Source organism: Mus musculus, chromosome 17 (assembly GCF_000001635.26).
Source record: "Mus musculus strain C57BL/6J chromosome 17, GRCm38.p6 C57BL/6J".
In the NCBI taxonomy this organism is placed as follows: Eukaryota; Metazoa; Chordata; class Mammalia; order Rodentia; family Muridae; genus Mus; species Mus musculus.
The window spans coordinates 42,264,520-42,545,142 of NC_000083.6; the positions used below are offsets into that span (position 1 = coordinate 42,264,520).

At 38.7% G+C, this 280,623-nt stretch overlaps 1 protein-coding gene across 6 annotated transcripts; it reads left to right on the plus strand.

Moving 5' to 3' along the window:
* Positions 1-51,331: 51,331 nt before the first annotated feature.
* On the plus strand, positions 51,332-243,223 carry Ptchd4 (patched domain containing 4). 6 transcript variants are annotated; one of them, XM_006524754.4, is made up of 4 exons: positions 51,332-51,790; positions 52,136-52,547; positions 112,641-113,121; positions 237,763-243,223. In XM_006524754.4, exons 1-4 carry the CDS (start codon positions 51,786-51,788, stop codon positions 239,394-239,396), a joined length of 2,532 nt encoding a protein of 843 aa, XP_006524817.1. In that variant the 5' UTR covers positions 51,332-51,785; the 3' UTR covers positions 239,397-243,223. The 6 variants fall into 6 exon arrangements, with proteins under 6 accessions (XP_006524817.1, NP_082750.1, XP_006524815.1 ...); NM_028474.1 differs by having other exon boundaries at positions 51,428-51,790; positions 52,136-52,721; positions 237,763-243,222; XM_006524752.3 differs by lacking the exon at positions 51,332-51,790 and adding an exon at positions 51,821-51,963 and having other exon boundaries at positions 52,136-52,721.
* The last annotated feature ends 37,400 nt before the right edge of the window (positions 243,224-280,623 follow it).

The following is a 280,623-nucleotide window of genomic DNA, read 5'->3' on the forward strand; positions in this document are numbered from 1 at the left end:
GAAACTCAAGAAGGAAGACCAAAGTGTGGATACTTCATCCCTCCCTAGAATGGGGGACAAAATACCCATGGAAGGAGTTACAGAGACAAATTTTGGAGCTGAGACAGAAGGAAGGACCATCCAGAGACTGCATCCAGAAACTGCCCCACCAGGGGATCCATACCATAATAAGCCACCAAACACAGACACTATTGCATATGCCAGCAAGATTTTGTTGACATGACCCTGATATAGCTGTCTCTTGTGAGGCTCTGCCAGTGCCTGGCAAATACAGAAGTGGATGCTCACAGTCATCTATTGGATGGATCACAGGACCCCAATGTAGGAGCTAGAGAAAGTACTCAAAGAGCTGAAGGGGTCTGTAACCCTATAGGAGGGACAACAATATGAACTAATCAGTAACCCCAGACATCGTGTCTCTAGGTTGGGGAGCAGGGCATGGGGAGGGTATAGGGGACTTTCGGGATAGCATTTGGAATGTTTGTTTGTTTGTTTGGTTTGGTTTTTCAAGACAGGGTTTCTCTGTATAGCCCTGGCTGTCCTGGAACTCACTTTGTAGACCAGGCTGGCCTAGAACTCAGAAATCTGCCTGCCTCTGCCTCCCAAGTGCTGGGATTAAAGGCGTGCGCCACCATGCCCGGCTAGCATTTGAAATGTAATTGAAGAAAACATCTAATTAAAAAAAAGAAAAGAAACTCATAGACGTGACATTTAACACATATTTAGAGAAATATCACAGTAGCATTAGCTGTCTACCATATCCACTAGAGATAAATATAACCTAAGTCATTCTTCCACCCTACAATGAAGAACATAGAGAGAAGAACACTGAGCTTGCTTTGCAATACAATCCAGCTGAAGCAAAGGATGGGTCTGTGGGCTTTCCCTATAGAAATACAGTGCCTAATATTAAACTTTGAGCCTTGACCAGAAACTTTATCTTGGCTTCATTCTTCTCTTGCACCCCATTCCTCTTTCATTTCTACCCCCTTTTCAGGTAATCCAGTTAATGAATGCCAGCTGGACTGCTACAAAATAAGATTTGAGATGCCAGACATGGAAGACTCCATGTTTCACTCTGAGATAGAAGCAAACACAAAATTCTTCTCAGCATTCTTCTTCCCATACATATGGCAGATAGGCCCTGAGTTTAGCTACCAGTACAATAAAACTACTGGATTGTGGAAAAAAAATGCAAATAATTTTCCAGATTGGTACCAGAATGAGATACCAGGTTATTTGACAAGGAGAAAACAACATCAACCAAAACAAGCCCATGTGAACCCATGATTTGGCAGAATTGGATTGTTGACCCAAAGATAGAAGAACACCATGAAAACATTTTCTGTCTTGCAATACAGTACTATTACCATATGCATTCAAGTGCCCAAATTCACTTTTTGGATTCTACCCCAAACTAAATAGGTCAAACATGACCTTATTGTGTGTAGCCAAATTTTCCAACTTCCCATACTATGATAGGATGGACATGTGCAATAACTAACCACCTAAAATGAAAAGCAGAAAGTAGTTCATTTCTACCTGTTAATGACTGGCTGAAAATTGTACCATTGGGGATGCAACATTACAGATTTCTATTGATCTTGACTGACACATGTGCTCCTACTTGACTCTAATCAAGTTAAAATGATGTTCTACTATAATGGGCAAAGGTCCTAGTCCTATAGCCCCAATCCTATTATGTCCTCTTTTCAACATTTTTGTTTGAAAGTGATTCCATTACCTTTTATTTCTGAATGTGTTTTTTAACTTGGTGCATACCAAACCTGGAGAAAAATATCAATTTGGGAATATATTTTTATATATATCATATATTACATGATGCCATATGATATATGATATCCTATAATTAATTTTCATTATTTTGACCATTTTGTTTAATAATTATAGTTTTAGTGCCTAAGATGTATGTTCCTGTGTTTATTTGTCTATTAGTAATTGAAATATTTATTTTATGCTTCATCTTTTTTCCTATTGTGGTCTGAATTTTCAAATTGCTGTGAAATTGTTAATAATTCTTATATGTGGTCCTCAATGTCACTGTGTATACCTGAAGGGGCAGGGAGTTGAATGGAAGGAACATAGTAAAAATGTCTTGTAGACATGAAAAATAGCTTAGTCAAAGGCAGTACCTGATAACCAGAATCCAGTGACATTACTCACTCAAGATAAACAGACACAGTCCTAGAACCCCATGACACCCAGTGGAGAATATATAAGCAGAGGTCAAGAATGGTGCTCTGCTCTTCATATCTGGAGAGATGCAACCTTGATCTACCCTGCAGCTGGAATATCTCTGCAAGGATCATGACCCTGGAATCCAAGACTTTTGTTTGAATCTGGACTTGACCTTCAGCCTAGATATGTCACACAGGTGAGCAGCCTTGGAAAATAAGCGTAGGACCTTAGTTAAGACTTTAGAATGTGAATATTTCATGACTACCCTCAGCATAATAAAATGTAACTTTTGTTATACTAACAATGAGTATCTACATTCTTGATAGAGATGAACAATATGCCTCATTGTCAAGGGTCTTAGTTGTATGAACCACAAACTCTCTGCCTAATTCTCCCATAGTATTGATAACTGGAATGACAAATCTGTTGAGCAATTCACAGTTACCATACTAGAGCCATGTTTTCAGTCACAGAGACATTATATTCAATCAGGAATTACATCTGTTAGATCCTGATCCTAGTTTTCAGGGCCCTGAGTTTCCTGGGGACCAAAAAGCATCTTCTATATTCCTAATCTAGTCTTTGTCTCATGGGTCCCAAAACAACACTCCATGCCCCCAAATCTCCCAAAGTTTCAGGTTAACACAGACATCAGCTTCTGTCTCTTGTCCCTCAACTCCTTTCCTATTAGTTCAAACTCAGCCAAGCCAATGTCTTTGTTTCTATAATTTCTTTAATTTTAATTCCTTGCCTTTGGACAACTCCCATCTCCTACCCTCAACCACCTCAGTTCAGCTTCTAGTCTCTAAATTAAAACATAGGGTAAGATTTATAGAAGATAAGCAAGGTGGAGGTGTGTAGGTTAAACTGTTGACAAAGGGAGAAACTGCTTATTTAGTATCAGATGTCCCAAATGCTTGCTTTTTTTCTCTTTCTCTCTTTTTAATCCCTTAAGAGGAAGGCAACCCTTTTAAGATAACTTCAAATGCATTAATACTGTAATTTCACAAAGACTTTCTTTCATGCACTATAGAAATTAGGCCATTAAATTTGCATGTCTAAAGGAATGTTTTAGTAATTGCTTTGCTTAAGTACATTTAGTCTATCAGCCTGTGAAACCACAGGAAAAAAGAGGGCAGAGTAAATGATCCAGCTTGATATCTATGTGTACATAGAGAGGAAGTCACAAGTTTCTATTAACAGCATCATTTATGTGCCAATTTGACTTTGCAAAAGAAACAGCACTTTCACCCTTCTTTAAGGGGCTGTCAACTTAGCACCAGGACTGTCTAATCAGAGCATAGGGACCCCAATGAAGGAGTTAGTGCAAGGACTGAAGGAGCTGAAGGGGTTTGCATGGCTCCAGCTGCATATGTAGCACAGGATGGCCTCATCTGGTATCAATGGGAGGAGAGGCCCTTGGTCCTGTGAAGGCTCAATGTCCCAGTGTAGGGGAATGACAGGACAGTGAGGTAGAGTTTGTTAGTGGGTTGGGGAGCATCCTCAGAGTAGCAGGGGGAGGGGTATGGGATAGAGGGTTTGTGGAGGGGAAACGGGGAAAGTGGATAACATTTGAAATATAAATAAATAAAATATCCAATAAAACAAAAAAGAAGTAAAGACACTTTCAACAGTCTGTTTTAGGAAAGCAATGAAAACATCCAAAATTTCTATTGCAGACACAGTATCTCATTAGTTTCAAACTTAATTTATTTTCTAAGTTTCTTTTTACTGATTTATAAAGCTAGATATAAATCTTGCCCTATGAGGCCATAGCCTTTGGTGCCCTCATGTCTGAAACAGCAGGATGCCAGGCCTCTTTCTGTTTCCATCTTGATTCCAAGAGCAAACAGCAACAGAATGTCTCATTGGCTCAAAGGCTTTAGTTGTACAAACCACAAATTCTCTATTTAATTTTCTCTTAAGATGGATCACTGGAAGATGCACCTATTGAGCAAATCATGGTAACCAGAAAGATGGCTCAGCTAGTAGTTACATGTAGATAAGCCTGACAACTGGAGTTCAATCCATGGTACCCTAAGAATGGAAAAAACTACTCTCATAATCTGGGAGTAAACACACACACATACACATACACACACTCATACATGCATACATTTACAAATACACACACATACATACTAGACCTCCCCCTCTCATACATACATTACACACACACACACACACACACACACACACACACACACACACACACACACATGCACCCAGATTTTAAACTAGGTATTTGATATATAATTTGTCAGCTTTCTGTCAGCACAGCAAGTTTCTGAGCCAATGAGCTTATAGGAAGAAAGATTGACTTGGCTCCTGGGGTTGGGAGTTGCAGACCACAGGGCACAAGGCAGAACCATGGTGCAGAGCAAAGCCTATCACCACTTGATTGGAAAGTGGAAGAAAAACAATGAAGACTCCAGATCTCAGCATCACTTTCAGCAGCATACTCTTAATAGCATAAAGACCTCCCACCGAGCCTCACCTCTTAAAGGTACCATTGTTTCTCCATGGCACTATGCCAGAAAGTAAGCTTTGCCAGAGGGACATTTGGCTGACAGGATCCAAAATAAATGTTACATGCCATATGTGTGTGTGTGTGTGTGTGTGTGTGTGTGTGTGTGTGTGTGTGTGTGTGTGTGTAAAATCTTAAACCTCATAAAGCAGCTGGGCCCTATTCTGAGAGATACTGTAATTTCTGTTACTTTTTCGCAGAAGAAAAAAAAAAAAACAGGCAGCTATTTTAGTTTCTTTTCTCAAGCAGTTACATTGAGCCAAACATTTGTAATGTAAACCAAGAGCTTCAATGTCCTTTGATTCAAAATGTGCATGTGATGATGTGCTGTACGGTGGGCATTTTACAAAGCACAGCCTCTGCTTTCCACCTGGTTCATCAAGGAACTTAGCAGCCGGCTTTCCAGCAAAGAGCTTCCCAAGAGCAATCAGTACCAGGAGATTCAGTTTTGGGAGACACGGATTGAACTTATGCTTGAAAGAGCATAAGTCTAATGTAATGGTTGCCCCACCCCCACAGCCATTTCTCAGGGCCAAATGAAGAAACAATTGAAACGTTTTTATTTCGTTAATCTCCAGATGCTGTTTATTTTAACCAATGTGCTATGGTGTCTAAATAGGTTTTATTTATAAAGCACATAAAACGTTTAGTTTCTGCTTTGTTCCAGGGTATTATTTGAAATAGCTTGTATATACTCAATCATTTAATCTTCAAAATAAGCCAGTGGGGAAAGCAGTAATCATTCACACATTGTAAATAAGAAACCTGAGGTGTAGGTTGAGAAAGCCAAACTTTCAGTTTGCCTGAAGACTGCCCGGTGATTGAACTGATGTGGGGAAGAACAGATACAAAGGCTGACACTAAAACTAAATTTGAAAAATCAAGGGCTGATCCTGTAAATCTACCAGTAGAGGGTCAAGCATCAATTGCAATCTCAGAGTAAGCCAGTCCTTCCTGTTTTGATACGTACCCCACCGTTCTTTAAATATTTTTCTCCAAAGGATATTCTTCTACCTGGAAGCATGTTACTCCACATCTCAGTATTTCTAGGAAGCAGTAATATAACCCAGGACCAACGCCTTTTAAATCATTCAAATCCCATGATGTGGATTTGACCTTGACACAAACAAAAAATTAAATTTAAAAAAATGACAATAGGAAGATTCAAAGTACTTAAAGGTCAAAGATAAATGTTGGTGAGATCATTAAGTTTCTCAGTGCCAGAAAGAAATATACAAAAGTAACTCTAAGTCATAATCAAATGTCAACATCAAAACCAGGAAGAAAAATGAGGTCACTAGACCTGGCTGCTCAAAATGAAGGCAAAGTCAGAGCCATGTCACTCAAGTAGACGTTGACCTCATACAGGGGTGTTTTCATAGGTTTATAGCTATCATGTGTTGAAGGCATGTGTCACATACTAATAGTCCTAAAGCAAGTGAGACAAGATTGCAACCTGCAGACAAGATCAAGAATATAGCAATATAATAGCTCAAAGAAACAGAAAAAAGCAACCTAGTCCATTACAGAGCTAGTGCTAACACTGTTTTCATTGTTTCCAGTGTGGATCTGGTTCTCATCCCTGCTTCCTATGGATCTCTTTACATTTGTCTAACATTAATAAAAACTAAACATTCCCTGAAGATTCTAATTGTGCAATGACAAGGGTAAAACATGAAGGCATGAAACCCAATTTCTATGTGAGTCAACAGATAGGCCTTTTCATTGTTCTCAGATTAATTGGTTTCCATGAGATATACTTTCCTCTTCTGGAAAATGGTTGCAACTCACTAATGGGACATCTATTTCATATCCTTTTCCCCACCAAGATTTGGAGACCATAGTAAAAGAGAGGGCAGAAAGATTATAAGATACAGAGCTCAGGAGAAACTGGAAAGAAACTGGCTCTTCTGGATTAAGAGGACAGCAGGTTTGTGAACTCAACACAGTTCACGTTTGCCAGCACAAAACTTGCACAGGATATATCTAGTCAACCTTCCAAGAAAAGGGTAAGAGGAGATCACTAGCCCCAAACTCTAACTGAGGAGCAATGGGAAGTTGATGGCTTCTTAGAGACTAAACTATCAACTAAAGAGTTCACATGGCTCCAGTTGCATATGTAGCAGAGGATTACCTTATCTGGCATCAATGGGAAGGGAGCCCTTTGGTCCTGTGGAGGCTAGATGACCCAGGATAGGGTAATGCTCCGGCATGGAGGCAGGAGGGGGTGAATGGTGGGGGAGCATCCTCATAGAAGCAGGGGCCATGGGGTGTCGAGGATAGGAGATTTAACTGGGAAGGGGGATGACATTTGAAATGTAAATAAATTAAAAAAAAAACTAATAAAATTTTTAAATGAAAAAAAAACAGTCAAAATCCCATGTCTCAGGACAGTAAAGAACCCACTCACTGAAAACATTATAGGATAAGGAGCAAAGGTCTGGAACAGTAGGAATTGCCAGGTCAGACTGATGGAAATGGGGACAGCCAAATATAAGGAAATAGGGATGTCATTTGCAAACTGTGACCCATTTGAATGTTGGTTTTAATCAGCAGGGTAATTATGCAAAAACCGAACCTCTGGGATTGTAATGTAGGGATTCTAGAACAAGCCCAAGGTAATCTGAAACATGAAAAGGCGACATCCTCAGAGACACAGCTCAGCCTGTAGAAAACCATTAAAATTTTGGTTTTTTAATTGGGTTTGCCTGGGCCATGTCCTAGACCTCTAACAGGCTTCATATGTGACTATACAAGCAAGCTACTTTTGCCCTGGAGGTCCAGAGATACAAGGACTAAAAGTGAACCAGAAGTGACATGGGAACAAGATATGTTTTTGCTGCAATAAAAAACATAAAAACAAAACAAGTGTTTAGCATACTTTAAGGTACAATGTGATATTTAAGATATAAATGCAAAATAGGAAACTATAGAAAAATTATTGTGAACTTTGACCTTTTGAGAAATCAGAGGCAAAATAACTAAAAGTTAACTTCTAAGAAGTCCTAACCATAGTTTATCAGGATTACAATGCAGGAATCTGAGGGGCAATACAAGCACTGAAATGATAGCAAGCATCTAGTGGAGAAATATTATGAACCAAAAGGGCTAAGAAGATGACCCAGTTGTAAGGTAAATTGCTTTGCATAAGCATGAAGATCTGAATTCAAATCCCAGCTCTCATTGAAAGCCAGGAAAAATGCTTAGAATCCAAGAACCTGGGAGGCATATGCAAGACACTGCCGGATGGACATCTATTACAATATTCACATATATTTTGGTAAGGTTACACTATAATAAAAAAGACCATTTATAAGATATTCCTGGCAGGTACTCCCTGGGAACATGCCAGACACACCAGCTAGTGAAAGAGACAGGTAATCTTCATATCTTAATTCTCTTTCTGCTCCTCCATAATTGATCCATCTCCCAGTCTTAGCCATAGCTTTGTAGCAGTCTACCATCTGTGGCCCCTACCATCTCTGTCCCAGTTAAGAGGTCCTAGAGTGGAAATGAGTAACTCTTACGTAGATTTTGGTGGCATACCCTGATTGCCTCCTGTAGAACTTCTCAGTGCCTCACTTTCTAGCTCATTTCCATCCCTTAAGTATCAGCATATAATACAAAGAAAGACATTCATTAGAAGCCCACAGAGGACAGCCCTAGCAGGATCTCAGAAGCATTCCAGAACACAAGACTACCACACTCTCCTAAGAACCAAAAAAGGTAACAGAAGCTAAGGAACCATACACCCACCCAACAAAACAAGAACAGAGGTCACCACTTAGAATTACAATCATCCCAAACTCACATGCCTAAATCTCAGCATAAAAATACAAACCAAGCCAGCCAGGAAAATATGTGTCCACTAAAGCCAAGAACTACTATAGTAGTCCCTAAGAAATGCAATAGAGTAGAAACACAAGACAAGATAGCCATTTTTACTGTATTAATCCAGCCAATTCATGAGCATGGGAGATCTTTCCATCTTCTGAGATCTTTGATTTCTTTCTTCAGAGACTTGAAGTTCTTATCACACAGATCTTTCACTTCCTTAGTTAGAGTCACACCAAAGTATTTTATACTATTTGTGACTTTCATGAAGGGTGTTGTTTCCCTAATTTCTTTCTCAGACAGTTTACCCTTTGTGTAGAGAAAAGCCACTGATTTGTTTGAGTAATTTTATATCCAGCTACTTCACTGAAGTTGTTTATCAGGTTCAGGAGGTCTCTGGTGGAATTTTTGGGGTCACTTAAGTATTGTATCTTATCATCTGCAAATAGTGATATTTTGACTTCTTCCTTTTCAATTTGTATCCATTTGATCTACTTTTGTTGTCTAATTGCTCTGGCTAAGACTTCAAATACAGAGAGAGAGTGGGCAGCCTTGTCTAGTCCCTGATTTTGGTGGGATTGCTTCCAGTTTCTCTCCATTTAGTTTGATGTTGGCTACTGGTCTGCTGTATATTGCTTTTATTATGTTTAGGTATGGGCCTTGAATTCCTGATATTTCCAAGACTTTTATCATGAACAGGTGTTGGATTTTGTCAAATGCTTTCTCAGCATCTAATGAGATAATCATATAGTTTTTGTCTTTGAGTCTGTTTATATAGTGGATTACATTGATGGATTTCCATATATTAAACCATCCCTGAATCAAGCCTACTTGATCATGATGAATGATTGTTTTGATGTGTTTTGGATTCAGTTTGTAAGAATTTTATTGAGTATTTTTGCATCAATATTGATAAAGGAAATTGGTCTGAAGTTCTCATTCTTTGTTGGGTCTTTGTGTGGTTTAGGCATTAGAATAATTGTGGCTTCATAGAACAAATTTGATAGAGTACCTTCTGTTTCTATTTTCGTGGAATAGTTTGAGGAGTATTGGAATTAGGTCTTCTTTAAAGGTCTGATAGAATTCTGCACTAAACCCATCTTTTCCTTGCCTTTTTTGGTTGGAAGACTATTGATGACTGTTTCAATTTCTTTAGGGGATATGGGACAGTTTAGATCATTAATCTGAATCTGATTTAAATTTGGTACCCAGGATCTGTCTAGAAATTTGTTCATTTCATCCAGTTTTGTTGAGTATAGCTCTTTTAATATCTGCCAAAATACACTTCAAACCAAAATGAATCAGAAGGGATAGAGTAGGGCACCTCACACCCATCAAAGAAAAAAAGTCCACTAAGAGAATATTGCAGTTTTTAATATCTATGTACCAAACACAAGAAAACAAAATTTCATAAAAGAAGCATTACCATAGCTGGAACCACATATTTACTCCCATGTACTGATATTGTGTGACTTCAATAACCCACTCTGATGCTGGAGCTAAATGAAATCATAAACCATATGAATTTAATAACTATTCATAGTACATTTCTCCAAGCACTAAGGAATACATATTCTTTTCATCACCTTATGGAACTTTCCCCCAAACTGACAAGATAGTTGAACAAAACATGACTGTCAGTAGATTCAAGAAAAGTGAACATCTTCCATCCTATCTGACTAGCACAGATTAAAGCTATAACTAATGAATTTTAAAAAATGGGTCAAGAAAGAAATCTAAAACTTTCTAAAATTAAATGAAAATGAAGGTACAACATACCTAAGTTTATGTGACAAAATGAAGATGGTTCTAAGAGGCAAGCTGATAGCACTAAGTATGTATAGATAAATGGATCATAGATAGATAGATAGATAGATAGATAGATAGATAGATAGATAGATAGGGATTAGATATATTTATATTGGTATGGATATAGATGATATTGGTATAGACATAGTCATAGACATAGACATAAACATAGACATAGATATATGGAGAGATCTCATACTAGTAACTTAACAGTATATTTGATAGATATGAAGCAAAAAGAAGTTGTTGGCAAAAAAACATCAAACTCAGAACTCAAATCAATAAACTAGAAACAAACGAAAACCAGTGATAAGAATCAATGAAAGTGAATTAGTTCTTTGAGAAAAATCAAGAAATTGATAAACCCTTAGCCAAATTAACTCAAAAACAGAAGGACAAGATCCAACTTAAAAACAAAATTAAAATTTTAAATTAAAAACAAAAAAGTATAACAACAGACACAAAGGAAATCCAGAGAATCATAAGGACATACTTCAAAAGCTAGTACTCTGCAAAATTGGAAAATCTAAAGGGAATGGATAATTGCCTCAATATATACAACCGACCAAAGTTAAAAGAGGATGAGATAAGCAATTTAAGCACACTATAACCTCAGGGAAATGGAAACAGTAATTAAAAGTCTCCCAACCAAAAATTAAAGCCCAGGGCCAGATGATTTTAGTACAGAATTCTACCACACTTTCAAATAAGGGTTAACCCCAATATAACTCAAAGTATTTAAAAAATGGAAACAGAAGGAACATTGTCCAATTCTTTTTATAATGCCACTCTTAACTACAAACTGCATTTAGACCCAGCAAAGAAAGAAAATTACAGATTCTTTCTGTCATGAACATGGTTGCAGATATTTCTCAATAAAGTACTTGAAAACAAGAACATATCAAGAAGATCATCTACCACTATCAAGTAGGTTTCATTCTACAGATGAAGGGATAATTCAACAAGCATAAATTGTCAAAGTAATCTATCATAAAAACAGACTGAAAGAAAAAAAAGTGTGATCATCTCATTAGAGGCAGAAAGTGACTTTGACACTATCTAATACTGATCATAATAAAAGTCCTGAAAAGTGTGAATACAAAGAACTCCACTAAAATCAAGATCAAAACAAGGTTGTCCATTTTCTCTGTATCTATTCAATATAGTACTTAGCAAAATAGAATTTAGTTTATCTTTTAAAAAATGTTAGTGTGTGTAGGTGTGTGAATGAGTGTGTGATCATCTCTGTTTATCTGTGTGTGTGTGTGTGTGTGTGTGTGTGTGTGTGTGTGTTTGTGTGTACATGGGCACACATGCACGTGTACATATGAGCACTGTGTGTAGTGTGCACACTGTATGCACTGTGTGCATGCAGATGTCCTAAGAGGCCGAAGAAGGTATGATACTCTATAACTGGACTTACAGGCAGTTGTGAGTCCTGTGAATTCTAGAAACTGAATCCATTTGTCTTGTAGACCAGAAAGTGCTCTTAATCATTAAGCCATCTCTCCAACACCCAAACATACTCTCTCTTGCTATCTTGTGATAGCTGCACAGGTCTCTACACAATCTAGGTTGGACTTCCTGGCTCTACTGTTGTAAATTGTGATCTCTACTTACAACCTTCTTTTCACAGTATCAAGTCAACAGTTCAAGTAATGCCTTGTCACATTCTAATAATCCCTCTTTTTGTTTTGCTTCACTAAAACACAAATCTTTCTATCCAGTGGAATAATGGAAAACTGTCAGAATTTCATATCAGATAATCTTGTTATTTGCCAATAAAATGCTACTGGAAACAAATCATCTAGTAAAAAAATAGGCAGAGTCTCAGTAATTAATCTTCATAATATAGAAAGTTACAAAATTAAGAAAGATGAATGTGCCATTTGTTCATAGTAATTTTATCACCCATAACAGTAGATATTTCTCCCATGATGCTTCAATATCACTATCTAGGCATTTGAAAATGACAGATGTCTTAGCTGTGTGTCTACAAACTAGGACTACATCCCTCCAATATGTTCAGCACCATGTTACCTATTCTGATCATTAGTTTGTAAGTCAGTGTGGAACAGTAATTGAAGGATTTTCATGCATGAGATTTTGAGCTCTATAGCTCAATGATGTTTGGTAGTGCTGCAACTGCCCAGATGGTGTTGCCATGGTTCCCTTTCTCTTTGAGCCAGATAGTGCATTACATAACAAGGGACTGATGTCCCAGCACTCTTGGGTTGGCAGAAGTTGTCTAGGATTTTCAAGCTTTTGTGTTCTGGTAGTTAAAGCTCTTTTTAGCTCCCTGAATTGTTCAAGGACACGTTATACGTTTAACCAATTTTATTATCATGTATTATAGGTTTAAATAAATTAATGTAAGAAATAACATTAAAATAAAACATGGCAAACACTCATTATGGATAAATGATACTTATGTGGATATAACAAACTTTTAAAAATGAATACGTCCTTGCACCTGGAGAGATAGCTCAGCCATTAAGAGTAACTGTTCTTCTAAAGGATCTGAGTTTGTTTTTCAACATTCATATGAAGTGTTTCAACACCCCTATAACACTCTGTTTCCAAAGGGTCTAACAGCCACTCCTAGCCTCCTTGAGCACCAGAACACATACATCATACAATCAGCCATGCAAATTCATAAACATAGAAAAAAATCAATAAATGATAGAAGATTTCCATTGTGGAATTGTGTGTATGTGCATAAATATATGTAATATAAATACACAATAACTATAATAATATAGTATATAAAATATGTTATGTATTCATATATTACATAGATACTAATATATAAGATGTAAGCAATATATAATATATATCACCTCACTTAATTAATAAATGTATTATATTTCACAATTTTTATATTATTGGTGGTTCTTAAAAAATATATGAATTAGATAAATGGAACCTACAAGGGATGTGGAGTACTTAGCTATTAACAAGTCAATAAATCAATTACTGTAGGTAAGATTGAGGACAAAGGTAGAGAATGACTTTAATACCAGAACCCTGTACAAACATGGCTATGGGAGGCTTGCCCAGACCTACCCAGCAAAAGCCTGAACACAGGCAGACAGATATAGCAGCTTCCAATGGCAATGTAGCAAATAATAACAGAGTATAGGTACTAGAAATAAATGTCATTCTAAAGTTCTGTTATTATTTTCATAGACTAGTTAAAACTGAAATCCAAAGGGAGGGAGATCCCATATCAGCCAGCCTCTTAGTAGTCACAGCAAGACAGCACGAATATAGATGAATGATCACAGATGCATGAACTTTGTGTCTTTCAAAGGGTTATCATCTTTAATAATACCTACCATGTTCTAGGCCAAGAGCATTCAACAGTTAATGAAATAAAGACACTACCTCCCTAAAACTTACAGCTCTATAGTGAAGGTGAAGCAAGCTAACATTGAAAATATCTGTTAAGTGCCATGCATTGTGTGCAGGGTTTGTATATATTGCCTTAGTATGTCATTGGATAGCACTAACATTTTTTCATTTTTCCTTTTGTTTATTCTTCTTTCATACAATCCATCCTGACCACAACCTCCACTTCCTCCATTCCTTCCGGTCCTCCTTGCCTCCACCTTTCCTTTCCCCCAGATTGACCACTCCTCCATTTACTTTCAGGCAATAGCAGCTCTCTCAGAAATGTCAACCAAACCGCATAAAGAGATGCAATAAGACTAAGGCACAAACCCCAATATCAAGGCAGACCAAGGCAACCTAGTAGGAGGAACTGGGTCCTGAGAGCATCAAAAGGGTCAGAGACACCCCTACTCCTACTGATAAGAGTCCCACAAAAACACCAAGCTTAAAAGAAAAAAACTACAGAGGACCTATCACATCCATACAGGCTCCATGATTGCCCCTTTGGTCTCTCTGATGTCCTATGAACCCTGTTTAGTTAATTCCGTGAGTCATGTTGTCCTTGTATCTTTGACCTCTCTGGCTTATAACCATTCTTGAATGACAGAACTGGGGCAGGAATAAAGAACTGCAGACAGCAGCATCAAGATCAATATATAAGAGGACAGTATGCAGAGGAAGACAGGAAATCCTGCTTCACCTGGCCTTCATTTGATGAACTAAGTGTTACAACAGCATTCAAAGCCCATTAAGGAAAAGCTGTTGCCTCTTAGCCAAAAGAATGGAATGTACCTCTAAGTCTAGCCAAAAGAATGAAATGTACCTCTGAAACGGTGATGTCCCATTGTCTACTCCTATAAGAGTTAGCCCTGTTAAGCCAATAGATTGCCAGGCCAAGGGACCACCTTGATAAAGTCAGGTTCACTTTAAGATGTAATAAAGAGGTAGGGGGAATAATTAGCATTTAATAAGATATTGTATTTTTCCATAACAGAATTTCACTAAACTTTTCCTCCCCATCACATGTCATTGCCCATCAGTCTGTCTCAACTTAAATGGCATGTTTTTTCCTTCCTTCTTTTCTCCATTCACCCCTAGGAAGCTGCTGAGATTGTCAATAAACCCGCCTTGTGGTGCTTCTAGTAAACTCCAATAAAACTGTCTGTGAGCTTCCCTTAGAGTCCATTGTTAAATTCTTTTACTGCTGAGTTTAATGATCCCAAGAGAGGAACTCGGTTTCCCTGGTATCAAGATCATGTATGAGAAAAGCCTGAGATACATACATATAATCAGGCTGCTTCTGTGAGAACGTATTATGAAGGACGATAGCCTCATGCCCCATTAGCTCTGGGGGCTCTATTCTCTCAGATCACTAGCTCATGCCTACTCTCACGAGTACCTTCCATCTCTGAACCAACTGTCCATATTTCTATTTGTATATTTTTTGCCTTTTCCTTCTCTTTATGATTTTTAGATACCAATCAAAAACCTAAGCATGCTTTCCTTGACACTCTTGGATTTCTCGTGGTTTCTAAATGGTTTTTCCCCCCTCATCCTGGAGGCAGCCATGATTTCTTTCTTTAATTAATTTATTTTAATTTATTTATTTATTCACTTTACAGCCTGATTGCTGCCCCCTCGCAGCCTCCTCTCACACACTCTTCCCCTGTACTCTCACCGCTTCTCCTCTGAGAGGGTAGAGGGCCCCTCTTGGTATTCCCAAACCATAGCACATCAAGTCTCTACAGGAAGTAAGCATATCCTCTCCTACTGAAGCCAGACAAGGCAGCCCAGTCAGGAGAGCATATTCCACATTGAGACTACAGCTTTAGAGTAGTCCCCACTCCTGTTGTTGGGGGATCAAAAAGAAGACCAAGATGCACATCTGCTACATCTGTGCAGGGTTCCTAGGTCCAACCTGTATATGCTCAGCAGTGGGGATATGGAGTCTGAAAAGGCCACCTCCAGTAGCCAGGAAGGAACCCCAATGGAGGGACAGGAACACTAACACACCCACAAGACTTTCAACTCAAAATGTATCCTGTCTCCAAGAAATGCAAGGAAGGGGGATGGAGTAGAGATTGATGGGAAAGTCACCCAATGATCAGCCCAAACTGAGACACATACCATGGGCATGCACCAATCCCTGATACTATTAGTGATACAATGTTGTGCTTGCAAACAGTAGCCTAACATGACTGTCCTCTGAGAAGCTCCACCCAGGAGTGTTCTAAAAGAGATGCAGATACCCACAGCCAAATATTGGATGGAGATCGGGGACTCTTATGGAAGAGTTAGGGGAAGAATTGAGGGGCCTAAAGGAGAAAGGAAGTCCACAAATGCCACGGACCAGCCCAGTCGGCCCCACTCAACCCGTGGGAACCAGGATCTCAGACAGATGGGCATAGAGTCGGCGAGAATTGGGGGGTGACAAACAGGACACAAGGAAGTGTGCTGAATCTGAATGTAATTTGTCAAATCGAGCATCAAACTTTTTATACAGAAGAAAATAGGGAAGTTAGGTGACATACCAGCAAGGTACAATGAGGTTACCAGATGCTTAATGACTCTTAAACAAAACAGAGGAAATGCAAACACAAAGACTGGCAGGAACTGGGCAATAAAACAACAGAGAAAAAGTCAGCTCTATCTAAGGTCATCTATTGTCTTAGAAGCCAGGTGTGAGGTCTTTACACTCCTGAGGCAAAGGTTCACCCCCTAAGTCATGGTTCTAATTAGGGAGTTCCGCTCTAGCTAACCTTCTAATGAATAATGCAATACTCTAAAACCACAGCCAGATCTACTTCCTAAACCATTGTAAATTTCTGTATATGGGAGCGACTTGGCTTTTATTCTGAGCGATAGTGTGGGGGGACTTTTCTACTAATAAGTAATGTAGTCTGCCATACATAACTATAGTAAGAATTCTAAACTTACGTGCTAGGCTTGCCCTGAGGTTCCTAACTCTATGTAGTAGATAGTAAAGCCTGATTTCTTTCACTATCTCTCTTAGAATACTAGAGAAAATTCTAATTGTCACTGAATAGGCAACATTCTTACTGAATTCCAAGCCCATGGTCGGCTCAAGGACTACCTAGGGCATTAGTGAAGGCCAGGAAGCAAAGTTCGAGTTTGCTTAGGTATTTGGCCAGTCATTGCTTGGAGGCACCAACAAAACAATACTGAAAGGAAGTACACAGATCCATTCGCAAGGACAAAACTGGAGCATACATGCTATGTGATGCCACAGTTCCAGGAGACTAAGTTTCCTTTCACCTCTTGACTGCTTCCAGGTTTCTAAACCTGTCAAGCAAGTCACTACTGGAGTGGATGTAGCACACAAGCAGCCATGACTTCTGTTTTATCCACCATTCTTATTTTTTTTATTAATTAGAATAATTCAGAGGAAAATCTCAAATTTCCCTGATAGAATAAATTTAATTTCGCCCCAGTCTTGGATGCTACCAACAATATCAAAATAAATATTCTTGGGCATCCTTTATGCAAAGAAATAAGCCTTTCCAAATATGAAATGAATGATTCAAGAAGGCTTTGCATTGATATTAACAGTCCATTCCAATGAACAATACAGCATCAGAATCTCCAATGAGGCTTTCAATATTTCCATACCCCTACAATAACTGCTATAGTCATAGTTTCATTTTTTTCCAATCACCTAAGCAAGAAATGACACACATTGTTTTAATTGTCTTTTTCTAATTATTTACGAGCTAAAATGAGTCCCTTTACAACCATTAGCAACTAATATTTGTAATTTTCTCTCCGACTATCTAAAGACCACTTCTATTATAACATAAAATAATTCTGGTTTGTTGTACTTGAACTAAATAGTATATTTGTCATACCTACAGACATGATAATAAAGGCATGATTATAGTCAAGTGAATGAAGAACTTCATCATCTGACATAGCCTGTGGAAAGAATATTTAACCTCTATTGTCTTGGGAAATGTCCATTATGTGTCTCAATTTCATGAACTACAGTCATGCTATAAAGTAATTTATTGTTCCTACAGATATATAGTCTTCCATCTTTGACCAATATGTGCTTCTCTCCTCATCTGACTTTTTCATTTCCTCTGCCTTGGTGGCTACTGTTGTACTGTTCTGTGTATTTAAAAAGAAAATTCACAAATAACTGAGATCATACAGTGTTTTTCTTTAAGTGCTCATCTACTCCAGTTGCCATGATGTCTTCTAGTTTAACCTGCGCAATTATGAATGTCAGGAAGTCTCTCTTGTTAAGGGCTAAATTGCATGCTACATTTTCATGACTTATCAGTGATATTTGGATTGAGTTCATGGGGAGACTGTTAGATCATATAGTACTCATATTTTTAATTTTTTAGAAACTTGGATACTATTTAACATCATAGGTGTTCCAGCTCATATTGCCCACAGAGTATAATAGATCTATAAATATAATAGGTATAATAGATATATATTTTCCATTCTCTTGCCTGAGCTCGCTCTCTGCCTCTCTCTGTCTCTTCTCTTCTCTCTCTCTCTCTCTCCCTCTCTCTCTCCTCTCTCTCTCTTTCTTGCTCTCTCTCTCTCCTCTCTCTTTCTCCTCTCTCTCTCTCAGATAGATAGATAGATAGATAGATAGATAGATAGATAGATAGATAGATAGATGGATGGATGGATGGATGGATGGATGGATGGATGGATGGATGGATGGACGGACGGACAGACAGACAGATAGATAGGTTATACTTCTTCATGGTTTGTATTTCTATTCTCTGATGGTTAGTGATATAGAACAGGATCCAATCCTAGGGAAGGAGCAAAGGAGTGAAGCAGCTAAGGCTACAAAAGAAAAGACACTACCATACCCCATTACTTACAGCATTGCTTGCAGCATCACCAGTGAGACAAAGAAAAAAGACCATGCCCCAAATCAGATGGGAATTTGATAGTGACTTAAGAGTAGATTGTATTGCTGGGCATGGTGGCGCACGCCTTTAATCCCAGCACTTGGGAGGCAGAAGCAGGCAGATTTCTGAGTTGGAGGCCAGTCTGGTCTACAGGACAGGCAGACTACACAGAGAAACCCTGTCTTGAAACAACAACAAAGAAAGAGAGAGAGAGAGAGAGAGAGAGAGAGAGAGAGAGAGAGAGAGAGAGAGAGAGAGAGAGAGAGAGAGAGAGAGAGAAGATTGTATTGGCTGCATTGGGACTGCTTGGTAAATTAACAGAAATTATTTATTCATGACAAACCCAATTTAGGCAAGCAAAAAAAGTAGAAGAAAGAGCTTCACTGAACATCTGTGAAGGATGATGAGAGGTCCATCAGCCTATGGATCCTGTTTATTTGTGCACTGCTAGATACACTTGGTCTGAAAGCTTCTGGGAGGACGTGCTGGCATTTCCTGCTACCATGATGTCTTAATTTTCTTGTCCCCACGTAATTCACTGGGTTTTCTTTGTGACCTTTAAACTGATGCCACCACAAGAATAATGATGGCTCCTGACTGTTGCCTGTAGTAAAGTGGACTTTGTGTTTGTGACCCATTGAAATGGGCCTCTCTATAAAATAACTTTTATATTGTATACTATTTTGTTAATATTGCCTCAACTGTGGTTTTTCCTTTTTAATTAGTGTATCTTAATTATCCAAAAGAGCATTTACTTTAACAATAAATTTTGCCTAGCATTTTCCATTTGTACTTTTTATATTATATTCTTTTGTTATTTACTTATTTGGATGCATCCATGAATGGCATGTGTGTTTCAGAAGTTATAGAATAATCTACAGTAGCCAACTCTTTTCTTCCAACATGTGGACTGAATTAAAGTCATGAGGCTCAGAGGAAAGCATGCTGACCCACTGAACCATCTTGAAGGCTCCCACTGGTATGTTAAAATTAGTGTCTATTTACTAAGGGTATGTCCCTTAAAAACAGAATTTATGTATTATTTGAGTTATTTATTTTATTCTTGTTTTCTCTCTTTTTATTTTTTTTAAACAAGCCAATGTTTTCTAACAGAGGACAATTTTAGGCCTTTGTATATCTTTTCATTACTTTCAAAATATTTTGACTATTTATTTCATTGTCACAATGATTTTGATCTAATAAAATAGAATACTAAGTTACTTTAGGCAATAGACATACCATTTACCCTTGACATTTTGCTCATAAACTTTAAATTGGAACTCTCTATTTTTAAGTGAGATATTCACTTAAATTCAAAATATTAGAAAGGATGTGCACATGTTTGTACCTAGTCTGCTGCCAGAAAACAGAACAATGAGAGAAGCACACGTGGCTTAGGCATTGGCAGAATGTCAGAGCTTAACCAATGGCAGGGAAACTGCCTTCTGTCACCAAGCTTAGCTTATTCACTGTGGCATTATTTTTTCTGACTTTGGCAAATTTTGTCTACTGATGGAGTTAGGTTTATAGTCTTTTGACTACCAATTTTAAGGTGAACCAAAGAGACCTTTCCATCTCTCATAGTAAGATGATGTGGCAGAAAATACTCAGTTGTCTCTAGTTTTGGACATCTTAGGTCAGCAAATGTCTCTTGGAACTTATACTATCCCCTATTAATAGAGAAAGAAGGAAAGCCCTCACATGGCTACCATACCTCACTATTTGGGGTCAGATAAATTTCCTTTATGGATTAGGCAAGTTAACTCTTAAAAATTGTGATAGAGACACTGAGGTGAAGCTAGTAAGAACTGATGGCTTCTGGCAGGGTTCTGGGGAAGGACTTACTAAGTTTTCTTTAAGGGGTAGGCCAGTAGGAGTTTGGTTATGGTCCAGTGGGTACATAAGCAATACAATTTGGACAGCTTCCTCCTCCTCTTCTCTTTTCTTCTTCTTCTTCTTCTTCTTCTTCTTCTTCTTCTTCTTCTTCTTCTTCTTCTTCTTCTTCTTCTTCTTTTTCTTCTTCTCCTCCTCCTCCTCCTCCTCCTCCTCCTCCTCCTCCTCCTCCTCCTCCCCCCCCTCCTTCTCCTTCTTCTTCTTTTGTCTTAGGGTAGGTCACAAGTTGGGGTTGTGGATCTGGGAGGGCTGTGAAATGAATGTGGTCAAGGTATGGTATGTGAAATTTCCAAATAATCAATAAAAATATTATGTTAAAAAGATTAGTAACTTGATAATATATGCACATTGACATTTACTCATAAGCCACTGTATCTGATTGCAGATGGCCCAGAAGTCTCAACTGTTTTACCTTCCCCCTCCTCCACACTGTTACTTCAGGGAGAATGTTGCAGCTTGTTTCTGATTGAAACTAGCAATGTTGGTTTTGATTATGCTCTTCTTGTTGCATTTATTTCCAATAACAGAAATTTTTTGTGGATTTAGCTTGCTATTGAAAGCATTTACCCATCCCATACTGTTGAGCCTCATTAACTACACTAGCATCACATATTCCGTGTAGGGGTTTCTAATGAGGTTAGTGGTAGAAGATGTACTTGTAGTAGATATTTGTTTGCATACAAAGCATGTCCCTAAATACTCTGGGGCATATTAAGTCTATCCATAATGAACTACATTTTACATCCCACAGTATGTAATTCAGAAAGTGCTATTCACAGATTAGCCTAGAAGTTCAAAGAGGCCAAAGGTTCTGCTTCAGACATACTGTGAGATAGTGAAGATCTTGGATACAGAGACTCTGTCCTCAGCCTAACATCAAAATTCTTTTCCTTTGCTGTAAAGCTATAAGTACACTGCTATAGCTCAGAAAGTGTGGGTAAACATAAGTTGTTGCATAGGGTTCTGAGATGGCTAGGACTGTGCTGATGATTTCCTCCTACATTTCTACCCTGTTGGTTTTCCTTCTCGGTGAACCTGCTTCTCATATAGATCTCAAGTTACAGGTATCCTGCACAATGGATGCCTTGATTGATGTTCCTGTAGAATTGATATCCCAAAGACAGGACATGGAATTACAGAAGCAAGCAGCTTTGAGTTACCCCTATGACACAAGAAATACAGTCATTTTGCCAATTCCAAAAAAAAAAAAAAAAAGAGATATTGGAAGTGTGCAGAAGATCTGCTGCATACAGAGGTCTCTCAAATGGCCAGCTTAGCTAACAACTAATCGCATAGGAAGCAGGGATCCCTTTAAGGACTAAAATCCTGTAAGCTGGCAACGACTTACCAAGACCCTGCAGCTCTGAGAGTCCTCTCTAAAGGCAGGCTGGAAATCTGGATCGTGGCTGTGCTTGTGGTGCCAACCTCATTACTACCAGGAAGGAAGTAGATTCTCAAAGGGAAGAGAACAAGATTCATACCAATTACAGAAGAAGGAGAAAATAATTTTTAAAAAGCTGTGATGCCTTTTAACAACAAGCAAATTACTTTGGATCTTGAAATTTTATTGTTTTAAGTTTGAGAGTTTAAAGACTCTGCTTGTCTATTTGAGCCATCAAAATACCACAAAGCACAGCATCCTGTTCTACTGGGGAATTCCAATGGCTCTGCTTTTGATTTTGTTTTTTACTCCAATAAGGACAGTCACATCAAGAGTTAACAAAAACCAGAAATTAATTTTGTTGGGGAAAACGCCGTCTACAGGAGCTAGTAAGCAATATGTAGTGCCACCATAGCTTAATTACTATGCTATAAATATTAATTTCATAATCACGAAACTCCGGTAGTTTCTTCCATCCATCTCTCTGGCTTCTGTTTTCAGTCATGCTAATGTGACTCCTGCTGCTATGTACCCAGCTGTACTTTGTGTTGGGAAGTGTAAAGTTTGTGCTACTTGAAGATATTTTCAGAAACTGTCCCATGTTTGACGCTGTCATCTTAAATGATCACGGCTACCACAAATGGGGCTATTGATCATCCTCACTGAAGCTATTAGACATGCTGAATTTAGTACAGGATCTCAATGACTAAAGTGACTAAACTGGTCCTTGAGTCTTTGTTTTTTCCTTTCTTCTTATGAAGAACAGATTGAAAGATACTTTCTATAGTTGTCTCTTATGAGACTAGGCCGGGGCCTAGCAAACGCATAAGTAGATGCTCATAGTCAGCTATTGGATGGAGCACAGGGCCCCCAATGGAGGACCTAGAGAAAGTATCCAAGGAGCTAAAGAGATCTGCAACCCTGTAGGTGCAACAACATTATGAACTAACCAGTACCCCGGAGCTCTTGACTCTAGCTGCATATGTATCAAAAGATGGCCTAGTCGGTCATCACTGGAAAGAGAGGCCCATTGGACTTGCAAACTTTATATGCCCCAATACAGGGGAATGCCAGGGCCAAAAAATGGGAATGGGTTGGTAGGGAAGTGGGGGGGAGGGTATGGGGGACTTTTGGGATAGCATTCTAAATGTAATTGAGGAAAATACGTAATAATAAAAAAATATTAAAAAAAAAAGAAAGATACTTTCATCCTCTTCCTGCTACTTGGCTTGTCTAGGCTATTTCTTAGATATCCAGAAACGTGATCCATTAGTGTTCACAGATGGAAGAACTTAACTTGTATATTATAAAACCTTTCTGAATTTTCCCTAGCACAACTAGACTACATCAAGTCTCTTTATTTCTAATAGCTCACTTCTAAGGTCTTCCCCTTAGAGGACAAGGATTATGTCCTATTTTCTGCCAAGATGCTAGACAAAGAGGTAAGTGAAATTTGAACAAAGGAATCCAGAGACCAAAGTTAAAGTAGGTTGGCGAGCACCTGTTGTGTAACAGTTTTCTCTGAGATGGAAACATTACATCCTGCAGGGAGGGAAGCTCCTAAGAAAAAAGAAAACAACTCAAAATAACCTGAGGAAGTTCCTGAAACTGAGCAGATTCACTATGCCTTTTCCTCCCAAGAGTAAACAACAAAGACTGTTGAGAGTCACTCTCAGACAAGACAAGCTACAAAATGGATTCTCAGAAAAACTGGGCTGCAAAGAAAACCTTGAGATCAAACCAGCTTTCTAAAAGTCTTACACGCGTTCTCGCGACCGGCCAGGAAGAACGCAACAAACCGGAATCTTCTGGGCAAAAGCTTTATTGCTTACATCTTCAGGAGCCAGAGAGCAAGAGAGCAAGAGAAAGAATGGCGAAACCCCGTCCCTTTTTAGGAGAATTATCTTCCGCCTAGGACGTGTCACTCCCTGATTGGCTGCAGCCCATCGGCCGAGTTGTCGTCATGGGGAAGGCAGAGCACATGGAGTGGAGAATTACCCTTGGCACATGCGCAGATTATTTGTTTACCACTTAGAACACAGGATGTCAGCGCCATCTTGCAATGGCGGCTCCCCACATAAAAGATATAAAACCCAGGCAAAAGAAGTTTAGGCTAATGGAATCACTTGGGAAGCTGACTACAGGCTCCAAGTTTCAGCTTTTATTTTCTATTACCCATGCTGGGGGAGGGGTACTTTGATTGTATGGCTGCCTCTTATTGATTTCTGCTCCTATAAGTAACTTCCACACATACCCCTGTAAATAACCACAATAAAACTCATTAGTTAATAAAAGTTAGATTTGGGTGTTATGCATTCTTTAATCTGAACTGAGCTATGTATCTGGTTTGAGTAGATATGTGTTGCATCTTCCCAGAAAAGTCTTGTCACACAACACCACCTTAAAATATTTCTACTATTTTATTAGTCTTTTCCCTAATTATTTATTCATTGTAAAGAAGTGAGCCTGATATTTTCATTTTGGTTGAATTTATTTCTATTTTCCAAATATATTTATACATTTATATCTGTATAAATAAGGTATCTTTAAGGTGGACTAATGCTAATTTTTAAAGAAAATATCTGTAAGAATTATACTAAAATCACAAAAACATGTTAAGAATTATATTTGCCCTGTCATTTGACAGGAATTTCTATCATATTACCAATAAAATATAATTTTTGTTCTTAGGCTATAGTTATGAGTACTTTTATATTTTTCTTAAATATTTAGTTCTTAAAAATATTCAAGCTACATGGTTTTAATGGAAGCTTTCAATTGTGAAATTGAATCATTCTCATGGTCACATAGCTTTAAGCAAAATCCTTTTAAATGATCCTCTAGAATTAAAATGTAAATTAGTTTCTGGCTGAAACAAATTGACAGGTGAACATAGAGGGATGTGCTCCATTCCTTTCTTGTCACAGGTGAGAATCAATGAAGACAATTCCTGGTTTTCTAGGAGTCTTCAAAACCTTTTTGTTTTTGTTGTTTTTGTTTTTTGTTGTTGTTTTGGTTTGGGGGGGTTGTTTGTTTTTTTAGTATAGAATAGAGTTTATTCAGGGCATGGGGAGGGGAGTTAAGCGGGGTAGCAAAGGCAGGTAAAGGCAGAGAGAGGGAGAGAGGAGAGAAGTAGAGGCTGACCATGGCCACATGGAGAGATGGGGAAGGGAATGGGTAGAGGAGGGGGAGCAAGGGGGCAAGAGAGACAAGAGAGGCAAGAGCTCCAAAACATTTTAAACCCAGTGGCTATTTAAAGTATTTTGCAGCTTTAATTGATAGTAGAAACTGGGAGAATGGAGCATAACAATGCACAAACTAAAGTGTCAAACAATAGGCAACTTTATTCATGGCATTGGGAAGGTGATATGATGAGAGAGGGTATGCATTCAACACATATGTAATCATAAGGACATGCAAAAACATGTTTTCACATATTCATGTAAACAAATTGCAATGGCCAGTTGTCATGAATAATCTAAAGTGAACTTACTCCTATTCCATTACACTTAGGAGATACAGAAAAGCATACTCCAAGAACAATTGCATGTTTTTGAAGAAACTGAAGCCATACAACTCTTATTTTCTTGGAATTTTCTCACAAGCACTCAGAATTTCCCTGGTACAACTTCCTTTTTGGACTGTGTCTCTAATTTTATAGAATTTTTTATAATTCTGAAGACTAAAGACATCAAATTACCATTTTATTAATTTCAGGACTGTGGCAAAAGCCTGGTATCCTGACATCCAATTCAATTCTGTTCAACATAGAACCATGAGTCCAGTACAAAAAAACAGCTGCTTTCACACTGGTTATTTTAAGTCTTTTTACATGTATATAAAAATAATCATGATATCTGATTTAGAGTGTCTACTGTATATCGAGTCTATGCTATATATGTTGTAATTTTTGTTTGATCAAAACCTCATAAAATCTTACAGTTTGAATTATATTAGTATTCTAATTGGAAAATAAAGAAATTATTGGAATCAAATAAATCACTCAAAGTTATCATCCTGCAACTCCCATGATCTATGTTAAACTCAGTACATCCTCACATGAACTTCCAGGCTGGAACAATGCCAACCCAGGAAATTGTGTGGATATGTTGGCTATCTCAGTAGTCTTTGAAAATTTCAAGGTTAATTAAAATTACCATCTGGCTTTATTTAGGGAAAAACACTTTTTCCATATCCAAGGTTTCTACTCTATAACTGGTTCCCATCTGGAATTTGGCTTCTTTCAGTTTCATTTACTTGTGATCAATGATGATCTACAAATATTAGATAAAAAAAAAAAACTCTAGACATAATAGCTGATTAAATTAGAAGTTATTCAAAAAATATAATCAAATCTCATTGTTACATTCCATCCGACCCAGGAAAAATAAATCATTTCCTTTTCCAGTGTACCCATATTTTATATGATACCTGCCTTTTAGTCATTTAGTAGCTATCCAATTCATATATATTTGCAATATTGTAGTTCCTGCAATATTGTGCTTTGGTGCTAATGGGGTTAATGAAAGCAAGCCTACTATCTTCAGTAATGAGTTCCAAACTTAGAAGTAGGGATTTTGAAAATTTTTTTGCAGTGTGTTGTTATAATTTTTAGTTTCATAGTATGCCTCATTTAAAAATTTATAATAGGTACTTATGGGTGGATGAATGGGTGGCTAGTATTAATGTCTCATTTAGGGATGCTTATCCAGCAATTCCTTGTTCTTAGCAATTTGACAGGTTGGTGAATCTCTGATCTGACTATTATGCACTGCCAAAAGAAGCTTTTCTACCTAAGGCAGAGAGTTGTACCAGTCTGTGTCTAAATACAAATCTTGAGAGGCAGATAAATTATACAACCATTTAGCAAAACAACAATGACTCTTCTATGACCTGCGACTTCATTACTCATAGACTTTTAACAACCAGGTATGTTTTCCCTTGCATTGAATGAGCTTAAGATCTAATTGTGAGTGGTTAGTCGTTCCTGGGACAGTCATGCCACTATTGCATCAGACTGTATATCTTGTCTGGTTAAGTCAATACTGTTGAATACAGACACATTTTATCCCCTAGCAGACTGCATAACACCTCCAACACTGTAAATGTTAGTTGGCCAGATGCTTCTAGTTCACTCTAAGCTTGATTACTCTGTGGCTTATATTCAAAGAGGCATTGCATTCAGCAGTAGGTTATGGTACACAACTGTTGGAAGCCGGCCTGTGGCTCACAAGAAATGGGGTACACATGGGAGGCAAGCCGGGACTGAAAAGAGAGGGGAAACTAGGCGGTCAAGAGAAAGAATGGAGCTAAGTCAAGTTTCCTGATCAAAGCTCAAATGTTTAATAAAATTCTGCGCTTATAAAGGGAGAAACCCATCCCCTGCCATGCCAAGTTTCTTGATGTAGTGATGCCAAGTTGTCAGCACAACCTTTTAGCAGTAAGTCGACAAATTCACAGGTTGCAGTTAACTCTGGAAAATCTCGGGAAGACCGGTTTAGCCTCTCTGCAGGTGATAGGCAGTTTTACATCAAAGGAAACTAGCTGAGTCAGAGGAGCTGCACTGCAGGTGGCCCAGCCTCAGTGGCATAAGGTCAAAACCAGCCTGCCTAGGCTGGAGGAGGTTACACATAACCAAGGGTAGTGACCACAACTTTTGTTATTTGTGAATTCTAGGGCAAGTCTCTGCCAAATATGTCGTATATTTATTTACCAAAATGAACCTAAATTTAGTCAATATTTTTAAGGAAAGTTTCTGATCCATGGTAATATATAAGTAAACTTTAATATTAAGTAAAATATGTAACTGTTAGATAAATACTGACCATAAATTTTCCTAGATTTATACTGAAAAGTCACTTAATAGAGAATAATATTATGAACTTTTAATTCTACTTTTGTATCATTTTAGTTGTATCATTTCAATTTTATTGATTATAAAAAACATATTTTCATTACAGTAAAGGTTGAAATTTAGTTTAACATTTATTATGTTAAACCTATAAATAGTTACAAAAGCAAGAAATAAGAGATTGAATATCTGTATATTCATGTTCATCCCTTCATAACACTTACTAATTTCCATCTAGTAGGATGATTCAGTCAGTTGAAAGCGGGTGCTAGACAAGTTGACCAACTGACTTAGATGTCAAGTACATGGTAGAAGGAGATACCAACTCCAGAAAATTGTCCCTGACCTCCACTCATGTGCCCTGGCACCCACATTCACACTCAATTTTATTCCATATCTCCCATATACTCTTCCCAGGATCAGAGTATTTTAAAGCAAAGTCCCATACTGTGACCAATAAATACTTGTCCGTTAAAGAGAAGAACCACTGGCTGCGATAGAACATGTCTTTAATCCAAGTACTCAGCAGATGGAGGCAGTAAGATTTGAAGTTAAAGGTCAACCCGGAATGCATAGGGAATTTGAGGCTAGCCTGGGGAAGGGGGGCAGTGGTTTAAAAATACAAAGCCAAGATCCCAACTTTGGTTGAGAAATATATTCATTAGAGACATTGATGCAAGACTTTGATCAAACTGTGTTCAAAAGTGGCTTGATGTAGTGGCATGTGCCTTTGCTTCTAAAACTTGGGAGGCAGTTGCAGATATGTCTCTGAGCTTCACAACAGCTTGTTATATGGAGTAAGTTCTAGGACATCAAGAAATACATAGGGAGACCTGTGCCTTTCCCCCAGAAAACCAGGAGTGAAATTGGAGGTTGCAAGAGATAGGGCAGATGGATGGCTCAGTGGGAAAGAGCCCTTATCTGCTCTTGAAGAGACTTGAATAAACTTCCCCCAGTTGCTTTTATACTCCAGAGATTGGTCCCAAGACAATCCCAGTGCCTGTGGAAACATCTTGAACACAGCATTGCTTTGCACCTCATTTCAAACTCTTGAGCCACCACCTAACTGCAAAAGGTCAACTTTGTCTACAAAGAACAGCTTTTCTCGACTCATGCACACAGTCCCTCCTTGTCTCTGTCCTCCTAGCTTTGAAAAGTTTCCTAGACTGTAGGAGAGGCATGTTTGCTCAGAGTGAAATCTTCTCAAGGTTCTCTGAAATAAGCCAGCCAGCAATTCAAAAAAAAAAATAGTGGTTTCCAGAACTTAGAAAGTATGTGAAGAAGGAAAACATGGACACAAAATATTTCATAATATAGGGACACTATTGGATATGAGTTCTATGGTCTATTACATAGTAAAATAACTATAAAGGGAAACTATCAATGTATATCTCAGGATAACTAGTAGAGTATTTTTAATATTCACAATACAAAGAAATGATAAATATATGAGATGATAGATAGATCAATTATTTTTTGGTTAATAGTAAACTATTCATACATCAAAATATCATACTGTATGTTATAAATATATTCAGTTACTATCAATCAAAAATAAAAGGCAATTTTTAAAATGTCAACCATTTAATGGATCTCTTTTTATATTAATTATTTAATGTATGAATTAGCTTTTACTAATGTGGTATAATATATATGCATGCTAGTTTTATATTCATTATATACTTTATATGAGTAAAGTCCTTATGTTTCAATTATGTCTAGGTTCCAAAGGTATTGTTATATTGGCATGCTAGAGAGCTTCATGTCAAGTTGACACAGCTGTGGAAAGTTTTGGGAAAGGGAATCTCATTTGAAAAACTGTCCCCACTAGATTAATCTATAAGCAAGACTATGTGGTCCCTTTTAAAAGAAAGTAGAGGATGGGTATAGGAAGGCCCAGCTTACTGGAGATGGTGCCCCTGCTGGGCTGGTGGTTCTAGGTACCATAAGAAAGCAGGCTGAGAAAGTCATTAAAGCAAGTCAGTAAGCAGCAAATCTCCATGGCCTCTGCTTCAGTTCCTAACTCCAAGTTCCTGTATTGAGTTCTTGCCTTGATTACCTTAGTGATGGAGTGTGATCTGACAGTTGTAAAGTGGAAAGAAAATCCTCTCCATTCCCAAGTAGATTTTTTTCAGCAGCATATCAAAAGAAACAATCATCAAAACTGACTTCAGACTTATTTCCCTGTGTTTGCCCTCTCTTCTGAGCAAAATGAATTTTATGACACATCCCATACACTGTGTTCTTTTCTGTGCTTGTATTCTGTACAGTTCTTTAGTAGTCAACCTCTACCGTCTTGTCACTGTTAAAACATTTCTTTCTCAAGAACCAATAGAAATGTCATCTCTGTGGTCCTCAGGTGAGCGTCTATCCTCTACGCTCTACCTCATTCTTTTCCTGGCACTCTTGTGAGATTCCAGGCATCTCTTATTTATTTGCTTATTTTCCTCAATATGTATCAATCTATCATCTGTCTCAAGCTTCCAGGGAGAAGAGACCACATCCTACGTACCTTTGAATCCTCGAAATCTTGTACAGAATGAGCAAAAAGATATTGTAAGTATTTTTAGTAACTTCATCTTTTCTAGTGTGTGAAATGTAGCATATTTTTATTACCATTTTGTGGGATATATGAATTCTAATTTCATGATCGGATATTTAGCATCAACAAGTGCATAACCTTTTCTGTTGGACCAATGAACTGCAGAACTCCATGCTTCATTGAAGTGGAACAGTTGTATTCTTTGGTAGCCATCATTACAATTTATTTTCTCTGTTTGGCATAAAAAGAACGACCGGTTTTAAAGAGTCAGACATTCTTAAGTGCGATCCAAGGATGCATTTGCCAAAACTAATACACATTTTGCACGCAGTAGATTTAATACCATACATATTGCCCTCTTTTAAAATCGGTTTCACTGTGGACTGTGGTGTGTGTGTGTGTGTGTGTGTGTGTGTGTGTGTGTGTGTGTGTGTGTACAAGAGAGAGAGAGAGAGAGAGAGAGAAAGAGAGAGAGAGAGAAAGAGAGAGAGAGGGAGGGAGGGAGGGAGGGACGGAGAGAGAAAGAGAGAGGGAAAGAAAGAAAGAGAGAGAGAGAGTGAGAAATTTGCTGTTTTGACATGTGCACGTGTCAGCAACACATCAAGATTTAGCGCAGAGGAAGATTGTTTGCTTAGCAAGCACAAGGCTTCCTGTTTAGTCCACAGCACTGGGGAAAAAGAAGATAATGAGCTTCTCCATGAAAAAAATGTTCCTGGTGACTCATACTAGTACATCCTACCCTGTGTCATTCTCCAGGCAATCACTAACACAAGTTCTATCCATATTTTTAGTTTGCCTTTCTACCATTTTATGTACCTGTTTTCTTTTGAAAGTGGAAGCTTTTGCCTTTGACTCCTGCACTCAGTATAGAATGAAGCAATTAGGGATACAACCATGCTATTATGCATCTCAATAAGAATCTCTAAAGTCCCTTCTTGCTACACCCTACTGTGATGTCATGGAAAGACCATATTTACCTTTTATATTTAATGTTGGTCATAGAATTCTCTGTGAACATTTGTGTTATTTTCCTGATAGAGCCTCAGCCTATAAATCAGAATTCTTTCCCTTTGCTGTCTTTTCAGATCTAAATTCCTAGATTTAGTCATATCTCTTAGAAAGGAAGGATTTGAAAAGATAAAGCCTGAAATATGTAGAGAAAGAAAGTCAATTTTTGATTGCTCAGGTCCCAACGTGTTCTAGTGTTCTGCCCTTGCTGTCCTTACTTGATTACATTACACAGTACACAATGAGGCCTTTGTCAACCTTCCTGTCTTCTAATTGATCTCAGTACCTCTCCATTTTTGTCTGTAATGTAACCCTATTTCCCCTTTCTTCTTGTAATTCATCAGCCCAGGAGAAAATGTCCACAGTCTTCTAAATAAGTTCCCTCGAGCAGATTCTTCCCATTGTTGCTAGCCATGACTCACCCCTTCATTTCCCTGTATTAGGTCTTTATAGGAACCATAATACTACCACTCACACATGGAACAATGAAACTGAATAATGACTCAGCTAAAACAAGTTTTATTTGGGGTTGTTCTTTCCCTTTCAACCCATTTTTGTCAAAAACTATTTTTTCCTCAGATTCAGTTTGAATTATTTTCCTTACCTTCTCCAGCTATAAACTTTGAGTTAATATTTTTCTATGTGTGCTCTCATATCAATTCTTGTTGGCCCTATCATTATGTAGTATTATTCATTCACTATACAATACATATTGTATAAAATATATACAACAATATATAATATATTCAATATATTATATAAAGTGTATATGATATAATAGCATATATCATTATACAGTCATTAAATTTGTGGTAAAATATTGTAGGCACAAGACACTCTTCTATGGTTTATAAGGACTCAAGTGTTTGAAAATACCCCTAACCTATGAGATGGTTAATTAATTGCATTTCAACATCAGTGCTGCTCTCTCTTTTTCTTCAGAATAGATGCAAAGCTCCTGTGGTGAGCTCCCCATCATGCAGAGTCAGGGACTGGCAGTCTCTTCATGGCCAGCTTCCATCTTCTCCAAAATTATTTTATCCTGAAAACTGACAGATAATAATAGGAAGAGGTATATATGATGAGACTGGATTTGGTATTTTAAATTAGAGGAACAGTTATCAGATTATTTTTAAAGAACTCATGCCTTTATTTCTTCCATGCCTTAAAACTAAACAGCATTTGTATTACGAACTTTTCTGTTACTGTAATAAACCCCATGACCAAAAGCAACTTAAGAAAGAAAGGGTTTATGGCTCCAGAGAGGAAGAGTCCATGTGGTGGGGAAGGTATGGCATGGCAATAGGAGCAGGAAGCTGGCTGATTTTCATCTATACAAAAAAAAAAAAAAAAAAAGGCAGAGAGGGATAATAGAAAGTGGCTTGAGATTATACATCCTCAAACTAGCCACCAAGGACATACTTCCCCCAGCAAGGCTCCACCTCCTGTAGTTTCCATAGTGTCACCAAACAAAGCCACCAACTGGACATCAAGTATGCAAATATATGAACAAATAGGATACATTTTTTTTTATTCAAGCCATAAAAGGTTCCAACCTTATTCTACCTTTACGTAATAAAAATTATTGGCATGTCAATATACAAACTTACTTCTGCATGTTACCTCCAAACATGTATTCAATCTCAAAAAATAATTCATGACTACCTAAGATAATGATGTCATTAATAGGTTGACAATGTACTTAGCCTGCAGGAGAACCATATACCATTTTGGAGGATTCCATCTGGCCAATGAGTTGGACCACAATTTCACTAAGACTGGTTAATTATACATTCCTCTTGTCCTCTAATTAAACCTACATCATATTCCAATGTCCTAAAGATGGGCTTTCGATCATGGAATTCTTATTTGTTTCTGTTAAAAATGTTCCCAAGTGAATAAAGTTATCTTCTCCAGAAAAAAAAGTGAAACTTAACATTTTATATTTACAGTAATTAAAACATAACTCTGTAGCTTAGAATGATTAATCTAACTGACTCAAGCTTACACTCCTAAAAAAATGCACTGCTTGAACAAGTCACTTCCCCTTTGAGATTTCAATTTTTTATCTGAGAAAAGAGGGGGTTTGAAGCAGATGATGGCTGAAGTTTCTTTTATCTCCAAGACTCCATGAATCTGTGACTTTATAAAATGTGCCTCGCAGGGATTCTGAAAAAAAAAATAACGTTTTTGAAATAATTTAAGACCGAAGGATGAAAGGTTTTATGCTCATGCCAAGACCTATTTTTATTAAATGATGCATGCCAGGGAAATCTGTTGTGCCCAGGGACAGCTGCTCTCAGTGGCATTCCCCAGCATCGCCTGTGTCCAACACAGTTCCAGAAACAGAAACAAGAATACCACCAGGAGGCCAGAAACCATAGTGAGTGAAGAGAAAAAGTATTCCTGAACTTCAAATCTGAAGGCAACAGCACACATGTGTACATATGCAAGCTTGCCCTGGTGGTCAATACCTTTTTACATGCCAGGATGAAGGAGACCCTCATAGCCACATGCAGTTAAGAACTCCCTGTATAACTCCCAGTCTCAGCAAAGAAAACGTGTTTGATGCTCCAATTTTAGCTACTTATTTAAGTAAAGTGATTTGCACAGCCACTAAGTTTTATCTCAAGACTACTTATACATTATTAACCTAATTTTTTCTGATTTTGCCTCTGTTAACAGACAATGAAGAAAATCACAGTCAATGCACAATTAGCTCGTGACTAAATAGCGGGTCTGTGATTCATAGCCAGTGGTTTTTCAGCCACAGTTTATTGTTTTAATTTTATTTTTACATTATTACCTCTCATTATTTGCTGAATATTATGAATCTTGTAGCTACTTATTCGACAAAAGACCTCAATGTTTTCATTCTAAATTTTAAATGAAGGTTATAGCCTAGTATATATGTATTAAGATATTTTGTGACAAGCCCAGCGAGGTAGCACACACCTTTAATCCCAGCACTCGGGAGGCAGAGGCAGGCGGATTTCTGAGTTCAAGGCCAGCCTGGTCTACAAAGTGAGTTCCAGGACAGCCTGGGCTATACAGAGAAACCCTGTCTTGAAAAAAACAAAAACAAAAAACAAACAAACAAAAAACCAAAGATATTATGTGACAATACTGCAAGAGCAGGTATAAATTGTACCTCACCATGATTTTTAAGACTTTTACTTTTTAAGTGTGTGTGTGTGTGTGTGTGTGTGTGTGTGAGAGAGAGAGAGAGAGAGAGAGAGAGAGAGAGAGAGAGAGAATGAGGGAGGGGGAGAGGGAGAGAAAGAGACAGCGACAGAGTCAGAGGCAGAGAGACAGAGACAGAGAGACAGAGACAGAGAGACAGAGAGAGAGAAACCAGAAGAAGGCATTATATCACCTGGAGCTGAAGTTATAAGTGGTTATAAACAGGCAGACATGAGTGTTGGGAACAGACCTCAAGTCCTCTGGAAGAATACTTTGCATTCTTAACTGTTGCCTTGTCTTTCAGGCTCCCTCTTCTACACTTATGTATTGATAATAAAAGAACTGTAGTGAGGTAAGTTAAACTTAACAGCAGGAATTGTTAAGTTGAAATTTTGAGTATCATGTACTTCATGGTGGCTTCTATAATCTTGCTTTTATATCTGATGGTGAAAATAATGCTGCTTTTGCTTTGAGTTTATGGACCTAGAAATATAAAAATATTAAAGTTTGAAACACATTCATAAAATGTACAAAAAGATAAATGTTTGGATTTATTTACATGGTTCTTGAAACTTAACCTAAATGATGGCAATAATTTTCCTGGAATTTATCTAGGCATTACAGTGTATACTCCCAGAAGGAAATGAACAGATCATTCTCCTAATATAAATACTGCCCTAAACTGCTACTTCAGAATTTTAGAAAAATAGAAAAAAAAATGGTTGTTAGAAATTGATTAGTAAGTGTGCACATGGAAACTTTTGAATAAATTAAAATTGTGAAAATAGCCATTTTTACATGGAGTGAGCACTGTGTCAATGGCAGGAAGATTGAACACAGTTTTATGACTTTACTTCTGGCACAAGAGAACCAATCAAACTCAACACTTAAACAGGAAATGGATGCGTATACAAATTCTTTTAGTGATTTTATGGGCTTTGAACCGACCCTGTACTTGTGCTCATTCCATAGTAATGTCAATGTTCGTATTTTTGAGTGATTGTTTCCCTTGCACTGTGATAACAAGGAATTTTATGTCTACTAGCAACCTTATTTTATCATGGAATAGGTATTTTCCCTTTATTGAAATACTCTTCATGCTAGTAAAGAAAAGTTATAAGCTTTGAAAGAGATAGATTTCAGTTTGGGCACAGGTACTATTTATTAGAGTGAACCTTTTGAAAATCAACACCAAAGGGAGAGATTTTCCAAGGGGAAAGTATATATTGTGTGGGGAAGAAAAGGAAAGATAAGAATTACAGACTTAGTTATTTTGGAACTAGGAAGAAGCCAGCTAGAAGAAGACAGGAAGTGGTGAATGGTAGTGGAGGAGAGGGGCTTATAAAACAGTATATTAAGATATACGTGTGAAAATGCTATAACAAAACATGCGACTTTGTATGGTAACTTGAACAATGACGAAGAGATCTACTGGGAAGGGTATTGTCTCACAGAATGAGCACATCGCAAGTTAAAGCATTTTAAAGTGACGGTTTCCACCTTTAGGAGCTCCCTGGGAACAACTTTTCCTCCAGACAAATACCCACTAATCACCTACAAATAACTGTTGTCAACTTGTAAATATTAACCTAAAGGATGGTAGTCATGGAGAGACAGAAAGAATTATGTACATTTCTGAACAATTTTTTCTTAATTTTTCACATTTAAGTTTATTTCTAACCTTAAATATATTACCTACTCTCAAATTTGAGCAGACAATATTGAGTGTTTATTGAACAGGTTCTCAATTATCCATATATATATATATATATATATATATATATATATATATATATATATATGGATATATTAAGAAGTAATCTGAACTGAATAGCATCCATGTAATAAGTATTGAAAGTGGGAAAACTGTCCAGAGAAATTAAGAAACTGTTGATGTACACTGAGAGAAACAAGCCAATTCCTCCTCCTCTAAGCAGAAGTTCATGTAAGAAGGCAGGTGGAAACTATTAAAGAAAAAGATCTGCATATAAAATGAGAAAATACAAGATAATTTGATATAAAGTCCAGGAGTTAAGTTAGTAAAAATCCAGAATCAACATGAAGGCATAAGGTAGGGCAGAGTATAGACATGAAATTCCAATTTAAGATACTGCAAATCTTTGGGATATATGCCCAGGAGTGGTATAGTTGGACCCTCAGGTAATACTATGTCCAATTTCTGAGGAACCAGCAGACTGATTTCCACAGTGTTTGTACCAGTTTGCAATCCCACCAACAATGGAGGAGTGTTGCTCTTTCTCCACATCCTCCCCAGCATGTGCTGTCACCTGAATTTTTGATCTTAGCCATTCTGACTAGTGTGAGGTGGAATCTCGGGGTTGTTTTGATTTGCATTTCCCTGATGACTAAGGATGTTGAACATAACTTTAGGTGCTTTTTGGCCATTCAGTATTATAACAAGGACATGCTCCACTATGTTCATAGCAGGCTTATATATAGTAACCAAAAGCTGGAAAGAATGCTGGTGTCCTTCAACAGACAAAAACAATGAATTCTTGAAATTCTTAGGCAAATAGATGGAACTAGAAAATATCATCCTGAGTGAGGTAACCCAATCACAAAATAACACACATGGTTTGCACTCACTGATAAGTGGGTATTAGCCCAAATGCTTGGAATACCCAAGATATAATTCACAGACCACATAAAGCTCAAGAAGGAAGACCAAAGTGTGGATGCTTCAGTCCTTCTTAGAAAGGGGAACAAAATACTCATGGGAGCAAATACAGAGACAAAGTGTGGAGCAGAGACTGAAAGAAAGGCCATCCAGAGACTGCCACACCTGGGGATCCATCCCACTAAAGTCACCAAACCCAGACACAATTGTGGATGCCAAGAAGTGCATGCTGACAGAAGCCTAATAAAACTGTGTCCTGAGAGGTTCTACAAGAGCCTTACAAATACAGAGGTGGATGCTTGCAGCTAACCACTGGACTGAGCATGGGGTTCCCATTGGGGTCCCCAATAGAGGAGTTACAGAAAGGACTGAAGGAGCTGAAGGATTTGCAACCCCATAGGAAAAACAATATGAACCCTCCCCCCAGAGCTGTGTCTCTAGTTACATATGTAGCAGAGGATGGCTTAGTTGTCCATCAATGGGAGGAGAGGCCCTTTGTCTTGAGAAGATTATATGCCCCAGTACTGGCGAATACCAGGGACAGGAAGTGGGAGTGGGTGGGATGGGGAGCATTGCAGGGGGGGAGAGTATAGGGGACTATCAGAGAGGAAACTACGAAAGGGGATAGCATTTGAAATGTAAATGAAGAAAAAGGAAAAACAATAATATCAACTAACCAGACCCCCCCCACCCCCCCACCGAGCTCCCAGAGACTAAACCAAGGAGTACATACAATGTGAGAGAGGGAGCTTGGAAGTAGGTGGGTAGGGGAGACAGATAAGAACAAAGTATGCTTGAGGGTCTTATAATGTGTTGCCTTTTAAATGAGACATCCTTGTCAACACATACCCCCCCCCCCCCCCCCCCCGCTCACACACACAGCCAGTGAGAAGTGATGTCAGACATGGCTCCTGGACATGGCATGGCTCCTGCCCTCATGATATCACAGCAGCTGAGGTGAAGCTGCACTAGACACACCAGTGGTGTTTTACACACACACACACACACACACACACAAACTGGAGAAATGTGAGTTGTAAAATATGGAGGAAGTTGGAGGATAGGGAGAGCTGCGGGTATGATCATAATACATTGTATACATGTATTAAATTCACAAATAAAAAATAGATTCCATAGGGCTATGTACTATTTTGTCTGCTAACTCTAAAAAATTAAAAATACTTTTATCAACTTTCTGTATATCTACTCTTTAAGTGATTGATATTTATGAACAAAATTACATTAAAGAACAAAATTCTATGTAATAGAAATATTCAGCAAAGGGCTTTGTTAATGTTTAAACATTATGTTGCATGCTAGTTTTCAAAAGATTCATCATGGGACTATCATGAATATAATTATCATAATTATCAGCTGTCTTTTAAATGACCATATGAGTAAATGCATTAAAACATATTGACGTTTTTTGTTCTAATCATTAGACTCTATTAAAACAGTTTTAAAAATTGTATATGGGCATAGTCAGAGATGACTCTGTGGCAAATGGAGACAGTCTGACAGCTTTTATTCTATGCTAATTCGTGGTATTCTAGTCTACCACTTAATTACTGGCCCAAACTTCCTGAAACCTCAAGAGCTAACATTATGCAAATTATGAAATCAACAATATTCAGTGTGTCCTTAAAACCATGTCTGTGTTGGAAGAAGGTTGCTGTTAGTGGTTCTGCTGCCATGGTATTTAATTACTGTTAGTGTTTGGGGATTTCTGGCGTTTTTGCTGTTAATTTCCTTACACTGTAGCATGGCATCCTTGCATCCTCAACGCCAGCAAGCTTGTAGCAGTGTGTGCCCATTATTCATTCCTATTTCTTTAAAGCAGAGATTTGGGCAAAGCATTTGTATTGGGAGAAATGATAAGTAATTTCATCTTTGTGAGATCCCCATTGAGCTAAAAGCACAATCTTTTAGTCCCTTGAACATTAAGTGGCATTCTTGGAGGATATACTGGATTTTACAGATATTTCAGAATACAGCTTTTAAATGACAAATCACCTTCAATAACTTCACCTTCGCATGAATAAAGCCACTCAAATGTAAGAGCATTCGTTTCATATGCTGATTGTGTTTCATCTATTCCCAAGCCATGCTTAGCACCACTGAATAATATTCATTAAACAAATAACAAAATGTCAATTTTTATGAAAAAAAGAAGCATCACAAACTGCAAGACACATTTATTTCAGATTGGGGGATTTCCATAAATGTGTTTCTCTGAAATTAACATATACTTTGAGCAACCAAATGTGCTTAGGGATGAAAATTAGTCAGTACCGATCAAAGAGGCTCCACCTGCCTAATAGGACTTGTGACACGTGAGAGTTTTTTTTTTTATATTTAGCAGATCTATGAACATTTCCCTTGTTGATGACACTATACTGGAACATGTCCACTCCAAAATTTAACTTTAAAATAAAATTCAATTGTTGGCTAACATTTCCATTTATGCAGTGAATCGGATGGTATATGATAAAATGAAGTTTATATTATTAGTGAGAAGTAATTTGTCATATCAGTGGAATGCATGTATTGTATCCCTTATCTGAAATTTAACTGCTCAAGTTTCACCATATAACCATTCTATGTAGATACATATATGTTATAATTGACCCTGTATTGATTGGCTAACTCAAACACCTAGGTTCTGAAATAAACTGTAGTTACCATCATCACTAACTATTCTTTTTGGATAGTGACAAATTTTTCATTTGTTTCATCGGTTTGTGGTTTTGGGAATGACGTAAATCTGGATTTGGATCCAGGCTCTGCCATCTAGTGGCTGTAAGGCCTTAAAGAAGTCATTTTTTTCGAACCTCTAGTTACTGCCTAATAACTTAATGCTAGTTAATAATATTGTGCACCCAAGACTTCTGTACTATGAAATTAAATAAGCAAGTGTATGTAGAGTTCTTGGCTCTTAAGAACGTCCCCATAAGCAGTCATTAGTGTGACCAACATCATTAACACTGTTATTGTTTTACTAACACGTGGGACTCTTATAGACAATTTGATTTACCAAAATTACGTTTTTAATTACTAAGAAATATAGTTACTGGTTTGAACATATGTCAGAGGTTTTTTTTTTAAAGTAGGAGACATGGAATGTTAGATTCTTAGTGTTTGTATTGCTTAAGGTATTGAATAGCCCCAAAGAATAAATAATGAGAGATCATCACAAGAGTTAGAGTTATGCTAGTCTCAGGTTAGTCCTATCCTGAACCAGTATTGTATGGCACTATGATGTAAGAAACAGGCACAGGGAGAGGAGAAGGAGAGGGTGTTTAATAGGAGAGTTGGCTGATATTCCATGTCTGCCGTTTCAGTGTTGTAAACGCCTTACTGTGGCATAGTTCACTTTGAACAAATGGTGCTATAATATTTAATTTCAACAATATAATTCATCAGTATAGTAACTAAAGATTTATAATGCAAAAACTTCATTTTTATCTATTAGGAAAAAAAAACAATTAAACCAGATGTAGAGGCATGGACTTGGGTCAGTGGATTCGCAGGCTCAGGCTGGAGAATCTCATGAGCCCAGAGGTTCATGGCAAGCATAGGTAGCAGAGAAAGGTCTTGCCTCAGAGACAAAGAACATGATATAAGGAACAAAAAAACCCAAGAGCAGCAAAATTATAAGTCAAATTTTAATATTTGTAAAACAACAAAACCCCTGACTGTATATACATACATAAGATTAAGTATGTACATATGATATAAAAGTAAGTGCAAAACTGTTCAGGGACTAACAGGGGTGGGGGGGGGAAGAGATTTATGTTGAATAGGCATTGGCTTCATTAAGCACAACCCAAGTGTTACTTAGGCCCTTGTTGTCTATCAGCATGGAGGCTATGAGCAGAGATAGGAACTGAATCTTTATGTGCCACTCCACATAAAGAGATAGAAATCTAAGAAGAGAAGATAGCAAGCTAATGCCTTAAAAACTGTCTTCTAACTCATATGTAGCCAGATAATTATATAGAGAGAAGGCAGAGAAAAGAAAGACAGCCAACCACACTGGAGCTTAGTCTTGCTTTTCTGGTTAGTTGGCCACTGTATTTCTGAGAGTGGTGATGTCTGTGTCTCTCTCATTATCTCCTTTGCACTAAACCATCATTGAGTGATGCATAGGCTCATGCACTTCTTGAAGCCTTGAGTCTATTTACATTTTCCTAGTGTCAACCTTCAAGGACATCTGTACTGGGTAGTAGGTAACTCAAAACAAGCCAACTAATTTTTTATTAGATATTTTCTTTATATACATTTCAAATGCTATCCCAAAAGTCCCCTATACCCTCCCCCCGCCCTGCTCCCCAACCCACCCACTCCCACTTCCTGGCCCTGGCATTCCCCTGTACTGGGGCATATAATCTTCACAAGACCAAAGGTCTCTCCTCCCAATAATGGCCGAGTAGGCCATCTTCTGCTACATATGCAGCTAGAGACACGAGCTCTGGGGAGTACTGGTTATTTCAAATTGTTGTTCCTCCTATAGGGTTGCAGACCCCTTCAGCTCCTTGGGTAATTTCTCTAGCTCCTTCATTGGGGCCCCTGTGTTCCATCTGATAGATGACTGTGAGCATCTACTTCTGTATTTGCCAGGTACTAGCATAGCCTGACAAGAGACAGCTATATCAGGGTCCTGTCAGCAAAATCTTGCTGGCCTATGTAATAGTGCCTGGGTTTGGTGGCTGCAAAACAAGCAAACTATTAACAGCATGTGTGGTGAGGAGTCAATAGCATATACATATGTGTAGGTGTGTGTGCCGATTTCTTTTTACAACATAGAGTACAAATGTGTTTGATAAAATACAATCCCTTCTTTTTCCTTTCTTATGTGTAAAGTAGGCATAGATTACTTTAGTACAATAAAGACCGCAACACATTTTAAGTCATTTCAGCAAAGGAGAGATCCTTTCCCAAACATGATTTTGACAGAAAGAAATTCCATTACAATTTTTGTCTGTGAGTATTGATTTTACCCATGTCAATAAGATAACTAAATATCCATTCTTAGCCTATGTGTTTTCTGGAGATTTTTATACTTACATATGAACAGTTATGTGAAGTTAATTTAAAAAAAATGTTTCCACTTGAATAGGACTTGATGTTGCCTGCATTGCTTTTCTTAACTGAAAGGACAGCAGCACTCTTCCAAAGGTCAACATGGAATCCCTCTGTTTGATTGACAGGCAGAAGGCCAAATGTTAAAATGTCAAACTTTGTCTGAGTTTGTCTGTTGTCTAAAGTCATATAATTTACACTATTTCTGAAGAAATCTCTTTTCTCCAGTAAGAAAACTCTATTTGAAACAAAGACACAGATTTTGTACATGTTTGCTTGAACCAGGAATCCAAGTTTTCCATTTCTCCTATTTCTGTGTTCTAAAGGGACAAAAATCATCCAAAGAATCAGGGTAAAAGTCAGATTGGGCAGTGGAGAGATTGCTGTATTGAATGGTATTTGCCCTGTATCCTGAAGACCCAAGTTTTACTTTGAGCACTCTGTAACTACAGCTCTATGGAATCTGATGCCCTCTTCTGGTCATCATAGGGTGCTGCACATACATGGTAGCAAACAGGCTCACACACATACACACACACACACACACACACACACACACACACACACACACACACAGAGTAATGCACGTGCTACATACACACACATACATATACACAAAAAATTTCTAATAATTAACTTAAAAATCATTTTAGAGGAGTTGGAATGAAAAAAGGAAGAGAAAAATTACATAACTATATATACATATATACCAAGATATTTATGCATATATTTCAAGGTATTTATGCATATGTAATTTTTAAAATCTGAAACTTCATTAATAAGAGTGAATTTGATCCTTTTAACAATATGTAATAGTATCAAGTGGAAAGGTACTCAGAAAACAGTCAGAGGTTTTAGGGGTAATGATATTTCATGCACAGAGAGGGTTGAACTGCGGAGAGGGTTGAACTCCGCATGGGTGTAAGTAATAATACCATTAGTTGTCAGAAACAAAATAAATAACGAAATGCTGAAAAATCCAAACTGTTTTCATAGTAATTACGTACTTTTATTTCAGTAGTATCAGTGTTCAAATGCTCTTCCATCTCTCTATGCCACCTCCTCTCCTCGAGTCCCCCTTTCAATATTTATACCGTTCTTTCTTTCCTTCTGAATGAGGACATTTATAACCAATGTTCTCTTACTGCTTGTCTATTTACAGCGATATGAGTATGAATCTTGATATTCAATAAGGTACTAACATGGAACTTTGCTGAAAAGCACTATGTCTAACACAGAATGCATCTTGAACGGTAGTTGGATGCCTACTTCAGTTCAAGCAATGGCTTTGATAACTTTGTTTTCAAGGGTCAAATGGGAAGCAGCCTTATAAGCTGAAAAATACTCTTTTTCACAGTGAAAACAGCACATGGAGATTCACAAGAAACTTGTCTAAAAGGAGCAAACATCTCTCTGGACATGGTGAGCAACACTGATAGCATCATTTGCTATACAGTATAACTTTATCTGACTATTAGTTCAAGTTTATGAAAAACTATGTATAATTTTGTAGATAATATTTCAAAAATGTACCCAGGATTTCATCCAGAAAAATAAAATATATTATAGCATAATTTGAATAAAATTCTATTAGACAGAATTCCAAGGAAAGAAAGTGAATTCTATTATAAAGTTAGAAAGGAGAGGAAGAAAGAAAATTGTTGAAAATAAATTATTTTAAGTCTAAAACTAAATGACTTTAATTTCACTAGAATTTAAATATATAAAATAAAAATAAGCTCAAGATACATTTTAATATGGGCCCTCCTCCTTCCAGACTTAAAAGCTGCCTGTTTAAGTTGTTGAAAACCTATTGTGGAGGAATGGAACCTTTGTGGGTTGATTCAGGAAGACTCCACACTGCAATGTAATTTGGCATGAAGAATTTAATCTTCAGCCTAGCTATTCTTCTGGGTCTATATTTCAGTTATTTTTGCAGCCTTTATCAATTTTCAGAGCAATGCCAAAGTTTGTGTTTTTGTCATCTGGGATGCTCTCAGTCCTTGCTATCATACAAATGCACAAGTCACCAGGGAGGAAAAAAGGTAGGCTGAGATTCAAGAAGGAACCAATAGTTACTGTTCATTAACATCTGGGAAATTAACAAATTAATGCAGTAACTCAAACTCCAGAGTGTCCTGAAGTCAAAGCTGGAGGAAAGTTTATGAGCATCTAACTCAAGTCTGCTGCTTTGCCCTAGCTCTCAGATATAAAGCTGGAGTTTACTCACATGGAATGGTTGGGCCAAAGTGATACAGTAGTAACGCATATCTACATGCTGATCCTTAAGGTAAAACTACAGTTTTGATTGACTGGTATCTTTTCCAGAACATTATTTACTTTCTACCTTAAGAAAATAATAGTTCATAGGACAAGAAGATGAGTCATTATAGGAAGAGCTGGTTGGGACATGTGTGATAACCTGAGCCTAAATACCAGTCACCCTACGGGAGAAAGAGACAAAGAGAGAGACAGACAAAGAGAGAGACAGAGAGACAAAAAGAGGCAGAGTGAGACAGACAGGTGGGGAGAGAGAGAGAGAGAGGGAAGAAGAGGAAAAGAGAGAGAGAGAGAGAGAGAGAGAGAGATCCCAGAAGCTCACTGCTTATTCAGCCTATCTCAGTCAGGTTCAGTGAAAGATAGTGTCTCAAAAAATTAGGGTAATGGCCAGCTAAAGAATCATTCACCACTGACTTCTAGACTGCAAACACACACACACACACACACACACACACACACACACACACACACACACACTCACACACACACATACACACACACACTCACACACACACATACACACACACACTCACACACACACACATGCACACACACACACTCACACACACACACACACACACACACACACTCACACAGAGAGAGAGAGAGAGAGAGAGAGTTCTGTAAAAATATTTATGCTCATAACTCATGACTCAGCTTGCTCTTCCCTCCTTTTAAAATATCCAGTAGAATAGTTGTTATCAAAATGAAGATGATGTTTAGTTGAGGTGTTAAGCATATGCATGATCTTCCAGAACCTGCCTGTATTCAGAGCCCCCAACTCTGGGATTACAGACATTTGTAGCCATATTCACATTCTGTGAGAGTGATGTGCATTTGAACTCAGGTCTACAGCTAATGGCTTCTCCACAGCTCCAAATCCTATCCAAATTTCAATAAAGACAAGATATTTGCAGAGACTTCTTATATCAGTAAGCTCTATCTAACATGTTTTCCAAGAGAATAATATGTTTTATATCATTGAAATAGACTTTCTACCCTATCATAAAACTTTGCAACAGTGACCAAAAAAAAAAAAAAAGGAAATTAAAATGAATCAATTCTTCCTTTTTTATTCAACGTAGAAATCAGAATTCCCTAAAACAAATATACTTTTGTGCAGAAAAAATATCTGCTCAGTGGTTACTGTTAGATGCTAAATATCCAAACATTCACATCATACCATGCTTCTTCCTAGAGAAATGTTGGTCTAAAGCAAAACACACCCAAGATAAACTTCACACATGACAGCAAGCTCAGGGATGGAGCTGGCCTCATTCCCAGCCCTGTAAGAGTTCAGGTTGGCCTAAGCCAATCACAGTGCCATCATTCCTTTTACCAGTGATTCATTTAGACATCAGCCTGGGAAATAAGGCTTGTGAGGAAGTCCACTGGGAATGTTCTGGGAAAAGCTTCTTTACTTTGTGAAGAGCCATACAGGCTGAAGCAGTTTCTCTTTCCTCTGTATCTAGTTTTATCTGCATGTCTTGTTGGTAAGGAAACACCAGCTCAAAATGCCAACCCAGAAGGAGCAAGAGGATCTGGATCTCAACAATGCCTTTGAATTTCTGAGGTAACTAGTTCTGTAACTGCCATTCTTTTACTTTCTCCTTGCGTATGTGAGATAAGAAATATCCTTAATTGAGCCAGCCACAGCTGGAGACATCCAAAATGCTGAAGATCAGAATTATCTCATAGATATAGATTAATATAGATCTAGATAATCATATATCACATATTTATGTGTCATATATATGTCATATATATATATGTGTGTATACATATATATATATATGTGTGTGTGTGTGTGTGTGTGTGTGTGTGTGTGTGTGTGTGTGTGTGTGTGTGTGTGTGTGTCTTGTGTGTGTGTGTGTGTGTGTGTGTGTGGTGTAGGTCTCTGGGATATAACAAACCCAACAGTAAGTGCTGATAATCTTAGAAACAAACATTCCTTGAAACTACCACTGAAGACTAGAGTTTAATGAAACCCATGGCCAGCCATGTACAGGTTAAACAAATCCTGGATGAAATGTCAGAAGGGGGTCAAATGTTACACAGCAGGGAGTTGGGGTGGACAAGACAAGAGAATATAGAAAAGATGTTAAGAGACTTTGCTACTTGGCCCTTGCATTCATTGCCTGTTTTGAGACCCATAGCTACACTATATCAGAAAGCTTCCCAAAGGAGATTAGGTGCTAGTCTGAGCAACATACCAAAAGAGATACTTGCCACTCTACCCAAGCCATCACACTTCTCTGGTGTGTTCCTCCAGGCTTGTGTCCCTTTCATCTACTTGGCTAGGAAATGACCTTGAACATCACTAGTTGAAAGCAAATGAGCATAGAAGCACACAGCCAACCAAAAATACCCACAGTAAATATTAACTTCTAGCACCATATAAAACTCTGCTTCGTAACAGATGAGATTTGGAGGCTTCTTATAATTGCTACGGTTACAGGATTAGCTCAGCAGACCTGCAGCATTCTGGTGAGTGTTCACCCTGAGTAAGTGGGTTAATGGGATTCCATTGACAATTAAGGAAAAGTGAGCTCTGAGAATCGGGTATCTCACCTAGAATAATCAGGGAGTGAGCTCTGGAAACACTCTGTATCCCCTGGTGGTCTTTCCACAAAGAAGCCACCACATAGATTCCAATTTGGCTCCAAGTCTTAAAAACTGATATTGACCAACACATTAAAAAAAATGAAGGCTGTGTGACTTAAACATGATTGATTATTGTGTTGTTACTAATATGCCCCTAAACAAAACTGCTTTTAGTTTTCTGCTAAGATTTATTTTTACAACATGCTTCTAAATTTTTTTTCATGTGACTGATGTCTTGGTGAAGATTAGTTTTCTATAGGTTGATCATTTGTAACATTCTTCCTACTTAGCATACAATTCGTCTTTCTAATAAATTCCTACTACTTCTTATTGTTAGGTTCTCAAACGTATCAAAATTAGGGAAAACTAGGCTCTTTATTCTTCTTGTAATCATTGTCTCCTAATAAGAATTGATACATTTTATCTTATTTTTTAAAAAAGAAATTTGAAAATCACCTCAAAAGCCAGGTTTTTCACTGTGGAATTCAAGTTACAAATTAGCAAGAATGATGGACTACAGTGAGCTGTTGGGCACTATATTATGTCAGGATGCATCAATGTAAGCTCTTTTGTGTTAATATAAACTATTATTTTAACATAGTAACAAAGGACATACATGTAGGATGTGTATATACACATATTCATCTCTGTCTACTGAGAAAGGCTAAAAATAATGGTAGTCAGAAAGCAAACAACCAATCCTTTGTTTCTGGTGTGATTCTTTTTTTTTTTTCCATTTTTTATTAGGTGTTTAGCTCATTTACATTTCCAATGCTATACCAAAAGTAATACAAACAAAACAAAAAATATTCAAGACCTCTTGAAAAGGTATCTAACTTTAGGACCAGCCATGAAGACGTAAGGTGAGGCTGGAACATCTTGTAAAATTATAAAGTAATGCATGCTTTTCTGAAAGAGAGAAAAAGGACACCCCATAAGAATAGGGTATGTCAAGTTAGGCGTGGTCACGCATGCCTTTAATCCCAGCACTCGGGAGGCAGAGCCAGGCAGATTTCTGAGTTTGAGGCCAGCCTGGTATACAAAGTGAGTTCCAGGACAGCCAGGGCTATACAGAGAAACCCTGTCTCGGGAAAAAAAAAAAAAAAAAAAAAAAAAAAAAAGAATAGGGTATGTCAAATGGATACAAGAGTCAAGGGACCAACTGAAAGTATGGTCAAGAGCTAACCTCAGAATAATTCAAACAATCAAACTGTCTATAATTATAATGCAAAGTTTGAAGAAATATCTATAGTTTTTATTGAAGTAAATAGAATAGTAATGTAAAATAGACCTGTATCCTACACAGAAGAATTTCAAAGGATTTGCAGACCCAACATCAAGGCAGAAAGAGGCAGAACTAGCTCTCTAGTGTAGATGGATGTAGGAATTTCCCTCTTAAAATATAGTATGGAATATGGTTTGTTTCACAATGAAGAAAGCTGATAAACATGGCTTCAGGTCAGGCAAGCAGTTGGGTTCACATTAAGAGTCACACTGATAGAACACACCCTTGACGTGATACAAACTGGCATTTTACCACTGTGTTCTTACTTCATTAAACATCTTTTCCTGAGAAAAATACCTCATAATTCCAATTAGGGAAAAATTCTAAAAGGACCCCATAAATTCGCCTCAAAATATTCCAGGAGACCAATCAAAAGCAAGGACTCTCTGAGACACTGTCACAACAAAAGGAGGCCAAAGGAAACATGACCACTAAGTATAATGTGGATTTGCTGATGGGATCCTGGGACAGAAAAGGAGTATGAGTTAGGAACTGAAGAGATATAAATGTGTGTTTATTCAATTAATAATGAATCAAAGTTGGTTCAGTTGTCATATCAAATATGCTGTACTAATGTGTTAATCATGGAAGAAGTTATACAATGGTTAGATTCAATGTCCTGTACTTTCTAAAACTTTCTACAAAATGTCTAAAATTAAGCCATTTTAATTTTGTCACTATCAGTTTGATCATCAAATTATAAATAGAGGCTTTGTAATGCCACTTTTATGTTTCATCTGTGCATGTGCCTTTATCTTTTCAGGTGACTTCATACTGTAAATAATTTTCACTTAGAGGGAAAATGTATTTCCATGAATTATAATTCTACATGATGGGTATCTATAAGTCATTCGATTTAGCAAGCCATTATACTTTATATTTTTAGTCAGTTATATACTGTAATCTTTTCCACCCTAATTATGATGAATCTATTAGGCATGGAAATTAAGGAACTGCAAAGAAAAAGCTGGGATGAAATAATTATGACACACTTGTGTATTGTGAGAAGTGATGTGGATGTCCACTGTTGGGAACAGGACAATTATGATTCACCAAAACAGAAAATACCCAGATACTAGTCCCAGCTTCAATAATGACTCTCAGTGTCACCTGGAAGTCCCCTAATCTCCCTACTCTCTAGGGTCCTTGTTGACAAAATTGAATAGGGAACTTATTCAACAGAGCCCATTCCCAAGTCTTATTGTTGTATTTTTAAAACAGTTTCTTAGAAGATTTCATACAAAGAATATAAGTATATTTAATATAATAAAGATACTGAAGAAAATTAATATTTGAATACATATTATTTAAGATTTGTTTATTTTAGTGTATATGAGTGAATATTCATGTGTGTATATACAGGCATGTGCACCAATTGCATACCTGGTGCCTGTAGAGGTCAGAGGAGAATAGTAGCTTCCATGGAACCAGAATTAGGATGGATGGGAGCCACAAGATGGGTGCTGGAAACCGAACCCAGGTCTTCTGCAATAACAAAAGCTCTTAGCCCCTGAACTATCTCTCCAACCCTGCTATAAAGACCAAAGTTTTGGACCCTATAGCACCAATGGAACACATTTGAAATGGTATTATAATCTGATAGTTGAAAAGAAAAAAAAAAAAAGGCTTCACACTGGAGGAGAAAGAGTGTGGCAAACATATTGAGTTCAGCTGAGCCTGGGTGGCTGACTAACAGTAGAATGACCTTCCTAGAAAATTTGAAAGGCCTTAGATGTGAAAAAGGTTGTAGCTTAGACTGGCTGCTAAGCCACCAAGGATATTTCAGAAACTATTTCCCTATAGAGATATCAAGATCGTTTTTGGTTTTATAAAACTGGAATCTTTATGTAATCTTATTTACACAATCCTATAGATTCTGCTCCATAAATGGTATCTCTACTCCTAAACTAGGCTTTTTTTGTTTTGTTTTGTTTTATTTGTGCCATAGCTGAGGGATCACTTCTAATAAAGAAAAATAAATGAATAAATAAAGTATCTCCTTGTAAGATGAGCCCGTTAGCTGTTTGTGTGCTGGGATGTGCGTCCCTCTAAGCATCTAATGGAAAATGGGTCCCTGGTTGTTACTAAGAAAGTGAATACAAAGCATCCATTGAGACTCTGTCTTCTTTATGGAAGTCATTCTGAACTGGGAAAATGAGTTCACAATCAAATTGCACAATTTGTTCTCAGGATTTCTTCGTCTCCTTTTTGTCTACTTTGCTTTGTATTTTTTTCCCACACAGGAAATTATGAATACCCCAGCAGGTTTAAAATTGCACACGCATGTTTGAAATCGATCTGGTCTGCTGGTGGGAGTTCCTGGCCTGCACACTTTGGGGCATGTGGGAGTTTTCTTTCTCTATGGTGGACACTGACTTGTTTTCTGCCAGATCTGCAGTATGTTGCCCCCCTGCTTACCTAGCTCCCTTTCTTTGGGCAAAACTGTCCACTGTGTCTGACAGAAGAGAATTAGCCTCAACTCTATGTCCTGAAGTGTCTGTGGTACGTGGACAGGGGTGTGGTAGGAGTTGAGCAGGGAGCGAGGGAATGGAGCAGGGGATGAGATACAGAGAGGAGGCGGAAGCCAGTGTTAGGTCCTGAATCCTCAAAGAACATGTGTGTAACACTTAGGAAGAAGCCACATTGCCTGGCACAAACACACACACACACACACACACACACACACACACACACACACACACACACACAAACACCAACCAAGTGTTTCCTTCCCAACCTCCAGAGCAAGAAAGCAATCCAGAGAGACCCAGGCTCCAGTGTAGTCTGGGATCTCTGGCAGGCCTCAGCTCAGGGGACCAGTGTGTGGCCAGGCAGCCTGGAAAGTGTTGCAAGGAAAGCCCTCGCATGCTTTGTGGAATGTTAAAAATGCAGCATCATCCTCTCTGCTCCCTTTTCTTTGGCCAAAAGACAGAATTCGAGGGCACGGGGCATTAAGAGGAGCTTGAAATCTGCCCCCTGGAGGAGGCGTGGAGCCACTCCCTCCTAGGTTCTGATGGCCCCTGCTCCAATGGGCCAGCAGCGCCTTCACCCTTTACGTCTCCCATTCATTCCAGCCCGGAGGACAAGGAAAACAAAACTCTAAAAATAACTGTCAGCATCTTAAAAAGAGAAAAGCTTTGCTGCCACCACCACTACCCCCCTTCTTCTACTCCCGCCCTCTCTCCGCGCCACGGGGCACATGTCTGCTTCTTACAACACCGCGAGGCACATGGTCCCAGTTAGACACCGAACCCCATCGAGACCGAGAGGAAATCCACATCTGTGGGACGCTCGGCACAGAACCGCCACCTCCAGCGAGGGAAGCCGGGGGACTGCAGCAGCGACATGAAAAAGGGCTAGAGCGAGTGGACGCGGCTCATGCGGTGAGAGGCAGCGCGCGCGGCCAGCCAGGGCGCGGGGAGGCCGGGGACACCGGGGGAGGGAGGGCGCCACTCCCCGCAGCGCCCGCCGTCCGGCCCCCACGCGCGCTCCCGAGACTTGCCGGCCTTGCTGCAACTTGCTGCAGTGTTTGAAAGAGTAGTAAGAGCGCATGGAGGTGGGGCCCGGGGAAGACCGGGCGGAGCGGTTGCGGGGTGTGCGCGGGGAGGGGGCGGGGAGGAGGCGGCAGCAGAGGGGGGTGACGGAGGGGGTGTTGATCCCTTGAGGGAATGGGATGGGGGAGAGAGGGGTAGCCCCAGCGCTTACACATGTCACATGTGCTTTTTAAGACGGCCGGGAGCGCCTGCGAGCTGGATCTGGTGGAGGATGCTGCGGCAGGTGCTTCGCAGAGGGCTCCAGTCATTCTGCCACAGGCTGGGCTTATGCGTGAGCCGGCACCCGGTCTTTTTCCTCACCGTGCCGGCAGTCCTGACCATCACCTTCGGCCTCAGCGCGCTCAACCGCTTCCAGACCGAGGGCGACCTGGAGCGCCTGGTTGCTCCCAGCCACAGCCTGGCCAAGATCGAGCGCAGCCTAGCCAGCAGCCTTTTCCCCCTGGACCAGTCCAAAAGCCAGCTCTATTCGGACTTACACACCCCTGGGAGGTATGGCAGGGTGATCCTCCTCTCCTCACCCGGGGACAATATTTTGCTCCAGGCTGAGGGGATTCTGCAGACCCACCGAGCCGTGATGGAAATGAAGGTGAACCACAAGGGCTATAATTATACTTTTTCCCATCTGTGTGTGTTGAGAAATCAGGATAAGAAATGCGTGCTGGATGATATTATTTCAGTGCTAGAGGATCTCAGGCAGGCTGCCGTCTCCAATAAGACAACAGCCAGGGTGCAAGTAAGGTATCCCAACACTAAATTAAAGGTATGCTCTTCCTGCATGCTTCAGCCACTTAAAAGAGGCGGCACTTCATTTCTTGCCCTAAACAAGCAAAGAAAATGCAGAGGTCTCATCCTTAAGACTCAGAAGCTAAGGCTTCTTTCATTTCTGGAGGGGTGGAACGGACATGATGGGCAACTGAGCAAAGAAAATGGGCAATGAATAGCATAACTAGATAAGAAGAAATTCAAAGCCAAATCAAATGCCAAAAAAAAAAGAAAAAAAAGAAAAAAAAAAGAAAAAGAAAAAGAAAAGTTTCTGAGACCCTGCAGTTACATCTTTGTTCAGGGTTAATAAATCTGTGGATGGAAGGGGGAGGGGGGGTCCTGAACAACTGGGGGATTTCTTTTCATATCGGGGCTCAATGTATTTCTTATTACTGATTACACATCCACCTGGTATCATCTCCACCTTTTTGCATCTTCAGCCTGGCTTGATTTTTGACTGGGACGGTCATGGAATTTTGCTGCCCTATGGTTATGTCTGTGGGTTATGAATGTGTCAGGGATTCCAGGAACTCTCTCTCTCTGTGTGTGTGTGTGTGTGTGTGTGTGTGTGTGTGTGTGTGTGCATAGCAAAGGCAGTGAGGGTTTTCTATGAATCTGAAGAGGGATACCTGTTTAATGGATACTTTAGTTTACTTAGTATGCCCTTCCTTTCCCATGAAACATCCCAAACCCAAAGAAGATCGATTATAGCTAAGCTGCCAAGTAACAGAAAGGAAGGGGGAAAAAAGTCCACAAGCAGCAGAAAGTACAAGGTATTTCAACATTACATGGAGTTTGCAGTTTGGCCTCTCAAGTACAAATTTGACACGTGATGAGATTCCCAAACTCATTCTACACTGTCAGTTCTGGAATGGTACAGCCAATGAGGCACGCAGTCTGCAGGTGACTGAAGTGCCAGGGACAAATGTGACTTCCAAAAGACTCACTGCGCCATTTGTGTGCTTGACTCTGTGTGTACTCAGAAGCTATCCTTCCAAGAACTCTCAAGACAGGTGTTTCTCAAGAAGAACATTGTGTGTGTGTGTGTGTGTGTGTGTGTGTGTGTGTGTGTGTGTGTGTTGGGGGGTGTGTACTCCTTTATAACAGAACAGGAAAGGCCACCATAGAATATAAAAAGGCACCTTTATTGATTTAACAGGTCACCAGTATATAAAAGTCCAAATAACTTCTTCGGGACTTTTAAGAGACATATCTCATTTCCTGACATAAGTGACAATTTAGTAGTTAGTAACCAGTGAAAAACCTTGCCTCGTGTGAGCTTGGCACTTTGGTTGCAGTGATCCAGTTGCTGACATTGGTCTTAGCTGGATCCAGCTGAGCTGCCCTCTGAGGTCTGGGGCAAACAGACAGATGAATCGTTAGCTTAACCTGACTGAATGAGGGGCTTGCCTGCTTTGTGCGTACTGATGGAGCATGTTGGGTATCTGAGGTTGGGCAGCATGCTTTCCATTTTCCCAGTCCATTGCCATCACCATTACCGCTTGCTAAGGAAAGGATGTGGTGGAGAGGTAGTCTTTCTCCCCTGTAGTTCTAACCCAGTTCTTCCTAGTGTCAGTCACGCACAAAAAGATTTGCCGCTGCGTGGTACTCAGTTTGTTTTCCCTGTTGAGTCAAGTTTGCAGGTCATTAATGTGCATCGTTAGTGGGATCTCAATTGCTTTTATTCAGCAGTACTCTCCAAGGGGAAGAGCGTCATCCAATCAGCTGTGGACATTTTGTTTGAGGGGCGATATCATTTTGACATTCGTAATACAAATCTCTGTGGTATAGTCCTTTCATTCACCTCATAGTTATTAGCTGTGCCCGTATGATGTACTGTGTAGTCTTCTAGGTTTGAAACACTCAACATGCAAGATAAATGTTCTTACAGTGAGTTTCAAGGTAGGAGATGTCAGCATTTTCATCCACCAAGGAGGGTAACCTGCCAGCAGAGGCTCTGCAACTGTTGAGTGCTTGAACTGACACCACGCTGGCCTCGAATGCGTCTTCCACCTACAACCTCCTGACTGACTGGTTGGTTGATAGACAATTAGGCAGGACTCTATGAGTAATCATAAAGGAATGACGTAATTCATTACAAAGTTTGCTGAGTAATAGAATTAGTCTGCTACCCATAGAAGGAACAGAGCTGGTACATATGGACTGGCATTCTTATTGATCAATATCCCACCATGAGTCTTTCCTCAAATGTGCTGGTTTGAATCTAACTTCATGGCTTCAGTGGCGGTGGGGTTTTTAAGCTATATTGGGGTTTCTGAGAACAACAAACCCTCTCAAGGTTAGACACAATCTTGCGGGTACTCTTGCAGTATAAAATGTAATTTCAAAAGTACCACAGAAACCTAAAATTCTGCCACAGAGACTCTGGGTATCTCAGGTACAGAATTTTCTAGCAAAGAACAAAATGAGATGGACTTTTTTTGTTTGTTTGTTTGGGTGTTGTATTCAAATGACTTTCCTTCGTGCGTAGTAATATCTGTCAGGGTATATTTCCATAATGTTGGTACTCAAAAGTGTGATCAGTATTATTATTAAGGATGAGAGAGGAAATTTCATATGTAGATTTTAGCTCCTTAATTCTTTTTATTCTGCTCTATTTAACCAGTATCCCCACCTCTGCCCAATATGAACAACTTCTGTGCTGGGACAATCCAACAGAGAAAAATCACAAGTTTAATGCGATAGCAAAATAGTACTACTGAACACTGTGAATTGGGATTGTCAATCACTTAGCTTGAAAGGAGCAGTATGTGGGGCCTGAGAGATGGCATGAGGATAAGTCAGCACTGACTGACAGAGAGAAGTGGTTAAGGACCCCAGTTAGAATGAGCAAAGTATAAAAACAGCTGGCTCGTCCTGAACTCAGAAAGGTTTAGATCTGGTGAACATAATAATGCTGATGATGTGATCCAGACCAACTGGGGTCACATAAAATTGGCCAAAATGGAAAAACCCACCTAAGAGATTAAACGTACCCAATGTAAGCAAAGCACCACTTGGCCCAGAATATTCCAGAGGTGATCGCCTTGACCCAGGCTTTCAAAATGTATGCATAAAAAGTTGTAAAGTCAGAAACACACTCTGCCTTTTTATTATGAATTCTACAATCTTTACTTAGTACTGAGCATTATGGCAGAGCCTCAAAAGATTACAAGGACCATGTATTATTTCTTTTGTGCAATCCTTTTCTCTTCTCCCAATGTTGATACATCTATAAAGACAATATTTACGGCAAATACTTATTGGCTATTTTCCTAAACAATTGATGCATTCATTCAATGTCACAAAATTATTTTTAATCTTTGTGGCATGCTTCCACTTCTCTAAGGTGTTTTTACCTCAATAATTGAAATATTGTTATCTTTAACACAAACATATACACACACGTATATATGAGCATAAACAACTACATTAGGTAAAGTAGAACAATGCGACCAGACTGAGTTTTTAAGTAAAATTATTGCTTATTTTCAGACAATACTGTTTTTTAAGAAAGAAATGGATACTCAGGATCTGTACTTAGGGGCTGTTCTAGATTTTAGCAAATGGTTCCATTATCATGTGAGTACCTTGGGTGGTTACTGATAATATTTCCCTGCTTCTTGGACAAGTCATTTTAATTTCACCTTTTAACCTGTGGAAGTGGAAATTCCCACTTAGTACAAATTCCTGACAATAAAAGCAGATGTAGTATAGATACAGCAGGTAAAGTGGTCCTAGATCCCAGCTACTTCCCCACAATTAGAAAGGAGTAACACGGGTTGGATGTCTCTGAAGCATATCTTTCCAATTATGTTACACTAACTTCCACACATCTGGGCACATCTTAAAAGCAGTATTATGTCAGTGTACCACGTTTAGAAATAGGAGAAAGCTAGGCATTCATGATAGTTAATAGAAGACAGTGCTTCTTAAGTATATTGTCCATTTTTGGAAGATATTACAGTTAATTATATCATTCTGATCTCGGTGGAAGGGGAACTTGAGCCAACTGGAAAAGCTGTGGTCAGCATTTTTGAATTCTACTCTTAATTCATTCTAAGATCTCATATATATATATATATATATATATATATATATATATATAATGTATATATTATGTATATATGTGTCTATACACACACATATATATATTCATATATTCTGATTTATCTTTCTAATTCTGCCTTTCAATGGGAGAGAAATTTCAGATATCCTGAACATTATATTTGTGTGGTAAAGGTTTCCAGTTGTTATCTTCACAGTGTGTCATTTACTTTATATAAATGTATAAATTGCATTCCCATTTCACAGGGAAAGACCAAGCTGCTTCAATGATTTCTTTGAGCTCTTCAAACTAATGTATATATTCAGAGTCAGAATTAAACCTAGGTCTGTCTGACTCCAAAGCCTAAATACAAAGTGCTATAGCTCTTCTCCACCCCCTCCTTCTTATATTGCACTTTATAACAATTAATATTAGCCTTTCTTACAAAAGAAGGATCAGGAGGAGGAAGACCAGGAGGAGGAGGACCAGGAGGAGGAGGAGGAGGACCAGGAGGAGGAGAAGGAGGAGGAGAGGCAGACTTTTGGAGCAATTTTTAAACCATTTCCCTTGCAGGCTGGGAATGACTGGCTCATAAAAAGATGGCAAGGTGAAACTTCAGTCAGGGCAAACACCTGCTATCTACCTAGCATGGCAGCTGCTACAAGTTTAGCAAATTCCTCATTGGCACATGACTTCATCTTTGATAGCCTTTTCCCTCAGTGCAGAACAAAAGAGAGGTTGGCTCTAGGATCAGCTAAAAGTGAGAAACCTGAAATTGACTCAGTGTTTTGAGCCAGGGTCTTAGGTGTGAAGGAAGCTTTGGCTTTTCTGGCTTGCCTTGTCACTAAAGGGTTGGGGAAAGAAGTATTGATAAGGAAGCATAAGCTAATCTGATGCACTTTAAACTGAGACATTCAGGAGAGGCCTGGGTTTCAGTGTTAATTCTTTACAGACCAGTTAGTGACTGACTGATCTCGCCATCCATTTAGGTGTCAGCACTTTTTTATATGGGAAATTGAGAGAGCCAGGCTAAGAAATGGCAGGGATTCTTGTCAGCCAGCAAAGTTCTCTTATTGGTGTCAAGCAAGATTCCTATGCATAGCATGTGTAGTCCCAATGGATTTACAGTAGATTTGAACAATGCTACTGAAAAACACTGACCATAGGTCCCTAACAGAATTACTGCACATGAATCCTAGCTGCCATACCAGAAATGTGTTCATTAATCTGTGCATGCACATATTATGCTCAAACTTTCTCAGTATTGGGGTCTGCCTCCGGCTCATTCACTGCACTAAAGACCTACTTTAAATCAAATCAAATTATGTTTCTATGTACTTCTTAATGCTGCTGTTTTCAATCCCTTGTGCTTTTATAGGAATAAGTTTAATTAACATGCAAAGTATTAGATTTCATTGTTGTATTTCAAGAAAAGTCTGTTTATGTGGATGCTTCTCTCTGCTTTGCTCCTCTGTACCCCATTTACCTCCTGTGCTTTACACCTCCGGTAGTCTCCGCCTTACTCTGCCATACATGCCTGCTGGACCCCTCTCCTTCCATAACTACCCCTCAGTCCCCTGTCTAGTGTCATAGTCTGTAACTTCTTCCCACCCTCTTATAAAATTATCGGGTGAGAGGAATACGATGCCTGTCTTTCTGAGTCTGAGTCACCCTGCTTAATACAGTATTGTAAAAGAAGATATTAATAAGTGGTTGCTCTCCTACATCCTTCTCATATTCTTTCTCTCAGCTGGTCTGAGGAGGTATTCCTTGAGGTTTCAGGACACCAAAGGTTAGTAATAAAAGTGGGGTTGGAAGTCAGGGTAACGTGACAAATGTGACTGATGCCTCCCATCCCCTTAGGAAAGACTCCCTTCCCCTTTCTGCTACTTTAAGGCATATGATAATGAGTTTTCTTTCATCATTTCAACTTTAAATTTTTTTTTATTACAGCTAGACTTTAAAATACATTTGGGTAACATCTGGTACTTTTAACCCACTGGCTATTGCATCCTGATTAGGGCATGTTGCATTTAATTTCGTCTTAGAATTGATCAGAGTATGTCCAGGACTATTTTAGTTATGTTCAGACATTTATGGGTGTGTTAAATATAAGCATTTTTGAAGGTGACATCTGAAAATGGCAAACTTCTAGGTCTCCCACCCCGCCCCCAAATCATGAATTACACTTCCGTTTCTTCTCTGCATCTACTTTGAAATTGGAGCTCTTAGTCCCAAGGTGGGCCTCAATAGTTCTAATTTACGAATGTCATGTATTTATTTCAGAACAAAAATACTAACAGAAAATAGGGTAGTGGGGGAAAACATCAAGGAAACGTGTGGCAGCTTATTGGGTAACTGTTCTCTCTTGAAAAACCCTCGCCTCCATCGCGTATGCTTGGGCGAGTCTCTTGGAGAAGCGTAAAGCTGATTGCAGTCATTCAGCAAAGCCTGAAAATGCTGAAATTAGATTTAACCCTTTTTAAAAGGAGCATTTTGCAAGCTCATTTGCAGGAACTATACAGCATCTCAATGCTGAGCTCCTGTCTCCTAAGTACATTAACAACATCAGAGAACACAGCACACGAGAACCATACATAGGAGCAAGAATATCTTGGAGAGGCGACACATAAAATCACAGCAGAATGTTAATAGGGTATGGTGTTCCTCAACAAAATCAAGACTCAGTTTTCACTGGCATGCTGAGCAATCCAGGACCCTGAAAGGTTCTTAATGAGCAGCACCCCACCGCACACAAAATAGGTCTGTGCTTAAATAAAGGCTATGGATGGAACAGCCAGGTTTCCTCTCAGGAGCTCCCTGCACAGTGTGAGGACTCACCTATGATCCTGTGACTCACCTCTGCTGTCACAAAAGCTGCAGGCAGAGTGAGCTCTCTGAGCTCGGAAGTTGTGGATTTAACCAAGCACTGATGGGGAACCTTATGGTATAACCCTACTACGCATATGCAGACACTTTATTTTCACTATTCCCTAAACAACGTGGGTTAACTATTTTTGTAGCACTTACACTGTGTTAGCTATCTAAGTATTCTAGAGATTATGTAAAGCATATGAATAAAAAGGAAGGATAAGAAAATACACAGGAATATATGTGTATGTTCTGTAAATACAGAGTGCCATTTTATACATGAAACATGAGAAAATGGATTTTGGTGCTGGCCAGGGACCCTGAGTTTATTTAAGGGAAGATTCTAAGACAAGGCTTTCGGTCCTGGAAAGCCAGAAATGTGTTTCAAGTGTTCTCAAAGTTTCAAAATGCCCCTGATGGAGATCTGGGTATGCTGGCCAGGTGTAGTTATCCTGAGATGTTTAGAATTTGCCATCAAATTTTATACTACTCTTTGAGTATCAAGATCTTTCAATGACTTAGAGAATAATATTGCTTGATTCTGATAATCGGTATTGAACACACTGATGTGGGTGGGATATGTATTACATCATGTGAATAAAATCCAAAGCCATTCAAACCCATGTTCACTCAGGTAAACACTGTGTCTGCTCGGTGTCTGACGCTGTATTGCCCACTGTGAGTTTAGCAGGAAGTAAGTCAGATGTGGTGCTGGCTGCCTGAGAGAGACAACATTACACATATAATTCATAATTACAGATTACCAGGGGTGAAAAATACATGACCTTGTAAGAGTAGGTATCAAGTCCTGGGGCGTTAAAAACTGCTTTCTGAAGAAATGACTGTGAGCTGAACTGCAGTGTAAGAGGGAGTTTACCCGAAAAGGGTGGTGTAGATGGTAGAGACAAACACTTGCCTGGGAGACCATGGTACTTTAGAAGTATTAAACAAAAGCCACTTCTATGGCTGGAAGTTACGGAGTGACAGCTAAGAAGGTGTTAGGGGCATATTCATAATTTCTTGAGACGGGTTTGTGAACCCTGAGAGTATCTAGGTATATGTCCCAATCTACCTTCATTAAAATTATGACTTGATGTCCATTTTAGCCTATTATAACTCAGTTTCCTCATAATTACCTGCTCCTCTTGGTACTAAGTATGTTATCTGAGTTGGGAACACCTTTATGAGTGCTTCAGAAAGTATAGTTGTCACCTGGGGATATTATTAAAGATGCATCTTTTGCCTCAGAGATCCGGTTCGAGTTGAGATTGCACGCTTAGCAAGTTTGTGGAGTTGTTATGTTTCTCTTCTAAGAAGCACAACTCAGAGAAGAAAAGGCATGGTGTACTTCCTGGGGAAGGTGCTGGGTCCACTGTAAATTCTTAGCAAGCACCATCCTTATTCTGAAGACAGGTAGAGTTTGCTAAGTGACTTTCTAGAGACGCAACTTTCAAAAGAAACAGCCTTCTTGATTTCTTCTCTAGAAGTTCACAGTAGCTTTGTCTGACTGCTGGCCTCACTATTGCCCTAGAAAGTGAAGTGTCCCTGTGCCTTTAGCTCTGCAGATCTGGAACTGCATACAGCTCATCATTAATGAATGTGACCTTTGGCTGAGAATAAGAAAAATAGGAAAGGATAGTGTCAGACCTAGGATGCCGCCATGCACACCTAGGTCTGAAAACACACTTGGGCCTTCATTCTTGGACATTTCAACAGAGCTAGCTTTAGCCACTCTGTCAGTTTCTGCCTCCTGCAATAGTATGGATCTTTTCACCATAAGGGTTCACTTTTGCAATATGTTTTCCATATCATTGTTGCTCATCAAACTGGTCTTTTTCATTCTCTCTTTCTTTGGTATTCTCATCCATCCAAAGAGCTACTGTATTCATTCATACGTGTGACTTTTATCATGGGATTGTCATTTTGCCACTTACCTAAACTCAGGCACCCAACCTTCTATGATGAACTCTTCTGTTGGCCTCCTCACACCCTGCCTAGTTATATACACTGTAGCAACTGATTATCTGACCTCAAAGCTCATGCCATGATCTGACAACATTAACATCACTTGGGAACTTGCTACAAGTCCAGATCTGTAGACCCCATTCTGATTTAGAAGAAACTCTGCAGCTGGAGCTCAGCAAGCCCTGAAAGTATTAGGATATTTTTAAAAGCTCATAAAAGTACTGTGTATTGGCCTTATCTCCTGAGAAATGAACTTTCCATTCAGGAGTGTTCGGGGCACTGTGACCTTAAAAATCTCGTCTAGATTCTATAGGAGATCACGGAGGTTGGGGACCAGCATCTCCTTCTCAAGATTCTTTTCCTCTTCATTATCATGGCCTCCTCCACCTTTAGTCTTCATTGCCTTTTGACTACTGTACTTCTGTCTCAGCTTTGATGTTAATGTCCTCTCGGACAAACTAGCCTGTGCAACATGGTTCTACGCCTCTCACAATTGTATTTTCTCTTAAGCAACACAAAAGAGAATCTGTGATAAAAGAAACTACCGTCTTCTGGATATGCCTACTGATAATTCTCCATCGTGACCCCTTCAGCCTCACTTGTAGTATGAGATCATATTGAATCAAATGGCACTAAGAAAGCAAAGCCAGCAAAGTTTTCTTTTCCTTGAACTATTTTACTTTCATGGTGTCAAAATTATACATGTCTCTGAAGTGCTAAGTCCCTAGCCATCTTCCCCCACCCCGCCCCCCATGAAACACTGCTAGGATATTTAGATGCATAAAGCACTTTTATGTTCTTTTGGGAATTCTCATCCCTGTCTAATTTGCACTATGGGTTTAAAGTGACTCTGTATGTGCCTAGTGAACTAATAGGGTTAGGAAACCTCTTTATACAAATTAATTTGCCTGGAAGGATCTAGTCAAATGGAAGTTCCCACGGTAAGCCCTGAGGGAAGGTTATAATAAAACAGGAAAAAAAAAAAACTCATTCAGGTCAAGCTAACATCCTGCAGCTATGGGTAAGCTCTGAAAAGTGATTCTACCTAAAGCACATTAAAAGTGAACTTCGTGCGTGATTGTAAGATACACAAAGAACAAACAGCATACTTTTAGATTTGGGAAAGGGAAGAGTGTGAGAGAGAGAGAGCAAGAGAGAGAGCAAGAGAGAGAAGAGAGAAGAGAGAGAGACTTTCTCATCCATCTATGTGGCTTTAGCTCCAGAAAGGTTGGAAAGAACAATACATGGATATAACAATAGATAGAGTTGCCAAATTTCGCAAATAAAAATGTTAGAGAAAAACTTAATAGGCACTTATAGTAAGTACCATGTTGTTTGAATTTATAGAACCATATTTGGGTTACTGGGCTGCCAGGACCAACTCTTTCTTCTGCATGAAAGGGTTGAAGCCCTTGTTGTGAAAACAGAAGCGTGTCCTGCTTTGTTTTATACCTGGCATTGCAAGAGAGTAGGCCACTCTGGACCTTCCCATTGTTTCAGATGAAGAGCTGGTTGTTTTTCTTTTCTTCTCTTTGTATGTGTTTATGTTTGTGTTTGTCTTTTTGTTTTTGTTTTTGCCAGCCCCAATTTTATTGGTGATCACCATGCAGGGAACTAAAGATGAAAATGTAGCTGGAAATGAAAAGATATTCCAAAATCTCCAGAAATGCACATATAAAAAGTCTGAAAAGACCAGAGTCCTATTCAGTTGGGAAAGTGAGCAAATGAAATTTAAGTCACTTTTAATATGACCTCATTTACGTAGTCTGGCCTCAGAAACCCATTACATTTATTATTCTACTAATTCTCAGAGGCTCTACTGAGTAAAAATTCCACTTAGCCAAAATATCTTTTATCAAATGTTTTAACTATGAGAAGATGAAAATGATTTGAAAGAAAGGTTGATTAATGGGAAATGTATGATAGGCATAGAGAGAGAATCTGGAGGCTAGAAAGACTCAGTGACCACAACCCTACATTTCTACTAGAGGCTGGGTACACATTCTATGAATGAAACCTTTTACCAAAACAAAGATGATCCATGCTCTGAACATCATTACAACAGTAGTATTAGGTACATATACTACTTAAAATGGGTCTTCCTTTCTTCGGGACTGTAAATGTCTTAAAGTTAGAAATCTTATCTTGCTCATATGATATGTAGCTTCTCTACATTATTGAAAGATAGTCATATATATATACATACACACACACACACACACACACACACACACACACATATATACATATATATATATTTCATACAATAAGTAAAAGGGGGATTCTCATTGACTGCTGATTTGGGTTCCCTGGAACTGTTTAGTAGACTTTATCATTCTTTGCCAAAACTATCCTAACATTCAATGTACAGCTCTCTCTGGCACTCTTTGTTCATGGCAAAATCCCAGATTGTCATTTCCCTTCCACCAGGACTTGCCTTCCCATACAACAACAACTTATATAAATGTATAGAAACTATATAAACGTGCAGAATGACCTTCGTATCACACGGACTTGGGTAGATGAAGCACAGACTGCATCACAGGTCACAAGGACAGAGACTGTAGGACCCATAACAGGGTTACAAGGACAGAGGAAGAAGCCTTGGGGACAGACACCTTGCTAGAGCTCCCTGGGGGCCTGAGAGAAGGTCAGCATGTGAACTAGTTTCCTGACCCCCTTTCGTAGATAGTACACCCTCTCTCAGGGAGTAGCTAAAAAGCTAATATTAGCAATCTGACACTTGTTTTCATTTAATTCTTTTCAACCATTTTTCATTATTATTTTAAAGGATAGTTTTAAAGGAAGTGGATTTTTTTTTCTAGGTTGTGAAAATAGACACCACATTCTCTAAAAAAATATCTTGTCAGGGTGTCTTTTTCTAAATGATCTTTAAGTTTTATACTCTCAGAGCTAGTTTACCTTCTGCATTGATGTTATTTTTTTCTATCAGGCAAGCCCCTGATAGAATAGTTAAGTAATTAATAGCTGCTCTGTTAAGTGATAATCACTTCCTATCTTTTCCTGGGCTCAGTACCTTGACTGTTTACTGAATGCCTTAAAGTTGTTAGAATTCCTTAGTAACCTAACAATGTAGTTGAAAGTAGCAATTGCTTTTATTGAGCCAAACCTTTGTCTTCACAGATTAAAATAGGGAACCAATTAAAAATAGAATCCTTCTCCTAATTTTTTTTTGTTTGCTTGTTTGTGTGAATTGGAGTTTTATAGTCCAGCCCAGCCTTGAACTCATTATGGTATGTAAAACGGCCTTGAACTTCTAACTTTCCTGTTTCCATGAGTGTAGTAACTAGAGGCATGCACCACCATACCCACACTCCCAGAGTAATATCTAAAATAATGAAGGAAAAAATCGAGCGAACTTATGTTCAATTCCATTTTTAACATTGTGTACCTTTGAATACATTACTCAACCTCTTTGTCCTTCCATTCTTCCGTGTAAAAAAATAATAATATTCACTAATACCCACCCTTCTGTTGAACTTCTAACACCTAGCACTTTCTTCATCAGCTTTAACGTTTTAAATTCATTATTTTATTTTTTACAGCCCAAATGTTGCCCCTCTCCCAGTCCCCTCTCCCAGAATTCTTCACCTCATCTTTCCTACACTACCAACCAAAGAGTATCACTGGCTAGTCTGAGGACCCACCCCAGCACATATATAGCAGAGAACAACTTTAACACTTTTATTAACATAACCTTGAACTGACTCCTTACACAGGAGTGTAAGGGAACCAAATGAAAAGCTAGTCACCATCCCATTTTCCAAGCCAATTTTTAAAAATCGAATTTTAGCATTAAAATATAGTTGTTATAGAGTAGACACCTGTTTGATTCTATTTATTTCCATAGTTTTGTAAAGGTATTCATAATCTTGTCTTATTGATTGCACAAAAGTTCAGGTGGCAGTATTACTACTCACTGTAGAACACTTCTATCTTTTTTTTTTTTTCATCCTTAACAGGCATCAGAAAGAAAGCAACATATTCTGAAGCTCATTATTAGGAGCCTCAGATATAGAGCATTTTTATAAGATGTAGAAAGATGCTTTTTACAAGTGTAACTTTTGTGAACGTGAAATATAGATATAGGTCAATGGACTCTAGGGTAGCATTATCTCAGAAGAAACCTTTGATAGAAATTTGGAGGACCTAAGTTATTTATAAACCAGCTTGAAACGCTATACATTTTTAAGGACCACATCCAAGATTAAGCCTCTACGAGTACCTTGTGGCTTATCAAACCAAGAGCTAGTTTTCACTACCTGGGTGAAACTCAATAATTCTCCAGAGAAACACTTCAGACACTCTACAGTGACCTGATGCCCATGGCCTCTACCCAGGTCCATTAAGTCAGAATCTATGGAGAAAGAGCCGAACACTGGTATTCTCACATCCTTAAATGATTCCAGCAGACAATCAGGTTGGGAAACTTAGAGCTAACAAAGATGCTGACACTTTTGCCCAGCTCTTTAGCAGACAAAGTAAGAGAACAAGAAACATCAGTGAGCTGGGCAGTGGTGGTGCACATCGTTAAACTCAGCACTTGGGGCGGGGGCAGGGGTGGGTGGGGAAAGCAAGCAGATCTCTGTGAACTTGAGGCCACCCTGATCAACAAGAGCACCAGGACAGCCAGGGCTACACAGAGAAACTCTGTCTTGAAAAGCTAAAAGCGTGTGTGTGTGTGTGTGTGTGTGTGTGTGTGTGTGTGTGAGAAAGCGTTAGTGAGGGTCCATGATGCTCCTGCAGAAACTATGCTTTATGTCAATCTTGGGGTCTCAAAGGGGGGAATGAATGCTCTGAACATAGTGGTACCAATTTCCTTCTAGGTAAGCTGCCTGCACAGGATTTGTGTGTCTAATGAAGGTGACTTTATCCTCTTCTGTATGTTCCTAATCTGAAAGTGCCTGAACGAAATAGAACATCTTAATCAATTTGTTATACACCAAAGATGTCCTGACTTGCTTATCTCTGAGAAAATAGATCATTTGTACTATGAAAGACACGCTTACTTAATAGATTTATACAAGGAGATTGATTTATAAAACTGTGGTTGTATGGTAAATATTTACTGCCATGGTGGTATATGCAAGTGAGATAACTCTTGGAGTTCATGAGAGTAATAATACTACAACTTGAAGCAGACCTTTGGTTTTTATTTAATTGCTATCAGCTCTCCAACTTAAATCATACACAGCCTAAGGTAACTAGTGTCGGCCATTTAGAAATGAATTTACAAATACTGTCCACTGTCAACCAGTGCTTTTGCCACTATGATTGGAGATAAGGAAATGTTTGTCCAGTGAAAGGTTGGATGAATTAACTCTTAGCATTTTAAATTTCCACTTTGAGTATGGAATACTTCATATTGAGAATTTAAATGGGACAAGAGTGGAGCTCAACTGGTAACACACTTGCCTGGTAAGGGCAAAGTCTTGGGGACAACTCCCAGCATCATATGAGCAAGCTTGTGTGTGCCTATAACTCTAGAACTTGGGAGTAAGGGCAGGAGGATCACAAGTTCAAAGTCATCCTATATACATAGCAAGGAATAGCAATGTATGTATGTACTTAGCAAGCTCCAGCAATGTATTTATGTACATAGCAGTCCTGGAGTATATGTGACCCTGTTTCAAAGTAGAAAAAAACAAAACAAAACAAAACAAAACAAAAACAAAGTGTCACCTATTTCTATTAAACAGGATTTAGTAGAAAATCTTCAACCAGTTTATATATCTTTTCTTTTCCCTCCTATCCTGTGACAATAATCATAAAATTCTTTCCTCCATGCATTTACTGTTTGAGATGTGTAGCTAATGCATACAGGTGTCCTGGCTTTACCAGGAGGCTTATGGTTGCAAGTCAACTCATCTTAAAACAGCATCAACAGGATGTCTAATTAAAGAAGAAGTATGTTCATTAAACTGTAATGAATATTTAAAGTACTTCAACTACATAGGAGCCATAACAATCTAAGTGCTTTCTTTGAGTCACTACAAAGCCTTTCCATTAGCTTTCCAATGGACACACAAATCACACCATCGCTCCCTTATTATTTTTAAATGAAAGTTCTAAATCACTTGATACATGGGTGAGTGAATGTTTAGCCAGAAAAGATGAGCAGCATAGAGTCAAGGCAGGCTGTTGGGCATGATAGAACTTCATATTAAGTACTTTATTTTTGACAAAATGACAAACTCATTTAATGAATCTGGATCCAAATCCATATTATATTTTCATTATATATATATATATATATATATATATATATATATATATATATATATATCCTTTTCTCTGGGTTACACTTTCAGAATATTGTGTCTGTGATTACTTGAAGAAACATTGGCAACATAGCTTTTCAAATATATATAAAAGTCCTCCATTATTGTCTCACTAGGAAGTATCTCTCTATAAGGAAATTATTCATCATATTTATTTTAAACAAGTATTTCTAGTTATTTTTCTCCAGTAGAGAGAAGGACCCTGATCATAATCATATTTTCCCTAGAATAATGGAAATGTTTGATGATATTCACCCCCATTCTGCACTCTCTCGTGCTATAATTCTCCCTTTTCTCACCTCCATATCATTAATAAGTAGTTTTTACTTTTATTATTCTGTGTCTAAACTCCACATATGAGAGAAAGCATGTGATTCTTGTCTTTGTGAGTTTGACTTACATCCCATGACATAATGATCTCTGTAGAGCTGTTTCTCTGCAAATGATGCGTTTCTCTCTTGAACAATCCTCTACTTGTTGGAACTTGTAATTTTATTTTCTCATCATTCTCTTCTCTGCCTAGAGTCTATTACAGGCGGGCCTCAGCTTTAGCCTCTTGCTCACCTTTGTTTCTGTACTTTAAGGAGGAAGCTTTTAAGTTCAGCACGGTGCTGAGTTGGCTAAGATTTAAATGCGTGTGGTATGCTGTCGTTATAAAGCAATCAGAGATTCGTTTCCCCTGCTCTGAACTTTCCTTTCACTGCATTTATATCGATGAATAGCCTTTCTGACTAGAGATTTATTCTATGCTTACACTGTTAGACAGTCTGTATTTGGTGCTAGTGTCTGGTTATAACTGAAAGTAATAGGCTTTTTTCCAGAAATAGTCTAGTTGGGAAGGAAAACTCATAAATGGGAGTTTAACAACTCAACTTGGGATCTTCTGTATGAGAGGCTAATCCAGAATGATCTAGAACTCTGAGAAACAAAGCTGATGCATCTTCAGTTTCGACTTCCTCAAGAGCTTTATAGTCAGATTGGTTTTTGTAAAAGGGTATTGCTAGTGGGAAATAATCCAAGAGGCTTCTTTCCATTGGTAATGAATGTTTCCCTTTCAAAAATGTATTCATTAAAATTGAGGTCAGTGGAAATCTGTTCCCTGTAAGCAGGAAAGTATTTTGCTATGATCAGTCTCTTTGAAGGTTATGAAGTCAGCATAAAGATCTCAATAATTTTAAAGATATAAAATAAATACAAAGGAAGTTTTTATGGATATGAACCACAAACTTTGAAGACGAAAAGCACAAAGGGCACTTATGATCCACGGGACACGGCTAGAAGATTGTTTCATAGTGAAACTGTCTATGCGCTCCCCCATGTCACCCAGCCTTTGCACTTTCCCCCACATTATGGGAAAATCATTCAACTCTCTGAACTGAAACATGTATGCACGATGTCTTTTATAAATTATGAAGCATTCGTGATGGAGGTGAAGAAACCATGAAGCTTCAAGTCTGAGCATTTTAAAAAAGGACAGAGCATAAGGAGTGAATTTTTAGCTTGTTTTATATAACACCTGGTTTCAAAAAACATTTCTTAATGTCCACTTGAATGGCAAATCATCATTTTCCCCACTCAAAAAAAAAAAAAAGAATCATTTTCAAACTTTTAATTAAAGGTCACATTAACCCCCTCCCTTTTTTAAATTAAAGTATGGCTAAAAATTTTCTACCAAAAAATACCACGTTTTACTAACTGAAAGTATCTGTAAAGTATTTTTCAGAGAATTAATGTTACAACTCATAAGTCTCTGAGCCTCTGTATTAAGAACGAAACTAAAGAAATGTGCAGATGTTCATGTAGATTCCTTGTATGCAGTGTTGTGAGTGCTACATTAAATACCCAGTCATCCCAGGTAGGAAACACAGGCATTCTTACTTGACTGTGATATGACTCAGTTCTATTTTTAACAAGTCTCCAGAACTCAGATTCAGAATTCTGTTCTCTGTTACAGATATCTACTTGTTTCCTTTCATGCACGCGCAGTAAGACTACAGGTAGTGAGTCTCTTCCATTCAATATTTTGAAGGCAGAAATATCCATTAAGTCATGTATGATGCAAACCCACAGAATTACGTTTACTGTGTAAAGGCAGTGTGTGTGCCCATGGAGCAAGTACTCAATGCCATCTGTATCATGCCCTGTTCTAGATAAGCATGAATGAACCAACTTAGTTTTCCCTAGCCACTATATTCTCATTTTTAATAATGGGAAACTAAGGCACAAAGAATTAAGTAATGTAGCAAAGTCTATTCAAAGTGGGTAGAACCAGAAAGCTTATTTACTCTTATCGTTACTGGCTATGGGCCACAATGTCAGTCTCTCGGTTTTTCTGTGGGCCATTCACACCATCTCTAGCTATCCCTCAGGCTTCATAAGAAACTCAAATTAGAAACTGAAAAGTATTCACCAGATCATTAAACTCTCTCACCCCTAGAACTAATAAAACTATGTTCCCTATAGCCCCCTTTCCAGAAGTAATTTAGTCAATTTTATTAAGTGAAATTTATGTGTACCCTATTTAATTGATCGAATTTCTGTCACTTTCCTTGGAATACTCATCCACAGAACTAATAAACCTGACTAATAACAGGGCACTTCATTATTATAAAACCATTTCTCTTTATTATGATTTTTATTGTTCCTCTTTCCATTAACAATATAGAAAGACCTTAAATAATTCTTCTTATTCTAATAAGTCATGCTGATGTCTCATTTTACAAAGGCCAGAAATCAGAGTCCACTCTGACTTCGTAGTATATTAGCCATTAAAAACAAGAATGCATTTGATGTAGCTTTGTGAACACTTCTTTGTGTCACTCAGAGATACTGGCAATCAAATCTGTAGGTGTCCATCATACTTGAAGGTATGCTGACTAACATTTGTGGAGTCTTTCCTTTGTGCAGGATAATAATGGGTTGTGTGCTGCTAAACCAATATGAAACCCAAACAGCAAGGGATATCCAATCTAATTGACCTGTCTGTCACATAGATACAAGTCTAAAATACAATAACTGCCCAATAAGGGAAGTAGACACAGCTGTACTATCTGTATTCTCTACTGCTAAAGAGAAGTTACTCGGCAAGGGATCATTTTGCTACTCCCAAAGGACTAAAGGGGGATTTGAGCTGTTTCAAAAACAAACACTGGAATCAAGACAGGAAAATAGAAGGAAAGCATGTTGGTGGGGGGAGCAATCCTTAGAGCATCCTTTCTTGGGTGGTAGTTTCTTCTTCAGTAGGCAAAACAGGAGGGTGATTTTATTGTGTGATGCTATGTTCAGTGAATGAAGCAGCCATAGAAAGCCTTTGAGTAGAGCCTTGCATTGAGAAACTCACATATGCCTTTATATAAATGATCTCTAATATTGTATACACTCTTTATTCAGGTTAGGATTTCCTAACCTTTATTGATGTTTGGAACCAGAAAATCTCCCTCTGAGGAAGATCTAACAGGATTTTTGCATCTTCCCATTTCCTTTCTGCCCCAACTTGGGACAAGCTAAAACCAACCTGAAGAGTCTGCCAAATGTTCTCTGAGGTGTGAAATAGCCTCCTGCTGAGCCCCTCCATTCTCATTCTTTAAACTCTCAAAGAATCCATCCCCACAGATCTTGCTCCTTCCATAGGTGGACCATCAGGAAAGTCCCTAACTTGAATCTCTCATTTTCCCTGTATGGTCAGTTATCTTTGTCAGTGGTCTCAGAGGGTATTGCCTACCAGGTGGCTGGACACCAATCTCTGCAGAATTCTAGAATGTCCAGGGAAAGCCACTGAGAAAAACTCACAAATATGCCTTTTCCTCTGCAGAAAACCTCTCTAGGTTCATCACTTGTCAACATTGTACTCCTGTTTAGATTGAAAACGAATTTCAATTGTAAATCCTGATGGTGGGGGAGGCTCAGCACCAGGAAGGCAGCTAAGGCTTTCTGGGTGGTAAATAATTCATCTTCCTTACTTTGGAGAGTCAGAAACAGTCAAGTCATGATGCTAAATCCACAAGGTAATATTGCATACCTGGTCACCGGCAGTAAGAATGGAAAGGTGCACTAAATCCCAAAGGCCTTCCCACAGCCTAGTAGAAGCTATAATAAGAATGCTATTTACAAACTTAATTTCCCCCAGTTTGGTATCATGGGCAAGGCAGGTCGTTCTGGGATAGTCTCATAAAAGCCAGCTAGGTAGAAGACGTCCTTCATACACGTTTTAGATGTTGTCAGACTTGTGTCACTTGTGCATGTGGTTCATTTTTTTCAAATGAAATATTTTGACCTCTCTAAAATTTGCTTTTCCCCAGGAACCAGAAGGTGAGCATGGAAAAGGGAACCAACCATCTGTCCAAGCGTAGTCTGTAGGAAACACAGCATTTGATTGGCTGCTTGGCGACAGATATTTCTCCTTGGAGTTTCTGTTTTCACATTTGGCTTTTTGTTGCATAATCCATTTCAGTCCAAATCATCCTTCTATCGCTTTTAAGCTTGTCTAGGGTATCATGTGATTCTGTAAACTCCACAGTTTCACTGACAGCTTGCTTTTGATGTTCATTATCAGGTTTTTAGGTAACTAGTAATCTTAGAATGCCTTTTTTTTTTTTTTTTGGAATGTCTATTTTTACTCTTTGAAAAGAGGTTCTTTTCTCATCAGAATACATGCCCATTTTCCCTAATAATGAGTTATCTCCTCCACACATGACAAGGTCCTTATGAGTGCTAATATATGTATACTCCTGCCTTAGTCTCCAAAGGGTGCTATAATAAAGTCAGAAGAGGGAGAGAGTGGTTTAAATAAGCACAATTTATCTCTTACAGATCTGGACATTGACAAGTCCAAGATCAATGTAATGAGAGAGCCTCATCTCTTGATAACTCACATTTTCATCCTTAGACACCTCTCTCTCTCTCTCTCTCTCTCTCTCTCTCCTCACACAGTGGAAGGGGTAAAAACCACCCTTGGTGATCTAATTCCCTCCCAGGGACCCACCTCCACAAACATCACCTAGTTATTAGAATGTCAACATACTCTTGGGAAGATCAAAACATTCAGTCTACTGTAGCTCAGTCTAAGCAAGTTCTGCGGCTTGTCTGTTGCTAGTGACAACCTTACCTCATAAGTAAGCTTAGAAACATATATGTTTTGTGACCAACTTATCTGAACAGGTTACTCTATATGATACAACAATCAAGGCAAACATTTCTCTTAGCCAGGCTTTTCATTTTTGTGTGTAGCTCTACTGGGAGTAAATGTAGAAAAAAAAGATAACAAAATTCTCCATACAATCAGGGCAATCTGCTATCAAGCAATTCAAGCTCTATGTGATAATTAAGTTCTTTGTGTAGAGGATTTTTGCCCCCTCCCGGGACATCTATCTGGATACACCAACAAAAAAAAATCTAAATTCTCACCTGGAAACTATCTAAGTGTAGTACAAATACAATCTATCAGAAAAAGAAATAAAATAGAATCAAATGCATTGTAGTCATTTGAGTGGCTCAAAAAAAAAAAGAGGGTTCAAGAAAACAAAATCTTCAATTTCAGTTCAATTATTAAACTCTTTTTTCAATTAGAAGAACAAAGAATGAAAAGAATCTCAGTTATGGAACCCATGAGCCATGCAACTCAGTATTCAGGCTCTGATAATGAATCCCTGACACTGTAAGCAATAGTCAGCTTCTGGTATTGGTGCTAAGGGGGATTTATGGGCATCCACACGATTCTCTCCTTTAGAAGTTAGGGATATAATCTTAAAAAGTGTAGATTCTCAAATACACAGCTGTCTGTAACAAACCCCAAAGAAGAATGTTTAATTCATTTTTATTATTCTTCCTCTGGAAACATCTTTGAATTTTATTTCATTTGAAAAGTTGACAGGTTGTATCATACACCAGATATTGTCTTGCATATGTTATGTGTAACTGATAAGTTCTAGGACGTTCAAATGTCAGAACAATTGAGAAATGTATGATAAATTTAGAAATATACAATGGGATAAAAATAGAAATTTCTGGAGAAGACTGAAATAAATGTCCCTAGAGAAAATGTAGTCAGAACAGTTAAACATATGACAATATTGAGCATTATAGCTAATAATAAGGGTTAAGGGAATCACCCCAATACTATTAATTGTATATATGTTTGCTTAATTTCAAGTGAAACCAAGAACATATTTAGTACTTTCATATCTGTCAGAATCCAGTTTAAAGAAAACTGGGAGTACAGCCCCAGTTGTGTAGGAATGAGGGTTCCAAACAAAGTTCTTCTCACTTTGAGTAAATTTGTTCTGTAAAGAAGGACTGCAGAGATTGCTCCATGACTTAGAGCACTGGCCTCTCTTCCATAGGACCCCTGTTCAATTCTTAGCACTCACAAGGAGGCTCATAACTGTGTGTAACTTCAATTACAGGGAGTTTAGTGCCCTCTTCTGGCCTCTACGAGCACTCCACCACAGGTAAAACACCCTCACACATTAGATAGATAGATAGATAGATAGATAGATAGATAGATAGATAGATAGATAGATAGATAGATAGAAAATAATTTGGAGCTGCAGAGAATCAGCTCCAAAAGAAATGATCAGAGTATTAGGATTTAAAGCCAGATAACTATCTGGGAGGTAGTGACTCAAGAAGACAAAATGAAAAGTGCTTAATCAGAAAGTAAAGATAGTTTGTATAATTCTAAACTAAGCTAGTTCAAAGAAGGTAAAGTTTAGGATTGGTTTCTGATTTCACTTTTCTAGTAATATATTTGTTTCACAAAACTATTTTATTTTGGAAAGTGACTACATACCTCTCTAAGTTTCCATTTTTAATTTTTTAAAATTTACTATTCAAACAAATGTGAGTTCAGGAAACTCAATCAGAACATATGAACCACTAAGGATACAGCTTGTTGTTGTTGTTGTTGTTGTTGTTGTTGTTGTTGTTGATACTGTTGTTTGAAATGAGGTATTACTATGGAGTCCTTGAGTGTCTGGTATTCACTCACTATCTAATAGACTAGCTTCAAACTTGAATCATGTGCTACAATTGCAAGCATGCACCAATCTGCCTAACTCAACAACTAACATTGTGATATAGACTTTAAACGTCTTAATATAGTTAGACATTCATCCAATATACACTGTATTGATAACGTCCTCTTTACCAAAACCTATTATAGACCCATTTCAATGGGATTTCAATCCACGATGATAAGTACTTTGGCCAAAATTAACTTAGGAAACAAAGGATTTGTTTTATTTTAGAGTCTACAACACATCATGAAGACGAGTCAGGGCAGGAACTCAAAGAAGAAACACAGAAGCAGGAGCCAAGCCCAGACTGCTGCTTAATGGCTTGAAGCCCATGGCTTGTTCAGCCTGATTTTCTAGACAGCCCAGCACTAGATGATCTAGACATAGCACTATCCACAGAAGCTGGGCCCTCCCATATCAATATTAGTCAATGGAATACCTTATGGACTTGCCCTACAGGCAATATGGTGAGTACGTTCTCTCTGGTGAGTCTCCCTCTTTCCAAGTGACTCTGGCAAAAATCTAACCAACATAAACCCTGAAGGAAATTAAAGTGCAATTGATCCAACCACCAACTACTCTTTGAGCTTGGGCAAAATGCTCATCTATGGAATCACACTGACCAAGGATTGCATTCTGACCTTGGGATAGTGGATAAAACATCTAGAAACTAGATCCATCCTTGAAGGGTGTATCCCCAGTGACTTACTACTGAAAACCTGATGACGCTTTCGAATTATTATAGCTTAAACATATTAAATGGGGTCACTTCTTCTGGGTGAGAGGAGGGAATGAATTTGTATACTGGTAGGGCCTAAAGAAACCGTTCTAACTGTAGATGTTGCTAGTAAAATTTATCATCCCCCAAAAAGATATTTTTAGAAATACAACAGGCATTTGTCTCCTATAGATGATTTGGATGCAGGGCTGACTGGAGCCAGGGGGGTGAAATCTTTTGAATCTTCCTCTTCTTATATGATGGATGCAGGGATGATATGAAGAGTTGACAACTTATAATATAACACTGTGGTAAGGGCACATTAACAGAACACGGGAAATACAGTAGTACATCTATGAGACATGACATATATCCTATAATGTGTGGAATTGTGTAGTCTTTTAAAGGTTTAATGTGGGAACATGAAGATATAATTTTTTTTTCAAAAACTCTGTTTAAAACAACAACTTTTATTCTTATGATACTGTTGCCCTGAAGTCAATTGACATGTTAGCTAACACAATATGATTTGAGCAGATACTGTAGGCATAATACAAAGTTTGTAGTATAATACATAGGAATCTGTAAGCAACTAAGCATGGCCATGTCCCATTAAGACTTTATTTTTATAAATAGAGGAGGGGCTGATTTTGTAGATAGGCTGTAATTTGTTGACATTTGCTTTATATTTTTAAAAGAAGAAAATAAGTATTGTTTCTGAAATGTTACACGATTCTTCTTTTTAAAAAAAAAGGCATAAAATTTCTAGTGATTCTGATGAATAATTCTTATATACTTCTACTGAGTGTCATATATCACCGGCTACAATTTGGTTTCTGTGTCTATCTAGGTTTTCTTTCTATTCTCAGAATGCACACTCTATAACTAAACTTTAACAACAAAAAAAAAACCAACCTTCGTAGAGCTGACCACTCTGTAATCGGTCAGCATGTGGAGGGTGGGGATACAAATGCTCATTCCTGGGAGAAGCTAATTCTCCCATTCTCTGCAGTCATGTATGTAACAAGACTAATTAAAGGAAAGGAAACTATTAATTTGAGAATGAGGAACCATATAGGAGGGGGGCTAGAGAAAAAAAAAGTGAATTGAGAAGGTAATGTAAATATATTTTATTTACAAATGTAAAAAAATAATTTTAAAATAAAACCTTATTCTACAAAAAAAATAATAATTGGTAGATGCAGGTTGTTATTCCATATCTGTGTCCAGTTAAGAAGTCATTTGTGTGCCATAAAGGATGAGTATGAAGAGGAACACTTCATAATGACATGAAAATACCCTCATACTGATGTGTTGAAACTTCATGGAAGAAAATGTCAACATTTTCCTTCTCTGTATATAAAAAAGTTCTTTTCTTTCAACTCCCTAGGGATACAAGCATAGAAATTAAAACATAAAATTACATAAAATACCAGAATTCAGCTACTATTGGGAAAATAATGGACAAGAATTTTACTGGTGTCTGTAAGAAGACACAGTGAGGAAAGACAGAGACTCTAATCTATTCCTTCACAAACCCCTTCAGTTTTACACCACACATCTTGTCTATTAAAGGCAATTTTACTGTGGATTTTTGGATCTAGGGTGTAAGCCTAAGAAATTTGTTTCTGCCTCTAGGTCAAGTGGCATATCTTACTTAAATCTTATGGAGTCCTATATAACTATTACTGTCCCCATAAGCTTCATTCGAACCTACCCCTTACCTGAAGGCAGACAGCCTCAACTTTACAAATAGTCAACATCTGGAAGCACGTTTTCACTTATGAATATTGTTATGAGCTAGGTACCTGTTTTGGGTGACATTTCTTAGAGTCGCAGTACATGGACCAGCAATCACAAGCATTTGAACTAAGAGTGATTATATTCTTAGATTTGAGATCTTATTCCCATCTTGCTGTTCAGATGAACACCTTGTGGCAAGCCAGTAATGTAAGATGTTATTAACGACATAGCCTATGACTGAGGAAATACACATACAGAGAAGGTGTGCGTGAGGGGTCACTTGGGGATCAGATGAGTAAGTAAGTAGACTATTAATGTTCCAAGTCCTCAACTTCTGAGTATGGAAGTTAAAGGGAGCCATCTATCATAGTAAAATGAATAATTTAATACTTGTATTAGCAAGAGTGATGTTTATCATATGGGTTTTCCTCTCAGGTTAGCATTAAGACACTGCTAATATTGTGACTTAAAAAAAAAGAACAATTCACTTCAAAAAAATTAAATTTTAACATAAATATTATGGGAAAATGTAAGATGAACAGAGAAGTTAAAGAAGTTTGTAAGGGCCTCTGTGTGTCCATCTGTGTTAAAGCTCCATTCATATCTTCCTAGAAATGGATGTCTTCAATATGTTTATCTCTCTGGATGCTTTCTTGTAAGACTGTGTTTCTCTCACCCTACTCTAGTATTTGTTTCCCTGTAGAATCTGCCTTAGAGTTTATATAACTGTGATAAAACATATAACTTGTGGCAGGAAGAATTTATTTTGTCTTACCACTTATAATACATCATCCATGATGATGGGCAGGAACCCAAGAAAGAAACATGGAAGCAAGAGCTAAAGAAGCCATGGAGGGATGATGCCTACTGGCTTGCTCTTTCATGGTGTGCTCAACATACATTCATATAGCACCCAGAACCACCAGCCCAGGGATAGCACTACACACACACACACACACACACACACACACACACACACACACAGACACACAGAGTGATCTGAGCTCTCCCATATCAATCAATCAATCATCAATTAAGAAAATCTACTATAGGCTTGACTACAGCTTTCCCAAAATATGGTGGAGACATTTTCTTAGGAGAGCCTCAGCCTCCATCTTCTTAAATGACTCGAATTTGCATCAAGTTGATCTAAAACTAGCCAGTACACTTTCTGTCCTGTATATTTGCTGTAGAAAATCAGCAAATATGTTTGGCATGTCTGCTGAGGAGCTAGATCCACAACCACTGACAGGCATTATTATCTGTGGATCGACTTCTTTCTGTCTACTGATTTATGAAAGAAAAAAAATTAAGCCAATGAGAAAAGTCAGGCATCTGATTGAAGTGATGGATCTTTTTTCCCTTCAGTTGTTTCTAAGTAACTACTTTGTTGATGGATATATTTATTACGTTCCCACAGTATCACATATCTACCCAATGCTTTGAATTAAGCAAGACCTAGAAAACACAGAATATGTTTATAGGTCAGCAAAGGAGGGAACTGAAGTGCAGTTTCTGGACAGGGTGTCTCCAAAGATCAGTCCAGCAAGCACCCTCTAGATAAACAAATTGGGTCACAGAATTAGTTAGAAAGGGCAGTGGGGATGACTGTAGTCCATTTCTCTGTCCAGAGTGCCGAGCTGTTATTCGGTAGCATTTTTCACCCTGTATAATGGACTCACTTTAGGAGAGTTGCAGAGTGGGATGTCTTTCTACAACCACAAGTTTGATTTTACATTTCTGTACATTTTTTGCACAGAGGTGAAATGTACTATTTGGTACTCTGTCACATGCTTTATATGGCTGTAGTATCATTTTGAAGTAGCAATGATTTCAGGGAGTTGTTTCTCAAAGGTCACAAAACAAGGAAGGAGGAAATTAGCATAAATCTGACTCAATGTGTATGAGCTTTCCCCTTAGCTACTTTGCCTGGTGAAGATGTAATGGAGACATTGTTATGCTCATGTAGAAGTCCACTATTTGGAGATCATGATTTGAACTTCAATTTCAAATTCAGGTATCTTTTCTGGATACTTCATAAGATTAAGAAAAAGCACAAGGTTTTCTTTAGAAATAAGTTTTTCTCCCATTACAGAATCACAAATAATGGATATGATGATCAAAAATGCCAAGGACATTTTTAAAGCATAGAGGTAAATTATATGAAGCTTTGGCTGTCATTAATCTATGATAAAGATGAAGAGGGTATCAGTAAAACAACTTAATAGGGAGTGTTCTGAGAGCAGTAAGCTAATATGGATACTTGTGTAGATCTTTTATGTTTAAATTGATACTGGAGAGAGATTTTAGTATATCCCATAGAGTGGGTGTGCGGCACATCCTTTGATAGCCTTACCACGGTTACTTTATTTAGATTTCAAGATGTTTAAAGTAAATTCTCTGATACGACCTAAGAGTTAATGTCCTATATTGCTGATAGATGTACTGGCCACAATTCTTGTTGCTGAGACCAAATAACAGACTCACCACAACTTCTAGGAAGGAGTGGGCTATTGTGCTAAGAGGTTGGGGGCACAATCCATCATGGTAAATAATGTGAGCAGCAAGAGTTAAGGCAGTTGTATCTACAGTTAGTGAGCAGGGAAAGGTGCTCACCTTGCTTTCTCCCTTTTTCTCAATCTGGGATCCAGCTTATGGAATGGTGCTGTTCCCATTCAAAGTGAGCCCTCTCTTCTCTGTTAATGCTTTCTTGAGACACCTTCTTAGTCACATTCAGAAATTTATTACCATGGTGGTTTTAACTCTAGTCAAGATGACAAGAAAATTAATCCTTACACTTGCAAACTTTATATGCCCCAGTACAGGGGAACACCAGGGCCAAAAAGGGGGAGTGGGTGGGCAGGGGAGTGGGGGTGGGTGGATATGGGGGACTTTTGGTATAGCATTGGAAATGTAAATGAGCTAAATACCTAATAAAAAATGGAAAAAAAAAGAAAATTAATCCTTACATCATAGGAGGTAAGTGTGGGAGTGGAAAAAATCAGAAAAAGACAATAACAGGATTGATACACCATTAGAAATGCTATGAGTCTGATCAGGTTCTTGCTGGGTGCATACCTACTTAGTTTATATATCCCACGCTATGCTTTGAATCAGTTTTCAAGAAGTTGAACTGTTCCTGCTACATTTTCTAGGAATTAGTTTTAAAACAAAATCTGTCTCGCCATAATCTGTAGAAGTTGGTAGTTGGTAACTAAATTAGCTGTCCTATTTATTCTATTACTACAAAAGAAAAAAATACCACAACCAAAACTAACTCATCCAGGAAGAGCTTACTCAATCTCACAGTCAGTCATTCAGAAAATCCAAGCAGGAACAAAAGGTAGGACACTGGATGTTGCTTGCTCCTCGTGGTTTGTTCAGACAAGGAGTGGCAAGGCTTGCAGTAAGATGAGGCCTCCCATATTAATCATAAGTCAAGAAACTGCTCTCTAGGCATTTATGTTCCACAAAACATCAACATTACCTCCTTGAAATTTAAGTTTGATATTAACTGTAAATATCAGGTTTTCTGAGAATCTACATGCTCGGTGTTTTTTGTGCTGCCTAGTTTTATGCCAACTTAGAACAAGCTAGAGTCATTTGGGAAGAGAGAATGTCAACTGAGAAAATGGCTGTCCTCTATAAATCAACCTTTCCAAAAAAGAACCCCAGTTACTCAGAAAATATAACCAACGACTGTTATCAAGTTGGACTTCATGAAATTACAAAGCTTCTACACTATGAAAGACATTTTTAAATGACTGAAGAGGCAGCCTACAGAATGGGGAGGGGGGAAGTCTTTGCCAGCTATTCACCTAACAGAGGATTAGTGTATGGAATATGCAAAAAATGCAAAAACTAAACACCAAGACAACAAACACCCCAATTGAAAAATGGGTTAAGCAACTTAACTGAAAATTCTCAGAAAAAATGCAAATGGCTAACAAATATTTTTGAAGGAGTTGGTCATGATTAGCCATGAGAAAATATCAAGTGGACATTCCTGGAATCATGTCCATACAACTAACACTGAACTGCCTCAACAGATTGTATTTATATATTTACACACATATGTAGCAATTACAGTTAAACTTAAAAAGGCCATCAGTTTGGATGGGAGCAGGAAGAAGTCATGGGAGGGGGTTAGAGGGGAAAAAGTATCTTGAGATTTTATCTTAGTCACAATGGCTAAGATTAAAAAACCAAAAGGCAATAAATGCTGGCAAAGATGTGAGGGAAAGGGCACCTCATGTACTGTGGATAGGAGTGCAAACAGCCACTATGGAAATTAATGTGAAACTTCCTCCAAAAACTAGAAATAGAACTATCATATGACTCAACTCTACCAGTCCTGGGAATATACCCAAGAACTCTACATTCTACTACAGAGACACAAGCTCACCCACATTTCATAGCTACTCTGTTCATAATGGCTAGGACATGGAAATAACCTAGATGTCCATTAACTTGTGGGCAGATAATAAAATATTGTACAATGTAAAGAAAATAAAATATGAAATTTGAAGGTAAATAGATGGAACTGTAAAACATCATAGTGACTAGGAAAACCCAGACCAGAAAGACAAATACCCCATGTTTTCAATCATATATGGATCCTAATGGATTTTTGTATTTAACATGGAGTACTTGTAAAATGCACAAAGCTAGAAAGGAACAATTAGCGGAGAGAGGGAAACACACATCAAGGGAAGAATAGTAAAACATGAGTGATGGGGAGGGGAAAAGTGAGCATGAGGGAGACTTTAGATGTAGGGCAGGGATAACTAACACTAAGGATGTGGTAAGTGATAGGAGCAGAAGATAAAGGCAAAATGTCCCAAAGACTGTTTTTGCTTCCTTGCATTGCAAATATAATTACAAAATGCCTTTTCAAAATATTTTTAAAGCAGAGAGAGGGAAAGGGGGGGGGAACCCTGTAAACACCAAGCCACTGCCAGTAGCTCAGCATCCATGTGCATTTTTCACACTGTGACACATTTTCTTCTTTCCAATAGTGATAACAAAATATACCTTGCATAATAGCCTTTCTCTTGTTTCCCTGTATGGCTTTTCCCTAATAATCATACATCTGTAAATGATATGATTGCATCCATGCATTCTTGATCAATTGTATGAATGGGGTTCTGTGATAAGTCCCCCTTGCTGTGTCAGTGACTCAACTATGTGTTTGAGTCAACCATGTTCTATTCTTTAGCATTAATTGATGCTTCTTTGCTGCAGTACTTTTGGCATTGAGTTATAACTTTACATCTTATTCTTTCTAATGTTTATGAGCCTTTGTGTTCCTTATTCTTTGGATATCTATCTCCTCCCGCCTCACCCCAACCCCTCTGTGTGTGTATGTGTGTATGTCTGTCTGTCTCTGTTTCTGTATCGTCTACCTAACTTTCTTATGCTATACAACCCAGGAGAACCCATCTAAGGATGACATTGCTAGGAGTAACCTGTGCATTTCTACATCAATTAGCAACCAAGACTATGCCCCCAGCATGCCTGTGGGACAATCTGATCTGGCCACTTTTTAAATTGAAGTTCCTTCTTCACAGGTGACTTCAGGCTATATCAACTTGATAATAAAAACCAACCAGGACAGTTGGTCTCCCAGGTTATGTTCTTGTGTGAGGAATGAAAGCTCTGTCACTTTCAAAAGTAGATTTTCAGGCATGGCTTGAAGAAACCCACACATGCTGGGCCTTCCATAATTCTATAGCATATCAACCTTTCTTCTCATTTAAAAGGATAGCAATGTAAAAACCACAACACAAGCACTATTTTTATTTATGTTTATTTCTCACATTAGGTTACTAACCAACCCTTCCCTGACATTCCAAAGTCAAAATGAGATCAATCTTTATAGACCTATGTAAGAAACTTATTTTCCTTTTTTTTCTTATAAAATGGAAACTATACCTTATTATCTCTAAGATTCTGATATGTTGTTCATTCTCTGTGGATTCATTAATATCACTGTGGATAAGTCTGTGTTTCTTAAGGGTCTTTTAGACTAATTTATGAGCAATTAATCCAGATTAGAAGATGGCTATAATTTAAAGTCTCCGTTTAGCAATGATTTTATCACCTTCTGATCTATTCTCAATTTCAATCTGTACATTCTTGACCTCTCATAGTTTTTTGTGAGTGCATGTGTAAATGGGGTGCATAAATGTGCTTACATGTTTGTGAACATGTGTGTTAAGGCATGAGGTCAACCTCAGGTATCATTATTAAGAACTATTCATCCCATTTCTTGGGACAGGTTCTCTCATTATCCTAGTATTTGCCAAGTAAGCTGGGTGGCTGGGCAGTGAGCCCCAGGAATAGACTTGTCTCCTTTTCCTCACCTCCTGGGCTGTAAACATATGCCACCATACCTGTCCTTTTATATGTGTTCTGGGGAGGGGGGGTCATTGAATGTAGGTCCTCACGCTTGCATGGTAAGAACTCTACCAACTGAACTACTCTCTTCCCTCACATCTTTATCACTATTGAAAGAGGGAAGGGATGAAAGACCTAAACCACATTTGTCATCTTTAGTTTTGCATTTGCTCAGTCATCAGGAGTTATACTGCTAGTCAAACAACTGAGATAATTTCATCTCTAATCTTGATCTAAGAAAGGAATAAACAGCACAAAACAAGCCTGAGCAACAAAGAGCAATTTACAGTACTTTCAGCACATGGATATTTGCTTTAAGCTTAGCCTATGAACATTATTCTCATAGATCCATGCTGTTCTTTAAATGCCTGTTGTTTTGTCCTTTAGGTTTCTTTTTGTTAAGTGTCAAGATCACTGAAGACTCTGTGGGTCAATAGGTTCTAAGGTTGTCCTGTTCTTTCTCCTTTGGTGGAACTGCTTGTGTTTGCACAGTGTGAACAATGTTCTCAGAACATTTCTAACCTTTGGCCTTGTGTTTTCTGGTCATATAATTTCATGACAACATTTTCTTTTTAAATGTCCTAAATTTCCCATTCTAAAGGTCACAGTGTCTTGTCTAAGCCAAAGCTTGATGAAAATGATATTTTTAAAAAGAGGTGACGACAGCTTTCTCTCTATGCTTTGTTTATGCATGAAAGGACCCCTGGCTTCTAGAGTCTTGCTCAGTATTTAAGTGGCCCCCAGATTCATTCACCACCCATTTTCACCCACCTGGCTGTCCTTACTTCTATTTTATTTTGCTCTGTCAAAATGCCCTGGCAAAAGTACCTTAGAGGAGTATGTGTTTCCTTTGTATCGAAATTCCAGCTAACAGTCTAACTGCAGGAAAGACATGGCAAGAACATGAACCAGCTAGTCACATCCGGAGTCAAGAGCAGAGAGAAATGAATCCAGTCATCCCTATTCATCAGTTCATGTCCTCCACTCTTCCATAGTCCTGGACCCAATCCCAGGTATTATTTATAATGGGCTGGATCTTCCCACCTGAATAATGTAATCAAGACAATCCCCTACAGGAATGACCACAGGCTAACCTAATCTAGGCCATCTCTTCATAAATGTTCTTCCAGGGTGTCAAGTTGACAGTTCCACATTGTGTAAAGTTGACAGTTAACACCATCACACTGCCATAACCCTCAGTGTGACTTCTTTGCATAACCTCTTCCTCCTACCAATTCTGTCTCTTTCATTACCATATCTTAGCCATCACTTTCCTCACATGTAAAATTTTAATGACTCAGGATCCAAAACTAATTATTGTGTCATGTTTCTCTTATCAATTTTGACCCATTAACATTAAGATGGCATTGCAAGCATTGGAGAAAGATATCCTAGGGTGGTGATCCTCAAACTCAATTGTACATCTGTTAAAGACACGATTATTCAATAATGCTGCTTAAGGATGGTAAGGCAGACTCTTTCAGGTAGCATGCCATAAACAAGTATTGAGACCCCAGTACAATGGTAAATAGTAACAGAAGAAAGATTGAAATCAATTCCAACTATTACATAGGGAAATGGAGATTTATAAGCCAAGGAGTAGGGGAAAATATTTTGGGGTAAAAACCACAAAGAGGGAATGACAGGGGCCTAACTAAACTGACCTGGTCAGATTCTTGCCAATCAGACATCACCACAAGAGATGGTGGAGAATGAGGAACCCCACCAGATGTTTAGGATAATCATATGTTGAGAAGAGAGCATTCTGGATCAACTGACTTTGACACATTCTTCAAAATTTGCAAGCAGAGCATTTGCAAAATGCTAGCAATTGTATGCATTCACACAGGTGACCAAAGAACATGATCTGCTTTTAAACGTTGTTCAGAACAGAAGTTAGAATACAGTTTTGTCAAGGAGAGTATCTTTGCCACCTCAAACTCACCTGACAGTGGAATAAACCAGTTCTCACTGAGTCCATCCCCTGAATTTCTGATTGAGGGAATTGAAAGTTAGTGAATTTAATATTGTATTATGTTTTCAGGTCACATTAAAGCTGTTAATCCAGATAACACACTTTGTTTTGCAGTGTATTAAATAGAGGATTTTGATCATGCTAGACAAGGCTTCAGCCACTGAGCTATACTCTATCAGAAAAGGTTCTATGAACCACTACATTAGAAATATTTGCATTCTTTTTAAAAAAATTTTTATTAGGTATTTTCCTCATTTATATTTCCAATGCTATCCCAAAAGTCCCCCATACCCACCCCCCACTCCCCTACCCACCCACTCCCCCCTTTTGGCCCTGGCATTCCCCTGTACTGGGGCATATAAAGTTTGCAAGTCCAATGGGCCTCTCTTTCCAGTGATGGCCGACTAGGCCATCTTTTGATACATATGCAGCTAGAGTCAAGAGCTCCGGGGTACTGCTTAGTTCATATTGTTGTTCCACCTATAGAGTTGCAGATCCCTTTAGCTCCTTGGTTACTTTCTCTAGCTCCTCCATTGGGGGCCCTGTGATCCATCCAATAGCTGACTGTGAGCATCCACTTCTGTGTTTGCTAGGCCCCGGCATAGTCTCACAAGAGAGAGCTATATCTTTCAGCAAAATCTTGCTAGTGTATGCAATGGTGTCAGCGTTTGGAAGCTGATTATGGGATGGATCCCCGGATATGGCAATCACTAGATGGTCCATCCTTTCGTCACAGCTTCAAATTTTGTCTCTGTAACTCCTTCCATGGGTGTTTTGTTCCCAATTCTAAGAAGGGGCAAAGTGTCCACACTTTGGTCTTCGTTCTTCTTGAGTTTCATGCGTTTAGCAAATTGTATCTTATATCTTGGGTATCCTAAGTTTCTGGCCTAATATCCACTTATCAGTGAGTACATATTGTGTGAGTTCCTTTGTGATTGGGTTACCTCACTCAGGATGATGCCCTCCAGGTCCATCGATTTGCCTAGGAATTTCATAAATTCATTATTTTTAATAGCTGAGTAGTACTCCATTGTGTAAATGTACAGCATTTTCTGTATCCATTCCTCTGTTGAGGGGCATCTGGGTGGGCAGATTTCTGAGTTCGAGGCCAGCATGGTCTACAAAGTGATCTCCAGGACAGCCAGGGCTACACAGAGAAACCCTGTCTCGAAAAAAAAAAAAAAAAAAAAGAAGAAGAAGAAATATTTGCATTCTATGGAATATTCACATTCCCAGTTCATAATGAGCCCATCCTCATACATTTCTATTGTAAATGAAGGAGTTTAAACTGTTTCTGTGGACATTTTGTACTTGAAATGCATGTAGAGTCATAGAACATTCTGGTGAAAGAGATAGAATTTCATGAGAAATCCATCTCCTCCTTTTTTTCCCAAGTGATCTATAAATGCAGATTCTTTGTAAGGCCAAAAGGTCCTGAAGAGCACAATGCTCAGTTTTTCCTAGTAAGGAAGCTCACTCTCATATACCACATACATCAACCAGAATTCTATTATTATGCACTATTCAAGACATTTCATCTCTTAATCATTGTGTGATGAGTGAGGTGGTTAAGAAGTAAATGAAACACTTTCATCAACTGCAAAGAGAATTGGTTCTGATAAGGGACGTTGCATGTGGCAATCATGCCTGGAGTAATGGAGCTGCTGACAGATGCAGAAAAGTTGCAGTGTGATTCACGGGTATATATGAACAAAACTGCACCAAAACAGAAAGTCTATAACTTTGAGAACACCATTGCTCCTACTTCAGCACTTTCTCTGTTATATTTCTGAAATGTTTCTGTGTAAGACTTCCAAGTTCTATTTAAATATTAACACTCTAAATCCACACGATCCTAAAATACAAACAGTATTTTAATATTTCCCTACCAATCATCTGTGTTTCATGAAAGTATTAGCCAAATTGTTTCCATATAACCTTTACTTTTCCATAGAAAGAAGCATGCAGTAGTAATCTGTTGTGTGTAGTTTTACTCTACTGCCTTTTGCAGGAGGTGATCCAGTTTCCCTTGAATCTTCTGATAAAAGACACACACACACACACACACACACACACAGAGTTCCTTCCTTTACAACTGCCTTCTTGGTACAATTGCTGGGCATTACTGTTTCATGCCTGGAAAAGCATGCCCTTAATAATTTGTTATCTCTGCCTCTCCATCTGCTCTAAACTTCAGTAACTATTCCCACCTAGCCTCTACCAAACATCCATGGCCACCCACCTATTGCAGCCACAGGACCCAGCTCCCCCAGAGACCTCACATGGTTGCTGTATTCTTCTTCATCCAAAGCATGGCAGAGAACCCCTCCCTCCCTCCTTGTGTCTCCTTTTCCTCCTGCAACCCAGAAGTCCTGCCTATACCTTCTGCCTAGCAATTAGCCCCTGATTTTCTTTACTGACAAATCAAGAACCAATTGGTGAACAGGAGCTTTGCATCAGAACTGCCCCCTTCAGTAATCATTAATTATTAATCTTTACATCTAGGCTCTCATTTTGATCTCTCATGATGAAGTTCTGTATCCCAGCTTTAACAACCACATGCAGATACCTGGTAATGACTGTTCTTATTCATCCATTTTTATCTTCGTATGTCATTATTGAGGCATAAACCTACAGAGTTATAGCCTTCCTTCGTAAGATAGGTGTACCAGTTTGTATGAAATAAATACATATCAGTCATGTAATTGAAGTGGCAAATTACACAGCTACTTTTAGTCATATCTCTACTACATTCTCAAGTTCCTTTTGGCTTTTAACATTTCCTTAAAAAGTCAGTACCCACTATGCGTCAAAGCACACATCATGTCTGACTTTTCAAAACCTGTCTATTTAATGGGTAGCCACTACCAATAAAAGAGTCTCCTACAGGTGATCTTTATTATCGGAAATAAGTGTCATTCAAGGTAATTATTCATGTTCATCAACATTTTTAACAATAATCTCTCTGAGAATGTTGTTAACATACTTGTGAAAATTTTCAGGAACAAGTAAGAAATTAAGGCAAAACTACAGCTATCATTACAAAGGTGTACTTAATGGAAGGCATGTAAATATGCCTGAAGTCATTCTAATTATCAATTTGATATAAAATATTAATTACATGGACCCCATCTGTCTTCTAGAAACCTTCATGGACACAGTCTGTGAAGAAGCTCAGGTCTGGTAGTTACATTGTGATTTGCAGTAGGAGTCCACACAACCCACAGTAAATCCAAAGAAAATGATAGAGGCCTGCATCACTCGATGAAGAGCAATAGCCAATGTGGTGTTCCTGGTGACATTTGTTGCTGGGATTGAATCAAGGCAGATACTCACATGGCTGATCTTGAAAGTCAGGAATACAAGACAGCACTGGGCTGCAAAGATGACCACACAGGGTGAAAAGAACCCAAAATATTTCATTCCTCTGCCATAAAAGTCCTAGTGCTGCCCCAGATTTCTCAGATCTCTCTTCACTAAAGATAACAGATTCCCTGATAATAACATTCCAAATCCACAAGTTCAGGTTGATGGGATTTGCATAAAAATGGAAGAAGTTTTTGTAAAGTACTTTCTGAAACAAGCTTTGCAGTGATGACTGGCAGCAGATTTCAGACTTTGAAATTCCATATGCTAAGTGGAAAGCTAACTCGTTTCTTTACCTACTGGACAATTACCTTTTCTATTCAGAAAAACATACAACACACAAAGACAATACTTTCAGCCATGAGTCATCATCTCTCTCTGTTTAATAGATAACTCTTGATGGAATACTCTATGGTAGACAATTATTAAAAACAATATCACTCCTTTATTCTGCTTTCAGGGGCTTCCCAATAAAGAGGGTGAAAAAAGTCTTTAAAATGGCATGTAATAAATAGAAACTTCATAGAAATGACACAGAAAACAGCCAGAGACTTCAGAGGAAGCATTTCTTTCAGCTCAAGTTTACCAAAAATGTAGGTTATTTCTAATTTTTTGGCTATCCCACACAGGAAATTCTCTGGCAAAAAGCAAAAGAAATTATTTATATCATTGTGTTTTGAAAAAGTGCAAGAGCATTAATGCTCATATTGATCCAACTTGATTATGTTTTATGCTCATCAGCAAATGTATTAAGTTGTCAAGTTGTTCTCCACACAATATGCTATTGATTTTTAAACAGGAGCTCATTTTTTATTAATTCCTTACAGATTAATTTTATTTCTGCTTATTCAAATTATTTTCATGTCATAAAGTTCAGATTTTTGAAGAATTATTCCTTCTCACCACAAACATACATGCACACATGTACACCCACAATGAAAGATCCAGAGACTGAGAGATTGCCAATTCTCATTGAAAACCTACCATAGACTCAAATAGCCCTGAATAAACAAGCTGCCCATTTGCAAGCAATTCTTACACATTCCACACCTAATCTAACACCATTCTTTTTTCAACAATAGCTCCATCTTTCTAGATTCATTGCCATGAAAAAGGAAATCTGTGAAATCACTTCTACCAATATTCTTTATATAGTACAGAGAATATGCTATTTTTTGAATATTCATTTCCTTTTAACTATTTTTTACTATCTAAGATAACTTTTTGAGTATCTGTTGTTCCTATATACTGAGCACAGGACTGTTATAACTTCTTTCTTCTGTAAAGAATAGTCCAGTCAAGGACAGAAATACATACTTCTAATGAAATGCAAATTCCTCATGAAAAGGCAACTCCTTTCTCTCAAAAGGTTGTACAGGATACAACTTAAACTTGACTGGTGGGAATTCCTTATGAAGAGCCCTGAAAGAATGGTCCAGTTGGAGACAATGTAGGATCCAAGTTTCTTTCATTTTAATGAATTAGAAAATGTGAGTGCATTTTCTAGTTTAGAGCCAAGAAAAAAAAATATTCTGAGATAGCTCATCACATGTTAGCCAATGAGCTGACATCAATATCCACTTTCTCTTTGTTTAATATCTTTTCCCATCCTTTGCTTAGTATATTTATGGATGAAATAGTTCACTAATGGAGACCCTCTATGAGCCAATGCTAAGTTGCAACGTGATTTTGTTATGAATTTTACTAATGTGGATTACAGTCTTCTCATAGTACCTACTACCCCTGAATAAATATATTTTCAGATGCTAATATGTATTTAGTTTTTATTTAAAAAATATTCACTTAGGCCAGGTACAGTGATGAATGGTAGTAAGGCTAAGACTCAGGAGGCTGAAGAAAAAAGAACCCAAGTTTAAGCTCATGTGAGCTACATTGTGAGACTTATCTCAGGAGCAAAGTAAAATGTTGTACTTGGGATGTAGCTCAATGGCAGAATAGCTGTCAACCATATGTGAGGACTTGGGTTAAATACCAAATATTTATAAAAATAAAATAATTATTCATAATGGCTATTAAAGACAGGAAAACACTTTCAAATGGTCTGTTACAATAGGCATAAGGACTACTGCAATGGCATTTTGTAGTTGGAAAGGGAGCTATACATAGGATGAGGAAACTGTGGATTTATGTCTATAATCAGGATGCACATTAGTAGGTGAAAGATTATTATGAGAAAAAAATAGGAACAGATGGGAATTCTGCCTTAATCAAACCAACAGGTTATATGCTGACAAGACAGTGATCAGACATTACCCAGAGATGATGCAGGATGAAGAACGCAATCACATTTTGAGGGTCAGGTGTTCTAGCTAAATCTTGCTAAAACAGGATTTATAAGAAAATGTACAGAAGGCCCCAAAAGAAGATCCAAGACTGGATCAAAGTTTATTAAAGACAAGAATATGTTCTACTTTCCCTTTTCTGGTTCACTTACTTTTTGTTTATAAGGACCAGTCAACCTCTGAGTCCAGAAGTGGTTAGTTGAGATATAAAGATTCTTGGTTTGAAGCACTATGAGCGTATGGAGCAGTAAGAACTGCAGTGTGTCTCAGCTATTTTTCAATTGCTGTAAAGAGACATCATGACCAAGGCAACTTGTGCATTAAAAAAAAAATCTTCTATTGGGGATTTGCTTTGCAGTTTCAGAGGGTGAGTCCCTAACCACAGTGATGAGCATGGTAGCAGGAGGGCAGGCATGGTGCTAGACCAATTTACATGTGAGACAACACTCATGAGTCAGATGCACAGAGAGAGAGAGAGAGAGAGAGAGAGAGACAGACAGACAGACAGACAGACAGACAGACAGACAGACAGACACCTGGGCCTGGCATGTCCATCCCCACTGACACACCTCTCCAAAGAAGGCTATACTTCCTAATCCTTCCCAAACAGTTACACCAACTGTGGACCAAATATCCAAATACATAAACCTATAGTGCTGTTCTCATTCAGACCACCACACTGTGATAATCTGAGACATTCTCTGCTTTATAGTTTGATGGTATCATTTGTTGTTCTGGCAAATGTCTTTCACATATCATACAGCAGCAGATGTGAAAGCTACCTGTACATGATGTTATGATAGTGCTCTTGGATTTTATATCAAGTCATCCAACTTCAGCTTGTGGGACTTCAAAAATGGGAAGTTTTAAATTTGTTGTTGTTGTTACCCCAAGCTAAGAATATATAAGAAAAATGGAAACTTAAAAAAAATATATCATGATAGGAAACTAGGATTTAAACTTGCTCCAGTAATGGGTGAACAAAACCTTAAGGAAATAAACAGTACTATAGTTACTTACTGACAGGAATCTGCTATAATTTATTAGTGAAGACTCCAGACTAGCTTGGTCATTCAGGCTTATAATTCCAGCTGCTTAGAAGGCTGAGGTTTGAGGGATAACATAGCCTAGGCTGCATAGAAGGCTACAGGTAAAGTCCAAAGCCTGAGTAAGCAAACAAGAGATAGTCTGCCTCAAAAGACAAAATACAGGAAAGGAAGGGGAATAAAGAAAGACAGAGAGAAAGAAAGCAGTGGTGGGAGGAGAGAGAGGAGAGCAGGGAGAGGAAGGAAGGACAGACAAGAGTGAAACTCTCTGCAAAGTCAGTCCTAGTTCTTTCAATTGTCTAGTCAGTTCTGATTTTGAGGTTTGATTTTCAAAAATCACATTTTGTTTAAGCCTTGGCTAATACAGCCAAGGTTTCCAATTGTCTCCTGTTAGATGAACAGGTTATGATTTAATTAATGAATAGCTATCTTTCTATGAAAGCAAAAGCACTAACATAGAGTTTCCTAATTTTGTAGGGACCAAGTTTTAACTTTGTTTACATATATTCTTGACCAAACTGTCTTGATCAATCTATACGTAAGCAAAGGACAAAAGACAAAGGTTGTTTTGCATTGGTTGTGTGTGTGTGTGTGTGTGTGTGTGTGTGTGTGTGTGTGTGTGTGTGTGTCTGTGTTTATTTGTTTCCTAAAATGTAAAACATCCAAGAAACAGTTACCCCTCAAGCAATGAAGTTGCCCAAGCTTTAATCCTCATGGTCAGGAATGATTAACTGTTTTGCTTGAATCTCAGCAGACATTTTTACGAATCCGACAGTTATTCTCATATCTCTGTTAATTCTAACAAGTCTACTCATTTATTCCCCATGAGTCTCTTAAGGCTCAGAGTTCTTGTCAGAGCATCCAGAGCAGAAACAAACAAAGAAACAACACTATGTAGGTAGAGACTTAGAATGGTTGAGAATGGATTATATAAATAAGACATTTATTTATTTATGTGGAATGCAATGTTTGAAATAATAGCTAGAATTATAATTGATAAAATGATATAGAATATATCAAATTTCCATTCCCTGAGTAACTACCAGGTTTCTGAGGAATAGATGTGAGACCATCCAACGTCTTCCTTTTTTATAGGATACTAAGGGTTGAAACTGGTGTTCATGCGTGCTAAGCAAGGGCTCTTCCTAAGGTACACTTGCAGCCCTGTTTCATTTGTCCCTCTTGTTTCTCACACATTCAATTAGCCACCAAATTCTACCCAGTGGACTTCTTAAATATCCCTTTACTAACTCATTTTCTCTTTTGCCTCTTGGTACTTGCCTAGGTTAGGGTTTATCTCTCAAGCAGGATATCTTATATGAGCAACTCATCCATGTTGTTATTATTATTAGTGCAAAAATTTCAACATGATCTCACGGAGACATCTGCATGTACATTACAGCCCACTGTTCGTGCTGCTTCTGAGAGAACTCTTAAACATGCATTGCATTAGACAGCTAAAGATTTTCAGTGGCAACCATTACTTAGGATGGTGCAGAAGTGGCTGATGGAGAACAGGAAGGACCTCACTCCTGGTCTGTATCAAGAGACCTGCATGCCATTCCATTCTTTGGAAGCCACACTCAGTGTTCCAATGTAAGCAGCTCTGATGAAATCCAGGCAGCTGCCAACTTCCATTCTGGGGGAGTGTTGTTTGGGGTACATGCTATCACTGGTATTTTTAACAATGCATTGACACAGCAATAAGAATTCGAAAGGCCTCCCCCTAAATACCTGCTTATGTAACTAATTACAGTGGCTTCAAATAGCCCTGAGCTTTCAGTCAAAGCAAACACCCACTTACAGAGTGAAAGTACCTCTGTGTAAATGAAGAATGTTAGATTGTTTTCTTTACATAATCCCTCTAAAGAGGAGAACCTCTCACCTTATTCCTAAGGGTGACACTGTCACCTTGAATTGTCTGAGTTCTTGCAATATCTAAGGGAACTACTTATTCTGTACTCAGAGTAACAGATAATGTATTTAGGGACGATGGGACACATCAGGTACTTCTTTCTGTGCCTGTCAAAGAGCTTTGCTGTAGCAACTGCTTTGAAAAAGCACTTCTTCATCCGATGTGTTGAGAACAAAGTCTTTTGCATTTGCAGTTCTTACTGTGTATTTTCGGCGCCCCCCTACTATACTCTAAACAAGTCATTCCAATTAGTATATCTACTAATAATGGACATGATGCCACACATTGAATTTATACAATGCAGTACACATTCTGTTCTTGGCATTCAAATAGTCAGTGTCTGTATCATGTCACAGAATATAAGAGAAAGAAATTAATATATACAGCAACAAAATATTATGCTGAATCATGTATGTTAAAATTAAAGATTGCTGCAAAGTTTCAAATGTGTTCTGATAAGTGGATATTAGCCCAGAAACATAGAACACCCAAGATACAATTTGCAAAACACAAGAAAATCAAGAAGGAAGACCAAAGTATGGATACTTCATTCCTCCTTAGAATAGGGAACAAGATACCCATGGAAGGAGTTACAGAGACAAAGTTTGGAGCTAAGATGAAAGGAGGGACCATCCAGAGACTATCCCACCTGGGGATCCATCTCATAATCACCCACCAAACCCAGACACTATTGCATATGCCAGCAAGATTTTGCTGGAAGGACCCTGATATAGCTGTCTTGTGTGAGGCTATGCCAGTGCCTGGCAAATACAGAAGTGGATGCTCACAGTCATCTATTGGATGGAACACAGGGTCCCCAATGGAGGAGCTAGAGAAAGTATCCAAGGAGCTGAAGGGGTCTGCAACCCTATAGGTGGAACAACAATATGAACTAACCAGTACCCCCTGGAGCTTGTGTCTCTAGCTGCATATGGAGCAGAAGATGGCCTAGTCAGCCATCATTGGGAAGAGAGGCCCCTTGGTCTTGCAAACTTTATATGCCCCAGTAATTGAGGCAGGGGATCACAGTGAATTCAAGGCCAGCCAGATCTGCATAGTAAGTTCTGGGGCACAGGGCCAGGCCCAAGAAGTGGGAGTGGGTGCGTAGGGGAGCAGTGTGGGGGAAGGGTACAGGGAACTTTCTGGATAGCATTTGAAGTGTAAATAAAGAAAATATCTAATAAAAAAAGGAAAAAAAAAAAAAGAAATGTGTTCTTCTGAATAATCCAGTACAGTTCAAATCATGGAGTTCCAAATACAAGGTGAAACATTCTGATCACTTCTTGACTTTAGTATACGGTGCCTTACATATGAAATTAAAGATAAGTAATTTTTTTGAGACAGAAGTCTCAACACCAGCGGTTCTCAACCTGTGAGTCACAACCCTTTTGTGAGTTGAATGACCCTTTCGCGGGGGTCGAATATCAGATATTCTGCATGACAGATATTTAAATTATTATTCATAACAATAGCAAAATTACAGTTATGCAGTAACAACAAAAATAATATTATGGTTGGGGATCACTACAACCCTGAAGAACTGTGTTAAAGGGCTGAAGCATTAAGAAGGCTGAGAGAAACACTGCTCTTCTACAGTCCTGGGTGCCCCAGAACTTACTATGCAGATCTGGCTGGCTTTGAATTCACTGTGATCCCCTGACTCAATTAAAATCCCTTGCTTGGATTAAAGGTGTGTGTTACCATGCCTGGCAAGGTAGGTAGGTAGGTAGGTAGGTAGGTAGGTAGATAGATAGATAGATAGATAGATAGATAGATAGATAGATAGATAGATAGATAGACAGACTACGTACACACACACACATATATGTATATATGTATGTATGTATACACACACACATACATGAAACACAGAGAAGCTCCTTTATGCCTCAGTTAATGCTTTCAATTAGAGGATTATTTATTAGAGGGACTTTTAATTACAGGACCCTCCAGTAGGAAGGCCTATAGGATGCCTTAGTGGTGGGAAGGGGGACTTTTAGTTACAGGACCCTCTGGTAGGGGGACTTTTATATAACTGTGGAGTCAGGTTTGGATTTTCCATCCTGCCCTCTGGCTTCCAGAGCCTACCACAGACTGCAGACACTGCCTCCCTGTGGAACTTGTCACACTCTGAAGTCCCATCTGCTTAGCACCTGGAAGAAAGCAGATGGCAGCCCTGACAGGTAGCTCTGAAGCTAAGTCCCAAGGTATCCTGGGAAGGAGGGGAAACTCTTCAGCTCTCTGAGCTCAGTGGCATCAGCTCAGATAACAAATTGTCTTCCAGGTTTGAGAAAGGCCCTGTCCAGGTGGTCACCCAAAGTACATTACAGGGACATTTGAGCTCTCTCTTTTTAGTTTCTCTTTAAAAATACCTGAAACATACTGTTTGTCCTGCAAACTTTCACTGACCTAGAAGCAAGCTCTGGGTGGTATGAAAACCATATCTCCTCCAGGACAACATCAGGAAAGGTCTGGATCTTTTAATCCCCCTTTTAGCTGAATATACTCTTCTTCAAGAACCCTGGAAACATTTTTTTTTTTTTTGTATTACAAGTTGGAGCTAATGGAAGGATTTTGGTGTCAAGGGTCATGGTCTGATTTAATTTATTTTATTAAGGCCAGTAAATCACTCAACCACCAGTTTCTAATTAGACAGTAACTGTTGATACAGCTTTTATAAACTAGCATGCAGGTTGCTAGCCCTCTTCAAATATCAAACTTGACTACGACGAGAAACGTTATGAGCCCTATAACCTAGCTTACAGATAAAGAAGGATCGGAGCATGGGAATGAAGTTGGAAGAGCCAGAGTAGTAAGCAAAGCATGGCCCAATGAGCATTTTAGCCAAAATTGCTTGGATTTTAAAACTACATCACTATTTCCAGTGACTGCCTGTGAGGCCAAAGTGGCCAGCCTTCACCATTACAACCAGGTCTGGGGACCTCTATGATATACAGTGGGGTCCTCCTTCTGAGGAACATGGAAGAGAGCTTAGTCCATTTCCTAGCACTTTATAAAAGCAGGTGGAAGAATTTTTTTTCATTAGTTAATTTATTTATTTATTTATTCACTTTACATCCCAACCACAGCCCCTTCTCCCAGTCCCCCACCACATGGTCCTCCTTCCATTCCCCTTCCTCTTCACCTTGGAGAGCAGGAAACCCCCCCCCCCCGGGTACCAACACTTCAAGTTACCACAGGACTAAGTACGTTCTCTCCCACTGAGGTCATCAAGAACTCTTTGTGCTAAAGCTTTATCCTTCAAGAAAGAACAGTGATGCTTTGTTGAAAAGAAGTATCGATTGTCATATTATGAGAAATTAAGCCACTGAAACTTAAAAGCAAACAGAGAGAGGCTTCATTGATCAAAGTGTTGGCGCCAACCCCTGTGAGCTAGGACAGGGGTTTCATCAGGAAGACCCAGCAAGGAGGGATATTTTTGTGCTACTTGGAAGAAAAGCAGTGCAGGTGTGTGTGGAGAGGAAATAAAGCCCGCAGAGCGGCAGTGCAAGGCGGGCTGCTCAGTATCTGCCTTGCTCTGATTGTTTCTTTCACAAGACCCGATTTCACTTTGACGCAACTGCCTAGCTTAGTATTTCCACCTATTGCATAGAAATCTACATAAATTCAGTATTAAAGCTTTAGGGCTATCCAACCACTTATGCTTCTCTCCGTTGGTTACAACCCTTTGGATTTTTAAAGCTAAAATATTTTCTAAGGAACTGCCTAGATATATAATCAAAAGAAAGGATATAATTTGTGAATATTATTAAGGATAAAAAAAACAAAATAAAAGGGAGGGATTGTTTCATGAACTATTCTCATTTGAACATGAAACTTTATCATTCTTCACTAAACCTAGTAAGCTATTATAATTTAATGTATTTCTGACATAGTTCCCAGCTTCCAAAACACTTAGCTTGGTTTTACTACATCAGAGAAGTGACTACAAGGAGAATACTAATTTTAATGTTAAACATAAATAAAAACACACCACAGAAAGACATATGATTTACCTGTGAAGAAATAAAACAGTACTTATTTCTTAAATTTTTAATAAGTTTTGGTTAATCTTTTGCAATGAAGCAAAATATCATTTTCAAACCCACATGCTCTTTGCTCTAGAGCAAATTTTTTCAAATATTTTGATGTTTTCTTTGTAATGTTTACTTTCTTAAGACATCAAGATATTCCTCTTTTGAATAACATTTAAGACTATTTTCAAAATATACCTCACCAGCCCATGAAATGTTAACAGGGTTACAAAGCTAAGCCATTACGGTCTCATTTCTTCATGCTGAGAAAAATATTATTTAGCTCCCGCATGGAGCTGCAAGATAAGAGAATACTTTGCTCCTTGCCTTTATCAAATGACATTCAATCATTTTCATAATTGAGGCAGGAAATGTTGGTCATAGTAATGATCAGTTGTAAGGATCTCATTAGAATGCACATCACAAACTATATTTTCAAATCATGCCTCTCCTCTGGGGGATTTCAAAGAAAAGATAATTCAGTGGGGATAAATTGGACTTAAGCAATTGCCGTGCCCTTTCACACCCTTTCTCTAGCATTTTGCTGACATAGCTCAATAATTATCCCTCATTGTGTATCTAAGGGAGCTGACTTTCTGATAGCAGGATAGCTTCTAAGGGGGAAATGTAAGAACATGGGGAGGAAGGTTCTGAGCTAGAGAGAGGATAAAGAGAAGGGGCGAAAGGAGGAAAGATAAGTAAGTGATGAGCCAAGAAAGGACTGAGAAGCGCATTGATGGAAAGACAACAGAACACTGAGGTCTGAACCGCATTGCTGAGGACCTGAGTGGTACTCCACCACAGCTTTGATAAAAGATGTACTTTTGACTCCATGTTCTCTCACAGAGACAAAGTTTGTAGCAGAGACTGAAGGAATGACCATCCAGAGACTGCCCCACTTGGGGATCCAACCCATAAACAAACACTAAACCCAGACACTATGGCAGATGCCAACAAGAGCTTGCTGACAGGGGCCTGATACAGCTGTCTCCTGAAAGGCTCTGCCAGTGCCTGACTGATAAAAAAGTGGATGCTCACAATCATCCATTGGACAGAGCACAGGGTTCCCAATGTAGGAGCTAGAGAAAGTATCCAGGGAGCTGAAGGGATCTGAAGCCCCATAGGAGGAACATCAATATGAACTAACCAGTACCCCCAGAGCTCCTTGGAACTAAACCACCAATCAAAGAAAACACATGGTGGGACTTGTGGTTCTAGCTGTATATGTAGCAGAGGATGGCCTAGTCAGTCATCAATGAGAGGAGAGGCCCTTGGTCCTGTGAAGGTTCTATGCCCCAGTATAGGGGAATGCCAGGACCAGTAATGAGAGTGGGTGGGTTGGGGAGCAGAGGGAGGGAGGAGGGGATAGGGGATTTTTGGAGGGGAAACTAGGAAAGGGGATAACATTTGAAATGTAAGTTAAGAAAATAATCTAATAAAAATAAATGCATAATAATAAATAATAAATACATTAGTGTAAAAAAAAGAAAGGTACAATCTGTACTTCCTATTTCCATTAAACTCAGACATTTAGTAGATATATATATTAAGTTTCCAAAAAAGTCTCATTGGATGTATATTTTATACATTTGAAAATGAATTGGAAATAAAAGTTAGAAAACTGCATTTTCTTTCTAACATGCTAACATTGCTTCTAGATTACATAAACCTATGTCCTATTGGCTAGTAATCTTATTTAATTTCATAATTCTAGATTCATATAGCTAGTAAGATAATCCGAGAAAATATATAAGCCATATTTCATTTTACAGCATGCTTTATATATAGGGACTGCTCAAAAAATAAGTATCATTAGACCAAAGGAATAAAAAAGAAAGGTAAAGAGCCATATGAGGAGGTATTCATAACTCAAACTCAACACAAAGGTGACATTGAGCCATCAAATTCATGAGATTTTTTTCTCTGTTGAGAAAGCACTGTTTAGCCAAGAGCAAGGGCAGTTCAGGTCAGGGATTAAGTGCATTAAGATTTACTATACCCTTAATGCCAGGAGTCTATTGACATTCACTTGTAGCTTTAAACAGCACACATTACTAATACCTCAGTGGGCAGACCCACGCAGTCTATTGTGAAGAAGGCTGGTGTATCTTTGTGAGTTTATTGCTTATAACTTGATCCTAGGGATGAGGGACTACTGATGCTCAGGTGTCTTATCTCCTCCTCTGCCATTCTCCTCTACATGAAGCTTGATGATGTGTCATACACACTTTACCCTTCTCATTCCAGTCTACCCCTTGACTCTGTTTCAACAACTTATTTATCTCTTACTTGTATAGATGATGTGAGAGGGGTTACAAACAAAACAAAAGTGACCTGGAAGTCTGTACCACTTGATACAGCCAGTGCTTCTCTTTGGAATGCTGATATGTGCGAACACACTTTAAATGAGCCCTGCTGAATGTTTGTGGTTTTGCAGCAGGCGTACTTACTTGAGTTCTTTAACACTCTTTTCTGTACTGCAATGTTCCTTATGTTTTATTCTTTTGTAATTGTATTTATGGGCTTTATGCATTTTACAAACGCATGAACTCTTTTAATAGAGAAAATGCATTTTCCTTCTACTTGTCTTTATCTTATTTTTCTATCCATTAATCTACCTTCCCAGACACTTAATACTGATGTGTTTAATGTGTTAAAGTGGAGGGAAATCTATATAGTTTCCAACAACTCCTACACTTTCAAGTGGCAAAATTTTTCTAAAACGTCCTTAACACTCCATAAGGGGTTCTTTGGGAAAAAAACACAGGTGTGGAGACATTTATTTTCAGAATACTGTGTATTCCAGAAGATGTTTAAAAATATCTTTCTAAGGCTCACAAATGTTAGGTAATGTGCTTTAGAGGAAGTTGTGAGGAAGACAAAATGTGCATATGTACAGATGTATGGTATGCATGTCATCTTTCCTCCCCAGTACATAACCTCATCTCTGATGTACTCCAGAAATTCAGGTTTTTATATTACAATCAAAGAAAGCGTTGGAAGGCAGAACTGCCTTATTCACTATCAATCCCCATCTCAGTGTTACCTCAGCTCCCACATTGCAAATTGCAGTCATTCTGGAAGTTCCATAAATACAATGTTCTTAAAGTCCTGTACAGGCCTTATGCACACTGTGGCTCTCTATGTACAAAAGCCAGGAAGAATCTCATGTTTACTCTGGCTTCATAGTTTTGCTCAAATGCCACCTTCTCTGAAAAGCCTAATAATACCTCATAGGCCATATGATTCTTTCTTAACATTCCCTAAGCACTTTATATTAACTGATATCAGGTAGGTAGGTAGAGAGATGATATATTAGATAGCTAAAAAGACAGACAGATGATAGACAAATGCAGATATGATAGATAGATGATAGGTAGATATGGTAGATAGATAGATAGATAGATAGATAGATAGATAGATAGATAGATAGATAATCCTATCTACTTTTAACTCCTACTTCATTCTTCTATTCCAGCCCATAACCACAGTCTCTGAAATAACTAACTGTACTATTCACCACTCTATCCTAGGCCCACTGGATATCTGAACAAAAAGTCTGTTTTATTATCTGTTTCTACCCACATGAAACATGCTTAGATACCCAGATGTGTTCACAAAACTTAGGTCTAATGTAAATGTCTCCAGTGATTGACTTTGTCTGCTTTTCCTATCTTTCCTATTGCTTAGACAATGCTTTTTATTTAAACTTTTTCTTAAAATAAAATTATAACAACAACACTGTTCCACCTTTCCTCTCCTCCCTCCAGCTCCTCTTATGCTCCCCCTTACTTCCTTTCAAATTTATGGACTCTCTTTCTTTAACCGATACACACACACACACCACACACACACACACACACACACACACATATACACACATAATACATGCATGCACGCATGCATACATACATACATACATATAATACAATATACGCATGAATACTTACACACACACATAATTCTTATTAAGCCCATTTAATGAGTTGTTTGTATGTGTATATAATCATCACCACTCTTGACTATGTGGTGTTGGATAATCAATTAGGGGGTCTCCTCCCTTTGGAAAAGAAGTTCTCCCACCCTCAGAATTCCTTAATTGCCTATAGCTCTTTGTTTAAGGGTGGAGCCCCATGAGATTACCCCATTCTGTTAGCATGTCTGTTGGTGTTGTCCTTGTTCATATCTTATTCAGCCAGCCATCTTCTTGAGGTATCATGGGTAAATATTCCCTGTCATTTCTAATAGCCACAATCTCACAGCTGACTTCTTGATACTTTGATTGTTATGATATGTCTGCCCCTTCCCCCCTGTTTCTGTGATATTTTCTCAGTATTGCATGTAGAAGTTGTATTATGGATGTTTTTATTTAAATGGGTAACCCATGATCAACTATTCTCTGAATTTTGACCAATTGTGGTTTTCTGTGTTGGTCTTTGTTCTTTGCAAAGAGAAGCTTCTTTGTTGAGGAGTGTGAATTATACTTATCTGTGGGTTAAAGGATAATTATTTGGATTGCAATTAGGAATTATGCTGATCTTGTAAAGTGGAGTCTATAAGTTCACCTCTAAGACCTATGAACATTCTAGACTTGGGTAATTGATTAAATTTCTAGTACCAGGCATGGTTTCTCTCCTGCTAAGGGAGTATTAAATCCAATTAGACAGTTATTGGTTACCACCATGACATTAGTGCCACTCTTGAGCCATCAGGAATATCTTGTCATACTGATCAATAACATGATTCAGACTAAGTAAGACTGTTGGTTGATTCCCTCTCTTGTCAGCTTATATGATAACTTCTGAAAATACAAATGTTCGTCTTTGCCAAGCTTTTAGGGAAGGTGAAGCTCAGACCATTTATCTAAAGTGCATAGTGTTTTCAGCAACAGGGACTTATCTTCTTTCTGTGTAGAGGATGTTCTTAACTCTATGCTGTAAGTTGTCAGTATGGCCTGTTTTTCAACTCAGGTGCTGATAGCCTAAGTGCCACATTCATCATAAGGCCTGTGGTTATAAACAGAGCCTTAGAAGGGAAAAGGTTCTTAATCCAAAGAAAGGTTATGATGGTGAGACATTCAATACTTCTACAAAAAGAAGTAGCTTGACATAAGGACTTGTAGAATTCCTCTAGCATTCATTTAACTGGCAGCCAATTTCCTTCCTGCAGGTCAGTCAGCACCACAGCTTTGTACTGTTTGATGTCAAATACTTGTCTCTGAGCAGCCATTACAATTCCCTTGTGAACAACTTGCCTAAAAATAATAATATCACTTTTAATGGAAAATGAGATAAGATCACCAATATGAGCTTTAGAGAAACAACATACTAATTTTCATAGCTTTGTGGTTAAAGTTGAGATTTTTTTTTCTCCTTGGGTTCTTAATTTCCTTGATAAAGAATTTATAAATGGGTTTCAAAAACTATTTTATTAGAGTTTGAAAAATAGAGCTGGAATGATGCAAATATGGCAATTGCCAGGAGAAGAGCTATGAAGAGAGGAAGAGAAAAGATAAGATTAAGTTATGGAATAGCAAACAAGATGGACCAGATTTGAATGGCAGGAGAGGGAACCTCTAGAGACAAGGGAGTCAGGAAGCCCAGAGTGTCTCAAGAGCATGATCAGGCTCTGACCAGTATTCAAAAGAAAAAGAGATAGAGAAAAGCAAAAGAATAACACAGAAAAGCTCAGGTGCCCAAGTGCTGATAATGGAAGTCTACAAGTGACAGTACCATACGGAGTAAGAGTGTTCCAGGAAGAATAATCACATTATCTCACTAAAGGGTTAAATATTCTTCCCACCATCTTAGCATGGATTTAGATGAATTGGATTTCCCAAGGGTAGTGACTTGCAAGTCCAGGTAATTGACAGGCCCAGCTGGAAAAACTGTGAAGGCAGGAGACAGTAGTGTGTAATGTTTTAACCTTTGGAACATGTTTCTATCCAGGATATAATATATGTTTTTATTCTTTTGATCAGCAGAAAATAGCTTTTCCTTAATGGGGCTCAATAGAACTCTAATACTCATTATTGGCTGCCTTCAAGGTTACTGTAGAGTTTATTCCTAAAGGATTGAGTCCTTAAAAATGGGTAGAAATTAGAAAACAGTCATCACCAGTTTCCAGTATGAAAACACAAAGCTGCAGTTCCAAAGCTGTTCATCAGAAGGAATTGGCATCCAGACTAGAATTTTAATCACACATTGACTTATGGTCCCTTGGTTGGTAGTCCCTTGGTATTTAGGAGAAGAATGATAACATATCAGAAATGGTGCTGTGTGATAGTACACTTGCCTAGCATATGTAAGACCGTAAGTCCACTGATCAGTGCACATTCACACGCGCATGCTCCACAATGTTCTTCTGACACCTCAGCTCTTCATCTGAAACAGAACTGAGATGAAACTTGGCTTTTGGCCCAAGACAAAAATAGAACAATTCTTTTTTGGGGGCCCCTCTCCTCCTTATATCTGTCTCCTGTACTTAACCAATATAACTCACATTAAATACAGGTGATAACTCTATTTCTATTCAGTTTATAAGGTTATGGGAACATTTTTTTTAGAAATAGGAAAAAATCCAACATGTGTGTGATATTGTATATAAAGCAAACAAATATGGTAGAGGTGATTTGATAAGGATCCGAAGAGCTTATGACTTTTGGAACCTAAAGAGTTTATTAATTCCATTTGTGTTACATTTACATCCTAGAGAAAGAGGACAAATTTCTTTAGGTTGTTATAGAAGGCATCTGTCTGGAGATTACTTGAGAGAAAAGAAAGGAGTGACTTTGTTCAGATTTGAAAGAGATAACCTCTTCTTGCTATGGAAATGAGCACAGGTTGTGTTGTTCTCCCATTCTTCCGATTTTCCTCTTATCACAATAAGGCAGGCTGATCTAGCTTGCTTTGTCTGATGGCTTCACCACTGAGGAATCATTTGGTTTCTGTTGCTGTGATAAGTGCCATGACCAAAAGCAACTTGGGAAGATTACTTCAACTTCAGTTGTAGGCTATTATGAAAAGCACTCCGTGCCAAATTCAGAGCAGGATTCTGGAGGCAGGAGCTGATGTAAGGTTATGGGGGAGTGCTGTTTACTGGCTTGTTCAGCTGCTTTCTTATAAATCTCTTCTTATAAAACCACTAGTCAAGGACTGGCATTACTGCCCAGTGATCAGGGTCCTCCCACATCAAGAAAATGGCCTATGGATTTGCAAACAAATTGTATACAAGAAAATGTACCTATCTGATGGTGGCATTTTTCTCAATAGAGGTTCATCCTCCCAGATGACCCTAGCTTGTGTCAAGTTGGGGAAAATATAAAATAAAAACGGAACATTATTTAACGAAGAGTGCATTAGAACTTCAGAGATAATATAAGCCAAAGTTTTTGCCTCACCTGAAGGAGAGGTCAGAGAACCCAGTCAGCAGCCTCTGTCTTATTGTAGCAAAAGTAGAAATTAAATCCCTATGACTTGTTCTTGTGCCTGTGTTCTTGACAGCACATTTCAGACACCTGCTGGGAGGTAGAAATAATTTTAAATGACTAGGTGAATAAACAGTATTATGTAAACACCCTATGTGTTGCATATTAATAAGTACAATCCCCAACTCTGAGCTCTAATCATATCTTAAATTAACATATTTGACCCTCACAAGACCTAAAAATTCTTATTTTATGAACTATAGAAATTATCCCTGAAAGCATAGTCTCCTCTTGTCATTTTAAGCACTAATAGATCTAATGTCCAGAAGCTTAAGGCACCTGTACTCTGTCAGGGTTGTGGCAGGGACCCTAAGCATTACAGGTGGCCTCTTGAGTCTTTTCATATAACCACTAACTTGCACATTGTCTCTTCTGAGTACATTTAATTATTATGTCAAAATATGCACATGTGTTATGAATATAAGTGTTGGAGGCAGAAAAAAGAATGAAATAATTGGCAGTGCGACTAACTCGTAGCTGAGAATCCTTTACTTGCTTGTTCTCTTTTCCACTCATCTTCTCATTGATGCCTTGAAGCCATATCAGTATAACCAGGCCACATAGACTAGTGGAAAATTTGCCTAGGACAACACAAATCAAGATCTTAAGTCTCTGTCACTTGGATTAAATCAATCCTACCAAGCTCGGTTCATTGACTGTGCTGGCACACTCTGTTAAAATTATTTTATGTCCTGGTTGGCTAACATTTTTGTTTTATTTCAGCAGCACAGAAACCCTGTGTTTAATTTTTTTTAACTTCCCTCTCCGAAAAGCAATACAAAATAATACATTTTCTCAGCTTCAAATATGACAAAAGGAATTACAGCTATTCTCTCTTAGGGGCATTTTAATGCTTTAGAGACCTCATCTAGAAAATGATGTTTTTATTATTTTTTAATCAAATACCTTGTAGGAAGTTGTTTTCTCATTATTTGCTTATCACTTCCAAATATGAAGTTGTGTGGTAGAAAACCAAAATAAATAATGGTTTCATTTAATCCTATCTTGTATTTACATTTTTACAAGAAGGAATGAAAAAATATCTTAGGAAACAAATACAGAGGAATTATTCATACAAATAAACAAAATCTTATCATTCTTTTTAAAAATGTCACTAGCTCCTTCATGTGAGGGAAAACTTTCTTTTCAGCAATAAAAGGCAGTTGACCATCTAAAGGTTTATAATATCCTTACAGAATCTGCCTCATTGAAAATAAATAAAATCTCTATTACAATTGCCTTGGCCAGGAGCTGTGCTGACAAACTATTTCATGGTCACAAAATTATCTGAATGTTAACCTAGCATCTAATGAAGCAAATACCTGGCTTGCCTCTTTATAATTTCAAAGCACTATTGAGTAATTTTTGCCCTGCACAGTTGTCTACAACATGAACATCTCCACATTATCTTCTCTATGTGAGAAAATATTCTCTAATTATAACTCTGCATTTAATTTCTGCTTCATTGTAGAGATGTGGACTGGCTGGAAGTGATTTAAGAGCTACAAAGTAGTAGGTTTCAATACAAGCGGAGGATTCCAGGGATATTACTGCATTGCTGTCATTGAGCAGACTCTGATGGCTCTGAGACAGTGTTGTGACCGGTAATTTTATTGATTCACCTTGCAACAATTTACCTACTGGAGACAACCTAAGCTGGCATTTTCCTTATGCTGCACTCAGAATCTAAAATGCTGCAGAATTTCCCAACTGACAGTTTTGCTTCAGAGTCATCCTGACCCCCAAACTCTTTCTCTGTAGTGCATGAGTATAAGAATTCGAAAAAAGTGCATTAAATCTTTCACCAGAATAAACCAGCCAACGTTTTTACATTCAATTACCAACCTATCTCCTTGATAAAACAATGCAGAAGGAGACCCCACTGTCTCTCCAATTTAACATCTCACCACTCCCTTCTGTTCTTTGAGCATCCTATGTCCTTTATGCATTCAAATTCTTCTCCTTTGATGACTGTCTTGCACGCACTGAGGCGCCCTGTCTGTTGACTAGTGACTTATCGTCCTGCATGTGCCTTAAGCAAACGAAAGCTTCTGGGAAAATGATACAGGAAATGAAGGATAGTAAATGTGGATAATAAAGAAGAAACAACATTTGAAATATAAATAAATAAAATAACCAATAAAAGAAAGGAAAAAAAGAAAAGTGGATAATATTTTAAATTGTCCAATTTTAGCAAAATATTCTCTAAAATGCAATGTGATTAGTAATTTACACCTGGAGGTGTGTTCCCTCAGTTATGAAATTTTATTCAGAGAATAGGCTTGTTTAAAGCTCCAGGAAGTTATTAGTAAGCAAACCAGGAAAGGTCCCAGCTCTCAGCTATTTTGTGTTCTCACTGAAGAAACAGAAAAAGGACAAGAGAAGACTATATACAATCATCTCAGGTAGAAATCTTAGCAGGAAGTTCATAAAATAGGACAGTGCAATGGTCTGAAATGGCCTGTCTTTGGGGAATAGAGTGTCCAGTTTGGATTATATGATTTATATCACTTTTATAGCTAAGACCTCCATAACTAGAAGTAGTCTTGGCTTTAAGAAGAGTATAGGAAAATATTCAAAGCAAGGAGTACAACAGTCACAAAAATCATGAGGTGGAAATTAACTTGATGAGTTCAAGGAGGAGGACGAGCATGGAGAAGAGAAAAGAAGGGGCAAAAGAGACAGGAGAACAGTAGGCAAGGTCAGAAGACATTTCTACTTGTGGCTACACATTGCTTTGCAGGCTTGGTAAAGCGCCCCCATAGAAGACCTAGTGCAAGTGCAAACCAGTGGAGGGGTTTAGGCATAGAAATGATGTAGTGTCATCTGCAATTGGATGAGTATGCTCTGACTCTGATACAGAGAGTAGATAAAGGAACAGCAGAATCAGACCATGCTATAGCCAGAGACCTGACATCATCTTATGATGTCAACATGGAGGCTGGGCTCAGACCAGCACAGAAATAGAGCAACACTAAAGTCAGCATGTTACCTGTATTCTGCCATTTAAAAATTTAAGACATACCTCTATGGTAACATAAGAGTGATTTCTATACCCACGGAAACTTCAAATTTTGTATGAGAAACGACTATGATAAATGAAGAGACTGAGTCAAATTACAGGCAATACTTTATCTCACATGAAGACATTAGAAAGGGGAACTACAGGTAAAATAAAGATTTGATACAAGGGCATCCAGGAAGGTCTAGAATGATTAGGCTTGGTATCTGAGGATCTCAGTGGGAACTAACAGGAATGCCTTTTCTGCATGTCTGGATTCACTTATTTAGCAAATAAAAGAGCTCTACCTATGACTAGTTAGATCTTAACCCAGTGCTGAAACAACCAATCCATTGCTCTAATAGTTGTAAGAACATCATTTCTGAAAGTTGGCTCTCTTCAATCTCTTCATATAAGTAGGGTTTTTTTCCATAGAGCAAGAAAGATGAAAACTTAACTTTTAGATCCTGTAATCATCACTCCACATAATCATGTCTCCTCCTATTAAAGATAAGAAAACTGAAGACAACACAGACAGTGGACTAGGTAGATGTTTTCCTCAGTTAGAATGAGTTGTATGCTACAACTCAAGTCAAACAATCTTCTAAGCAATTCTTTGCATTGACCTTACTGAATGTATTATCACTCCAAGGAAGTCCTCTACAAGACATAAATATTTGCTGCATTCAATATTAGTTTCTCCCACTTATAAGTATCTAATGATTAATTAGTTTGATAAGAGAAACTCTTTGCTACTTTTATCCAATAGTAGAATGTTCTCATGTCCATAATATGTTTGATTGAGTTTCTAAGGACTGCAGTGGGATAGGTTGGCTGAGCCACCCACATGGACATGTTGTAACCATCAAATGAAATTCTGATCCAAGATGTGAAAACACCTCATTTATATTGTGTGTGTACATAGATATAAACATGGACCAGAAACTCAGTCTCATTTACTTGAATACAATGGAGAGGAAAAGATACAATGAAGGTGGATCTCTTATAAGGTAACTTTTAAAAAGTGGAAATTAGGCAACTTCAAAAGGTGGGTCAGCAGCTGGTCAAACTCAGAAAAGCTGGGCTGTTTAAAAATCTACACATCTTTACATTTTGGACTTTTGTCCAGTCATAAAATGAGCATCTTCCTTGTCCACTATAGTCTTCAAGTGAGACTTGAGAGACACATATCTTTCTTGCTGCTCCTAAAGTTCCCCAGAGGTTTCTTTAATGACAGAAATGAGCTAAGGCACACATAGCAGCATATTCTTAAAATGAAACCGCTTTGGAGATAAGAGCTCTCTCAGATGATCAGACAGAATTTAAGAAAAAAAATTAGTGAAAACATGTCAAATTTTATATAAAAATACACCAAATAAATGAGCATTTTTTTGTATAGTGGACAAATACACCACACCACTTGGTTCTGGGGTATAATACACAAATCTCCTTTTTCGAAGCTTGCCAACCCTCTTTGCAAGATCCAACATGTTTAAACAAGGACAAAACTTGTAGCTTGATATTATTTACTGATTATTTTATTTATGGGTGTTTTCTCTGTGTGTACGTTTTGTGCACCGAGCAAGTGTCTGGTGCCCATAGAGACTAGAATAGAAATCAGATCCCCTGGAACTGGGGTTACAGATGGTCATAAGCTGCCTTCTGGGTTCTGGGAATTAAACCAGAATCCTCTGGAAGAACAGCCAGTGCTCTTAACCACTGAGCCCTCTCACCAGCCCCGGTTTGATTTTTTTTTTTTTTTATAAAAGAAAAGAAAGAAATAGCATGGTTATAAAAATCCCATGGAAGCTCCTGATGCACCAAGGGAGACCCTCAAACTCAATTGTTGTTAAGAAGTAAGTTGCTCATTTGGATTTGTTCTAATTTCTTAACATATCATAGCTATTGTAATAGTTATCGTGTAGGAACAGTACATAGAGTGACTGTGGTATTGTTCCTTTTCAATGTTTCAATGTTTCTTCAAGTTGCATTTGTATTCTCTGAACATATAATCTTTTCATGTTTGCAATACACGCTAGGGTTACTTTTATGCATGTTAAAAGCAAAACGCAAGTAAGCATTTCACATCTAGGTGTCTATCTCATGTGCAAGCTAGAGGCCCAGCAGTTCCCTGTAATCGCTTATAGTCAGCATACTCTTCAGTATGCTACTCCTGCTCTTTGTAGAGAAATGTTCTTGGCTAAGAATCAACTCTTTTATACCCTTGTGAGATCCTATCTTCTGACTCCATTCACATACGAAGTACTTACAGTATGAACTAACTTTCGTGCTTGCATCTTACCCGCTACCAACTGCATATTTTCAACGATACAAGTCATTCTGGAGCCTACTTTTGGGCACAACATTCTATCAACCATTATCACGGAAGTATGGAGACTTCTGTGGCAAAAAAAAAAGGAAATTTCCAAATAGATTAAAATTATGCAATAGCCATCAGGGAGCACCCTCGCTGGGTGAGAAGAATGGGTAATTCTGTGTCCATTCACATGAGCTTGAAGGAGAAATGACCACTGCTTGCCCAATTCCTAGAATGATGATCTTATGCACAGTCCCTCAAGTCCAACTTTGAAGCTGACTTCAAATTACCATTACCTTTAAATGGTAATTTGGTGACACTCCATGAACATCTTACAGCCTCATTTGGTAATTTATCTCCAGGAAAAGATAAGTCTGAAACAGGGTCAGGTGTGTGGGGACAGGGGGAGGGGAAGATTGTACAGGCCAAGTAAGTACCTGTACTACAGGCAGGAAGTGTTTCCATACCACACTAGCTGTTACAAAGGCATTTATCCTATTTGGAACTGCTCATGTAACCTCAGTAGTATAGGGAAGTGAGGGTCTTCTTATCTGTTAGTGTGTATCTTTATTCTGGAATGTTTAGCATATTTATGTGTAGGATGATTATTTTAATGTTTGAAGCCTGAAGACTGTTTTCTGAGAATTTAAAAGTAAAACATCTGAGGCAGGCAAACTATAAAGCTCAAAAACTGCTGGAGAAGGAGACTGGAGAAGAGAAGGAAGAAAAAAAGGCATGCCATTGAAGCCAGCACATAGGCCAGGCACATGGTGGACACGAGGCACATGACAGGGAAAGGGTCTTTAGAGAAAGTCATGAATTCCAAAGTATTCTAACCAGAACCTGAAAGAAATAGGCAGAAAGGGGGGAAAGGATGCATGGTGCCTTTCTGACTCATTCCACAGGAGGGGTGGAGACCAGCAGAACCTCTTGGTGTCTCACAAGGACAGGGCTGGGGCCAAGATCCCTAGAGAGGGAGAGTGCAGTGTCTTATTGAAGAAATTTTTATTCTATGTCTTTAGCATGGCCTATGGTGAGCCTTGCCATACTCTACTTACAGTTAAACATCAATCATAAACTTGATCTGCCATTAAGGAATTTGACTACATTGCTATAGAATAAAATATTAGGAATGAGAACATTTAGGAATCCAAATTTATGAGTCCTTTTTCTATACATGTGGCAACTCCAATGTAGCTTTGCAATACTCTCTCCTTCGTCTTTATTCCTGTTCGTCATGCAGGGTCTCCCATGTAGCTCCAAGAGGTTGAGACTAAAAGCCTGACTTTCCTCTCCACCCACATCAGTTCCACAATCACCAACCTTCCTTGTGCTTCTTCACTTAGAATAAGAAACTGTCCCTTGGAATGTGCATCCTTCTGGTAACTGAAGTCTCCCCTCTTTCTGTTTTCAAGGATGGGAGGAACAGTTTTATTGGACACCAGCTGGGCGGGGTAGTGGAAGTGCCAAACAGCAAAGACCAGCGGGTCAAGTCAGCCAGAGCCATTCAAATCACCTACTACCTCCAGACCTATGGTTCTGCCACACAAGACCTCATAGGGGAGAAGTGGGAGAATGAGTTCTGTAAGCTTATGAGGAAGCTCCAGGAGGAGCATCAAGACCTCCAACTGTACTCTCTGGCATCTTTTAGCCTCTGGAGAGACTTTCATAAGACCAGCATCCTGACCAGAAGCAAGGTCCTGGTGAGCCTAGTGCTGATCCTGACCACGGCCACCCTGTCCAGCTCCATGAAGGACTGCTTGCGCAGTAAGCCCTTCCTGGGCCTCCTGGGGGTGCTCACGGTCTGCATTTCCATCGCCACTGCAGCCGGGATATTCTTCATCACTGATGGGAAGTACAACTCAACCCTGCTGGGAATCCCTTTCTTCGCCATGGGTAACTATCCATCCTTGTGGTAATCGAATTCTTGCCTGTTGGGGGCAAGGGAGTGCATTTCTTGGCTTCTCGGGTGGATATGTTTTAGCTTTGCTTTGGTGCACCTCTGTGAGATTATGGTTATTTTCCTTTGGGGGGGGGGTTGTGTTTGTTTTGCCTTTTTGAGGCCTTCAAAGGACATTGTAGAATAATCAAACCATCCTTCCTTTGAAGCTAAGGAAGTCAAAAGCCTTTAGATTACACAATATGGGAATTCATTACTCAGTTTCTTCATTGCGATGGATTAGAAGTATCTGATAGAAATCCAAGGAGTGTTGTTGCCTATTGCAAACATAATTTTGTGCCCTCCAATCATAGCCATCCTCAGGGACAGTAACAGGATAGTTAGTGAGTATGATGAGAGTATGATGAATGAATAGTCTAAGCACAACTGACAACTGTCGTAATCTCAAATGTCTTCTAAAGTAAACTCAGATTCAGTTAATAGCTTTGCACAGAACCTACTCTATAATTTTACCTGTGTAAAAATCAATTTAAAAAAACATTAAAAACTAGCTAATGCCACTTAGATATATTATCCAGTTTCTATGTTTATCTTTGATGGAAAGATCATCCTTAAGATTATCAGTTTTCTCCCAGCCAGACATGAATGATGTCCTAACTACTAAAAATGATGTATGCATGCAATGTATGTATGTGGTGTATATGTATGGATATTTACTGTGAACAAACATGAGTGAGGACTCAGTGACAGAGTGGATATGTCATATTGATAAAGAGGAGATGATGGCAATATTTGTGGTATTCACAAAGTTCTGTTCTATGCAGTATAATCACGTGTAACAATTCATAAACTGAACCTCCAGGTGCTGAACTGACATGAGAAAGGCATTCCTAAGCTATAAAGAACAACTTTTAATGGACTAGTTAAAATTCATTGTAAATAAGTTTCACTATGCAAATGCTAAATACACAGGCATGTATTCAGAAAGCTTTCTGTGTGGCTCAAGCACCAACCTTTTTTCTAACCTTCAGAAGCATGTCTGTATTGAGAGTCCAACTTCATTATAGTTTAATGAGCTAGCTCATCTATCTAAACCTATAACTCTTGCATAAAATACTAATAGAAGGTCTTCAAATGATTGTTTTAACATAATATAATTAAAAATAATAGTTGAAAGTAAATGTTCAACAAATATGTACAAGTTTTTGCAGGTAACATTGGGACAGCTCAGTGAATTTCACAATGATAAAGAAACAACCTTTAGTTTCATGCAATTGAGTCTTAAAATTTTTGCATAGCATCACACATGTATATTCATTAGCTAATAAAAATAACCTTTCCAAAAAACATGTAAAATATTTTACTATTGGTGATAAAGATGATTCTGAGACTGAATCATTTATACATTAGATTCTTTTCTAAATATTCAAGTCTCTTCTTGACTTGAAAAATGACACGAGATTCCTAAAAACCACCCAATAAGTCTCACAAATAAAACAAAGCCTTCTCAAGCCTAATCAAAACCAGTGATGCCCTAATTATAGGATAGGAAAATATTTTTCAAGAAAGGAAAGAATTATACATTTTTTACAAATAAGGTTAAAAAAAATAAAACTACCTCTACTGATGCTAGATTATAATGTCAGCTCCACAAGGGCAGAGTGGTGTTTACATTCCTAATAACAAGAATACTGAAAACCATAGTGTTGGGAAAGTCCAGACACTTTGTGACTATCTGCTAACCTTTGCAATCACAGATGCACTCTGGACACTGTGGACAGGGACTGTAAGAAGACAGGTCAGGGGTATTCATGCTGCTGCTACAGCTCTGAGAGGATTGTGCCCGCTGTTCTCTGAGGGTAAAGCAGTGAAAAACCCACAAGGATGTGTTTAAAAACTCTGTTTCATCAAGATCAAGATTTCATTTTCATCCTGTTTCCGGCCCATGTTGTATGTTATACTGAGTACTCTGAATTACCTATTTGTTCTGGTTCTTCATAATAAAATGAAGAATTGGGGCTATTTAGATTAAATTTGAAGATGCTACAGCACTATTCATTTTTCATTCATTGAATATGGGGTTTTGTCATCCCTTTTAAAATCGCAAGGGTTATATTAACCTCTAACCAGACAGAGACAGAGAGATAGGCAGAGAGACAGACAGAGAAACAGAGACAGAGAGAGGCTGACTGACTAATGGTTAGGAAAACCACACACCCTTGCATACAAAGCATTGAACAAACAGGTGAGTCATTGAAAACACATGGTTGTGAAGGAGAATGTGATGTTAAATATAAATAAATACTGTTTGTCAAATACTTATTTGCCTGTGGCATGAACAACATGGGTTGATGCAAACCCTTTGGTGAATTATTGTTCATGAATGTACAGACTCCAAAATCAATAGTATGGGAGGAAGCCCAACCAACACTTCTTGTAAACCTCTATTTCTGTCCTAGTCTATTTTCTGTGGCTGTGACAAAGCATGAACAAAAGCAACTTGGGGAGGAAAGAGTTTATTTGGTTTACACTTTCAGAACATAATCCATCATGAAAGATGTCAAAGCAAGAACCAGGAGGCAGGAACTGAAACAGAGACCATGGAGAAGTTCTGCTTACTAACTTGCTCTCTAGACTAACCTTCAGCTACCGTGATTATACCTCCCAGGACCACATTCCTAAGGGTATCCCCATCTACAGACTGGGCATGCCTACATCAATCATTATTTTACAATACCTCCCACAGAGTTGCCTACACACCAATCTGATGTAGGAATGTTCTTAATTGAGTCCCATCTTCCCAATGATACAAATTTGTATCAAGTTAACAAAAGAGAAAGCAAGCAAACAAGTCAAAAAAACCTGCTTTTATCTATTTTACATAGATTTATAATTCATTTATTTTATATAGAAAAAAATGGGTATAGACAATTTTTTCTACTTCCTGGAAAGATTTTGTGTGCCAAGATTCAAAACCTTTCACCCTTATCAAAGCTGATTCTCAAAGCTGTATATGTCAATTGTGGTGTCTGTACTATAAACCGACGAGGCACATATTGGACATACCTTTAATCTTGTGTCTTTCTTCTGTATTCTTTATGTATTTTTGATCCATTTGATGGCCCAAGTGTCATTTCAGAGGCACATGAAATGTATCTAACTACCCTTCCTTTTTAAAGGCAGTTCCTTTTTTTTTTTTTTTTTTTTTTTTTTTTTTACTTTTTCTGAGGCTTCCTTGAGCAAAGCTTTATTTGATAAGTTATATGTTTTATATTTGGCTTTAGAGGTAACTATAGGTACATAGTTTCTCAGCACTCAACAACTCCAGAATTTCAATGCATTTTTTAACTGCCTGAAATGATTCAAGCTGCCTTATCAGTTGATATTCACTGACTACTATACTACTCAAGGTATTTAGAATTGTAGTCTCAATGGCTTTGAATTAAAATAAAGTAAATCCACTCCTTATCCCAGTGAATTTTATACATAGGTCCAAGAGAAGGGAGAGATGGGGTAAGAAAATGAAGAAATGTAAACTTTGCCATGTTGCTGAGAAATACAGCAAAATACAAAACTGGGATGGCACTCTGGGTAAAGAGCATTGGTGACCAGTAAGGGGGGGGGGGTGGAAATGTTACTAAAAGCTAAAGTTCAAGTAGAAATCTAGGAGAGGTTTTAAAAAAGCAATATAGAAATTGAGAAAAGTGCTTCTGGGAATGAGAAGAGGAACTGAGGAGAAGAAGAAAGAGGAGATGGCTGGAGTCGAATGGGCAGCAGACTAAGAAGAAGGGCCAGAAAGAGTATGGAGATATTCTATGGGGCACAGAACAGCTAGTACTTCAACTTTTGATGAAGGGAGATAGAATCCTATGTGAAGCATTCTGGGTGAGTCGAAAGGGTTTGTTCTGATAGTTGCATAAGTCAGTCTGGAGTATTGCAACAATGAAGCGAAAAGGTTACCACAAAGCCAGTCTTGCAATACATGGATAGCCTAACATAGCGTTAGAACAGTGGCAGTAGAGAAAATTGAGTTCGACTCAGAATATTTACCTACAAGTAAATGTGACAGGATTTGCTGAAGAACTGGGTATGCTTTATAGGAGAAAAGGGGTGTACCAAGGGTACCTCTAAGGTTTGCAGAGTGAATAATGAATAGATTTAAGCTGCCATTAGCTGTGCTTAGATGGTCTTGGGATGAGTCACGTGTTGAGGTGAAAGCAATCAGAAGTTTCAGTTTGTATCTCCTAAATCAATGCCATCCATTAGGCATCCAACTTTGGAAATGTGGATAGGACTAGGTGTGCAAAATTGTGTGGAAACCAAGTTCAGTGGTTGGAGCTGTTGGGGTTGTCACTGTTGTTATTGCATTAGTAAGATTAAATAGTATGAGAATCTGCTTAGTTCAAGTAGAAAGATGATCATAGATGAAAATAAATGTCCTTAGCTCAAGCCTGGGGCACTCCCACACTTTCCAACAGGGAAGATGGGATGATCAATAAAAATGATTAGACAATGAAAAAGGCCTGCAAACCAAGAAGAGTAGTATCCTGGAGTAGAATAAAGATGTTCATGAAGGAGCAGGATACCAATCACATAAGAAATTAAAATGCCTGATATCCAGTGAGAACTGAGAAGTAGCCTTTGATTCATCAATCTGAAGGCAAGGCCTGGATGACTTTGACAAGAACTGCTTTGAGGAATTTTGTGGGTGAGAGGGTCATTTAAAGATGGTCAATGGGGGTGAAAAGAAAAAAAGGTAAATACAATGAGTAAGAATAGTGCTGACTATAAGGATATTTATGCATGTCAGGACACAGTCAAAAGACAGAAAACTTCATAGTGAAAATAAAGAAAAAAAAGAAATTATCGAAAGAATGAAGGTGACCAGAGAAGGTTCTGCAGCTAGAGCACAGGGGCATCACTAGCTTTATATAAGACCATAGGCAGTCCACAGAAAAAGAAAGGAAGGATACAGGGACAGATACAGATGGTTGGCTGAGGAATGAGTGGCAGCTTGCATGTGTTTTTTCTGTGGCTTCAACTTTGTCAGTAAATTATTAGGGAAATCAGCAGCTGAGGATAACCATTGAAAGGGGGTATTGATTGTTTTTGAAAATAAATATGAAATAGTCACTTAGAAATGTTGAGGCTGAATTTTAAGTTTTGGGAGTTTCTAGAGAGTGCTAGGAAACCTTTCACATTAGTGTTCATGATCTTAGTAAACTAATCAGTGAGTGAGTATGTCGAACTTGTAAGTCCCAGCCACATAAACAGCAGGAGTTGAATTTTATCAGAAAAAAAGGAAAGCATAAAACCTTGTGATACTGTGGCATGATATTGTCATCTGCAAAGTTCATGCTTGAGAAAAACACAGTTGGATTACAAAATAATAATAATAATAATGAAATGCCAATGTTTACAATTTTTGTAGGGCCACACTCATAGCTAGCTATCTTTGAGCATGTGCACACATTTAACAGAGCTTGGTAAAAGCAGTAATGATCTTGTTCACATGGCTGATACCAAATCTTGGATCTCTGAAGGATGATTTTTGTCTTGGACTGTTGAACTGAGTATCTAAATATGTTCTTACCAGTATGATGTTCTTTGAATAGTTTGACTTCTTACATAAGATCAATGGACTTCTAGAACATGTATTTCAAGAAAGCTACTCAGAAGGCCCAAGTGTAGTCTGCATACCAAATTTGCATCACATCAAAACTGTCATATTCTCTTGTCTGCATCTAATTACTAGGTCCAGGCAGGGTTCAAGAATGACACAGTAGGACTCCATGTGTTGAGGAGATCCTTGGTAGAATAACATTTTGGGAAAGTGTGTGGAACAGGAGTTACTAATCTGGCCGTATTTGGGAAATGTGAAGCAATAAACATAAAGTAGAATCTAGAGATGCTTGATGCAAAAATTTTTCAGAATAGATCATTCTGAAATTATTAGCTGAATTATTAAAAAACCATTAACAAAAAGTAGAAACAGTCCCTGGGATCTGTAAATAACTCCAAACAGGTGATTTGTACAATATGTAATATGAACTTCAGAAGTACGTTGTTTTCAGAAAGGGCAAAGCAAAACGTCTGTGACCACCCATGAGGATGAAGAAAGATACTTGTAAGAACCTCAATATCAGCTCCAAACTTTGTCTCTTCTCCAAAAGTTTGGAGCTGAGACAAAAGGATGGACCATCTAGAGACTGCCATATCCAGGGATCCATCCCATAATTAGCCTCCAAACGATGACACCATTGCATACACTAGCAAGCGTTTGCTGAAAGGACCCTGATATAGCTGTCTCTTGTGAGACTAGGCCAGGGCCTAGCAAATACAGAAGTGGATGATCACAGTCAGCTATTGGATGGATCACAGGGCCCCCAATGGAGGAGCTAGAGAAAGCACCCAAGGAGCTAAAGAGATCTGCAACCCTATAGGTGGGACAACATTATGAACTAACCAGTACCCCGGAGCTCTTGACTCTAGCTGCATATGTATCAAAAGATGGCCTAGTCGGCCATCACTGGAAAGAGAGGCCCATTGGACATGCAAACTTTATATATCCCAGTACAGGGGAACGCCAGGGCCAAAAAGTAGGAGTGGGTGGGTAGGGGAGTGGGTGGGGGGAGGGTATGAAGAACTTTTGGGATAGCATTGGAAATGTAATTAAGGACAATACGTAATAAAAAAATAAAAAAATAAAGAACCTCAATCCCAGTATCACAGAAACAGAGGAAAAAGAATAGAGCTCTCTTCAGAAAACAGTTCTTAGGTGCAGTGTACATACACACAGAACAGCCAGTTTTCATTAAAATAAGACTCTAAAGATATCTGGAAAGGGGGGATCTTGGTGATGGAATTATGTCTTCAAGAGCACTCTTTGGAGAGTGGGGGTAATGAGAAAAAATGGTCACAGCAAAAAATATACAGAACTGTATAGGAATATGTATGTCTCCCAAGAAGAGAACTGAGTCTCTTGTACCATATTCAGTATTCAATTAGGAAAGATGTATGGCAATAGTAGTAATGGCCCCCTAACAGCTTCTCATCTAATCAAATAAAAAGATCTTCAAGCTCCACAAATCTCTCCCTCTTTTGTCTCTTTTCCTTCTTGCTCTTCCTCATTCTCCTCCTCCTTTCTTTCCCTCCACTTCTTCCTCCTGTCCATCCTCTTTCCCACCATCTCCTCATCTTTTCTCATCTCCCTTTCCTCATCTTTCCCCTTTTTCTTCCTTATTTTCCAACTTCTTCCTCTTCTCCATTTCATCATCCCTCCTTTCTTCCCCTCTTCCCTCTCCCTCCTTTCTTTGACTTCCTGATTTCTATATCCTATAAGACATTTTCCATACATAGCCTTTGTAGTTGGGATGTTCCTGGTTACTCTATGCAAGATCATGATCATTTCCTATCTCCTCCTGCCTCAGTGTTCATGAAATTCATCAGTGTCTAAACATATACTGTTTAACTTATTGTTTATCTACTTTCCTCACTAGAAAACAAATTCCTGCAAAATATGCATTTACTTTGTTCCATTCTATTACTTCCTGGGATGACAAACGGTATCTGATGTGGAATAGATGTGATAAACATACATAGAATTAACAATCAAATGGCCTGTCAGTGTTTTCAAATAGGTTGTGATGTATTAGAGAATAATTAAACCAATGTAATATGTCATGGATATCATTTATATCTCACTGAGAAGAAAAGAAAATAGAAATAGATGGGAAATGTAGAAAACTGCTACATATGGTGCTTCTGTGACATTTTTCTTCAGTTTCACATATACATATACAAAAGATTATGATGTAAAATGAATTTCATAACATGGACTACTGTCGATATTGTCTTAAAAGACAGTGTGGTGCTTGGGGAAGTAATATTGATGAAGGAGACAGATGAAATAACTCATCAGAGGTGCAAGTAGCACCTGGTCTTGTTGGGAGTAGACTTAAGAGAGGACTGTTTTACCTTTGTCATATTTGTGTCACATGCTACATGGCATCTGACTTAGAAATTTCTCTCTGGGGAACTGTGACTACTTGATATCATTACCATTGTCTAAATTATACACAGTTGGATTTATAATCTGTCATGGGCCAGCCTCAGCATGAGGAAGATTCTAAGAAAGGGGGGAATGGAAGTTGTGCTGATTCAGTAATGACTCGAAGTCAGTAGTGGGTACTGGAGGATTCTCATTATTATTCTTTTTTGTTCTTTTTACTTAATCCTTCTCTTCATTCTTTTTCCTTCTCCTGATGAGAGAGCCAAAACCCAGTCTTTTATTTACTAAAGTTACATCATCAGGGCTTTGAATATTGTTAAGTTTTTAAGAAATTCTTAAATTTAAATAAATTTTATGAATCCCAGATCATTAGTCCCAACCCCAACTTCCTTAAAACAGAAACCGAACACAAACAAAAGCACTTCTTATAGTTTTACACAGCCTGTTCTTCATGGGTAGCTCAGCATGGCTTTTGCAGATCACTAGTACAGTAGACAGCAGTCTTTAGTAACTACTTTCATGTAAGAAGAGAAAGGTGACAGACTAGTAAGGTTAAACTAATTTCTTACAAAGTTTTAAAATGTATGTAAGTAAAGCAGCTGGCTCTCTCTAGGCATTGTCATCTCCAATCCTTCAAGAGGCTAAAAGAACAAAGTACTAACTTTCTGTATGCTGACACATCATCTTTTAATTCTCTAGTCTTTGTTTACTCATGCTAGCCATTCCATGGCCTCATGTACTCTCCTTCTAATACTATTTGTTTCTAGGTCATACACAAGCCTTCCTCCTATAGACAAGCCTATCTATCATTTGCTTGTTTTCCATAGTTCCCTCCTTCTTTTCCCATCTGTGCCTTTTTCTCCTTGAGTCCACTTCAACTTTCTATCCCTGATGTCTCCAAGTTTACCCTGGATAATTAATGCAGCAGTCATTGGACTGGAGGGTATATGTATTGCCTCAAAATTCCAAGTCTGGCAATGAACTGTTTCTACAAAGGACCATGTAGGCTTTTATGGTCTCTGTGATTATGTTGTCTAGAACCTTTCCCATGGCTCTAAAGGCCAAGCAGAAGGCCTGTTCCTCATTCTCCACAGCCTCATGACCATGATCATTCCTGATTCCTGAGAAGTGCATCTGTTCATTTATCATGGACTGAATAGGTCTCAGTAATGGGGGAAGTATATTCCCCAGAGAGATTGAATGAAAAACACATAGCTCACCTAAAAGGCAACAGCAACCATCAGCACATGTGGGTATCAATGCCCTGGTGATGTTCCAGAGGCAGGAACTGTGTCACACCTCCCCTTATGCAGCCTTGCTGGACTGGCATTGACTTATCAGTGTTTTTTTCTAATTCTTAGCTCTCTCAGAATAACATTTGTAAAGTTTTATTTGTTTCTTGAATTAGATACCTTAATATGTCCTATATGCTAATATTTAATATTAATTTTCTTACATTGTTCTCTCTTCTTTTCTAGCTTTTCCATGGCCCCATGAGTCCATTTTAATGAGTAAATATATTATCATAATTTCCTTTTTATTTGCTATTATGAAATACATTGACAAAAGCCAACTTACTGGAGAAAGGGTTTATTTTTAGTTATTTTAGTTCACAATTCCAGGTTATATTCCATTACTGAGAGAAAGTCACAGCAGTAGAAATGTGAGACTGCTAGTCCTATCATATCCACATTGAATAATAGAAAAAGATGAATGCAAACATGCTCGTTTGCTTGCTTATGTTCAGCTCAATTTCTGATACACCCTACCACCTAGGGATTGGTGCCACCCACAGTGAACTGGGTCTTTCCACATTAATGAGCAATTTTTGACAGCCATGCCTTCATTCCAGCCCAATGTAGATAATCCCTCATTGAGACTCTCTTCCCAGCTGATTCTAGGTTGTATCAGGTTGACAGTTAAAGCTACCAATCACATTCACTTACTTATTTTGTTAGACCCTTTGAAGGAAGAAATAGAAGATCTTAGCATAACAAATCATTGGAAGTTACATCAAATATTGTAGGTAGCATTGAATAGCATGTACTCTTAATGTATAATACTATCCAAAATTAATTACACTTACAGGCTGACTCCTGATTCCTTAAGGTTTTATAAACTCTATAGCAGTGGTTCTCAATTTTTCTAAGCCTATGACCCTCTAATACAGTTCCTCATTTTGTGGTGATCTCTAACTATAAAATTACTTAGTCAGTACTTTATAACTGTTATGAATCATAATGTGAATATCTGATATGCAATTTATCTGCTGTATGAGCCCTGTGAAAGGATCATTTGACTCCCAAAGGGATCGTGACCCACAGGTTGAGAGCTGCTGCTCTGGATTCATCCTCAATTTTTGCATATGTTTTTTATTAAAGTAGTTGGTCATGCACTGAATGGAATTTAAGAATGAAGCATACTGCTAAGTAACCCAGTTGTACTCAGACTAAGAACTATGTAGACCAGTTCTGAAGAAGTTCATTTGAGGCCAGTTGATATGTTAGGTTAGACTCTATAAATGGAAATAAGTGTAAATATTCCTCTCACTGCCCAATTTGTGGTGCTTCTATTTTTAGTTCTTGGATTAGACAGCAAATCAAGATTGGTGAGTAAGAGATACAGAAATGAGTAGAAAAGCAATTCATCCACATTGTAGGATGACGGATGTGCCAGAGAGCTTCAAATCTCCCTTTTTGGACATCAGAGCAGTCCTCAAATGCACGTCCATCAAACACAGCCCCAGCCATCCTCATTAATTATAGTTGACTCGGATGTCAAATCAGAATGTTCCAAGAAAAATATTTCTGACATGGGGCAGCTGTAATTGCCAAGTAGAACGTGCAAGAGTGCTCGCTGTCATTCACACTCTGGAAACGGCAAACTGAGAATACAGTAAAGCTTACGTCATTGATTTTCCAATGAAAAAAATAAAGCCCTTAGCAGGTAAAATTCACTTTAAAAGCTAAGTTTTATTATCTATATAAAATTAAGTCTTAAGCCAGAGTTTCCACCTCCTTTCATCTAATACAAGAAAAATTTGACATAGAAAAATAGAAGTACACTATATGTTTACTTGGGAGCCCTAAAGGCTTACTTCCTAAGAACTGAGGTGCCTTTGGGCAGTGATTCCATCTGGTTTTCTGAAACATTTTGACTTGTACACGTGTTAAATATATGTATATCAGATTTGTTGGTTACTTGGTACCTTTACTTTTTTATATTTCTCTCTCTCTCTCTCTCTCTCTCTCTCTCTCTCTCTCTCTCTCTCTCTCTCTCTCGTGTGTTTGTGTGTATGTGTGTGTCTATCTGTCTTTCAGCCTGTCTGTCTCTATCTGTATATGTGTCTCTGTATGTGCATGTCTGTGTCTGTGTGTGTCTGTGTATAAACATTCTTTATGTGAATGTGGCACATCTAGACCAATGTGTTCCTGGGTGATCTTTGTCTTCCACTTTGTTTGAAACAGGTTCTTTGTCCTTTGGGTTTTGTTGTTGTTGTTGCTTACTCTGCATACCAAGCTCACTGGCCTGCTAGCTTCCAGGGGATCTATTTCTCCTTCCTCACATTATTTCTTAGGAACAAAAGAACTATAGACTATCAACCTGCTATTTTAAGTGGGTCCCAGAGGTTCAAACCCAGAACTTTCTGCTTATACAAGAAGTGTTTTTTTACCATTACTGAGCCATCTCTCTAGCCCTTTCCATTTAAAAAAGTTTTCATTATATAGTTAGTATACAGGATACGGTGTCACATAAGGCCCTTTTAATACATGTACATATTGTACATTGGTTGTATTCCCTTCCATGCCCTCCACTCTTCCCCCATCCCCCACCCCCACCCCCATCCCCCATCCCCCATCCCTCATTCTATTCTTTATTCCTAGATTCTTTTGGTTTTCCTGAGGATTTTTCATCTAGATCAAGACAAAACTCTAAAATTTAAATCTTGGCTGTCAACCTGGCTGACTAGATAACACCCTTAGAGGCAAAATCTGAGTACATCCCTCAGTTTAGATTTTCTACAAAGAATATGTTATTTCTTTTTGCTGTGACTGACCTGGTCTAACTAGGAATAAGAATAGGCACAGGTGAGTGATTTATCCAGGAACTCATCCCATTTGAAGTCAAAATTCTAAACAATATCATAGTTAACATCATAAATCAGCATAAAATTAAAATCTGTGTCATATTAGATCGATATCCAAAGACATCCTTTGAGATGTCAGAATGAAAAACAGAGGCAAGACTAGGCATATTAGTGAGTAGCAAAGATGAATGAAGGAGATGGAGGTATTTTTACCAGAAAGAAAAGAGTAATATTAGAGTAAGCTATTTTTAGTAACAAAAAGGTGGGGTTTTGGAGAAACAAGACGAATGACTCAGTTCGTGGGGTAAAAGTAAAAAAGAACGCAAAACAGGAGCCAGGGAGCACGGAAGGGCTCCACCCCTGTTTGATTTGGAGACTGCGATGATGAGTGTAGTCAGGACTCATTATGACAGACAGTTGGACAGAATTGGTGGATGCATCCTCTAAACTTCTACATCTCCCCTCGGTTCCTCTCTGGGCTCAGAGGACATTCTGCGTTTGTGTACTGTAGTGTTGTTACAATGCTTGGGTGATAATTGGTGTCCTAACAATTAACTTCTGTTTTTCATGTATAATTTATTATGCTTGAGAATTTTGTACATGAGTAATTAATTTATTTATACCATTTCCCACCCAATACTCTACCCCTCCAATCTTTTTCATTCCTCCATATTCTCTCTCTCTGTCTCTCTCAATTTCATGATATCTGCTTTAATTATTATTGTAACACATACATGTATATGTAAATACAATCTCCTGGGTTGAGTCCATCTAGTGTTTACAGATGACCAGTTGGGCTTAGATTACCAATTAGCAGCCTCATTCCTAAAGACAACGGGTCCTCCTTCTTTTAGCAGCTATTAATTGCCCGTAGCTACTCAAGGGGGGATGAGGCCTTGTGAGACGTCCCCCATCTAGGTTGGCAAGTCGAATTTATACAGGTCTTTTTGAGTAACAATTTTGTTAAGATTTCATGGGTTTAACACCCTGCCATATATAGATGACACAATCTCAAAACTCAAGTACTGATCCCCTGCCAATTACATACCTACCATACATACCCTCCTCCATGAGGACCCTGAGCCTTGCATGTAGTTTTGTATTATAGGTGCATCAGTTAGGGTGAGGCACCTACTTCTTTGATGGTCTTTGTCTGCTGCAAATATACGCATCTTTTTGATGAGGGCTGAGAGCTATACTTACCTGTGTCCATGAGGGTAGGTGTTTAGGATGCAGTTGGCAGTAGTGTTTTCTCCTCTGGAGTGCATGATTCCACCAGCCACAGGGAGTTGAGGTTAGAGTACCAGGCAGGAATTGTCCTTAAGTCCAATTAGGTAGCTGTTGGTTACTGCTGTGAATAATTACTTCTTGAATGAATGTTTTATTTTTATACTAGTTCACAGGTGTGGGCTGCTTTCGGCAGGGATGTAAATTTGAGGATGGAATTGGAAACTCAATCAAAAATTTTAATTTAGTAGAAAAGTTTTCAAAGTGTCAAGGTGATTCTAGATTCTAAAGATGAGAGTTTTGTTTAATGACTGTATCTTTTCTTTAATGTGGTGCTTTTGTGGCACTGAAAAGTGTCTGTTCTTTCATTTGCTTAGATGTAAGTAAGAACTGGCATTTCTATCCAAGAAGGAAGTGAAGCCATCAAGCCTTTTCTGCGCTGTGTTGTGGGTCAAGGGTCAGAACCAATATCTCTCCATTCTTCTCCAATATTCCTCTCTCTCTCTGCAGCTGTTCTCCAAGAGCTTTTGAGGGTTCCGTGGGTACTGGAAAGACCTGGGATAGCAGGACTCCTAGTCCCTGCCTTTTGCTTCTGATAAGGTTCCCCACATGGTCTCATTTCTGCAAACATTCTGTTTAAGGGAAAGTGATTACAGATTTAATTTTCTTTGGAAACTATCACCATACAAGGGTGATAGGTCTCACAAAAGAAGAAAGACAGGGGTAGGAAAAAAGAAAGAGGAGGAAATAAAAAAAGGAAATGGAAGTGGAAGAGAAGGAGGAGAGAAGAAAGGAGAAAACTACAAACACACACACACACACACACACACACACACATGCATGCATGCACGATCATGATTTTTTTTCCCATTGTGTGCTGCCTCTTTTATAAAATAATGGACTGTAGACATTTAAAATAAATGTACTTCTAGCCAGAATGATTGTGCTCTAGTTGACATACTTTCTGTTATCTTCTTTGTGTGTTTCTACAGGTGTGATATCTATTTCACAGATCTAACTTCTCTCCTATACACAAATTAAATTCATTTAAAGGGTTGCAGGAGGTAAGGGCTCATGATTGCCAAGAAAGATGGAGTGAGAGAGTGCCAAGAGATTTCATTATGACATAATCTTTAGTTCTACTCTTTCCCAGTGTCTGTCTTATAGATAAGGATAGTGATACAGTGGCAAAATTGTCAGTGTTATAACACCATTCACCAAGTTGACAAGAGATTAAAATGTTAGCCAGAACTTGTGTTTCGGTAATCCCTTTAAACATTGTGCTACATATAACTCCTATGAAGGTTTCGTTTTGCTCACAGTGTGTAAAATACTAGTTATTACTCAGAAGGCTTGGTCATACCATAAACAACAGCAAGGGGATATCTTATAAATATCCTGGGTCTCAAAAATACTGTCAAAATCCCTTTTTGTTGTTTCCCATTTTCGTCCTTATCCCTCCTGGAAAATCTCTCTCCATACTGGAGAGCTATCTGCCTTGCTATATTCTGCCAGTCTCTGGGCACCTCCCCTTAGTGTTGCTCATCAATGTCTAACTGAATGAGTAGAGCTTGCTATGAACTAAACAAAGTTTCTGTTGAGACTGGGAGACAATCTTTCTTATTGTTCCTATACTGATGAAATGCATTCAGTCTTCAGTGCGTGACCCCTTCCCTGTTTCAGAAGGTCTGGGGCTCTTCCCTATAATGGAGTTCTTCCTCTTCCCATTATCTCTCAGCGTCAGTTTTCTTTGAGTTGTAGTATTTCAGTGAATTTATTGCTTTAGCCACTCTGATTGTGAATGTTATCCTGAAAAAAGAAAAACCAAATACCCGAAATCATAGCACGTGTTGCAAATCTCGCTAACTCCCTCCAACCCTATTTCAAGACTGTTAGCAAGAGCTGTAATTACAGAGCTCAGCCCCGCTGTGTTCTAATAGCTGCCTGGTCCAGGGACAGTAGTTCATCCAAGGAGGCTAATGAGTTCTGTTTGCCTCCATATAGCTTCTAACTTCAAGCACCTTTACATTCACCGTTTTGTTCAAATGAAAACTTTATGTCCCCATTCACAGGCCATGCCCTGTCTAATAATATTCTCTTTTTTTTTTTCTAGAAATTCCTGGTACATTTTATTTATTCTAATTTTCAGGGCTCCTTCTTTATGGCTTTATATATAAAAAGAAAAAACCTCCAACTCAGATATGGCTATTGGTTTCCTTTTCTGCTTTCTCTGCATGCTTGTTTACATGTCTATTTCTAACTCTCCTGCTGAGTTTCAAAGCCTACATTAAGGGATAGAGACTATTTTTGTATCCCCAGCCAGAAGAGAGCTGAGCATTGTGTGGGAGGTATTTTAAAGTTATGCTGTACTGCTTGAATGGAGGGCTGCTCAGCCATTTGACCCACTATGTAGCCTGGGCCTCACCCTGGAGTTCCCAGAACAATAGTGTTGGTTCTGTTTAAAATATCTCACCATACTTTCTGTCTTTCATTTTTCCCAATCTTTGCTCTAGAATAGTGATTTACTTCTAGGCACTGTATGACCGACCCTCTGTCCTTCAGCCTCTGGCTTTTCTTTTGGTTTGGTTGGTAGCACACATAAGAGGAAGGCAAAGAGAGTCAAAGAGTTCTCTATCCAGCTCCTGCCTGCCTTGCTGCAGCCCTGTTTTATTGACACTGACTCTGCAGAGGAAGGCAGACTCTCTACCTTATCCCAAGCATCACTGATCCTTGGTCACACAGTTCAGAGCATTTATTCTATAGGACTTAATACTCTTAATAACTTCTTCCTCTTGACTGTATTAAGATGCCAACATACTTCGTTACTTCTATTTTTCCATTGGCTCTGACCGTACCTACCTAAATAGTTCCTTAGTATGCAATGGTATATTCAGACCATCTAAGGAATTTTCTATGTCCTGCCAAGCCTTGCAAAATTTGCCTGGATATGACGGAGGATCCCAGTATTGAAAGGATAGGTACTAGCCCAGGATACCCCAAGACCAAGTTCTCAGCACAATGGGGATAGAGGAGTAAGAGAAAAAGACAGAAAATAGAGGACAAGAGGCAGGGGAGGGGAGACAGGGATACTTGGGGCAGAGGAAGGTGGCAAAGAACTGCCTCTGGATAGAGAGGAGACAGATGTCACCCATAGGAAAATAGCGGTTTATAACAGTAAAAGGGAAAACCCCATGTTAGGATGAGGCGTTTAATTTTAATTGGGCATGTTAACTAGGTGAGCCAAAGGGGTCTCTTGATTGCTGAACTTCAGTACTTTGATAGCCAGATCTTGGTAGTCAACCTGAGGGGTGGAAATATGAACAAATACATGAATAGACCTTGGGGGCTAGCTTTAAGAGTGTAACGTAAGCCGGCGGTGATGGCACATGCCTTTAATCCCAGCACTTGGGAGGCAGAGGCAGGCAGATTTCTGAGTTCAAGGCCAGCCTGGTCTAAAGAGTGAGTTCCAGGATAACCAGGGCTACACAGAGAAACCCTGTCTCGAAACAAACAAACAAACAAACAAATGTAACATAAGTTGGGCAGTAGTGGCACATGCCTTTAATCCCAGTACTTGGGAAGTAGAGGCAGGCAGATTTCTGAGTTCAAGGCCAGCCTGGTCTACAGAGTGAGTTCCAGGACAGCCGGGGCTATACAGAGAAACACTGTCTCAAAAAAACAAAACAAAACAAAACAAAACAAACAAACAAAAAACACACAAAAAAAACCACCACAACAACAAAAACAAAAAAGAAAAAAAAAGAATGTAATGTAGTGGTTTTTAGCATGACAGAGGAAATCAGGGAGAAGGACAAAGCCTGGGAAAGAGCCATGTTTGCCATGAATGAGCTGGCTAGGGTCCCTTTTCTATTAGATTTGAAGTATTTCTGAGAAGCCCATACACTTACATAAGCTGTTGTCAACCAAACGTCAAAGGCAATGGGTGCCACTCAAGACCACATCACATCCTGACCATCAGCAGCCTGACAGTGGATATTGTCCAGCATGTGAGCACATGCCCTTGTCCATTTCAACTTCACAACCCCCTTAATTAAGGGCACATTGTATCTCCTTTCAGAGGCTAGAATGCAGTCACGATTCACCTCACCCACTTTCACAGTTCCTGGGATACACTTTCCCTAATAAGTTGAGATTTCAATGTCACAGCCTCTCTGCAGACTTCTTTTAAATTTTTAAATCTGTCTCTGCTATTGTGATAAATGTGTTCTTTGAGGGAAGAGCATGAAAATAAAAAAAAAATTTAATCTGCTTGTGTTTTTAATCACCAATCTTTGTAAAAGTTGAGGCAGTCATTAATAGTGACTCTCTTCTAAGAAGTAATGATGGGGAATGATCCCTCGGAGAACACTGGGTCCCGGGGGTCACTTTTAGATCATGGTGGCTATTTTCTTCCTTATACCTAGTTTAAGCTAAAAGTAGGTGGATATAAAAATGTCGCCTTTAAAGTCAGAGTTTCCAGTTCTATATAAAAGAAGCTGCCTGTCCTTGTTTTGTGCCATGATTCCTGTGTTTCCTTGGATAAAAATAGTGCTGGCACTCACTCTTGGCCCTCAGCTCTGGAGGCTTTTCTCTAATGTGTTCCCCACCCTCATCCTAATGTCCTCTGTCTTGCCACTTTCCAAGTATTTCTTTCCTGTTGAGTATCTGAGGCCCACTTGACACAAAGCCACTCATTCTCCATTCTTGAGGTTGACACAAACCCTTCCACCAACCCTTGCATTGCCTATAGTACTGTTTTCCATTCCTAGAGAGAAGGCTTTAATTTTGAATTTTCTTCTTTAATGATCTTATTTTTGAGATTACAATTGCATCATTTACCCCTTCCCTTTTCTCCATTCAAACATTTCAATATACCCCTCCTTGCTCTCTTTCAAAGTCATGGCCTCTTTTTGCATTAATTGCTGTTACATACAAATGTGTATTCCTAAATATGTCAGTACATTCTGCTAAGACTGTATACTATTCGTATGTAATTTGTTGGTATGGTAGGGTTTTTTTGTTTTGATTTTTTTTAGAGATTTATTTTATTTATATGAGTGCACTGTGGTTGTCTTCAGACACACCAGAAGGCATCAGATCCCATTACAGGTGGTTGTGAGTCACCATGTGGTTGCTGGGAATTGCACTCAGGACCTCTGGAAGAGCAGTCAGTGCTCTTATCCACTGAGCCATCCCTCCAGCCCCAGTAGTTTTTTTTTTTTTAACTCACTTTACCTTATTTTTAAAAATTACGCAGTTTTGTTATTGGACAATAAAGAAGTACCATATGAAAGAGTAGTCAATGGATATAGCCTTTGCCCATGCCTGTTGGTGCTTAGATAAATACACAAATATAGAGCAATACAAAACAAAACTAATATGAGCCTTCATATGTACTATTTTTATGTTGCTTTCCCATTTAGTGATAAACCAAGAATGCATGTAGAAAATGTACAAAATCTTTATCCATTCAGTCTTTACTAATGTTAACATGTTATGCATGTGAGACTTCCACTCAGTGGAAGAAGTAGGATATTATTGGTTCTATAGCAGCCTCTTGAGGGTCATTCTAGGCACAATCTGCTCCCTGTAATCATTGGTGGGCTGGCTTTTACAATGGTCACCTTCAGCTTTTTTCTACTGTCACCTCCTATCTACCTTGTTATATATACACAACTGCACAGTATTATCTCTGTTGTATATTCTGGCACCTTCTATAATAGGTGAATTATAGAATCAGTCTAGGTGTTCATCGAAGCGATAACTTATTAATCTGCTCTAAATTCCCTAGAGGGTGCCTGTGCACTCCTCAATACCAGCCCAAATGTTTTGGACTGAAGAATGAAAGACACACACATGGCCTTATTTTTAATATAACATAAACAGCTCAACAGCTGAGCCACTCCCAAACTTCCACATTGTTAATGGCTTCCCTCTAATATTCCTGAATTATTACATACTAAAATCTATATTTTATATAGGCTACCCCAGACCCAATCAGGGTTGTGGCCCCTGGGACCACTCTTCCCTGAGTCTTACATGGTTGTATGCTTTCTCTCTTGCAGCCCTTAGGCTTGATCTTTCTCTTTCCCTGGCTTGGTGATTCTAAAAATTCCTTCCTGTGCTACATTGCCCAGGAAATCTAAAGTCCCCCCTGTCCAGCCGTTGGCTGCTAGCAACTTTATTTACCAATTAGAGCCAAGTAGAAGCAGGGATCTGTGGCATCTTACACACAAACATTCAAATTCCTATGTAATTTGAGACCTCAATTAATATAATGTAATCAATAAACCAAGTCCATAATAGTTTATTATCTGATGAATGTAATCTTTCAATCTTCATGGTGAATGGACTATGTTATCAGTTTAAAGTGCCTCTATATCTATGTTTATCATATCACTAGACCCCAAAGTTTTGTTTTTAATTTAGAGATCACGGTACACATTGTAGGGGCCACCCTCAGGTTACCCAAACCAATGTTTTGCTTTGTTTTGTTTTAAATTTCATACATGAGTATTCCCATCATTTTTCCTCCTTTCTTTCCTGCCTCCCCCTCACTTCTCCGCAAATTCATGGTCTCTTACTCATAAATACCATATATATGATATTATATCATATTGTATGTACATGGATATATTTATACTAAACATAAATGCTATCTTTAAATACAGCCTGATGATTTCATTTAGTGTTTCTCATAAGTGTATGTGTTTAGGGTTTACCACACAGGATTGGATAACCTATCATTAGGCTCGTCCCTGGAGAAGACTCATTCCCTCTCTCTTAGTAGCCCTTAATTATCTATAGTTCTTCATCCATAATCATGGCCTGATGTGATTTTCCCAATCCACATTGGTATGTCAATTAATGGTGTCATTTTTTCAAGTCTTGTTTAGTGACAATATTGTTGGGATTTCATAGGTGCATCTTCCCTGTCATACATAGAAACATGACCTCATAGCAGACTAACTAATCTTATGCTTCTTACTGTGTTTATGTCCCATCTCCAGTGATGCTGTCTGGTTCTTGAGTGTAGTTGTATGTGGATCCATTGGGTGTGGATGCCAATGATCAATCATTCTCTGCATTTTGATCAGTTGTGGTTTTCTGTAATGGTCCCTGTCTGCTGTAAAAAGAAACTTCTTTGATGACAATTGAGAATTACATTCACCTGTGAGAAGGGAAGATATTTGTAATGCAGTTAGAAGCTATATTGGTTTGAGAAATTAGAAGAAGAAGAAGGTTCTAATCTATGGCTTTACCAGACATGATTTAGTGATGTAGCAGTGCTGGCTATGAATGCCTACCTACTGAGCTCTGCTTATGTCGAAGTAGATGGCTGTCACTAAACCCTAGATATGAATGTCAGTATTGCGCCTTTCAGAATCTCTTGTCATTGTTGTGGTTCATAGACATTACTAAGCTGGATAGAACTGTTGATAGCTTTACTCTCTTCACAGCGTCTGATACTGAGAGAGATAATCCTCAAGGTAGTGGCTTCCAGGTCAATGCAAGTTTGATCCCTTCAAGTCCTCTTTCTGAAGTATATAGTATCTTTAGAAATATAGTCTTGCCTTTGACTTCTGAGAGGCAAAAAGTGTTATGCCAGAACTTTGTATTAGGAAGGGGGAATCTCTTAGATTCCTCTGACAAACAAGCAACTCAATAGGAGGTTTCTCATGCCTGACATTGGTTGTTTTGTTATTCAATATATAGAATAACAAAATATATATAATGATATATATCATTATATATATATATTTCATATGTATATAATCTAACTCATATGTAACTCAAAATATACATTATATAACAATTACTATGTAGTATTGATGTTAATAATAGTAATTTTATATATGTGTGTATTATGCATATATGTAATTTTAGGGAAGAACAAAATAATATGATCCCTTATGACTTTTTCTAGCATCTTTAGTATTATTTATCCCTCCTCTCCCCCTTTCCCTCTCTGTACCCTTTCTCTAAACAACTTTCATTTCAAGAACACAATGATTTGATTTACTCTGCGGTAGAATATGATGAGCCCAGATCTTTAGAAACCACATATAGCTCCACTAGGGGAAAGAAGCCCAGTGAGTTCATGGCAGTAACGCATGTGGTAGCTTGGAAAACAGCTCCAGACAGGTAGGGGCAGTGACACACTAATCCATTAAAAAAAAAACTCTGAATTCCTGGGTCTCAGACCCAGGGCTGCTAACTGATGTGAATTAGATATGCTCACAGGACAGTAGGGGCTGGCAGGGATCTGCTTGCAGAAGAGTATATGTACTGTCTGAAAGAGAGCATTCAGATTTTCCTTCCTTAACACAGCACAAATGAACACTTCTACAAACCAGACTTTGTGGCCAGCACTAACAAGGTACCAAGGATGAATACTTTACTATGCATTAATCAAATTATTTCTCAAATTATTTCTCACAAAAATAATACATGAAAATTGTTAGGAATCGAGAGAATGGCATATCAAAAAAAAGTCAATAACTACAGAAGGATTTAACAAATGGAAGGATGTGGCAGATGGATGCAAATTACATAGTTCTGGTTCCATTTACATTATCTGTCCTCAGCACATTGTCTTGTAGCATCATTAAAAGTAGCTAATTGCTTAGAATGATTAAAGTTCACTAATAAACACAACTCTTACATCTGCCACATCCTTTCAAGTCTCAGATATAGCTCATTTCAAAACAGAAAAAGATAACATGTAATTTGTATTAACAGTATTATGTGTTAATAATAAGACACACTAGTATACTGATATATACATACAATTACTAAGTTCAGTACATGTTGAAATTTACCATGATGTCAGTTTGCTTTTTTTAAGAAATAATTTAGGAGCTGGAGACATGACTCAGCAATTAAGAGCACTTGCTACTCATGGAAAGACATGGATCTGGTTCCCATCACCTGTGCCAGGTGCTTAAAACCTCCTGTAACTTCAGTTCCAAAGGATTCTTTCTCTTCAGGCCTTTAGGGTGCGCTTGCACATGCTGGACATATAGTTATGTAAGCAAAAACACTCATACACATAAAAATAAAATGAAAAAATAAAGGAAATAAAATAAATGCTGAAACTTTAACAAGCTAAAAAGGAAATGAAAAATCTCATATCAGCATGAGTACCACAAGTTTTCCTCATAATGTACACTCTATGGCTTTGGCATCTACAAAACTGACGACCTTTCAATGAAAATCTTGCCTTTGTTTCTTTAAATTAAAAATGAAAAATAGGGCATAGCAACGGAAACTGAAGATGGATACCCAGGATAAATAGCTATATCAGCATGATCTTCATTTAATTAAAATGAGTTATTTCACCTTCCACCAAAAGATTTATTCATGTGGGAAAATTAAAAATGGATATTTACATTAAGAACTGTTATTTTTCATTCTTTTTAGCTGATCATGTTAAAATATTTTAAGACTAAATAAATGGGTCTTATACAGTGACTTGCTAGCTATGCATATGCCTTATTACTCCAAATAGTTTACTACCAGCTAGAAATATGAGACCATCCTAGCTCATTACTACATAAATTTCCATCAGTGTCTTAACATCTGTCTTCATATCATTTATATAGCATGTTCTCTCCTTTGTGCTGTGATCCCCTTTTCATGACCTTGAGAGCCAATCCCCAGAAGAGTGACTTTTTCAGTTACATCAACTAAAAGGAACAATAAGGACGAGAGCTAAGCATAGAGAAGGAGAAGTCGGACCCTAGCAAGGTGACTTCCTGAGATAGTTCCAAAGACTCACAGGAAGTGATGCATTATGCTTGTTGGACAAAAGTCGTTTCTTGGAGTAAATGAGAGCTGGAGAGAGAGCTCTTGGTATAACATTTGCCATGCAAGCATGAAGATTTGAGTTCGGTCCCTAGCACTCACTAAAAATATTCAGTGCAATACACACACTTCTAATCCCACTGCAACAGCAGCAAAGATGGTTTCCTCCAGCTTTTGACTAGCCAAACTAGTGACCTCCAAGACAGTGATTCCTATTTCATAAAATAAGCTGAAAAGTGACTTAGGAAGATTCTCAAGGGGGTCGGGGGATGTGGATGAAAGAGAAAGTATATGCACACAAAGAGAAAAATGCAGAGAGAGAGAGAGAGAGAGAGAGAGAGAGAGAGAGAGAGAGAGAGAGAGAGAGAGAATTGGATTATATAAGGAAGGGCCTCTGGGGAAGGGAAAGCCCAGCCCCTACTGGTAAGTTCAGGCTAGAGGCTCAAGATAAACCACCTTGTAACAGATACTGAAGGATGCTGGGAGAATCTGGAGGCCATGTCTGCTTTGAAGTGTTAAGTAGGCACCTCAACCACTCATCCCTGGTTTTTGTTGACAATAAATGAATAAGAGGTGACATAATCTTCTATGGCTACTTCCTGCTGACATTGAGGAATTGTTATTGGAGTCTCAGAGAGCTGGAATATTGGCCAAGTTCAGGAAAACAGGCTGTTTCTCTGACTAGCTAGCTGTTCAGACTCTGTGGGAACATCTGGGACTAGGAGATTACAGGCCCAGTTGAAGCAATCTTTTAGGCTGGACCACCTGGGGTGAGCTCTTTTGGTTGGGTCCTGGGTACAGATTTTGAGGAAACACCTGGACTTGGCAGGATGTTGGAACAAATTTCGGACAGAAGATAAAGTTAAGGAGTTTAGGGAGAAAAGTGTTTGGGCCATTTGAAACCTTTAGGCCCATGGTCTTGGTAGTTGGTAGAGTCCCAAAACTAGAGAAAGAGGGAGGAATCCCACCCTCTGTAATAGCCAATAGGTGGGAACCTCAGACTGTTGATTGACAGGGGTACTTACCTGGAGTTTGACTCATGAGAGCTGGACTGAAGTTGATTCCTTGAAGCTTACAAGAATCCTTTTTTAAGTTTGCAAAAAGAGATAAGTTTTAGACATGTTAGCATTATGATTGTTTCTAATCTGTATCAAAACGCAACATAATAGAGAAGGCAATCAACTCACATGTTTGTGTCATAGTAAAGCTTCAGAAAGGATTTTGAGTTAAAAGTATGAGCTCTCATTAAGGCAAGCTCGGAATAGACAGAAGCCTTCCATGGAGAAGAATCGACAAAAGGTCACTTAATCTTGATTTTCACTATGACTACATACTGTGAAAGAGAAATTCCTTTCCTCTATCCAGAAGACTAAATGTATATAAATTTAGCACAATAAGAAGCACTTTTAAGTCTATACTTAAAGGAAACTTAAAATCTTAAGCTTGTGACTATGACAATCGTGAATTTTATAGTGGAAGGCTTTGCCAAAGTTAGACTAATAATATACCAAAACTCCAAAGATTAATGTTAAATCTCTGAACTTTGAAGTCTGAATACAACAGTAGCATAGTGAGGGAAAGGAATCTGAAGCATTTTTTATTTCTTTTATATGCCTTAATCACTTTCTTATCACCATTTAAGTTTCCCTCATAACCTTCATTTACCAACCTTAAAACACCTTCTTGGATCCTAAATCACTCTCTTAAATCCTCACAGAATGCAGGGGGAGAGAAATGCAGAGAGGAGAGAGAGAGAGAGAGAGAGAGAGAGAGAGAGAGAGAGAGAGAGAGAGAGAGAGAGAGAGCAGGCTGACTGGCTTACTAAAATGTCTGGATTATATAGGGAAGAACTTCAGGGAAAGGGAAGCCCCGCTCTTGGGGCTGAAAAGCTCAGGGTAGGAGGCTGTTTATGCCAGCCGTACCTTGTAAAAGGTAGGGAGTTGAAGGATGCTGGGAGAACCTGGAGACCAGGTCCACTTTGATATGTTAAAAAGGCACCTCATCTGCTTTTCCAGTATCTGAAACCCAACTTGGAGTGTCTGCTATGCAGAATTAAAATGAGTAAGAGTGAAAGAAATCAACTCTCATGCATCTACTTAGATTTAGGTTTGGCTGGAGATTTCCTGACAGCTAAATGTTATGGTTATAAGAAGTGCACAAAGTTATCTTCTTAACAGAGGCATGAGATGTAGGAACCAAGGCATACCTTTGAAGTATTTGGAAACTTGGAAGGAAAGAGAAGTAGTTCTCACTAACAAAGGTGAGCCTGGGCTAGAACTGATCTAAGGGCAGCCTCCTGAAGTCATGATGACTTGCAACTACAAAAAGCTGTGTGTGTGTGGAGATATACAATCAGGAGAGGAGATTTTAAGAGAACCAGACCAAATTCAATCTTGGAAGCAAGCCTACTTTTCCCCCTGGAAACATCCCCCTGATTTTACCAAATAGTCATCGGAGACAAAACTGCATCTGTAAAATAAGCAAAGAAATTATAGAACACAAAAAATAAAAAAACTAACACAGCAACATGCAAATGATAAAACTCTACCAAGTGAGCTGTCTACCCCAGGAAACATAAAATGCCAAAGCCTGCTTCAGAAATGATACAAACTCCATGACCCCAAGATTACAGAAATAGAAAGGCTAGAAACAGAGAAAATCAGAGAAAAAGAAATCTTTCTGCAGGGGAGACTGCAGAACAACAAGAAGAAGAACTATAACATTATTAGGAAAATGAGCTACGTCGGAAGCAACAAAATGTAATATAAGCTTGAGTGGAAATACATTGAGAAATAGGACGATTGGCAAGAAAATCACACAAGAAACACAAAATAGGAAAGGAACTGGAGAAATGATTGTTAGGTCAGAGACAAACACATTGGCACAATAAAATGTGGTTCTGAGGAAAGAAAGGAAGGAAGGAAGGAAGGAAGGAAGGAAGGAAGGAAGGAAGGAAGGAAGGAAGGAAGGAAGAAAACAGAAAATCAAAGTGCTACCCCAACCCTAAGTTTCTTACAGGCATTAGGAATAAAGATATGAGATGTACCTGAGACATCTCAGAATGGAGCACATGTGACTGTCTCCTAAATAGGAAACACTTTTTTTTTTAAGTGCAGCTGTAAAAAGAAGAATCAAAATAAAACTCAGCTACAGGAAAACTGCCGTAGACACAGAACCTAATGTCGCCAGTGCTGAGATTCAGAACAGAATTTTGTTGTTATGCAGGTTAAAGGTATGAGTGAATTGTGTGTGTGTGCGTGCGCATGCACATATGTATGCATACACTTGTATCTATGCATATACAAATATATACAGAAACATACGCGTATAATTAGCAAAATTAAGGAGGAGAAAGAGGCAGGGAAACCTATATACCTTTTATTGTGTTATGAAACCAAATAGGTAGATATTAATTAACATTGAAATATGAAGTTAAATGACATTCTGGTTTTTTTTTCAGTTTTTCAAAAGTTTATCATTTTTACTTTGAATTTTCACTTAGAACTTTATAGTCTTAAGTAGAATTATGTGAGAATTTTAGTTATTTGTTCTGAGCAACTTTATTTAAAGAACATAATAACATTCTAGCATTACTGAGGGAATTTAGTAGTCAGCATTGACAGTAGACAAATGCATTCAAAACACAATTCAGAAGAGTCACGTTACCAAATTCATTTTCTTTGGAAGAATCCCTTAGTGAAGGAACAAGGGTGGGGCTTTAAGCAAGATGAGCAGTTGTGGAGAAAAGAAGTTTAAGGGTCAGAGAACAGGACTAAAACCGAGGGGAGGAAGTAATGCATTGGCCTCTCTAGATACCAGCAAGAGGCATCTTTTCCACAATACGATAAACCCTGTAGCATGTGGACATGCTTACAAAACATGATTTTTGTCTGGTTTGGTGTAGTGTGTGTGTGTGTGTGTGTGTGTGTGTGTGTGTGTGTGTGTTGGGGTGTATGTGGATGTGAGGGTGGGTGTGTATATATATTTAAGAATAAACTCATAGATTTAGTTTTGTTCCACATGCAGACCCTGGGAATCATTTTGTATGGTTTAATATTCTTGTATATGAAAATAGAAGCCTTTTCATTTCTGGCTTAATATTTCTGTGTAAATAAATAGAGTCATTTCCCTTTTATGTGTTTGGGCATTTAAACATGACTGAGAGTTTTGCTTTAACAGGAAACACTATTGTTTTATTAGGATTTATATAACTGAGCTTTTAATTCTTAATGGAAATACAAACTTATTTTTTGTAACTTACCTGTTCATATTCTTTCCTATTTATGTGGGGTATGTTATTTAAATTGCACATTTATAATAACCTCTTTATATAAGATAAACATCTCTGAATGTATTGATGAAGTGATATTTTAGCAGACTACCAGCGACATGGGAGAATTCATTTCCCATTTCACATGTGGGAGTGGAAATCTGTGAAGGCTGTAAGGAATTCATGCTTTGCTCTAGGGAAGATAGAATTGTACCTTTGGCCTTACTCATGAGAAGGAAATAGAAGTAAACTTGTTCCTTAGCTGACCTTTGCTTAAGGGAGGTTTCCCAGGAGTTTACCATCTCCATTCACAACCTGAGCAAATGACATCAAAAACACATCTCAGGAAACACTTGCCCACAGGAAATACTCAAAGGAATTTTGGAGTGGTGTGCTCTATAACAGTCTCTAAATGACATTGCCGACGTGAAGGCAGGGCCACATGAAGCACCCTAGTCTCACAATGCCCTGGCTCAAGACAACTTCTGGTTTAACTAAAGGATGAGAGGAGTAACACAATTAGGAACAGGCACATATTGATGCAGCAGTGAGTCTTGCTTGGATACATGCATGAAGTTGTCCTTCATTGGGGTGAAGCACTAAAGGCAGATTCGCTAAACAAACGTGATAGCTCCAAACCCAGGTGGGATAAATAGCTAGGAAACCACCAGGAGATGATAAGCCCATGGAGCAAACATGCTATAAATACAAATGTTATGAAACCAGGAAGGAAAACATTAGCATTTGTATAAACACCTGCCGACATCAGGATAAAGCATTAGTGTTGGAAGCCTTAATGGAAAACACTTCCCAAGTGGATTAGTCATTCATTTATCCAATAACTATATAATTAGCCCACAGTCTGCGACAAAATGTGTACAGTTCCAGCGGGCATATGATGGAAACAAGATATATCCAATAACATCAAGAAATGGAGTATAGAATAAGGGCCATGGTGCAATAAAAGAGTTATAGATTAGTTTGCTTGATTGGTTGTTTTGTGTCTGTGTGTGTATGATGAACTGATACTTCAAATCTTTTTTATTGTTTGAGATATATATAATAATATATATTGTTTTATATATATTTATATATATAAATATATATAAATCATGCTTTGATCGAACATATGCCCGTTGTATCTCCCCTAATTCCTCCCCTTTCCTTGTCACAACTTTCCCCTCCCAACTTCATGTGCTTGTTTTATAAGTCCACTGAATTCCCTTAGTGTGGCTGTGTGTATGGAAGTAGAACCATCTTATAGGAACATGGTCAGGCTCTCAGGGACCACTTCCCTGAAGAAAACTGACTCTCTTCCGCAACAGCCATCAGTTACCAAGAGCTTCTCAGTTACACTTGGGGTTTTATGAACCTCTGTTTCATATATGCTAAGATTTTGGCTGACTTGACGTTCTACAGGTTTTCTGCACACTGTCCCAGCCAGTTCATGTGTGTAATTGGCTTGTCATCTCCAGCAAATTCTCTTTACACAACTGTTACCTTTGGCTTTTATTAACCTCATTTTGGACTAAGAATTATAGAGATGGTTAGAAGAGAATCTTAAAAGTGTTCCTTATCTAGAGTTATAAAAGGTGAAGCTCTCTTTGATGAGATGAGCCAATTCTCTTTATTTTAAACCATTGAATGCACAATATCTTGAATGGTTGCTAATAACTTTAAATATTATAGCTTTCTTGTAACAATGTGCTAAGTATAAAATATATCAAATTTTGGATGGGTTTTGGCTAATGCTTTTATATCTATCAGCCAACTTCCCTCCTTGCCAATAATTTTTGGTGAGCAAATAACAATCAACATTAATATTGGCCCACATTAAACATAATTATTAAGAAAATGTTTGCATGGAAATTGATATTATGCCTTCTGAGATCAAATGTATAGATTACCATGGTGCAATATTCAGCAGTATCTGAAAACCATTCTGATTGCTGTGGAAGAAAGAGTGGTACTGGTGGGAAAAACAGCTTTCAATGCATCCAAGAACTCCAGCAAAGAAATGCCTACTCCCAAATGCCCATGTTAGGTTGAAAAGCCTGGGTTTTCAGAAGCAAGGTCTCTACCTATTGGTAGAGAATCAAAATATGGTCTTATCTTTGAAATCTTAGACTCATATAGATCCCAGAGTCCGTGTATATTTGGTTCCTTGAAAGAACAAAATATCATATGAAGCACAGCAAGAGAAATAGCCTAGTCCTACAAACAAAGGTGCCAAAAGGATTAGCCATTGTCTGCTTCTAGAACAAGAGGGAATATTGAGCCATTTCCCTTGATTTTCTTGCAGAATGGAGCTGGTTAAAATTAACAAACACAAAATGGTTGTCTGTGGCATTTCTCCTAAGTGATCTCTTATTGTAGATACCCCTCTATTTCACTTCCATTTTCTCATCAGTAAAGAATCCCATTAATTCTATTTTCTTCAATATCCTCTCCATTCTTCAAGTTTTCCATGACTTACTCTCAATAACCACTTGAGAAAGTTCAGAAAAAAATATCTGTAGTTGATCATAGGTTTGGTATTATTGCTGTATAACTATGTTTAAAAAGCAGAAAATAACCCAAGGTAAATAATGGATGGTGCTGGGAAAGTAAGCAAGGGCCAGTCAAAGTCTACCTTGATTTGATCTGTATTTTTAGATTGGGTTGGTTTGTAACTAATTCCTGCAACCACCCTGTATTGGTAACCCTGTGTACAAATCCCATGTGTTCTTGTTTAAATGGTACAAGTATTGTTACCAGGATTGGTATTCACAATTAGCCACAGTTAGCCTTCGGCAGTACATCAATGAACTCCTAAGGTATTTACATACTAATACGTGCATACACACACACACACTCACACACACAGACACACACACATACATTTACCCTCAAAAGCCTAACCCTAGTGTAGATCCTGTCCCAAATCACTCAATTGTCCACCACACTGTTAGTACCTCTACCAGCTAGTGTCTCCTCCTTCCTTACCTCTGCTGTTTAACAGTTCTGATAGAGTTTCATTTATATCCCAGCCACAACCTTTGGCCCTACGCTTACTGCCAAACTGTTAGTGGAAGTGGAGCACTTTCATGGGTCATAAACAGTAAGTGTGAGTGAGAGATTCTCCTTAAGAATTTTGTACTCATTTGTTTCAGGAAACACAGAAAATAGCAAATATAATCCTCAAATTTAAGCCCCCACAATAATCTTCATTAAAGGCTTAAAAGTTAATTATTAATATTAATTATTAATAATAAATATATACATCTAATTGATAAAAATTAGTTGTAGCAAATAACCATTGAAAAACTATGGTCATTCTATAAGTGTCCATTTCAAATGCACAGTACACATACAGTGTTAGAAGTAACTGTACAATTTAAACACATCTCATAAGGATAGAAAGTATAGTGTGAACATGGGTAAAAAGAAGAGGAAATGAGCCACATAAAACAAGAGGCATGATTAAAAGAGTTCTAAAGCCTGTAATGAAATCATCACACAGACTCATGATTCTGAGATGCTTCGCTCAACATGCAAGCACTGAAATCTGTTAAGACATTCTTGTAATTTCAAGTTTCTAAGATGCTTTAGAACTGACGTCATAATTATATAAAGCTCTGACAAACACAAAAGGAGCTGAAAATAATTCCAAGTCTCACCTCATAGAATAATTATCATCCCATGTAATGAACTTTAACCTGGACGTTTCTCACTTATTTTTTATGCAGACATCATAGGTTATTAATAACTGCATGCTGGATGGATGATGGATGGATAGATGGATGGGATGGTGGGTGGATGGATAAATATTTAGGTGAAATATTTAAGAGATTACAAACTGAAATTATTTTGACTATTTGGACTTACTTGTTTTAAAATATGTTTTAAAAGATAAAAGATTCAGAACAAAAATATATACTATAAACCCCAAAATGCTAGTGAACATAACATCAAAAATTTTTATGGACAAGAAAAAAATGACTAGGCAAAAGTATTAAGAGAAAAGAGATTTTTCAAAGCAAATGCTTACTCTTCGAGACTATCCTTAATTCTTCTCCATTGAAAATTATTTTCGAACTAGCATACATTTCCATAACCTTATAGTGCCCTCTCCTAGCTCTCAAACCTTGCTATCATATGCCCTTTTGAAAACACACCTATTTAAATGAATCTGGGCCAATTGCTATTCCTTTGCTGAACCCATACACAGTCCTCAGCTCTGGGATGTATTAGTAATGTTCCCTGTTTGCTTCCTCTACCGCGAGCTATGGCAGCTTAGCACATGCACACCATATCTAGCCCACAAGTATCCCTCAGCTCATCTTGCTTTAATTAATCTTCACTTAAAGCAGTGGTGAATGTTCAGATTACGGTGACCACGCCATTTTCAAAGCGAGATCATGATTCGGGTTCCCGCTTGCTTATTGTGTTCCTCTCAGGTTGGTAATGACTTTTCTTTTATGCTGTTATCACTGACCCTTCCCAATTTATGTTATGCAGACTCCATTTTTCCCTGTCTGTGAGAAACAAAACATCCTCTTCTTCATGGCCCTCTACTGGTTATCCCAAATCTGTAGAACTGTCCTCATCCTGATAGTGTCCCTCTGGTAACATCCTGAGGACCTTCAGACATGTGATGGTGGTCCTGTGTACAAATCCCATGTCTTCTTGTTTAGACGATAATTATTACTCAAGAAACAAGATATCTGTACATTTTAAAACTGTTTTTTTTAGGATAGCTTGGCGGAACAACAGTCAAAACATCCCCCTCCCACCCCAGGACTAGAGAGAAGCCCCAGCGATTAAGATCAATTACTACCCTTGCAGAGGACCCAAGTTTGGTTCCCAGCACCCAGAAAGGACAGCTCCCAGCACAACTCCAGGGGAATCCAATACCTCTTGTCTCTTTAAGCACCTGTATTCACATGCTTATACCTGCACACAAACATATAGAGATATTATTGAAATAACAAAAATTTAAATCTTTCTGCAGAGCAGAAAGGCCATTGTTTCTCAAATATAGGCATTTTCCTGTCTTCGTGCCAGCTTCAGTGTCGAAGCCATTTGACTCTGTAGGTTTTACATGTCACTTTCTCTATCTCCCTCAAACCCTGTTCCTCTGAAGGGATGCTAGCATTTTTATTTCATTTTATTAAGTCTTATGCTGAGCACACAGGATGCCGTTTGAAATTGGAGGAGGCAAATATTCTTACAAAAGGCGTTCTCATTTCAGCAAGCATGCTTTTATTTCCTGAGAATGCCTTGTTGCCTCTTGTAAACCTCACCAGCTCTGAGTTCAGGAATTCCATCACTTTGCTTGGCTTCCTTATGAGTTCCAGTAAGGCTTCTGAAGAGACTCTGTTCCTGTCCATGTCACAGCTTCTTCATGCTCTGATGATTTGGGTTTCAAGCATCAAGACTTTCTTCAAAGCTCCTGGGATTGCCTGCGTGCCAGGTGTTTGGACACCACTTGCTAAGTTCTGTGCACAGACCTAGTGGACTTCATGGTGGATTCGTCTGGTAGATATTGTTGTACCTCTTGAGCCAGTCATTTTCTCTAGGGCACTGCTATTTGAGCCTGAGCTTGGAATTGGAAACTTCAGTGCTTTGGGTGGTCACTTGATGGTTTGTTAAAAACAAAACTGGAGTCAGGACTCATGACTGAAAATTTGCATGATCAGTTTTTATGTGTTGTTAGTGTGGCATGTCCTGAGGTACAGGTTAAGAAGTGCTTGTCTTGAAAAAATCCTTCTCTTTATGCCCTCACTGACTACTGCTTCCCCTACTTTACATATTCTTCTTTGCTACCAATTCAGCCAGTAGTGTCGCTCCAATTTCTTTGCTTATAGATTTAATATAATAAAATAATCGCTGTGGTTTTGTTGAGGCTCCAGTAGGAAAACAACATAAATATATGGGCCCAATCTGCTGTCCTTGAAATCAGCCTCCTTTCTTATGTTTCCCTGCTTTTTCTTTGTTCCCAAAGCCAGAAGAAAACCAACTCACAGTCAGTGGACATCACTGAGGGCATATCAGAGCCCTTCCCTCATCCAGCACTGAACCTAGTGGTTGAGACAGTGTTCTTCTCTTGAGGGAGCAGCATGAGCAACGGAAGGTTTTAGGAAGCGATTTGGGATGATTTTCTCACTTTCCTTTGCTTTGGTCTCTACTTGACAGTATTTTATTCCTAGTGTATTGTTTGGGTTGTGAAATTGTTCCTATTCTGTTGAGGATAAGTTCTTTGTCATTAATTTGTTCTTAATATTGCTAATTTCAAAAGAGATTAGAGTAGAAAATTGCATCGTGCCAACTTTAATTGGAGATTCCCATTCTGAGAATTTTAAGTTTACAGAATTTTTATTTATACTGGCTTGAAGTAAAATGATAATTACCCATTTGGAAATTCCTCAGGCTGTCTGCAAAAAAGAAAAATCCTAGTACCTATATAATACTATTTAATTTCTTTCTCTATTTTTTTTTTTGAAGTTTCATGCTGGTAACATTCAATATATATTTAATGTAATTACCCTAGGATTCAAGTCTACTATCTTTTTGATTTAAAGTTTTGAGAAGGTCCTGTCTGACTGCTACATTTACATCCTTTGCATATCCCTCTCTTCCCCCTTCCAGTTCTCCTCCATGTCCTCCCCGAGTCCCTCTCAAATTCATGACCACTTCTTTCTGAATTATTATAGTTACATATGGGCTTGTCTCTCCATAATCAGTCTACCCTGATGAATAAATTAGCTAAGTGGGACTGCATAATCAATCAGGAAGCTAACCACCCCCTCCCCCCAAAAAAACAAAAACAGAAACAACAACAACAACAAAAACTGATTCTTTATCTCTCGGAAACCACTAATTGCCTATGGCTCTTCACATATAGTGAGACCTTGTAAAATTTACCCATCCTCAAGTTTATTAATTATTGAATTTAACAGAATTTTGTTGACACACATCTACAACAGCAGTGACTGTATTGTTTATTTGTTTTCCATTGTTTGGAAACAGATCGCACTCTAACTCAGACTGGCCTAGCAATTGTTCAATTATTCAAGCTGGCCTTGAACTTCAGCATCTGGGTTCATAGTATGAGCTATCATATCAGGCTCAATTTAATAAAAGGGGGCAAAAGCCGAACTCTTCAGGATAGGTCACTAATCACCTAAGAATTTTGTTTGGACATTTTCTAGTGGACGCCTATAAGTATTAGATGTCCAAGGGTATAATCTGAACCATTGAATTTAAAACTGGATTTTATTGCATTATTAGTACTCACAGAGACCGAAGCCATTTTTGTAAGTGTCACTGTGAACAAGTCACCAGTAGGAATGTGAAACGGGACAACAGAATTGCATGAAAAGACAGCCTCTGAACCCCTAAAACCTGGAAGTTTTCTGGAGGAACACACCTAGTTTTGTTTGCATAAATTCCATTCACAGCCCTTGTCTATGTTATTTTCCTCATGATACAATAAAATTCTAAAAACCTGTCTATCAATTTGAAGTATAACTCAGACCATAAGAGATGAGCATTTCTGGACTTCTGTTAAGTTTATGCACCTATTCTTGATCAGCATTTAAAATCAGTAAGCTAATGTTAAAGCAAGCTATCCCCTGCTAGTAAGATTCATATGAGTGCCGGGCAGTGGTGGTGCACGCCTTTAATCCCAGCACTTGGGAGGCAGAGGCAGGCGAATTTCTGAGTTCAAGGCCAGCCTGGTCTACAAAGTGAGTTCCAGGACAGCCAGGGCTACACAGAGAAACCCTGTCTCGAAAAACAAAAACAAACAAACAAAAAAATTCATATGAGTGGCTAAATGACTCAGTGGTTAAGGGAACACACTACTCTTTCAGATGAGAGCTTAGTTTCCATTCCCCAAGCTAAACAGCTCATCAACTGCCTATACCTTCAATTCTATTGGGGATTTATTGCGGACCTTTGTTGTTTTGCTTTCTATTGCTATGATCTTAAAACAAAACCAGTAAACAAACAAAAACTCCAACCAAAAACCTTGGGAATGAAAGGGTTCTATTTAGCTTACACATCCAGATCACAGTCCATCACTGAAAGAAGTCAAGGCAGGAACCTCGAGGCAGGAACTGAACTAGAATCTATGGAAGAATGCTCCTTACTGGCACACTCTCTAAGCTTACGTTCAGCTGCATTTCTTCTCCTTAACTTGTTTTAGGTTTATGTATTTATTTAATGCGTATGAATGTTGTGCTTGTGTAGATGTTTGTTCATCACATGTAAATCAGGCGTCAGAAAGCATCAGATGCCCTGGAAGTGGAGTTACAGATGGTGTGGGCCATCATGTGGATTCTGGTAACTAAATCTCAGCTCTCTGAAGAGCAGCAAGTATTCTTAACCAACAAGTCAACTCCAGCCCCTCAGCTACCTATCTTTTACCTCCTAGGAGCACCTGCCCAAGAACAGCACCACCACAGTGGGGTAGCACTGCCCCCCAGTGGGGTAGCACTGCCCCCGGTGTGGTAGCAATGCCCACAGTAGAATAAGCAAGATTATCAAAGCCTACATGTGTACCTGCTCTAGCTGTCTACAGCAGATATGAAATTCTCCATATATCAAACTACCTACCTTTAGTTTATTATTATTCAAGTAAAGATGCCACTCTACTATGTGCTATACTATATTGCTAACCAATGTCATAATACTGTGCATTGACTCTTTGGTGGAATCATCAATCATAAAAATTGCTCCCACAGGCTTCCTACAGGCTACTCTTATGGAGACATTTTTACAGTTGAGGCTCCCTCTTTCTAGCCAGCTCAAGCTTTTATCAAATTGACAAAAACTAACCACACACCTTAACCTCTAAAAGTACCTACGCTTATATTCACAAGCTCCGCCCCCACTCACACATACACACTCATAACTAAAATAATAAAAATAAATCTTTAAAAAAAATGACTGGGCAGCTCGACGGTAGTGGTACACCCTTTGAATCCCAGTACTTGGCAGGCAGAGGCAAATATATCTCTGAGTTCAAGGACAGCCTGGTCTACAAAGCCAGCTCCCAGACAGCCAGGACTACAAAGAAACCCTGCCTCGAAGAATCACAATAAAAAAATAAAATAAAATAAAATAATTAAAAAAAACAATTTTGTTAATTATTTGTTTAAATAATATTTAAAATGGCATAAAGTGTTTATTTTCCCAAGTCTCTTTAAAGGTAAACAGTTATCTCATAAATAAAAGTACCAGAGTTATAATTAATAATTCTGAACCTGTACAGCCACAAAAGATGTCTTTGCTTTGCAAATGATTTTCACAGAAAATGTGATTTACGTTCAAATGTGTTCTGACAGGTTTCAATTAAAACTCACTCTCCTTTAACACATGCTCAGAACACTGAGGGCTGCTTACTAAAGCATCTAGATTGATAGGCATTACTCCAAAGCCCTTTTTAAAAAATTTATTTAAAATAAGTTTAGCCATTAGTGTACCATCAAGAAAACCTAAACAGCAAAGAGAGGAAATTGTTTACCAGCGAATAACTGACAGGAGTGCATTTATAAACAACATTTAGTCACTGGTACAAGCCCTCTGGAAAGTATTTCATTGAAAGAAAAAGAGAGATGTGAGTGTGCTGTTGATAATTCTTCACAAGGCTGCCTGACACAACACTAACATACTGCATGGGAAATAAAATGGGATTTTGATTGAACTTGGAATAGAGTGTGTTCTGCTAATTACGGAAAAGTTACTGCTTCTCTCAAGCAAATAAACTATTCGGCAGAGTGCAGAGCTTATGGTGTTGACATAACTATGGCGTGATTAAACTACTCGGTTATCTTTTTCCAAGATAAAACTGCTTTGTATAAAAGCACTATTTTGGGTCCTGAAAGTTAGATGATTTGTGTATATTTCAGATACTTAGAACCGTCTATCAATATTTCTTCTCCAACGTAAACAAATAAAAACCCTCCAAGGAATGTGTTATCTTTAGTCCATGGTAAGCGCTTATATGTCCACTATGAATCCCCAGACCTTCAGTAGTCAGAGTGTATCAGATCCATGTGATTAGAACTGACCAATGCATTTAAGCAAGTGTGATGAATATGCTACATATAGACAAAGCTATGGGAGGCCATGAGTGACTCTTGCCCTACTATGCTACAGCAGACATGGAGTCCTCCATAACAAAAAGCATCTTCCTTTGATTATTTATTCTTCAAATAAGACACACGAGGTTTGTCCCCTTCATGTGTTTGCAAGTTTGCTATATGATATTTCAAGCCAAAGGCACGATATTGTACAACAAAATATCTAGAACCCATTCTCTCAATCTATTCTATCTTTCGTGGATGAAACTTTATACCTATCAAGGGGCAAAAGCCTATGCCTCTCTGTTCCATCTTTCTAGTTTGCCACTGCATCTGTAAGTTTGAATATTTTAGATGCCTCTTAGAGGAATCCTGCATTATTTCCTTTGGTCGCTTTTGTTTCACTTAAAGGAGGTCTCCAGATTCATCCAGGCAGTCAAATATGGAAGCATTCCATACATTATGTTTCTAGGATGAATAATATCCAGTTGCCTATGTACACCAGGTTAATACATCTATCCACAGACAATTAGATTTCTGTCCCAACTTGGCACATAAAAATAAAGCGGATATGAACAGAGGGGTGTAGGTATCTATTGAATACTAATCTTTTATGTTCGTGCAGAACTGAGATTGACAAATGACATGAAAGTTCTACTTCTAGGTTTCCCACAAGAGCATATGAGCAGCTGTATTATGCTCTTTCTGCATTTTATATTCCCACCAATAGTTTACAATGGTTCATGTTTTTCACATCCCTACAAACACATTCTTATTATCTGCCTTCGTGCATGGTGAATGTTTTTACAGTGTCTTCATATTTCCTTGCAGGGCTAATTAGTAGTAGCTCTATTTTAGAACTTTAGAATTCATAGCACATCTTAAACTACTGCAGTCTACTACCCACAGGGGAGCTTATACTATCTCCCATACAGTCTAACCATACACAGAATGTTCCACTTTTGGCAATCTTGGTCTTGTTATTGTGTTGGTCCTGCACTTTGCTTGTTAAGAACCCTATTTTGTGTTATCATTTTTCATAAGCAGCCAATTATCCTTGAAAAGTATTTAGTAAGAAAAGCACTCTTCATTATTTGTCCATATAACTCCTATTCCTCAATCCTATTTATAATCTTATATTTTCTTCGGTTGTCATTTTTTTTCTTCTGCTCAAATACCTGTTCTAATTTCACGGTATTGCTGTCACAAAAAGCACTTTGATCAAAGCAACTTAAGAAGGAAAGAGTTTACTTTAGACTACACATCCTGGTCACAGTACATCATTGAGGAAAGTCGGGCAGAAACTCAAGACTGCAGCAGAAACTAAAGAGGATTGTTACTTACTGGCTCTGTCCATGGCTCAGCTAGCTTTCTTATACAACCCAAACCACCTTCCTGGGAAAGACTCTATCCACGGTGGTCTTAGCCTTCCCACATCAATTTACCAATGTGACGAATGATTTCTTACAGAGACTGGCTTCAGGTCAGTCTGATCTGGGCAATTATTTAATTGAAGTTCTCTCTTCCTAGATTATTTAAGTTGACAATAAAATCTAACCAACTCACCTTCCCCTAACATCGTCTGTAAAATTTTTATACACAATTTTATTTCTGTTTTCTTATTTTCGGTCACAGAATTCTAGAATGGCAGATATTTTTTTCCGTTTTTTAAAAAGTGGATTAATGATTTTTTCACTGTCTTTTCATTTTTCTAATAAATTATTGTTGGTAATTTTAATTTTTTTTGTTTGAAGTATAACCCCCTTTTTATAGCTCTTGATATTTTCTTTGTTACTAGTTCTGACTGCTTTAGCAACAATATACCTTTGTGTAGATTTCTTGGTGGTTCCTGCCTTTGAGTATGTTGGAACATTTGATTCATAACTTACACTTTTCTTCAAGTTCTGGCCCTGTGTCTTCAAATACTTTTCTTCTTTGCTTTTCTATTCTAGAACCCTAATAGCATATTATATAATTCAGGTTGCAGTCAATGCCTCACTACTCATGGACAATGACATACATGTGATTGTTAACTAATATGAGCATCCTATATCTACTACATTTTAACTTTACTTTTAATTTCTTTGGAGATAGTGTCTTCTTGCATAGCTCAGGTTGGCCTTGACTTCTTGCACCTCAGTCTTCTGGAAGTTGAGATGACAGGAAAATACCATCATTTTCAGCAGGTTTAGCTCTTTATGGAATATTTTCCACTTCTTTTCATGACCAGTAATATTTTAGGAGATGCCAAAGATTATCTTAGTAGTACTATAATTATTGCAGAGATTTATATGAAGGCAACACTTGCTTGCCAGAATTCCTTCATTCTTTCTATTTTGCGTTAGTATTTATAGATGAAATCAGACCACATGCACTTCAGGATAACTATGAATGTTGCCCAACATATTTGCCATTAACATCATAATGTCAAAAATCTCAAAAGACAATACAACCCCACTAGAACTCACCAATTCTCACTGTGGTGAATGACATTTGCACCATGGCTTATCAAGGACAGTTTCCCAGCATGAGTGGTAAACGGACACTATCCATGAGCCTTGAGCACAGACTCAGTCACCTCTATTCTTTTTGAATGCTCCTCATTCCCCAATTAAAGGTGACTTCCTTATATGCATTTGTTAAAATACCCTTTAATGGAATATCTGTTAATATTCCATTCTGAATAGTTCCTTAAATCATCCAGTATTTTATTTTGCAAATGTTAGCCAGCATGACATTTCTGTACTCTAAGCAACCCCTCAAATCAAGAAATACACCCAGCTCTGCCTGGGTTTTCCCCTCTGTACTGAGGTCTGGGATTTCTCTCAGGGTGGTGTGCTGACATAATAGGATTCACACCCTGTTGACCCTCAGGAATCATTCATTATCTGGCATTTTCTGATATCTAGACACCGAGAACAATTTTTCTACAGTTTTCCAGTGTGGGAGCTGTTTCATGGTGGAGTCTGTTTCAGATAAAGAGGAGAATGGGAAATGTGGTAATTGTTACTGTCCTAGCCAGAAGTAGAAATCCAAATCACTGCAAGCTTTAGATTTGTTACTATAGTATAAATAATACTTCAGTATGATTAATGTATACCTAGTACACCTATCTATAATAAAAATGCCAAAAAGTGTCTTAAGAAAAAAATTAATTTATATCCTGCAGTTTCTCAACTTGTTACAAAACGATAATAGAATTTCTATTAAAATTTAGAGGGAAGATTATCTAAAACACAATTATTTCTGGTGGTATGATTTTGAACATTATTGTGGAATTGGTTCTATTCAGCCCACAATGGGCAGATCCATTCACAATTGATGGGTTCAGATCTAGTTCAAAATCTAAATGGCAGAAATCTACTCATTCTTGTCCCCAAGCAACTAATAAAATTCAAATTACCCTTGAACCAACTGTAAAGCTCAAAGATCAAGTATGAAAATCAAGAGAAGACATTCTCACATGTTGGACAATTTTTGTTGAGACTATGGCCAGGGCAAGCAGCCAGAGCACCTCCCCTTCTCATAGAGCTTGGGCTTTCCCACAGCATGACAGCTTGTCCAAATGTAATCCAAGAAAGAGAAAGCCAGATGGAATCTTTATTACATTTTCTAATAATCTGGCATAATGTATTACACACTGTTGCTTCGCCTATGGTTTTTTTTTCTTGTTTGTTTGTTTAGTTGGTTGGTTGTTATTCTGTTTTGTTGTTTATTTGCATTTTATCTGTTTGTTTGTTTGTTTGTTTGTTTATTTGGTCTATTTGGTTTGGTGTGGTTTGGAGTTTTTGAGACAGGGTTCTATCTGTAGTCCACTCTGTCCTGGAACTTGCTCTGTAGACCAGACTGGCCTCAGACTCAGAGATCCACTTGCCCCTGCTTCCCAAGTAAGTACTGGTTAAAGGTGTGCACCATTACACCCAGTTATCCATTTTGTATTTTGAAGTCATCACAACACCCCATACAAAGTCAAGAAGAGAAGACACAATCTACATGTTAGAGAAAGGAGTAGCAAAGTTCTAGAAAAAAGTGTAAGGACATTGTCACCATGGCAATTTTGGGAAAATTCAATCCACCACATTAATAATGATAGTACTAATGATCTTTCAGATACTTAGAAATGCCATGTATTAAAGTTGCAGTTCCAATACAAATGCTGCCTCCTCTGGAGATGTCTGCCTCCTTTTAGTATCTGAGATGGTTTGAATATGCTTGGACCAGAGAGGACTATTTGGAGGTGTGTCTTTGTTGGAAGAAGTGTGTCACTGTGGGCATGGGATTTAAGACTGCCATCCAAGCTGCCTGGAAGTCAGTCTTCTCCTAGCAGCCTTCAGATGAGTATGTGGAACTATTCAGCTCCTCCTGCACCATGCCTGCCTGGATGCTGCCATGTTTCTGCCTTGAGGAAAATGGACTGAAGTTTTGAGGCTGTAAACCAGTTCCAGGTAAATGTCCTTCTAAGAGTTGCCTTGGTCATGGTGTCACTTCACAATAATGAAACCCCAAGATAGTATCCTTCTTGGTATTCACAGCCACCTCTTCCACAAGACAACAGATTCTCTGAAAGCATGATTGGCACCTTAGTTGCTCATTCGGTTTCAAGACCACAGTAATAAGTTTGCACAGGACAGGCTAACACCTTCAGAGTACGATTGGAACGTTGGAATCATTCCAACTGAAAACACATAAAGTAAAAGCTGTATGTGTTTTCTCAACTAATTCCAATTCATGAGTGAACTTCTAAGTACTAAGTAGTTTTTTATTATAAGATGAAATAGATTATGTCAAAATTGAGAGCATTATTGGGTTGAATTCTAGATTCTCTTAAACGTTGAATTAGGATGTAAATTTGTACACAGATTTTGGTGAGAAATACATATTCAAAAGATGCCATGATGTTGAGCTCATACAGCCTCCTGGATCAGCAGCTCTTGCATTTCATTTTGTCAGACAGCATTCAGAATTAAATGAATGTTCCAGCTTAGAACAGATACGTTTATGTAACTAGTAAACTAAGCAGCCAGTGTTTTCCTGAGAAATTATTTCAGCTACAAGTCATATCAGGACATTACCCATTTCTTTCAGTGGAATGCATACAAATCCCTGTGGATAAAATAATCATGGTCTTGCTTACTATCAACAATTCCTTTTATGTCCTCTGTTTTATACCCTCTAATTCTACTGTCTCAGGGACTAGCCCAGTTTTCATCTAAATCAATATAGTACAGTCTTTTCATTCATGCTACAATCTTTCCTTTAAGAATATCTTGAGCATCCAGTGGAAATCCTGTCTGTCCAGGATGCCTTAATGAGGGGGGTGGTTTCATCTTACCCTAACTAGAATAATAAATGTAAACTCTGGAGTGTAAATGGTTGTTTCTTTGCTAAAAGTTCATTCCAACTCAAGATGGATCCAGCACCTATGTGTAGTTAGACCTTTTAGTGACGTTTTATCTGAAAAGTAGAATTGTTAGCTTTTGTCAAGTGCCCTGACCTTCTTGAAGGTTTACAGGACAAGATGGTACCCATAGATTATAAGACAAACACAGGGGCATAGTATCACAATACCTTTGTTTGTTTGTTTGTTTTTGTATGCAATCATTGAAGTTGCTACAACCTTAGAAGCATCGTTTTCAATAAATTGACTCCAGAATGGGGAGTCCTTTGTTCTAGGATGTATACTTGAGGTTTATCATTTAAGATACCCCCATTTTATCATTAAAAGTATTGTATGCTCTTTCTACAGTAATATATGGCACTTAATTTTAAAGTTCTGTGGGTGTGTAGGTGTGTTCATATGTATGTGTGCATATTCATTCTAGAGTTGTTTTTTATCTTTAGAAATTAAAATATAATTACATCATTTTCCCTTTTATTTTTCTCCTCTAACTCCTCCTGGGTAGGCCCCACTCTTCTCTTTCACATTTATGACCATTTTTATTGTTATGAAGCGCACATGCACATACACTTATATGTATAGGTGTGCAAATATATGTGAATGTATGTATAGATACAATCTCAGTCCATATATTGCAACTTAACTGTATATGATTTATAAGCATCTATATGTGCCAGGTACTTTTATAGACACTATAAATAAAAGGAATGAGCATCTCCTGCAGAAATATGTCTTTCATATTGATGGACTCACAGCAGATAATTACAGAGATATTGGATCCCTAAAGCCAGGAAGAGATCAATAAGACATTGTTGCAGGGTTGCAGGCTAAGAGACAATTAATTGTCCTTTGTTGGAACTTCACTGTGGAAACTTACATTCAAACAGAAGTGGAATATCAATGTCCTTATAAATGTGGGTAGGGAGACGGTAGCTGATCCAGTATAGTGCTTTAGAAACTAATTTCCATCTCCAGAACCTGTGTTAAAATGTTGGCTGCAATGGTCTGGGCTTGTACTCCCAGCACTAGGGAAGGAAAGGTAGGTGGATTTCTGAAGATCATTTGCCAGCCAGCTTAGCCTAGTTGTTTAATTCCAGGCTACTGAGAAATCTTTTCTCAAGAAAGAAAGAAAGAAAGAAAGAAAGAAAGAAAGAAAGAAAGAAAGAAAGAAGGAGGGAGGGAGGGAGGGAGACAGAGAGAGAAAGGGAAAGGGAAGGGAAGGGAAGGGAAAGGAAGGGAAGGGAAGGGAAGGGAAGGGAAGGGAAGGGAAGGGAAGGGAAGGGAAGGGAAGGGAAGGGAAGGGAAGGGAAGGGAAGGGAAGGGAAGGGAAGGGAAGGGAAGGGAAGGGAAGAAGGGAAGAAGGTGTGGCCTTGTTGGAGAAAGTAGTCACTGTCAGAGTGGGCAATAAGACCTTCCTCCTAACCATGTGAGAGACAGTTTTCTCCTAGCAGACTTCAGATGAAAATGTAGAACTCTCAGCTCCTCCTTCATCATGCCTGCCTGGACACTGCCATGCTAATGAACTTGATGATAATGAACTGAACTTCTGAACCTGAAAGCTAGCTCAAATTAAGTGTTGCTCTTTGGACATAATGTCTGTTCACAACTATAAAACCCTAACTAATACACTAGGTTAAACTCTGTCCCCCACCCCACAAATAGGTATACACAGATGCACATAGGTGCACACACAATTGTTTTGTCAATGAACTAAAAACATATTACTTAACCACCACAACCACTCAGTTTCATCAGCTCATTCTTAGAAGAATTGCTGTCTAGTTCATTCCAATCTTTTTCAATCCAGGCTCATGATTAGCCTCTTAGTACCTCACTCTTCAATAATGAGACTATAGCATAACAGACATCTCCCTTTGTCCCTATTCTAAACATCTTTCGTTGACATTCAGTGCCATTTTCCAGCTAGGAACTTTTTGTTGACATTACATGTTGGTATTTGGTTTTTGTATGTTATGTAATATTTCATATCCTTTACCCCTTTTCATCTTGTGCATCTTTCCCAAGATTGTTATGATGTGCAGGTTCATCATCCATTGTCCTTAGCATTTATCACCACAAGACACTTCTATTCTTCAGTTCCTGGCAGACTAGTAACTGATGAAGTACTCTACCAGGATGTAAATAAGTATCTCTAGAGAGATGAAGGAAAATCCAGATTAGATCAAAAGGAAAAAAAATTCACCCTTCCTTGATTGTGATAGGACTACTTTTTGTTACTCAATAAATAATTCCTGAGTGAAAACTCTATCATAATTTATATAATTTAACCCCAAACAAAAGTTGGAGGGCTAGCAGCTTCTTAATCAAATATTGAATACTTTTCTATCAGAAATAAAGGCAAGAACTCTTCTAATGATAGAAACTTGGGCAGCTCCATGTGGATATGACTCTGGCTTTGCATATGTTCACAGTGCTTGTCATGAGTGAGTGTTGAGACTACAAAGCAAATTTAGAAGACATCACCATCTTGTGGATGAGAGAAATGGAAGACAAAGCACTCCATTCGTTGGAATTTAGAGCCAGTAAGCCCAGACTTAACAACCTCCGAATCAATTGAGCTAATACTCTGCCACCTGAAAAGCGGTTTTAGGTGTATATTGAAATACTACCAAAGTGTCAAAAGATATTGCATAGAAAAAAAAAACAAGAAAAAAATTGTTTTCCTTCGATATTAGTATTCCAAGCTGCATGAGATCTTGGTGAGCCATCTGTTTTATTGCTCATCCCCCCAAAAATCTCAGAATACAAAAACCCCAGAATCCATTAAAACTTTTCACTGATCCCTCAAAACTTATTTCTAATAAGCCTCTTCTCTTTCTACTTTCCATACCTTTGGGATATTTCCCCTTGAAAAGATATTATCTCTTAGCCCTTCTAATAAAAATCAATCTAGCTGACTGTGGCTTTCCCAGAGAGCTTTCTCCTCCATCCCTTTGATCCAGGAAACATATTTAAAAAATGTCCAAAAGAAAAGTGAAGACAATGCAGAAAAAATATTAAAGCAAATTGAAGAAGGGGAAGGTAGGACAAAAAAGGAGAAGGCTCTAGTGCACACATGGTTGCACCAACATATATCTGTCCTCTAATGGAGTAACTAAGACTGATATGAAACCTAAAACTACTGTCCAGTACTGGACATACAAACGTAAATGCTGTGCATTGTAGCTCTCTGAATGATATACAATAATTCTATAAAGTCACTATAATGATGTAAAACACCAACCAGAATCCATGACTTCCTCTCATCAGCAGCTCTGTAAGCCTAGAGACCATGGTTGCTACATACTAGACTTTGATTTCTCTATGGTTCAGCTACTTTACCTCTTTCTTGAAAAAGTGAACAGAGGATATTGAACCTGGCCTCGTCCCTCTGCAGTGCCACACTATATTATTCACTCCAATTTTTATCAGAACTTCTTGGAATTTTCTCTTTTCAACTTAGTTTGATTGGAAGTGTGCTCTGTCATTCCACCGACAGTATTGACAAGGTCATCAGTGAGCCCCACCTTGCCAGACCCAATCAACTGATGTGTTGATGTGTTCTTCATTTACTTTTGGGACCCACAGTCTACTGAGTGTTTTCCACCAACCCAGACTGCTACTTCTCATTCTCTTCTTCTTGTTTTTCTTCATCTTCCTAGGTTTTAAAAACCAGCCCTTCCTCTTCCTCCTCAGTTCCTATGTGACCTCTAGTCCTTTATCACCCATGTATACTGTGACATCTTGCCCATTTAGAACTTAGCTTCTTACCTCCATTCATAGACATATACAGACATATCTATCTAACAAAATATGTTCTTAACGACTTCTCATCTACATTTCTCCACGCTGGTGATATTTCTGTCATTATTCATTTAAAAGCCTAGATTCATACGACACAAACTAATGTCCTGAGTCTTGATCCCACCCACCTTTGCTTCTCCATGTGGGAGCCAGTGATTGTGAAACTGTGATTCATAATACATTGGAACATTCTGTCTTCAAGCCTTTTGTAGGCTTGTCAAAATCATTATTAACACTGTAGGGTATTTACTGCATTGGTTAAGATCTATCTGGAAAAGACTGTTCAGTCTGGGCTTTAAGGTAGATTTTGATGAAGGGGATGTTGGTAGAATGGGTGAAATCACAACTGATCAACAACCAGAGCCATTAGCTGGGCTGACTGAACTACTACTGGCTTTGAAGGGTCAAAGTAAGGAGCTGGGAAAGGGTAGGGGGAACTGCACAGAAGGCAGAATTCCTGCTGCCTGTCAGGAATTGTTGCTTGGGTAAAGGGCACAGTCATCCATACTGACTCCTCAAACACAGTCAGGACAGTAATTTCCCAGATACCTTCTCCCTCCCGCAGACTCACTGCTTGTGGCTCTTCATGTCTTGCCAGGGAACCAGTGGATGCAAACACATCAATAAACCTTCTGGGAAGAGAGCAAGTGGAGGCAACTGGGGGGCACACAGAGAGTATAGAGGACACCGAAAGTGGCTGTAAAGTCTCCCCTACATGATCGTATCTGTTACTACCCTCACCTTACTGTGTTCTAGCCACAGAGACTTGCAAAGTGTTTATCAAGTCTTAATGCTAACCACAAGGTCTCTACACTCTACTCATAGTCCTCTATTTTTAACCTTAATCTCCCTTCCCCTCATTCCAAAATCCTCTTCACTATGTCTTCTGATTTGTGCTGCCTTGACAATTTATCTAAATGAGCCAGTGGTCAACCAGTTCACAGAAACTACTATCCTCGACTTCTGACACCTATAGCACTTTGCTGATTCTCTTATTATCTGTTTTCTTAAATAAGAAATGGATTTTTCAAGAATTTAGGGGCATTGTTACGTTTCTGTGAAGCCATCGAGAGGGGACAAGCCCAGCCATTTCACACAGGAACACACTGTGCTGGGAGATGACTGAGGTTGCAATGTCAGGGAACACATCAGAGAAACTAGATTACAGATAAGTGACCAGTGAGGCACATGCAGAACCTCGGACAAAAGCACAACTGATGAGAGAGAGAACAACTTAAGCACTTGAGTGATGTAAATTAAAGGCACTTTTATGCCAACTTACAAGGGTATTTGAAATTGCAAAGCCCAGAAGACAAAGATGACATTTTGAAATCAGACAGAGTTGACAAAAGCATATAGTGGACCAAGATTTAAATTGATATTTGGACAACAGACAGTAGAATAGAATTATCTTTAGGGCACAAAGGATGAAGTGCCAAAAGGGACTTAAATAGCCAACAAGGGAGAAAAAGGGGGTCTCTCTTATATGTATAAAATAATGGCTTTTTCAGACTAAATAGGTTTAATGAAAATGAATTAATACTAAAATGTAGCTGATGAATAATAATTTAAAAGAAGAAAGTGATCTCAAATATATTATAGTAACCAATTAAAACAGATGTGTGAAAACTACGCAAACTTATTGAAAAGTGGTAATCATTGACTATATAAAGCAATAACAAAATTTATTGCAGAACTTAAAATATCAAAATTGAACTAAAAGTCTTGCAAGTTTTGTCATATAAATGTGAAGCATCGTAAGTATAAAATATTCATTAATTGAAGGGAAAGTAAATTATTGATAAATTTTAGATGCCTTTGATTTAAACCTGTAAATTAACATTCCTAGAATAGTCCTTAATAGATGTTTGCATACAATTTTTAAACTACTGAAAAATATTTGAGGAAAACAAGGTCAAAATATAATTAAAAATTTAAAAGACAAGACAGATTAGATGTACCAAGCAAGAGGATACAAATATTTAAAATAGTTAAAAAATCACAATAAAGATGATCTGAACCATCCATGCAAATCTGTGTGACTGTTTCATTTTAAAATATAGTTATAGGAGCTGGAGGGATGGCTCAGTGGTGGTTAAGAGTGCTTTGCTGCTCTTGGTGAGGATTGGTGCTCAGTTCCTAGAACCCACAGGAGACCTCATAACTATTTGTAACTTCAGTTTCAGTGGATCTGAATCTGATGCCTTCTTCTGGCCTCTGAGGGCACCTGCACAGACATGGTATACACATATATCATCAGATATGCATGCATGCATATTAAGGGAGAGAAAAGAGGGAATATTATATACCATTATAAGACATAGTATTAGTTAGGGTTTCCAATGCTATAAAGAGACACCATGACCAAGGCAATTCTTATAAATGACAACATTTAATTGGGGTTAGATCACTAGTTCTGAGGTTTAGTCCTTTATCATCATGGCAGGAAGCATGGCAGCATCCAGACAGGTGTGGTGCTGCAGAAGCAGAGAGTTCTATATCTTGTTCATAAGGCAGCTAGGAGAAGACTGGCTTTTAGGAAGCTTGCAGGAGAATCTCAAATCTCACACCCAAAGTGGCGCACTTCTTCCAATAAGGCCACACCTACTCCAACAAGGCCACATCTCCTAACAGTGCAACTCTCTGGGCTAAGCATATTCAATCCACCACATACACTAAACAACAGGATAGGGAAAAATGATTGTAAGATGATAAAAATCACACATCAGCAAAATGACATCCATACCAAAGTACATAATGATATCAGGGAGGGATGACAACATCCAATAAAGAAGTCTTAGTGAAGATGAGTGTTCTCATAACCTGACTAAGGACTATCAGAAAGTTCGGTGGTCTAGTGTTTGCTTTTTCTGTGCATTCATGTAAAACCTAGAGATGCATTTTTTTTTCTGCTTACCCAACTTCCTTGCTGACTTTCTCAAATGTTTACTGAAACTCAACAGTCAGAGGAAGAAAAATAGGCAAAAGATTGTTTTTCTCCTCCTTCCCCTGCAGGGCATATTCTATTAGCAAAATGTGTGTCTCCTATTGAGAAACTGAGCAGTGTCTGAGAGATAAACAGCATTAAACTCTAGTTTGCTGAGGAATTAGGAATCTTGCTTTGTGTTATCTAATTCCTGTAGACCTGAACTTTCAGATCTAAGTGGATGCCTAACATTAGTGACACTTTCACTTTTTCTCAAGTGTGACAAGAGCAGTAGAAAGAGAACTTCAGCTCAAAATTTCTGTCCTAAAAGTTGAACTGGTACATACTAGTGTGTGCTTGTATGTGTGTCCATGTGTGTGTTCGTGTGTGTGTGTGTGTGTGTGTGTGTGTGTGTGTGTGTGTGTGTGCATGTGTGCATACTTATCCTATTTACTTTGTTATTCTTACTTGAAATCCTTAAGATTGTAAAAGACAACTCAACATACTTAAGGGTTATCATAACCTCGAAAAATATTTTGTGAGAGAGGGACTCATTAAGTCCCATCCTAGGATAATAGCTTATCAGCAATTGATGGCTGCTGGGGGCATAGTCACTTTTCTTTAAAAGTACAGTCCCTGACTAGCTAGATTTGTCCCAATAGATGATTCCTGTGTACATACAGGCAGTACTAAGTGGACTGAGGACATTTTTAAAGCATCACATGGGGTTTAAGGGAAGAGAATAAGTGATTGACTGAATTAAAACACATTGTACACATGTATGAAATTCTCAACCAGTATTTTTATTCTTTTAAATTCATCAAGCAAACAGCTCTATCTGTCCCTTTCAAGACAGCTATTCTGAGGCAGCCAGTAGGTGCCAGGGACAGTGTCATTGCTTAGGATGTGCTGGCAGCTCCTCGCTTGGAATCCCTTTCCATTCTCAACTATGCTATTTTGAACATCTTTGAGGGTGGAAATGCTCCATCCCTTGAGAATGTGCCTGGTTTTATATGAGCAGTACTGAGTCATTCAGAGCCATAGCCCATGAAGTAGTGGAATGGACAAAGTTACAGAACACTTTGTTGCTCTTCAGAGGAAGTGGGCTGTGAGACAGAGAACCTGGACTAGGGAGCTTCTACCTGAAGAAGAAACTCGAGACTGCAATTATTAATATTCTGGTGTGATTGCTAGATTGGAACATCAAAACAACTTCAAACTGTCTAGAGTCCTGAAATATGAAGTTTTACAATTAGTGTCTAGCTGTCTAAGACTACCAATAGAATGATACATTTTTATAGTATGTTTTATTTTTTATTGATTTTTCTAAATTAAGCTTACTTTGACTGATAATATATTGATCACCATCCAATGTTCAAGTCAGGATCTATATATCCATTTCCTCAAAGATTTATCATTTCTCTATGGTACAATCCATCCAAAAGCTCTTTTTCTGGTTTTCTGATTTCAAAATAAATTAACCTCTGAGCATATCCTAAAATACCAGAAGTTATTATTTAAATCTATTTGAAACTAAATACATTGAATGACACCCCCACACACTCATCCCTTTCTCCTCCTACTCTTCCAGGTCTCCAGTAACAACCATTCTCTTCTTGGTGACTGTGAGATTAGCTTTGCAGAGTTGACATGTGAATGGAAGCATGTAACCTTTCTGTGCCTTGCTTATTTCATTTCCTGTCATAATCTTCAGGCCCATGTTATTGTGAGTGAGTGACAAGATTTATTCTTTTCAAATGGTGGGAGAGTATTCTATTAAGTTAATATGCCACATTTTCTAGTTAATGGACACCTGTGGTGTCCATATGCTTTTGTTAATGGACATCTATGCTGTGTCCATCTCTGGACCCCAACATATGAATATATGTATGTAATACTTAAATTAATATATTAATCAATACTTAAAGAAAATCATTCAATAATATCCTACATCAACCCTTGCACTATACACTTTATAAATATTAATCCTGTAGATTGGATACCATCCCTGAGGTAGGTTCTGGTTTTAACTTTACATATGAGCAAAGTGAAAACACATAACCTCTCCAAGGTCAAACAGTCTCTAAGGTCAAACATCCTACTTTACTAGGCTAGCTTGACTTGCCTCCCACTCAGTTCAAACTCTCAAGCACTTGATATCTTTTGACATGTGTTTTTGCAACTTTATGGATTTTCCTCCGCTAGACCAAACTTTTACAAGATGGGTTATGGCAGCAACCAATGACTCCCAGGCCATTTCTTTCTACCCAGTCTTTGTGTGCCCATGGTTTCTGTCCAGTAGAATAGGTATGTTAAGACAAATTCATTTGGTATTAGAAATTATGAGCTTGAAACCATTAGGAAGACAAAAAGAATGGTCACCAATGGAATTCAATAAATAAGGAAGACAAGTCAGGTTCACCCAGCTATCCTACTTCAGATTGCTCTCCTGTCACTGTGAATATGCAGGCATCTCCTTAGGAAACATCAAAAATACTTTTGCTGTCATTCTCCGTGCTCCTCGAATCTCATAGGCATCCATCATTGGAAGACTAAGTCATCAAATCTGCTAGCAAGGACTCTGGGAAATATAGTTCCTGTGCACAGCCATGGCAATGCAAGAAAGGAGAATGAGGCTAAATGGCTGGCAGTGGGGTACACTAAGAGTCAGGCAAGGTCTGCTCCAAAACAATCTGTTTTTATGGCTGTGTCTGCAGATCAGATAATAGAAGACATGCATGATAGAGTCAGTGTCAAGGAGTCAACGTTTGTTAGTAATCTTCTGTGGATCAGCCCTGGAAAAGATGCTATAGGAGATTGTAGCCCTGAAACCTCTCTCATACTGTACTATTGATTTGCCTGCTAGTGTGGAGTGACCTATTCCTTCCTTCTCTGGATAGACCCAGGATCATGTGAGTCCTGAAACTAAAAAGGAGTGGGTAAGTACGAAAAAGGCATAAAAGGCATCAGCATCTATGTCTACTGTTTCCTCTTTGGCTTTTTCTCTAGTGTCTCTACTTCAAAGCTATATCTTCCAAAATGCCCATACAAATGAACACAATAAAGTAGCCAAGGAAAAAAATGTCAATTTCACTCACTTTTAAAGGCTTTAGAAGTAAAAGCTTTAAGTATTTATGGTTTTAATTTTAGGCTGAGATGCAGTTCCATGACCTAGAAAGGCTAATGCTTTGTGATATAAAGCCTGAAAAATATTCAACTGAACAACTCTGGGGAACTCCCTTTGGAAATTAAAGGAAAATCATTTGTGAAATTGCTCCTCTCTTTCTGTATGATTCTTTTTTAGAAAGTCATCCAGTAGGAGGAAATGCATGAGTAATGGAGAGCCCAAGCTGGCTGAACCTAACGCTTCTTTCTAAATTATAGAACAGAACACTGGGAACATATGGGTAATTTAAACTCAATATTCAGGTCAGTTACTATCACTACATGGTCAGTGAAACTATAACGACATTCAAGATGCAGTAGAAATGCCTCCAAGTGTCCTGCCTATGGTGGTGTTTAGTATGCTCTCCATGGTTATGCCTGAATTTAAGATTAAAGGGCAACAGAAAATCTATGAACAAATCAATTTCTGATATTCAATAAGGACCCTTTACAGAAAATATTTATAATCACAATTTCCAGTTCCAGGGCTTATGACATTACAGGCAGTTCTGAGCCACATCACATAGATGATGGGGTCAAACTTGGGAAGAGCTCTACACGTTCTTAACAACCAAGCTGTCTGTCCATCCCACATGAAGTTTCTTGATTGTTTTTAACACATCCGACTTAGAAGCTTTTACACAAATGATTCCCTCTGCCTATAGTGTTCTTCTGTTGATTCAGTAACCTCCATAAACCTGCCTTGACCATCTCTATGTTAAAACTGGAGGTTAACCTAATAGCCTTATTAGATCATTGCTCTTTATTCCAATCTGCTTTCAAGTTATGATTGTTTCCATGGCCACTGGCATGTTGCTACACACTCTGTATCACATGAGTTCTTTATGTCGGTTGTTATTTGTTTTTAACATTATCTGCAAACTAATCATGGTCTTTATCTAATTAATGTGTCTCAGATACCTAGCACAATGCATGGTGCATAGCACTACATTTTTAATGAATGGTGAATGATTAGAATGAATGGAATACTTATGTCTACTTAGAAAACTTGACTGTGGCTATGAAAAAGACTGTCAGATGAATAGCCAAAAGCTTGTTTTCAAATTCTGAATTTTTCATTACTGTCTGCCTTTAGACCGATCCCTAAAGCTTCTCTTTGTGTATTCTGTGTCTCTCAAGGGATGATCAGGCTCTATTTACAGAGTTTATTCTTAATCATGTTTGAGGGAACCTTTAAAAGATTAAAAGTTTATAATCCTGTACCACATAATTTATCATAAACTGAATATTATTGTTGGTGTTTGTGTGGTTCATTGGTTGGTTTTGGAGACACGGTCGCTGATTTGAAACTTACTATGTAGACCAAGCTGTCCTCAAACTCAAAAACCTTGACCTGCTTCCACCTCCAAAGTGCTAAATTAAAGATGTATGTCACCATTCTCAGCTCAAAAACTTTAATCTTAAGAAAAGATGTTCTTAGCTAGGCATGGTGAAACATCTGCAATACCAGCTCTTAGGATATCAAGGTGGGAGGATTACCAACGAGTTCCAGGACAGCCCCGGTAACCTTGTCTAAAAATTTAATTAATTAATTAATTAATTCGTTAATTAAATGCTTTTAAAAAAACAAGCAAATTTGCAAGCATTATGGTGAGGGGTATCCAATAAGAGCCAGGGCAAACAGTCTGTCTATAAGTGCCAAGTACTATGAGAAATAACTTCAAAATCTAATTCAAAATCTTCTTGTCTTCTACTGTTCCCTACACAAAATTCTCTCCAACTCACCTTGAATGACCTTCTTAAGTAAAGCCAATCAGGTGAATTCCATGCTTCAAAATCCTTAGGGACTTTTCTCTCACTCAGCTTCTCATAAAGACCATAAAGTCTTTATGAGGTCTCATAAAGACCTCAGCTTCTCAGCATAGCAGACAGGGACCAAGATCAATCTTCTGACAACTCCGTGCCTGCTGTACCAACATTTCTAGCTGTTTCTCCAGCTCCCCCAAACATGGTCTTAACTTGGGGGTTTGGATTTACTGTTTCCTCTAATGAGATTTATTCCCTATCATAATTGCTTGTCTCAGGGTCACCAGCCTCCCTACTTAAATGTCACCTGTAATTTATGTAGTAGGAAGAGTTTCTCCTTCCCACACCACTGGCACACTCTAACATCTTTGTCTTCTTCACTGACTTTCTTTCTTTCCATGCATTTATCACCCCCTAATATAATACTTCCTGTCTATATTCATTAATTACTGGCCTCATACCTTAGCAGTAAACAATATCAATTACACTTAGAACTCTTCCTTCACTGTTGTTGTCTGTGTCATAGCATCTAAAATGACACCTGGCACCTAATTAGCAATCGAAATACTTATCAAATAAATGAGTGAATCAAAAGAGCGGAAGAACAGATACTAATGAACTTGTTTGAAGCCATAGCTACTGAGCTAGGATTTGCAAGTGCATGGATTCTGATTAATTCCTAGCAATGCTGTCCCAGCATTTGGGCTCTCCCATGATACAGTTTAGTATGTGCTGAAGAGAATGTGTAAGTTAGCCATGGTATGATCTAAACCAGAGATGACATAAAAGCACAATGCGAGCCACAGGATGATACTGCTCTAGAATCCATGCAGGCATCTGAGCAATAAAGTGCCCTGTGGCTATTCTTATTTTAAGACTCCAACGTATTAATTCCTTCTCTGAGTTGTGCTCACAGTGAAAGCTCTCCAAATACAACTTAAAGCTAAAAAGAAACAGTACAGAGACCAGATAGTTCCCAGATGATTTGATAGTTTCATTTTTTAAACCTAAGAATGGAAATAAACATGCTTGGTATGTGAAACTATATAAAAGAATATTAGCTTATTTTTCTGATGAAATTCTTTTTAAAAATCTGATTTCTTGATCTCTGACTAAACAACTTACTGGAAATGAATTACTCAATCAAAAATATCAAATAAACAAATGACACATTTTCAATTGAATTTGCTTTGCTATTGTGAATATAAACTTATTTAATTTTATACATCGATGGAATGAAACATTCAACAATTTAATAATGTAATATATATCCAATAACTGTAAGAGCTTTATAAAATCCTGTAACTTTGAAATTTTATTTAAACTCCCAATCTCCTCAAAGTTGACACGGGTTTTACCATCAAATATGAATAATATCCCTCACCAGGAGCTGAGGATAACAGAATCAGGGTGGGTGAGGAAGTAAATGAATGTATAAATTTAGAGTTCTGCAGGGAAAGGCTTCTGAAACTCTGCCCCAGCACTTCAATTCAATCTCAAACACTCACTTATAAGGGGAGTTTATGAAAGATATTAAAGAAGAATTTTGAAAAAAAGGACTCAAAGAACATTCTAAGCAAGCTTAACTCCTTGTGTTTATCATGTAAGTCATGTAAATATGTGCATCGTGTGTGTGTGTGTGTGTGTGTGTGTGTGTGTGTGTGTGTGTGTGTGTGTACTAACACATACAAAGTGACCAGTTTCATATATGTAATGTATGTGCTGGAAATCAAATATAACATTATTGACAATATCTAGAAAGTTTATACAAATAGAATGCAGTGCCTTTAGGAAGAACTTGGGTACATGGGTATGTATGTAATATACATTAATGTTTTAAGTGAGGCAATGATCTTGCTGCTTTACGAAGAATCGTATGTGTTTACAGATGTCAGTCAGATAACCTGTTGGTACTCACATAAGTCATTTGGGTTTTGGTGTCTGATAACCAAAATAAATGGCTAGCAGTTTAGAAAAATAGTGTAAAAGTTTATTGTTTAAAATTGAAAAGAAAGAAGGCAAAATTAAATTTGTCATCTTAGATAAAGCATTTTTATGTCGATGATGATTGGCTTCAGTGAGTTGTACAAAGAATAAATTTATGTCAACTTCTCTAATAATAAACCATGGTTTCTCATGACAGTCCTTATGACTCAGGTCAATTTGTGTCTTCCCTGCCTACATAGCAAGTCAAAACTTAGCTACAGAGAGGATTAATTGAATCTAGACTGTCTAAAGTATCTATTAGCCATTTCCTGCATTTCACATTTTTCTGGTTCCATATGGAGACTCAGGATCAGGATAAAGTACATTCAATATATAAGACTCGCTTTGAAAATAACCGAGATTAAAAGTATCTAAGGCAGCCCTTAAAAAAAAAAATCTTTGTGACTCTCAAAACTCTCTTGAGATAATTTTTATTTACACACCAGAGAACTATAAATAAGATCTAAGAATAAGTATAGTATATTTCTATGATTGTTCTTTAAAATGCTTCTGAAATTATTTACAGCATCTCTGGGCAAGGGAAGGCCCTCATTTTTTCTGTGTATTTAGTTGGATCTATGAACTATCACTGCAGACATCAACCTCACCAGGCTTATTATCACAACATATGGACCCTCTTTTGCTCAGTCACTGAGTTTCAGCAGGTGAGGCTCTTGTCAGGAAGGATAATATCAATCTTTTACTTTCTGGCCATAATGAAAGAGTGAAGAAGGTGAGGGAAAAAAATGTTGTTAACTGTCCTGTGGCCTGAAATGTGTATAGAGAGTGTATCATGGGTGGTCTATACATTGATTACAAGTGAAAACTTTGTTCTGCTATAACATTCTGTGGTTTCATATACATTTATTTAATCCTCACAGTAAATCTGTATGTTAGATAATGATGTTGCTCCTAGTTTATAGATAAAGCCAGAGAGAGGAGATAACCTATCAAATGACACACAGCCAGGAAGTGGGTTAGGTTTCAAATTCAAGAAGTTTGTCCATAGAGTCCAGGTTCTTTGTTTGACTGGTTAGGTTGGGGTGTTGTTGTTGTTGTTGATGTGAAAATATATAGCCATATTTTATTTATTTTTAAGTTATTTTTATTATTCACTTTATATCCCAATATCAGCCCCTCTTTCCTCCCAGTACACCCACACATAATTCCTCCCCCCATTCTACCTTCCTCTTCTCTTTTGAGAAGGAAAAGTTCCCTTCTGGGTGTCACCTCCTCATACTAACACCCCTCAGCATCCACCCCGACCCCAGGCTGGGCTATTTAAAGGAGGTGGTTACAATACCTTTGAAAGATCTAGCATTCCATCAAGTGCTTCTGGCTTGCTCTTCATCTCTCTTTTCTTCCTGATACATGAGGAATCAGTATACTGCTTTCCTCCACTAGGCCTTTCCACGATAATGTTTCTGCCTTGCCATGGCATTAAAAGTAGTGAACTGAGCTGACCACACAGACTGAAAACCTGAGAAAAGTGAAAAGTGTAATGAGGCTGCCTTGCCATGGCATTAAAGGTCGTTAATTGGGCTGACCACTCAGACTGAAAACCCTGAAATCGTGAGCAAAAATAAGTCGTTGCTCTTGCATTTTTTTTTTTTTTTTTTTTTTTTTTTTTTTTTTTTTTTTTTGGAATCGGGCTCTTTTCTTGCATCCAGGCATGAAAGTGAGTGACGCAGACCTTGAGAAAAGTTTCAAAAGCATATTACCAAACCAATTGCATCTATCACTAATAAGTCCCACAAAGTTTGAAAAGTTTATTTACTTGATTACATGTGATCCGAAAGTGTCTGGTTAACGCTGGAATGTTTGTGCAGTGAATATTAAATATTAAATACTCTTTGTGTTCCATCAACAAGCTTTTCTGGATCAAGGAATTGTTAGTAGTTGTTCACCTCAACATATTCCAGCCCTGAGGTCACAGCCACTCTGGCTTCCCCTCTTCCTAAGAAGATCGGGGCCCTTGTGCTTCTGTTTTGAAACTAAGAAAGGGGAAGGAACTGAGGTTCAAGCCTGTCAAGTCCATCTGGCCTTAAATGGAGCAAAGTGCAATCACTCTTACAACTGTGGGCTAGGAGGAGTCTGGAAATGGGAGGAAAGGCACAAAAATCTCATCTCTGACTTTCTAACAAACTAATTAGTCCTAAACAAATTATCCAGTATAGGTCTTACTACAGACAATTAAATTTTATAATTTAAGAGAAGTGTCTCTGAAATGCTTGACCTAGTACCCAGAACGCCAGTATTGTACAATTACTGGAAATGTGAAGAAAATATTCCTAAGAGGAATAAGGGTTATCTTGTCAACATGATTAACTCATTCAGTCTGGTTTTGTACAGCCTTTCTGAGGAACTAGGATTTGAAGAGACAATGGATAAATATGAATGGGTTTGTTCTTGAAGTTCCTTGGAGAATCATTACAGTGAGTGTCTATTTTACCAGAAAAGTTGAATCAGAGGGAAAGATACTAAGCTCCATTCTGACATGCTGGACATTTGGTGCCTTCAAAGATGTGAGAAAGGAGACTTTGATTGTCTATAGGTCATGTGGACTAGAAACTGCAAAGAAAATCTGGCTTAGAAATGTTCAGTTTAAGATTTGCAATCAAGGACTGGAGAGGGGGTTCAGTGGCTAAAATTCTTGCTATATAACCATGAAGACATGAGATCAGATGCCCATGACTCTTGTAAGTAGGCAAGCATGATAACAAACATCCTTAATTTCTTTCTTTTTATGCTAATGATATGATGATATTTTTATTAGATATTTTCTTTATATACATTTCAAATGCTATCCCGAAAGTTCCCTATGTCCTCCCTCCCGCCATGCTTCCCTGTTCACCCACTCCCAATTCTTGGTCCTGGCATTCCCCTGCACTGGGGCATATAAAGTTTGCAATACCAAATGGCTTCTCTTCCCAGTGATGGACGACTAGGCCATCTGCTACATATGCAGCTAGAGACATGAGCTCTCGGGGGTACTGGTTAGTTCATATTGCTGTTCCACCTATAGGGTTGCAGACCCCTTCAGCTCCTTGGGTGCTTTCTCTAGCTTCTCCATTGGGAACCCTGTGTTCCATCTTATAAATGACTGTGAGCATCCACTTCTGTGTTTGCCAGGCACTGGCATAGCCCCATACAAGGCAGCTATACCAGCGTCCCTTCAGCAAAATCTTACTGGCATATGCAATAGTGTCTGCCTTTGGAGGCTAATTATGGGATGCATCCCAGGGTGGGGTAGTATCTGGATAGTCCATCCTTTCATCTTAGCTCTAAACTTTGTCTCTGTAACTCCTTTCATGGGTATTTTGTTTTCTGTTCTAAGGAAGAATAAAGTATCCACCTGTTGGTCTTCCCTCTTCTTATTTTCTATGTTTTGCAAGTTGTATCTTGAGTGTTCTATGTTTCTGGGATAATATCCACTTATCAGTGAGTGCATATCTAATGACTTCTTTTGTGATTGGGTTACCTCACTAAGGATGATATTCTCCAGATACATCCATTTGTCCATGAATTTCATAAATTCATTGTTTTTAATAGCTGAGTAGTACTCCATTGTGTAAATGTAACACATTTTCTGTATCCATTTTTCTGTTGAGGGACATCTGGGTTCTTTCTAGCTTCTGGCTATTATTAATAAGGCTGTATGAAAATAGTGGAGCATGTGTTCTTATTACCAGTTAGAACTTCTTCTGGGGATATGCCCAGGAGAGGTATTGCTGAATCTTCCGGTAGTATTATGTCCAATTTTCTGAGGAACCTTCAGGCTGACTTCCAGAGTGGTTGTACAAGCTTGCAATCCCACCAGCAATGGAGGAGTGTTCCTCTATCTCCACATCCTCTCCCTCATCTGCTGTCTTCTGAATTTTTGATCTTAGCCATTCTGACTGATGTGAGGTGGAATCTCAGGGCTGTTTTGATTTGCATTTCCCTGATGATTAATAATGTTGAACATTTTTTCAGGTGCTTCTCAGCCATTTGGTATCCTTCAGTTGAGAATTATTTGTTTAGTTCTGTACCCCATTTTTAATGGGGTTATTTGAATTTCTAGAGTCCAGCTCTTTGAGCTCTTTGTATATATTGGATATTAGCCCCCTATCAGATTTAGGATTTGTAAAAATCCTTTCCCAATCTGTTGGTGGCCTTTTTGTCTTATTGACCATGTCTTTTGCCTTACAGAAGCTTTGCAATTTTATGAGGTCCCATTTGTCAATTCTTGATCTTACAGCACCAGCCACTGCTGTTCTCTTTAGGAATTTTTCCCCTATGCCCATATCTTCAAGGCTTTTCCCCACTTTCTCCTCTATTAATTTCAGTGTCTCTGGTTTTATGTGGAGGTCTTTGATCCACATAGACTTGAGCTTTGTACAAGGAGATAAGAATGGATCAATTCTCATTCCTCTACATGATAGTTGCCAGTTGTGCCAGCACCATTTGTTGAAAATGCTGTCTTTTTCCCACTGGATGGTTTTAGCTCCCTTGCCAAAGATCAAGTGACCATAGGTTTGTGAATTCATTTCTGGGGCTTCAATTCCATTCCATTTATCTACCTGTCTGTCACTCTACCAGTACCATGCAGTTATTATCACAATTGCTCTGTAGTACAACTTAACATCAGGCATGGTGATTCCACTAGAGGTTCTTTTATTGTTGAGAATAGTTTTTGCTATCTTAGGTTTCTTTATATTATTCCAGATGAATTTGCAAATTGCCCTTTCTATCTCAGTAAAGAATTGGGTTGGAACTTTGATGAGAATTGCATTGAATCTGTAGATTACTTTCAGCATAGCCATTTTTACTATATTAATCCTGCCGATCCATGAGCATGGCAGATCTTTCCATCTTCTGAGATCTTCTTCAATCTCTTTCTTCAGAGACTTGAAGTTCTTATCATACAGATCTTTCACTTCCTTAGTTAGAGTCACACCAAGGTATTTTATATTATTTATGACTATTGTAAAGTGTGTTGTTTCCCTAATTTCTGTCTCAGTCCGTTTATACTTTGTGTAGAGAAAGGCCATTGATTTGTTTGAGTTAATTTTATATCCAGCTACTTCACTGAAGCTGTTTATCAGGTTTAGGAGTTCTCTGGTGAAATTTTTTGTGGTCACTTATGTATTCTATCATATCATCTGCAAAAAGTGATATTTTTACTTCTTCCTTTCCAATTTGTATCCTTTTGATATTGAATTTCTCTGGCTAGAACTTCAAGTTCTATATTGAATACGTAGGGAGAAAGTGGGCAACCTTGTCTAGTCCTTGATTTTAGTGGGATTGTTGGAGTTTCTCTCCATTTAATTTGATGTTGGCTACTGGTTTGCTGTAGATTGCTTTTATTATGTTTAGGTATGGGCCTTGAATTCCTGATCTTTCCAAGACTTTTATCATGAAGGGGTGTTGGATTTTATCAAATGCTTTCTCAGCATCTAATGAGATGATCATTTGGTATTTGTCTTTGAGTTTGTTTATATACTGGATTACGTTGATGTATTTCAGTATATTAAACCATCCCTGCAGCCCTGAAATGAAGCCTACTTGATCATGAAACATGATCGTTTGGATGTGTTCTTGGATTCAGTTTGCGAGGATTTTATTGAGTATTTTTGCATCGATATTCATAAGGGAAATTGGTCTGAAGTTCTCTTTCTTTGTTGGATCTTTGTGTGGTTTAGGTATCAGAGTAATCATGGCTTCATAGAATGAATTGGGTAGAGTACCTTCTGTTTCTATTTTGTGGAATAGTTTGAGGAGAGTTCAAATTAGGTCTTCTTTGAAGGTCTGACAGAACTCTGCACTAAATCCATCCGGTCCTGGGCTTTTTTTAGTGGGGAGACTATTGATGACCACTTCTATTTCTTTGGGGAAATGGGACTGTTTATATCATTAATCTGGTCCTGATTTAACTTTGGTACGTGGTTTCTGTCTAGGAAGTTGTCCATTTCATCCAGGTTTTCTAGTTTTGTTGAGTATAGCCTTTTGTAGTAGGATCTGATGATGTTTTGGATTTCCTCAGGTTCTGTTGTTATGTCTCCTTTTTCATTTTTGATTTTGTTAATTAGGATACTGTCCCTGTGCCCTTTAGTTAGTCTGGCTAATGGTTTATCTATCTTGTTGATTTTCTCAAAGAACCAGCTTTTGAGTTGGTTGATTCTTTGAATAGTTCTTCTTGTTTTCACTTGGTTGATTTCAGCACTGAGTTTGATTATTTCCTGCAGTCTACTTCTCTTGGGTGAATTTGCTTCCTTTAGTTCTAGAGCTTCTAGGTGTACTGTCAGGCTGCTATTGTATGCTCTCTCTAGTTTCTTTTGGAAGCACTCAGGCCTATGAGTTTTCCTCATAGGACTGCCTTCATTGTGTCCAATAAGTTTGGGTATGTTGTGGCTTCATTTACATTAAACTCTAAAAAGTACTTAATTTCTTTCTTTATTTCATCCTTGACCAGGGAATCATTTAATAGAGTGTTGTTCAGTTTCAATGTGAATGGTGGCTTTCTATTATTTATGTTGTTACTGAAGATCAGCTTTAGTTCGTGGTGATCAGATAGAATGCATGCGATAATTTCATTATTTTTGTATCTGTGGAGGCTTGTTTTGTAACCATTTATATGGTCAATTTTGGAGGAGGTACCATGTGTCTCTGAGAAGAAGGTATATCCTTTTGTTTTAGGATAAAATGTTCTGTAGATATTTATTAAATCCATTTGTTTCATTACTTCTGTTAGTGTCCATGTGTCTCTATTTAGTTTCTGATTCGAGGATCATTCCATTGGTGAGAGTGGGATGTTGAAGTCTCCCACTATTATTCTGTGAGGTGCAATGTGTGCTTTGAGCTTTAGTAAAGTTTCTTTAATGAATGTGGCTGCCCTTGTATTTGGAGCATAGATATTCAGAATTGAGAGTTCATCTTGGTAGATTTTACCTTTAATGAGTATGAAGTGCCCCTCCTTGTCTTTTTTGATAACTTTGGGTTGGACATCAATTTTATTCAATATTAGAATGGCTACTCCAGCTTGTTTCTTTGGTCATTTGCTTGGAAAATTATTTTCCAGTCTTTCACTCTGAGGTAGTGTCTGTCCTTGTCCCTGAGGTGGGTTTCCTGTAAGCAGCAAAATGTTGGGTCCTGTTTGTGTAGCCAGTCTATTAGTCTATGTCTTTTTATTGGGGAATTGATTCCATTGATGTTAAGAGAAATTTAAAAAAAGTAATTGTTGCTTCCTGTTAGTAGTTTTGTTGTTAAAGTTGGGATTCTGTTCTTGCAGCTGTCTTCTTTTAGGTTTGTTGAAGGATTCCTTTTTTGCTTTTTCTAGGGTGTAGTTTCCATTCTTGTGTTGGTATTTTCCCTTTATTATCCTTTGAAGGGCTGGATTCATGGAAAGATATTGTGTGAATTTGGTTTTATCATGGAATACTTTGGTTTCTCCATCTATGGTAATTGAGAGTTTTGCTGGGTATAGTAGCCTGGGCTGGCATTTGTGTTCTCTTATAGTCTGCATAACATCTGTCCAGGATCTTCTGTTTTTCATAGTCTCTGGTGAGAAGTCTGGTGTAATTCTGATAGGCCTGCCTTTTTATGTTACTTGACCTTTTTCCCTTAGTGCTTTTAATATTCTATCTTTATTTAGTGCATTTGTTGTTCTGATTATTATGTGTCGGGAGGGATTTCTTTTCTTGGCCAGTCTATTTGGAGTCCTGTAGGCTTCTTGTATGTTCATGGTCATCTCTTTCTTTAGGTTTGGGAAGTTTTCTTCTATAATTTTGTTGAAGATATTTGCTGTCCCTTTAAGTTGAAAATCTTCATTCTCACCTACTCCTATTATCCATAAGTTTGGTCTTCTCATTGTGTCCTGGATTTCCTGGATGTTTTGAGTTAGGATCTTTTTGTATTTTGCATTTTGTTTGATTGTTGTGCCCATGTTCTCTATGGAATCTTCTGCACCTGAGATTCTCTCTTCCATCTCTTTTATTCTGTTGCTGATGCTCACATCTATGGTTCCAGATTTCTTTCCTAGGATTTCTATCTCCAGCGTTGTCTCACTTTGTGTTTTCTTTATTGTTTCTACTTACCTTTTTAGGTCTTGGGTGGTTTTGTTCAATTCCATCACCTATTTGGTTGTGTTTTCCTATAATTCTTTAAGGACTTCTACCTCTTTAGCAGTGTTCTCCTGTATTTCTTTAAGTGAGTTATTAAAGCCCTTCTTGATGTCTACCAGCATCATGAGATACAATTTTAAATCTGAGTCTTGCTTTATGGGTGTGTTGGGGTCCAGGACTGACTGAGGTGGGAGTGCTGGGTTCTGATGATGAGTGGTCTTGGTTTCTGTTAGTAAGATTCTTACATTTGCCTTTTGCCATCTGGTAATCTCTGGAATTAGTTGTTATAGTTGTCTCTGGTTGGAGCTTGTTTCTCCTGTGATTCTGTTAGCCTCTGTCAGCAGAGCTGGCAGTCTAGCTCTCTCCTGAGTCTTAGTGGTCAGAGTACTCTCTGCGGACAAGCTCTCCTCTTGCAGGGAAAGTACACAGATATCTGGCGTTCAGACCTGCCTCCTGACTGAATATGAAGGCCCGAAACAGGGCCTGTCCCAGAAGATGTGTTGCCTCTGCAGTCTGCACGCTCACCTGTATAGACTGGTCTCCGTGGGAGAGGGGACACAAGATGGTTCTCTCACTTGCTCTAGCGGTCAGACCCCTCCTGGGCAGACATCTCTCCTCTGGTGAGGAAGGTGCCCAGATGTCTGGAGCCCGAAACGGGGTCTGTCTCAGAAGCTGTGTTGCTTCTGCTGTCTGTTTGCTCACCCTTCGAAGTCCTACATCCTTAATTTCGAAACATGGAGCACAGTGACATGCAGCTTGGAGATGGTCTAGCCAGCCAGTTAGCCAAATCAGTGAACGCAGGTTCAGTGATAGACTCTGTCTCCAAAATAAAGTAGAGCAAGGAAGACATAGATGTTGCAGAGCCTCCACATGCACAAAGAGGCAAGTATGCCACTTTCAAATATGGACAAGCTTGGAAAGCTAAAGAATTATGTAAACACACATACAACACACACACACACACACACACACACACACACACACACACACATATTGCTATAATGGGAGTGAAGGAAAGTATCTGAAAGTAAGAGAACATTCACTAAAAAGGAAAAAGTGGAACCTAGAACAAATATCCAGGCTAGAAATAGATAAAGGACATTCAAAAAGTCAACTAAGATTGAGAGAGAAAGGGAAGCTATGAGAAAAAGTAATGGAAGCCAATGCTAGATGTGTGTCAGGAGTGACCTGGCTTCATTTTAGCTGGAAATACGTTACAATTAAAGTATATAAGTGCAGAGAGAGAGAGACAGAGAGAGAGACAGACAGACAGACAGACAGACAGAATGTTAATTATAAAATTACCAATATAACATTAATTTTATAGTAACAATATATATATGAGAGATGCATAACTGTTATATTACAAATATTATAATTTATATGTTAACAAGGAGTAGTTTCTATGCTGTGTGGAATTGGAAGTCTATATGTCAGACATCCTTATATGGAGTTCTAGATTGTCCAATGTATACATGAGAATCTTTTCAGTGAATGGGTCACTGTGTCTTTAGACCTCAGTTACCTGTTTGGGTTTTTTTTCTTTTTTTGTTTTTAGATATTTTCTTTATTTACATTTCAAATTTTATCCCCTTCCCTCATTTTCCCTCCAAAAACCTGCCTCCCTGTGCTCCCCAACCCACCCAGTCCTGCTTCCTGGTCCTGGTATTCCCCTAGAGTGGGGCATTGAGCCTTCACAAGACCAAGGGCCATTGATTGGACCAAGGGTCCAATGTGTACATAAGATTCTTGTCAGTGGATAGGTCATTGTGACTTTAGATCTCAGTTTCCTCAAATTATGATACTATCTGTTTGTTTTTTAAAGCCCCTTTAAAACACTTGAGAAGATTCATGGCATAATATCTGGAACACTTCCCTGGCCCAAAAAATCATGAGAGTTATTACTGTTCTTCTGCTGATGCTCCAGCTATTAGATGCTATTAGAAGCTAAAGCTGAAGGAAGAATATATTAGTTTATTCAAAGAACACACAGCCTAAATGAGCATGAGGATCTATTTTTCTCTTTTAAACTTTTTCATACTTGAAAAATATGTTCTAAAAGTACAGAGTACCTTAAAATCAAGTAAATGATATATTTCATAACATCTCAAACAGTAGTGACTCTATAATTACTAGGTTTCTCCTCCTGAAATCACTACTAGAAGTATGTTTTTATTCATGTGTTTAGCTCTCAGTCTTTTGGCCACCATTCAAGATGCTTGACCCTTGCTGTACACTCTTGATGCTCTGTTTGCTCATGTAGAAATTCTCCTAAAAATAGACAACGTTGTCAAAAGAGCCACACTTACATTTATGTCCCATTGGACTCTAATGACTTTAGCATGTACTGTGATAAGAATTTACAATTAAATTAAAAAATTCCACTCATCCCAGAAACAGTGGGACTGGTTACAGAAAGACTGGTAACCATTCAAGACATGGATGTAACCCCTCCTTGCTTGTGATGAACAGAGAACACAAGACAGAGCACTCAGACCCCTTGCATAATGACCTGAGGAGTTGGCTAATAAACTGTCCTATACAAAGCCAGTGTCAAATAAATCAAAATAAGCTTCATAAATGATGTGAAGAAAGAATGTCTAGATATTCCACATTGTACATCCCCTCCTCGCTCTGTCTCCTGTCAATTAACAAGAATTCCCCAGAGCAAACTCATCAGGTACTTGGGGTATTATTGCTCTTGTTATCAGCCCCAGCTCTTGTTTCCAGACCTTTCCTTTGTCTCTTACTGCTTAAGAAGAGCATAATGCCTTCTGCCTTCCCCAAATCTTTCCATCATCCACATGGAAAGATCCAGTAGGCAGATTTTTACAATGATGAACCAAAATAAACTGTGACTTAAGTCAGTTCACAGTGAACAATTATCTTGGCTCAGTGAAAATCCTCTATCCTTGTATCCATGTGCACACACACACACACACACACACACACACACACACACACACTCTAAAGGTCACCATTTCCTAGGTAAGAACAAATACTAGATGTCATGAATGAGTAGATCAAATCCTGAAATCAGTAGAGATCTACTGGGAGACCAAGTGAAACTTGCCTTGGGAAGATACCAGTGACATTAAATAGTTTACAGATCAAGGTCTATAATTTGCTTGTACATAGGGAAGAATATGATGACTTCTTAGGAACTCAATCCACCTTCCATAGAGAAGACATTGCCTTGCCCATGACTCTATATCATGTCTCCTACCAGGACCCCTTCTTCCTCAGACCTAACCAGAAGCTCATCTTGTGTTTCTGACTGTCAGCATCCTATATCATAGATATGACCACACCAAGGCAAGCATATTTAACATGTTATTTAATGCACATTTTAGATCCAAATTCCTTTCTCTGATAATAGGAAATGCTATTCATAACATACTATTTACTGCATGCCCACTGTAACAAAGTAAAGGAAGGTTCCTATAAATAGCACTTTCTTACTTACTAAAAACCCTATTAAAAGTACCTCCTTTGGTACATTTATTTGAGTATTTCTGTCTAGTCCTGAGGGGGACTCAACATGGGGAAAGATTGTAGCTCCTTTCTGGAAGGAATTTAAAGTTTTAGAGCAGCTACTAAGCCCCCCACGTGATGCCATTAAATATTGCTGGTTATCTCTGGTAATATGCTTCATTAAACAGAGAGGAGGAAATGGGAGGCATTTTATTCAGAGGAAAAATCAAATTGCATTTGTTTCTAAGCTGGTGGAATCCAGTATAGAATATGCCCTGAGTTACTCAACTAATTGCTGTTTTGTTTACCTAAATATTTACACATTTTAAAATATTGGAGCTAAAAAAGTCAGTACAGAAATGTATAAGCAAAATTCAGTGTAGTTGTATCTTATCCAAACTTCCCTTTACAAACACCTCAAAATAAACATCAGAACATCTGATAAATATTTAATTGATGACATTAGCTCCTATTTGGGGCTGATATCTAAAGTATGAAAAAGAAACAGTCCTAGAATTGTTCTAGTAATTTGAACTTGTTTTTTTTAATTAATTTATTTCACACTACTTTTTTATCCCCCCCATCCACTCTCCGACTGTTCCACATCCCATACTTCCTCCTCACCCCCACCCCATCTCCACGTAGATCCCCCCTACCCCTACCCCACCTGACCTCTAAACTCCCTGGGGCCCTCAGTCTCTTGAGGATTAGGTGTATCATCTCTGAATGAACACAGACCTGGCAGTCCTCTACTGTATATGTGTTGGAGGCATCATATCAGCTGGTGTATGCTGTCTGTTTGGTAGTCCAGTGTTTGAGAGATCTCGGGGTACAGATTAATTGAGACTGCTGGTCCTCCTACAGGATCACTCTTCTCCTCAGTTTCTAAACAGAACTCCAATGGTTCATGCTCTAAGATCAAGAATTGATAAATGGGACTTCATGAAACTGGAAAGCTTCTGTAAGGCAAAGGACATAATCAATAAGACAAATCGGCAACCTCCAGATTGGAAAAAAAATCTTCACTAACCCCACATCTGATAGAGGGCTAATATTATATATATATATTCAAGAAGTTAATCATCAAAAAAACAACAACAACAACCCAGTAAAAAATGGGGTAATATGAACTTGTTTATGCTCAAGCCTTAAGCTGGTGCCAAACTAGCACCTAGAAGATATGTCTCAATGGGTCTCTGTGTACCGTCAAACCATACAAAGCTCCCACAAATGCTTCATTGGAGTGCAAAATTTAAAAATGAAAGTATTTATTTTAATGTATTAATTCATGGGAATATATGCCAAGGATGCCCAGAAATGTGGCAGCCTTATGCCCACAGTTGCTTTAAGATTTGTTGTGAATTTCCATGGTGCAGAGAGACACATTCTGATCACCTGCTATCCTTCACTTTTTCAAAACCTTCCGAGCTTACTCTAATGTTTAGCTTCTTCTCCCACTAATTCCTTCTCCCTCTTTTCTTTCTGAAAAAACAAAAAGAAAAACAAAAACAAAACAAAAACAAAAAACAAAAAAGAAGACCAAGAAAAAAACGTTATCATTTTCTAACAGCTGACTTAAGGCACTGACCCACTTTCAAACACAGGTCAAAATAAATTCAGTATGAAGACCTCCTAGTATGTTTCTTACTTCACAGCAAGTGTGTTCTGAGTCACATAAATAAGAGTAAGAGTTACAAGTGAGCGGAGGAGCCAGCTGCAGGTTCATTCCTTTTGCTAACCCCCGTTGGCTGGGCAGTGAGGAGAGAATCCCGTGGGGACATGAAAAGCAGACACTGGGGATGTACAACATGCATCCACAAGCAAATATGTGACAAGGAGCAGGACTGTCACATGACCTACACTGACATACAGCTAGTACATGCTGTGAGTGTGTCCACTGATTATCCATACAATAACATCAGAGCATGGCAGTCTCTGATTCCAGGTCTTGATTCAAAGCGCTCGTGGCAGCCTGGAGTTCCTCTCTGGAAATTCACAGTTTCACATATGTGGACAACTATGGAACCAGAGTGTCATGAGTTAAAAAACAGAGACAATACAGAGGATTTTGTGTGTGTGTGTGTGTGTGTGTGTGTGTGTGTGTGTGTGTGTGTTTACCTACTACAGGATGAAAGGGCCCAAGTTAGTTTCTGTTCAAAATAGGAGAGGACTCAGCATGCTTGCAAGTTTGAGAAGGAAGAATTATCATGTACTACTGCAGAAGTATCCTTTTTGGTCTCTGTGACACACCTCCCTCTTGTGACTTCATTAACTATTATTGTATAAAATTAAAAATAATAACCTTCCACCCGGGTGTAGGAAGGATTTGACATTCAGTAATCCATTTTAATTTTTATAAGTAGATCTTTTCTCTCCTGCTAAATCTTCTTCCAGATATTAAATCCTACATTCAAAAGAACATTTTCATTGTAGAAGGTGAACTATCTTTTCTTTGTTGATTACATTCCCTACTAAGTTTTTCATTTTGTACTGTTTTTAAGAAAAAAATTATCCATAATTGGGTACTTATATAACGCAATCTCAGTTAAAATTTTCAAGTTGTTAAAATTTAATATTAGGTACCAAATTGTGACTTTAATAATACTAATACTTCATTCTAAATACAGTCTCATTTAGAGCTCTGATATTTTAAAATAACATAACAAAACATAACTAGCTTTAGCTCAAGTAGTGTTTTAACTTAGAAATTTCCACTCTCATGTGGTTGAACTGGTGAGTGGTTATAATACTTTACCTATCTACCACACCGCTGTAATAATTGGTACCACTGCTCATCAATTCTCTTATTCAGCATCAGCAACATATTTATTGAGTATCACCAAGTCCTACATCAGTCAAAGATAGGGCAAAAGGTGACCAATAGAACTCACAACCAGGTGGGGGAGGAAGGAATAATACAAATGGAAAGGATAGCATATTAGGCTATATGCAGTTACATGCTATACAATTACATGTAAGTCAACAACATGCGGCTATGCAGAGCTAAGGCAAATACAGAGATTCACCCTAGAGTAGAAGTTCACAAGAAAGCAGTGTTGAAGGGAGGGTGTTTTCCTTTTTCATAGGACTTCTTTATGTACTCCCAGGCTGCCCTGGTGTTCATTGCATAGCCCGGGAGTGCCTGGAACTCATGGTCCTCATGCCTAAGCCTTAGAGTTTTGGGATGATAGGCTTGAGCCACCACATTGAAGTTCCTACTGGTCTGATTTAATACAAACACGAAAGGCTAAAGAAAACACTAAAAGCAACTCCAAGTGTTTTCTTTCCTTGGATGTTTAAAGAGAACTTTAGTTTAGTTTTGTTTTGTTTTGTTTTTCACTTCTCTCTCTAACACCCCTAAATACAGAAAGAGTTGTCAGTGCCAGTCAACAAACTATTCCTTCCTAAAGTTGGTGAAGATGTTTTCATTCATCGCTGATACAGAATACTCCTTTCAAAGCTACTCACATGGGCTTCCTTTAACACTCAGCCACTGGAAATGTTTAAGGATGTGGGTGCTTGGGAAATTCACTACTTAGAAAACCAAAGTCACGGGGTAGGGTGATCCCTCCTAGCCTCACAAGGGATACAAATTATTTGCATGAAGAACAGGAAATGAAACAAATACTATCATAGTGGCTTGAGATGTTGTTCATAGCAACAAGATAAAAACCTATTAAAATTTTAAACAAGCCTTGGAGTCTGTCACTTCTGTGTACATGGAATAAAAAAAAAAATGTTAAGCATTTACTTTTCATTTGTCACCCAGTAATATTACTGGGAAAGGGGATATGGCCAACATGGAGAACATCATTTAGTTCAAGCTAAAACTTGTGGTAAGAGTCAGGAATAGACACGTGCCTTGTTATTTCAGCATCTTTCCCAAAGGTCAAAGAAACTGCCATTTCTAATGTTATACCCTAGTCTCTCACATTTGCCCTGTATAACGAGCTAATAAAAAGTGAGCAGCCACATAAATAGCCAGCCCCCATAGCTCTCCCTTTGTAACAGGGTAAGTATGTCATAGAAAAGGAAGGATGCATAATTACAGTGAGCTCAGGATGTGAGTAGCTGAACTTATCTCTTCAGGGAAGTCCCTGGAAAGGAATCTTTCAGCACCTGGAAACCGTGTGAATCTCTGGTCCCCGAAGAAGCTGAGGTGGGTGTAGCTTCTGCCTGGGGAGGTGACTCCAGTCCCAAGGGACACTCTGGGTGAGCGATTGAGAGGAAATTCACATCTTACAAAAATAAACTCTGAATGAAAATGGAGTAATTCAAGAATTCTCTAACTATGTAGATAATAAATAAAAAGCAATGAAATTAGTAATAATCACGTTTAAGGTAAGACATTGTGTGAGTGTACATGTATATTTCTGTATATACATACACATATATATGCACATACATACATACAGCATATATATTTATGCTATAATACCCTATGGAAAATTCTTTAGAGTTACATCTGCAATATTGAGGTCAGAACGTCTTTCAAGTGCCCTTTGAAAACAAGGGTGAGGAGAGCTCCAGCACTTTTGTAGACAGTGGTATTTTATGTTCATTAGGCTTGACAGGATGAGGAAAATGGATGGGAGCTTCCAACACATGATTCCCAGCAACCTTTCCCGCCAGCCCCCAGGTAAAGCTGCAGTCTCTGCACAGCAGAGTGATCATTAGTTTGCGACGCTCCTACCATCAATCCCCAGAAACTGTTCTCTTCTGAGCTGAAGAATGATGAGATAAAAAGAAGAAGAAGAAGAAAAGTCACGTGCAACTGGGAGCAAGTCAGGAAACAAGCACTAATAAATTGTCTCTGAGTCAGAATGAGAGAATGAGCAGCACATGCAAACGTACTAGGAAAGGGAGAATGGCTAAAAGCAAACCAATGCAGACAGCCACAGACTCTCCGGATCCCCTTTGACTTTCTGGTGGTCCCCACAGGCCATGCATTCAGAGACGTGAGACAGGAGGGAAAAGAAGAAGCTGTGATGTTTCTGGCCTTCTGAAGGGATTCAGGTATCTCTGAAGCAGACTTGCAAAAAGATGAAAAACAGAACTTGGCTTCAGCAGCATGGGGGGGTGAGCATATATTATGGAGCTTTCATGACCAAGAAATCTAAGAATAACCAGGAAAAATCCCTTAACTACAAATGGAGCTATGGACGTTCATCACAATAAACAGTACAGTTATAAATTTGAAAGAAGAGATCATGGTCCTGCAAATATTTGTGAGTGACTTTTTTCCCTGACATTTTTCTGAGTACGACAATATAGCAGACACCACATAAAGTCTGTTTTCACTCAGCTTTAACTGCCAAAAGGAGAAATCCCTGCTAGCAAGAAACAATCAGGTAGAGAAAAAGACAGGAGGAGGAAGAGAGACAGAGAGACAGAGACAGAAAGGAAGAGGGAGATCAAGAAATAGAAAGTATAGAAGGATGGATAAATCAATGAATGAATGAATGAATGGATAGGTAGGTAGGTAGATAGATAGATAGATAGATAGATAGATAGATAGATAGATAGATAGATAGATAGATAGATGAATGAGTGGGTGGGTGGGTGGATGGGTGAGTGAATGGGTGGCTGGCTGCCTGGTGGATAGACAGAGAAATGCTGTTTACAAACAAAATGGCAAAAATCAGGCTAAAACAAGAGGCACAAAACTGATGCTCAATACTATTTCACAAGAAGAGGCCTAGGAAGTCTCTGAGGAGACAGTTGAACAGATATGTGAATGGATTGTGTAGACCTTATTTTCAAATAAGAATTGGAAAAGCCCACTGGAAATTCCATAGTAACCTAAGAAAGAGTTCTCCTAAGCTGTCAGTCATAGAGTGCATATTATGTGCCATATACTGTGCAACATAATACACCTGCCGTATTTCTTATAATCTGCACATGGTTGTAAGGGAGACATCATGGTCCGTATTCTATGTGCAAATGATTCAAATACATACATACAGATAAAACACCTACACACCATCTAAAATTTAAAAAATGTAAAAATGAAAAACTATATTTTTTAAAGCATACCTGGGAGTCTATCAAATATCTTTTCCTTTAAAATGTAAACGTGCGAGATTATTTTAAAGCTTGTTTCTACAATGAACATAAATTTGATTAATTTTCCAAGTTATTATGTTCATCCACTCACCACTACATCTCTTTCCAGTACCAACCCATTCGACTTAGGACTTAAGAGTATGAACTTTATATAATAAGTATCAAATATGCACAAGGCCTATAAGTATCAGATATGCACAAGGGCTCAGTAATGTAAAATAAATATCTAAATGGACAAGCTTGGGTGGTAGAAACTATCAAAAGCATGTCAGTAATGATGGTATCTGCATCAGCAAAGGGACTATGATAGGATTCCTAGACGTAACTGGGAATAAGATGAAAAACGATTGTCAATATTTAAGCATGAACCCAGTGATGAGACTGACACTTGATATGAGTCCAGATGTCTGTGCTATGAGCAAGAGCACCCTCATCCACTTCCTTGCATCAGTCCTATTATAGGGGAGCCAAGCCTGCAGGTAAAAGACTGGCCTGCTGAAAAAGATGTACATAGGGTTTATTGTAGAGGGCAAACATCCAAGAAGATGAGTTGGGATTGAAACTTGGCCCAAGGTCTGCCTGCCAAACCATATGTTCCATGGGGTGCGGGGGGAGGGGTAGCTGTATCCATCTGAGAAAGTGCTGAGTCTATCAGCCCTCTTGCCAAGGCATTAACCAATGCAACCTCAACCACCTCAAATGGATTTGCTCATTCTAACTCCTCCAAAGGAGCCAATTGTGCTGACAGGGATACTGGAGAAGGAAAGCATAGACCGGTATTTAGAATGGAAGTGAGTGAAGAGAGAAATGGGGTGAGATAGAAAAGAATTGGAAGGGAAAATCAGAGAATCACTTTCAAGCAAGGTATTAAGAAAGTTGTCGCTTTGTTTTGTTTTGCTTTGTTTTGTTTTTTTACGAACAAGTTTCCCGATTCCTTTCAATAACTATCTTGAAAGGAATACCTCAAAACCAACAGCCATTTGAAAACAAAAAGTTGAGTTCAGTGATGATTATATTAATGCAGCTTTCCTTCATGATGAAAAAATATGCCTGAAAGAATAAGTGAAATATTTGAAAAATATTTGAAATAAATGAAATGCCTGAAAATACTAAAGGGAAAAGGGTTGTGTTGGCTAAAATTTTTCAAAATGTATAGCCACTCTAATGATTCTTAGGTCTCTGGTAAAGTAGATCATTATATCAATGAGAGCATTGAGATAAAAAGATTAGTTATCTCACAGGTTCAGACAGCAGCAGAAGAGAGAGACCAAGACAGACAGAAAGACAAACAGATCATCTAAGGTATAAATATGCTCTCTAGAAACATATATACTCACCATGTCCTCCCACAATAACCCATTAAGTTAAGGACCTATCAGTGTATTCATCCAAGCAAATAGTACTCACATGATCTATTAACTTTTAAAGATGCCACTTCTGAACTAGTGTTCTAGGGACGAAGCTTTTAAACACATGAGCTTTTAGGGAGCAATTAAAAATTAAACTCTAGCAGGGCAGTGGTGGTGCACACCTTTAATCCCAGCACTTGGGAGGCAGAGGCAGGTGGATTTCTGAGTTCGAGGCCAGCCTGGTCTACAGAGTGAGTTCCAGGACAGCCAGGGCTACACAGAGAAACCCTGTCTGGAAAAACAAACAAACAAACAAAAATTAAACTGTAATATTTATATTAAGATTGAGCTTTGTATAACGGCTGCAAATTAACAACCTCACTGAGGTCAAAATCTATTCCTCTCTCACATCAAGTTTTAGGTGGGAGATAGGATGTCCTCTGACATCTGGAAAGCAGTGTGTTTAAAAACAGGCAACCACAGAGGTGTGCTTTTCCTAATGGCTCAACAAAGAGCCAGCCATCACATTCATATTTTAAACAGAAAATTATAATGGGCCCATGTCACAGCGAATTCAATGAAGTGATCAAAATCTGTTGAATTATTTTTCTGCTAATGTAGCAACAAATAGTAGTAGAATCTCATGTTGCTTTAAGGAAGATTTGGAAATGTTACCATAGCTCATGTGGTCTTAAATATAGGTAAAAATTAGGGGTCTTAAAAGAGGGAAAATGCATTGTGGATGAAAAAAACTAAATTAAAGCAGATTCAGTTTTGTCTTACCTTATTAATATCTCCCACAAAGAAAAATGCTAATTTACCTAATAATGTAATAAACACCAATTTTTGTCTTGGGATACTGGAACTAGAATGTGGTCTCAAAGTAGCATAGTTTAAATCTAGTATTTGCCTGCTATGAGGTAACAATGGCATTTTCTTTAAATGTTATATGATATTTAGTTTGGCTGGTTCTTTTTTTACTACTGTCTCTGTTTAGTGTTCCTGGCAGACAATTTTAGACTTTGTCTCAGCGTCCAAAGCCAACAGTGTGGTAAATGGAATCACCCTTAAGTGATCATCTATCCTTTCTTCCTCTTCCTATATCTCAAGGACAATCAGCTAAAACTATTTAGCTGTACTTAGGAGGTCCCTGTCTTCTTGTCTTTCCTTTCCTTTGACGTTTGGGTGGTAGCCATCATTCTGTAAGGAATTCAGTTTTAGCTAGAGGCCAGCGTCTCAATCCGTGGGCTAATTCTTCACAGTGGTTAACTTGCTTCTCTGGGCTCATGTCTTTCTAATATTTTTTCTAATACGATTCAGCGTGTAAGTCTTTATAAGTGTTTGTCACAGGATTTTCCCTGTCCAATTACATTAGTGCAGAAGAGGCCTGTGATTGGGCAGAGAAAAGGGGAAGGAGCTGACAGTTGCTGAGAAAAAGAGCATCTCGGAGTAGCAGAGAAAGGAAGATAGCTGCAGACATGTAGTCATGTGGCGTTTTCCAGCCACAAGTAGCTATGATTTCATAAGGTTAGAAATATTGGGATAAAGCTTTTATCATTATCAATTGGCTCCAAAATAACTGTATTGGCATCTTGTAAATTGTGATATTGTTGATAAATAAATCTGATTGATTAGTTAAGCATTAAAAGTCTTGATTCTGCCAGGCATGGTGGCACATGCCTTTAATCCCAGCACTTGGGAGGCAGAGGTAGGCGGATTTCTGAGTTCGAGGCCAGCTTGGTCTACAAAGTGAGTTCCAGGACAGCCAGGGCTATATAGAGAAACCCTGTCTTGGGGAGAGAGAGAGAGAGAGAGAGAGAGAGAGAGAGAGAGAGAGAGAGAGAGAGAGAGAGAGAGAGAGAGAGTCTTGATTCTACCAGGGTACTAAGTATTGTGATGTGATAGCTGACCATGAAGTATGTGGTAATGAGAGGAACTCAGAGGCCCCACTGGAGAGATGGCCCAGGGGGGGAAACTGTGGTCCAGTGAGGCCGGAGAGTTGGCAGGCTGGCAGGAACATAGTCTGGCCCCGTGGAGAGTTGGCGGGTTCATTTTTTAGTATTTCCCACAACAGGTATTATTTCCCAAACTAAGAACTTTCTAAGGGTATGAACAATTTATTCTGTGGGCAAAGTCTGTTCAAAATGTTTTGTTACTATTTATTTATGCATATCTCTCTTGTTCTCTCTCTCTCTCCCTCCCTCCGTCTCTCTGTCTCTGTCTCTGTCTCTGTCTCTCTCTCTCTCCCTCTCTCTCTCTGTCTCTCTCTCTGTCTCTCTGTCTCTCTCTCTGTCTCTCTGTCTCTGTCTCTGTCTCTCTCTCTCTCTCTCCCTCTCTCTCTCTGTCTCTCTGTCTCTGTCTCTGTCTCTCTCTCTCTCTCTCCCTCTCTCTCTCTCTCTCTCTCTCGTGTGTGTGTGTGTGTGTTTGAAGGCAAGTGCAGAAAGCATAAGAGAGTGTTGGGTATTTTTCTTCTCCCGCGTTTTGCTTATTCCTTTGAGGCATATTCTCTTCATGTACCTGTGACTCCTGACTTCTCACCTGCCTTGGAAGCCAGAAAATCCTGGTCATCTCCTTGCCTCTGCCACTATCAGAGCTTGGGTTACACGTGTTTGCAGGATATACTGTTTGTTCCATGAGCTCTGGGATCTGAAATCTGACCTTCATGACTGTGTAGCAAATGTTAACCATTGAGCCATCTTTCCAGATGTAATGGCTGCTTTTATGTCAACTTGACACAAGTTAGAGCCATCAGAGAGGAGGAAGCCTCAACTCAAAAAACACCTCCATCAGATCCTGCTCTAAAGCATCTTCTTAATTAGTGATGTAGGCATTCTTCTATGGCCTCTATTTCAGGTCCTGCCTCCAGGTTTCTGCTCTGCCTGAGTTCCCGCTCGCACTGCATTTGGTAATAAAGTGTTATCTGGAATTGTGAGCAAGATAAACTCTCCCCAGGTTGCTTTTGGCCATGGTCTTTCATCACAGCAATAATAACCCTAATACAAGTTAGTAACAGGAGTGGGGTATTGTTATTACAGACCTGACCATGTTGTTTTAGGGTGGATTGCGGAAGTACTTTGGAACTTTGGGCTAGAAAAGTCGTGGAGTGCTGAGAGTTCAGTGAGAGAATCTGCTAGCTTCGAAAATAACAATGTTAAAAACAGTGCAGATGATGTTGACCTGACTTGTGAAGTTTACAAGGAAAGCAAAGACAGTACCAAGCCTTTTCTTTTTGTGAAATATCTGTGGTTCTGGTTATCTGTCACTGATAAATAAGATGTGACTAACAAAATACTAGAACTACTAAAGTGAAAACTTAGCTTTCCTGTGATACTTGGGGCTGGTCAGCTAGAGCTGAGAAATCAGTGGTGGTTAAGAAAAGGCCAGCATTGCTAAGGTAAAATATTCTGCAAAGTATTTCCTGAGAGTTAGCACAAAGAATCTGTGTTCCATACTTGGCCAAGTTTGTACCTCGTGCTGGCAGCTGAACTTGGCAGTATAAGAATCACCCAGATGGATCTGGTTTTGAAAGGGTGAAGGAGTCATGAGGAGCAGTTGAGATTTAATGCTGTGTGGCAAGGCTGGAGTCCCTGAAGAGAGCCCAGGAGAGGCTACTGGTGTAAGGGAAAGCTAGCTGTAGAAAGGGATCCCAGCAATTTTGGAAATGCCCGTGCTAAGGGGTGACCACTAAGAACAGCAGCAGCAACGGCATGAAGCCAACTGCAGCCTAGAAGACAAGATATGTGTGCTACAGAGGACAGAGCTGGAAGAGAGACCCAAGGCTTTTGGAGGAGCACAGAAGATAGTGAGTGAATCTGAGACATTGGACTTTAAGTTATTTATGCATTTGGAGTTCAGTATTGGTTTGTTCATAATGTGACACTACCCTGATACTTCCCTCTCAAAGAAACTATCCATTTTTATTTTTATAGCAACCCGTATCTGAAAGACTTTGAACTTTTATAAAATGATTTGAGATTTTTAAAGATATTGAATGTTTTAAGGAGACTAAACTTTGAATGTGTTTGAGTGTGTAAGAACTGTGGAACTTTTAAAGTTATTATGTTTTATATTGTGATTTTAATATTAATGTTCCATTTTGGTGATAAATGAGAAAATAAAGGTTCTTTTTTGAAAAGTTCTGTGTTTGTATGTCAAGTTGACAAGGAGCCAGTTGTAGTGGCTGTTTTTGTGTCAACTTGAGACAAGCTACAGTCATCAGAGAGGAGGGAACTTCAGTTGAGAAAATACCTTCATAAGATCCGGCTATAAGACATTTTCTTAATTAGTGATTAATGGAGGGACTGCCCAGTCCATTTTACGTGGTATATCCATGGGCAGCTGATTCCAAGTTCTATAATCAAAGCAGACTGAGCAAGTCGTAAGAAACAAGCCAGTAAGCAGCACACCTCCGTAGCTTCTGCATCAGCTCCTGCCCCAGGTTTCTGCCCTGCATGAGTTCCTGCCCTCACGGAGGGAAGAATCAGGGTACAGTCACATTATGAACAAACTAATACTGAAATCCAAATGCATAAATGACTTAATGGTGAACTGTTATGCTGAACTAAAATAAACCCTTCCCTCTTCCCAGGTTGCTTCTGGTCATGGTGTTTCATCACAGCAATAGTAACACTAAGACACCAGCCCTGGAGGAAGCGGTTTTTTTTTTTTTAATTTATTTTGGTTTTTCGAGACAGGGTTTTTCTTTATAACTGTGGCCATCCTGGAACTCAGAAATCCACCTGCCTCTGCCTCCAGAGTGCTGGGATTAAAGGCGTGCGCCACCACGCCCGGCTTGGAGGAAGCTTTTAAATGAAATCATTGATTGACTCGAGAACATCTGTAGGATAATGACTTTCAATTTGTTACTTAAGTCTATCCTCCTCCAAAGACCAGATTCATGCTTCCAATCTTTCCATTTCAATGTCTAATTAAGAGGCTTAGAATCAGCCACTGAGAAAATACAATTATTAATTCCTCTCACCCAGTATACTTGCTTTTTCCTTGCCTTCAACCTCAACACCATCCCTACAGTTAAAGAAATTGCAGACTACACTAAGATACAGGGGAAATGGCAGAGTTGTTTTTGGCTCCCCATATTGCTATCTCCATTCCATCCATCAGTGAGTCTGATTGCTAGAGTAAAATCTTAACTCAGATCCCTTAATTTTATGTAATCTTCTGTGTTTTTTTGAATCTGAGCCCCTATGATTTCTTATTTAGACTACAATACCATCTGTATGAAGAGAGTTAGGAGAAAGCTAAATAAACATTCAAATTTCTACTTCTTGCCATGTGTCATAGAAAAACCTCCATAGGCTCATGAGTTTGAATACTTGGTCCCAAGAAAGTGCCTCTAATTTGGCCCATTTGAGAACTCTTAGAAAGTAGAATATAGTTAGAAGGGGTGGGTTTCTCAGTGGAGGGGAGTTGGGGCATATAGCACATACCTCCTCCTCCTCCTCCTCCTCCTCCTCCTCCTCCTCCTCCTCCTCCTCCCCCTCCCTCTCTCTCTCTCTCTCTCTCTCTCTCTCTCTCTCTCTTTCTCTCTCTCTCTCTCCCTCTCTCTCTCTCTCCCTCTCTCTCCCTCTCTCTTTCCTGGTCTCCTGAGAGATGAGCAACCTCTTACCATGTCACATCCTTCAGCTACTGTTGATCCACCAACCACCATGAAACTGCCTAAATGGTGACCCTAGTTGGTGGACGATAAGCCCTCACATCATACACCAAAGTAGACTACTCTTCTCTCATTTCTTTCCAAATATTTGATCACAGTGATGAGAAAAGTAGCAGATAGAGACAATACCAAGAAGTGGTACTATTGCTGTGAACAGCTTGACTTTGTATTCTGTAGACCTCTGGAGCTGGTTTGGGAAGGAATGTAGAAGAGTATGAAACTCCTAACCACAACATTTCTAGACTTCTCTAAGCAGAGCCCTAATGACGCATAAAAGACCAGAATGACAAGAGAAATACAGAGAGTGGCAGTCAAGCTCAAAATTAACATTTATCAGGAGTTGAGCCATTCATGCTATATGCTAAGCAATGAGTCTCACACCATTCCACAGTTGCACTAATGGGGCTGAATTTAATAATTGATGTATTTGTTGTATGGAGGAAGTTTCAAAGCAGAGCAGCATTCCAGCATTGGCATAGTTATTGTTCACTGAATTTACCAAAGTCACAGTGAGAAAGCACAGATGACACTAAAATAAATAAATAAATAAATAAAAATTTTTAAAAAGTAAAACTATTGTGTCCAGTAAAGAAGGGGAGTGTGAACAGAGTATAGTTGTTGAGGTAAGGAGCTGGATCCCAGAAAAATAACTGAGGAAAGGCCTGGTGAAAACAGTGTGATTGCTGAAGTGATCAACATCATTAAAAGAAACCTGTTCTCTAGGGTAGAACAATGGAACAGGTAGTCTGAGAGGAGACCTCACCCATCAAAGGATCCAGTCTGTAAAAACACAAATTATCATAAAAGGAGAGATCCTGAACTCAGAAAGCCACCATACGAATTCTCCAAACAGTGTACTAGGGAATTTTTCCTAGGTGCAGTCGGGAGAGGAAACCCTTACAACTATAGCAGAAGGTAGCCAGGTGACACCTCAAGATGGCAGCAGGACTTAGTGGTAGCATCCACATGGTACACAGCAAAAAGAAATACAGAACCAATAATGACAGCAGGTCACAGGGTCAATGTATTAAGGGCTTCAATTATTATTTGAGGATTCCCTTTATAGATTTAGGAAAAGAGTTTAGTTCCTAAGGGGCCGAGGGAGGGTGGTTCTTTATTTTGATTGGCAGCCTTGACTTATGTAAGCCTTTACTTACTACACATTATTCTTCCCTTGATAGGTCTGAATTTAACCATGTGCATGCCCAACTATATATAAGTATAAGGTACTAAATAGAATACTATCCCTAAAAGTCCACTGAGAGGCCTTACTATGCCTTAATTCAGATGCATGCGAAACATGGGTCATTCATATGGATGCAGGTGCGATGGATGCTCATTTATTAACAGGTTTATAGCCACACTATTCAGAAAGGAGTGTGCATGGCATTTATAGGTAAGGGTCTCAGACTTCCAGGTATAATTTTAGAATATATATACATACATATATTCTAAAATTTTAGATATATATATATGGGGTATATGTATACATGTATATGCATATTATATAATTTTAGAATATATATGTCAATTCTCAGATTACTAAATCTTGTATGTTTAAATTGCAAAATATTTAGAGCAGGCAGCTTGTGTGTTTTGTTTACTGTAAAATATATCAGTAGGAGGTAGATATCATGAAAGAGCAATTTTTGAATAGATAAATACATATTTCAGTTGGATTTGCATTGGGACCAAGCTGTTATAAAAATAGTATTTACTGAATAAGCAAAGTTTAAATAATTCTGGTATAAGCAGCCTAGATTTAAGAAGTTCAGGGTTGTTATCCTGACTTTACAGTATCAAAATCCAAGATACCTTCTACCTTGTTGCTTTCCTTCTCCTTGAATCCCTCTTATCTGAAGTTCTATGACTTACACTCTATCTATGTTCCAAAGGTTGAAGAAAATCAAATGAAACCTTTTCAGTACGCATCCTATTTACATTCTCTTCATCACATGGTCACACTTAATTATAAGATAGAACAAAATATAAGCCATTGAGCCAAGATCAAAACTAGGCTTCTGTTATTTACTAAAGAGGAAAAGACTAAAAGAAAGCCAACAATTCCTCAAATAAGATTCAAGTGATTTTTTTTCTCCCTTTAGAATTTTAAATGGGAAGAATAACTTTTATGAAACAAAACACTAAGCCTAAACTGTGGAGTGACTCCTCTTATAGATGTCACACCTAAATGCAGCTATGGCTGACCAACAACAAATATTGCACAAATATTACAGCATTAACTTACTCCCGGTCCCTTTTTATGCACTTGTCAAGAATATTCCTGCACTAGTGGTTTAGGGCAATGTCTGTCCTAATTCTCATTCAGTCTTTGGTATTTGGTTTCCACACAGTATTTTCCCTCAAGCTGATATGCATTGTTTCTAATGTAGATCTGAGAAACTCATTGCAAAGAACTTTCAATGTCAGATTCACATGTCAAAATCCAAAGAAAGTCTTCATTCTGGCTTTACTGTGGGAATTTTTATCAATGGTCTTTCTGTTGCTTTCACCAGTTCTTATTTTTCTTTTTTGTTTTTCCTTAAAATGCATTAACAAGCACAAATCAAGAAATTGAAGAGTGCCTTTCTGATGCACGTATGAAGTTTCTCAGTTCTAAATGCCCATGAATGTTCTTTTCATCTACTGGAGAGCATGTCATAGCTTGCTCTCTACAGCTGTGATAAACACTATTATTAAAAGCAACTTGAGGAGGAAAGGCTTTGCTTCATATTTTAGGCTACAGTCCATCTAGGGAAGCCAGGGTAGGAACTCAAGGCAGGAACCTAGAGGCAGGAACTGAAGCAGAGACCATGGAGTAGCGCTGCTTACTGGATTGCTCCTCATGACTTGCTCGTGCTAAATGGCTCTGCTAATAGTAGGCTAAACCCTCCCACAAAAAATCAGTCTGATGAAGGCAGTTCCTTAGATGAGATTTCTTTTCCCCAGATATGTCTTCAAGCCTGGCCATCTTCAAGAAATTAACATGGAATTCTCTGTTAGATTTCCAAGATGCTACATATTAAACACACATACTGTGCACCCACTTTTAAACATGTGGACCTTTGAACCTTCTTTTTCTAGCAAATGTCTCACTTTGTGTTGGACAAAATTTATAACAGAATAAAGATAGTGGAGTCAAGATTGTCTAAAAGAATGGTGACATATGTTAAAGAAGATGAATTAAAAGACTTCAGGAGTAGCATGATGAAACTTATAGCTTCCTCTCCTATTCTGCACCTGACTATTTACTGTGTGCATAGTCTATATGTGAAAGAGTCACTCGAGATTTTTCCAACTATCTGACTGTTGCTACCTGGACTGTGTAGGGTTTTTGATGACACATTAGATTTCAAATTAGAGCGAAAATGTGACTTTAGGAAATTTATTTAACTTCTCTGTGTCATGAGAATTTGGCTAGAAACAACTACATCCTTTACTCTTCGCCTTTTATGTTATTGTTTAAAATGGCACCACAGACAATATTAGTATAAATTGGGTCATTGAAAATGTATTTTATGTCCAGTAAATCTTGCTTTGTTTTTGTGGCTTTAGATCATAGGAGAAATCTCACCCAGATGAAAAGAAAACAACAGGACTTTATTCAGGGATTTGTTTTGATTAACTGAGACTTTTTGCTAAAATATTTATGGAGTTCTAATCAAGGGCAATATAAGTACAAAGGGATTTTATTTTCTTTCCAATTATTACCTTCAATATAAGCACTTATAATTTGGACAAATTTATTATTTCTGGTCAATTTCAGACAGTATAATAGTCATTTTCACTATAAATCCTCAATCTCCTATCCCATTAGCCACCACCAAATTGACTTATTAAACAATGAAGCAGGTTTATTACTGTGCTCCTAACCTTCTAGAGAGAGGAAGTAGAAAAGAGGTGAGTGGAGGCTTTTCCAGGGGGTTCCTATTTCTGTTCCTTTATAATAGCAAATGGAAAAGAACAGCTAGAAGGGACATATCTCTTTAAATGCCACCTGTGGGTGGTGGAGAGGAAGGCTTTTTCTTGCTCTGACTCAAAATAGACCCACCTACTAGCTAGAGACATTCAGTGTCCACATGGAAGTTGAGGGTGGTTTGTGAGGATTCCTCCAAAGAGGGTCAACAGTCTATCCCTCCAGCCTTACCAGCATATGGTGTTGTAGTTTGAATCTGAAGGGCCCCTGACAGACTAATGTTTTGAATGTTTGCTCACCAGCTGGCAACACTATTTTGAGAGGCTGTGGAACCTTCAGAAGATAGGGCCCAGCTAACAAAAGTAGGTCACTTACAGATGAAGCCTAGCCCTAGTCTCAACCTCACTCTCTCTCTCCTACCACTATGTAAGGAACTTTTGCCACGTGCTCACAAATAATGAGCTCTATTATGTTGTCCCCCTCATAATGAACTAAAATCTTACAAAATTTAGACAAAATAAAACTTTCTTACCAGAGCTGCTATGGTATTTTGAATAGGATTGACCCCCCATAAACTCATGTGTTTGAATGCTTGACCCATAGGGAGTGGCACTATTAGGAGGTGTAGCCTTGTTAGAGTAGGTGTGGCTTATTGGAGGAAGTGTATCACTGTAGGAGCAGGTTTTGAGGTCTCCTATGCTCAAGATCTGCCCAGTGTAGAATTGGAGCCTCCTCCTTGCTACCCTTAGATCAAGATGTAGAACTCTTGGCTACTCTAGCTCAATGGATGCCTGCAGTCTGCCATGATGATAATGGACTAAACCTCTGAAGGTATAAGCTAGCCCCAATTAAATGTTGTCTGTTATAATAGTTGCTGTGGTTATAGTGTCTCTTCACAGCAACAGAAACCCTAAGACATCTGGAAAGATGGCTGAGCAGTTAAGAACACTTGTTCTTGCAAAGGAGTGAAGTTTACTTCCCAGAACCCATGTTGTTCGTTCACAACTACTTACAAGTTCCAGTGAATCCAAAGTCCTCTCTTGGCCTCAATGGGTGTGTACACAAACACGCAGACACCCACAGACACACACACGTGCACATACATGCACATATACTTATAAAATATAAACCTTTTAAAATATAAATAACTAAAATGCTCCCACCTTAAATTGCTTCTGCCAGATAGTGTGGTTACCTGAAATAGAAGTCACTCATACCTCTGCTTTGGTAAGTGAAGTGTAACCTTGTCTGGTATGGTTTTGCTTTAATAGTTTGTGTTTCATTAATCTCTTTGTTCTTTCAGGAGAAAGGCACAACCTACCGGGCTCCTCTTCTGACTACTCAGAGGCCTCCGTGTCATAATTGGGTTTCTGTTGCTGTGATAAAACACCAATATCAAAATGCAACTTAGTGGGGAGTGGGTTTATATTATCTTACCGTCACAATTTGTTACCCAGGGATGTGAAGGCAGGAACCCAAGATAAGAACCAGAGGTAAGAAATGAGGCAGAGACCAGTGATGGATGCTGCCTTTTGGCTTACTTCTGATGATGACTTTCTAAGCCTGCTTTCTTACAGCACCCAGGACCACCATCCCAGGGATGGTACCTCTCACTGTAAAATAGGTTCTCCCACATCAATCATGGATTAAGAAAATGTTCCAGAGACATCCTCATCACACTCTTTTATGCTCACCATGCACTGGAATAAGCTTACGATTCTGTAGCCCAGAAACCTTGTAGGATCATAGACGAGTTAAGAGCATCACCAGGCACCTGACTACAAAATCTCTCACCTTCTTTGCTATAGTTGAACACTCAGTGGTTTCTTTCAGGCTGTTACTATTCTTTTGCCAGCCAGGTAATCTCCTGGTGCTTTGTGCTTCTTTCCCTGCAGAAAGGACAAACCTAGGGCTACAGGGAAAGCCCAGTTGGTTTTGTAAGCAACACAGTAATTGCAAAGGCCAAGCCTGGAATTGACTGTCAAATTATTTGCAAATAGCATTATGATCCCATCTTTTTTGATGCAGTTTTCTTACATGCAAGATAATCTCCTCTGATCTGGATACCAGTCTCTTCTGCCAACTCAAGGAGCTTTTGTAAATGCCCATGCTTTGACTTCAGAACTGAAGACCCTGTTACTGCTCCATGAAAGCTGCCTAGAACTTTCAAAGCCAGTGCATATTTCTCCACCCACACTCAGTTGACCTCCATAAAAGTATTTTGACCACCTTAGCATATACTTAAATGCTGACTATACTTCAATACTGGCAGCTCTTACAGTATAAGCCTTATTATAAATCAACATACTTAGTAGTGTAAATAATGCTGATAGACTAAATATATCAAATGTAGCATGTTCTTCAATAAGAACTTAAAGATTTAGCATAAGCCTCTGAAATTCATATTGACAAGAGATCTGGAGACTGGAGTAACCTGTTTTTGCCTTTATTTTTTAAGCAGAGAGATAGTAAAGCATAATTATGTTTATGGGACTTATAATTATGTTTCTTTTCTGTGGAGTAGCCATTGCAGACCTTTTAATGTAGCTAATCACCACCTGAGGCAATTGTATCTTTGGCCTCAAATTTGAATTGAATTCTAATAAAAACCCAGGCAATATATTCTGGAAATTTTAACAAAGTTGATGAATGCAAAAGGAAAAAAAAAAGGTGTCTTCATTTGAGTTTTATTGCTATGAAGAAATACCATAACCAAAGCAGCTTTTACAAAGGCAAACATTTAATTAGTGCTGGCTTACAGTTTCAAAGGTTGAGTCCATTATCATCATGGTGAGAAGCATGACATTTTGCAGGTTTACTTGGGGCTGGAGGAGCCAAGAGTTCTACATCTTGATCCAGAGGCAGCCAGAAGGAGGCTCTCATCTGCAGGCAGCCAGGAGGAGGCTCTCTTCTGCATTGGACAGAGCCTAGCATCAAAACCTCAAAGCCCACACTGCCTCCAAGTAGGCCACACCCACTCAAACAAAGTCACACCTTCTACTAGTGACACTCCCTGGTCGAAGCATATTCAAACCACCACAAAACGTAAGATAAATCATGTACCATGCCCATATCCTCCACAGACTGGTCTTAAGGAAGTCTTTTCTTCTTTTTATTCTGTGTAGTGCATGTGTGTATGTGTTTTGTGTGAATGTGTACCTGTGGGTTTGTATGTGCATGCACTTGGAGGCCAAAGATATTGTGCATCTTATTTCATCACCTTAGAACTTGAGACATGTTGTCTCCCTGAACCTAAGTTTTACAAAATTGGCTATCCAGCAAGTTTCGGGAAACCTTGTCTCTATCTCCTCAACTCTGGAATTACAGGTGGATGCTGCACCTGGCTTCTGTGTGGTGCTGGGGACCTACACTCAGATCATCATGCTTAAGTTACAAACATATTGTATGCTGAACTGTCTTCCTAGACCTCTTCTTTTTTTTTTTTATTTTGTTGCCTTCTGAGAATTCTCCAGAGAAACAGAACCAAACCAATGTGGAAGATACTACATGCATTCACTATATAAACATTAAACAAATCTATTAGGATAGCTACATAAGAGTTAAGCACTTATTGTATGGAATTCTTCTGTTAGACTGCAGAGCTGAGAGGTCTCTAATACATCTCCAACAAATTGTAGATCCAGAAAAGCTAGTCTGAGTATAGTCCTACCTTGACATTTAGACAGAGAGCAAATTCTTCCTTATTTTAAGCTTATCCTATTTAGAGCTCAACCAAATTGAATGAGTCCCAACTATAATGAAGGCAGCATACTCAGTCTGATGATTTAATCTCATTCTGAAACACTCAAGAAAAAAGTGTAACAATTAACTGGGTTACAGTTCATTGACATACAAAATTATTCATCACATGATACTAAGAAAATATTTTACATGTCCACTGAAAGTAACATATAATATACTGTTGGGAATAAGTAAAATAAATATGTCATCCAGAAGATATTCTATGGACATAATATACAGCATTCAGATATTTGAATATATTTACTGCATTGTCTAAATATCTTCATTATTATTCATATTTTGGTATGGCATGGACAGAACTCTAGACAGGAACAAACGTATCCATGTGTTATGGGCAGTGATGGAAAATCAATGGCATGTGAGCACTTGTGTGTGGAAACTAAAAGGGGGCCTGGGGAAGAGGGGGGAGGGAGGATAGCCCATGTCTGGCCAGAGTTCCACCTATGCTCTGGAAAGGCGGATGCGGGAGCCTGCCAGACACTTTCCACTCAGCCCCGGATGGACATCCAAGCCTCTGATCTACTCGACTGGTGGTGGACAAAGGGCAGCCCCCGAAACCAAAAGGGGCCCCAGGGTTACACCCTCTAGCCCTGGGGTTATGGGAGAGAGGGCATAGGGAAGAGAGGTTCCCACACAGGCAAGAGTCTGCGCAGCTGAACAGAGACAGTCTATGGTTTTAGAGCTTTAGTGTAGAAATGCAGGGGGAAAGAGAGAAGGGGGGGGAGGGCCATGGCCAAGAAAGGGGAAAGGGAGAGAGAGAGAAGAAAGGCTAGAGAGTAAGAGGGAGAGAGAAGAAGAGAGGAGAGGAAAGGGGAGGAGAGGAGAAAAGGGGAGTGAGGAGTAAGAGAGCAGAGGAGGGGCCAAACAGCCCCTTTTATGGTATGCTGCTATCTTTACTGTTGCTAGGTAACTGGGGAGGAGTTTAGCCTGAACGTCAGAAGCTTGGGACATTGCCTACATGACTTCTAGCCATGATTCTCTTGTGGGGGCTGAGAGGGGCGCTAAGTTAGACAGGAGCCAGAGTTCCAGGAGACATGAGAGAACTCCTTCCGTCCCATGTAGGTAAATTATCACCACCGGGTCCTGGGGTTCAGCATCTCAGCTTGACTGGAGACCAGCCTGTCTGTGCATAGCCCAATGCCCCACACTTGCAGATAAGAATGTTCAGAAACAGTCAGAGCGGGGTGTAGATAAAGAACATTTCAATATGGAGTCAGGAAATAGCCGGCATCAGAATTTCCAGAGTACTCAATAAAAACACAAGTCTAAGAGTTACAACTCAATCCACCAAAAGGCTAGAATGAATAACTTCTGTGGTTCCAACCCTCCTCAAGCAGGCCATGGTTTAAAAATACCTACTAATACTCTTTCCTCTATACTAATTTTAAAAAGCTGGAGTTAAAATGAGTTATTGGCAATTGGTGGCTGCTGAGTTACTCTCCTTTGGGGACATGGCGGTGGATGGCTATGCACTCACAAGTAATTGCAGAGAGTTACTAATAGCAGCTTTTAAAGGACATGAAGTTGGCAGCAGAAAGGCATGAGGAGAACTGGAGGATTTGGAAGGAGGAAGAAGTGGGTGGATATGATCAATGTGCATTGTATAAATGCAAAAAAAAAAACTTTCAATGAATAAAAACTATTATTAACTCAGGGGAAATTGCAAAAGAGGGGGCAAAACATTGTAAGAGCCAGAGGAATGGGACATTTCAAGAATATGGTTTCCTGAACAAGACCAGCTTAATGACAATACCAATTGCCATGTCAATGGGGACAGATGAAAATTCACATTATCTTACCTATAGATGAAGGGCTACAGGTATTCAATGGCTGCTGAGAAAATGAGAATCAATTTCCCTTATGGAAGAGCTCCAACATTGGTTATCCAATCTCAAGGGGTCAGCCCTGGTATATGCATATAGAAAAAAATGCCAAATGGATTCAATAGGCTGTATATAATTGCACAAATGTGTGTGTGTGTGTGTGTGTGTGTGTGTGTGTGTGTGTGTGTGTGCGTGCGTGCGTGTGTGTGTGTGTGTTGTACATGCAATAGGAATAATTAAAGAAGATCATAAATTTGGGAGAGAGACATTTAGGTTAGAGAGGGGTGAAGAGTGGGAATAATGAGATGTACTGTTCTTGTATCAATTCCTCAAAATATCAGCTTAAAATTTTATTTTAAGGAAGAATAAAAGTGACTAGTGGAGAAAGAATCTAAAGGCCAAATTATATACAATTTTAAACACGAAAAATTGCTGGTGGTAAGGAAAGAACTTAGGCTCTCTTGCTTCTATATATTAGGCCCACTACTCACAGTACCATGCTTTTTCAAAGAAGCATCTTCCCTTTTATCTGGCCAGATTTACCCTTTCTTCCCTACAGAGTGTTGGGGATCAAGTACTCTTGTCATCTGTTCAAGTCCCAGCTCGCCACCCAAGTGCAATGCCTTAGCTCTCCATTCCCTGTGTGCCGTTCTTTGATCTCTCAGTAGAGTGGGAAAGGGCATAACAGAAAAGAGCAGAGCATCGCTTCCATTGGGAGACATGAAAATGGGATGGCTGCTCCATTAAAGGGATGAGTAAGCTATTTTCTTGGGAGAGAAGAGACAAGAAACTGTACCCCAGTAGGAAGCGACATGAAAGGAACTCTGGGAACATATGCCATCAGGGTCCTCCATTAATGAAAAGTCTACTCAAGCTAAGCAGGAGGAAGGAAACCTACAGTCCCAGAGAAGAGCTGAGTTAATTATTGCATATTGGGGAAACATTTGTCTGTGTGTGTGTGTGTGTGTGTGTGTGTGTGTGTGTGTCTGCATGTTTGCTGAGTCTGAAATTTAGCTCACTGTTGCGAAAAAAGCACTTTCTTGGGAAATTTTACAGGACAGAGGCTTCCAAACTTATGCTAACAGATGATAAAATACAAGACTTTAAAATATAGCCAGACTATGCCCTAAACTTCTTGATACATCCCTAACTGCAGAAACTTGCAACTGCATTTGAGACACTTCCTATACATATCATCTCTTAACTCAATCAGTATATCTCAATGTGGAATTTAATGCAGGGAATCAAGTATAAAATATGGTAGGAGCTAAGAGATGAAAGGCAGAAGAAAGTACAGAGGAACTCAAAGTGTGAAAGATGGTACCAAGAGAATAAAGGCTGTGTCAGAAGGCACAGTATTATATTTGCTATTATGGCTTTGGAAATACTGCCACAGCTTGTTTTGGATTTGAAAACATGACTCAAGGTAATGTCATGGCTAATGCTTATACAACTATCAAGTCTACAGCCACTAGTATGTTGCAAAACTACACTCAAATTGTCAAGGAAGAAGAAAGACACTTCTACCCATTTTACAGCTCTCTACTCTTAAACTGTTTTATGCCTTCTCCTATGGCACATGGCCTGGAGACAGCTGCATGATACCATCAAAAAATACAGCTTCAAGAGTGTTACCTGTAGAGCCGGCAGAGGCAGCGGATTTCTGAGTTCGAGGCCAGCCTGGTGTACAGAGTGAGTTCCAGGACAGCCAGGGCTACACAGAGAAACCCTGTCCCAAAAAACAAAAAAAAAAACAACAAAAAAACAAAAAAAAAACAAAAAAAAACAAAAAACAAAAAACAAAACAAATCAAAAACAAAAACAAAAACAAAAAACAAAAAAAGAGAGTGTGGTCTGTAGACACAGCCAGGTACAAAGGAATAGGGACTGAGAGAAAAAGCAAATGACAAACATTCAATCTATGGATAGGCTATAGAAATTAGCCTTCTGGAATCTCAACAACCTAGGAGTAGACAGAGGCAAAATGCAAATTAACATGAAAGTTTTTAATCCATGCTGGATCTAATGGTAGCAAATACAGGAGTGTTGGGAGAATTATTTTACCTTGAGAATGACTACTAAATTCAGAATTTATATCCCATTGGAAAATTCCCCAACTTTAAAAAAAAATCATCTCTAAGTGTATATGATCTGGAAGACAACCCAGTTAGGGGAAGTACTTTTCACCACAGTGAATACCATTCATAGATGTAAGATAAGAGTTCAATTTCCTATATTTTCCACTGAATAAACATGATAGAGCTGCAGACATTTAGTCAACCTGGGTTCACATGTAAACTCTGACTTTTCCATAATGACCATTGTAAATACTTTTAAAAATAAAAGAAAAAAAGAAAGCACGAACTAGAGAGATGACTCAGTAATTAAGAGCGCTGGCTGCTCTTCCAGAAGACCAGGATTTGATTCCCAGTACCCATGTGGCAGTCAATAATTGTCTGTAACTCTAATTTCAGGGATACTGACACCTTCTTCTGGCCTCCCTGGGTACCAACACACACATGGTGGTTAACAAACATACATGCAAACAAACAAAAACCTATGTACTTACAATAAATGTAAAAGACCAAAGATCAAGAACCTCTGGTGGAATCACCATGCCCAACCTAAAGCTGTACTACAGAGCAATTGTGATAAAAACTGCATTGTACTGGTATAGCGACAGACAAGTAGACCAATGGAACAGAATTGAAGACCCAGAGATGAACCCACACACCTATGGTCACTTGATCTTTGACAAGGGAGCTAAAACCATCCAGTGGAAAAAAAGACAGCATTTTCAACAAATGGTGCTGGCACAACTGGCTGTTATCATGTAGAAGATTGCGAATTGATCCAGTACTATCTCCTTGTACTAAGGTCAAATCTAAGTGGATTAAGGAACTCCACATAAAACCAGAGACACTGAAACTTATAGAAGAGAAAGTAGGGAAAAGCCTCGAAGATATGGGTACAGGGGAAAAATTCCTGAATAGAACAGCAATGGCTTGTGCTGTAAGATCGAGAATCGATAAATGGGACCTCATAAAATTGCAAAGCTTCTGCAAAGCAAAAGACACTGTCAATAAGACAAAAAGACCACCAACAGATTGGGAAAGGATCTTTACCTATCCCAAATCGGACAGGGGACTAATATCCAATATATATAAAGAACTCAAGAAGGTAGACTCCATAAAATCAAATAACCCCATTAAAAAATGGGTCTCAGGACTGAACAAAGATTTCTCACCCGAGGAATATCGAATGGCAGAGAAGCACCTGAAAAAATGTTCAACATCCTTAATCATCAGGGAAATGCAAATCAAAACAACACTGAGATTCCACCTCACACCAGTCAGAATGGCTAAGATGAAAAATTCAGGTGACAGCAGATGCTGGCAAGGATGTGGAGAAAGAGGAACGCTCCTCCATTGTTGGTGGGATTGCAAGCTTGTACAACCACTCTGGAAATCAGTCTGGCGGTTCCTCAGAAAATTGGACATAGTACTACCGGAAGATCCAGCAATACCTCTCCTGGGCATATATCCAGAAGATGCCCCAACCGGTAAGAAGGACACATGCTCCACTATGTTCATAGCAGCCTTATTTATAATAGCCAGAAGCTGGAAAGAACCCAGATGCCCCTCAACAGAGGAATGGATACAGAAAATGTGGTACATTTACACAATGGAGTACTACTCAGCTATTAAAAAGAATGAATTTATGAAATTCCTAGGCAAATGGATGGACCTGGAGGGCATCATGCTGAGTGAGGTAACACAATCACAAAGGAACTCACACAATATGTACTCACTGATAAGTGGATATTAGCCCAGAAACTTAGGATACCCAAGATATAAGATACAATTTGCTAAACACATTAAACTCAAGAGAACGAAGACCAAAGTATGGACACTTTGCCCCTTCTTAGAATAGGAAACAAAACCCCCATGGAAGGAGTTACAGAGACAAAATTTGGAAGTGTGACGAAAGGATGGACCATCTAGTGATTGCCATATCCAGAGATCCGTCCCATGATCAGCTTCCAAACGCTGACACCATTGCATACACAAGCAAGATTTTACTGAAAGGACCCATTTATAGCTGTCTCTTGTGAGACTATGCCGGGGCCTTGCAAACACAAAAGTGGATGCTCACAGTCAGCTATTGAATGGACCACAGGGCCCCCAATGGAGGAACTAGAGAAAGCACCCAAGTAACTAAAGGGAACTGCAACCCTATCGGTGGAACAACAATATGAACTAAGCAGTACCCCGGAGCTCTTGTCTCTAGCTGCATATGTATCAAAAGATGGCCTAGTCGGCCATCACTGCAAAGAGAGGCCCCATTGGACTTGCAAACTTTATATACCCCAGTACAGGGGAACGCCAGGGCCAAAAAGGGGGAGTGGGTGGGTAGGGGAGTGGTGGGGGGTGGGTATGGGGGACTTTTGGTATAGCATTTGAAATGTAAATGAGCTAAATACCTAATAAAAAATGGAAAAAAAAGAACAATGACATTAAATTAAAATAATAATAATAATAATTAATAATAATAATAAATAACTACTAACATTCAAAAATGCTATCGAAGTCTTAGTAAAATCTTATTTAATCTGCATGGAAGCCATAAGAGTTAGGTACTCCTGATGAATGCTCATTTACAGAGGGGCAGTAATGAAGCACAGATACAAATGCCTTGCGCAGGAAAGAGGACTAGGAAGAACTATTTGGAGGACTCAGCTAGGATGATAGCAAGCTGAGCTTGTACCAAACCTGAGTTGTTGATCTAAAAATAAAAGAAAGTAAAGGCTAATGCTGGTAACACAGAGAGGCAGCTTCTCTACGGTGACTTATACAGATATCTTTTTCCTGTTTCCCCATGTGGGAGGCATTGACTACATATTACTAATATACTGCATCTGAGGCAAACAAAAATACTTAAGTATCTGCCTGAGATTACACGGCATGCATGGCTTTGTAGAGTCCCTTGTCTCTAAGTAATTTATGTGTATTCTTTCTGTTTTTTAAACTGCCTAAAGCCACTGCGCTGGTTTCTATCTCAGGATTACACTTCATTTCCAGAATTCCTTTGACCATCATTATTAAAGTAGCATTAAGACTATATATTACTGTGAACATGTCATTCGAAACATAAATACTGGCTTTAATTTCAGTACCTATACATTCATGCTCACTGTACACTGGGCACCCTGCTAGGTGTGCCACTTTTAATTTGTGCGGTATTTTTGAGGCGAAGGCTTTGAGTTGAAGGAACCACTGTGTCTTTTCTATGCACATCACTATTATTATGTTATTACTCACATGTTGTAATCTTCTCAAACAGATCGTTAGCCACCTGCAGTTTCAGATTTTTAGATTCACTCTTATGGAAAAAGGGGGAGTTATTAAAATATATATTTGTTTCAACATTGAAGTCAGAAAGGAAGATTAGTCTGATGTGGTTGAATTTAAACTCATGGCATAACTAGACTTGACCAAAAGCCTTGATGAGTGTAATTTTCCCCTTTGAGTAAAACTGTTGGCATTTCTTCAAGAGAATAGAGGCAGAAACCAGGATGAGATCACCATAGCATGGGTTATATGTGCTGTGGCATATTTTAACTTCTTTTTTTTTCCTTTTTTTATTGGATATTTTCTTTATTTACATCTCAAATGTTATCCCCTTTCATGCCTTCCCCAGGAGCCCCCTATCCCATCTCCTCCCCCGGCTTCTATGAGGGTGATCCCCCAACCAACCAAACAATCCCAACTCCCTGCCTCAACATTTCTCTACACTGGGGTATTGAGCCTTCACAGAACCTCCTCCCATTGATGCCTGACAAGGCCATCCTCTGCTACATATGCAGCTGTAGCCATGTGTCCCTCCATGTGTACTCTTTGGTTGGTGATTTAGTGCCTGGGAGCTCTGGGCGTACTGGTTGGTTCATATTGTTGTTCCTCCTGTGGGGCTACAAACCCCTTCAGCTCCTTCAGTCCTTTCTCTAACTCCTCCACTGGGGACCCTGTGCTCAGTCCAATGGTTGGCTGTGAGCATCCACCTCTGGCAAAGTCTCTCAGGAGACAGCTATATCAGTCTCCTGTCAGCAAGCACTTCTTGGCATCTACAATAGTGTCTGGTTTTGGTAACTGTATGTGAGATGGATCCCCAGGGCGGACAGTCTCTGGATGACTCCACACTTTGTCCCTGTATTTCCTTCTGAGAGTATTTTGTTACCCCTTCTGAGAAGGACCAAAGCATCCACACTTTGGTCTTCCTTCTTCTAGAGCTTCATGTGGCCTGTGAATTGTATCTTGGATATTCTGAGCTTTTGGGCTAATACCCACTTAGCAGTGAGTGCATACCATGTATGTTCTTTTGTGACTGGGATACCTCACTCACACCAATGGCTTATGCTCTAGATGATATTTTCTAGTTCCATCCATTTGCCTGTGAATTTCATAAAGTCATTGTTTTTTGTTTTGTTTTTTAAATTTTTTATTAGATATTTTCTTTATTTACATTTCAAATGTTATTTCAAATGTTTCCTAGTTTCTCCTCTGAAAACCCTCTATCCCCTCCCTCTCCTCACCACCCTAACCACCCGCACTTCTGGCATTCCCCTACACTGGGGCATAATTGTTTTTAATAGCTGAGTAGTATTGCATTGTATAAATGTACCACCTTTTCTGTATCCATTCCTCTGTTGCAATCCCACCAGTAATGGAGCAGTGTTCCTCTTTCTCCACATCCTCACCAGCATCTACTGTCACCTCAGTTTTTGATCTTAGCCATTCTGACTGGTGTGAGGTAGAATCTCAGGGTCATTTGCATTTGCATTTTCCCTGATGGCTAAAGATGTTGAACATTTCTTTAGGTGCTTCTTGGCCATTCGATATTCCTTAGATGAGAATTCTTTGTTTAGCTCTGTACCCCATTTTAATAGGGTTATTTGGTTCTCTGGAGTCTAACTTCTTGAGTTCTTTGTATATATTGGATATTAATCCTCTATTGGATGTAGGGTTGGTAAAGATCGTTTCCCAATCTGTTGGTTGCTGTTTTGTCCTATTGACAGTGTTCTTTGCCTTACAAAAGCTTTGCAATTTTATGAGGTCCCATTTTTTGATTCTTGATATTAGAGCATAAGCCATTGGTGTTCTGTTCAGGAAAATTTTCCCTGTGCCCATGTGTTCGAGGCTCTTCCCCACTTTCTCTTCTTTTAGTTTCAGTGTATCTGGTTTTATGTGGAGGTCCAAGAGTACCAGTCTAGGAATGGCACTGCCTACCATGGGCTGGGCCTTTCCACATGATTCACTGAGAAAATGCCCTACAGCTGGATCTTATCCAGGCATTTCTTCAACTGAGGCTCCTTCCTCTGTGATGACTCTAGCTTGTGTCAAGTTGACACATAAAACCAGCCAGTACAGCAAATTACTAACTATCCTATTTAAAATCCTCTGAGCTGGGTTTGTAGGGTATGTTCAGTCTAGCTCAATGGCAGAGTTCTCGCCTAGCATGTAGGGGGCCCTAGGCTCTGTCCCCAACACTTCAGAAACAAAGTACTTAGGAGTTGCATTTTGGAATGTTTCTTCCCTCTTGATCCTTTCTCTACTGGCCATGCTGATAAAGAGGGCAGGAAAACAAATTGCAGGGCAGAAAAAGATGTGCTTTCTGCCCAAGTACATGCACAGAAATTGTGTATGGGGACATTTTGTTTAAATGTTATGGATATTTGTGAATGTACTGACAAGACCTCTTGCCTTGAGCTACAAGGATGCCAAGAAAATTCTTTTTAGTGAATCCCAGGGGCAAAAGTTCATTGTAATGTTAATTGGAATGGAAGCGATGAATGTGTTTCTTCCTTGGCAATTTGAAACAAAGGAAAACAACTGGTTTTCTCTGGAATTCTCAAGTGGGCAGAGGTTACTTATGAGCAAAGAAAACTGGCTCAAGACACATTTACAATTCCCATCAGAAGAAAAAGGAGTACACAGAAAAATTAGGGTAGGAATTTACTTCTGTGGAATCAAAAATCCCAGAATAAGAAAAGTTAATTTAAAATTTTTGCTTTTGAAAAGGCTATTTTCAGATAGGCTGCTTTGAAAGATAAAGGAAAACCCTGACCAATCCTTCTTCAGGATGAACTCTTCACTAATATCTACCACTGTTTGTTTGAAGAGATGTATTTTATTTTTTGTGTATAGGTGTGTGTGTGTGTGTGTGTGTGTGTGTGTGTGTAGGTGCATGTGTGCACACACACTCACATGTTCCCGCAGAAGCAGAAGTACAACTCAATGCAGTTGCCCATGGAATTCAGGAGAGGGCATCAGAACTCTTGGAGCTGAACTTAAAGGAAGTGTAAGGCACCTGATGCGAGTACTAGGAAGACCAAACTCTCTTTTTTAGCCAGAGCAAAACAATGCTGTGGACCACTGAGCCCCCTCTACAGCCCTAGCCATGGCATTATCAACCTGAGCTTCACCTACAAGTTTTAGAATCCACCCTTTGCTGTGTGAGATTAAATGCTTTCAGGTCACCTCTAAACGATCCTCAGTGCTTTGTCCATTACAGCAAAAGCCTGTGCCCCTGGATTAACCCTGTCTTTAAAATGTTTTAAACACTTCTTTCTTAACTAGATGTCTTGTGCTAACTAGACTGTAAAGCTCTCAAAGTAGAAATAACCCTTTCTGCCTTAGCAGTCAGTACTCAGAACATGAGTCATACTGAGTTAATGCCTGTTCAACTTGATTTTTAAAAAATGTGCTCATCAAACATGTAAATGAAAGGGTTGCACTTTCATAGTGCTTAAAGGGAGAACTTCTGTTCACCCTAGCTTGATGAGGATGCTGAGGACAGTTATCCTGTGGGTGTTCTTGTTCTAAAGCCATTGAATCCCACATGTTATCACTGCCCTAAGTTTCAGGTGTTAGTCAGGTTAAAAAGAAAAGCACCTACTCCAACTTCAGATGATCCTTGTTCAAATTATCTCTGGTCGTCGTCATCATAGTCATTGTTGTTGTTGTCAAAGTCATCAAAGTCGTTGTCGATGTTGTCATCATTGTTGTAGTTGTGTGTGCACACAGTGAGCACATGTACCATGAGTGGTAAAGTAGAGGTTAGAAGACAACTGTAGCGTCAGTTCTCTCCTGCCACTTATATGCGTTCTCGCTACTGAACTTGAAAGACTCCGAGAGGAGCCCCTCGCTCAGGCCTCAGGACAATAGCGGACACCCAAGAACTCACGACAGGCCGAGCTTGTTGCAAACCACATGAGGCTTTATTCGGGGAAAGCCAGAGCTCTGGGGACGACTCATATCCCACGCAGGGGTAGAGGAGTCGACCTCAAGGGGAAAGAGTTCCCAGTTTTTATAGGCCCTCAGGGGGGGAAAGGAGAAGGGGGAGATTAGGGGATTTCCAGATCTAAACAATGTCTATTCTCAAGAAATGGGTATGGGAGGGGTACAAGGAAAGAGTCTAATGAAGGTGCAGCAATGGGCACACACCTGGTCAGAACATTGGCAGACACACAGGTTCAAGGAGTGGCCAAAGCATTGTGCACCTCTATGTTTCTAAATCAGTGAAGCTAGTTCTGCTAACACTGACGTCTATCTTGCCAATTTCAGGGCTTCTGTGTCCTTTTACATTCTGCCAGGATCTTTCAAACTCACATCACCCAAGCAGACCTTCATCGCCTAAGTGGCAAACACCTTCAGCCCCTAAGCCATCTCACTGCCTTCCTCATACTGACGTTAACACTGAAGGTTGTTTATCTCCACTTAGTTCTTAAAGGACAGAGAAAGATTTAAAACTGCAGTAGGAAGATGAGGAGAAAGAAGACAAATTAGGAAAACTCAGATCAGAAGACCATTTAGTAAGAACAACAACAAAAAAAAAAGATGTTGACAGGGTACAGAGTATGACATGACTGTCACCATCTTTGAAAGACCAAGATTCCATTATGCTGAGTGTCCTTCAGGCCTCTCTCCATGCACTTACCTGCTGCACATCTGCCATGAAGCCTCTCTCTCTCTCTTTCTTCCACCTGACTCCTCTCATGGGAAAGCTAAATTGGCTTAAATCATGTGGGAGTATTATAAATACTGTTTAGTGATGAGAATAAATTTGTTCAAATCACATAGGTACTTCACTAAGTGCTGACTGATGAGGAAGTTTGGATGTGCTGTAATTTATAAACAAAATGAAGGAGGTTATCTGGAATGTAGAGTTTCTGTGTTTCAGATCTTTAAAGTGAAGAAGACTCTAAATTTTTTATTTTAGTTTTTCCTGAATGTGTATAGTGTGTTTGCCTGCATATGTCTGCCTACATACCACATACATCCACGGTGCCAACAGAGGCCAGAAAAGGGCATTAGATCCCTCAGAACTGGAGTTACAGATTGTGTGAGTCACCATATGGGTGGGAATGGAACCCGGGTCTTCTGAAATAGCAGCCTTCACTCTTAACCACTCACCTCTCTCTTCATCCTGAAGAGAAGAAGTTTAAATAATTTTCTGAGACCAATATTAGCAGGATTCCAAAACAAACAAGATACAGCAGGAATGAAAACTACAAGCCAATATCATTTACGCAGAAAGCTAAAAGCGCCATCAAAGTTCCAGCCAAGAGAAGCCAGCAACATATAAAAGTATTACATATCATGACAAAGGAGGTTTATACTGTACATAAAAGTATCTAGTGTGGATTATAGTAACATCTAAATTAACCTGTATGCCATATCAACAGAATAAGGGCCAAATGCTTATGACCTTCCCTACACAGAAACTAAAGTCACCTGGACACTTCAACCACCATTTGTAGTTTAAAAATAAAACAAAGCATATAGACCACATACTATGAAGAGAAGGGAACTTCTAGGTCAGTGAGATGACTAAACATGAAACTTTCCCCTTCCACATTTAAAGAAAGAGAAAACCAACTCCTACATGTTGTTCTCTCTTCTCTACATGAGTGCCATAGCAAAGATGTCTCTCTGTGTCTCTGTCTCTCTGTCTCTGTCTCTCTCTCTTTCTCAGTGAAGAGAGAGAGAGAGACGGACAGACAGACAAATAAATAAATGTAATCAAAGGTTTAGAGAAAATATCCATAATTCAATTAAAGGCATCTATATGAAGAAGAGGAGAAGAAAGAGGAAGAGGAGGAGGAGGAAACAGCCTAGACAGGAAGCTATTGAAGACAGTCCTTAGATATTGTGAAAAGGATGCTGAAGTTTAATTCCTCATGGTTGATAGCTTCTGGTGGGATGGTGGGGGGGGCAGGACTAACGTATCTTTAAGGGGCTGGCCACTGGGTGTTTGGCCATGCTTCAGTGAAAACATATGGAAAATACCAAATGGAATTGGTGTGTTTTCTTCTTTTTTTCTTCTTTTTTGGGGGCTGGCACAAGAGTGGAAAGGTAGACTGGGAGGAATGGTTAATGAATTCAACTGGGGTGCATTGTAGAAAATTACCAAATAATCAATAAAAACATCATGCTAACATAACTAACTAAATAAATAAAAATAAGCATTGCTTTTTAAAATTTTTGAGGTTATAATTTAATTACATTCTTCCCTCCTTTTCAACCTTCTTTCCAACCTTCCCATCTACCCCTCCCCAGTCTCCTCCAAGTTGATGGCCTCTTTTTTCACTAATTGTTATTGCATATATGTATATATACACAAGTATGTTCCTAAATGTAGCCTGCTTAGTTCATATAATATACCTTTACTTGTATGTATGTACAAAACAGTGATCCCTGGAAACATATATACATACATACAAATCAAACATTTAAACACAGTAAAATCCAGATACTCTGTTGCTATTAATATGCTGAGGAAAAATGGCGGGGAAATTCTCAACGTATTTGCTTCCCATGATTACATTCTTATTTTTCTGTAAGAATGAAAGTAAAAGCACTAACACTTCTCACATACAGAGTTGACCGGGTTTAGGCAGCTTTTTTTTTTTTTTTGGCACTGCCTTCAGGCATCTATGCCACAAAGATCACATGCTGTGCTCAGAACTGTGGCTGTGGTGAAATCCTGTGGCAAACTGGGCAAGCTATATTACAGTCACCTCAATCATAAAAATGATGACTCCTCTATGAATTGCTTAATAAGTAATGACAGCTACTGCAACTACTCTCCAGGAAATATCCTAGGGGCATTGAAGCCATTACTCATTTCATAGTAACATCAATTCTTACATATTTCCAGAGGAGGAAACTGAGGAATTGAGAAGTTAAACTAACATTCCCCCATTACATATAGTGATGAAGCCAAGATCATATCTTTTGGTTCACTCCACAAGTATCCTTCTCCTTTTCCTTTTTAGGGATGCATGCAAAAGGCGAGGATATGGGTGTAGTGTACTTTAGAAAGACTTTCTCCAATAAAGTTAATTCATCCATAAAAGGAAAAAGCAAAAGGGAAGTTCTGGTTCATTAAATTTAATGAGTGTTCAACTGACCGGAGCCATGTCAGGCAGGAGCTTCCTGGTTAAATGAATTTCCATGGCATTAGGCCATTCTGTTCAGAGGAGATTGCAACCATGCACTCTTTCTTCACTGAGGAGAAATGTTAAGAAAGGAAGAGACAAAGGAAGGAAGGAAGGAAGGAAGGAAGGAAGGAAGGAAGGAAGGAAGGAAGGAAAGAAAGAGAAAGAAAGAAAGAAAGAAAGAAAGAAAGAAAGAAAGAAAGAAAGAAAGAAAGAAAGAGAGAGAGAGAGAGACAGAGAGAGAGAGAGAGAGAGAGAGAGAGAAAGAAAGAAAGAAAGAAAAAAGAGGGAAATCTGGATTCTTTCAAGCTTCTGGCTATTATAAATAAGACTACTATGAACATAGTTGAGCATGTGTTCTTATTACCAGTTGGAACTTCTTCTAGGTATATACCCAGGAGAGTTATTGCTGGATCTTCCGGTAGTATTATGTCCAATTTTCTGAGGAACCTCCAGACTGACTTCCAGAGTGGTTGTACAAGTTTGCAATCCCACGAGCAATAGAGGAGTATTGCTCTTTCTCCACATCCTCACTTGCATCTGCTATCACCTGAGTTTTTGATCTTAGCCATTCTGACTGGTGTGAGGTGGAATCTCAGGGTTGCTTTGATTTGCATTTCCCTGATGATTAAGGATGCTGAACATTTTGTCAGGTACTTCCCAGCCATTCCGTATTCCTCAGTTGAGAATTCTTTGTTTAGCTCTGTACCCCATTTTTAATGACGTTATTTGAATTTCTGGAGTCCAGTTTCTTGAGCTCTTTATATATGTCGGATATTAGTCCCCTATCAGATTTAGGATTGGTAAAAATCCTTTCCCAATCTGTTGGTGGCCTTTGTGTCTTATTGACAGTGTCTTTTGCCTTACAGAAGCTTTGCAATTTTATGAGGTCCCATTTGTCAATTCTTGGTCTTACAGCACAAGCCATTGCTGTTCTGTTTAGGAATTTTTCCCCTGTGCTCATATCCTCGAGGCTTTTGCCCACTTTCTCCTCTATAAATTTCAGTGTCTCTGGTTTTATGTGGAGGTCTTTGATCCACTTAGACTTGAGCTTTGTACAAGGAGATAGGAATGGATCAATTCGCATTCGTCTACATGATAACCGTCAGTTTGTGCCAGCACCATTTGTTGAAAATGTGGTTCATTTACACAATGGAGTACTACTCAGCTATTAAAAACAATGAATTTATGAAATTCTTGGACAAATGGATGTAACTGGAGGATATCACCCTTAGTGAGGTAACCCAATCATAAAAGAAGTCATTTGATATGCACTCACTGATAAGTGGATATTAGCCCAGAAACATAGAACACCCAAGATACAACTTGCAAAACACAAGAAAATCAAGAAGAGGGAAGACCAATGGGTGGATACTTCGTTCCTCCTTAGAATAGGGAACAATATACCCATGAAAGGAGTTACAGAGCCAAAGTTTGGAACTAAGACAAAAGGATGGACTATCCAGAGACTATCACATCCAAGGATCCATCCCATAATCAGCCACCAAGCCCAGACACTATCGCATATGCCAGCAAGATTTTGCTGAAGAGACCCTGGTATAGCTGTCTCATATGAGGCTATGCCAGTGCCTGGCAAATAGAGAAGTGGATGCTCACAGTCATCTATAAGATGGAACACAATGTCCCCAATGGAGAAGATAGAGAAAGTACCCAAGGAGCTGAACTAACCAGTACCCCCAGAGCTTGTGTCTCTAGCTGCATATGTAGCAGAAGATGGCCTAGTCGGCCATCATTGGGAAGAGAGGTCCCTTGGTATTTCAAACTTTATATGCCCCAGTACAGGGGAATGCCAGGGCCAAGAAGCAGGAGTGGGTGGGTAGGGGAGCAGGGTGGTGGGGAGGGTATAGGGAACTTTCGGGATAGCATTTGAAATTTGAAATGTATATAAAGAAAATATCTAATAGAAAGGAAGGAAGGAAGGAAGGAAGGAAGGAAGGAAGGAAGGAAGGAAGGAAGGAAGGAAGGAAGGAAGGAAGGAGCCAGCCCTCTGGAATATCCCCAACACACTTATCCTCTGCAGTGTTATATATTTATTGAACATCCATGTGCAACTCTGAATTTTTTCTCTGTTGAATAATATATAATAGAAACTGAAATGGGTGCATAATTTAAATTTGCCAAGTAAGATGCCTTTCATTTCAAATACATTTTCTAATTATTAGATCAGACATTTTTTAAACACTCGGTAGCACTTGGTGTTTCAGGAATCCTAAGTCATCATCAATTTTACTCTTTATATGATAAAAGATCCCCAAAGCCAGCAATTAATGAACTGTTAAATTCAGACATATGGATGCGATATGATTTTCAAATGGGACAAATAGCGGTTATTAAACTTCAAAGTGATGGCACTTTCCTGTGTCATCTTAGTGGGAGGCACTCAGGAAATAACCTTCAAATGAATAACTTAGATATTTTAATTAATTTCTGTACTTTAAATGTCATTAGCTCAATACATGCTAACATTGCTTTAATTTCTCATTTCTCTGGTTCTTTCTTATTTCCTATGGAAAATGATCCTTTACTCGGGGTCTTGGTTTTATAAAATGCAGGTTTGTGTTTAGCCTGCCAACTACCAATGTGTCTCTCTTAGCCACTATATGATTTTGAGGTTTCTGCCCCACTTTCAGTTCCTCTGTCAACTGACCCGTTTTTCCTAAAGCACTGAGTCCTTGGTACCAGTAGACTCCCAGTGTCCTTCCATAATAATGCCCATGTGACATTCCTCTCAGAAGATTTTCCCCCTTCTCATAGGCTCTCTTTTCAAAGAGAACAAAACTAAAACATTACTTCCCTGGGCAAGCCCTGCCTCTTCCCGATGTATGGTGTGTATATGTCAGTCCTCCTGGGCTTGCCTCTCTCCTGAAGTTCCTGGGTATAACTCCTACACTTAAAGAAACTAACTTATAAAAAATAAATCTTTAATATATTTTATTTCCTCAAAATAAAATTCATGACAAAGTATCAGTGACCTCAAGCCAAAGACCACCAAATATATCGGGATAATTTTTCAAATCTAGGTTGATTGGGGGATGATAGGAAAACCTCACATCCCTGAGACGTGGTAGCTTTTGGGAAAGAAGGTATTTGAATAGACTTACTTCATTATTTTTGCAAGCATTATAGGATTTGAGAGGGCACGTAAAGGAGTTTGTTACTATGGAGAGGAGGAGGAAGTCTCTGCTGTTATCTTGATTGTTCTTATACCTAGAGGTGGAGAATGGCAGAGCTAAGCTGTGGTTAGGAATGAACCACAATCACTCCCCTTCCTAGAGGGCATTTGGACATTTTTATACTTTGGAAATACTGTGTTATTCATATTCATCTCTGATCATAGAGGGGATTTATTTCAGCTCAGTCTATCAAGTGATACAGTAGCTATGCATGATGCTGCTTTGTGAGATTATGGTCAAACTAAGCCCAGTTTTGAACACCAAACCAGTTCATGAGAGGATCAAGGCCTGCTTGTCAGAACCCACGTGCCAGGCCTTCTATTTTGCACTCAAAACAACAATGTGTAGTCATTTTGTAGAACTTGGGAGGTACAGAGAAGAAAGGGAAAGTTCCACAGCATGTTTTCTTTTTTTTTTTCCATTTTTTATTAGGTATTTAGCTCATTTACATTTCAAATGCTATACCAAAAGTCCCCCATACCCACCCACCCCCACTCCCCTACCCACCCACTCCCCCTTTTTGGCCCTGGCGTTCCCCTGTACTGGGGCATATAAAGTTTGCGTGTCCAATGGGCCTCTCTTTCCAGTGATGGCCGACTAGGCCATCTTTTGATACATATGCAGCTAGAGTCAAGAGCTCCGGGGTACTGGTTAGTTCATAATGTTGTTCCACCTATAGGGTTGCAGATCCCTTTAGCTCCTTGGGTACTTTCTCTAGCTCCTCCATTGGGAGCCCTGTGATCCATCCATTAGCTGACTGTGAGCATCCACTTCTGTGTTTACAGCATGTTTTCTAAGCAGGGAGAGTGGAATCTTCATGGAAGCCATTTCCAGAGAGAAGGAAAGCCAAAGAGAGAGTTCCAGAGCTCCCAGCCAGCTTAGCTGGGACAGTACAGATATCAATAACCAAGACAGATAAAGAAGTCAGCATGGCATTTCAGCTCCAAAGATTTGGATCATTCCTTATGGCAAGCATCAGGACCAGCATCAAGGTCAGGATCAGGACCAGCATCAGCACTGTTGTGCCAGGAAACATTCATGAACCCTAAAAAGACCACTAAGGAGCCAAATCTGATTCAATAGCACTAGAGTCTCTACTCAAGCTTGAACTTGGGCTACACCATCATCTCTGATGCAGGAGAACAGGAGGAGGCCCAAGCACTTTTAGGCAAGCATTTATAGATGCAAAAAGGGGGTTGTTAGGTGGTTGGTGGTTGCTAGGCAGTAAAGTGTCAGGAGTGGGCATGTAACCTGGGGTTGCAGATTTGTCTAGGGAATAACCTGAAAGCTGGTGCTAGATGCAGGTTTTGTTGGGGGGGCAACCTGGAAACTGGTGCTAGACACGGGGTTTTTTTGGGGGGGTTGGGGGTAGCCTGGAAACTGGTGCTAGGAACTGGCCTGTTATTTACTTGAGTTCAATCTTAGGTCAAGTTCTCTAGGATGGAGTCTTAACCCAAAAGATTTGGTCTCTCGTTGCCCCTCCCTCTGGTGACTAGAAAGCCCAATCATGGGGCTTCCTGAAGTTATTATTATATTTTAGAGGGGCTTAGGGTTGTCATTGTCTAGTCCTTGTGGTGTCCCTGGGGCTTGGGTAGGGGCCCCAATAGTGGGAGACAGGGGAGAGTGCTGAGGCTGAGTTCCTTTCTGTTGGTCAGGGTCATCTTCAACTGAAAACAGGTATGTGGTGGATCCACACTAGAATCCCATTGACCTTCAGGGCAATGGATGTGGTCAAGATGATAACATAGAGACCTTTTAATGAGGCTCCAATGACACCTGGCTGGAGAAAGACCTGTTTTCAAAGAGAGCATGAAATTTAGGCCAAACATGTTTATGAGCCCACTGGACACCTTTGAGATAGTCTAGTAATTGGAATCTCAAACTCAGCGATGACCTCTACCTGTATGTTAAGAACAGTGGAGGGTAGTATCCTGAACATGATTTCAAAAGGGGTGAGTCCCATCTGGTCAGGGGAGTTTCATACCTGGTAGAAAGCTAAGGGAAGGAGAATTACTTAGTCATTGCCAGTCTCTTAGGTCAATTTAGTTAAGGTCTCTTTTAGGGTTTTGTTCATTCTTTCTACCTGTTCTGAAGTCTGGGGTCTATATATACAGTAAAGTTTACAATCAATCTGCAGAATATTGGCTAGTCTCTGACTTACCTGAGACCCAAAAGTTCATCCATTGTCTGACCCTATCATCTGAGGAAGCCCATACCTTGGTAGTATGTCCTCTAAGACATTCTTTGTCACCATGGATGGTGTTTTATGCTCGATTGGGAAAGCTGTCCAACCTTAAAAAGGTATCTATAAACATCAGTAAACATTTATATCTAAATTTTCCTGGTTTTAGCTCTGTGACAGTTTTCTCTCCGTAGAGTCTAGGCTTTCTTCCTCTGAACCTGTTTTTGGGGATATTTTAGCTGGAAGGCTTTACAGTTTTTGACAATCTTAGCTATCTTTGAGTTTGCATCTCTAATCTTGATATTAGCATGTCATATCAAATCTTGCATTCCCCAGACGTCTATGTGGGAAGAGTGATGGATCTTTTGAAGTGTGTGCTGTCTCATTTCTTCTGGCACAATGAGTTTGTTGTCCGTTCTCCTCTACTATCCATACTTAGTATAGCCAGGGAGCATAGGATTCCTTACATGTAGAGAAGTCAAGGGCAAGAGAGATTGTTGCCTTCTGAAACGGAGTCCTTTCCTCTCTGTGTCATCATCCTCTAGTGGATGATGGCCAGCTTTTTAGGCCCCCATAGAACCCTTAGTAGGGAGAGGATTTTCTCTTTATTTTTTGATAGTCTTTCATTCTCACATGAAAAGGCCTCTCTCCCTATAAATAGGAGCATGCACATGTGGTAGTAAAGGCATTTTGTCTTTTCCCAGCTCTAACGCCTTGATTAGAGCTGGCAATTCAGTTTTCTGGGCTGACATTCCTGCCAAAAGTGACTTCACCCTTGTGATCTTGGTGTTTGATTCCAACACTGCCCCAGCATACCTCTGTCCATCCTGAATTAGGCTGTTGTCACTGGTGAATTGCATCCATCAAGGGGGTATCCTCAAAATCTGGTCTGGTCTCATGGATGTGTGCCAAAATGTCTGTACAGTCATACAGAGGCCCACTGAAGTCTGGGTCAGGAAGCAGGGTATAAGGGCTTAAGGCAGCTGGGGCCTGAAAAGTTATCCTGGGGGCATTTAAGAGACAAGACTAGTAATGGCATTGGTAATGGCCGGGCTCTGGCTCAATGACAGTTTGTCAGCATCTATGATGATGTACAGATAGCAGGGTCAGTCTCTGGCAACTGGGTCTCATATCTCTCATTCATGAAGAGATGGAAAGGCTTAGTCACTTCTGGGAATCCCAAAGCTGGTGTAGAGAATTTTTTCTAAACTCGGAGAGCCACCTCTGACTTTCTCTTAATATATATCTCCCGGATCTAGGGAGATGACCTGTGGTTGGCAGAGTAGGGCCTTCTTAGAAAGCTCAATAGTCCAAATTTCTCCAGGGCCTCCAAGAGGTTCTGGGTCTTCTCTAACATTTTTGTTTGGTTTCTGCTGCCACCAGGAGGTCATTTATAGACTCTTGAAGATAATTTATCTTCAGGTTTTAGCAAGACAGAATGTTAAGCTCTATTATCAACAGGTCACCTTGGGTATCTTTTGGTTTGAATAGCTTCCTCCAACACCCTTGGAGCATTCTCAGTCCCAGTGGCCCTCTTTCTTATAATAATCACATTGGTTCTTTTCTAAGCAGGGGCATTCTTGGTCCTTAGGGCCCCACTTTTCTCTTTTTGTTGAAGCCATTTTTTCAGACATCTCCTACACAGGTAGGCCACTGGCCTGGTGCCAGAGCCTGAGTAAGCACATTTGTTTCTAGAAGCCATTTGTTTCAGATGTCTCCTACAGTCCTCTGGTTTGGCCATGAATGCGAACAGGACCTTTGCCAGGTCATAAGTTTGTTGCCTCCGCTCTTTCACCCGTCTTTCCTGCACTTTCTCTTTTATTAAAGATTTTCTGCCATTATCATGAAGTCTCTCAGACCCTTTTCTCTTAACCTCTCAACCCTCTGGAGATTTTCCTTAATACCTTGTGCTGCCTGATTGATAAAAGCTAGAGCTAATGCTGCTTTCACTTTGGAATATCTCTATGACCTTTTTAAAGAAAACTGCAGAACTTTCTTTATTTCCCTGATTAATATCTTATTTTTCTTTTGCCAAATTGGAAGGGCTGTCTTACAGCTACTTTGAGACCTGCCAACAGAGATTCACCATAAGACTTAAAGTTTCTCTTTATCTTTAGCGGTGCTGAAGTCCCAATCTGGGTAGGTGGGAGCCACTACAATCTGTAAGTATGTGGTGGACAGATGAACAGTTTAAGCATTAGGAAAAGAAATGGAACTAGAAACTCAAGGGTGGAGAGGAACAGACTATTGTGAGTAGCTACCCCCACCACCTAAGGTCATAGTGAAGTCTCAGCTTCTGCTGCCACTAAGGTCCATGGACATGCAGCAACAGGGGTCCCTGATCTGGGCAGCCACCTGGAGCCATGTACATAGATGTTCAAGGGCTGTGCAGAGCTGTCCCTGCCCTTCACTGCCTTTAGCACTTGAAAGACAGGCTCTGGACCTCACCTGTGCAGCCCAGTAGAGCTGGCCCTCATGGTGGGGGTACAGGTGAGCAGGCCATGAGACCAGGAAAGCTGGCCCAACCCGTCACTGCCTGCAGAGAGGGTCCTGCACCTCAACTGGCCAAAGCACAGCAAAGTTGGCTCTGGTGCTGTTGGGGCAGGTGAGCCAGGCCCAAGGGCATGAGAATAGAAAAGCTGTCCCTATCCTTTGCTGGCCAATCCTGGAGTAACCTAGCTGGGTAGAGCTAGAGAGCTTGCCCTGGTCACGTAGGTGCAGGAGAGCTAGAAGACTGACCAACTCAGCTACCACCCAGGCCCAGATCCAGGCCTTTGAGTTGGCCCAACCCCAAAATCTAACTCTTCTATGAACTGCTAGAACATGGGAATGGGTCAGTTCTGCAGATCCAAAGCTTCAGGGTCTCTATCACACTGGACAACAGGATATCCAAGAGGAGTCCTTATGAGGATCCAGTACTGATGGTGTAGCAGAAGCCAGAGGCTTTGAGCCAGACTAATGATTCATTGCAATGAATAATTTCAAGTAAAGATGTGGGGACAACAATGGAGGAGCTAATGAAAGGAGCCAAGGAGCTGAAGGGGTTTGCAGCCCCACAGGAAGAACAACAATATGAACCAACCAGTACCCCCCAGAGCTCCCAGGGACTAAATCACCAACCAAGGAGTACACATGGAGGGACCCATGTCTCAAGCTCCATGTGTAGCAGAGGATGGCCTTGTTGGTCATCAATGGGAGGAGAGGTCCTTGGTCCTGTGAAGGCTCCATGCCCCATTATAGGGGAATGCTAGAGCCAGGAAGCTGGAGTGGGTGGGTTGGAGGATGAGAATGGAATAGGGGGTTTTCGGAGGGGAAAGCGGGAAAGGGAATAACATTTAAAATGTAAATAAAGAAAATATATAATAAAAAAAAAAGATGTGGGGGCAAAAGCGGTATACTCTGGGACACACTGTGATATACTGCAGCTTCCATGATGAGATGGCGAGATGTTCTCTATGCTTTGTTTGGTTTTGTTGATTTATGTTGTGGTGGGGCAGGGACAGACAAGTTGCAAGGGCATAGACCTATAGCTGGACTTCTGGATACTTTAGGGGTTTCTTTCTTCTACCACACTACTCCACCCTTGACCTTTTCCAACCTCCCAATACTTCATAGGAGAGAAAGAATATGTAGTACCAAGGAAGTGTTTGCAAACCTTGAAAGACTAGTCAGGAGCCAATCTGATAGAATCACACCAGAGTCTTCATTCAAGCTAGCTCTGGCTTAACACACTGCTGGCCCTGCAGTTTTTCTCTGGTAGAGAAAAAGAGCCAAACTCTCATCAGGACAAGGTTTTATAGAAAGTGGCAAGTGAAAGGTGAAAGTTTCTAGCCTAATAAGCATCTAATTTGGATGCTACTGTGCTGGTGCTGGGAGCCAAACCATAAGCTTAACATCTGCTTCTTCCTAATTGGTTGTTGTTAGGCAGGGGGACTTGTACCTGAATGTGAAAATTTGTTGAGAATTAACCTGGAAACTGATGTTAAATGCTAGATTTGTTTTGGGGAGAATAACCTGGAGACACAGGTCTTGGAAACTGAAGCTAGGCTCAGATTTTGTTAGGGGGATAACTTGGAAACTGAAGCTAGGTACTGGCCTGTTAGTTTATTTGAGTTTGATCTTAGTTCAGGTTTTCTAAAATGGGGTATAAACCAAAAGAAAGAAAGAAAGAAAGAAAGAAAGAAAGAAAGAGAGAGAGAGAGAGGGAGGGAGGGAGGGAGGGAGGGAGGGAGGGAGGGAGGGAAGGAAGGAAGGAAGGAAGGAAGGAAGGAAGGAAGGAAGGAAGGAAGGAAGGAAGGAAGGAAGGAAGAAGAAAATAAAGAAAAATGAAAAAAATGGGTCTCTCAGATAGACAGCAACAGCTGGAGGAGCAGCAGCAGCCACAGCCACTCTAGGTGCTCTCACACTTACATACCATCTGAAGAGGACCCAGAATTCCAACGGTCACACACTTACAGAGACAATATGCAGCTGGGAAAATCATGCCCCTGCTAGAGCACAAGGCAACTCATAGTCAGCTGCTGGGACAATCTGAAGCCCCATATCCCATACCTGGGATTGCAACAAAAACATATTCCTATAACATTCTTGTGTATTTAAAAAAACCAAAATTCTCACAGCAGAGAATAGATATGAATAGATGAAGAGACACAAGTGGGATTGGGGAACATGACGTGAAACTCACACAGAATCAATAAAAGAAGTTTTTAAAAGGCAGAGATAGAATCACCAACTAAAGAAAAGAATGAGTTATCAGGTTTAGGAGTTCTCTGGTAGAATTTTTAGGGTCACTTATATATACTATCATATATCTGCAAAAAGTGATATTTTGACTTCCTCTTTTCCAATTTGTATCCCCTTGATCTCCTTTTGTTGTCGAATTGCTCTGGCTAATACTTCAAGTACTATGTTGAAAAGGTAGGGAGAAAGTGGGCAGCCTTGTCTAGTCCCTGATTTTAGTGGGATTGCTTCCAGCTTCTCTCCATTTACTTTGATGTTGGCTACTGGTTTGCTGTAGATTGCTTTTATCATGTTTAGGTATGGGCCTTGAATTCCTGATCTTTCCAAAACTTTTATCATGAATGGGTGTTGGATCTTGTCAAATGCTTTTTCTGCATCTAACAAGATGATCATGTGATTTTTGTCTTTGAGTTTGTTTATATAATGGATTACATTGATGGATTTTCATATATTGAACCATCCCTGCATCCCTGGAATAAAACCTACTTGGTCAGGATGGATGATTGCTTTAATGTGTTCTTGGATTCGGTTAGCGAGAATTTTATTGAGGATTTTTGCATCGATATTCATAAGAGAAATTGGTCTGAAGTTCTCTATCTTTGTTGGATCTTTCTGTGGTTTAGGTATCAGAGTAATAGTGGCTTCATAAAATGAGTTGGGTAGAGTACCTTCTACTTCTATTTTGTGAAATAGTTTGTGCAGAACTGGAATTAGATCTTCTTTGAAGGTCTGATAGAACTCTGCACTAAACCCGTCTGGTCCTGGGCTTTTTTTGGCTGGGAGATTATTAATAACTGCTTCTATTTCTTTAGGGGATATGGGACTGTTTAGATGGTCAACTTGATCCTGATTCAACTTTGGTACCTGGTATCTGTCCAGAAATTTGTCCATTTCGTCCAGGTTTTCCAGTTTTGTTGAGTATAGCCTTTTGTAGAAGGATCTGATGGTGTTTTGGATTTCTTCAGGATCTGTTGTTATGTCTCCCTTTTCATTTCTTAGTTGCATATGTATCAAAAGATGGCCTAGTCGGCCATCACTGGAAAGAGAGGCCCATTGGAAACGCAAACTTTATATGCCCCAGTACAGGGGAACGCCAGGGCCAAAAAGGGGGAGTGGGTGGGTAGGGGAAGTGGGGGTGGGTGGGTATGGGGGACTTTTGGTATAGCATTGGAAATGTAAATGAGCTAAATACCTAATAAAAAATGGAAAAAAAAGAAAATAATGAGTTAATGTTGTACAATGTAATACCTAGTAAGTGAAATATAACTCAAAACGGTCATAAATTGTCTACATTTTCTCAGCTGCTTGACTGTTTTAATTGGGGTTTTACCCTTTCATTCATCTTATTCATTAATTTTTTGACATCAAGATGTTACAATTCTAACCTCAATATAAAATAGAATATTATTTTTTTATGTGTGCTTAGAGGTGAATTCTTTTTTTTTTTTTTTTTTTTTTTTAAGATAGGGAGTGTCCTTTATTGAAAGGGTTGGCAAAAAATATAGTATCATCTTGGAGAACCACATTTTAATTAGAGAATACATTTTTTTAAAGGAAGAGTTTGAAAGAAATTTCAATGTACAGGGTTCCTCTTTTAACAAATGGTATGGGGGAAAATAGAGGTGAATTCTTACAAGCTTAATTATTGAAAGAGTAGCTCTCGTAGTTAAGTTTCCTATTGCTATGATAAAATACATGACCAAAGCAACTTCAAGAGGAAAGGGTTTATATTATCTTATATGTCTCAGGTCATACTTCATCACTAAGGAAAGTCAGGGTATAACTCAAGGCGGGAATCTGGAAGCAATAGCTAAAGCAGGATCCATGAAGTAACCCAGTTTACTGTTTAGCTCCCTATGCGTTGTTTGGCTGGCCTGCTTTCTTTTGTCTTCTAGGGCTTTGGGTCCAAAAGTGGCACCTCTCCCCTGTGAACTGGGCCCATCACAGCAATCATTTTTGTTATTAATCAAGACTACACTTCATCACAGTCAATCTATGGAAAACTTTTCTCCCCTCTTCCCAGTTAGATCTAGGTTTGTATCAAGTTGAAAAAAAAAACAGTCAGAAGCTAACCAATGCAGAAATAACTGCCAAGGAAGAGGGAAAAGATTTGTTTAAAGCATATTATAGTAAGTTGTATTGTTTTAAATCTCTAGTTTCATGTCTCTGATGTAGCTGTGAAATTCTCATGCCCTGATGAGAGTTAAACATATTCAAGAAAGAAGGGAGATCAACATACCAATCTTTCCAAGGCAAATGTAGAGAATTCTAACTCTACCAATGATTAAAACAACTAGAAACATACAGAAGGTGCTTTCTGTAACATATCAAAGTGAACTCCTATTCAAATTATTTTCATTTAATTGGTTGGGTCTGAAGAGATTGTCTTGGAATTAAAATATATATATATATAAAACAGCTAGAGATATTGCTCACTATCACTCATAGAATACGCTCAAAGAGGACCCATTCCCATGACAGCTCACAACCATCTGGAGCTCCAGTTCCAGGGGCTTTAACAACTTCTTTTTGCCTAGTTGGACAATAAGCACAAATATGTTGCCCAGGAATGGAAAACACTCATACCCATAAAATAAAAATAATCTTTTCAAAAATAGCATCTGTGAAAGGTATCTTATATTTATAGGAGAATAATATTGTTTTGGAGAAAAGCCATTTTATGTTTTACCCCATCAATATAATATGCGATCACAGTTTCTTGGAGAGTGTTACTTGAAGTTCAGGTGAGGTTGGATAGTTCCCATTCTCATCTCATTAAAGATTGAGATCAGCTTTGTTTGGTGACTGTCTTTTTTTTGTTTATCTCATTGCTGTCACTAAATACCTAGCAAGAAGCAATTTAACAAAAGAAAGATTCATCTAGACTTATAGTTGAAGATGGGATACAGTTCATTATGGTAGAGAAGTTATGGCTGCAGGTGTGAAAGGCATCCAATCAAATCACATTGGCACTCAGGACGTAGACACCAGACAGGAAGTGGGACCAGGCTACCAACCATAAAGACCCATCTCGTTTCTCACATCGTCCAGCAAGGCTGTATCTCCCAAAGGTTCTAGACCCTTCCAAAGTACCACCAGCAGCTAGGGGTGAGTATTCAAACAGGTAAACATAGGGAGAATGTTTCACATTCACACCACAGCAATAGCTCTTTTTTTTAAATATTGAAGTATTTGCTTTAGCACTCTTTCACTAATATGACCAAAAATATGGCCCAAGTGGTCAACTTTACATATGCTTCAATGCAAATAGAAGAACTATAAAGATCTGTGATTTACCAAAGAATGATACCCCAAACCCAAATAGCAAAGAGCCTTTATTCAGCAGAGATCCAGCATACAGGGGTCTACCATACATCAGGATGGAAGAAAAGACAGAGGCGTAAGATTTGTAGGGTCAATTTAAAGCAGAGTAAATGTAGAGAATAGGGTTGGGGTAGAACTGGATGACTTTTACCTTTCTTTCCCTTGATTGGTTGGCTCTATCTATTTTCCTTTGTGATTGGTTGAGGCTCTGGAAAACTGGGCCGGCTTTCCAGAACTGTGGCTCATTAGTTATTCTTAGCTCATGCTTGGTTCAGGCAAGGTGGTGGGACGGCTCCTGGCAGCTCTTGATTGGCTGTGTGTGAGGGATGGTTTTTTTCTTTTTTTCTTTTTTCCTGTAATTGACTTGTTTTGGACTTTTCTAGCTCTGGGAAATAGAAATTCAGGCTTAGTTTCCCAAACTGCCACATTTGCAGCCTGTAATGGAGTCAGCCTGGTTCTGGCCAACTCAGTTTTCTCAGAACTTACTTTTTGTCGGTAATCTATGCTAGCAGCCAGATGAGTTTTTATTATTATAAACTGCTTCTATTTGTTTCCTCTTAGAACAAAGTATTCACAACAATATCCTTTAAGACAGTCAATACATTCAATACATATGTAAATGCAAATCTGCTGTTTCCATTCTTCTGTCTCCTCAAATTATTCTCCCTGCTCCTCCTCCACTCAACTCTAAGAGCCCTCTGTTTCTAAGAGTCTTCCATGGAATGTTGTCAAAGGAAAAGTCAGTCATTCATTGTTGTTGACCCAAGTGGATTACTTATTATCCCAATGTGCACTGCAAATGGGTACTAACATAACTCAAAATAATGATGATCAGTCTACCAATATTAGCTAAAATTTATTTTGGCATTATTAATAATTTGCAGACAAACTGATCTCTGATGAAAGTAGGATAATCACAATTTTATGCACATGTATTGTCTTAGTTTTTTTTCCTGTTGTTGTGATAAACACTCAGGCAAAAGCAACTTTAAGAGCAAAAAGGGTTATTTCAAGTAACAGTCAGTGCATCATTGTATGACAGTCAAGGCAAGAACTTGAAGGTCTTAGTCAGATTATAACCACAGTCAGGAGTGGAGAGAGAATAATGTATGTTTGCTTGTGCTTACCTCACTTTTTCTACTCACACAGCACAGGTCCCCAAGCCCAAGGAATGTTGCCACCCATAGTTGGAAGGTTCTTCTACATCAATTGACATAATGAGAATAATATGAGAATAATCCCTCACAGGCCAACTTGACATAGACAATCCCTCCTTGAGACTTTATTACCAGGTGAAGATCATATCAAGTTAAAGATTCTCTCCCTCTCTTTCTCTTTCTCTCTTTCTCTCTCTCTCTCTCTCTCTCTCTCTCTCTCTCTCTCTCTGTGTGTGTGTTTGTGTGTGTGTGTGTGTGCATGTGTGTGTGTATGCATGTGTCTGTCTCCTGTCTTTCTGTATCTCTCTCATTCTCCATCTCTGTCTCTGCCCCTTCCCCCTCTCTTATACACACACCTACTGTATAATGTGTGTTTTCTAATTAGTCAGGACCTTCACTGAAGTTGTTCCTAAAATTAACTATGGCCTTAGGTAAAGATGATGATTTTACTGGGAAAGTAAGACAGACCTACTTCCACTCAGGACTGGAGTAGCAAATAATAATAATAATTATTATTATTATTCAAAGTACAGGCCATCATGTAATGAGGCAAGTCACACTTATATTTTATCCATAAATCTTCATCTGAGATTATAATGCCTTGGTCTTTGGGGTGACATTTGAAATGTGAAGACTTTTAAAGTAAAGGTGGAATGATAGAGTGAGAAATGATTGCATAAGCAGCAGAAGAAGTTGGAAGATTTTAAAGAAATGTTGTAGCACCAAAGTAGGGATTAATGGAGAACAAGAAACAAAACTAGGGTTTTTAAAAAAGGGGGGGAGGGCGCGAGTGGCCATGGTTAACAGACCTGCTAGACAGGTCAACAGGTCAGCAAGAATAAATAATCTCAAATTCTAATTTAACTTTTGTAAGAACCCAGTTCTATGTAGATGAATAGGTCTGAGAGATAAAGATGTAAAAATAGATAAAACAAAGAGTTATGAGGCAAAAAGAATATTCTAAATTATTAATAGGAGTTTTCTGTGTTGTAAGATGTAAAATATATTATAAACCATTATTGCATCTTTAGAATTTTCACTGGAAATGTATCCTATGTTATGATCTGCAAAGGGGATTAATAGGCAGGTATATGTGTGCATACTTTTCTTTCAGTAATTCTCAGCCTAAATCAGTAATTCTCAATCAAGGGCAGTTTTGTTCTTAGAGAGTATTTATCAATTTCTGGAGAAATTATGACCATGACTCTGGGTATATTGTTGAGAATGGATGGGTAAAGTAATGAGATTAGACTTCCTACAGTGCTTATGACAGCCCCTAAAATAAAGTATTACACAGACAGAAGTGCTAATAGTTTCAGGATTGGCAAATCCTGACATGAAACAAACAACAGATTTACAAAGTTCTCCATGTAATGAGTTCTACTTATATTATTTAATACTTCCTTGAAACTGTAATACAATGTGTTTTGGTCATATTACCTCTCAGCCCCCACTTCTACCCAGATTCACATCCCTTTTTCTTCCCACCCAACTGTGTGTTCTTTTTCCTCCATCAAGGACAATGTATGCTACCCAATTATTGTTGAGTGTGTTGTCTTCCTTTGGACACAGTGATCTCACCAAGGACGATATTCTTAAGGAAACTGATCCTCTCTTAGAAGCAAACAGTTGCCAATAACTCCTCAGCTAGGGGCAGATATGCCTGTCCAGCTCCCCTCTACATTCTGGGATTTGGTCCAGCTTGGGCTTACACAGGTCTGGTGCATGCTATCACATCTGCTGTGAGTTCATATGTGCAGCTGCCTGATGATTTAAACCATTTGTTTTTAAACATCAAAAACTGAATGGGTTCTTGAATTGTCATAAAGGTAATACACACATGCACATACATACCTTTATGATAACACATTCTACATAATAAATATACACATACATACATACATACATACATATACATACGTGTGTGTGTGTGTGTGTGTGTGTGTGTGTGTGTGTGTGTGTTTCTCCAAGGGCCCAATGCATTCAGGCTGTTTCCACATATTATATTTTTCCAAGGATTTACACTGGGAGTAGTATCTAACCCCATATTCCTTTGAATTATTCTCTTCTAGTTTATGTTCCTGCAATTTTGTTTTTTACAGAAATATTGATGGTTTCATCATAGTGACACTATTTATTTGCATGTATAGTTTTATAGTTTCCTACTTATAAAACAGGTATTTAGAAACTGTGATGTCCCTCTGAAGATCATGTAGAGCAAAGTGGCTTGAGCTAACTTAACATTTTCAGAAAGATTGCTTATTGTTTGCCTTTACATCATGTGTTGGCTTATTTAGAAGCCCTGGGTAGATGTATATTGGATTGTATAGCATTAAACAGTTTGTATTTCTTCTGGGTAAAATTTATACGTGTATAATAATATACAGGTATAAATATAATACTTTTTAGAATTTATGATAAAAATATGTCTGAAGGCTTATCTATAGTCAAGAATTCAGTTGCTATCATTTGGTAAGAACTAAGTGGGCTGTAGTTTTAACTCAGTGAGTAGAGTTCCTGTCTAACATTAATGAGGCACTAGGTTTGATTCTCAGCTCTAAATAGTGGTTCATGTGGCAAGTTACAGCACTGTAGATGTGGTAATAGGAAACACAGAGTTCAAGGTCATCCTTGGCCATATAGAGAGTTGTGGCCAGCATTTACTATATAAGACCAAAAAAAAAAAAAAAAGATGTTAATGGGTATGTTCTTTAATGATCTAATATATTCTGTATAAAAATAATGTTTTCTCAGAATGAAAGTAACATGCAATTCATTTCCTAACTTTAAAGAAAATGCACCCTAACCAGAATAGAACTTGCCATGAGAAATGTTTTTTCCATGGCAAATTGGCTGAGGACTTAAATAAGAGAATTAGTCAGATACGATTTCAGGAAACAAAAAAGGGTCAGTATAACTGGGACCTTCAGATATGGCTCTGAGACAAAGAGGGCTGAGCTGACCTTGAACAGACTAATGAACACAGGAAGCAATGAGAGATGCAGAAAATAGGATGAATGAAACTGAGAAGAGATTGGTTATGGCCATATTTGTGAAGCCATGAACAAGCAGCTGTTGCCAGGGCAGTCAATAAATTTGAGCTGCTAAGAAGTAACCAAATTGTGTGAGAATAAGAAGAGTGAGTTTCATATAAATACACTGTAAAATACCTATACAATACATATGGATAAGATAAAGCATTCCTTGCCCAGATATTACATTTTCATTCTCTAATATATTTAAAATGAGTACATAAACTTAACAGAACCATCAGCACCATGCCACACATAAGAGACTTTTGTACTACATAAAGCAAAACCCTGTCCTACATAGGCTACATAATGCTCCATTAAAATGACCATTAGCAAAGGCAAGCCAAATTTAGCCTCAGCACTCTGACTTTTCCTCCCTAGTGACTACAAAGAAAACTAATGTCCTCATTTCCAAAGAGAGGTGCTCTAATTAAAGTCTTATTTCAGTGACCCTAACCACTATCATAATAGATTATGTTGTCAAGAGAGTAAGAAAGACTTCCTCTTGGTCAATGAGTGTTACAGAAGATATGAATGAACAACCATTGTTTGTTTCATTAAGTTTTTTCAGTAACACCAATATGCAGCTTATAATTATATGTGTGAAGTAATAGATAATTGCCTCCAAAAATATAAAGTCTGCTTCTAGTGCATCTGCAGTTTTCATAACCCTTTCTACTTGTTAGGGTAACATCTTTCCTGACAAGAAACTCAAAAAAGACACCAAAGGCTTTATGTTTGAGGTAAGAACTCTGTTGCTTAATTTCCTTTAGTAGTAACCAATAATTAATAACAGTTCCCCAAAGAGAGTCAATATACTTTGAAAATCAAAGATTAACATCATATCTACTTAAATTTATACATGTTAACCATTAAATAAATTCATGAAATGTGACTCATTAGCTAGACATTTTAAAGGGTATATGTGCTCAGTCTGTCACAGAGCACCACTGTTTGGGAAAGTGAGTCAAATCACATCTAACAAACTCACACATGGCTCTTGTAACCTATGGCTCTTGTAGGGAAACCTATGATGCTGTTTAGAATAAAACAACTTTTGGGTTTCCAATTGGCTCCTTGGGTGATTTCCAGTTACACTCAAGTTTCTGGTACTGAGCCATAAAGATAAACAAACAAACAAATAAGTAAACAAACAAACAAGCACCCTGGTTGGAAAAAAAGTCTCAAATAAAAGGAAGAAAGGAAAGGAATGCTTGCAATTAAGTCACAAAGTCTACCACCAATACAAACCCAGAGCCCTTAGAGAAGATGATAGCAATTGCAATGCCTTTGTTAAAGCACTATGAACTGAATTGTGTATTAATTAACTCCAGTATCTAGGTAGCATACAAGATCCCTAGTCCATATTTTTGTGAACTAGGCTATTCTGTGTCCTTAAATGTTACTGTTGCCTAAGCATCTCTTAGAGCACAACCCAAGCACAGCTTGTATCTGCCTATAGCGATGGTTCATGCTTGGAATTGCTATGCCTACAAGAAAAAATTATCTATGAATATTTCCACCCACTCATAAAGTGAACAGTTCATTTATTCTCAGTAATGATTGGCAGATCAGATTCAAGGAAGTGGAGGGAAGGGGGAAAGTTACAAATATAGTCTAATACCTTTGCTTTCTTCTCTTGCCAGCAAGGAAGTGATTCTTTCTTAAAACCTGTCAGTTTTTTTTTTAAGTAACCAGACAGAGCTGAGAGCACATACCATATTTTCAAGTAATATTTCTTGACTAAACCCTCTGCCTATTTACCCTTATATATAATATACATACCTATAACATATATATTTAAAAGGGTGCACAGAAATTTGATAGGAAAAAAAAAGAGTTCTTCATCCACATACATGAAACAAAGGTTTTTGTTTGGTTACCATGGAAACAAAAGTGTCTAAGGAGCCAAGAGAAAGTGTTTGCAGTGATCTCGAGGCCTGGAGGTCTTTTATGGGACCTAGGAAAGCATTTTTCACTTGTGTCCAGTGTCTACTAATAAAATCCTGGGGCTGGAAAGATGGCTCTGCAGTTCAAAGAACATAATACTCTTGCAGAAGACTTGTTTAAGTCCCAGGACCTATGTGCTGTGGCTCACAACCACCTGTAACTACAGTTCCAGGGTATACTATGCCTCCGCTCACCACAAACACAAACATGCACACATAATTTTTAATTTACATCTACATTTGAATTCTTAAGAGCTGTCTCAAAAGATGGCTAAGTGGATGAACTGCCTGGTACTCAAGCAAGAATATCCTCAGAACCTACTTAAATGCCAGATGGGCATAGCAGCTCACCTATGATCTAGCATTGGAAGGTAGAGACAGTGCTACTCTCTCCAGTCGAGTCAGCTGGACAAGCCAAAAGGCTTAAAAGTCACTCATGAGGCAAAGAGTTTCAAGGAAGCTCTCCTCCTGGAGTCTAGCGTTCTCTACCCATACATTAATTTTTCATTCCCGCGTTCCATTACTGCGTTAGTCTAGTGTATGGATCCACGTGCTCTCTTTCAGTATTTTCCTATTATAAGTGCTTTTTAAAATTGAATTCTGACATGGCTAAAGCCTTCCACCAGTGTTCCAACAGTCCTAGAATGTCCTTGACCAAGATCGAGGGCTTGGAATTCAGTAAGATTGTAAAAGCTAAGTCACTCCCTTACACAGGAATTTACCATCACTAAGGAAGAAGGAAGTTTCAGACCAAAGGAGAAACCAGAAACTATAGCAGAGTTACACCCATACACACGTATTTACAATGGCCTAAGGGGAAGGTGGACTATACAAGAGGCTAAAATAGGAACTATGGCAAGGGCACGAAGCCCTTGACCCTGGCTTCTAAGATTAGTGAATCTTAGGTGGAGCCCTTGTTGATCCCAGCTGTTATCAATGTATTCTATCCCAGGTGGTTCCCATTAGACCTTTTGTGTTTGCATTCCTCTGTTTTATGTAAGATTCCGGTTACCTCAATTTACCTTGTGAATATGTCACCCAACTTCCTTATTGTCCTCTGCATAAAAAGTCTGATGCTCCATTCGAAAATTACACTCAGATCCCACACGACCTCTCCTGTGTGTCTGTTTGTCATTCATCCACGCTTTGCCCACCCGAGTTGAGAGACCTGTTCCACACAGACACAGGGACCCAGAGGGTCTGTGGCAAGACAGGATCTCTAGGACAGACTGGCTAGTGAGACATGCCTTACTGGTGAGCTCTGGGTTCAATTAAGAGATCCTGCCTTGAAAGAATAAGGTTGAAAACTATCAAAGAAGGTCCCTGACATCATCCTTAAGCCTGAATGTATACCTGCATCCATCCATGCACTCACAATAAAGAGAAAAATGACCTAAAGAATATAAATTGATGATAACCATGCTATCACAACTATCTAACAATCATCAATTATTTAATATCATCTTGTAATTCTATAAATCAACACATGAACTTATTTAAAAGGACTGTAGATGAGTTAGCCACACATGTGCATTGCTATTTCGATGCAGGTGACAGCTTCTACTCTTGACTGTTTATGGTTAATTTAGGAAGACTGTGCATGCAGGGAGAAAATAGCATGTGGGTGCTGCACTATGTTTACAACTTTTCAGGTAAAAATAAAAGCTAATAAATATTTTATTTCATATAGAATATCAATAAATCCAGTCTTTACTCGAGTGTAAACAGGGAAAAATATTTGCTCTGAGTTGCTAATAAGAGAAACACACTACTTTGAAAACTAGAGTATGTACATTTAGTACCAATAATCTACATGAAGTCCATTTGAACCATAGGAGGAAATAAAAGCAACTATTCTTTTTCTTTCTCTTAACATTAGGTCATGGAACTAAAGGAGTATTTGAGCTTCTGTCTGGATGGCGGAGAACCAAAGAGAATTTACCCTTCAAAGACAGGGTAGCAGATGCCTACTCTGATGTGATGGTCACCTACACCATGACCAGTTCCCTGTACTTCATCACATTTGGTATGGGTGCCAGCCCCTTCACAAACATAGAGGCCGTGAAGATCTTCTGTCAGAATATGTGTGTCTCTATTCTGTTGAACTACTTCTACATTTTCTCTTTCTTTGGCTCTTGCCTGGTCTTTGCTGGACAACTTGAGCAAAATCGATACCACAGCATCTTTTGCTGTAAGATCCCTTCTGCAGAATACCTGGACCGCAAACCTGTGTGGTTCCAGACAGTAATGAGTGATGGGCACCAACAGACATCGCATCATGAGACAAACCCCTACCAGCACCATTTCATTCAGCACTTCCTTCGAGAACATTACAATGAGTGGATTACCAATATCTATGTGAAGCCATTTGTGGTCATCCTGTATCTCATTTACGCCTCTTTCTCCTTCATGGGGTGCTTGCAGATCAGTGATGGAGCCAGCATCATCAACCTACTAGCCAGTGATTCCCCAAGTGTTTCCTACGCCATGGTTCAGCAAAAATATTTCAGCAACTATAGCCCTGTAATAGGATTCTACGTCTATGAACCCCTGGAGTACTGGAACAGCAGTGTCCAAGAGGATCTGCAGAGGCTCTGTAGTGGGTTCACTGCAGTGTCCTGGGTAGAGCAGTATTACCAGTTTCTGAAAACGAGCAACATCAGTGCCAATAACAAGACTGACTTCATCAGTGTCCTGCAAAGCTCGTTTTTAAAAAAGCCAGAATTCCAACACTTTCGGAATGATATCATTTTCTCCAGAGCTGGTGATGAAAACAACATCATTGCTTCTCGCTTGTATCTGGTGGCCAGGACTAGCAGGGACAAGCAGAAGGAAGTCATAGAAGTTCTGGACAAGTTGAGGCCCCTGTCTCTCTCAAAGAGTATCCGGTTCATCGTGTTTAATCCTTCCTTTGTTTTCACAGACCATTACAGTTTGTCAGTCACTGTGCCTGTTCTGATCGCAGGCTTTGGGGTTCTCCTGGTGTTAATCCTGACTTTCTTCCTAGTGATCCATCCTCTGGGAAACTTCTGGCTAATTCTTAGCGTCACCTCAATTGAGCTGGGCGTTCTGGGCTTAATGACGTTGTGGAATGTCGACATGGATTGCATTTCTATCTTGTGCCTTATCTACACTTTAAATTTTGCCATTGACCACTGTGCACCACTGCTTTATACATTTGTATTAGCAACTGAGCACACCAGAACACAGTGTATAAAAAGCTCCCTGCAAGAGCATGGGACAGCCATTTTGCAAAACATTACTTCTTTTCTTATTGGGTTGCTCCCCCTCCTCTTTGTGCCTTCAAACCTGACCTTCACACTGTTCAAATGCTTGCTGCTGACCGGGGGTTGCACGCTTCTGCACTGTTTTGTTATCTTACCTGTGTTCCTAACCTTTTTTCCTCCTTCCAAAAAGCACCACAAGAAAAAGAAACGGGCCAAACGAAAGGAGAGAGAGGAAATTGAATGCATAGAAATCCAAGAGAACCCTGATCACGTCACCACAGTCTGAGGGTGGAGACTTTTTCTTTTCCAGTATTGCACAATGATGCAGGGCTAGTAAGGCTCAGACCTCAGCTGCTTGGGCTGGCCAGGGGTAAAAAGGCAGGTCAGATCAAGAGTGCATTTTTCATGACGCATCCAAGGGTCTGCTTCTTTTGATGGAAGAGATAATAAAAGGAGGTGAAGTTCTTTACAACCTTGTGCTCCATGAGAGATAATTCTCCAGACATTGATCTTAGAGCTTTTCTGAGAAATGGATGGATTGGTGTGGTCAGATGGAAGGCCGAAAGATCTAAAGATTCTTAGAAGAAATGGAGAAGAGAGAATAGGTGGTCTCCAGATAGGGGAAAGTACAAAAAGAAATGTCTAATTTGTCATGTCACTTCATGTTTTCATGAACAGATCAATCAAAGGAAACCTATGCACATGGGAAGTACACATTTAATCCTGTATAAACCAAAGGACCGGACCTCCCAATCCACTTTGTGTGTACATATAAGTATACATATACATAATATGTCTTGAGTGTGTGTTGGTGGTTGGATGAAAGAAGATGTTCATTTGCAGATAGGCTGGCCTTTCTCAAAAAGTCAAATCAACATTAGTCAAATATATAACCTCATTAGGGATGATACAAAATATATAATTGGTCACTTGAAATCAACTCAACTGTCTAAATAGCAAGAGAATTATCAACTGTGTGATAACAAGATAGACAGAAATTTGAATCCATTAAATTCTACCTATCATGTTGTTGGTCACTGAGATCCTACGTTTGGGATGACTTCACCAAAACTCCAAAAGGTATTTGAGTTAATTAGCATGTGAACAAACGTTTAGAATCTAAAGTAGTTGAGATAGCTTGTCATTAGCTTTTAACATTTCTGTGTATTTGGAAGGCCAGCATGGCTACTTTTGGATATCTCATCCACCTGAAAAAAATGAGCCCTTTAAGCACATTGTTTTTGCATGCATATGTAAGGGTACACAGTGTAAGTGAGAGATGGAAAGAAATGATGAGATACCATTTCGTAGTTAAGAGCTCTTAAGTTAAATGGTGAAAATACACTGTTGTGGCACAGGTGGCAATTAACACAGGAAAAAGAAAATGTCTGGAAAATGTAGCGAGTAAAATGAGCCATCTACCATTCACCATCTCGGCATCAAACAGCCTGTTGTTTAAGAAAAACTTGCCAACTCTACAGACTCTAATGTGTTCCTTGGAATAAGTCTGGGAGCATTAACCAAGACCATGATCACTATGATGGTGGTCACCATAACCCCTGCAGCATCATTTTGTAGCTTCTTGGAGTATCATTGTCTTCATTAACTAGAAAGTAATCTCCTATGGCAAGCACAGCTCTCTACTGGTGCCATATTAACTGTGTGTAATTGCACCTGGAGTCCTTACATTAAAAAAAGAAAGAAAGAAAGAAAAAGTATTGAGGTAAATGTTTTGGGTTTTTTTGGTTTTGTTTGTTTGTTCGTTTGTTTGTTTGAGTTAGTGTTGAAAACTATGCCCCAGGCAAGTACTCAGTCTGCTGGGTGCGTTCAAGGACTAAGGCTGCTATTCATGTTGGAGAACCTTACTAGAAAATTCCTTTTCCATGCCAAATAAGGAACCTAAGGGATGATTCATTTCTGGGTAAAATAAAACAAATGCCTAATGATTACACATCCTGCTAAGAAGCTCTTTTTCCTGAGGAACATTTACATTTCCTACCAATTTGGGTTGTAGAATTTAAATGCATTAACAATACTATTGGCTTTAAAAAACAAAACACAACTAAAACTCTTAGAAAATTCCATTCCTTTTAAGTTTTAGGAAATAATGCTGATAGACAGTACTGCTCTTCTAAATGATGCAAATTTTTAAATGGACATCATTTAAATGAAACTTCAGTTTATTGAATGACATTTGTTCTATTCTACTTTAAAACTGCTGTGTTTCAATGTCTCCCCTGATGTGGATACAATAGCTATAGAATTAAGGAGGGACCATAACTTCCCATAACCGCACTTGATATTTTCACTGTATCTGTAAAGCCATGTCACAGGTAACGCCAGCCTTTCATTGCAAGAACTTTTGTCCTAGGGGGAACAGACATTTGGACAGTTGACCTCCAGGCCATGATCTCATATTTGAAGTCGAATTTTCTAAGCAGTTTTTGCAGTTGGAGAACAGAATTCCTCTTTCAAAGTTACTCATCGTTTATGAAAATTTCTATCACTCCCACCTGCTTGTAAAGACAGCCACTAAGAAGCTGAGGATTCCATATCACTTCATATCTGTCCATATTCAGTGAAACTCCATTGTTTCACCAATTGTTTATTTAAAGATAACTTACTTGTGTTTTATAATTGCCATACCATTTCAGATACAAAAAAAAAAAAAAAAAAAACCCAACAACAACAAAAAGATTGACAAGCTAATTGGCAAGCTTGCAAACTGCCAAATACATGGAAGTACCGCTGCATATTATGCCAAAGCACCAGTTTCAGTCTCTCTCAAAGCACTTGGATGGGGAAAGACTTGTTTATATATTAAGTATTGTCTTCAAGGATCAGACGTGTAGGACAAACAAGAATTTCTCATTGTCCAAGTGTCTAGAGAGGTGGCATTTTAGAAGAGATGTTAACTTCTCCAGAACACGTGATTCTCTCCAAGGATATGTAGCAATAATTTACTGAAATGAAACTCCGTGTTCTGGAAGAGTTAATAGGGTGCCCAAAATTCCTTGTCTTGGTCTTAGGAAGTAATGTAAGCCCAGAAGAACCTCGCAAAGCATCCGGCAAACCTTCCAACCTCACACTGAAGCAGATATTTCCAAGATTTCCTTCACTGAGTACCAAGTATTAAAATATTAGATCATGATTTGCAGGTAAACCTCCAAACTCAACCTTTTCTGATTATTGGTATGCTCCATCCTAGATTTTCAAGTTTTTGCTTGCTTTATCCATTGTGAAGTGCTGATGGCATTCAAGTTAGGACGTTATCGTCTATCAAACAGAGGGGCCTTTCAAACCCTAGAAGAAAACAGTGGTGAATCTTTTAGAACTGTGGAGTATTTTATATACTGTAGTGTGTTTTCCCCTTGATAGAAGAGATTTTTAAAAACTTGTGAACCCCATACTTTTTCTTGTTTAAATTGGACTGTGTTCCCCCCCCCCACAGAATGTGAAACAGAAAATATCATTTTATGTCCCAATCTCCCCAAGGAGGAACTCACCTAAATTATCAGTCAAGATTTGTCTAAAGGTTTCGTGGGCTGACCTACATCATGTGGAAGTCTGTTGAAAGAATATATAGCTACATGTTTTCTGGTGGGTTCTTGCAGTGACCATGAACCTCTTTGAAGGCTGAGCATGAGTACTCTATGACAGAGCTATTCTCAACTAAGTTTGTATCTCATAAATGTCTTTCTTCCAATTTATTTCCAATTGTTTTCCACAGAAATGAACTTACATGTTTTATTTTGTATTGTGAAAGAAAGAAGTGTGATACCCGTAGCTTCTACGATGCTATAATAGCCATTCTTGTATGTTGATCTTGAGTGTAAGAGCTATGTCCATTCTGTAATTATCCATTGCACTTTACCATAACAAGCTAATCCTTCTAGGCTTGCGATTCGAGCTGGGGATTAATTATTGCCATTCAGAATTGTGTGTATTTTTATATGTTGACTGTAAATATTGTTATTACAGTCAAATATTTTTATGACCAAATATTTATAAATGCATGGCACAATGCACGCATGATTACTAGTATGTAGATGATTAAAGACACTATTTTCAGGGTTATTACACTTTTTATTAAAATTCTCATATTCTCTATCATAAATGCCTCATGGGTTTTAGTTGCAAAGCCCTAAAGTCCATAAAAAACTTCATGCTAAGGGAAGCAATCAGAAAATTGCTTTCTCATAGTATCAAAAAAAAAAAAAAGCCACCTACACTAAGATGGCCATTGGGAAAACCCAGGGCTAAGCCAGGTCTCTGCTGGGTCAAGCAGAATCTGCATTAGGCAGGAATCAAATATGCCCTGGATGCCCTAAAGCAAGCCAGAAGTTACAGTACCTTAAAAATGGACCTGTGATGATTTCTCATGAGACTGTAGAATTCTATGATTTACCCACGCTTCCCAGAGAAAAGTCTCCATCCAATCAGTGTTGTTCCTGTGTGCACAGCCCTCTGCTAATTCTTTCAAAGGTGATCCCGAAAGCTTTCATTTATTTCAAAGGAATTTCAAGATAATTTTTATTCTCTTTTAAAACAATAAAATTCTTTCTTTTACGGTGACAAAAAAAATAATAATAAAGTTATAACAAAGTTCTGCAGTATCAAGTCAAAACATCTATGGCTGAATCAGTGTGCCCTTGAAGTCTCCTCATCTCAAATTTGAATACAAAACTCTGACTCATCTCTGTGGCACAGGCCCTTATGCCAACCTTTTTCCACAATGATCTGCAGATACACTGCACAGAAGGTAATTACTTTTTTTTTTTTTTTTTTTTTTTTTTTTACAGCTTTGCCTTTAATATGACTGCAGTGGTAGCGACCAAATCAAAAGCAGCAAGGCCTCTTTACTGGACATTCAGCACATAGGTGCTACATATGAATGTAGCCACAATTCAATTCCTGTATCAGATGACCAATGTTCATCAGTGTTGTAGCTAGGAGGGCAGGGGTTACTGCTCTGAGTTCCAAATGTTTTGAAGTTTTGTTAGATGACATTTGGATGAGATTGGAAGATACCAAAAGACAGATAAGGCTCCAGCTAAGAAATCAAGATATCAGCGTGTGGGTGTGTCAGGAAGAGTGACATCAATAAAGTCCTTACACACTAGACTTTATAGGTTAGAAAATAGCACAGAGAATCAATTGGTGCCTCAAAACTAGAGGTTCTACCTGCTTGCAAACCTAGATACATGTAACTATATCTATCCCACTTGGAGATCATGTTCTTGTTTGTAAGACTCAGACACTGGGTCTGCTTCTGGTTTTCTAAGCAGGACCAGATCTGTTTTGTGAGTTAAAAATAAGCTGAAGGACTCTTGAAAAGAATACTCCAGCTAAACACCCAGAAAAGTATTCATTTTCAGGATGCTATAATACAGATAATACTTTTGAACATTTTTATTTACCTAATGAGGGTCTATAATCTGCTGCTGATAGAGAAGTCATTTACTCTTCTTGTAAAGAGGAAAATGATTCAAAGAGAGAAATACATGCAAGCAGTGTTTGCACCGTCTGTAGCTATTGAATGGACCATATCTTAGCTCTTCTACATCCTTAAAGGGGTTGTTGAGATAAAATGAGCTAAGGCTGCACTGGGAACCTCTGTCACCAAGGCATTTTTAATACAATAAAGAATTTATAAATGAGATCATTGACAATTTTGCACTTTTATAAACTATAGGACTCCAGTCTCTGTTTTCTCACTGAGATGAATTTTCCCAAAGAAAGCTCTCATAGGTCACACCAATTATAAAATCCTAAAAATTAAAGAAAACCTTGATGACATGGGAGTAAGAGCAATTCACAGCCTCTTGGTGATTCTTGCTCCGTTTCTTGGGCTCCTGTTCCAGCCAAGGCGGGGTTAGCATTAGTCATTCATAATTGTGTTCCAGTTTGCTGCGTGGCTCATGGCATGCCTGATATAGTTTCCTTCCCGTTTGTTTTTGCAGTTACAAAAGCCACTACATATTCTCCAGGGCTCTTTCAAACCAGTGGAGATGTAAGAGTTTTAATGTTTGGGGAAGATTTCATTGAAGAGTTTCCTGGAAAGTATTAGGAGTGACCACCATGAATAAAAGATAAGTGGAGCTTATTATAATTGTGTCACTTTCCAGTCCGGAATAGATTTAGCTTGGATTCTTGGAAGAGATTGTTCATGGCACACTGTGAGAAACATTCCATTATCTAAATGTGAGAAGGGAGCAGAATCTCCCACTGAAAATGGAAATCGCTTTCATCACCAAAGTCGGTGGATTGCTGAGTCTTTATTTGCAGCCATACTGAGAGACCTTGAAAAAGAAAAAGAACAGCTGCTGTGGTTTTATAGGTCTTAGTACAATCTATAGCATTCATGTCTATATGGAATCAGGATATTCCCTTGTCTTTCCTCCTCTGACATAAAAGTCCGAGTGACTGAAACCATTTATCCTCCTGCTCACCAGTGTATCTGCAATGCTTATCACGTGTTCCCATTAATTATGCATATTCTTTCAGCAATAGACTTCCTGATTCTTAAGTAGAAAATCTGTCACTGTTTGAAAAGGACAGAGATATTGCTAAGCTACCTCACAGGGATATTTAAAGATGAAATGCCATACAACCTTTGTCTAAATGGTAATACACTATTATTTATTTTCCTTTCACTGGTAAAATCGTACCCAGATAGTGGTAAAATGAACACCATCGTGTGTAGTTTTATTTCTGTGTGCCACTTACTATAAATATTCACCAATGCAGCATCCCTTGGGAAAGATGTTCAGTTATCTCTTCATGGAAATCCCAGAGCATGAAAATTAGTGCAGCAAGAGTATTAGTTCAGAAACAGTACTGCCTAGGGTTAACTTAGAGACAGTGGCTCATCAGCAAGATGTGTCATCAAGTAATCTGGGACTAACTTCAATGAAAAGCCCATTTGCCCTTCTTTGCAGAGGATGGAAAGGCATCAATTACTTTACTTATGTTAAGCAGTTATGAAACAATAAAGATACTAGAATGACTTCCTAGGTCCCCCCTGACCCACCCACCCAGTGTAAAACCACTGCTTTCTCCTCCACTAAGATTCTGAACCACAGGCTGCTTCAAATCAGTGAGGAGAAGACTGCTAGAAAGGATAGCTGTCTCTTCGCAAGTCAATAAACCATGGGCGTGACCACGGAAACCGAGTGCTCCATTTCCTTTCCTTTCCCAGAAGAAATGCCCACAAGTTCCTAATCCTGGTGCAGTGAGATGCTAATCTCTATAGCCAAATGAAAAGGAAAGATAACATGTATAAAATTATAAAGTCCTGGCATCCTAACAGTACAAACCCCAATGGCAAAACACCATTGCCAGTTGCCTTTGCCATAAGGATGGCTTTTTAATATAACATTCCTTTTACATTTTGGTTCTTTGCATTCTTTTTTGTAAAAATAGCCTTATTCATCACATCCAATTTTCCAGTAAAGGATTGAAGACCTCTGTTCCAGAATTCTGCACATAGGACTTTAACTCTAAAGCTACCTTATCGACAGAAGCTTAAAGGAAAAAAAAAAAACAAGTGCCAAAAAGAGTGACTTAAGTTGTATTTCAGTGTCAAGATGTCTTCTCCCAAATAACAGACTGCCCAAATACACAGCTTAGGTCTTCCTGAGCATCAAATATTCTAATTATTAGAAATTATTAGAATTATTATTAGAAATAATATTAATAAAAGAGCTTTAAAAAGTGATTTCAGTGGTTTTAATTTTCCAAAATTTGACTCATGGGGAACATTTATATGTATTTCCATTCTCAGTAAGCAAAATAAAATAATCTGAAAATGAGTTTTTCTTGTAACTATCACAGGAATAAATAAATGTGATTCTCCTAATTGAATAGCTCTCGTACCTTTGTGGATAGAAATTGTATGTCAAATATTTATCTTATTTTTATTTTCAGGTTTTACATGTACATCTATACAATCATTTTAGTGAAATTTCTCAGGATCATATAGCTTAAGAAACCTATGCCTGAGGCCTAAAGATAAATGTCTTAAGGAAAAAAATAACCAAGACTTCACTACTTGTAACAATGCTTCACGTTTACTTTAACTGTAGGACCACTAGACAAAGATTTATGGAGTTACTATTTTCACCTTTGATTTTCACAAATAACTACTTTCCTTGTATGTAGCAAGAGCAGTTGGTATATTTAAAAAGTCTTAGCATATACAAGATACTAACATGATGAAATTCCTAGTGTTAATTGCTCTTGCTGAATTTTTTTAATCATGCCAAATGCTATAAAAGTCAAGTCATTTCTAGATTAACTGCACTGTCCTTCAGTTCTTATTGCTAATACTAAATGACATAATACCCAACTTACTCATCTCACCTCAGGGAGTCCTTTCAACTTCCTGTCTTTTAGAGGAAGGTTCTCTCATAGGCAAGTATTAAATTTCCCAGACATAATTCCTCTTGACTTTACAATGTGATATAACATTTCCCATGCATTTTAAATGAATCTTTATAAATATACATATATATGTATATAAATACGTGTGTGTGTGTGTGTGTGTGTGTGTGTGTGTGTGTGTGCTTTAATTTTGTGATTTTGTTTGTTTTGTTTTGTTGAGGCAGGGTTTCATTGTGTAGCCCTGACTGGCCTTGAACTCACAGAGATTCCCTGTCTCTGTCTACAAAGTACTGGGATTAGCAGACCTAGCCAGAATTTTTATCCTTACAGGAGATTTGTGTTGTTGTTTTCTTGTTGTTGTTGTTTTGTTTTGTTTTTTGTTTTTTGTTTTTGTTTTTGAGACAGGGTTTCTCTTTATAGCCCTGGCTGTCCTGGAACTCACTTTGTAGACCAGAGTGGCCTCGAACTCAGAAATCCACCTGCCTCTGCCTCCCGAGTGCTGGGATTAAAGGCGTGCACCACCACGCCCGGCTGTTTGTTATTTTTTGATTGCTTGTTTATATAATTTGAGATAGGGAGTTTCTATTTGTCTCCAAGTGACCTAGAGTATCCCCAGATGATCAGTGTGTATCCTAGCCTGTGAGCCTGTAACTCATAATTACCCTGCTTCCATCTGTTCCTCCTTCCCAAATCCTTGGATTACAGGTATGCATCATAAATCTTGTTTTTTGTTTTTATTACTGTTTAAACTCTTAAGGATATTATTTATTAAAACATAACACTATAATATACATCCTGTACATAGTTAAGATAATTCATCATCCAAAGCAAATTAGCATGCCTTGGCCAAGTTACAAGACATTTTTTATGAAACCCTAAGTCCATAAATAGCTCAACAATATGTAAATTAGGAATATATTATCAAAATAGCCTCAGTCGTTGTACTAATTTCAAATCTGAAGTAATGTATAAATAAGTTGGCTGAAATAAATTCTACCCAAAATTTAGTGTATTATCTGAGCCAATTCTCTCTGAAGTTTATTGCATTGCAGTAAATCCCTGTGGCAACAGAAAGTCTAAAACTGCTTGAATTCATCCCTTCTCTCACCATCTGAGAACACAACAATAAATAAGAGAGTTGTCCCGAGGCAGCATGCAGGCTTGGAAATGGAGGTTCAGTGTGCCTCACAGGATTCAGCTCCACATCTGGGTGAAGTTATGGGCTGTTGGCAGTCACACCTAAGTCAAGAGTTTGAACTTTTGAGTTTCCAAGTCTGTTGGGTTCTGGACATTCATGTGGCCATGGTATGATGAGGAATGCATAGCTAGCCCACATCCACAAGATTTAAGTGCACCAATCACAAAGTTAGAACACACACAAAGGATCTTGGTGCTGAGCCTCTTTGTCTTTGATAACAACAGTTTCATAAGAAGAGCCATGTGGCAAGGAAGGTCTTATTTTGGACAATTTCTAATATTTAAAAGAAAAAAAAACAAGGAGACATTTGTTTCTTTGATGAAAATGTTTTAATTTATTCATTTGCTGATTTCCCACCTGCCTTTAATATTTAGATTGCTAACTTACTTTCTTTTTCTTTTTGGGTAAAATTAGTTTTTATATTTTTATTTCTTGTTTTCTGGATTATTCTATCATATAACCAATTGAACAAGAACAAGGCTTCAAATAAAAGACCCAGTTTTATGTTTGTTCACACTTATCGTTTCTGAGAAGTTGAAATGTAGCCTCCTAGAGCTTTACAGTGAGATAGTCAAATGTAAGTTTTTAAAATCTGGACAAAAAAAATTAAAAGACACGTAAAAGTTTTTAAAAATCTGAAAAAAAAAAGATTTGGCTTGGTATCTGCTTATTCATTTACTTTGTAACTTTTGAAAATAAAAGGATTGTAAGAGATTAGAAAAAAACTTGACATATGTAAATCTCTAAGAGAATTCAAGCTCTTATTCACTCCTCATGGCTACAATCTTACTCATTTACTCTCCTCATGACTTCTACCTTATTCATTTACTTAAAAAATATTAAGGGTGCCTGCATTGACATCAGAAAAAAAAAAAACACTCAGAAAAATATCAAATTGGCTCTCCCAACTGGGTGGATAGAAGAAAAGTTTTCCCATGCTATTTAAGGAAGCAGAGGAAGGAATCGTGGACATTTATACTGAGTATGAGTCTAACACGTGGAGCCAGAAGAGAGAGGACACAGAGTGTTCAGAAACATCCCCGCAGGTTGTCCTGTGGCACCACTCCTCAGAGTGGGGGCCAGGCACAATGGAAAACGGGAATCTATTGTGATGATGCTGTATTTGATTATCAGGATTTAAGAAGAAAATTTGGGAGAGACACTTCTAGGCTTGAAGTTATATCCTTACATAATTTAAACATGACAGTCTTCATTTCTAATGTCTGTATTTTTGTCTTTCCTGTTGAAGTCCAGAACTCAAAACCTCAGCAATATCTCATAAGTTTACATTTCTGTTACTTAGTATACAGTCATGCCAAGAGCCACTTTATGGCAGGAGGGTTGAAGTCCTAAAAGCTATCTGTTCACATCAGATGCATGAGAGAACTCTCAAAGTGCAGCCCACAAAGATGGACCTGGATAAACTAGATCCCAAATCCTCCAGGAAAAGCAGCTCCAACATAACATACAAGTTAGTCATCTAACAGAGTAGGGATGATGATGCCAACTCTGCAGATAGTTTCAAGAAGGACCACATTGTAACCAGCACTGTGTCTCTATGGTTCCTTAATTCACCTTTTCAACAGGAACATACATGACAGCTGTCTGTTCAAAGAAATCGAAATGCAGATGACATGTCATGAGAAATCAATACACAATTTACCCCTCCACATGAATACCCACTTCTAAATGTAAAATATAAGACTGTGCTTTGGCTTAAATGCTTCAGATCATATTTATAATTTTGACTACATTTATCTATTCCTTTTGCATATAGGCGCATACTCATGTCATCCCAACCTGTGGAGGTTAGAGGACAATGTGTAAGAGTGTGTATGCTCTTTCCCTTCATCATGTGTGTCCTGGGAAATGAGTTCAGTTCATCAAGCTTGGTTGCAAACACTGTTATCTGCTGAACTATCTCACAAACCCACAATCATTTCTTAAAATCACTTGCATATGATTCACAGTTACATTTTTTTAAAATCATGGTGAAATGTAATATATGTACATAATTTTTAAGTGTAGAAATAACTCATTTGGATATTAATAACTTCTTTTTCATAGTTGAGAGTATTCATCATAATAATTGGTATTCTAAGTAAAATAGCAACCCAAATTCTTTCTTGTTGCTATGATAAAGGAGCTAGAATGGGAAGGCTATCTTTTAGAATGTTTTTAAAAGGCCCTTAGTTTGCATAACTGGGATAGATACAAAAGCCACCGACCAAGTAGCCTGAGGAAAAGCAAGTCAGCAAATACACTCCAAGAGAGCATTTGAGTAATGTCTAAATTAACAAAGCTGATGATTTTCAAAGCCAGGTGGTAATCAGTATGACCTAGAGAAATGTTTCAAAGGCCTTCATGCCCTAACTAGATATCAAACCAATGATGTCAGTAGCTCTGGCAGAGCTTCAGTCTTTTTCTAAGTCCCCTAGTGAGTCCAATATGCAGCTGAATTCCAAAACTCCTGGCTTAGACCACAGATCAAAGACAGCAATTCAATGAACATTGAGGAATTAATTCAGGAAGTAACACTAAGCAAAGAAATCTTTTTAAGGTCACAAACCAAGAATCATGATACATATCTGTAATCCCAGCATTTAGGATTCTGAGGCAGGATGATTGAAAATTTCTCAAAACCATTCTTGGTGACATAGCCAATAAATTAAAAAATAAATAAATAAATAAATAAATAAATAAAACAAAACAAAAAAACAAAATCAGCAAAATCATGGGTGATATCCATTGTTTCAATACAAATCAAAAAAATAAATCCCAAAGGGCATACCCAAAGGAGATAAAGTGATAATTTCTAGCAGAACTAATCCAGCAAGAGTTCATTGTTCTTACCATTAAAACAAAGATGCTTCCTCTGGGCATCGCACGTGACAGGAAGCCCACACAGCCATGGGAGCAAAAGACAGGCTGTGTTCTTTAATCTATGAACACTGTTTAGCTTCAGGGTTTATTAGCGCAAGAATTAAAAGTTTGGTAAGAGAACCTGTGAAGACAGTGCCAAAAAAGTTATATTTCATTTTATGGATTTGCTTAAGCAATGCTTGTCACACCAACCTGGTGAAGAGATTCATCTGCAGGGCTGTTAGTACATCTGAGAATGGGACTAAGAAATCTGTTACAAATGTGTCAAGTTCTTCTATTATGAATAAAAAATACATTACTTTGAACTAAGGCCTATAGTATGAAAGATGGTAATTGTTTGAAAACTTTGGTATAAAGGATTTAACTAGAATGTGAAAGATTCCAGATAAAGCAGAGGACTTGAGTTAAACCTGATATCAATGATCAATGGATACTCTTGACACAACAGATATGCAATGCTGTTTGTCACTTATATGAAAATCATATTTAACAATATGTCATATTTTAATTTGCTGAATCTGACAACTCTAAGGCTCTGGCTGTGTGTCAGATGGGTGGTAGGACCAGAAAGAATGTAGAACAAAATATATTATTAGGCTAAATAAACAAAACATTATGTTTCGTGTGGGATGGAGGAAATTGAGCACATTAGGAATTGAGCTTTAATGTAAAGGACTTTTGTTTGCATAAATCTTTCCAAGGTGCTGAAGGGTCCATGGCAGTGTTATATGAAGTTTGCAAACGTCAGACATTCTTGTGTTATTTTTTCAAAGAATACATACAACGAAGCCATTTATACAAAGAAGCCATCCCTCAATCCAGTTGAGCTGACAGCCAATATTAACCATCTCAGACTCCAGGCATACACTCCAGGCTTCAAAACAAAATTCACTCTTTACCTGTATATGGAACACTAACTATCAAATAAAACACACGGAAATATATTAATAAACCTAAGGGGGAATGATAAGTAAATAAACCCCAGAGCACTGAAAATCTTCTGTTCCAGCTTCATCAAGAACTGACATCAAAAGCCTAAATGTGCTCAATACTGGCAAAAGTGGTCCCCTCTGAAGCGTCATATCAGCAGAAAATATTTTATTTCTCAAATAAATTTGACCATGGGGCACCTTCACAGACTAGTGTCCATGTGTTCAGCAAACATAGTGCCATGCCTTACTAGAAAAACTTTTCTTTGTCACTAGAGTATTGATAAGTATATGTTAGAAATTCAAAGGAAGGGGTATCCCCAGGTCAGTGTGAAAATCAGTTATGTCCTAAATAGCATCAACCACACAGAGGAATAGACTGCTTATGGGGAAATAAGTCATCAGCTTGAGTAATCGAAATAGGAGTCTGGGCTTCAACACAGACAACTCCAATCTGACTTTCCCTTTTTTTTCCAGTACAAGTTGAGGATGGAGAAAGTAAATAAATAGAAACCAAGTTGGGCCAGACCAAAAAGGGTACCGTGTGAGCAAAAATTGTCAAGTGGCCAAAGATATAAATGGATATTTTCATATTTCTGAAAGCCATTATAGTAGTCTACCATGCTTGGAAAGTCTTTGTCTCAACACACTTGAAGAGGTTATTCCTTTGAGAACATTAACAAAGGGAAGAAGAGAGTTGTCTACAAGTGAGACCTGTTTGGGTGTTGAAGTTGCTTGTGACCAGTACATAAACATTTCAAATCTTGGAATAAAAGCAATACTTGGAAATTTTTAGTTATCAAAAAAACAATAAAGAATTGTTAACAGAGCATGTCAGCAATCCCTTGCAAATGTCCCTGCAAATGTTCTAGCAGTGTTTTGTTCATTTGCTATTGATGCATTATAACTAACTCTGTGAACACATTTTTTAATCACCACTGTTTATCTGTAATGTAATTACCCACTTGGATACACCTCAAGTAAACGGATTGGATAAACTAGTACGTTCTTAACCCTGTCATTTGTCTGTCTGGGTGTATTTATAGGTCAGGAACTTCACTAATAGCTCCAGACCTATGCGGTAAATAACAATATTCTGGGAATTTGAAAATATGAGTTTAGAAAAAAGGATCAGAAGTTAAGGGAAATATTGAGCAATTGTGTAGAAGTGCTTATAAAAGAATGTTACAGAAGTAATGCCTCCATTTCCTTCAGTGTAGAATGATAAAATCTGCAGACACATGACTATAATCTCTAAATTAGGATAAGCAATGATATAAATCATGAAATATCAGAAGAGTGTGTCTTATCTATTGATTTACAGGTTAATGTATGTTTTCCTGACTAAAGTGCTTGAAATTCCTCAATTATTTTTAACTGGGTTGTTCTTTACTTCAATTAATAGACACATTCATGCATTTGTATCATATGACTATGCTGAGCTTGGATTAAGTCTTGGGGGGAATAGAGAATTACTCTAGGGTATTGCCTCTACCATTAAGTTGCCTGTGATCTTTTGGAAGATTCTTGCAGGGGAGCTGGTCACAACAATAAGACACAAAAGGTGGTTTGTGATAATTTGCCTGACTAAATTGTCACTTGGTGAAGGAAATGTACTTCAGGTGCCTTGAAGAAAGTGTTGGATCCACCCAGCACTCTATGGACTTTAACTCCAAGTGAAGTTAAGGGGAGACATCACCCAAATTGCCTCCCACTTTCTCACTTCCTGTCTCACTTCTTTTTCAATTATCATAAGTATCAGATAAACACCCCTTAGAGAGCTCCACTTCCAGAGTGCAGAAAATACCGGCATGGTCAGCCGCACAATGAATTTGTAAGTTCTCTTGCCTGTGCAGTCCTTCCTACTAATATTAGCTTATAGTCAAGCATTCCTTAAATATTTATCAGTAGCTTAAATATTAACAAAAGCCATTGTCTCCTTGGGCAGCACAAGGATTGTATTCCCATCCTAGCTTGTCAATGGGAAAAAAAGAAAATACATTTGAAGCAGGGAAACATTAGCTTCCATCCACAACTGTAAAATGTAGGTGATTGTTCTCTTCCTGCACAAGGAGGTAAAAGAGACTACCCGAAGCCATTTGCTTCTGGAATTTTTGGAATATGAACACAAGCACATGAAGCCAGCCTGGCATATGGATGAGTAAATTACTCCATCCAATGCTTGGGGTATTCTCTTCCTCCCTCTGAATGAATAATTTACTGGTATTGTACCTGCTGTTTCCAAGTGCACATTAATGATTTATTTCTTGTTCTTAAAAACAGATGCTTATAACTAAAGCACAGGTTCTATAAGATCATTAAGGAGTCCACTAATGGTTGGAAGAATTAAAGTGAAAGTGGGTGGTGTGAATCCTCAGATGAATAGACATTTTCTGTACAAATTGTACCAATTTTGTATATTGCTACCACAGAGAAATTTCTCTTCTTATAAGTGTTCTGTCGTGTGAAACCTGTTTCATTCCCCCTATGCTTAGCAAATTTATAGTTAAGTTCCAGAGGAATTCTGGCTTAGAGCATAGCTTTGTTGTTCATTTAGGTTCTTATAGCTATTTTGTCCTGTGTCTTCGTTACAAGGGTCTTGCCAAAAACAAAACAAAACAAAACAAAACAAGTGTAGATGTTAATGAAGCAGCATTGAATTATTGTTTTAAAATGCATTATTAATCATGCACAGTTTTCAGCATCTGGGAAGTCCCATGAACAAATAATTACAGGTAACAGTGTCTTGGGATATATGGTAACATTCATTTCTACTGTTTTTGCTTCCGCCTTGCTGTCTGCTGAAATTGCTATTTACCTTTGTACATGCTTGAATTTTGAAGCTGAGATGATTCTGAATTATCTGAATTGTCTTTCATACATACTGTGTGTCCTACATAAGGAAATTGGCTTGTGGAGAGCAATGAATATGATAGGCTACAATCATTTTCTTCTTGCATCTGCCTCTGCATCTAAAACTGAGGGGGTGCCTGCTACCCGATTAAGTGTGTCTCTACGTGAGTACCTTTCCTCTCCTGTATACATGGGGTTTGCATTCTGGGCTCTCCTTTTCTGTATCCGTTCCAGTTAACAGCTTCTAGGAAACATACAGGAGATGCGGTGGACAATACTTGATTAAATATATCTGGAAATGAGCTAACCCTGAAACCATTTCACTTACAAGCAAAACCAACTGAAATGCTTTGACGAATGTTTTTGGTGGATTTGGGTCTGAGACATGAGACCATAATCTCCTTAAATGCACTGTCCTCGTTCCTCAAGGTACCAATACTGAATGCACATAATTGCAGGTTGCTCAAAAACTATTATAAATGAAATAAACTTTAGTGGCTTGTAAAGAATGCTTACTGGCATATATTACTGTGTTTATTACCTGTGTGTCCAGTCTTGAGCCATTGTCATCATGTAATTTGCTTCACAGCTTTGTCGTCACTGCCTCCCAGATGGAAATACGAAACTGTTAACTCATTCAGCACATTTAACTCTGGGAAACATTCTGTGTTAAGGTGGTATGAGACTAAGCCAGCATTGCCAGGCAATACTGAGATACATTGGAATGCAATAAAGAAATGTAGATATTACAGATGACTCCTTCATGCTACCCGTATCCTCGTTTATTAATGGGATATACAAGCTATTCTTGCATCCTGTCACTGTCTGACAGTATGATGGTAACTCCATCCAAGGCAGAAGTTTTAAGAGCCAAGGTATTTTTAAATGTTATGGTGATCTCCTAGGGGTCATTAAAGCTCTATATAGTGAATGACTATCCTTACTAGTCTAGAGAGAAAAACAAAATAAAATAAAACTCTCCTTTTTTCTGCTGCTCCAAGATTATTTTCATAGACAGTACAACACCCCAGCACACAGCACCCCTCTGGTACAAAACTGTTGGAAGAAAAGAAACTGGTGTCCTTCTGGAATCTTCTAAAGCAACAGTGACAATAAGTAAAGTTTTTAAGGTGGAGTGAGTAAAGTTTTTAAAGTGGAATGCCAATGTGTGAGTTTTATCTATGTCTTCTCCAAAAGATAATTTTGGCCAGACTTAAAAGACTCAAAAGTTTCTCTACGCAGCCTCGATCATAAACTTTGCTTCAGCTGTGGCAGCTTGGATTCATTACCACTTAGTGGTAGCACTATTTAAACATTAATATTCCTAATATGAAAAGCTATTATAAGTATATATGGATTTATATACACATTGATGACTATAATGCATTTTTATACTAGAAAAAACACACGGAAAGAAAAATCAATCAGATGAATGCTGTTAATTATTTTAAATTTTTTATTAGGTATAAAATGTTCATACAAATATTCTCTGTATATCTTACCAAGATTTATCAGCTTGTATAATTTTTATAATCAGAAGAGTCTGGTTTTCTAATTAAAGTTTTGTCAAAGAAAATGAAGCTGTGTGGTCCTTTCCTCCTGCGGAAGTATGTTACTATAGTGTCAAAAACTACGTCCAAGTTTTCTCTCCTCTGCAGGAGATTCATGGATGAGATTGCATGCAGCCAGAACACCTGGATTGTTAAATGCCCACTACTATAGAAACAATGAGAACACATCTCACTACTGTTATAACACATTAAAACCAGAACCTGCATATAATTAAATGCTGATTAGAATAAATACAAAATCATGTTTACTTAAAAGTTACTCTTTTCTACTCCTTAAGTGGGCAAAATGCTAACAACATTTCCCAAACACTTACCAGTTTTCCTCCCCAAAATTGTTGAAAAACTCTGCATCTTTCACTCCATGTCCTAAAAGCAAAAATGTCCATATCAGCAAATTTTGGTACCCATGTTTCCTGGTATATTAGTTACTTGTTGTCTTGCTGAGGCAAAGTCCCTGACGAAAGCAATCTAAGAAAGGAAATGCTTATTTCAGCTCAAAGGTGGAAGGTACAGTCAGTTCACCATAGCTGTGAAGCACGGTAGGAGGAGCTTGAGGCAGCCGGGTACATTTGTCCCTGTGTCAAGAAACAGAGAGCTGTGCATTCTGCTTACTCCCTTGTTTCTGTTTTAGTCCAGGATCCTAACACAAGAAATGCTGACACTTTAGAGAGGTCTTTGCACCTTCATTAACCCAGTCTAGATGTCCCATCCCAGATTTGTCCAGAGGTGTGTTTCCATGGTGACTTTAAATCCTACCAAATTGGCACTCAAGATCAACCATCAGGCCCAGAAAATATAAGTAAGAATAAGAACTAAATGATTTGCATTAGCATGACCACTGCCGAATCCTTTATTAAATCTTTCATTAGTAAGGAAAACATTAGCAGAGTTTTTCTTCTCCAAAGAGTCTGCCTTGTCAATGTGCTAGGAACAAGCTGTTTGAGAAAATGAGAATACTAACAATCAAAGCAAAAAGAATCCTTAAAACATGGAGTTGTGATTTCACTCCCTTGATGAAGAAGGCTTCCCTGTTCCCCACTAGCTTCCTACCATAAGTGTCCCAGTTAGACCCTTGGTGCTGTCATAAACATCAGGACCAAAAGCAACTTGAGAAAGAAAGTCAAGCTGGCTTCCATTATCTAAGGAAACCAGGGCAGAAGTTCAAGGCAGAAACCCGGAGACTGGGATTAAAGCAGAGGACATAGAAGAATGCTGCTCATTTGCTTGCTCCCCATGGCTTGCTTAGCCTGATTGGCTTTTCCTTCTTTGCCTCTTTGTTTCTCTCTCTCTCTCTCTCTCTCTCTCTCTCTCTCTCTCTCTCTCTCTCTCTCTCTCTCTCTCTCTCTCCCTTCCTTCCTTCCTTTCTTTCTTTCTTTCTTTCTTTCTTTCTTTCTTTCTTTCTTTCTTTCTTTGGCAAAAGCCTTTTAATGACTCCTTTCGTATGATCTTTTAAATTAATTATTTTATTTATTTACATACCAAATGTTTCCTCCTTCCTGATCTGCGCTCACAGAGTTCTTCCCCTTATACCCTCTCCTTTTCACCTCTGAGAGGGTGCTGCCCCCACACCATGTATCCTCCTCCCCCCACCCCACCCCCGGGCATGCATCAATTCTCTACAGCATTAGGCTACATACTCTCCCACTTGAAGCCAAATGGCTGGAGCTAGAAATATCATTCTGAGTGAAGTAACCCAGACCCAAAAGGACATGCATGGTATGTACTCCCCGATAGTGGACATTATCCAAAAGGTACAGAATATCCATGGCATACACCAGAGAGCCTAAGAAGTTAAACAAGAAGAAGGGCCCAAGTGAGGGTGCCTAAAGCCCACTTAGAAGGGGGAACAAAATAATAACGGGAAGCAGAGGGAGGAAGCATGTAGGTGGGAGAGGGGAGATAGAAGGGGAAAAGCAGGCAGGATCAAGTATGGAAGGGTAGAACAGAAGAGAGGCCAAAAGGGACAGGAGAATGAATGGAAATATGCAGCTGCTGGGGGTGGGGTGGGAGAACCTCTAGAAACTCCCAGAGTCCTGGGAAAGCTGAAGATCCCAGGACTTAATGTGGGTGACCTTAGCCAAAATGCCCTACATTGAGGAGACCTGGAGAGACCACCTCTAGTACATGGACAGGGCCCCCAGTCAAGGACTAGGGACACTAACCCACCTACAAAATTTTTGACCCAAAGTTGCTCCTTGTCGAAAAGAAATGCAGGGACAAAAATGCAGCAGAGACTGAATGAATTGCCATATAGTAACCAGCCCAACTTGAGATCCATACCATGTGTAGGCACCAAACCCTAACACTATTACTGTGATTGCAGACAGAAGCCTGTCCTCTGAGGGGCTCTACCAGCAGCTGACTGAGACATATGCAGATACTTATAGCCAACCATTGGATCGAGGTTGGAACCCCTATGGAACAGTTAGGGGAAGGATTGAAGGAACTGAAGGGGATGGCAACCCCGTAGGAAGACCAACAGTGCCAACTAACCTGGACCCCTGGGAGATCTCCAAGTCTGAGCCACCAATTGAAGACCATACATGGACTGGTCTGAAGCCTCTGCACATATGTAGCAGAGACTGATTTCTTATACAACCCAAGACCATCTACCCAAGTGTGTCACCACCCACAGTATGCAAGCCCTCCCACATCAACCATCAATCAAGAAAATGCCTCACAAACTTGCCAACACTCCAATATGAGGGAGGCAGTTTCTCATCTGAGGCTCCCTCCTCCCAAGCGACTCTAGTTTACATTAAGTTAACAAATATAACCAGCTGATTGGACCTCTGGAAAATATGATACACAATTGACAATGACTTCATAATGACAAGTGTCCACTTAGCCATTATCACTTTAATAAGAATTACCAAAAAGTAAGAATTGTTTTTCTTTTTTTCCTCTGAAAAAAAAAGTTATTACCCTAACTGGAATAAAGTATAAAATGAAGTGACTTTCACCTTCTCCAGAATCTAATAAAGTTCAATAACCATTTTAAGTCAATAAGTTTTAAGTATTTGCAATAGAAAAGATACATGCCTCAAAATATACAGAGCTGGAGGATTACATAACATATCAGACTGCAAAGTAGATTTTCTTTTGGTGAACAGGGTGGTTGATGAGTGGTTTGTAGGTAGTATCACTATGTAACTCAAACTAACTCAAAGTCACCATCTTTATGCAGGGATTGCAGGTGTGCACTGCCGTGCCGGGCTGGGTAGATATTTTAACATTAAAAGAAAACTGAACAAGCTTTTAATAAACACTATTGCCCATGATAACAAGATCTAAGCTATCTGTCTCTGATTTTAACATTGGCTTTATAAGCCCTGGGACTGTACAAAATTCTTTATACATTAAACAGTTCACACTTACACCACCAGCAGGCTAGATGTAAATGTTTGCAAACTACACTGGGAATGTTGTTTCCTAATATTTTAGACTGGATATAATGTTTTTTCTTGAAAGTTAGCACAAATAAGCATGCTGCTATTTGGTAAAAATACAGTTAAAATGGTGAAAGATAAATATATTCATAGAGAGGGGCTGGAGAGATGGATTAGTCTATAAAGTCTCTATTATGGAAGCATGGAGAATTTGTTCAAATTCCCAGCCCCCTCCAAAAGTTGAACATAGTGCCTCACATCTGAAACCTCAATACTATGTGTAAGTTGAGGCAGGGAGATTCTCAAATCATTGACCAGACTGGCTGAAGAGATGAGAAACCCTCTCTCAAACAATAATATTGAGCATGATTAAGAAAGGCATCTAATATTGACTGCCTTCACACACACAAACACACAGAGAGAGAGAGAGAGAGAGAGAGAGAGAGAGAGAGAGAGAGAGAGAGAGAGAGAGAGAGAAAGAGAGAGAGAGACGTGCATACATCACACATATGAACATGTATGTACATCTCACCCACCCAAAAATAGTAAAGGGGAAAAAATCAGTGAATATCTAATTCATTGCAAAAGTAACTGTGAGGATTATGCTTTAATAAAAAGAAGAATCAAATAGGGATCAGGAAATTAGTATATAAGGAATGAGTTCCTACAGTCATACTTCAAAACACATTTTAGATAATGTTCCTGAAACCTTGCTTGCAAATTCCTCAGGTTCTACAAATTCCCAGGGCTGGAAACCTGATCATCAGTAAATGAGCAAAAATGCGTATTGCTACAGAGAAGTGTCACCCATATCGCCTAGAGTCAAATATTGTTTCACATCTCCATTGTCAATTCTGAACCACTGAAAAATGAAATATACAGCTTGTGCTGAAGCAGGCAATGCTCCTATCCTCAAGGAGAAAAAAATTAGAAGTACAGGAATAAAGAGGCAAGCATGAAAGAAAGCAAATAAATTGGGCTGAGAAACACAGAATTTGTCCAGAAACGTGGGTATAGAGGAGCTGTTAGGAGAAACTCTACAGACAGGAGGTTGACTAGCAAAGCTAGACAAAGAAATGAGAAAGCAAGCTGAGGGCACATTTGTAATATTAATGAGAAATAAATAGGTCAACGCTATTTGGGGTGATGTGCGGCATCAGCCTGAGAGATGAGAATAGTTTCTATATACCACTGAAAGGGAGGAGGTTTGCCACTTCCAATGCCAAAACAGTTTGGGACAAATTGTGAGACTCAATGGTGAGAGAAAAGATTGGGCATGGGTAAATTAATAGACACACAGAAATAGACCAAGGCTGAAGAAACTAGGAAAGAGACACAGTGGCAGTGCAAGTTGGGAAGAACATAATAGATCTGAGCCAAGGAGAGCAAACTATGTGTACTACTTGCACATTCTCTGTTGGGTTCTCATACTGATAGGTGCTTGAAGAGGCAGCTGATGGCATTGGTGCAGCCAAAGGATCAGGGTCATGATCCCACCGACATGAAGACTGTGGCCAACAGAGCATACTGAGCAAGGCTTCTGAGTGTGTCACTGAAGAACCTTTCTCCAAAGACAGAAATTGAATGCTTAGAGGAAAGGAGAACCACACCTCCAAACCCAGGAGCCTGTCATTTTTCTGACTTTATTTCCAAACCATCCCACTCTCTAGCAAGTTTGGTAAACCACTGGCGCATGCAAGCAGAGAGGCTTTTTGAACTATGCCTCTAAGACTTAGGCGTTCTCTACCTTCCTAATGCTGAGACCCTTTAATACATTTCCTCATGCTGTGATGAGCCTGCAACATAAAATTATTTTCATTCCTATTTTGTAGCTTAATTTTGCTATTGTTATGAATCATAATATAGTGAATCTGATATGCAGGATATCTGATACACTACCTTTGTGAAAGGGTTATTTAGCCCCCAAACAGGTCATGACCCACAGGTTTAGAGCCACTTAGAGTCTATTTAGTTAAATGGCAACAGTCAGACTTTTCTGTAAAAAGAATGAAAACTAGTGGCATGTAAATCTCTGCCTTTCTCTCTCTGGTTACTATAAAGATGCCTTTTAGAAATCCTGCTAAGGAAATTGTCACACTCAAACTCTTATTGACTGAACAATGACAGAAATGAAGACCCTGTGCCCAGTCAGGTTTTCCACTTTATTGTGAAGTATTTATTGCCCAACCTTCTATCCAATACTGCAATTCTTTCTCCAAATGTCTAGCCTCTTTTTGTATGTGTTCGGGAATATTTTTTTGTACACGTAACCAACTATTTGTGTCTGTGTGTTGGGGTCTGAAGTTGAATCAACTTTCTTCTTCCATCACCTTCTACTGTATTTATTGAGGCAAAGTCTCTCCCTGAACCCTGAACTTGCCAATTGGGGTTAATTTACCAAGGTGGTTTGTCCTTGGAAACTCCTGTCTCTACCTCAAAGGTGCTGAAATTTAAGGCAGCTACAGCATCCAACTTGCCTTTACAGGGTTTCTGGGGATGTAAACTCAACAGTCCTTACACTCAAAAGTCTAGCCCCTGCATACATCTTTTAGCATCACCTCCTGAAAAAACAACACAGTGTCTCCTCAAGTAATTGTTAGAAAGCCTGACTTACGGTGATCCAAGTTCACTCCTAAGTTCAATTAGAATGCATCTATCCAATGGTCCTTACAACAGATGCCCAATTATTTGAAGAGAATCCCCTTGTTCTTCCTTAAGGATTTCTCAGGAGAAAATGAAATACTTAGACTTTTTGACCCTTATTGCACATATGACATGATCTGCAGACACCCCAGTACACTGGTCACCTTAAATGAACATAGCCAAGCTCATCAACAGAATTCTGGAAGCATCTTACCCAGAACCAGAATCAAAAGTTATGCTGACATCTCATTAGTTTTTTGTTCAAAGAGAGGATCACCCGATGGAGCCTTTGGTCACAGCAGCTGTCTCAGCAGCCACATTCATGCCGTTGGGACTGGCAGGTACCATGGTCTCACAAACTGAACATTTTCAATTTTTACTGCCACTTTGATCATCTCTTTGCTGTTGAGACTTGGAGAATTCAATCTTTGGTGGTTTACTGGTGTACTCAGAAAGGGAAAAGGCCTAGGTACCCATGCTACACCAGTTCCTGGCCTCTTGAGGAACCACAGAGGTTCCTCTGACAGATTCACCAACTCAGGTCTTGTGTGACTCCAAACATCTGACCCACGAGTTCTTTCAATGTCTATTGCTGAATCAGTAGACCCATTCATTTACTGAGGCGACCTATTCTTGTGTGGCATTGCACTCTGACATTTGGTAAGTCAATTCCTGAAGCAAACAAATACTTCATTTCTAGGCTATAAATAGGGATTACTATGAGACTGATTTCAACTTTGAGGTTTGTTGCCTATTTACAAAGTCACAGCACATTCAACCAGTTCCTTAAAGCAACAGTGTATTCTTTCCTTTCTACTTTCAGAAGAGGCACAGTTATGTATCACACTCACCACATCTGAAACATAAAAATATATGCTCTAAAGTGTTTATTGTTTGACACCAATAATCATGTGCCATAGCACATTTGAAAACCCTCCTTAGACAGTTTTGTCCAGTATGTCTGGTTTTCTGAGAGACAAAGTGATCTTTTGAAATTCTCAGACCTATGTGTACACTTTGGCTCTATAACTTGCAAGACACAGATACTTTACAAGTTGCCTATATGCTATATGTCTATATGATTCTCATGATCAAAGACATATTCAATAATTATTATAAATTATAAAGTCAGAGCTCAATGCCAGCTTATTTATTATTCCTTCTGCTATATGAAATTTTAATCCTAAGTGGCATTCAGCTTTGGGATATATCATCATTACATTTTCCATGAAGCTTATTTAAGTCTCTCCTGGCCTCAGGTAGCCAGGGAATATTGGAAAACACTGTGCCTATTTACAGAACCCTTCATTTGATACTAAGTCCATTCACATGCCCCATATTGAACTACTGTTTAGTCTTTCCTTCAGTTGTCCATGCTCAGCAATTGTAAGCATCTTGTTTATGGTAGTCTCTGAGATAAGCAGCAAGATATGAATATTCTGTGGAAAGTTCTATGTAATTTGATAAAGAAAGACCAACATAATTTTTTAAAGATTTATTTCATGTACATGAGTGCTCTATCTGTGTGTACACTTGCATGCCAGAAGAGGGCAACAGATCACATTGCAGATGGTTGTGGGCCACCATGTGGTTATTGGGGGATTGAACTCAGGACCTCTGGAAGAACAGACAGTACTCTTAACCACTGTACCATCTCTCCAGCCCCAGAACAACATAATTTTAAAGGTGGTGAATGAACAAGTAGGTTATTTATTTGAAGCCTATACAAAGTATAGAGCTCAAAGGAAAGAACATTGACATCTACGTGAGTGGAGCGAGGATGTGGGGATAAGAAAAATGTCATAAAAGGCATTTACAGACTGGTGAGGAAAGAGACCTCTCTGCCCTGTTTGCAATTGTTCCTCAGTAAACCTGACAAAGGGTCAGTCAACTAACTGTTCAGTTCCTGAGAGAGACTGAAGCACTGAGGTTTTCTACAGCTTCAGAATTCAAAGGGGAAATTCTCTTTACCCAGAGGCCAAAAAGCATGACTCTTCCTACAGGGAAGGTCTTGGAACTATATTCCAGTCAAGGGTTGGTCAGGACAAATCTCTACTGTCTCTGACAGTGATTCCAACCTAGCTATTATCATCGACTGACAGTCTCCTTGCCCTAGGAGCAAAATCTTTTATAGTAAGCACAGATTCCAATGTGGCAAAATCCTGTGCTCTCAAGGGTAATATTCTCTGGCTGTGATCTAATCTGGTAGGCTATCAGCACCACTCAAAAGACAGAAAACCATTCTCTGGATATCTGCATCATTGTTCTCACCCATGACAACTTTGGGGGTAGAGCTAAGCATATACTTACAGTCTTCAGAGAGATTTAAAATTGTTTTCAGTAAAAATTAGTGAGTGTAGGATTAGGTTACACTTATAAATGGAAATGATGGTGCTAAGAAGGGATCTAGCTCTGAGAGAGATTGAATAACAAACAGGTTGGTTGTCTCTCCAGCTGGGCCAACCAGCTCAGGGCCCTTCATAGAATATACAGACATAGCTGATGGTGACTTGTCCCAGTGAGTCAGCTTACAGATCCAAAAGCAGGATGTAAAATGGCAATAGGTGGGTGGCAGTGATCAACTCTAGTTCAGCCAGATCAAACCAACTTCAGGGACGTCCTCACCAGGGGAGCATTAGAGAAAGCTTAAATCTCTACACATAGCCTTGCTTCCAACACATCTCCTCATAGCAGTTTGAATTCTGGATAAAAGGAGCTTCTAAGAAAACACATTCCTCACCTGGAAGTGCCACCCTCGGGAGCCATAAGAACTGAATAACAGAGGAGGTATACACACCTGATAGTGCTGGAGCTGCTGTTACTCTGTTCTGCCCACTCTTTCTCTTTTGCACGGGGAGTATTCTTGCTTCCTTGCTTGCCCTAATTATATGCTTGACTGCTTGCTCTATACCCGTCTGGCATCTGTTTAAGAGCACACGGACTGAAATGGTGGCTGAGAGGTTTGCTCCTGGAGGAAACTGGAGACCTCGCTGTAACAAAGGCACAGCTGTATTCTGCCTTAACCTTCCTTACACACCATTACACAGTGGGGGGTCCCATGGCAAATTCTAGTCTCCTTCAGAGCTTCTCTCATGAAGAATAATGGTGAGTCCTTGTGCCATGTCCCCTCCCCCAAATCTACCTGTTCTCATTCAAGCACAGACCTGAAACTGAACTTTCCAGCTGTAAGGTCCCAATTATCTTAGAAGGGAATCAGAGTCAAATTGACATTAATGTGTAACACATATTTACTTCAGAAAGAGTTGCTATGAACATTTGCGTTAAAAATACTTTTTTCCTCATTTATTATTGCTGTATGTCTAACGCTATGCATTCATACCACTGCTTTTATATAGCCTTGGAATTGCCCACATAGTGTTTGAGATTTGGAATATTTGCATTGATTTGAAATCTTCAGTCTACCATTCACTGAATCTGGGGCTTGAGGAGGGATTTCCCTTCCAATGCTTTTGTCTTTCTTGGCCTTTAATAATGTGAAGGCTTAGATTCAACAGATATGCATTGAGAGATAATTAGTTACCATTTGCTTCAGCATTCATCAGATATTTATGACATGTTCTCATACTTGTGCTCAGATACTTGCACAAAATAATTAATGTGACGTTTTGTCAAATACTTAATTTGTAAGTACTATTACTGCTATTATTTCTTCCATTCTAGAAAAAGGAAATTTTCATTACAAAGATTGTATATTCTTGCCAATTTATGAATTTTTATTAGCCCACCAACTCACCTCCTCCTCTGTGCACCCCAGCTTTGGTACTGAAGAAATCAAAAATAGTTTATATGGTAACTATTGAACCTATTATCTTGTTTCATATTTTTAGAGTTAGGAGGTAAGGACGTAATATCAGCACTCCACTAATTATACGAAACAATCTTTCTTCAGTCCCCTGAAATTATAAACCAAATCATTGCTCTCATTGTTTTGTGGAAATGAAAAGGGAGAATTTTTGTTATTAACCAAGTTATAAAGCTCTTTTGTTATATACCACTGGTGATGAGATATTACATTTTATCAGTTCTTATATAGTGAGTAATGAGTGACATAACTCCAAAATTTTGGGTTCTCATTTCTTTTTCTTCCAACTTCATTTTTCCATAAGTATACTCTGCCAATATAAATGGTGCTAACAAACAAGAATAGGTTTTGTCGTGGACCCAACACAGACAAGAGATACATGAGACAAATACTGTTTTATACCACTAAGTCCTGGAGTAGTTGTTGGGAAACAATAGAATCTAAAATCATAAAATGCAGAGTCCCCAGCACAGAAGGCAATCCTCAAATGTGTTGCAGGATATTTGATTACACTGTGAACCTTAAGACTGTGATCTGGAAAAAACTGTTTCCTGTTGTGGTGTGGCTCAGCCCAAGCACACACCATTAACCCAAAAGCTCTTGTAAACAAAAGCTAAATAACGTCAAACATAGGTCAAGAGGTGGAGCAAGCAACTAATTGACAGGGAGTGAGCCTAAAAAAACCCAGGGAAAAAAAGGTGAGCCTTTGGGTGGAAGGGTATTTAAGACAATGTGGAGAAAGAAAAAGGATTTTCTCCTTCTGGGATGACAGTGGAGTAGGAATCAGGATGCTTTCTCTGCTTCTTTGAGCTGGCAGACTTTCATCACAGCATCCAGCTCTTGAGTTTTCATTTGGTAAATCGAACACTTGGGCTTTTGTTTTAAAAACAACACAAATGTCCTTTTGGACTCAAAAAATAAATTTCTTCAGATCAAAGAGACAGACCTAGAACAGTTTTCTGCAAGATGAATAAACTTGGGTGTCTCCATTTTTGTAAGCTCCCCTTGTTTACACTAATTTTCACTCATTTGAAATATTTTTCCTGCCAAAAGAATTCAAGGAACTAGAGAGATGGTTCAGCAGGTACAGATGCTTTTCATTTAGCTTGAAGACTTACAATTGATCCCCAAAACCCACATAGAAGAAGGCAAGAACTGATTGCTACCAACCATCCTCCAGCTGCCACAAGTAAACACCATGTGCAACGAGTAAATGTATGCACACATGTACATATACACACACAAAAAAAAGAAATAATTTCTTTTCAATTTTTTCAAATTCAAAATTAATTTTGGGCCAGGCAGTGGTGGCCCATATCTTTAATCCCAGCACTTGGGAGACAGAGGCAGGTGGATTTCTGAGTTCGAGGCCAGCCCTGTCTACAGAGTGAGGTTTAGGACAGCCAGGGCTATACAGAGAACTCCTGTCTCAATGCCCCCCCCCAAAAAAAGTTAATTTTGATTCTAGCTAAATATTGACCAAATGGAATATTTTTAGAACTTTAATCAACTTGGTGATCCAAAGTTTTAATTTATTCTATGATAATAAATCATATCAAAGTAAAATTTAAAAAATAGAGGGTTTTTTTTTTTTGACAGTTTCCAGCCACTTATCTTTCATCCTTAAGATAGGGTCATAGACATAAATTTTTCCAGTTTATTCAAGTTTAAAAAGCACTTGATATGACTGGAGATATAAGAAGGAACTAAACAGGTAGGAATTTTCCTATGTTATGCATTAAAACTTTGAAAAGATATGCTAGGAAGACAGGCTCCGTGTGAGCCACTTAATACTATAAACAATCCAGAAAAGAGACCTGAGGAATTTATTCATTTCTCAGCCCTCATAGGCCTATGGAGTCAAAGATGGTCCTAAGCTTTGAAAACGGGAAGGATTGACATTGAGCTAGTAAGTCATGGTTTAAAGAGATTTGAATATCAGGCCCAAGAGACACAAAAAAATTGACTACCTGCTGCAAATACCCAAGGCCACAACCTCCAGCAGTACATGCCATATGTGACAATTTGAAACTAAATGTTTATGATTCCAGAGACCAAACCAGGCCATCTACTCTATGACAGGATTCAAGAAAAAAATGTAGTGTTCTGATGCACTTTTCCCTGTAGGAACTTCCATATCTTCTTACCAGAGCAGAGAAACTAGTTGTTAATAAGTTTTCTTTATAAGTGTGTTATTTTTGACCTATTTAATACAAGATCCTTTGATGTTACAATCTCATTGAGCTATCAGTTACTGTGACAGGAAGGCATAGAAGTATGACCTTCCCATACCATTGTGACTTGCTTTGATGAGTTATTTGTAAATTATTCCATATATAGAAATTGCCAACCATGCATAGCTGTGCCTGCCTTTAATTCTAGCACTCAGAAGGCAGAGGCAGGTGGATCTCCATTAATTCAAGGCCAGCTTGGTCTAAAGATTGAGTTCCAGGACAGGCAGAGCTATATAGTGAGACCCTGTCTCAGAAAAAGAAAGAAGGAAAGAAAGAAAGAAAGAAAGAAAGAAAGAAAGAAAGAAAGAAAGAAAGAAAGAAAGAAAGAAAGAAAGGAAGGAAGGAAGGAAGGAAGGAAGGAAGGAAGGAAGGAAGGAAGAAAGAAAGAAAGAAAGAAAGAAAGAAAGAAAGAAAGAAAGAAAGGAAAAGAAATTGCCTTCTTCCCTCACTCCCTCTACACACACACACACACACACACACACACACACACACACACACACACACAGCTATTCTGGCAAGAGATCATATACAAAGACCTTCTAGGTCTATGTGATTCAGCTAGAATGCAGATATGCACTGAATGACAGTATAATCTGGCTGGAATACAGAACAATGAAGATAAGGTTCGTTTGTAGAAGGAAGCAGCCATGTTTGAAAGTGATGTCTAATTGAGAGGCAGACAAAGTGAGAAATCAGAGAAAGATTTGACAGATTGAGTTAGAGATAGAATATACCCAACTCTCATGAGAACAGTACAAAAAAGAGAGGCTTCTTAAGAGCAGCACAGGGAGATAGAATAAACTAGCTGGACACAGGTGATGGTGTGTGTGTGTGTGTGTGTGTGTGTGTGTGTGTGTGTGTGTGTGTTAGTTTTATTGGGGCAGTTTAATAAAGACAGGTTGAAAATAGAACAAACTAGACATGGGTGAAGACAGATGAGGCAAAGAATGAGAAAGATCCTGAAGAGTAAAACATATTGCCAAAGTTAGTATGAAGCCACACGGAGCAATTCAGTCAGAAGTCAAGAGAATCCAGATTGAATCAACTAGAAGCTTCCAAGCCTAGGCCTAGTTATAGTTAGAACATAAAAAGAAAAACTAGTTGCAGTGGAAGACAGTAGTGTTTTGGAGATGCCAGTACCATGAAATGACCACCAAGAACAGGAGAGCAGTGGAGTACAGGCAGCTGGAGCCTAGAAGACAAGGTGTGTGCTACAAAGGGCAGAGCTGGTGAAGTGACCCAAGCCCTTGGAGGAGCCCAGAGAATCATGAGTTGGATCCCAGACATTGGATGGTTGGAGTCTGATTTTGCTTTTGATTGTGACTGTGCCCTGATATTTTTCCCTCTTGAAGGAAGAAATTATTTTAGTGGAACCCACACTTAAGAGACTTTTATTTGTAAAAAGACTCAGGATTTTAAAAGAGAAGGGATATTTTAAAAGGACTGAAATTTTAATATGTAAGAATTTGCAAAGACTGTGGGACTTTTAAAGTTATTTAGATATTTAGCTCAGCCCAAGCCATGTATTTGCACAGCTTGGGTACAGCTCTCATCCCATCCCTTCATCAAAAAAGAAAAGTTACATACACAAATGCACACACATACATACATACATACATACACACACACACACACACACACACACACACACACACAACTATAAATTACTTCTAAAGAGTTATTTTACTTAATGTATGCATTTATGTATCCATATATGCACATGCATGCTTGTAGCTTCTAGCACAGGCCAGAAGTGTCAGATTCTCCTGGAACTGCACTCACCAGCATTTGTGAGCTTCCCATTGTTGGTGCTGGAAACCACACTGAAGTCCTCTGCAAAAGAAGCAAATGCTCTTAGCTGCTGGGCCATTTTTCCAACTCAGATATAACAGTGAGTGGAAGTAGTGAGAAATTTTGCATGCTCCAGGCCATGAATAATGATGAGTGAGCATCTTTGACACCAAAATCGAAGCAACCTGAGAAAAGTATGGAAGAAGAATAAAACAAATCCAATCTCAAATATCCCAGTGCCCTGCCCTTCATAGGCAAGATAGGCAGGAAGGGCTCTGAAAGGCTCTTTTTGAAGGGAGTGAGATGAAAACTTACTTTGCAAGCCTATCTACCTGTCTAACTATCTATCTTCCTTCCTTCCTTCCTTTCTTCCTTCCTTCCTTCCTTCCTTTCTGCCTTTCTTTCTTCCTTTCTTTCCTTCCTTATGTCTGCCTGTCTGTCTGTCTCTCCCTCCCTCTCTTCTTTTCTCTTTCCCTTCCTCTCTCCATCTCTCTCCAACAGGAGGAATGAATTCCTTTTGTCACAGTTCTCACAGACAGATGAAGTCAAGACAGCTCTTAGGCATAGTTTAAGAAAACAGGCCACAATCAACAGATTGGGAAAAAATCTTTTCCAATCCTAAATCCGATAAGGGACTAATATATATATGGAACTCAAAAAGATGGACTCCAGAAAACCAAATAACCCTATTAAAGAATGAGATACAGTGCTAAACAAAGATTTCTCAACTGAGAATGGCTGTGAAGCACCTGAAAATATGTTCAACATCCTTAATCATCAGGGAAATGCAAATAAAAACAACCCTGAGATTCCGCCTCACACCAGTAAGAATGGCTAAAATCAAAAATTCAGGTGACAGCAGATGCTGGTGAGTATGTGGTGAAAGAGGAACACTCCTCCGTTGCTGGTGGGATTGAAAGCTGGTACAACCACTCTGGAAATCAGTCTGACAGTTCCTCAGAAAACTGGACATAGTACTACCAGAGAATCCCGCAATACCTCAGAAGATGTCCCAACCGGTAAGAAGGACACATGCTCCACTATGTTCATAGCAGCCTTATTTATAATAGCCAGAAGCTGGAAAGAACCCAAATGTCCCTCAGCAGAGGAATGGATACGGGAAATGTGGTACATTTACACAATAGCTACTATCCAGCTATTAAAAACAATTATAAAATTTTATAACAATTTATAAAATTCTTTGGCAAATGGATGGATCTGGAGGATATCATCCTGAGTGAGGTAACCCAATCACAAAAGAACACATATGATATGGATTCACTGATAAGTGCATATTATCCCAGAAATTTAGAATATCCAAGATACAATTTGCAAAACACATAAAACTCAAGAAGACAGAAGACCAAAGTGTGGATACTTAGTTTCTTCTTAGAATGAGGAACAAAATACTCATGGAAGGAGTTACAGGGACAAAGTTTGGAGATGAGACAAAAGGAAGGACCATCCAGAGACTGTCCCACCCAGGGATCCATCCCATAAACAACCACCAAACCCAGACACTATTGCATATGCCAACAAGATTTTGCTGACAGGACCCTGATATAACTGTCTCTTGTGAGGCTATGTCAGTGCCTGGCAAACACATAAGTGGATGCTCACAGTCAGCTGTTGGATGGAACATGGCGTCCCCAATGAAGGAGCTAGAGAAAATACACAAGGAGCTGAAGGGGTCTGCAACCCTAAAGGAGGAACAACAATATGGACTAACCAGTACCCCCAGAGCTCCTTTCTCTAGCTGCATATGTAACAGAGGATGATCTAGTCGGCCATCAGTGGCAGGAGAGGCCCTTGATTTTGCAAAAATTATATGCCCCAGTATAGAGGAATGCCAGGGCCAGGAAGCAGGACTGGGTGGGTTGGGGAGCAGGGGCAGGGGGGAGGATATAGGGTATTTTGGGAAAGGAAACTAGGAAAGGGGAAAGGATCTGAAATGTAAATGAAGAAAATATCTAATTAAAAAAAAGAAAGCAGGCCACAGTTTAATGGAATCTAGCTATCAGACTCAAAGGACACAAAGAATTAATTATTGGCAACAAATATCCATGACAACTTCATCAGTTCATGCCAGGGTCACAATTTGTACATAAATCTTCTTGAGTCCATGAATCTGTATGTCCATCATGAATCTATAGCTTTACTATTCATTCTCTCTCTGTCTCTCTGTCTGTCTCTCTGTCTGTCTCTCTCTCTCTCTCTCTCTCTCTCTCTCTCTCTGTGTGTGTGTGTATTTATTTTTAATTAACATATTGGCATAGTTTGGGGCTGTATTCATGATAAATAGCAATTAATTCTACTTTAAAAAGCAAAATTTTATGCAATAATTAAATTTTTAAAACTGCCTCTCTTTATCTTTTCTTTTTTTTCTTTTATTGGATATTTTCTTTATTTACATTTCAAATGTTATGCCCTTTTCCAGGTCTCCCCTGCTGAAACTCCCATACCTTTTTCCCTCCCCCTGCCTCTATGAAGGTGCTCCCTCACCCACCCACACCCTCCTGCCTTCCTACCCTGGCATTCCCCTACTCTAGCATATCAAACACCCTCAAGGCCAAGGGCCTTTCCTCCCGCTGATGTGCAACAAGGCCATCCCCTGCCACATATGCAGCCAGAGCCATGGGTCCCTCCATGTGTCCTCTTTGGTTGGTGGTCCAGTCCCTGGGAGCTCCGAGAAATCTGGCCTGTTGATACTGTTGCTCCCCCCATGGGGCTGCAAACACTTTCAGCTCCATCAGTCACTTCTCCAACTCCTCCATCAGAGACCCCACACTCAGTACAATAGTTGACTACCAGCATCTGCCTCTGTATATGTCAGGCTCTGGAAGAGCCTCTCAAGAGACAGCCATATCAGGTTCCTGTCATCAAGCACTTCCCTGCATCCTCAATAGCATCCAGGTTTGGTGACTGTATATGAAATGAATCCCCAGGGGGAGAGGCAGTCTCTGAATGGCCTTTCCTTCAGTCTCTGATTGCTTCCTGTGAGTATTTGGTTCCCTCTTCTAAGAAGTACTAATCCACTTTGGTTTTCCTCTTCTTGAGCTTCATATGGTCTGTGAATTGTATCTTGGGAATTCCGAACTTTTGGCCTAATATCCACTTATCAGTGAGTCCATACCATGTGTGTTCTTTTGTGATTGGGTTACCTTGCTCAGGATGACAATTTTTAGTCCCATCCATTTGCCTGAGAATTTCATAAAATCATTTTTTTAATAGCTGAGTAGTACTCTATTGTGTAAATGTACCACATTTTCTGTATCCATTCCTCTGCTGAGGGACATCTGGGTTCTTTCCAGCTTCTGGCTATTATAAATAAGGCTGCTATGAACACCGTATAGGATGTGTCCTTGTTACATGTTGGAACATTTTTTGGGTATAGGCCCAAGAGTGGTATATCTGGGTCCTCAGGTAGTACTCTGTCCGATTGTCTGAGAGCCTGCCAGACTGATTTCCAGAGTGGTTGCACTAGCTTGAAATCCCACCAACAATGGAGGAATGTTTCTCTTTCTCTACATCTTTGACAACATCTTCTATCACCTGCGATTTTCCATCTTAGCCATTCTTACTGGTGTGAGGTTGAATCTCAGGATTGTTTAATTAGCATTTCCCTGATAACTAAGAATGCTGAACATTTCCATAGGTTCTTCTCAAGTCGTTTGAACTTCCATAGTTGAGAATTCTCTATTTAGCTCTGTTTCCCATTTTTCATAGGTTCTCTGGAGTCTAACCTCTTGAGTTCTTTGTGTATATTGCATATTAGCCCTCTATCAGGTGTAGGATAGGTAAAGACCTTTTCCCAATCTGTTGGTTGCCAGTTTGTCCTATGGACAGTATCCTTTGCTTTACAGAAGCTTTGCAATTTTATGAGGTACTATTTCTCAATTCTTGAATTTAGAACATAAGCCATTGGTGTTCAGTTCAGGAACTTTCCCCCTGTATCCATGTGTTCAAGACTACTCCCTACTTTCTCTTCTATTAGATTCAGTTTATCTGGTTTTATGTGAAGGTCCTTGATCCACTTGGACTTGAGCTTTGTACAGGGAAATAAGAATGGATCAATTTGCATTCTTTTACATGTTGGCCACCAGTTGAAGCAGCATCATTTGTTTAAAATGCTGTCTTTTTTCCACTGGATGATTTTAGCTCCTTTGTCAAAGTTCAAGTGACCATAGGTGTGTAGGTTCATTTCTAGGTCTTCAACTCTATTCCATTGATCGACCTGCCTGTCATAGTACCAATACCATGCAGTTTTTACTACAATTGCTCAGTAGTACAGCTTGAGGTCCAGGAAGCTGATGCCCTCAGAAGTTCATTTACTGTTAAGAATAGTGTTCACTATCCTGGGTTTTTGTTATTCCAAATGAATTTGAGAATTTCTTTCTAACTCTATGAAGAATTGAGTTTGAATGTTGATGGTAATTGCATTGAATATGTAGATTGCCTTCAGCAAGATGACCATTTTTACTATACTAATCCTGACAATCCAGTAGCATGGGAGACCTTTTTATCTTCTGAGGTCTTCTTCGATTTCTTTCTTCAGAGACTTGAAGTTCTTGTCATACAGATCTTTCACTTGTTTAGTAAGAGTCACACCAAAATATTTTATGTTGTTTGTGACTATTGTGAAGGGTGTCATTTCCCTAATTTCTTTCTCATCCTGCTTATCCTTTGAGTATAGGGATACTACTGATTTGTTTGAGTTTATTTTATATCCAGCCACTTTGCTGAAGTTGTTTATCAACTGTAGTTCTCTGGTGGAATTTTGGGGGTCACTTAAGTATACTATCCTATCATCTGCAAATAGTAGTATTTTGACTTCTTCCTTTCTAATTTGTATCCCTTTGACCACCCCATGTTGTTTAATTGCTCTAGCTAGAAATTTAAGTACTATATACAATAGATAGGGAGAGAGTGGGCAGGCTTGTCTAGTCCCTGATTTTAGTGAGATTGCTTCAAGTGTTTCTCCATTTAGTTTGATGTTGGCTACTGGTTTGCCATATGGTGCTTTCACTATGTTTAGGTATGAGCCTTGAATTCCTGACCTTTCTAAACTTTAAACATGAAGGGATATTGAATTTTGTCAAAAGGTTTTTCAGCATCTAATGAAATGATCATGTGGTTTTTTTTCTTTGAATTTTTTATGTAGTTGATTACGTTGAAGGATTTCTGTATATTGAACCATCCTTGCATCCCTGGGATGAAGCCTACTTGATCATGATGGATGGTCATTTTGATGTGTTCCTGGATGAGGTTTGCAAGAATTTTATTGATTGTTTTTGATATTCATAAGGGAAATTGGTTTGAAGTTCTCTTTCCTTGTTAGGTCTTTGTGTGGTTTTGGTAACAGCGTAACTATGACTTCATAGGATGAATTGGGTAGTGTTCCTTCTGTTTCTATTTCATGGAATAGTTTGAAGAGTATTGGTATTAGCTCTTCTTTGAAAGTCTGATAGAATTCTGCACTAAACCCATCTGGTCTTGGGATTTTTTTGGTTGGGAGACTTTTAATCACTGCTTCTATTCCTTTAGGGTTTATGGGAGTGTTTAGATTGTTTATCTGATCCTGATTTAACTTTTTTACCTGGTATCTGTCTAGAAAATTGTCCATTTCATCCAGATTTTCTGGTTTTGTTGAGTATAGACTTTTATAGTAGGATCAGATGATTTTTTTAATTTCCTCAATTTCTGTTATTATAGCTCCCTTTTGATTTCTGATTTTGTAAATTTGGATACTGTCTCTGTGCACTCTGGTTAGTCTGGCTAAGGGTTTATCTATCTTTTTGATTTCTCCAAGAATTAGCTCCTGGTTTTGTCGATTCTTTGTATAGTTCTTTTTGTTCCTACTTGGTTGATTTCAGCCCTGAGTTTGATTATTTCCTGTCCTCTACTCCTCTTGTGTGTATTTGCTTCTTTTTGTTCTAGAGCTTTCAGGTGTACTGTTGAGTTGCTAGTGTATGCTCCCTCTCCTGTTTCTTTTTGGAGGCACTCAGGGCTATGGGTTTTCCTCTTAGGACTGCTTTCATTGTGTCCCATAAGTTTGGGTATGTTGTATCTTCATTGTCATTAAATTCTTAAAAAGTGTTTGATTTCTTTCTTTATTTCTTCCTTGATCAAGTTTCATTGAATAGGGCATTGTTCAGATTCCATGTGTATGTGGGCTTTCTGTTGTTTTTATTGTTATTGAAGACCAACCTTAGTTCTTGATGATCTGATAGGATGCATAGGATTATTTAAATCTTCTTGTGTCTGTTGAGGCCTGTTTTGTGACCAATTATCAATGTTGAAGAAAGTACATGAGGTACTGAGAAGAAAGTATATTCTTTTGTTTTAGGGTGAAATATTCTATAGATATCTGTTAAATCCACTTGTCTCATAACTTCTGTTAGTTTCACTGTGTCTCTGTTTAGTTTCTGTTTCCATGATCTGTCCATTGATGAAAGTGGTGTGTTGAAGTCTCCCACAACTTTTTTATTGAAAATATATTTTTTCATCTAATACGGTCTCCCCCAGATATTTTCCAACTTCCTACCTATCCAAATACACACGTTTTCTTAATTTCTCTCATTAGAAAACAAACATGAATATAGTAATCATAATCATAGTTAAGAATAATAATTAATTAGATAAAAGTAAACAAGAATAAGATAAACAAACATACAGAAAAAGGGCCAACTCACAAGAAACACATACAATGCAAAGACATAGAATTGCACATGCATAAAACCTATTAAAAACAAAACCATACGCCCATTGGAGAAGCTAGAGAAAGTACCCAAGGAGCTGAAGGGGTCTGCAACCCTATAGGTAGAACAACAATATGAACTAACCAGTACCCCCAGAGCTCGTGGCTCTAGCTTCATATGTAGCAGAAGATGGACTAGTCAGCCATCATTGGGAAGAGAGCCCCTTGGTCTTGCAAACTTTATATGCCCCAGTACAGGGGAATGCCAGGGCCAAAATGTGGGAGTAGGTGGGTAGGGGATCAGGGTGGAAGGGAGGGTATAGGGGACTTTTGGGATAGCATTTGAAATCTAAATGAAGAAAATATCTAATAAAAATTTGAAAAACAAAACAAACAAACAAAAAACCAAAATCAGAAGCCATAATATATAAGTAAAATACATATAAGGGTTTTTTTTTAATGCTTAGACAAAGCAGTATGAGACAAAAAGCCTCCAAAACTACCATTGAGTTCAATATGTGTTGAGCAGCTACTGCTGCCCATAGAGACTATTCTTAAGTGTGGTCTGTATACCCAGTGAGTTTCCACTGGAGAAAACTAATGCATCCTTTGTGAGTGGTTATCTGTTGGAAGTAGATTTAGAGTGAGAGATGGGGACTTGTGTCTTCCTCCCTTTTTAGCACTGAGACTCCATCTGGCTTTGACCAGTATAGCTCTGTTCATGTGACATGGTCTGTGAATTCATATCTGCATCAGTCCCACTGTGTCTACAAGTTCTTGTTTTCTTGGAAAACTCCATCCCCATTGGCTCTCACAATCTTTCTGTCTCCTGAGCCCTGAGGGGAGGAATTTGACAAAGTCATCCTATCTTGGATAACGTTTTTATTGCTGTGAAGAGACACCATCACCACAGCTACTCTTATAGAGAGATTTATTTGGGGCTAGCTTACAGTTCAGAGGTTTAGTTCATTACTGCCATGGAAGGAAGCATGGCAATGCACAAGCAGACATGGTACTAGAGGAGGAGCCAAGAGTTCTACATCTGTGTTGGCAGGTAAAAGAAAAAGATAGAGACTGAGCCTGGCTCGATAGCTTGAACATTGGAAAAGCCCACCTCTAGTAACACACTTCCTTTAACAAGACCACACCTACCTCAATAAGGACACACTTCCTAATAGTGCCATTCCTTGATGACTAATCATTCAAATATATGAGCCTTTGGGGGCCATTGCTATTCAGGCCAACACACATTCCATTCATAATTAAGTGTCCCAAGATCTCTCACTTTCTGCACCTTGTCCAGTTGTAGGTCTCTGTATTTATTTCCATTTCCTCCAGTAGTATGCTTTTCTAAAAATGGTTGATCAAGACACTTATCTATGAATATAGCAGAATGTTGTTAAGAGTCATTTTATTACTATGTTCCTTTAACAGGATAATAGTAAATGTTTTTCCCCTAAGCTCATTGTCTATCTAGGCTCATATTCTTGTCTACCATAGCAGTATCTGGCATAGGTCTCATCTCATGAAGTGGAGATTAATTTCAATGACATAGCGGTTGGTTACTCTCACAACTCTTGTGCCACTTTTACACCAATATACCTTGCTAGAATGTCACAGTTATAGATCATAGGGTTTGTAGACAGGCTGTTGTTTACCTTTCTCCTCTGATAGAGTACAAAGTACCTTCTAGTCCCATAGCTATCATCAGTGGGAGTGAAGGCTCTAAGTAGACACCAGTCCATGTTCAGTGAGTTATGCATGTGCGATCTTCAACAATAAAGCCTTGCCATCAGTTTGTCGGGAGCAACCAATGGCCTTGCAATAACCTGGTTTGGATAGAGGATAGAGGTTTTCATGTGGCTCTTTTGGCCAACAACTCAAGTAGATATACCCCATTCCTGGCATGAAGATTTCACTTATGAGAGACTGGGACTTTTGTCTCCCTAGTTATTTGGTGATTCCATCTAAATTCCTTTCATATGTTTCTTATAGTATTAGGCTTTCATATAACCCCTCAAATGGTCCTTAGTTTTTACTATCCCTCCCTTACTTCCTTCTTCCGTCCCCCTCCCCATGCTATTTTCTAGGAAGATGTTTTTCCTCTTATTCAGTATCTTCTCTATAACTATCCTCTGCACTTATATAGACTGTAGCCATCTTACTTGAAGAATTAACAGCTAATATTCACATATAAGCAAGCATATACTGATTGTTGTCTTTTTGGCTGTGAATTACCTAACTCAGAATGATTTTTTCCTAGCTTCATCCATTTACCTCTGAATTTCATGATTCTGTTTTTTAACAAGTGAGTAATATTCTATTGTATACCACATTTCCTTCATCCATTTATCTATTTATGGACACCTAGACTGTTTCCAATTTGGGGATATTATGAATACAGCAGCAATAATTATAGTTGGGCAAGTGTCTCTGTAGTAGGATGTAGAGTCCTTTGAGTACATGCTTAATAGAGGTATAGCTGGATCTTAAGGTAGACCTATTCCAAGCTTCCTGAGGAGTTGCCTCACTGATTTTGGTAGTGGCAGTAAAAGTTTGTACTCCCACCAGCAATGAATATAAACCAACCACACTGTCTTGAATGCTTTCAGTAGTTCATCTTGCTTAATCTTCCTAAAGATACAGTGAAGGAGATTTCCCCTAGTCCCCTTTTTGTGGTTAAGAACTGAGGCTTAGAGAGATTTTTAAACCTAAGACAGGATAGAGCATGGGCTTACACAATGCTCTAGAAACAAGGTTTGTTCTGGCAATGTGAGCCTCACTATGATACCTCTCCGCTAAAATGACTCTATCTGCATGCTGTTGACTCAACAGACAGCCAAGTTACTTTTTCACACCTGCAGTTATGATTAGAATGGTTGAAGGTTTAGCTGAGAAAGCCATGTGTTCTTTTGAATACAACTTACTGGGCATCATTCAAGCTGCTGCCACCAAGATGAAGAACGATGGCTTCTCTGGTACATTTTCTAGCACACACTGAAGCCAGTTGGAAAGAAACACCTAAAATTATGAAGAGACAGGGAAATGTCCACTCTGCGTGCCTTTGTTGCAATTGCTATCTTAGCATTAGGCTTATTGGTATATTCTAAAAGAAAA

Bases quoted from the DNA above. Each gene is read 5' to 3' on its own strand.
- Ptchd4 (NM_001355270.1), top strand. From the start codon at position 52,122: ATGTGCTTTTTAAGACGGCCGGGAGCGCCTGCGAGCTGGATCTGGTGG. The intron at 52,722-112,640 runs GTATGCTCTTCC...TCTGTTTTCAAG, and splicing joins ATCCCAACACTAAATTAAAG to GATGGGAGGAACAGTTTTAT. The intron at 113,122-237,762 runs GTAACTATCCAT...TCTTAACATTAG, and splicing joins AATCCCTTTCTTCGCCATGG to GTCATGGAACTAAAGGAGTA.